The 225499-nt window shown below is 45.4% G+C and overlaps 1 protein-coding gene and 2 long non-coding RNA genes across 4 annotated transcripts; 1 reads left to right on the forward strand and 2 right to left on the reverse strand.

Moving 5' to 3' along the window:
* The first annotated feature begins 1199 nt into the window (after positions 1-1199).
* On the forward strand, positions 1200-167865 carry bbx (BBX high mobility group box domain containing). Of its 2 annotated transcripts, none has more exons than XM_033033367.1 (14): positions 1200-1419; positions 45302-45373; positions 112338-112508; positions 119643-119882; positions 125020-125218; positions 126875-126942; positions 129287-129367; positions 132347-133112; positions 144547-144685; positions 146693-146841; positions 155095-155277; positions 157189-157393; positions 160206-165619; positions 165659-167865. In XM_033033367.1, the coding sequence occupies exons 3-13, from the start codon at positions 112347-112349 to the stop codon at positions 160291-160293; spliced, it is 2280 nt and encodes a 759-aa protein (XP_032889258.1). In that variant the 5' UTR covers positions 1200-1419; positions 45302-45373; positions 112338-112346; the 3' UTR covers positions 160294-165619; positions 165659-167865. The 2 variants fall into 2 exon arrangements, with proteins under 2 accessions (XP_032889258.1, XP_032889259.1); XM_033033368.1 differs by having other exon boundaries at positions 165672-167865.
* On the reverse strand, positions 167424-169494 carry LOC116980784. The gene is made up of 3 exons (XR_004414062.1): positions 169406-169494; positions 168675-168757; positions 167424-167487 (listed from the first exon to the last, which is right to left on the reverse strand). It is a non-coding gene; the product is annotated as an uncharacterized LOC116980784 (long non-coding RNA).
* Positions 169495-189516: 20022 nt separating this feature from the next.
* On the reverse strand, positions 189517-198550 carry LOC116980785. The gene is made up of 3 exons (XR_004414063.1): positions 198539-198550; positions 192138-192142; positions 189517-189627 (listed from the first exon to the last, which is right to left on the reverse strand). It is a non-coding gene; the product is annotated as an uncharacterized LOC116980785 (long non-coding RNA).
* Positions 198551-225499: the final 26949 nt, after the last annotated feature.

The raw sequence follows: 225499 nt of genomic DNA on the forward strand, positions 1-225499 counted from the left end.
GGGCAAATTACAGTTAACCTACAAACCCGCACGTCTTTGGGATGTGGGAGGAAACTGGAGCACCCGGAGAAAAGCCACGCAGTCACAGGGAGAACGTGCAAACTCCACACAGATGGCACCTGAGGTTAGGAGCGAACCCGGATCTTTGGTGCTATGAGGCATTGCACCACTGTGTCATTGAGGGGCAGAGAGACGTGGTTCTCCTACACTCCCAACCCCTGTGCAGTGTCTGCACACTGGGCAATGTGGTGCATCAGTGAGTGAGAGGCCTGGGGTGGATATTGAGTGGGAGAGAAACTTGATTTCCCATCCTTTGTGTGTGTCTCCCCCAACTCACCCCACCCCTTCTCTCATGGAATAAGATGCTGTAAGTGAGGGAGGGGTAGAGAGGGGGTGGATCCCCTTGTGTGTGCCTCCAAGTCTCCCTTTGTCTTCTACCCTGCACCAAGGCATTGTCAGTAAGAGAGAGGGAGGGGGGGAGGGGGAGGGGGCTGGCTGGCTGGCCCCGACTCCCAGTGTGGTCTCCCCAGCACTATTTTCAGCAGTGATAGGAAGGGAGAGGACAAGACATTCCCTTACCCCCCTGTGTGTGTGACTCCCATGTCTCCCTGTACACTACACTGAGGTGTTGTCATTGAGCGGGGTAGAGGCCCCTCTCTGCGTGTGTCTCACCTGCACCGTGTAGTGTTGGCTGGTGGGGGGGATAGGGAGGTAGGGTTGGAGGGGATTGGGATTGATGGGGGGGGATTAGGAGGCATGGAGGAGTAGGGAGGGAGTGATAATGTATTAAAGAGGAAAGGGGGTTAGAGAGGGGGGGAGGGGGAAATATGGAAGGGATAAAGAGGCTTAATCCCAAACTGCCTGTGTTTTCCCTCTCTCTCCCTGTATATATGTGTGTGTCCCATCACTTCCCATGTGTATGTGTCCCTCTCCCTGTGTGTGTTTCTCTCAATGTATGTGTCTCTCTACTAGTGTGTGTATATGTGTGTGTTTCTCTCTCAGTGTGTGTGTCTCTCTCCCAGTGTGTGTCTCCCAATGTGTGTGTGTCTCTCTACCAGTGTGTGCGTGTCCCATCTCTTCCCATGTGCATGTGTGTCTCTCTCCCCGTGTGTGTCCCTCTCGCCGTGTGTGTCTCTCTCGCCGTGTGTGTCTCTCTCTCTCTACCAGTATGTGTCTCTCTACCAGTGTGTGTGTGAGTCCCACCTCTCTCCGTGCGTCCCGAGGTGAGGCGGGCTCGGGGCTGCTGTCAGCATACACACAGTGAGCGCTGGGGGAGGGACTGTGTGAGGGAGATCCGTGTGTAACGGCGGAGATCAGCTGCTCGGCCCTGCTCTGCCGGCCGCCCTTCATTCTCTGCCCCCGTGTCCATGCAGAGAGCCGGCGAGGCCCCGGCCCCCCGCTGCCCGATGGAGGAGTGAGGTAAGGAAGGCACAGCGCCTCTTGTACCTGCCCCCCGGGGCCGCTGTTGAATGCACCCTCTCCAAACTCCTCCTGCCTCAGCTTGCACTTTTTGCAAAGTGTTATTTCCTCGCCCCGACTGTCGGCGAGTGGGGACCGGGGGGGGAGAGAAAGCTGAAACCATTCCATGTTCCTGCAGATCACACGTCCATGCCTCGCAGCCACTCGCCCACTTACAACAGGGGCACTTTAAACAATAATCCTCGTCGTTCTTACAGCAAAGAGTGAGCAGACCCAGGCAAGCAGAGGAGTGGGTGAGTGGCCTGGTGTTGAGTGAGTGGGTGACTTGGTGCTAATGGAGGGGAGAGGGAGGGAGTGAGTGAGTAGCCTGGTGTTGAGGGATTGAGTGGCCTGATGCTAATGGAGGAGAGAATGAGTGAGTGCAGGGCCGGCTGAGGGGAAATGGCAGCGGCGCTGGCAGTTCTGTCTGTCTGTCTGTCGGTCGGTCGGTCTGTGACTGACTGACTGACTCTGCTCTCGGCTTCCCCCAAGCAAGATGGACTCTCGCACTCGCTGTCTTGTCAGCGCTCGCATCGACATTTTGCACACAGCCATGCAAACTTGAGCTTGGCCTACTTTGCACCGCCACCGTGCTGCTGGACGAGGGCGGCCGGGGCCCCCACTTACACGGGCACTCGCGGCTGGCTCTTGCATTGTAACTTGGCCAGTGTACTTTTTGTTGTTGGGCCGGCTTGTGTCGAGCTGCCTGGACCAGAGGGGGGGGGGGGAGGTTTGTCTGGTCTTGCAAGTCGTCCTTTTCCCAAACACCCCGTGTTTTGACGTTGGGTTACAGTGTACCTGTGTCGTGGTCTCAGAAAAGTGATTGATTTCCAAGTTAATATCATTGTTCTGTGCCAGGGCAGACTGTAAAATTACAGCATATTGTAGTGTTTTAATACGTAAGGCGTAAGTGTACGTCCCATGTGCCTGTAGAATGTGTGGAGCAGTGTCGCTGACAAGTCCTGTAACTACTGGCTGCTACCACTGAACCAATCCACAGAGTTGGTCCACAGCAAATTCGTCGCATTTCGCCGGATTAATTAAACACAAGCACCATTTTTAGCCAGTTCTGTTACCATACGTTTGCACTTTGAGTCAACGTGCGCAAGTTTTAATTCATGCTTAAGTTAAATACAGGTGTAATGCAGGGGTGTCGAGTATTTCAAAACCTCAGAGAATGCCAATGTTTTCAAAACTTCGGTTCTGCCAATCGCGTATTGTCGAAAATCAATGTGCTCGATGAAAGGTAAACTGAAGGAATTAATCAACATTATTTACAGTTGTTAACTGCTTCGAGGAAATGGCTGCAGTTCTATTATAAAAGAGAAATGTTATATCGCAATTGCCTTAAGAAACATCTTTAACGTATGGCTTGTTCATTTTGTACTGTTTGTCGGTGGTCTTCAATATGAAGATGAACTGAGGCTTTCTCCATTGGTCATGAATTAACAGTTGCTAGCCAGAGTTGGTCAATAATCAGATGTTATTTGACTAAAGTTTATTATTTTGTGAAGATAGACTTTATTATGATATACCCTTCCTTGGTTTGGTGTATTACTGATGTCATGCTATTTTACAGCTGATGGAGCTTTTTTGTATTAAAGTTTAGGAAAATATAATTTCATTTTAGTTAAGGTGACATTATGAATTAAGACAAGACACTTTTTTAATGGATTCCTTTTAAATCTCTTCTCGAAACACCCAAATCTCAACTAACTGAAAATTTTAAATGAAAGTTTGAAAACAACATTCTATGATCAAAGTAGTGTCTCCTACAGATGTATTAAAGGGCATCTACTACTGCTCGGTGATATTTCTGCAAGATTCGTTTTTAAAAAAAAAAACAGTTGTGGAGAAAGTGAGCACGAATAGTAAATATCTTGATGATCGTTATCACGAACGGCCAACTCAAAACAGAAATGGGAAATTAATTTGTTCAAAGCATTCCTGTGCTGTACTGTTCTATGTTCTAAGTATTCCAACCATTGGTATGTTAGACAACAGTCGTAGGAAATTAAGGCTCTTTGGGTTATCCTGATGTTTGTATGCGAAAGAATTGTGGCTTATGGTGTAACAAAAAATATTATTTCATGAGGGAATAATTATGATTTTAGATCTTCAGATTGTACTCTTGTCAACTCTCATAAGTTTTCCAATGCAAGGTTTGTACAATCGATGTAAAAGAGAGAAAGGAAGTTGAGTGTTTGTCCAGATTTTGGGGTGCATCTCATATAATGCATTTCTGCATTTGGACAAAGGGAGTGACTAAGCCCATATCCCTGATCTGTGACTTTGGTCATTACACTTGTTTGTTTGAATCAAAAATCTCGGTGTATAGTTCTGTGCAGTGAACTTCCCAGTGAACTTACTTGAAGTTGTAAAATATTTTTCAGCTATGATACCACAGTTTCCCATCATGCAAGAGGAAATTGTGGGCGTGTGGAAGCAATTTTTGTTGGAAGATGTTGACATGGCTATTATAGACACAATGGAAAATGGGAATAAATTCCATTGATGCTCAGCTTATAGCATACATAATATGTATCTGATCAGTTCTCAAATGGTTCAAGTTCCAATTCATTAAAAAAAAATCAAAAGTGAAATTGAGGATCAATTGATGATGTGATCACTGTACCTTAATTGGTACACGTGACAATAAAATACCTTTGAAACCTTTGAAGGGGTGAGGAAAAAGGGTAGAGTTGTCTTTCATTCAGAACATTTGATTATTTAACACTCTTGCCCTATCCTGTGCTCTATAACTTGGATGTGGACCAGCCTATTGGCCTTAAGTTGATGTGGGCCTCTTTCTTCAACCACTGCAGTCAGCGTGGTGAGTGAATGATGCAACTGAATGGATTGCAAGGCCACTTCAGAAAGGCAGCTTTTTGCACACAGACCTTGACTAAGCTACTACAAATGGGTATAGTTGGTATAAAATGTTAGACTTAAAAGTTACATTTGAGGTTGAGAATGCGGTTCGGTGTTCATTAATACAGACTACTCGTATAAGGTGCAGAACAGCAATCCTGCAAAAGTATTATAGCTCCAACTGGTGGAACATCCTTTTGTAAGGCATGATCTGTATCTGTGCTGATGGGTATAAGGTGGCAGACTTGGCAGACGTTGAGTTTTAGTGATTATTATCTAGGATGAAGGAAGGGATATTGGAGAGAGTGGACGTATTTTCCAAAGTGATATGCCCAGCCATAGGCGAGTGTGATTTTAATTTTCTGCAACATAGCACCTAAGGTGGGAAGGCATTTAATATTTCACGGTACTAAGTTAACAATTCTTAACCTGTTGATGGGATTAGAAGGACTGGTTCTGTTATAGGCTATATTGCTTCCAGAACACCCTGACATCATTCCCAGGAAGGCCATGGAGATTCTTCAGGGCATCTTGGTCAATATTTATACATTTATTCATAACATCCAAACATATGATCTCATCAAATTACTATTGGGAAATCTTACTGTGGACAAATTGGCTGCTATGTTTTCTATATTACAACACTCAATGCACATCAGAGTATTTTATTGTGAGGTTGTGAAAGACTTTTAAATATTTCATGAAACTCTTTTACCAATCAATACCTGATTTTTCTAATTTCAATTTTGAAGTTTTAAATATTGTTCAGAAGTCTGATTTCAAAATATTGCAGTATGTTAATAATTTTTCACACTAGAAATACAAAGAGGAACCAGGCCCTTCCACCCAACTTGCCCATGCCGACCAAGATGCCCCGTCTACACTAGTCCCACCTGCCCGTATTTGGCCCATTTCGCTCTAAACCTTTTCTATCACGTACCTGTCCAAATGTCTTTTAAATACTGTTATTGTACCTGCATCAAATACCTCCTCTGGCAGCTCGTTCATTATACCCACTACCCCCCTATGTGTGGAAAAAGTTCCCCCTCTGATTCCTATTAAATCTTTCCCCTCTCGCCTTAAACCTATGCCTTCTGGTTCTCAATTTCCCTAATTCTTGATTCCCGTTTAACAGACAGTGGACCAACCAAAATTTCTTGAAGAAAAATAAAATTGCATAGAAATAACGTCCTTATTGTTATGCTGAATACATTGTCTCTTTTGTAATTATGGAAATTGAAATTGTGGATTCAGATTCACACATTCTTATTTTTTTAATCAATATTTGTGGGTTTGGGCATCAACGGCAAGGTTGGGTCTCATCTGAAATTAACCTTGAAAATGTGGTGATGAGCTATCCTCTAGAACCGCTGCAGTCCTTCCGCACAAGGCACACCAATAACTTGTTTGGGGAAAGAGATCCAGAATTTAGACCCAGCGATGATGACGGAATGGCAAAAGTCACAAAGGTGTGCAACATGGAAAGGTGCAGTGAGGTGGTGTATTCCATGCATTTCAAGCCCTTGCCTTTCTTAGGGGTAGAGGTTAGACCTGTGGCAGCTGCTCAGATGAGTAACTGCAGTGTGCTTTGTGGATGGTACACACTGCTGTCACTGTGGCGATAATGCGGGGAAGGGATGTTCAGGGTGCTTGAAGTATCGATCAAGCAGGCAACTTTTTACTGGATAATGTCAACCTTCACTTGTTGATGAGCTGCACCATCCAGGCAAGAGACAGTTATTCCATCACACATTCGTCATTGATCCTGCTATTGTAGCCACAGTTTGTGTGGTTGGACCAGTGGAATTTTTGATGAATTGTGACTCCCGGGATGTGGATGGTGAGGGCTGATAATTACTAATACACAAGAAAATAAGGCAGGAAAAGGCCAAATGATCCTTGGTAACTTCAAAGGAAAAATCCAATTAAAACGTCTCAAATTTCAACTGCTTGATATTGAGCACCTGAGTCATAAAAAAAAAAAAATAATAGGGAAGTCCAAGATTTATCTTTTGTCTCTGCTGTTGTTTGTTTCAGGAAGGAGTTGACCAGCTAATGTTGATCTGGGCTCTCCCTCTGGCTTCAATCTGGCTTCCTCTTCATGAGGCAACTTTTGTTGGAGATGTACCTGCTGTGCTGGCCCTTGCTCACGATCAGATAATGTGCTGCAAGATCCTCATGAGGGATGGTTACTTGGTGAGATGCTGGAGAATGAGTGATCTATGGTAAACTGGACACCATGAAGGAGTCTATTTCTGGAGAGAAGAAATTGCAGCTAAATGAAGGAATTTTAAAATTATTTTAATTATTTGGATTTAATATTTTAAGAATGGTATGTCTCTTAAATTGATTTCTACAAATAGTTTACTAATATTTGACCATTGCAAGGTATAGCACAGAGTGGGGCATTCCTTGGAAATGTAGTTATTGCAGCACTCCTACATGCAGGTTTAGTACATTTTTATTATACTCTATATATTTCTGATAATGTATGTAAACCTCAGGAACGTACTTCCCAAGTAACATCAGCATGTATCCTTGAACACTGTTTCACCACCGTCAGGTACGTCTATCGCTCCATTCCTGATCTCGGCTGGTCTGGTCATCCGTTGGTGCTGCTCCTACAAGCTTACGGTCAGAGATTGATGCGGGAGCCTCCAACAAAGAGTAACTCATCCACTGTCTGAGGAAACCGAGGGTCCATTGAAGCCTTAAGTTGCTGGACTGGAGCGTGTGAGAGAGCATCGTCCACCTCCGTCATCACTGGTTTCATCAAGAAATGTGTTGACAACTGCATTCGGACAAAGCCACTCTCTGCTAAAGTCTAGATCGCCAGCTTTCATGAAGGATGGTCCCACGCTGTACAAGACACCAGGTGTGATCTCTGCAAGTCCACCAGGAATGCCGAGAGGAACATGCAGAAGAAGCTGGAGGTTCAAGTCCAGCAGATGCCAGGTGACTGGCTGGACCAGAATCATCCCGGGCTACGTTAAAAACCAGGCTGATCTCTGGAACCGATGCAACTCCACTGGATGAGTTCTATGACTTTTTCAACTGGCACACAATGTTCCACCAAGGCCTGTCTCCATACCCCTATCCCAGTTGGCTCTGTTCCATACATCTCAGATGCTGAAGACAGATCTGCTTTTATGAGGGGGATCTCTCGGAAAGTGGCTGATCCGGATGTAGTCCACAAACGGATTTTGAAGTCTTGACCAGTCAACTGACCGCAATCTTCATCGATATCTTCAACCTCTCGCTTCAACAGACTACTGTTCCTATCCGTTCAAGGAAACTTTCATCATTCCAGTCACCAAGGGAAATAAAGTGACCTGTCTCAATGACCCGCACCCAGTAACACTAACATTGACCATAATGAAGTGCTATGAGAAATTGGTAATGGCCCACATCAGTGCTAGTCTTCCAGACAATCTCGACCCATTGCAATTATTGTGCAAGAAATTTGGATCTACAAAGAATGGCATCTTTCTTACACTACATTCTGTTTTGGACCACCTTCATATAGCACAGACTTCAACATCGCAATACCAAATGAGCTAATTCTTAACCTTCTGGACCTTGCCCATCATGCCGCCATCACCCGCTGGCTTCTGGACCTTGTCCATGGCGCCACCATCACCCGCTGGCTTCTGGACTTTGTCACCAGCAGACCTCAGTTGGTTATAATTGGTCATAACATTTGCTCCACCCTGACCTTCAACACTGGTGCTCCTCAGGGTTGCGTGCTCACTCCCTTGCTCTACTCCCTGCACTCATGACCAAGTGGTCACGTACAACTTTAACTCATTCTCTGCATTCAAGGATGATGCTACTGTTGTTAGTCAGACCAATGTCGTTGATGAGATGAAGTACAGGAAAGAGATCGGGAACCCTGTTTCATAGTGTCAGGACAGTAATGTAATCTTTAACATCACCAAGACAAAAGAGATGTTAATGACCTAACAAAATGACCACTGTCCCCATCATTGGGGCTGCTGTAGGCATGGTTGACAGATTCAACTTTCTAAGCATTCATCTCCAGCAGACTAACCTGATCCCTTCTCACTGACACAGTGAATAGGAAAGATCATTGGTGTATTTTTACTTTCTTGGGTATCTAAGATTCAGCAAGTCCACGAGGATTCTCCCGAACTTCTACAGATGCGCTATAGAAGATATTCGGAGTGGCATCTTGGGTATGGCCATCTCCTCTTCTCTTGACCGCCTGAGTGCACAGAGAGTGGTGAACACAGCCCAGTCTATCACAGGCTCCTCCATCTTCACGGTGCGTTGAATCGGGAAAGCTGGACGTATCATCAAGGATGCCCACCACCCTGGTCATTCCCCCTTCTACCTTCTGGCATAAGAACAGACTTAAGAACACCATGGCTATCGCGTAAAAGTCACCTCTTCCTCACCATCTTCCAGGAGGCGCTGCTGCGTACTATTATGCTTAACTCGACCTCATTCAGTTATTCTGCTGCTGTCTTCAGTACTGTTTCCCATCGCACCACAGTCATTGCATTATTCTGCTGTCTTGCACTCCTTGTATTTATTGTTTATTTATCATTACTGTAAGTACACTGTTTACTCTGTGAGCTTCAAATGAACAAGGAATTTCATTGCACCCTAGTGCATACGGCAATAAACTAATCTGAATAGGGCCTAAATATATTTGTTCTACTATAACAGTGTTAGGTATGTTGTGGTGTTAATTGATTACTTTCAGAGGATTAATCATAAGAAAGATTTGAATTGCATTTGTGATTTTCAATGTTCATAAAAGGGAAACCTAACCGTTTCATAATTTTAGACAGGATTAAATTGCATCAATTGTTTTGATTTGATTTTTAGTATAAGCATTGATGGTTGCAGTATTTTACTTGTAGTAGGGGAATTAAGAACAAGAGGACATTGGTTTAAGGTGAGAGTTACTTACTGCATATTATGCCTCCTGGCATGTAGGGCAGCAACGAAGGTCCTCCACTCCACCATGCCCAGTAGTGTTGATCCCTTCAGTTGTTTCCGTAACATATTTGTTTTACGAGACAGGGTTGTTAGCCCTGTGCTTAACCTCCAACCTGGAGGACCAGTGGATCGCTCTTTGTCTCGCCTCGACCCTGCGACCTGTCCAGCATGGGAGACCCTAACAGGAGACGAAGCATAGCTCTAGGGGTCACTGAGAATCACAAGCTCCCCAACCACGACAAGGTTGCAATCCAACGGGGAGAAGGTGAGAGTGGAAAGATCTAATAGGAAACTAATGGACATCTTGTTCACAGGGTGGTGGGTACATGGACCAAGCTTTTTATTTTATTTTTATTTATTTAATTCTTTATTTCGAACAGAATAAAAAGCAAGTATGAAACAGCATACAAAAAAACCCAAAACAAGAATATTTATAGTGTCATAAACAATATCTATAAATAAATGAATCTTATGTGTCCGAAAAGGAGCAGGAAGAAGCCAAAGCTTATTAATTCCCACCCCTTATTCAACTGCTTATAATTATCTTATACAAATTTAGCAGCGATAAACACCTATTTCCATATGTACACCAAATTATTTACATTTATACACTAATCAAATATTTACAAAGCCATACAAAAAAAGGGAGAAAAAAATAAAAAGGAAAAAAACACCCTCATGTACTATTCAGTATCTTAGTCATATATACAACCCATCACCCTATAATCACCCTTCCCCAATACAATCAGTATAACAAATATCCCACGTACAGTCACCTATCCTCATCCCAATATCCTTTTAAACAAGTGTTTTTGTACATCTTTTTAAACTGAATTATTTGCGCTAAGTTTTATCTCCTGTTCCAAACCATTCCACAAATTCACCCCACAGATTGCTATGCACATTTTAAGAATTGTTTTGACATTGAGTTTTTTAAAATTAAGTTCCCATCTCAAATGATACCCGCCCTGTCTTTCCATAAACAGTTTTTGTATGTTTTCCGGAAGTAAATTATTTCTTGCTTTGTACATGATTTGTGCAGTCTTAAATTTAACCAGATCGGTGAACTTCAGTATATGTGACTTTAAGAATAATAAATTGGTATATTCAAGATATCCAATCTTATTGATGATTCTTATTGCTCTTTTTTGTAATGTGCATAACGGCTGTAGGTTGGTTTTGTATGCGTATTATATTACACGGCTGTATTATATGAGTATTATACAGAGTGTGTAATGATTTGTGGTCCAGAATGTATCTTGATTTTCCCAATATTGCTATAGACTTTGGTCCAGAGGATTGGAGAGGTTTAGAGCAATATGGACCAAACACAGGCAAATGGGACTAGCTTAGATGGGGTATCTTAGTCGGCATGGGCAAGTTAGGCCCATACTGTATGACTCAATTTGAGCTTTTACAATTATTATTGTGCATGGAATTTTGATTTAATGGGCATTACACCACATTAATTTCATGCTGATTCCTCGCGTGACCTATTGTGTTAAGAAATGGAATTGGAAAGGCAGGTGTTTGAACTCCTTTGTCAATGCTGGTGCTCACTGGTGTTGGCCACTCAGCTGCCATTCACTTCAACCACAGCCTCATACATTCACAGTGTTGCCCTATATCACTTGATGCCCTCGTCCAGTCCCTTTTACCTGCTGGTATGCATAATCACTTAAAAAAGAAGCTACATTTATCAACTATTTTTTCCATCTATATATTTGCCTCATCTGTCTTTTTATTTACTAATCAACTTCTTATTTAATAAACTATTATTCAAAAAGTATAAAATACACACACTAGAAATAAAACCTGATTAAGTTTTTAACATCTTAGAGGTGTGCTGGACTGGCGAATATTGTCAGAGACAAAGCACTGCCCAAAGTAAATAAAAACCTATTGATTTCTACCAAGAAACCTCCAAATAACCCAGCTTTCACAGTCTATTGAGGGAATGTGTCTATATTTGTCTTCTATTATCATTGGCTATGAAAAATCTTTTTGCTCATAGGTGTAAATTAAGATTATATTCTTTTGATCTTGGTTTTCTCACTGGAGAATATCACTTTTTTTGCATCCACCATCTGTAATCCTATTAACGTGTTCAGTACCCCGATTATATCACTTGTCAATCTCCTGTACATCCGGAACGACAGCCCAGTTTATAAAATCCGCCTTCAGTTTAGGTATCTTTGAATGGCGATGCAATGAGCAAAATAGTATTATTTCTGGATGATAGATGTTTGGAGTGTTTTTGTGTTAATTTGATAAATGCAAATGGCATTAGTCGTAATGTGAGGCCAAATGCATCAAAAGTAGTGTCTGACTGCTGCAGAGTGGGGCTGGTGGCACGGCCAGGTTTGCTGCAATGTCGGAGAGATTGAAACAAAATGTACTTGCTGTACCTCCTGTCCAGGTGGTGGCTGCAAGCACTTGGTGCTGTGCCTTCTGCAGGATTCACAATGGGAGCAGGAACACATTTGCTGCAGGGTGATTTATGAGATTGATCACAATTTGTATTAATTGGAGCAGGCATGGGCTGGTAGTGTAGACGGGGCAGCTTGGTTGGCATAGACAAGTTGGACTGAAGGGCCAGTGCCCATGCTGTATGACTATGACTTTTACATTTGGAGATGGGTTGAATTATGCACATGGAAGGAATAGAGAGAGATGGTCAGTATGGGGAAAAATGCACTATGATGCAAAGATCAACCATGAACATAATGATCCATGAAACAGGCTTGAGGTGCAGATGCTAATTTACACTGAAGATGTACACAAATTGCTGCAGTAACTCAGCGAGACAAGCAGCATCTCTGGAGAGAAGGAATGGGTGACGCTTTGAGTCGAGACACTTTGTCAGACTTCACAATCAAACCAGGAATGCTGCGTTGCCCGATGTAGATCCATAGCGGGGCAGACTGACTCCTCAGCCTCATCTAGTAGGTTGCATAAAGATATTGAAGACTCGCGCCACTGGAAGAGTGGATATTCTTGCTGATGCACTCCATCGACTAATGCAATCAAAACATTCCTGCACTGTTGCTGAATGGTGAATGCTTTCTGCAACAGCAGTTCAAAGCACTTATTTCTGATGCCTTCTCCATTTTTGGTGAGTAGTGTGAAGTGTTATATAAATTTAAGTTCATTTTCTTTTCAAATGTTTCTGGGATTGAGACGTGAATATTAGGAAGATACACACTTTCGCCAGTTTTTTAAATGTTATTCATTCATAGAATGTGACCATTGGTTGCAAGGCCAAGTTGCACTTCAATGACACAAAAAACTGGCATAACTCAACGGGACAAGCAGCATCTCTGGAGAGAAGGAATGGGTGACAATTAGGGTCGAGACCCTTCCTCACTTCAATGGGTGGTTTGGGACTATATGAGTTACTACGATTCAGGTGAGAAAGGATTTCTGGATTTATGTCCAACTAGTGATGAGGTACATTGGGTGAGGTGAAATCTGACCAATGCGATCGAACCTCCCAGAATGGCAGTTACTTTTCTTGCTGGAGAGTGTTATTTCCTTGCATTTGTATGCATTCATTTTGTTTGAAACTTGTCAGATGAAGTGTGGGTATTGTCAAAGTCTTCCTGCCATATAGGGAGAGACTGCTTCATTTTCTGAGAAAATATGGATTAGACAGTCCTGATGAACTAATGCGATGTTGACCTTAGGATTTGGTGTCCAGCAACCACATACCCCCTTTGCAATAGTGTGGTTTCAGACAGTAAAGAATTGTGTTCTTGGGTTTACCTTTACTTCAGTTTTACTGGATTCCTTGGCATCATAATTGCTCTGATGTAAAAAAAATCACTCCCAACTTGCCTCTGGAATTTATTTTCTTTCTCCAGGCACTGAGATCTGGTGGAAGTAAATCGGAGCATCTGGCTTTTACTACTTTTCTAGCAGCATCATCAACATCTTCCATCATTTAGTTGATGACTGAGACTGCTGTTGATGGTCCAGATTAGGTTGGTTTGTTTATTTCTGGATACAGACAGTTGCAGGGCAGTTTTTCAACATGCAAGGAAGCTGTCATTGTGTTCTGACGAAGGGTGTCCAACCTGAAACGTTGACTCTGTTTCTCATCCCACCTAACGAGCAATTCCAGCATTTTCTGCTTTTGTTTTAGATTTACTGCTTCTGCAGCTTTTTAATATTTGGAAGTAGATGCCATTGGAAGTGCTTGGATAATTCATATAGGAGTTTGGTGGCTGCCATGGATTTTACAATTTATAAAACTCTGTGTCCAAACACTTCATATTTGGGCCTCCATATTTCTAAGCTCTCCTCTTGAGATCACCTGGAGTCTCCAAGAATGGAAGGCTGTCTTTATGGAATACAAGATGGGACTATCCCATTGTTTAGGAAACAGTTAGACAGGTACATGGATAGGACCAAGGCTAGGAGGGATATGGACCAAGCGCAGGCAAGTGGGACTAGTGTAGCTGGGACATTCTTGGCCAGTGTGGGCAAGTTGGGCCGAAGGGCCTGTTTCCACACTGTATCACTCTATATGACTCTATAATCTTCCAAATGGCCTGTACAGGGCTTGATAAAGATAATTGCGGTGTGACATTCCCCAAACAAATTGGGATTGTCTTCGGAAAGAGAATCACTAATTTCTCCTCCAAAGGTTATGGATCTTTGAATTTCCACCTTAAGAGAGCTATGGATGTTAATTCAGAAACAATATTCAACATTGAGGAAAATGTTTGGACCATGGGAATTTCTGAGTATTGGAGGTGAGACAGGAACATGTTGAAGTCAAAGATGAAATGTGCCAAGCTGATAAATGGTGGAGAAGCTGTTCAGTGTCATCCTGCTCCTACGTCATATTATTACCCTGTGTTTTCTAACCTACAGTGTGTACTGGTAACACAGGTCATTAACACTGAATACAGTGTGTACTGGTAAAACAGTGCATTAATCATCGATTACAGTGTGTATTGGTAAAACAATGCATTAACACTGACATACAGGGGTTAGGAGGGAGAGATAGATCAGACACGATTGAATGGCAGAGTAGAGTTGATGGGCCGAATGGCTTAATTCTACTATTATTCCCTGTGACCTTACAGTGTATACTGGTAAAGCAGTGCCTTAACACTGACCTGCAGTGGGTACTGGTAAAACAGTGCCACAACCATAGACGATCTTGTTCTCATTTTCATATCCTTTCATGGTCTTGAACGTCTGGATCTCCTGACCATCTCCATTCATAGCCCCTGAATTCAAACACTTCACCATTGGTAGCCAAGGCTCCAACTGCCATTTCAATTATTTTCATTCCTTCCATATCTCCTCCTTAAAGCTTTTGGTCCCCCACACTAATACGCATAAAGTTGTTTGAAGTGAAATTATGTTTGATAAAGTACCTTGTGAGGTGGCTGGGAATGTTTTGCCACCACTAAGGCACTATATAACTGAGGGGTCCTGGTGTATCATGTATTTCAGCTGTTTCTTGATGGCATTAACTGCAGACACAATTGTGATGCTTGGGACTCGATGGAGAGGCAGGATGTTCATGAGCTGGGCACTTCTTGAAGATTGTGAGTGCCTTTTGCACCCGCATGCTTGGCTTGGTTGTTGTTGAGATTGGTGATATCCATTGGGGTTATTTGATTGATCTCCAGCAGTTACAACTGGATGTGACAGAAATCTTGGCCGTGATCTAATTGCTTGTTTGGGGGGAGGGGGGTTCTGTTGTTTTTCTGCTGAGTAGACTAGTTGATCAGTGTTGCAGCTTTGTGATGCTTGCCTATAGTCAATGAACCAGGCATGTGGTGATTGTAATGGCTGAGAGAGATGTCCAAAACCATGAGGTTATGGAGGTTTGTTTTATTCTGGGATGTGGCAAAGCCAGCATTTATTGCCCATCCCCAATGACACTACCTTGTTGCACCTGTCATTCACAGAGGTGGGCGCAAGATGGGTTCCAGATGGGTACATTAGTAATCTTGGTGCATGCAGTATTATGGCAATAACTAGAGTGAGTATTTTATTGTTTTTAACACCCACGCCAATTGAACTCCAAGTATTTTCAGACCTGGGGAAGATGTGGTCATGTGTGCCATTTTGTGTTATTACTTGACGAAAGCAAAATCCATCATCTGGTGGCATGGCCTTTGGCTGCATTCTCTCCTTGTGACTGCATATCTGTTTCACTTTTCACAAAGTCGAGAACATGTTCTGCATGGCTGGCCAGATGTCAAATTCCGGTTTTGCTTCTTCAGCAGTCACTTCAACGTATTTCTATTTTGGCCAGTTAAATACTCTCCTCGAAAAAGAAGACCACCACCACACAGGGCGAAGCAGCACTTCAATAAACCGTACACAATCATTCCCTCCACTGTTGGTTGTACTTGGTGCCATGCATTGTAATCACTCACCTCAACTGTTGACACTGCCTTCCAAATCTGTGAGCTCTTCCAGAGGACAAGGGTAGCAAATGTACGACAAGGCCCACGCATTATCTTCCAAGTCACACACCATCCCGACTTGAACATATAACCCCATTCACACATTGTCACTGGACCCTGGAACTGCCTCCCCAGAAGCAGTGTAGGAATACCTTCACCAAGAGGTTGGCAACAGTTCAAGAATTTGGCTCATCACCACCACCACCACCACTTTCTCAAAGACTGTGACAGGCCTTGGCAACAATGCCTGAACATCAGGAACAAATAATGTGGATGCTAATAGGATTAACAAACTCATCAGGAAGGCTAGCTCCGTCCTGGGGGCGAAGTTGGATTCATGGGAGGTGGTCTTGGAGGGAAGGATGCTCCTCAAACTGCGGAGCATCTTGGACGATACAGCTCACCCCTCCATGACCCATTGGTCAACCTGAGGAGTACCTTCAGCAGCATGCATCTGTCTTCACTAAGGAAGACACAATCTCCCAGATGTACTGGAGGACAGAGGATCTAAAGGGGTAGAGGAACTGAAATAAATTTTCATTAGGCGAGCAATAGTATTGGGTAGGCTAATGGGACTGAAGGATGATAAATCCCCTGGGCCTGATGGTCTGCATCCCAGGGTCCTCAGGGAGATGGCTCTAGAAATAGTGGACGCATTGGTGATCATTTTCCAATGTTCAATAGATTCAGGATCAGTTCCTGTGGATTGGAGGATAGCTAATGTTAACCCACTTTTTCATAAAGGAGCGAGAGAGAAAATGGGGAATTACAGACCAGTTAGCCTTACTTCGGTGGTAGGAAAGATGCTGGAGTCAATTATTAAAGAGGTAATAATGGGGCATTTGGATAGCAGTAAAAGGATTAGTCCAAGTCAACATGGATTTATGAAAGGGAAATCATGCTTGACTAATCTTCTGGAATTTTTTGAGGATGTGACAAGTAAAATGGGTGAAGGGGAGCCAGTGGATATAGTGTATCTAGACTTTCAGAAAGCCTTTGATAAGGTCCCGCACGGGAGACTGGTGACTAAAATTAGACCACATGGTATTGGGGGTAAGGTGTTGACATGGATAAAAAATTGGTTGGCAGACAGGAAGCAAAGAGTAGGAGTGAACGGGTCCTTTTCAGAATGGCAGGCAGTAGCGAGTGGAGTGCCGCAAGGTGTTGGGGCCGCAACTGTTTACCATATATATTAATGATTTGGAAGAGGGAATTAGGAGCAACACTAGCAAGTTTGCAGATGACACAAAGCTGGGTGGCAGTATGAACTGTGAAGAGGATGTTATGAGGGTGCAGGGTGACCTGGACAGGTTGAGTGAATGCGCAGATGCGTGGCAGATGCAGTATAATATAGATAAATGTTATCCACTTTGGCGGCAAAAACAAGGGGGCAGATTATTTTCTCAATGGGGTTAGGTAAGGGGGAGGTGCAGCGAGACCTGGGTGTCCTTGTACACCAGTCACTGAAAGTTGGCGTGCAGGTACAGCAGGCAGTGAAAAAAGCTAATGGAATGTTGGCCTTCATAACAAGAGGATTTCAGTATAGGAGTAAAGAGGTTCTTCTGCAGTTGTACAGGGCTCTGGTAAGACCACATCTGGAGTACTGTGTGCAGTTTTGGTCTCCTAATTTGAGGAAGGACATCCTTGTGATTGAGGCAGTGCAGCGTATGTTCAATAGATTGATCCCTGGGATGGTGGGACTGTCATGAGGAAAGATTGAAAAGACTAGGCTTGTATTCACTGGAGTTTCGAAGGATGAGGGGGTGGATCTTATAGAAACTTATAAAATAACTGGACAAGCTAGATGCAAGAAAAATGTTCCCAATGTTGGACAAGTCCAGAATCAGGGGCCAGTCTTAGAATAAAGGGGAGGCCATTTAAGACTGAGGTGAGAAAAAACTTTTTCACCCAGAGAGTTGTGAATTTGTGGAATTCCCTGCCACAGAGGGCAGTGGAGGCAGAGTCACTGGATGGATTTAAGAGAGAGTTAGATAGAGCTCTAGGGGTTAGTGGAATCTAGGGATATGGGGAGAAGGCATTATTGATTGGGGACGATCAACCATGATCACAATGAGGGTACACAAAATTGCTGGGGAAACTCAGCGGGTGCAGCAGCATCTATGGAGCGAAGGAAATAGGCGACGTTTCGGGCCGAAACCCTTCTTCAGACTCACAATGAGTACCTGTCCAAGGGCCGAGTGGCCTCCTCCTGCACCTATTTTCTATGTTTCTAACAGACTGGTACCACAAAGATGCAGTACAGAATGCCACAGGAGACCCTTCTTCCATTTGGCTATCAAACTGTACAAACCCTGTCATGGTGGAGATTGACTGCCCCCCCTACAATCGTTGCACATCCCCAATCCTTTCCACTCATCACTTTAAATTCAAGTTTCATGTATTTTGTGTTTTATGACTGTTGGCAGATCAATTTCCCTCCTGAGATAAATAAAGTTCTATCGTATGGTAAGTTGTTTAGTTTAGAGATACAGCGCGGAAACAGGCCCTTTGGCCCACCCGCGTTCCCTCGCACACTAACACTATCCTACACACATTTGGGATAATTTACATTTATACCAAACCAATTAACCTACAAACCCGTCTTTGGACTGTGGGACGAAACTGAAGATCTCAGTACGGACAAGCACCCATAGTCAGGATCGAACCCAGCTCTCTGGCGCAGTAAGGCATTAGCTCTACCATTACTTCCCTAACCGTTAGAGAATAAAATGGACATTATTTGTTTTACAAAAACATTTCTTTTAGTCAACTAGAAATAGATCATCAGTATTTCTGTTGATAATGATAAATAGAAAAATGAACCAGTTGTAGTGACACGTGGTGGTGGCTCTGGTTAGTCAAACCCTCGGATTGCTGCACGGATCACGTGGGCGCGGGGGGGGGGGTGAGATTCGTGGGCTTTTTACGGTGTTGTTTCATTCTAGCGCCACACTTGTAGAAGTAGCATTTGGCTGTCTAAAGGCCCTGTCCCACTGTACGAGGTAATTCAAGAGCTCTCCCGAATTTAAAAAAAAAAATCAAACTCGTGGTAAGCACGTAGAATGTACGTAGCGGGTATGTCGGAGCTCGGGACGTCTCTTAGCGGCTCGTAACGCTAACGGCAGGTACTCGGGAAACGCGGTAAGCTCGTGAAGACGCGTGAAGATTTTTCAACGTTGAAAAATGTCCACGAGAACCCAGAGTACCTACGAGCGGCTATTACCGTAATTCTCCGAGTTCGAATCAGTGGAAACTCGGGAGAACTCTTGAATTAGCTCGTACAGTGGGACAGGCCCTTTACTGATTCGAGTAAACTCGTTGTTTTTACGTTCCAAAATAAAACAATTTAATTTACTCACCGTCTCGACTCGCCAAACAGTGACCTTTTTATGCTTTGCTGACTGTAATATTGGAAGAGGACTACGGTTTTGGTAATCACTGAAATTTATAGCTTTTTTTCTGCAGGAAGTTAAGTTGCAGGGATCATCAGCCAGGATCATAAATAGTGCCCGAACAGATTCAGAGGACCAAGCAGGCCAGCCCTGCTCTTCATTCTTGTTTCTAAGTGGATTAAGAATGGAGTATATGACTTGGACTGCATGGAGCCCTTTCACACTATATCTAATGTAACTCCCTGTCACTGAAATATTTAAAATATTTCTCATTTATCATTGAAGATGGTTTTTTGCTGTTGCAATAAATCTTCATCGTTACCAGTGCTAGGAATTGGAAATAAAAGAATTTTCTGTAATATGTAACGAGCTGTGAAAATTTGTAGAGAAATATACAGGTATTAAAATTGCAGATTATAATGTTTAGGTCAAGGGGATAGTCACAAAAATGTGGAGTAACTCAGCGGGTCAGACAGCATCTCTGGAGAATAGGAATGGGTGAATTCTGAATCATGAATAATCTTCAGAAGAAGGGTCTAGACCCGAACCATCACCTATTCCTTTTCTCCAGATATGCTGTCTGACCCGCTGAGTTACTCAAGCTTTTTGTGTCTATCTTTGGTTTAAATCAGCATCTGCAGTTCCTACCTGCACCTAACGTCATGGAGATCAGTCATCAATTGAAAAATTGTCCTGTGTTTCAATGTTATTTTTTTCTTTTCTACAGATGTACTATAGAGAGGGGGTTGGGGGAAATGTTTAAAATCTCTAACCTCGATGGAGATGGGATTTTTTTCCGTATTGTATCTCTGTCCACACTGCGGCCTAACATCGAGGAGTTGGTGGCCTTTGCTGGAGACTGATTTCGGGAACTCCAACCGTGGAAGCCTGCAGGATTCTAACATCGTGGAGCTCGTGATCCTTTTGCCAGGGATCGACCTCTGAGCTCCAACCGTGGGAGCATGCGGACTTTAACATTGTGGAGCTCGCAGTCTCTGGTTAGAGACCGACTTCGGGAGCTCCAAGCTGCAGGAGCTGCAACCGCCCCGATGCGGGGGCTTCGATCACCCCGACACTGGGGGGCTTCAATGGTCCCGACGGATGGTTCGACTGCCCCGACCGCGGGAGAAAAATGAGGGAAGAAGATTGGTCTTTATTGCCTTCCATCACAGTGAAGAACGTGGGGAATCTGCTGTGGTGGATGTTTATGTTAACTTTTATGCAGTTGTGTGCCTTTTTGCTTTTTTTTGTATGGCTGTATGGTTATACGAATATCATTGTACCTTAATTGGTTCCGGTGGCAATAAAAGACCTTTGAAACCTTGACGCAAGAGTTTTGAGCATTAATTTTTGTATTACTTTGACTGTTTAAAAATTTCATGTTTTAAGATTAATAGAAGATGGACAGTTCACATCTTTCTTTGTTTACAAAAGTGTCTTTAGTTTAAACTTTCGTATTTCTGATGAAAGTTCATCAACATGCAATCTGTCCCCCGCAGAGGATTCCTGACCAGCTGAGTATTTCAAGCATTTTCTGTTTTTATTCCCTGAATCTGCAATGTTTTTGCTTTTTGTTTCTGCGATTGGTGCAGCTGTTTAAAAATTTAATTGGGCCACATTTAGTGTATTGTGTGGAGTTCTGGTTGCTAAACTACACAAAGAAGGTTGAGGCTGTGGAGGGGATCAGAAGAGGGTCACTAGGATACTGCCTGGGTTAGAGGGTAAATCTAGACGGAGAGGTTGGACAAACTTGGATTTGTTGTAGTTTAGGTTAGTTTTTGGATACAGCACGGAAACAGGCCCTTCGGCCGACTGAGTCAACACCGCCCAGCGATCCCTGCACATTAACACTTGCCTACACATACTGGGGACAGTTGGATGTTGATGAACTTTCATCAGAAGTACAAAAGTTTAAACTAAAGACACTTTTGTAAACAGAGAAAGATGTGAACTGTCCATCCTCTAGTAATCTTAATACATGAACATTTTTTAAACAGTCATAGTAATATAAAAATAAATGCTCAAAACTCTCGCGGCAATGGGGCCAATTTACACTTCGACCAAACCAAATAACCAAATAATCTACAAACTTGTATGTCTTTGGAGTGTGGGAGGAAACCGAAGATCTCAGAGAAAGCCCATGTGGTCTTGGGGGAGGGGGGGGATGTACAGACAGCACCGTAGTCAGGATCGAACCCGGGTCTCCAGGGCTGTAAGGCAGCAACTCTATCGCTGTGCCACCGTGTCGCCCTTTGTGAATTGTTTTTTGAAGTGAGGCCTGTTTGAAATGTATAACATTAAGAGAAGCATAGATAGGGTAGACAGAACCTTTTTTTTCCCCCAGGGTAGAAATGTCAAATACTAGAGGGCATAGGTTTAAAGTGAAAGGGAGAACATTTACAGAGAGTGGTAGGTCCTGAAATGTGCTGCCAGGGGTAGTGGTAGAAGCAGATACAATAGCAACATTTGGTAGTGGTAGAAGCAGATACAATAGCAACATTTAATGCACATGAACAGGTAAGGAATAGCCTGGTATGGGTCATGTGCGGGCATGGGATTAGATTGGCATCATGGTCGGCACAGACATGGTGGGGGGAAGGGCACGTTCTGTGCTCTATTGTACCTGTGTGGCACCTGTGTGGCTGAAATTGTTGATCCTCTTTTGGACTTCATAAAAAAATGTTTTTTTCTTGTCTCTGCACTTTTGCTAATCATCCCTTCTCTTCAGTTCATTTTCTGTTGGCCTTCTCTTTGTCTCGCTGTTGATTTCTTTGTCTCTACCTCTCATTCTGACCGTGCTTCCTCTTTTCACAAGTCTCTATCTCAGTGCCTTTAGTTTCTTTTTCTCTTCCCCTTTCTGCACTCCTACCTATCTTGCTGCCTTCTGCTCTTTCCCAATCACACTGCTGAAACCATCTTATCTGCAGGAATGTTGTTATGCCTCATTGATTGCCAACCCACAAGCTCTGTTTCAGCAGGACTTTCCAGGATTCCTAATATCCTGAGGATTACAAAAATACTTGCCTCTGGGTAGGCTGGATGAGTATTGAGACCAGTACCTATGGCCTATTTCGGTGGTTGGAAATATTGCACATTTCTAGTATTGAAAATGCGCCTTCTTGCACTCCACGGCGATGCTGGGTTGTGGATGGTACATAGAAACATAGAAAATAGTTGCAGTAGGAGGCCATTCAGTCCTTCGAGCCAGCACCGCCATTCATTGTGATCATGGCTGATCGTCCCCAATCAATAACCCGTGCCTGCCTTCTCCCCATATCCCTTGATTCCACTAGCCCCTAGAGCTCTATCTAACTCTCTCTTAAATCCATCCAGTGACTTGGCCTCCACTGCCCTCTGTGGCAGGGAATTCCACAAATTCACAACTCTGGGTGAAAAAGTTTTTTCTCACCTCAGTCTTAAATGGCCTCCCCATTTATTCTAAGACTGTGGCCCCTGGTTCTGGACTCTCCCAACATTGGGACCATTTTCCTGCATCTAGCTTGTCCAGTCCTTTTATAATTTTATATGTTTCTATAAGATATCCCCTCGTCCTTCTAAACTCCAGTGAGTACAAGCCTAGTCTTTTCAATCTTCTTGGAATGGGGGGGGGGGGGGGGGTGCATTAAGCCCAGAAACATTGAAGGTCTGAGCATGGCACATAAGATGGGTGGGTACAGGTTAGGGACTGGCAGTTTAGAGTATGTGGGAGATTATTGAACTATTAGATCAGAGAAAGAATGGAAGAACAAACAGCATCAGACGCGGACAGCTGTGCTAGTGGGAGTAGCTCTGGAGTTTTTGGAGACAGGCAGTGGAGGAGGGTTGGGGGTGAGGATGGTGATGTAGTATGAGGGAAAAGTATGAAGTATTGACCACCTGGCAATGGTATAACCTGGAAATTGTTGTGGCTGTGCTTTATTGGGTGGGGGAATCAGGTTTTGATTCCATAACATGGACGAGTGGATAAGTGATGCAATCACACACACACACACACAGGCAATTATTTTCTGGGAGATTACTGGCATACGACATCTCAGGGTTAATCAGTTGACAATAACTTATATCCGTTCCCGAATTCTTTTTAGCCTTCTACTTTCTCCCTACTTATTGTCCGCATCGTAGAGACCCATTCCTTCTCTCCAGAGATGCTGCCTGTCCCGCTGAGTTTTGTGTCTATCTTCGTGGAGTGTCATCCTGGATTTACTTTATGAACGTAACATTAGCTCTGAGGCACCCACTAAATTGAAGAGTTAACATTTCTTCTTTCTTTCACTCTTTTAAATTGAGATTGCTGATAGAATATCAGTACTCATAGAATAAGGGGGAAGACTGAGGTGAGAAAAAAGTTTTCACCCAGGGAGTTGTGAATTTGTGGAATTCCCTGCCACAGAGGGCAGTGGAGGCCAAATCACTGGATGGATTTAAGAGAGAGTTAGATAGAGCTCTAGGGGCTAGTGGAATCAAGGGATATGGGGAGAAGGCAGGCACGGGTTATTGATTGGGGACAATCAGCCATGATCACGATGAATGGCGATGCTGGCTCGGAGGGCCGAATGGCCTCCTCCTGCACCTATTTTCTATGTTTCTATGATTCATAACTGAAGTATAATAAATTTGTGCTTTGGGTTTACACCCATTAGCGACTGCATTAAAATGATGCAAGGCAGGGAGATGTCAATGGGCCCCGATGCTGATCTTTAGGCAGTGAGGCATGTGTCAGAAAGCGAGCTGCAGAAGCTGTGTGCAATTTGTAGTTGCTGCCCAGTAATTCTAAGAGGCCGAAAAATGTGAGGAGTGTGGATTGACCTGTGCACTTGGGGATTATATTTTAATTCATGAAGTTCACATTGACACCACTACTTCATAAAATGTAAAGCCAGCAGGTATGTCAGTGTGGATCTAGGAGTAGAGAGAAGGGGTCTATTTTGCTGTACTTTAGTACATGTTTTTAAAACATGGTTCTGTGATATTTGAGGCAACAAGTGTTGTATAATCGACCCATCTTATTTTGTTGGATGAATTCCTTCAGAGCAAATGAACCGCATGCGCTGTTGTTTGAAAATCTCAGTTTATTTAAAAGCCTTGACCTGCGGGTGTGTTTATTTTATAACTATGATATAGCAGTGTGAACCACTTTTTCTAATGAACGCTACATTGCTGCCTGTAAGCAGTGTTGAACACGCTGGCTCCCCTTACTGGCCAGACAATAACTGTGGACTTTGAGCTGTGGGAAGCGTTGATCTGTGTTTAGCACAACCACTTTGCAGATAGGCCTCTGTTAATAGCCAACAATGTAACGTCAGACTGTGATGGCATTCGCACTGTTTAATAGCGGGAACATCAAGCATTGTTAATGTCTGATGAGCAACTTCCCTCTCCCTTTCTGTTTTTAGATGTCTATAGCGTTTAAACACTATAATTTTTTTTAAATCTTGTAGTTCCTTCTGAAGTTGTGGCCCATTAACCCCATGTGATAACTGCACAGCCAGAATACAACCCATGTCTCCATAACATAATTATGGTTTATAATGGTGACTGGTTCTTTCATGAATAAAACCCGCTAAACTAGGAGGGTTCTTTCTTAACTAAATTGGGCACGTTTATGAAGAACTATATTTGTTGCTAAAATGTTGTGCAATACTCAATTGATCTTACATCTTGTGTTGTGCTGCAGCAAGTAAGAATTTCATTGTTCTATCTGGAACATATGACGATAAAACACTCTTGACTCTCTTGAGCTTTATCATTATTCTACAAAGGCCATATGTGAGATCTGCCATTAATTGACTTCTAAATGAGTTATTCATTACTCTGTTTCCTACTTCCTGTGTCCGTGCAGGTAGTGGTGCTTGTTGGTTGGAACAATGATGGCTTCAGCCAAAAGTATGTGTCGTCTTCTTCTTCTTGTGTTTGAGGCATCAGAAGTCCACAGCAGGGTGATGCCATCCGGTTGGACATCCGTAGGTGCCCGCCCTAAAAAGGGCGCATGGTTGGCGCCAAGCTGCGGCGCTGTTGCTGTCTGTTTGTTGTCGTTCGCCTGACTGAGGTCAGCTCGCCACTGGGGGGTCGACAACATGAGCCCACAGTATGTGTCCTTACCACCTCGTGCCCTCAAATTGGCCAAAAGGCTTTGTGGTTGCTTTAATATATTTTTATCACAGAAATAAATTGTGCAGGTCTGTATTCGAGGTCCTTTTTAAAGATACAACACTAGGGTATTGTGTTTAAAATACAACCTTTACGATCCTTTGAGGTATCTGTAGAAACAAAATGTAAAATTAAAATACTTTAGTTATTAATATTTAGATTGTTGCTATATGATTCAACTTGAAAATTCTACCAAATCAGACATCCTCATCAAATTGATTGCAAAACTGACAGAATTCATATTTTATTAATTGTCATAAACAAGATAAATTGCAGAGAATTGTGGATACAGCCCAGACCATCACACAAACCAACCTCCCTTCCATTGACTCCATTTACACCTCACGCTGCCTCGGCAAGGCCAGCAGCATAATCAAGGATGAATCACACCCTGGACATTCCCCCTTCTCCCTTCTCCCTTCTCCCTTCCCCCATTCGGGCAAAAGGTACTGAAAAGTGTGACAATGCATACCTCCAGATTCAGGGACAGTTTCTTCCCAGCTGTTATCAGGCAACTGAACCATCCTACCAACAACTAGAGAGCAGTCCTGAGCTACTATCTATTTCATTGGAGACCCCCGGGACTATCTTTGATCAGACTTTACTGGACTTTATCTGCACTAAACTTTATTCATGTTATTTCCTTTATCATGTATCTGTCCACTGTGGATGTCTCGATTGTAATCATGCCGTCTTTCCGCTGACTGGTTAGCACGCAACAAAAGCTTTTCACTGTACCTCGGCACCCGTGACAATAAACTAAACTAAGAGTTTTGTTCTGAAGATTTTGATTTTGAAATGTTACTATTTCTTTATTTTGCGAGGGTGAGTTAATCAGTGTGTTTTGCACTGCTTGGCTTCGAAAAAGGAAATTCACGCGAGATCACTTTTGGTTATTGTAAGTTTATTTGGGTGATAAAATAGCTATAAAATCATCATAAACTGCTAGGAAAACAAAATATAATCTGGCCAACCAATTAATGCTCGGCAATTGGGAATTATTACCTGTTACTTTCCCCTTAATGACTTTCTTTGCAGTAAATATGTATAGAAAACAAACTACACTAGCAATTACTGAAGGGACTTCACAACATGACACAAGACCACTTAAAATTGAATGGAACCGCACATGGAATTTGCATAAAATCAGGATCTTTTGGGCTATACCTTGAAACCTAATTTTGGGTGGTTAGGTTTTCCTAAACATAGAACTCCATTATCTGCTTCTTATCATCCAAACACATCTTGAAATGGTCTTGAAATGACTCCCTAGTTGTCTACTATTGTTCCAGCGCAGATTTGCAAAACTGTTAATTTTCGCCTCACAATTCTCGGATGACGAACAAACAAATTTAAACACATAATATGCCCTTTTATTAATGCAGTTTGAAACAAAAACCATTAGCATTACAATACTGGAGATAATTTGGTTTTGGGATCTGTATGCTAAGAAAACGTAACCTCTTGGTTTGACTCCTCGTTAAGGAACAGTCCATTGCTTTCCTCAGGTTGAAGGCTGAATGATACCAAAGTTGGCTCACCACGCTGACCTATACCTCCCAATTAAGGTTGAATTGGAGTTTGTTTTTCCATTTTGTAACAACATCATACACAAGGTACAGGGTGAATGAAGTTATCCTTTCTTGCCAGACCACCATGGAAGAAGCCAGACAAGCAGTCCCAAATATTAATTACTTGTCAATGCACTCAGCAATTATTACATCTTAAAATGAAAAATGGAGTATGTAACAATTACGAGACGTAATTGGTTGTCGATGGATTTACCCAACAATTTAAATAATAAGTAGTTGGGCGGACGATTCAGTGGTCCAGAATCTGCCGCCATCAGCAAATTCATTCAGTTTCAGTCATCGTTATGGGAAAAGCCTCTCGTTTCCAGACCTTTGCTGTTGTGTGAGAAGAATCCCTGGTACTCGGCAAATGTTTGCATGGCCCTTCACAGGGAGGAACTTGCTCAGCTCAAACCAGGTAGCTAATAGCACACTTTATTCACATTTTAAACATGATCCAAAGTGTTAACTATTGAATGAATTTAAAGTTTAATATGTTCAAAGTCAAAGGAACATAATAGCCCTTTCCCAGGGTACGAGTTCATTCCAAGAGCTCTCCCGAGTTTAAAAAAAAAATCAAACTCGTGGTAAGCACGGAGAATGAACGTAGCGGGTACGTCGGAGCTCGGGGACGTCTCTTAGCGCTAACGGCAGGTACTCGGGAAGACTCGCTAACGGCAGGTAAGCATGGGAAGACTCGTGAAGATTTTTCAACATGATGAAAAATGTTCACGAGAGCCCCGAGTACCGACAAGTGGCCATTACCGTAAATCTCCAAGTTCGAATCAGGGCAAACTCGGGAGAACTTGTGGAATGAACTCGTACCGTGTGACACAGCTTCAAGTATATTTAAAAATCAAAGTTTTACCCATTGAAAGACTTATGCAAGGAAATATATTAAACAATCATATATATTTAACTAAATAGACACCAGCTACCATGGAGTAACTATTGATCGGTAGCCATTGGAATTCTAATCGAGCACATAAGGCACCACTGCTTTCCCGTTCCCTGAAAATTCACGTCCAAGGATGACTCTTTGTGATAGCAGTGGAGAAGGATGCAAACTGCAGACCACAAATGCACTGAATCCCTGGCAGAAAGTTTGAGATTTCAGCATTAAACTTTGCGTGTGCAGAATTCCTGATATCAGCAGCTTTACCATCATTACCACTGTAATTCAATATTACCTGGATTATTACGTATTAAATGTCAATGGAAGTTGGTGTCAGAGTACTGCAAGTTGGCGAGACTAGTTGGAGTGTACACCTTGAGTAACAAGTTTACGACAATGGTCAATGAGTTTGTTTGGTACATACAGGTTTATGTGCTGTTGATTAGCAAGCGCATTGTGATTGAATTTGATCTTTTCCATTTTGGACAATGATGGCCTTTTGGTACATCAAATTTGAATAAAGGCCATTTTTATACATTTTGGTTTCACCATGTAGAAATTTCAGCAGTGTTTCATAGTCCCCCCCATTTTGGGGCACCATAATGTTTGGGACACAGCAATGTCATGTAAATGAAAGTAGTCGTGTTTGGTATTTTGGTGTATATCCGTTGCATGCAATGACTGCTTGAAGTCTGCGATTCATGGACATCACCAGTTGCTGGGTGTCTTCTCTGGTGATGCTCTACCAGGCCTGTATTGCAGCCATCTTTAGCTTATGCTTGTTTGGGGGCTAGTCACCTTCAGTTTTCTCTTCAGCATATTAAAGGCATGCTTAATTGGGTTCAGATCAGGTGATTGACTTGGCCACTCAAGAATTGACCATTTTTTAGCCTCGAAAAACTCCTTTGTTGCTTTAGCAGTATGTTTGGGATCCTTGTCTTGCTGTAGAATGAACCGCCGGCCAATGAGTTTTGAGGCATTTGTTTGAACTTGAGCAGATAGGATGTGTCTATACACTTCAGAATTCATTATGCTACTACCATCAACAGTTGTATCATCAATAAAGATAAGTGAGCCTGTACCTTCAGCAGCCCTACATGCCAAGGCCATAACATCCCCACCACCGTGTTTCACAGATGAGGTGGTATGCTTTGGATCTTGGGCAGTTCCTTCTCTCCTCCATACTTTGCTATTGCCATCACTCTGATTTAGGTTAATCTTCGTCTCATCTGTCCACAAGACCTTTTTCCAGAACCGTGGTTGTTCTTTTAAGTACTTCTTGGCAAACTGTAATCCGGCCATCCTATTTTTGCAGCTAACCAATGGTTTGCATCTTGCAGTGTAGCCTCTGTATTTCTGTTCTTGAAATCTTCTGCGGACAGTGGTCATTGACAAATCCACACCTGATTCCTGAAGAGTGTTTCTAATCTGTCAGACAGGTGTTTGGGGATTTTTCTTTATTACAGAGAGAATTCTTCTGTCATCAGCTGTGGAGGTCTTCCTTGGCCTGCCGGTCCCTTTGCGATTAGTAAGCTCACCAGTGCTCTCTTTCTTCTTAATGATGTTCCAAACAGTTGATTTTGGTAAGCCTAAGGTTTGGCTGATGTCTCTAACAGTTTTATTCTTGTTTCTCAGTCGCATAATGGCTTCTTTGACTTTCATTGGCACAACATGTTGATAAACAGCAATAAAAGTTTCCAAAGGTGATGGAAAGACTGGAGGAAAGACTAGGTGCTGAGAGCTCTCTTATACCTGCATTAAGGAGGCAATTAAACACACCAGGGCAATTACAAACACCTGTGAAACCATGTGTCCCAAACATTATGGTGCCCTGAAATGGAGGGGACTATGTATAAACACAACTGTAATTTCTATATGGTGAAAACATAATGTATAAAAATACCCTTTAATAAAATCTGACAATGTGCACTTTAACCACATGTGATTTTTTCTATTACAAATCTCAAATTGTGGAGTACAGTGGCAAATAAATAAATGATGGGTCTTTGTCCCAAACATTATGGAGGGCACTGTATGTGTTGAATGCATGATATCTGGTAGCATGCATATGGTCTTCTGATTTCTGACACTTGGACATTGCTATTTATTGTCACGTGTACCGAAATAGAGTGAAAAAAGGTTCTTTACGTGCTATCCAGTCAAATGATATCATAAGTAAATCCATTCAAACGATACATGAGCATATCAGAGTGCAAAAAGCAACAGTAAACAGGGTAGACTATATCGTGCTACAGCTGCAGAGAAAGTGCAGATAAAAAACGAGCAAAACCTGCACTAATATAGATTGGGGATCACAAATCTGCTCGAGAGTCTGATTCCAGTGGGGCAGAAACTGCTTTTGAATCTGGTGGTAAGCTTTCAAAGTTTTGTACCTTATGTCTGACAAGATAAGGGAGAAGAGGGGATGTCCAGGGTGTGAGTGGTCCTTGATTATGTTGGGTGTGTTCCAGAGGCAGTGTCAAGTGTAGATGGAGTCGATGTGTGGAAGTTGGTTTGCATTGTGGACTGGACTGCGTCCACATCTGTCTGCAAGTTCTTGTGGTCTTGGGCTGGGCAGTTGGCAAACCAAGTTGTGATGCATCCTGAGAAGATGCTTTCAATGGTGCATCTGTAGAAATTGGAAAGACTCATCACCTTCCTCTTATAAGAAAGTAGTATGTTTTTTTAATGTAGCTTTGAAGTAGTTGAACCATGACAAATTGCTGGTCATATTTACACCTAAGAACAATGCACTCGACTATCTCCACCTCGGCACCATTGCTGATTGGGGCATGTACTCCTCCACGCTTCCTCTAGTCAGTGGCTCCCTCCTTCATTTGCTGATAGTGACTGAGAAGTTGTTGGCTTGACGCCATGTTATTAAAGGGTCTGTCCCACTGTACGAGGTAACTCAAGAGTTCTCCCGCGTTTTCCCCTGATTCGAACTCGGAGAATGTCCGTAGCGGGTCCGTAGGAGTTCGTGGATTTCTCGTAGCGGCTTGTAATGCTAACGGTAGGTACTCGGGAAATCCGGTAAACTCGTGACGTTTTTTCAACACTGTGAAAAATGTCCACGAGTAACAAAAATACACGCGATGAAAAAGAATGGTTACTTTTTTACTCATATGAGCCACTACGAGATATCCACGAACTCCTACGGACCCGCTATGGACATTCTCCGAGTTGGAATCGGGAAAACTCAGAGGAACTCTTGAATTACCTCGTACAGTGGGACAGGCCCTTAAGCTCTCTCTCATGTGCTCTGTCGTCATTGTTCGAGATGGTGATGTTATCTGCAAACTTGTAAAGGGAGTTTGATCAAATTCTGGCTGCACAGAGAGAAGTGACCCATGACTCACTTTAAGTGATTTGTTTTGTAACTGTGGTGGCTGCAAATGCAGAAAGAATAGTACAAAGAACTTACAAATTTACATTTTGACACCTGCTGGAGAAGTTATTGCAGATGAAGGCAAAATAGCTTCAAACTAATAGTCAAGAAAAAAGAATGTGTGCCATTGGTATTCCTTTAAAGGGCTGAACATTGTCGGATCCAGCCTGAAGCCTGCACCTTCTCTGTGACCATAGTAATTCAGTGCAAATGTGCAGGGAATTCTTGCTGGATCACTGTGTTTGTGGAGTCTGGCAAGATGCAGAGGGACTTGAGCAGAGAACAGGCCTCGGGAAGTGTGATTATGAAAACTCGCCTCTGTACTCTGACAGGAAGGTAGGGCCATCGTAGATTTTACATTTTTAAATGACTTTGGCATTCTGCATTCCTTTAACGGTTATTCAAACTGTAAAAATAGTAAATTATTTGAAGACACAAGGATTTACTGATTTACAAAGAAAGATACAGTCTGGCACTTTAAAAATTATTTGAACCTTTTATAATAAAAATGTAATTGAATGCACACAAAATCACTTGCTAATGATCAAAATCATTGAACCAGAAACAAAGATAGATATTTCTCACTTTCCCCATATCACACTGTACAACTAGCATTCAAATGAATGGGGGCCCAGAAATAGCCCGACTAGATTTTAACATCACAATCTCAGTTTTTGTAAATTCCATAAATGGTGCAATTTGCAGTTGTGAAGTTCACACCACAGCATTGTTGGATTTTCATCTGTAACAGCAAACAGTGTCTACTCATCTCGCAGCTGACAGCAACCAACCTCAGCTGTGGCTCCTTGCAATCAACTCTGAAAAAGACAAAGCAGTCATTGTCTTTGTTGCGAGTCCTAGTAATATTACTATCACAATGTTTAAGAAACATTTCGACAGGTACAGGGACAGGAAAGATTTAGAGGGATATGGGCAAAGTGCAAACAGGTGGGATTGGTGTAGATGGTGCATGCTGGTTGTTGTAGGCAAGTTGGGCTGAAGGGCCTGTTTCCACGCTGTATCATAGGTCGGTATGGTGGCGCAGCGGAAGAGTTGCTGCCTTGCTGTGCCAGAGCCCGGTTTGATCCCGACTACGGGTGCTACTCTGCCCGGAGTTTGTACGTTCTCCCCGTGATCACGTGGGTTTCCTCCGAGATCTTCGGTTTCCTCCCACGCTCCAAAGACGTACAGGTTTGTAGGTTAATTGGCTTGGTATAAAAATATAAAAAAGTTTCCCTGGAGTGTGTAGGATAGTGTTAATGTGCGGGGATCGCTGGTCGGTGCGGACTCGGTGGGCCGAAGGGCCTGTTTCCGCGCTGTATCTCTAAACTGTACTAAATTAAATAGGTGCTGAAGTGATGGGAAGGAGTTGTGAGAATGCACAAAGGACTGTGGACTGGTTGGGGAAGAACTCTGTGCAGGAGACACATTCTGCATGTCGTGAGACCAAGAGTAAAGCCAGAGCTTGCTTCTGGCGGGCACTTGGATGGCTTTTGGGAAGAGTGGTACCACTGGGAACGAGCCAGGATCCCGTGCAGGCAAATCTCCATGCCAGGATCCCGTGCAGGCAAATCTCCATGCTTACTGTACCTCCAGTGTTTTCTGGTTTTGTTTTAGATTTCCAGCATCTGCTGTATTTTTCACTTCAAGAACCAAGAGTGTTTAATTGTCATATGTCCCGGATGGGACAATGCAGCACAACAGAATATGGGAATATGTAAACATAGTACCTAACGGGAGTAGAGAAAGAAAAAGTTCAATAAATAACAAAGATAGTACAATAATAATATAGTCTTTTGCAGTTCAGAGCTCATAAACAGAGTGCTTCCCCACAGCCTGATGGCTGTGGGGAAGCAGCTGTTCCTGAACCTGGACGTTAGTTTCCAGGCTCCTGTACCTTCTTCCTAATGGCAATGGTGAAATGATTGTGCGGTCAGGATGGTGTGGGTCTTTGATGATGTTGGCTGACTTTTTGAGGCAGCGACTACGATAGATCCTTTCGACGGTGGGGTGGTCAAAGCCGGTGATGGACTGGGCAGTGGTCACAACTTTTTGTAGTCTTTTTCGCTCCTGGACGTTCAAGTTGCCGAACCAGGCCACGATGCAACCAGTCAGAATGCTCTCGACTGTGCACCTGTAGAAATTTAGGAGAATCCTCTTCGACATGCCGAATCTCCGTAATCTTCTCAGGAAGTAGAGTCGCTGATCTGCCTTCTTTATAATTGCCTCGGTGTGCTGGGTCCAGGAAAGATCTTTGGAAATATGCACGCCCAGGAATCTGAAATTATTGACCCTCTCCACCATCGTCCCATTGATGTAAACAGGATTGTGGGTCCTCATCCTTCCCCTACCAAAGTCCACAATCAGTTGCTTGGTCTTACAGATGTTGAGAACCAGGTTGTTGTGCTGGTGCCATTTGGTCAGTGGGTCGATCTCACTTCTATACTATTACTCGTTCCCATCTGTGATTTGTCCAACAACAGTGGTGTCCGCGGCGAACATGATGATGGAATTCGCACTGTGACCGGCTACGCAGTCATGGGTATAGAGTGAGTAAAGCAGGGGGCTGAGCACTCAGCCTTGAGGTGGTCCCGTACTGATTGCTTCTGAGGATGAAGTGTTTGTGCCAATTCAAACAGACTGGCCTGTGGATGAGGATGTCTCACCTCCAAATTTTTAGAAAGGACAGAAACTCGCATGGAGGCGGTGGCTTCATCGGATTTAACAATACCATTCCTTGTTTTGAAAGAACTGACTTAGACAGCGACTCTGAGCAAATCTGGTGTCAAGCTACACTCGAGGGTCAGTCGTTACAGATCGGAAGCTTTTACCGACCACCTGACATGAAAACGGACCCTCTTTTAGATCTTGGATCAAACATCTCCAAAATTAACGCCTCGTCACGCTCTCCACTTATCATCCTGGGGGGCGATTTCAATGTCCCGGGTGTAGATTGGTCTGACGGCATACAAAGCGAACCAAAAGGGGCTCTCCAGGAAGCCCTAGCTGACCTTACTCTGGAAAATCACCTGTCCCAAAAAGTCACTTTCCCTACCAGGCGTGATGAGACAAGTGGCACCGAAAATACTTTCGATTTATTGTTCACTTCACATCCAGATTTAATTTCGGAGTTTCATCGTGTGCTGGAATTAGCGATCATTATATTATCCAAGCAAAACGGCACACAAAGCTTAAAGTTCCTTCAAAACCACCGCGTAAAATTTCCCTCTGGAGAAGAGTGAACAGCGAGGAATTTAAAGACTTAGCAAACAAAACTGGGAAAAGATTTCTTCAACCTGCAACCAGATAAAAGATCCGTAAAAGACAACTGGGTGTGGCTGAGAAACTCTTTAAATAATATTGTTACAAATCATGTTCCTCAAAAACTCATTAAGGGCCGTATGCGTCCTCCTTGGTTTTCGGCAAAACTGAAACGTCTCTGCAGTAAGAAAGAAGTTTTATATCCGTGCCAAAAAAAAGGGGTACAAAACTGGACTGAGACAATTTTACTAGGGTGCGAAAGCAAGTCGATCGTGCAATTAGGAGTGCTCATAGACAACATGTTTCTTCTATTCTTGGGGGAGAGCAACCCAAGGCTTTTTGGAAGTATGTGAAATCCAGACGGACAGACAACACTGGTGTCCAGATGCTTAAAGTGAACAACTGTCTGATCACTGAGGACCAGGCGAAAGCAGAAGCTCTTGCAAACCAATTTCAACACGTTTTCTCCCGGGAAGATGTGAAGCCTGCATCATTTCCAGTCCTACCGGCCAGCCCGTATGCTGATATGCCTGCTATTAAAATTGAGGTTGAAGGTGTCAAGAAGTAATTGATCAACATCAATACCACAAAAACAATTGGACCAGATCAGATACAGAATCAAGCCCTCAAGATCGCAGCCGAAGAACTGGCTCCAGTTTTGCAGTTCATTTTCCAGGTGATGTTCTGCTGGATTGGAGAAAGGCTAACATCACTCCTCATTTTAAGAAGGGTTCAACCACCAACCCAGCGAATTATCATCCTGTTTCATTAACAAGTACTTGCTGCATACTGCTGGAGCATTTAATTGATAGTAATCTGATGAGACACGTGGGCAAACATAACATTCTTGCTGACAACCAACATGCATTTAGGAGGCATAGATCACGTGAGTCTCCTGACGACAAATGACCTGGCCAAGCACCTTGATAGTAACGTCATCACGGATTTAGTTGTGCTGGACTTTTCTAAAGCATTTGATGTCATCCCACACCAGAGACTGCTTCGGAAGCTTGACTTCTATGGTATTCGTTCCAACACGAAACGGTGAATTTCCAGTTTCCTGACAAAACGTCTTCAGCGCGTGTGTGAGAACGGAAAGAGCTCCGATTGGCGTCCAGTGTTGAGTGGTACACCTCGGGGCACAGTACTTGGCCCACATCTGTTTTTGCTTTACATAAATGACATCCATGAAAAAGTCGCAAGTACGACCAGACCATTCGCTGATGATTGTTTGCTGTACCGTCCAATTAAGTCAGCTGATGATGTAGATGCTCTCCAAAAGGATCTTGATACAATGGTTGAGTGTTCACAACAATGGGGCATGCAGTTCAACCCTTCCAAATGTGAAACCATGCGTGTCACCAGAAAGAGGAATCCAGGCGAAACATCTTATAATATACTTGGTGCCACCCTTGAAGAATTCAAACAAACCAAGTATCTTGGCATCAAATTGCAGAATGATCTGCGTTTTAATGGTCAGACTCATCATGCAACGGTAAAAGCAACAGGTGTCCTAAATTTTCTGAGGCGCAACTTTCATCATTGTTCAACTTCTGTCAAGGAGAAGCTATACTTCACCCTCGTTAGACCTCATTTGGACTACGCAGTTGAAGCATGGGACCCATACACAAATAAAAACATTTCTTCCATCGAACGTGTCCAAAGACAGGCAGCTCGATTTGTTACTAACACCTATGAGAGAGAAGCGAGTGTTACCAAACTTCTGAATTCACTGGGGTGGAACCCTCTCCAAGACAGACGTGAAGCTCACCGTTTGACCTGTTTTTACAAAATGTTAAATGGTCAGCTCGACATAGACTATAAGACCTAAACCAAACCCAAACCAATTAGGAGCAGACGAGGGCATTCGATCCGATTTGAGATTCCAGCTACCAAGACAGATGTGTACAGCAATTCGTTCTTCCCCTGCACAATTAAAGTATGGAATAATCTTCACCCTACCATAGTTACCCAACCAGATGTAACTAAATTTAAGGTAACTCTTTCTTCCCAAAAACCCTTTCTAGCTTAAGTCCTCCCTCACTACCTCCAGTTTAAATTCCAATTTGGAATATTTTGGAGGACCAAGAAACCAAGAACCATGTCGAGGATCCAATTGCAGAGGGATGCGCAGAGGCCCAGTTCCATGAGCTTGGTAACCAACTTGGAAGGGATGATGTTATTAAACGCCGAGCTGTAGTCTATAAACAACAGCCTGACGTAAGTGTTTTTATTGTCCAAGTGGTCCAGTGCGGAGTGGAGAGCCAGTGAGATCACATCCACCGTTGATCTGTTGTGGCGGTAAGCGAACTGTAGTGGGTCGAGGTTCTTGTCAAGGTAGGAGTTGATATGTGCCATAATCAACCTCTCAAAGCACTTCATCACCACAGACATTAGTGCCACTGGTCGATAGTTATTCAGGCACGTCACCTTACTCTTCTCGGGCACCGGTATTATTGATGCCCTCTTAAAACAGGTGGGAACCTCATACCTCAGAAGTGAGAGATTGAAAATGTCCGTTAAAATTCCAGCCAGTTGGTCTGCACAGGTTTTGAGAACACGACCGGATATACCATCAGGTACAGGCGCTTTCCGAGCGGTCACTGCCCTGAAGGATCTTCTGACGTCAGCGTTTGTGACTGCAACTATAATACCATCAGGGCGAATGGGGCTCGGGAAGACACATCAGTGTTCTCCCTATCGAACCGTGCGTAAAACGCATTGAGCTCTTCAGGGAGTGATGCTTCACTGTCATTTGAGCTGCCTCCTGATTTCGCCTTGTAGGAGGTGATGGCATTCAAGCCCTGCCACAGTTGCCGAACATCCGTCTCATCCTCCAGCTTAGAACAGAAGTCCCCTTTGGCCTTTTTGATGGCCTTACCAAGGTCGTATCTGGACTTCTTATAGACCTCTCTCTGCTTGTGCCAGGTCCTGTGGACTGAAGGAAAAGCTGAAGAGATTTTCCCTCGATAAGGGAACTTGGATGTCCAGCGGTGAAATGGAAACTGAGCTGTGGGAGAGATCAGAAATACGGAGCCTGGAATGATCCTGCAGCTTGGAAGCTAAGAGTAACCGAGACCCTGACTTTCGAGGGGAAAGACTCAAGCCTGTGTTGGAGACAGGAGGTTGTGGATCACAGCGAGGACACAATGTAGTGTGCATGCCAGCCGTTTAAGTAGCATAGCTTCAATGTAAATGGGGTTAAATTAATTGTTCTCAAATTAATTTAATGAACAAAATTACTGATACAGATGTTAAATTAACATGAGGCGATTTTAATTTTAACCAAAGTTACACGATTACTTGTTGTGTTAGTAATTGATTTATTACCAAATTGGCACAGTTTCCACATTGAACACCTATATTTGTGCCAGGCACATACACAGTTGAAACTATGGATGTATTTTACGCTCCTACAAAGTTGCGGCATATTTGTATGATGAGGTAAAGTTAAATTTTAACAATCTTTCCATTTAAATACAGAAGGCCATCCAACTTCAGTCTGTGTTAATTTATTTTCCAACTTTGAGTCAAAACAGGGTGATTTTTGGTGTATTTAGTGGGGACCTGTGGCTGGAAGTTGGGATACTTGTGAGACTTTCAAGCGCGAGTGCTGAGACACGGGGATAATCTCTTACCACGGTGCGTTTAGCGGAGTGCACTTGGTGCTTGCCTCTCCCATTGATCCACTTGCTTGGTCTGGGCCTTGTGCAGTTTAGTCAGATCCTTTGGGTCGGCAGAAACGAGACCCGCCAGAGCATTGCTGAGCAGACCGTTGACAGGAGGCAAAGCCATGCCTCTAGCAATGCTGTCCAATAAAGGTGACAGGCTTTCAATACCCATAGGTACACAAAATGCTGGTGAAACTCAGTGGGTGCAGCAGCATCTATGGAGAGAAGGAAATAGGCAATGTTTCGGGCCAAAACCCTTCCTCAGACTGATGGGGGGTGGGGGGGGGGGGGGGGGGGGGGAGGGGAGGGGAGAGAGAGAAGAAATGAAAAAGGAGGAGGAGGAGCCCGAGGGCTGAGGGAGAGATAGGGGAGGAGACAGCAAGGGCTAACAAAATTGGGGGAATTCAATGTTCATGCCCCCAGGGCTTCAATATCCACAGTCATGCACAGTAGAGAGCATGCTGACCGGCTGCATTGTGACTTGGTTCGGCAACTTGAGTGCCCAGGACCGGAAAAGACCACAAAAAGTAGTAAACACTGCCCAGTCCATCATCGGCTCTGACCTCCCTACCATCGAGGGGATCTATCACAGTCGCTGCCTCAAAAAGGCTGGCAGCATCATCAAGGACCCACACCATCCTGGCCACACACTCATCTCCCTGCTACCTTCAGGTAGAAGGTACAGGAGCCTGAAATCTGCAACACCCAGGTTCAGGAATAGCTGCTTCTCCACAGACATCAGGCTTTTAAACTCAACTCAAACAAAACTCTGAACATTAATAGCCCATTGCACTTTTTCTGCTTATTTGTGTGTGTGTGTATATACATATTCAATGGTATATGGTCACACTGATCTGTTCTGTATTTATTTATGCCTGCTGTATTCTGTTGTGCTGAAGCAAAGCAAGAATTTCATTGTCCTCTGGGACACATGACAATAAACTCTTGAATCTTGAATCATTCAAAAAGTATGCAAAATGCACAATGAAAAGTACTCCTGTTTTAAATATGACTTCAAAATAAATAGTAATTTTCCTATTTTCCTCACGGTTGTAAGATGTGTATTAGACTAGATGAGTTTGCAGATTCTGCACTGGGCAGGTTTCTTGGGAATCTCGGCAAATTAATGCTCTACCATTTGGCTGCAAGGAGAGATTTACTGAATAGAATCTGTCAACGTTCAAAAATTTTGCATCTACACTGGTAAATGCCAGCAGAATATTCAATTCATATCTTTCATTTAGATCTTATTGAAGGATTTGAAGATTTAGAAGAAAGATTCACCTGAGCAGTGGATTGTAGAAGTTGTTCGCCTAGCCAGCTGAATATGGACATTAAAGACCAGAGGTGGTCATGGAGCTAAATGGAATGATTTCCATGTGGCCTTGTAACTCGGCTGAACATGCACATTCACTTCATTGTAAACAGAATCGTCAGTTCCTGAGCAATATAGATAGATAGATAGATAGATATAATTTATTGCCACACAACCAGGGTTGGTAGAAATTTGGGTTGTCAGCAGCAGTACAATAATAAAGAACACACAATAAAACTGTAACACAAACATCCACCACAGCATTCATCACTGTGGTGGAAGGCACAAAAATATGGCCAGTCCTCCTCCATTTCCCCCCCGTGTACAGAACCAGAGTCCAGTCAGTCCAGGATCGGCTCTTCCTCACAATATCACTGGTAAAAGTTGTTGTAAAGTTGAACGTGCAACCCTACGCACTTTGAGAGGTCAAGGGTTGGAAACTAGCATTATTTATGTAACCATGGGGTATTAGAATTAGATCCTTTATTTGTCATTCCTGAATTTGTCATTCAGACCTTACGGTCTGAACGAAATGTCGTTACCTGCAGCCATACATACAATAATAAACAACAGAACAGACAGTAAACACAAACTAACATCCACCACAGTGAGTCCACCAAGCACCTCCTCACTGTGATGGAGGCAAAAATCTTAGGGCTGCTGTCTCTTCCCTCCTCTTCTCCCTCTGCGCTGAGGCGATACTCCACCGGGCGATGGTAAGTCAGTCCCGCGGCTCCCGAGCTCCGCGAACGGGCCGGTTCAAACTCCGTGGCCCGGGGTGGTCGAAGCTACCGCCCTCCAGTCCAGCGGACGCAGCTGTTGACGATGTCATCCACTGGCCCGCGGCCGAACCCCGGACTCAGGCCGCTGCCGCCAGAACGCCGTCTCAGCCACCGGAGCACCGTTCCAGCCCCGAGCCGGGTCGCCCTCATGTGAGCGCCGTTCCACCCTCGAGCCAGGCCGCCCTCACGGGAGCGTCTCAGCCCTGCGCCAGGCCGTTCTCACGGGAGCGTCTCAGCCCCTCACGGAAGCGGCGTTACCCTCGAGCTGGGCCGCCCTCACTGGAGCGCCGTTACCCTCGAGCTGGGCCGCCCTCACGGGAGTGTCTCAGCCCCTCACGGGAGCGCCGTCACCCTCGAGCTGGGCAGCCCTCACAGGAGCGCCGTTACCCTCGAGCTGGGCAGCCCTCACGGGAGCGCTGTTACCCTCGAGCTGGGCCGCCCTCACGGGAGCGCCGTTACCCTCGAGCCAGGCCGACCTCACGGGAGCGTCTCAGCCCCTCACGGGAGCGCCGTTCCAACCCCGAGCCAGGCCGCCCTCACGGGAGCGTCTCAGCCCCTCACGGGAGCGCCGTTCCAGCCCCGAGCCGAGCCGCCCTCACGGGTGCGAGCCCAGGGCGAGTCCTGACAGGCTCTGCCTCCGGAGCCTCGAAGTCGCCAGCTCCGCCATTAGGCCTCAGCGCAGACGGAGGCAGAGAAAGGGGATACGACAAGAAAGTCGCATTCCCCCGAAGGGAGAGACAGAAAGCCCTGTTTCAACCCCCCCCCCCCCCCCATACATAACACAAACCTAAAAACCAAAAACTTAACTAAACAAGACGGAAAAAAATAACACAAAAAAGTAAAAACAAACAGACTGCAGGCGAGCCGCAGCCGTTCACCAGCGCCGCCACTTCCGGCATTGATCAAAGTTAAATATTCTAAACCCTGCACGTTATTATGGTTACTGCAGCAATGATTGTGGAGTTTGGGGCATTTTTAGGACAGAAATAATGCTTGGTTTGCTTCATCACATAGCCTTGAGGCCTTTGAAATGAGTGTATCACAGCACATCATCTGAGGGGTTAGTATTTTCCTTCCAAAATGTAAATGATCATGGGATAAAATCTGACGGTGGACAATTCTGGCAGATTATACATATGGCAGTGAATGTATGGTGGTTCTGGACTTGATTCTATTGAATACGTGGTATTTTCCAGCACGTTCCTGGCTCTTATATTTAACAACTCAGCGGGTCAGGCAGCATCTCTGGAGAAAAGGAATAGGTGACGTTTTGGGTCGAGACCCTGCTTCAGACTGAAGTCACCTACTCCTTCTCTCCAGAGATGCTACCTGTCCCACTGAGTTGCTCCAGCTTTTTGCATCTATCTTCGGTTTAAACCAGCATCTGCAGTTCCTTCCGACACACTGGCTCAGCTGTGCTATGGAGTGAAAGAATAGATTGCAAGCCTGGAAGGACAGATTGGAATTGCTGACAGAGATTGTTTCAACATCAAATATCGAGTATGTTAGAATGGAAGAGGTATAAAAGATTTTAGGAAAAGAGCAAGGATTTTGCAGGCACTGGTTTTCATCGATGTAGTGATGTGTTGGGCAGGGATTTGGAAATGTGTGTGTTGTGTCTTCCTGATGTGTAATTAGAAGCTTTAGGAATGTGTTAGAATAAACCACCATGATCAGGCAATTTAGGCCTCCGAGTCAACTCTGATACTAATTTAAATTGTGACTGTACAACAACCTAGTTCAGTCTGCCGGAGTTTCTCCTAAATACTTCAACATTGTTTATTTATATCAGTTTGTAACTGAATTTTGGACAAGTTCTCAGGTGGCATAGGGATGGAAGAAGTGTAGAGGGATAATATAATCTTTCTGTCGAGGGAGTGCAGTGTAGGTTCACGAGGTTAATCCCTGGGATGGCGGCACTGTCATATGAGGAAAGATTGGGCTTGTATTCACTGGAGTTTAGAAGGATGAGAGGGCACCTTATAGAAACATAAAATTATAAAAGGACTGAACAATCTAGATGCAGGAAAAATGTTCCCAATGTTAGGGGAGTCCAGAGCCAGGGGCCACAGTCTAAGAATAAAGGGGAGGCCATTTAAAACTGAGATGAGAAAAAAGTTTTTCACCCAGAGAGTTGTGAATTTGTGGAATTCTCTGCCACAGAGGGCAGTGCAGGCCAATTCACTGGATGAATTTAAGAGAGAGTTAGATCGATCTCTTGGGGCTAGTGGAATCAGGGGATATGGGGAGAAGGCAGGCACGGGCTACTGATTGTGGATGATCAGCCATGATCACAATGAATGGCGGTGCTGGCTCGATGGGCGGAATGGCCTATTCCTGCACCTATTTTCTATGTTTCTATGTTATAATCCAGTTGATGCAATTCATAGAGGGCGATTAGTTGAGGAAAAGGACAGTGTTGAGCAGCGTTTTTGTGCGGTGAGCATTGGCAAGTGTACTGGCACCTCTAAAAAGTGAACATTTTTTAGAATTGTAATTTTTGAACCTGTTGATTTTATAATGTTTTACCTGCATCTCTAAAGGTTGATAAACTACATTGACGAACAGCAGCCAATAACATTGGGTGAACTATCATAATACAGGCACCTTGTTGTGTATTATAAAAGCACTGGTGTGAAGTAAATAGTCCTGTGCGACTCTGGAGATAGTGGTGTGTGGACATGTGGGAAGGCCTTTGGTAATATTTGTAGTGTGGGTGAGAACACTACACCTCACTTTCCACGACAATACCCCTGAAGTTAAAATTTCTGTTTGATATATGTATTGCATAAACTATGATCATCTCTGATTTTTACATGGAAATGCAGCTGATCTGACTTGTTATTTATACTGCAAGGTAGTTTGGTTTTAATGGAGGTAACTGTGGAGGGTTTACACTGATGCAGAGGGTGTGCTGCAAAGCAAAGTTGTCCTGTGATATGCTGCCTTCAATGTGAGCTGTGAAATGAATGGTTGAAGATTATTCTTGCTCAAAGTGACTTCCACAGCCTTGAGACTCGCCTGCTCTTTATTTATTGGAATGGCCCTGTCCCACGGTACGAGTTCATCCCAAGAGCTCTCCCGAGTTTTAAAAAAAAATCGAGCTCGTGGTAAGCACGGAGAATGAACGTAGCGGGTACGTCGGAGCTCAGGGACGTCTCTTAGCGGCTCGTAACGCTAACGGCAGGTACTCGGGAAGACTCGCTAACAGCAAATAAGCTCGGGAAGACTCGTGAAGATTTTTCAACACGTTGAAAAATGTCCACGAGAGCCCTGAGTACCGACGAGCGTCCATTACCGTAAATCTGCGAGTTCGAATCAGGGCAAACTCGGGAGAGCTCTTGAATGAACTCGTACCGTGGGACAGGGGTTTAAAGCTGTTCCATTTATTCCAGTGTCTGATGCCGCTCAAGGATCGGAACTGGTCTCTTCCATCAGATCGCACCTTTCTCATTACATTCGTGGATGGTTTAAACTGCATCAAAGTCTGAAGAAGGGTTCCAACCCAAACTGTCGCCTCTCCACCTTCTCCTGACCTGCTTCGTTATTCCAGCACCTTGTGCCTTTCCTTGGTCAACCCGGATCTACAGTTACTTCTTTCCAAAGGGCGTGTTCTGTCCCCCTTTGATGATTGTAAATGATTGCATTCTATTTCAATGAAGAGGAAGGAGTCTTTCAATACTTGTCCCTCAATCAGCATCTTACAAATGACAAAAGCAAGCTATCTGGCCATAATTATCTTGCTGTGATCAGGAGCTTGCTCTGCATAAATTAACTGCCTTGCTTCCTATAAATGTCCTACAAATACACCTGTGGAACACTCGGGGATGATCCTGAGGTTGTGAAGCATGTCATTTGAAAAATAAGTACTTTCTTTTGGCTCAGCAACTTTATAAAACCAATGTATTCCAGGTTCTCACTGCAAACCTGCAGGTCATCTAGCTCGATGAATATGTGGGCTCTGCTGCTCTGGGATATACCGTGCATGCTGCCTGCTCCTGACTGCTGCCCATTGACCATAACTCGGGATGCTGGCGTGCAAATCGCTGACCAGGCTGGGCTCTAATTGCCTTATTTTTAAACAAAAGTCCTAATACAGTTTAAACCATCCACGTATGTAATGAGCAAGGGGCGATCTGATCGAACAGACCACTCCGACCCTTCAGTGGCATCAGATACAAGAATAATTGGAAGAGCAACAGAATAAAGAGCAGGAAAGTCACAAAGCTACAGGAGTCAATTCCAGAGTTAAGGGCTTGTCCCACTTGGGCGTCATTTGCGCGTCATTTACGCGACATCGTTTACGCTTCACGACGCATGACGAGCACATTGTGATGCGCTCATGGTGCGTGGTGATGTCGGCAGTGACGCGCAGTCGTCCCAGGATTTTGGGATGTACAATATCTTCGCGCGCCATCTGCGTGACACGCAAATTACGCCCAATGGGACAGGCCTTTTAGTTACCGAGTTAGAATAAATGTGTATCTGACGTCTCGGATTTAACCTGTTTGTACAACCGCTTTCTTACCTGAAACACGTGCTCACCGGCTTAGTTTCCCCTCTGACACTGGACATCCCAGATTAAATGAGACGGGTGGGTGAGGCATGTGGGAACTGATCAGAGTCGTTTACTGAGGGCAAATGCTGCTACAAAGATGCCATTTCAACCCAGTAATTTCCATGGAATGAACAAATTATTCCCCATTCCAACTCCGGTGTATTTTGTGCCCAATGTTTGTACCAGTTGTGCTTATTTGATTTTGCTGTAATATTTTTGTTTTTGTGGGTCAAGGAAGGGAATATTTCACAATGGGAAGCACCTGTGAACAGATTTTTCATGACATATCCGTGTCATTGAAGTGTGTGGTTCAGCCGGTTCCATCTTTCGATTGCGTAAAGCTGTGTGTTGCCGTGTTTGTTATGCTGGGAAATGCTAGAGGAGATGCGGTTGGGACGGATGATTGGGGTCCACACAACCTGCTCAAACAAACCCGAGTGGGTAGCGTGCGGAACCCGATTATTATTTACTGCGAGGTATGCACACGTTGAAACACAGGCTTGTAAATCTTCAGCCTTTGTACCACACTACTTAATCTGACATGTCCGATGAATGATTCATTCCATAAAGCAATATCTGTTTCTTTTTAGGTGGTGACCAAGTGAGAAGGAGTTTGGAAAAGGTTCATTCTCATCACATCAATTTCCATTTTAATTGTTTGGGTAAGAAAAATGCACATTTTTTGGCGCACGTCCATCCAGAATGCACTGTTTTTGTTTGGAGATATTGGCAGAAAACTCTTTGGCATTTATCTTACTTTAACTGTTCATTTGACTATAAATCTACATACATTCAAATTATTGTTCTCAAGGGTTTTATAGCAGTGGAGTTTGGACAATGTTTGACCAATAGTTCCAATTGACATTATCATAGTGTTAAAGAGGTAGTTGTCAAACATTATGGATCACATATTGAGTGTTTAGTTGTTACGCTGCTGTTGTGCCTGTCTTAGATCTATTATCTATTCTCTTCATTGCTGAGAGGAAAGCAATCAATTTATTTTCAGAAGTAGTCTGGAGAGATGTGTCTTACATTAATTGTGGTTGATGTTGATAATTTTGGTTTAGTTTAGAGATACAGCGTGGTAACGGGCCCTTCAGCCCAGCGATCCCCGCACATTAACACTGTCCTACACACATTGGGGACAATTTACACTTATACCAAGCGAATTAAGGTACGTTTGTGGAGTTTGGGAGGAAACCAAAGATCTTGGAGAAAACATATGTGGTCAAGGGGAGAACGTACAAACTCCGTACAGACAGCACCCGTAGTAGGGATCGAACCTGGGCCTCTGGTGCTGTCAGCGCTGTAAGGCAGCAACTCTACCGCTGCGCCACTGTGCCGTCCTTAAAGTAAGAAAATGGCTTGGAAATCAGAAAGAGCACTACAACATTCCAAATGCAATACTTTCCAAAAAAATTGTAAATCAAAAGTTTAATCTAAACTTGAAGCTGTTGAAACTAATTTGTTTAAACTAAACTTAAAACTGTTTTTGCGCTGTGTTCTCTGTTGCAAGATAGTATGATTATTATTTTTTTGGCCTCAGTACAATTCTGAAGCTTGGAACAAGCTTTGAAATACATGTGATAGATTTCTCTTGTCAGGCAAAAAAAAAAAAATGGGGAGGGAAGCTTTAAGGGCCTGTCTCATTTTCACGACCTAATTCACGACCTCTGCCGAGTTTGCCCTTGACTCATATTCGCAACATGGTCGTCACGAGGTCGTAGAAGGTCGTAGCAGGCCGTGATGCTAGTCGTAGGTACTCGTGACATCAAGTAGGTCCCGACGTTTTTTTAAGCATGATGGAAAAATGTCCACGAGTAAAAAAAGGTTGTGAATTAGGTGGTGAAAGTGGGACAGGCCCTTTATCCTGGCATTCTGGTTTACACAACAGATGTTCCAACTGTGTTTAGTTGCATAGTTTCTGCTATATTTTCCCCTTGCTAGTTTATCTGGAATAGTTACTGTTTTCACATCATACTGGTCTCCAATTCCTAAATTTGGATCAAAGAAATGAAGTTTTATACCCAGACACTTTCCAGCACTTTTCAAAATTCAAAAACTTTTCAGATTTTCAAAATGAAATTCATTCAAGTGACCTTGTTTCAAGCAGCCTCACTGTAACCACATTCACTCTCAGTAACATAACATTATCCAAACTTATTTAAACAAAGTTTATTACTCAATTTCTGTAAAGATAATATTTTAATTGTATAGTAGATTAATATTTTTTGTGAGGGAGTGATCGTGTATAAAAGGGACATGTAAAGCTAATGTAATTGTGTAGGAAGGAACTGCAGATGCTATTTTACACCGAAGATAGACACAAAATGCGAGAGTCACTCAGCGGGGCAGGCAGCATCTCTGCATAGAGGGGATGGGTGACGTTTTGGGTTGCGACTCTTCTTCAGACTCTGAAGAAAGCTCTCGACCCGAAACGTCACTCATTCCTTCTATGCAGAGAGGCTGCCTGTCCCGCTGATTTACTCCAGCATTTTGTGTCTAAGCTGATATGATTGTTGGCTGTATCTGACCTGAAATTACTAAGGAGTGAGTTGTCCGATTTCTTCAATTAGTTGTGAATTGTTGAGACTTTGTTCCAGTACTGCTGAGAATGCAGCATAATCATTCTGTGTATCATCGGCTGAAAGTCAAGAGTGTTTAATTGTCATGTGTACCAACAGTGGAACAATGACATTCTTACTTGCTACAGCTTTACAGGCGCTTAAAAAACATAGAAACATAGAAAATAGGTGCAGGAGTAGGCCATTCGGCCCTTCGAGCCTGATCAATACGATCAATATGATCATGGCTGATCATCCAACTCAGTATCCTGTACCTGCCTTCTCTCCATACCCCCTGATACCTTTAGCCACAAGGGCCACATCTAACTCCCTCTTAAATATAGTCAATGAACTGGCCTGAACTACCTGCTGTGGCAGAGAATTCAAGAGATTCACCACTCTCTGTGTGAAATATGTTTTTCTCATCTCGGTCCTAAAAGATTTCCCCTTTATCCTTAAACTGTGACCCCTTGTTCTGGACTTCCCCAACATTGGGAACAATCTTCCTGCATCTAGCCCTTAAGAATTTTGTAATTTTCTATAAGATCCCCCCTCAATCTTCTAAATTCTAGCGAGTACAAGCCGAGTCTATCCAGTCTTTCTTCATATGAAAGTCCTGACATCCCAGGAATCAGTCTGGTGAACCTTCTCTGTACTCCCTCTATGGCAAGAATGTCTTTCCTCAGATTATGAGACCAAAACTGTATGCAATACTCCAGGTTTGGTCTCACCAAGACCACACCTGGAGTAAAGCAATAACACAACAAATAAATATATAATGTCCACAGTACAACAAATTATCAGTAATACCAGGTAACCAGACAGTAACAGTGCAAAACAAAGTACAACCAAAACAAAGTCCACAGCAGATCTAAGCATTTGCGAAATTGAAACTGAAGCATTTGTGGGTACAGGAGGAATCAAGGGACGTGGAACTGGCACAACGAGCTGGAAATGTAGTAGACGAATGACACTTGCTCACTTCCATGATATACTTCAACATTACGTGTGGTAAATGTTTTTCTGTTTCGAACAAGAAATGGTAGGCATAACAGAAGAAATCTTTTATTTTGCATTGATTGATATTTGTTGCATTTGCCATTAGCTTTTATACGTGCAGTAAGATGGCTTAAAATGGTAGGTTGTTCCTGGTTTACAGGGGTGTTGTCTGTGTCAACTTGGCTCCATATTCGTGTGCACTTGGCAGAAAGCCAACCTGAACTGTGTTACTTGATGCAATTGTGGGTCTCTGCTCATTCTCCCGTAGTGATGGGAGAGGGGAAGTTACTGCTGTTCAATGGGAGGGAGTTCTTGATGTACCCAGCTGTACACTTGTCCTGCATGCACTTTGTTTCTATGCCTATTGTGCAGACCATTTTTTGTCAACAGGTCTGTTTCAAGACATGGTGCCCTCCATAATGTTTGGGACAAAGACCCATCATTTATTTATTTGCCTCTGTACTCTGCAATTTGAGATTTGTTATAGAAAAGATCACATGTGGTTAAAGTGCATATTGCATTTGTGCATTTTGGTTTCACCATGTAGAAATCACAGCCCCATTTCAGGCCACCATAATGTTTGGGACACGTGGCTTCACAGATGTTTGTAATTGCTCAGGTGTGTTTAATTGCCTCCTCATAAGAGAGCTCTCAGCTTTCCTCCAGTGTTTCCATCACCTTTGGAAACCTTTATTGCTGTTTATCAACATGAGAACCAAAGTTGTGCCAGTGAAAGTCTAAGAAGGCATTATGAGACTGAGAAACAAGAATAAAACTGTTAGAGACATCAGCCAAACCTTAGGCTTACCAAAATCAACTCTTTGGAACATCATTAAGAAGAAAGAGAGCACTGGTGAGCTTACTAATCGCAAAGGGACTAGCAGGCCAAGGAAGACCTCCACAGCTGATGACAGAAGAATTCTCTATAATAAAGAAAAATCCCCAAACACCTGTCCGACAGATCAGAAACACTCTTCAGGAGTCAGGTGTGGATTTGTCAATGACCACTGTCTGCAGAAGACTTTATGATCAGAAATACAGAGGCTACACTGCAAGATGCAAACCACTGGTTAGCTGCAAAAATAGGATGGCCAGGTTACAGTTTGCCAAGAAGTACTTAAAAGAACAACCACAGTTCTGGAAAAAGGTCTTGTGGACAGATGAGATGAAGATTAACTTATATCAGAGTGATGGCAAGCAAGGTATGGAGGAGAGAAGGAACTGCCCAAGATCCAGAGCAAACCACCTAATCTGTGAAACACGGTGGTGGGGGTGTTATGGCTTGAGCGTGTATGGCTGCTGAAGGTACTGGCTCACTTATCTTCATTGATGATACAACTGTTGATGGTACTGTAGTAGCATAATGAATTCTGAAGTGTATAGACACATCCTATCTGCTCAAGTTCAAACAAATGCCTCAAAATTCATTGGCCGGCAGTTCATTCTACAGCAAGACAATGATCCCAAACATACTGCTAAAGCACCAAAGGAGTTTTTCAAAGCTAAAAAATGGTCAATTCTTGAGTGGCCAAGTCAATCACCCGATCTGAACCCAATTGAGCATGCCTTTTATATGCTGAAGAGAAAACTGAAGGGGACTAGCCCCCAAAACAAGCATAAGCTAAAGATGGCTGCAATACAGGCCTGGCAGAGCATCACCAGAGAAGACACCCAGCAACTGGTGATGTCCATGAATCGCAGACTTCAAGCAGTCATTGCATGCAAAGGATATGCAACAAAATACTAAACATGACTACTTTAATTTACATGACATTGCTGTGTCCCAAACATTATGGTGCCCTGGAATGGTATAAACACTGCTGTAATTTCTACATGGTGAAACTAAAATGTATAAAAATGGCCTTTAATAAAATGTGCACTTTAACCACATGTGATTTTTTTTTTCTATTACAAATCTCAAATTGTGGAGTACAGAGGCAAATAAACAAATTATGGGTCTTTGTCCCATACATTATGGAGGGCACTGTATAGGGGGAATTCATCTGTGTGTGTTTAAAAAAAAGTACAAGTTCTCTAAAACCTAGAAATTAAGTAACATAATGTGACAGTGAAGCTTTGGAAATAGTTTGTCATTAATGATAACTGATTAATGACATGTAAGTAAGCATGCAGGTACAGCAGGCAGTAAAGAAAGTTAATGGCATGTTGGCTTTCATAATGTATGAGAAGCTCCTTCTGCAGTTGTACAGAGCCCTGGTGAGACCATATCTGGAGTATTGTGTGCAGTTTTGGTCTCCAAATTTGAGAAAGGACATCCTTGCTATTGAGGCAATGCAGCGTAGGTTCACGAGGTTAATCACTGGGATGGCGGGACTGTCATATGATTATATATAGATTATATATATTAGATTATATTTCCTTTATTGTCATTCAGACCTTTCGGTCTGAACGAAATGCTGTTGCCTGCAGCCATACATGTAATAATAACAACACACAATAAACACAAATTAACATCCACCACAGTGAGTTCACCAAACACCTCCTCACTGTGATGGAGGCAAAAGTCTTAGAGTTACTGTCTCTTCCCTCCTCTTCTCCCTCTGCGCCGAGGCGATACCCCACCGGGCGATGGTAAGTCAGTCCCGCGGTTCAAGCTCCGCGGCCCGGGGTGGTCGAAGCTGCCGCCCTCCAGTCCAGCGGACGCAGCTGTTGCAATGGGAGCTCCGGAAAACAGGCACCAGCCTGTGACCTGCGAGCTCCCGACATTGTCATCCACTGGCCCGCGGCCGAGCCCCGGATCCACGTCGCCGCCGCCAGAACGCCGCCTCAGCCACCGGAGCACCGTCTCCGCCCCGCACCGGGCCGCCCACACGGCAGCGTCTCAGCCCCGCACCGGGCTGCCCCCACGGGAGCGCCTTCCAGCCGGTAGCCGGTCCGCCCTCACCGGAGCGCCTTCCAGCCGGTAGCCAGGCCACCCACACGGCAGCGTCTCAGCCCCGCACCGGGCTGCCCCCACGGGAGCGCCTTCCAGCCGGGACCCAGGCCGCTCACACGGGAGCGCCTTCCAGCCGGTAGCCGTGCCGCCCGCACGGGAGTGTCTCAGTCCGCCCTCACCGGAGCGCCGAGTTGTGCCGCTGCCCGGACGTCGCCACAGCTCGAAGATGGCCAGCCTCGCGTTGGTAAGTCCTGGCTGGCTCTACCTCCGGACCCTTGAGGTCGGTCGCAGGTTGGAGGTCGCCAGCTCCACCATTAGGCCTCAGCGCAGACGGGGGAAGAGAAGGGGGATACGACAAAAAAGTCGCATTCCCCCGAAGGGAGAGACAGAAAGCCCTGTTTCACCCCCTCCCCCCCCACACACATAACGCCATCTAATAACCAAAAAATTTACTAAACTAGACAAAAAAAAACAACACAAAAAAGTAAAAACAGACAGACTGCAGGCGAGCCGCAGCCGTATCACAGCGCCGCCACTTCCGGAGTATGAGGAAAGATTGGGCTTGTATTCACTGGAATTTAGGATGTGAGGGGATCTTATAGAAACATATAAAATTATAAAAGGACTGGACAAGCAAGATGCAGGAAAAATGTTCCCAATGTTGTGAGAGTCCAGAACCAGGCGCCACAATCTAAGAATGAAGGGGAGGCCATTTAAAACTGAGACGAGTTAAAACTTTTTCACCCAGACAGTTGTGAATTTGTGGAATTCTCTGCCACAGAGGGCAGTGGAGGGCAATTCACTGGATGAATTTAAAAGAGAGTTAGATAGAGCTTGAGGAATCAAGGGATATGGGGAGAAGGCAGGCACGGGTTACTGATTGTGGCTGATCAGCCAGGGGCGGAAATCCGGAGGGGGGGTGGGGGACAGGGGGGACACATCCCCCTCCCCTTGTTTTGAGAGGTGGGGGACGACCCCCCCCCCCCCCCCATTTTTTAGTAATTCGGATTTTAAAACTTGGTGTATTTCAACGCATTAAAAGCAAATTAGAATATTACATTCATTGAGAAACGGCACAAAGAAAGAAATATTCTATTTCTCAATCAAGGAAGATTAAAGCAACCGAGAAAATATATTGTTGAGAGATATATCCATGGTTGGTAGTGGGGTATACAGGAATTGCCGGACATTATGTTCCCAGAATTCAGTTCCAGTAATAAAAACAATATTTCAGAATCTTGAACAATAATTAAAAGCTGGAAGAAGGAGTCTCCATACATTTCCTGAAGGCCGTGGTGTGGCCAAGGCACTTTCTCTGGCATCAAGGCTGCCATCTATCTGTTCTGTTGCCACTTCCTTTCATTCAATTTGATTCCTTGTTTATTCCTGAAGTCATATTAATGTTTTAACTCTGTTATAACCACATAAAAAGGTGGACATCCTTCAGTTTTTCCACTTATTTTGATTTTAGTTTGTAAGTAGTGGGCAATTATTTTTCTAAAACTCAGCAAAAGCTTTTGTCAGTATTTGTTATCTTGTCAGAATCTATGTTTTAGAAACATAGAAAATAGGTGCAGGAGGAGGCCATTCGGCCCTTCGAGCCAGCACCGCCATTCATTGTGATCATGGCTGATCGTCCCCAATCAATAACCCGTGCCTGCCTTCTCCCCATATCCCTTGATTCCACTAGCCCCTAGAGCTCTATCTATCTCTCTCTTAAATCCACCCAGTGATTTGGCCTCCACTGCCCTCTGTGGCAGGGAATTCCACAAATTCACAACTCTCTGGGTAAAAACGTTTTTTCTCACCTCAGTCTTAAATGGCCTCCCCTTTATTCTAAGACTGTGGCCCCTGGTTCAGGACTCGCCCAACATTGGGAAAATTGTTCCTGCATCTAGCTTGTCCAGTCCTATTATAATTGTATATGTTTCTATAAGATTCCCCCTCATCCTTCTAAACTCCAGTGAATACAAGCCTAGTCTTTAAAATCTTTCCTCATATGACAGTCCCGCCATCCCAGGGATCAATCTCGTGAACCTACGCTGCACTGCCTCAATCACAAGGATGTCCTTCCTCAAATTAGGATACCAAAACTGTACACAATACTCCAGATGTGGTCTCACCAGAGCCCTGTACAACTTTTGGATTAAGAATGCATGCAATCCTTTTCAAAGTGTTGATGCAAACGACTTATTAGTGCCATTTCCCTGAGCAATGTTCTGGTTCACTGTGTCACTGGTGTGTGCTATTACATAAAATAATATAGCTTTGCCGTAGAAATGGTTAAATGAAAGCCTGGATCAGTCTAAACACTGCAGAATTAGTTCCGGTAATACTGACAAAATGACCTGTCAGATTGCAGAGTAGCATCATGTGCATTTCTCAGCAAATTAAACAATTCTGTCACAACTGCAATATATATGTCATTAGTGGTCGCAAACTAAACTGAAGCGGGAGCTTGAGGAACAAACGACACATGCATGGATTAGTTTGGGCACTCATCCAATAAGGAATCAAGGCGAATAAAATAAATCAGCCATTTGGTGAGTTGTTCCACAAAAGAGTTCTTGCGCAAAGAATTCTGCTGCAGGGCGGCACAGTGGCGCAGCGGTAGAGTTGTTGCCTTTGCAGCGTTTGCAGCGCCGGAGACACGGGTGCGATCCCAACTACGGATGCTGTTTGTACGTTCTCCCCGTGACCGCGTGGGTTTCCCCCGGATTCCTCCCGCACTCTAATGACGTACAGGCTTGGTATAAGTGTAAATTGTCCCCAGTGTGTGTAGGATAGTGTTAATGTGCAGGGATTGCAGGTTGGTGCTAACTCGGTGGGCCGAAGGGCCTGTTTCCGCGCTGCCTCTAAACTGAAATTAAACTAAGGTGCACCATTCTTATAACAGTATTTGTAGGAGGTTTCTGAAAATAGTTTGCTATGCCGTGTAGCAAAATGGCCTTGTTTCATACCCAGATATGTCTGGTGGGTTGCTGTAAATCACCTGTGCACATTCAGTAACATGAGTAGAAATGGCAGGTGTAGTCTCACGGCTGAAATGGAAGTTGTACCAGTATTGCTCAGAATTGCTCACATTGAACAATCCTGTTCCAGGCGTACACTGGCCCTATCCCCAAACTCTATCTCCGTTACATTGATGACTGCATCGGTGCTACCTTCTGCACCCAGGCAGAACTCATGGAATTCATCAACTTCACCACCAATTTTCATCCTGCACTCAAATTTACTTGGACCATCTCCGACACCTCCCTCCTCTTTCTTGATCTCAGTCTCCATCGCAGGAAATAGACTATTGACTGACGTCTATTACAAACCCACTGACTCCCACAACTATCTCCACTACACTTCTTCCCACCCTGCTTCCTGCAAAGACTCTATTCCCTACTCCCAATTCCTCCGTCTACGCTGCATCTTAGAACATATTAGAACATCCGAGATGTCCTCATTCTTAAGGGAACGGGGGTTCCCCTCTCCAATCATAGATGAGGCCCTCACTCGTGTCTCCTCGGTACCCCGCAGCTCCGCACTTGCCCCCCCCTGCCCCCTAGTCCTTACCTTCCACCCCATCAGCCGTCGCATACAACACATAATCCTCTGAATTTCCACCACCTCCAACGGGATCCCACCACTAGTCAAATTTTCCCATCTCCATCATTTTCCACCTTCCGTAGAGACCGTTTCCTCCGCAACTCCCTGGTTAACTCATACCTTCCCACCCAAACCACCCCCTCCCCAGGTACCTTCCCCTGCAACCGCAGAAGATGCAACACCTGTCACTATACCTCCTCCCTCGACTCTGTCCAGGGACCCCGACAGTCCTTTCAGGTTAGGCAGAGGTTCACTTGCACCTCCTCCAACCTCATCTACAGTATGCATTGTTCAAGATGTGGACTCTTATACATCGGCGAGACCAAACGCAGACTGGGCGATCGTTTCGCGGAACACCTTCGCTCAGCCCGCCTGAACCAACCTGATCTCCCGGTTGCTGGACACTTTAATTCTCCTTCCCATTCCTACACAGACCTTTCTGTCCTGGGTCTCCTCCATTGTCAGAGTGAGGCTAAACGCAAATTGGAGGAAGAGCATCTCATATTTTGCTGGGGCATCTTACAGCCCTGTGGTGTGAATATTGATTTTTCTCACCAGGTAGCCCCGGCATTCCCTCTGTCTAACCCTCCCCCACTCAAGTCGCTCCAGCTTCTCATTTTAACCTTACAAACAGCTAACAATGGCCTGTTTCCTTTATCATCGTCTATATCTCTCGTTTCCCTTATCCCTAACCAGTCTGAAGAAGGGTCTCGACCCGAAATGTCACCCATTTCTTCTCTCCAGAGATGCTGCCTGTCCTGCTGAGTTACTCCAGCATTTTGTGTCTATCCGGTTTAAACCAGCATCTGCAGTTCCTTCTTACACAATGCTCAGAAGAGTTCTGATCATCCAGCACGATGCACAAGTGTGCCAGGAGACAAGATCGGGACAAACGGGAGTCCCAGTATAATCACTCGGACACACATGGTCTGAATAAGATAACTGGCTGCAAAGCAAGGTCAGGGAACGCCATTGTGCTAGTGCGACCCTACCTGGTGAACTGAATGCTTTCTATGCTCACTTTGAGCTGAAGGCCAACAGGGCGATGACACCCGTCCCTTCACACTCCAGTGTGCTCTCCCCAGGGTGAATGTTGCAGAGGTTAGGTCGGCCTTCCTGAGGGTGAACCCACGGAAAGCAACTGGCCCAGACTGAGTTCCTGGCCGTGTCTATAATAGCTGCACGGACCAGCTAGTGGGCGTATTCATGGACATCTCTCATCTCTCCCTACTCCATTCTGAGATATGCACCCGATTCAAGAAGACCACCATCATCCCGGTGCCAAAGAAAAGCAAGATCTCATGCCTAAACAACTACCATCCAGTGGCCTTGACATCCACCATCATGAAATGTTTTGAGAGGCTAGTTATGGAACGCATTAAATCCAGTCTACCAAGCGGCCTTGACCCACTGCAGTTCACCTACCACCACAACAGGTCCATGGACGATGCCATTGCTCTGGCCCTACACTCATCCCTGGAACATCTGAAGGAGACACCTACACCAGACTCTTATTCAAAGCTCTGCCTTTAACACCATCCAAGTTAATCACCAAACTCACAGGACTTGGTGTCAGCACTCATCTCTACAACTGGATCCTCGACTTCCTGACCAACAGACCCCAATCAGTGAGGATAGGGGACAAATCATCCTCTACGATAATCCTCACCACTGGTGCTCCACAAGGATGTGTTCTCACCCCCTTCTTTACTCCTTGTACACCCACCACTGTGCAGCCATGTACAAATATAATTCAATGTTCAAATTTGCAGACGACATCACCATTGTGGGCCGGATATCAAATAATGATGAGACGAAGGAAGGCGATTTAGAACCTGGTGTCGAGACAACAACCTTTCTCTCAATGTCAGCAACACGAAGGAGATAGTGATGGACATCAGGAAGTGAAGCGGTACACATACCCCAGTTTGCATTGAATGTGCCAAAGTAGAGATGGTTTAAAACTTCATTCCTAGGAGTCAATATCAAGAACAACTTCTCCTGGACCACCCATATTGAAGCAACGACCAAGACAGCTCACCAACGCCTCTATTTCCTTAGAAGGCTTAGGAAGTTTGACATGTCCCCAACAACCCTCACCAACATCTACAGATGCACCATAGTAAACATTTTATCAGGATGCATCCCAGCATGGTTTGGGAACAGCTCCATCCAAGACCGCAAGAAATTGCAGCGCATTGTGGACGCAGCCCAGACCATCACACAAACCAACCTCCCTTCCATTGACTCCATTTATACCTCACGCTGCCTTGGCAAGGTCAGCAGCATAATCAAGGACGAGTCGCACCCTGGCCACTCCCTCTTCTCCACTCTCGCCTCAGGCAAAAGGTATAGAAGTTTGAAAACAAACACCTCCAGATTCAGGAACAGTTTCTTAGAAACATAGAAACATAGAAAATAGGTGCAGGAGGAGGCTATTCGGCCCTTCGAGCCAGCACAGCCAATCATTGTGATCATGGCTGATCGTCCCCTATCAATAACCCGTGCCTGCCTTCTTCTCAGCTGTTATCAGGCAACTGAATCATCCTATCACAACCAGAACTACTATCCACCTCATTGCTGACCCTCTGACCATCCCTGATTGGACTTTGTTGGCTTTATCTTGAACTGAACTTATCAAACAACAATGAGATGGAGGACTGAAATTGAGAACCTTGTGTCGAGACAACAATCTTTCTCTCAATGTCAGCAAGACAAAGGATATAGTGATTGACATCAGGAAGCGAAGCGGTAAGGGCCTGTCCCACTTAGGCTATTTTAAGGCGACTGCCATAGTTGTAGCAGGTTGCTGACAAACCGGCGACTGGATCCCCCCTTTGCCATAAACTTAGAAATAGAATCATTACTTTAACAACAAAAAAAACTGAAATCAGCACCGGCGACAACCTACGTTAACTTGGCAACAACTACAACAGCACCTACGTCAGGAGAAGTCAAGCTACGCCCATTGGTGTCATACCCACTGTCGCCCACTGTCTCCGAAAATGTTTCAACATGTTGAAAATCCAGCAGCGACGCTACGACTCTTTGAGCGACTGAGGAGACGACTCACGACCATACAGGCGACACCCTGGCGACCATGTGGCGACAGCCTTGTTGCCTGTAGTCGCCTACAAAATAGCCTAGGTGGGAGAGGCCCTGTACACATACCCCAGTATGTATCTATACACTGCAAATGGCTCGATTGTAATCATGTATAAATACCCTTTAGGGGCTGTCCCACACGGGCGACCTAATTGGTGAGTTTAGAAGAGTTTGAAAAAATGTAGTATTGAAGTCCTCCTTCGACTATGTTGAAGACCAGCTTCGACTAACTTCAGGAAAATTGGACACCGAATAGTGGAGAGTGACGACGACCTCCTTCGACCTCCCTTCGACTATGATGAAGACTATCTACGACTACCTTCGACTACCCTCGATTACCTACGACTAACATGCTGACCTACTACGACTAAACCTACGAGTAAAAAAAGTATCGATTGTTTTCCATGGCGACCTTTTTTTTAACTCAAGGGCAGTTTTTAACACGTTGAAAAATACGCCGCGATCTAGCTGAGGCCTCGAGTACGTGGAGACCACTCTCGACCATGAAGGAGAGTTACGAAGACCTCCTACGACCTCGTGTCGACCATGCTGCGAGTATGAGTCGAGGGTAAACTCGCCAGAACTCGCGGATTAGTTCGCCCAAGTGGGACAGGCCCTTTATGTATCTATACACTGCAAATGGCTCGATTGTAATCGTGTTTTAGACAATAGACAATAGGTGCAGGAGTAGACCATTCGGCCCTTAGAGCCAGCACTGCCATTCAATGTGATCATGGCTGATCATCCAAAATCAGTACCCCATTCCTGCCTTCTCCCCATATCCCCTGACTCCGCTATCATTAAGAACCCTATCAAGCTCTCTTGAAAGTATCCAGAGAACCCGCCTCCACCGCCTTCTGAGGCAGAGAATTCCACAGATTCACCACTCTCTGTGTGAAAATGTGTTTCCTCATCTCCATTCTAAATGGCTTACTCCTTATTCTTAAACTGTGGCCCCTGGTTCTGGACTCCCCCAACATTGGGAACATGTTTCCTGCCTCTAGTGTGTCCAAACCCTTAATAACCTTATACGTTCCAATGAGATATCCTCTCATCCTCCTAAATTCCAGAGTATACAAGCCCAGCCGCTCCATTCTCTCAGCATATGACAGTCCCGCCATCCCGGGAATTAACCTTATGAACATACTCGCTCAATAGCAAGAATGTCCTTCCTCAAATTAGGGGACTAAAACTGCACACAATACTCCAGGTGTGGTCTCACTGGGGCCCTGTACAACTGCAGAAGGACCACTTTGCTCCTATACTCAACTCCTCTTGTTATGAAGGCCAACATGCCATTCGCTTTCTTCACTGCCTGCTGTACCTGCATGCTTACTTTCATTGACTGATTTGCCTTTCTGCTGACTGTATAGCATGCAGCAAAAGCTTTTCACTGTACCTCGGTACACGTGATAATAAACTAAACTGAATAGAGATGAAATACTGTTGCATCCCTAGACGGGAGATTTTGAACAACTGATTTTGTTGAATATTTATCACCCCATGCCTCCTCAAAATGAACCAAAAAATTCTAATCATATTTATGATGTAGAATTCAACTTTGAATTCGACAAAAGTGTAGCGGAAATCTATAGTATCCTGGCTGTAGGCCAAAATGTCGATAATGATGTCCTATTTAGTAGGAACGTTTTTTTTACACAGAAGGGTGGTGGGTGCCTGGATCATACTGGCGGGGGTGGTGGTGGAGGCAGATGCGACGGTGGTGCTTGAAGCATTCAGATAGGTGCATGGATATGGAGGGATATGGATGATGTACAGGCAGATATGAGTTGGTAATAAGTGTCAATAACACTGACACAGCAGTTTCCAAAGCTGGCTCAGCACTACCATCTTGAGGGCACTTAGGAATAGGCACTGACCTTGTCTGCAACACCCCATGGCTCACAATTATTTTAATTGAAAAGGAACATTTAGCATGATACTTATTGTCCTCTTAAAACAATTGCAAGAAAAATTAGGTCACAGAACAATCTATAACATGAAGTCATTTTGAGACATTGTTGTATTGTGTGTCACTTGGCTAAAGGGAAGAAGCTCCTGCAGGCATAAGTCTGATATTGCAAGTCTAGAAAGAAGTGATTCATATTATTAAAGATTATCATTCAAAACTTCCAAGTTTTTAATTCTATTTCTACCTTGTACCAATAGTTGACTGTACCCCTTTGTAATAGCCCTGTCCCACGGTGCGAGTTCATTCCAAGTGCTCTCCCTAGTTTAAAAAAAAAAAAAATCAAACTCGTGGTAAGCACGGAGAATGAACGTAGCGGGTACGTCGGAGCTCGGGGACGTCTCTTAGCGCTCACGGCAGGTACTCGGGAAGACTCACTAATGGCAGGTAAGCACGGGAAGACTCGTGAAGATTTTTCAACATGATGAAAAATGTCCACGAGAGCCCCGAGTACCGACGAGTGGCCATTACCGTAAATCTCCGAGTTCGAATCAGGGCAAACTCGGGAGAACTCTTGGAATGAACTCGCACCGTGGGACAGGGGTTTAAGTCCCTCTCCTGAAACTCCAGGATCAGGATTTTTCCCCTCCAGAGCTGTTTTCTCCAGTCTTCTTGCCACACTACATCCTGCTCATTTGCAAAAAATGTACCTTCAAAACAAGATGCTGCAAGATGGTAAATTCACTCATCTATTACCACACACTTGTCCTCACCTACTGAACACCACATGTAGTAACAAGGAACTGTAGCTGCAGGCTTATACCAAAGATAGACACAACATCCATATGCCCCCTGCCCACCTCAGTTAAATCCAGCCTCAACCCACCCAAAAACATCCATCACTCTATCCCTTTGAATTGATCACCTTTTTGTTCTGTACCTTTTTAGAGCATTTCCCACCTCCTTGGCAATGCATTTGTGAATGCCACCAACATAGTTAGCAGTAGTCAGAGCTGTACAATATGGAAACGGCCACCTTATCCTTGCCATCCAAGTTCACATACTGAGCTAGTCCCATTTATCTGCATTCTGCCCATATCCTTTCCTATCCATTTCTTTCCATTTTTAAATAGCGATCTACAATTTTTACTTTTGGGTAGATATGGATATATTTTGTCCACATCCTGAATCCGTCTCTGTGCAACTAGGAATCTTTTCTTTCTGTGAAGGGACCACATTTAAAGGCAGAATATGTATTTGTGTTGTCGTCACACACCAACCCCCTTTCTCCATTAGTTTGTTAAATCAATCATTTGCTCTCAGTAACTGTAACGTTTTAATAGACCAGTAACAATTAAATGATGAAGTGACTCCTGTCTAGTAGAATATTTATTCATCATCTCTTATAAAAATACATTTTGAAAAAGCTGTATAGTTTAGTTTATTGTCACGTTTAATGAATTTTCCACCTCCTTGGCAATGCTGCTATGAATGCCTCTAACATAGTTTTCAGCCACTGTTTAGGCAGTCTGGGTGTGGGATGGCAATATAAAGGATTTGGATGTCTGTATTGCGGATGGGCTCTATGGAAGGCCGCAAACTAGAGTTTGGAAACAAAAGCAAGGGAAATCCAAACCGTTGACTACAGGGTAAATAAGACAATTGGAAATCCAATCGAAGGCAGCAGAGATTTGAGTCCAAATACATAACCCGTGTCTCATTTTAGTTTCGTCAGTTTATTGTCATGGGGTACAGTGAGAAGAATTTTGTTGTCTATACAGTCAGCGGAAAGACTGCACAAGATTCCAATCAAGCGGGCCACAGTTACAAGATGAAGGGAATAACGTTTAGTGTAAGGTAAAGTCCAGTTAAGTCCAATTAAAGATAGCCTGGCTCTCCAATGAGGTAGAGGGTTGGTTAGGGCTGCTTCCAGTTGGCGATAGCATAATTCAGTTGTTTAATAACAGCTGGGAATAAACTGTCCCTGATTCTGGACATGTGCGCTTTCACACTTCTTGTACCTCCTGTCTGATGGGAGAGGGGAAAAGGTGGAGTGACCGGGGTGAGCTTTGTCCTTGATTATGCTGGTGGCCTTGCCGAGGCAGTGTAAAGAGTAGACGGAGTCAATGGAAGGGAGGTTGGTTTATGTGATGGTCTGGGCTGCGTCCACAACTCTCAACAATTTCTCGCGGTCTTGGATGGAGCTGCTCCCAAACCAGCTGCGATGCTTCTCAATAAAATGCTTTCTATGGTGCATCTGTAGAAGTTGGTGAGTGTTGTTAGGGACATGCCGAAATTCCTACGAAGGAAGTAGAGGCGTTGGTGTGCTTTCTTGGCCATTGCTTTGACATGGCTTGATATAATCTCGGAAAATGCACCGGACTAATGGCCCTGTCCCACGGTACGAGTTCATTCCAAGAGCTCTCCTGAGTTTAAAATAAAAATCAAACTCGTGATAAGCACGGAGAATGAACGTGGCAGATACATCGGAGCTCGGGGACGTCTCTTAGCAGCTCGTAATGCTAACGGCAGGTACTCGGGAAGACTCGCTAATGGCAGGTAAGCCCGGGAAGACTCGTGAAAATTTTTCAACATGTTGAAAAATGTCCACGAGAGCCCCGAGTAGCTATGAGCGGCCATTACTGTAAATCTCCGAGTTCGAATCAGGGCAAACTCAGGAGAGCTCTTGGAATGAACTCGTACCGCGAGACAGGGCCATAAGCAAGGGAATAGAATTGTCTGAAGATGTGTCCTAATACGAAACATCACCTGCCCACGTTCTCCATTGATGTTGCCTGACCCATTGAGTTACTCCAGCAACTTGTCTTTTTCTGTAAATCGGCATCTGCAGTTCCTTGTGTCGCCAGAATATTTTGGGGGAAGGGCTGCTTTCGTTGAAAATTGTGTGCCAGAGAATGTGAAGATCATTTGCTTCTGACTTTATGTTTTCAACCATTCAATGACTGATTGCTAATTGCAGGCATATTCTTGAATTGGTTGAAATCCATTCAAAAACTGTTCAAGTTGTTATTACATTGAACAAAATGGTTTGTTCAGTTGTCAGGAATCAGTTAAAAGTCCACTTCCTCTAGTTAAAGAAAGTATGAAGATTAGTATATATTCAATCAAAACCTGTCTTTAATTTGAATTTGTTGTGAAAAATAAGCATAAAATTGGTATGGACAATCAGCAGAAATATTCAGTGTTAAAAAAACTGAAGCAGTGTCTTTCGATATAGGGAATGTCTATAACATTTGTCTTAAGCGAGTTGAGTGTACCTTGGTGTGTAATGGCTACAATTCTCATCAACCCTTTTCTCTTTTTAATTACTTTGCAAAAATCTTGAAACACCTGTTTTCACTTCTTCATTCTGGGGTATTGTGTGTAGCTTGATGATAAAAAAAAAACCCGATATTAATCCATTTAAAAAAAAAAAAGGCTGTAACATAACAAAATGTGGAAAAAGTGAAGGGGTCTGAATACTTTGTGAATGCACTGTATGTCCTCTGGTTCTTCATGCTCCTACTCTGGGTAAAAGAGTGCATTAACCCTATCCATTCCCCTCATGATCTTATACACGCAAAAACTTGCGTGGTTCTGTTTCCCACACTGACCAAGTTCACTAGAAAATTTATTATCCAATTGTATAACATTGTTTAAAAAAAAAAAGTGAATTAAAATTGTGTTGGGTATTAATATGTCAAAATGGTCCCATAAATGTGCTAGTCGGCACTGCAGGGACCATGTGGGATTAACTATTTCACTAAATGTTTAATATTTCTCCTCTTCCTATATTTATACTGTGCTCTTCAGCATTTACCACAGTGTCAACGATGGTCCTTGCCTTTGAGTCACATTAATCATGCTAGTTTTAATTTGAGTGCAAGCTGTCTCCCACTACACCGCCCCAAAAGTCAATCTGTTGCCTGAACTTATATGCAAAATACATGGCTGTAAATCCCTTCCCTGAATCACTCTGATCATGCCAGGTTTTGCCAATAAACTAAAGTTAGTTGCATCGCTGTTTGATATAGGTTTTATTTTAACAGTAATTTTCTTCCTCCTAACACACCACCACACAGAACTCCACCAGCTACCCCCTCCCCTCTCCTCCACACCTGATGCACAACAAGAATAGGCATAAAATGCTGGATGGCAAAATGCAATGGCAACCTTGTTATACGGAACTGCAGATGCTGGTTTACACCGAAGATAGACACAAAATGCTGGAGTAAAGGACCTGTCCCACTTTCACAACCTAATTCACAACCTGTTTTACTTGTGGACATTTTTCATCATGTTGAAAAAACGGCCCGACCTACTTGATGCCACGAGTACCTACGACTAGCATCACGACCTACCTACGACCTACCTACGACCTCGTGACAACCATACTCGGTAACCTGGGCATCGACCCCTCCCTCTGCAACTGGATACTGGACTTTCTAACCAACAGATCCCAGTCTTAGGTTAGACAAGCACACCTCTTCAACCCTCACCCTGAACACCAGCGTTCCACAGGGCTGTGTGCTGAGCCCCCTCCTCTACTTCCTCTTCACCTACGACTGCACACCTGTACATGGTACTAACACCATCATCAAGTATGCAGATGATACAACGGTGATTGGCCTCATCAGCAACAACGATGAGTCGGCCTATAGGGAGGAGGTCCAGTGCCTAGCAGCATGGTGCGCTGACAACAACCTGGCCCTTAACTCCAAGAAGACCAAGGAGCTCATTGTAGACTTCAGGAAGTCTAGGGGCGGCACGCACACCCCCATCCACATTAACGGGATGGAGGTGGAACGTGTTTCCAGCTTCAGGTTCCTGGGGTTCAACATCTCCGATGACCTCTCTTGGACCCACAATACCTCAACTCTGGTCAAGAAGGCTCACCAGCGTCGCTTCTTCCTGAGGAGACTGAAGAAGGTCCATCTGCCTCCTCAGATCCTGGTGAACTTCTACCGCTGCACCATCGAGAGCATCCTTACCAACTGTATCACAGTATGGTATGGCAACTGCTCTGTCTCCGACCGGAAAGCACTGCAGAGGGTGGTGAAAATTGCCCAACGTATCACCGGTTCCTCGCTCCCCTCCATTGAGTCTGTCCAAAGCAAGCGTTGTCTGCGGAGGGCGCTCAGCATCGCCAAGGACTGCTCTCACCCCAACCATGGACTGTTTACCCTCCTACCATCCGGGAGGCGCTACAGGTCTCTCCGTTGCCGGACCAGCAGGTCCAGGAACAGCTTCTTCCCGGCGGCTGTCACACTACTCAACAATGTACCTCGGTGACTGCCAATCACCCCCCCCCCCGGACACTCCTCCCACAGGAAAAACACTATGACTGTATACATGTAAATAGATTTATTTATTGAAATCATATTCTATGTCGCTCTTCCAGGGAGATGCTAACTGTATTTCGTTGTCTCTGTACTGTACACTGACAATGACAATTAAAGTTGAATCTGAATCTGAATCTGAACCATGCTGCGAGTATGAGTCAAGGGCAAACTCGGCAGAGGTCGTGGATTGTGGGACAGGCCCTTAACTAAGCCGGACAGTCACCGATTCCTTCTCTCTAGAGATGCTGACTGTTCCGCTGAGTTACTCAAGCATTTTGTCTATCCTCGGTGTAAACCAGCATCTGCAGTTCCATACAACACAAAATTGCCATCCAGCATTTTGTGTCTACCCTTGTTGTACGTCAGGTGTGGAGGGGAGAGGGTAGCTGGGGGAGTTCTGTGTGGAGGAGTATTAGGAGGAAGAAAATTGCTGTTAAAATAAAACCTATATCAAACAGCGATGCAACGAACTTTAATTTATTGGCAAAACCTGGCATGAACCTTGAATGCCTTTCATTTTCCCCATCGCTGCAAAATATTTCAAAACAAGAAAAATCTCCCAAACTGTTAGCTTTTATTAACATAATGGGATTTAAATGTTACCTTTTGAAACAGTTGCTTCCATGAATTAAAATGTACACACTATTGATACTCTGTTATTACTGATGCGATTAAAACCATTTTATCAAATTGCTTATCAGCGCTATGATGGATTAAATCAAGCCATGTAGGTTAGGAAAATCATAAAGTATCAACAAATTACTGCGGTTCATCTCCAAGGTAATATTATTGAAAAGCAAAGAGGTTTTGCTGTTTAGTTATTCATCGAGTATTGGGAGCTATTCTGTTGTCCGCATTTCAAAAAAGATGTGGAGACAGCTGGCAGCTGAAGGATGTGAGGTTTACCTGCAGAGAGATTGAACAAGCTATCTCTCTATCTCTCTCTCTCTCTCTGTGGAAAAACCTGACTGAGAAATCATCTTAATGGCTTAAAATTATGTGATTTTGATAGGGTAGAGCAGAGAAGATGTTTCTTTCTCCTGGGGATTCTAAACTAGAGATCATGAACTTGATGGAGTCGTTAATAAATCCATAATGAATTTCAAGAGAAACTGCAGTAGCCAGGAGTCTGAAGAAGAGTTCTGACCCGAAATGTCGCCTATCCTTTTTCTGCCAGAGATGCTGCCTGATCCACCGAGTTACTCCAGCTCTGTGTCTATCTCTGCTTTAGCCAGGGAATGGTTAGAATGTAGAGCCCAACACAAGGAGAACTTGGGGTGAATAGAGAGCAAAAGGTAAATTGCTGGAGAACTTAGCGAATTAAGCAGCATCTGTGGAGGCAGTTTGGGTCGATGCCCTGCTTTAGGACAGAGAGTGTAGATGGGAGGTAGACAAAAATGCTGGAGAAACTCAGCGGGTGAGGCAGCATCTATGGAGCGAAGGAAATAGTCAACCTTTTGTGCCGAAAACCCTTCTACAGAGTGTAGATGGGAGATTAGCTTAGTTCAGTTTAGAGAAACAGCGCGTAAACAGGCCCTTCGGCCCACCAGGTCTGCGCCGACCAATGATCCCCGCACATTAACACTATCCTACACCCACACGAGAGACAATTTTTGCATTCACCAAGCCAATTTACCCACAAGCCTGTACGTCTTTGGAGTGTGAGAGGAAACCGAAGATCTCAGAGAAAACCCACACAGGTCACGGGGAGAACGTACAAACTCCGTACAGACAGCACCCGTAGTCGGGCTCGAACTCGGGTCTCTGGCGCTGCGTTCGCTGCAAGGCAGCAACTCTACCGCTGCGCGACTGCCCGTGTGATGAAGTGGCAGGGAGGGGTGAGGCAGGGGCTGGTCGGTGTGAGATGGAAACAGGTGAGTAGGGGGCAGGTGAGGTCAGGAAAAGGTTGCTGGTGGGTGATGGATAGAGACCGAGAAGGAAAGAGGGGCGAAAGGGTGAGGGGAGGATGGTGAATTCCACTGATGTGTTCCTGAAATGGAGAGGAGGATAACTGAACTTAACGGTGAAGTTAGTCGAGTTCTGTAATTCTGATTCAAAGAAGATAAAGATCCTGAAGAAGGGTCTCGACCCGAAAAATTGCCCGTTACTTCTCTCCAGAGATGCTGCCTGTCCCGCTGAGTTACTCCAGCATTTTGTGCCTATCTTCAGGGTAAATTCCTGATCTTCCAATCTACCTTGTTATGGCACGTGCTTTTTTTTTTTTTTTAACCTGCACTTACTCTGTAGCTGTAACACTATATTTTGCACACAATATACCTGATATATAGTAGGATGTGCCTGCATAGCATGGCAAACAGGTTTTTTTTTTTTTTTTTTAAACTGTATCTGGTAAACGCGACAATAATAAACCAATACAAGAAGCATTCAGGGTGGTACTAGGAACCTGAAACCCACTCGTCAGGAGCTTACAGGAGTCCCGCATTAGCAATGAAGAACGCACCATCTCACCGGTCACCGCGGAAACCACAGAACCAGTGTAAAACCACGTCGCTGCTGATCCCACGGCACTGCCTAAGATGAAGACAGTAGGTCTAATTCAATAGTCGTGCAGGGATCGGAAATGACATCTTTCCGCTCTGCTTTTGTGGGTTGTTGTGCCAGCTACTCACAGAGTGGTACAGCGTGGAAACAGGCCCTTCTGCCCAACTTGCCCACATGAACCAGCTGCACTAGTCCCACCTGCCCGCGTTTGGTCCATATCCCTCCAAAACAGTCCTATCCATGTGCACTGTTGCAATAGTCCCCGACTCAACTACCTCCTCTGGCAGCTCGTTCCATACACCCACCACCCTTTGTGTGAAAAAGTTATTCCTCAGATTCTATTTTTCCCTTCACCTTAAACCTATGTCCTATGGTCCTCGATTCCCCGACTCAGGGCAAGAGACACTGTGCATCTACCCGATCTATTTCTCTCATGATTTTATACACCTGTATGAGATCACCCCTCATCCTCCTGCACTCCAAGGAATAGAGACCCAGGCTACTCAACCGACTGGGCCAGACCCTCTAATCTAGGCAACATCCTCGTAAATCTTCTCTGAACCCTTTACAGCTTGACAGCATCTACACCAGGATTTTTGAAGCTGTAAGCACAAGGCAAGTTGTGTGTTTGTTTTGTGTTGATAAATGACGTATTCTCCAAACTCGGAGCCCTGCCAGGGTATATATAGGATACAAATCGCAGTGCACAAGGCACTGGTGCTCCCTTGTACATCTTTCCCAAGCATTCCCCAGCATTCAGTCAAAGCCAACTATTAAATGAGCTCGGAAGTTGTAATTTGATCCTTGCGGCATGGCGGGAAATGCTGTTTGCTTTTAAAGCACAGATACCACGCTACCTTTTTAGTGGCTGGGCTTATCTAATAGGCTTTTTAAAAATAGTTGGCAGCAGGAAACTCCACAGGAATACAATTACAGCTCCTTCACCTTAGATTAGGCCAGTATTTCAATTCTCGACTGTAGTCGTGGGATTTGTTCTTTGCTCCTCGTTTATCTGCCTCACCTGCAGTCCTTCTCCACAATGCCAAGGGTTGTGCATGAATTCATTTAGCTTTGCTCTTCACAATAAAATGCTATTTTGTGTTCAGGAACGATTCCAACATCAGTGATAGCAGTTGCCATGACATGAAGCTTGGCGGAAGTTGTAGTCGGAGCAATTTAGATTAGATTGACAGATCGAGAGACAGATGATAAACTGGGGGGAGGATTTAACCCACTATGATTCCGACGGGCTGAATGGCCAGCTTCTGGGCTGTAAATCTCAATGGCTCCATGAATGGGGGCTTCAGTGCTTTTGGAGGATAGTCATTCAGTTCCCTGGAATCTCTGCCAGAAAGTTGCTGGTGTGAATCGTGAGTGAAGGTTGTTCGCAGTCCTGTCCTTGCACCAGCAAGCCGCACTCAGTCAGATATTACGCATGCACTTCCTGAGGTTCCCACGCGGGTAATGCCCAGCGTTCCACACAACCCAAGAACTCTGAATTGCCCCAATGGTAGACCAGAAATAAAAGAGGCTGGTTGGAGTATTTGGGGGAAAAAGAGCAACTCTTCTTTCATAAGTGATAGGAGCAGAACTAGGCCATTTAGCCCATCAAGTCTGCTCTGCCATTTAATCATGGTTGATCTGTCTTTCCCTCTTAACCCCATTCTCCTCCCCATAACTCCTAACACCTGTACTAATCAAGAATCTATCTATCTCTACCTTAAAAATATCCACTGACTAGGCCTCCACAGCCTTCTGTGGCAATGAATTCACAGATTCACCACCACTAAAGAAATTCCTCCTTATCTCCTTAACAGAACATTCTTTTATTCTGAGACTATGTCCTCTGGTCCTAAATTCTCCCACAGTCTATTATTATTATTGTGTATATATGGTCTGTGGTCTATAGACACACTGAACTTTTATCTTCCGTTTTGTATTATGTTTACATATTCTGTTGTGCTGCAGCAAGTAAGAATTTCATTGTCCTATCTGGGAGACATGACAATAAAACTCTCTTGACTCCTCTCCACATCCACTTTATCAAAGCTGATCACTATTCCATAAGCTTCAATGAGATCCCCTCATCCTTCTAAACTCCAGCGAGTAGAGGCCTAGTGCTGTCAAACGCTCATCATATGTTAAGCCATTCATTCCTGGAATCGTACTCGTAAACCTCCTCTGGACCCTCTCCATTGCCAGCACACCCTTCCTCAGATATGAGACCAAAACTGCTCACTTTGTTGAAGAAAGCCACCTGGAATTGAACATTGAGTGAAATATCGCCACATATCCGGTTTGCCATTCAACAGTCAGAGTCTGATTAGCAGTGGTTGTCCACTTGAACTGTGCGGCATTGCCCTTTTGATGCTTGCATTCTCCTCTGATGCTGCACAGCCTGCATTTCTGCACGTGTGTGCATTCACACTGAACTCCACCATTCTACATCCCCTCTCTTTGTTAGCCTGTTCTTTCATGTTCCATGTTCCCCATTCCCATCATATTTTGTATGATGTTGCCAGCTCCCCCCACGTGTCACTGCTTTCTCCCACCCCCTCCTCCCCCCCCACCCTCATTTCCACCTGCGCCAATCCAACAACTTATTTTGCACTGACCCTCCATCCCCCTTTGAACCATCCCAGAGGAAGCCCTGAATGCTACTCCCACCCATCCTGGGCACTGATTGTTTCTCCTCACACCATTCACCCTCCTGACCCAGGCTTCCCATTATACCCTGCCCCGACCTCCCTATCCCCTCCCCCACCGGCCTCTCCTCCCCCCCCCCCCCCCACCACCCTCTTCCCCCCGCCGTCACTTTTTCCCCCCTCCCCCCACTGGCCTCTTTTCTCTATCCTCTACTCCCAATTCCTCCGTCTACGCCGCATCTGCGTCCAAGATGAGATGTTCCATACTAGAACATCCGAGATGTCCTCATTCTTTAGCGAACCCTCTTCCATCAGTGATGAGGTCCCCATCGGGTCTCCTTGATATCCTGCAGCTCCGCTCTTGCTCCCCCCCCCCCCAGTCACAACAGGGACAGAGTCCCCCTAGTCCTCACCTTTCACCCCATCAGCCGTCGCATACAACACATAATCCTCCTGCATTTTTGCCACCTCCAACGGGATCCCACCACTAGCGACATCTTCCCATCTCTTCCGCTTTCCGCAGAGAACATTCCCTCCGCAACTCCCTGGTTAACTCATCCCTTCCCCCCTAAAGCATCCCCTCCCCAGGTACCTTCCCCTGGAACCGCAGGAGATGCAACTCCTGTCGCTATACCTCCCCCTTCGACTCCGTCCAAGGACCTCGACAATCTTTTCCGCTGAGGCAGAGGTTGACTTGCACCTCCTCCAACCTCATCTACTGTATCCGTTGTTCCAGGTGTAATCTCTTATATATCAGAGGGACCAAGCACAGGCTCGGCGATCGTTTCGCTGAACACCTCCGCTCAGTCCTCCTAAACCTACCTGATCTCCCGGTTGCTAAACACTCTAACTCCCCCTCCCATTCCCACAATGACCTTTCTGTCCTGGGCCTCCTCCATTGTCAGAGTGAGGCCCAGCGCAAATTGGAGGAACAACACCTCATATTTTGCATGGGCTGCTTACATCCCAGTGGTATGAATATGGACTTCTCTAACTTCAAGTAACCCTTGCCTTCTCTCTCTCTCTCCACCCCTCCCCCTTCCCAGTTTTCCGACCAGTCTGACTGTCCTCATTTACATTTTATCTCTGTTTGCTTTGTTGTTACCTTCTCCTAGCTAACAATGATTTATTCTATTTTTTTCGTGATCTCTGTCCCCTTTGATGTCTCATTTTCACACTGTAAACTTCCTTATCTCTGTATCTCCCTCTCCCCTGACTCAGTCTGAAAAAGGGTCTCGATCCGAAACGTCACCCATTCCTTCTATCCAGAGATGCTGCCAGCATTTTACTCCAGCATTTTGTGTCTATCTTTAGTAATGGGCGGAAATATGGTTCATATGGTTCATTGTTTACAACACTTTATATTTGTTCCATTTAAGCTCCTGATCCTAATTTATCAGGCACTAGTGTGTAGGAAGGAACTGCAGATGCTGGTTTACACCAAAGATAGTCATTTACACCAATGATACTTTATTATATTGTCCACAGTGTATTATGTTTACATATTTTGTTGTGCTGCAGCAAGTAAGAATTTCATTGTTCTATCTGGGACACATGACAATAAAACACTCTTGACTCTTGACAAAATGCTGGGGCAACTCAGCGGGACAGGCAGCATCTCTGGAAGGAAGGAATGGGTGGCGTTTCGGGTCTGAAGAAGGGTCTCGACCGGAAACGTCACCCATTCTTTCTTTTCATAGGTGCTGCCTGTTCCGCTCAGTTACTCCAACCATTTTGTTTCTATTATCAGACACTAGAATGATTTTGCGGATTAAAAAATAGTGCATTTGTGCAGGCAGGCCTTCTGTGTTTGAAAGAAAAGCAAGTTAACATTCTGGTGGGAAATACAGTTAAACATTTTGCTAAACAAAGTTTGTCATGATCGCTAATAACTCATTTGATCTTGAAACTGCTTGACTTGTTAAGAATAATCAATTTCTCTTGTTTAGGTTTAGTATTGTTACCTATACCAAGGCACAGTGAAAAAGATTGCTTTGCATGCTCTCCACACAGATCAGATAATACCATACATAAATATAAGCAAGTCTAACTCAAGTACAATAGAGCAAAGGGGAAGATACAGAGTGTGGAATATAGTTCTCAGCTTTGTAGTGCAACAGTTCCACAGACACTGCTCGTTTGCTAAAGGAAGTTAGTGGAGGCAAGTCGATGGATATTTTTAAGGCGGAGATTCACAGATTTTATTTTATTGGTACGGGTGTCAGGAGTTATGGGGTGAAGGCAGGAGAATGGGGTTGAGAGGAAAAGATAGATCAGCCACGATTGAATGGTGGAGTACACTTGATTGGCCAAATGGCCTTATTCTGTTCCTATGAGGGTATGAATTGGATGTATGTTTTAAATACAATATATACAATACAATACAATCAGTTTTATTCATCACATTGCACATAAAGTGCAAGTGAAATTAATTTGTCAGCAGCGGTACAATGAGAAAGAACACACAATACACGATAAAAATTTAACACAAACATTCATCACTGTGGTGGAAGGCACAAAAATTGGCCAGTCCTGCTCCATTTCCCCCCGTGGTCGGGACCTCAACCTTCTGCAGCCGTTGCTGCGGGCGTCCAGATGGTAAAAGGACAAGGTAAAAGTCAAGGTAAGTCCAGAATCGGCTCCTCCCCAATGGAGACCGCGGCTTCAGGCTGGTGTAGGCCGCAGGCCGGCGGTCGTAGATTTAAAGTTTGCGCCGCAGCCAGAAGCACCGCAGACTGCACGGCCGCCGATCTGGAGCTCCTCTCCAGGGATCCCTGGCGAGGGACCCCGGTCCTGCTGGTAAGTCGCCACGGTTCCCGCGGTAGAAGTTGGCCGCGGGCCGGCATTCGGAGCTTCTTCCCCCCGGGTCCCTACGAGGGATCCCAGGCTGCAGACGCCGCGCCAGCTGGAGCTCTGCAGACCGCGGCTTCAGGCTGCCGGCTGCCGCGGGCCAGCGAAACGGAGCGCTCCCCTCCGGCGAGCCCCAGCGAGGGCTCGCCCGCTCCACGCCGAGTCCGCGCTGCGCCCGCCGCTGAAGACCCGGGCGCGTCTCCGGGAAAGGCTGCGCCGATCCTTGTTGTTAGGCCACGGGGGAGGCGACCTGGAAAAAATCGCCTCTCCGTGGAGGAGGCGACCGAAGCGGTTTCCCCCTCCCCCCCCCCCCCCCACACCACCCCCCACACAAAACACACCGAGAGACATTAAAAGCATACATTAAAACATACTAAAAAAAAAAAAAAAGTAGTAAAAAACCGGACATGCTGCTGACAGGGCGCCGGCTTGCAGCGCACCCCACCGACCAAAATCAGTAGCTGTGAGCAAGCATTGTGGAAATATTCAAAATTGCTCCAAGCTTTTATTTATCATGAAACATTGCAAAGTACACTTCAGGATTGTGTTCTAAATATTGAACAATGCAGCGATTTAAAAGTAGGAGATTTCTTTACCCCTTGCGGCACAAGCTGCTTCACAAACTGCATTCGTTGTACAAGATCCAAGAAAATAAGGGTGTAGAAATCGTTGTCTATTATGTGGCTTTTTAATCTGGGTGGAATTGGCTCTGTAATATATAATTAATCAATTATGCACGGGGTGCTTTTCCATGTACCAAAATATTCCTCTGTATTACAAGCAGTTTGATTTGAGTGTTACAGACTCATTTTGGGTTAATTCAAACCAACATAACAATTTCAATTTAAATTGAGTATCCACAATTGATCCCAAAGCTGACTGAACCAATGAATGGGTGTCCTCTCTCCAGATGTTTCAATTCCTGAATTAAACTAACTCCGTTGTTGCATGAGGGGGGATTATTGAATTTGCTGTTGCTGAAGTGCATTTATCTTTTTTTAAACTGCAATTAGGATGAGTATGTGTTCAGATTAAGAAATGCTGTATTGCTTAAAGCACACCCCCGTTGATATGAGAGTTGTGAAATTGAGAACTGGAGAGCAGTCCTGAACAACTATCCGGACTCTGCTGGCTTTGTTATTCCCTTATTGGCACTCAACCCAGGCGCCTCTTTGAGTGCTGGTCACAGAAGTGGATCTACAATCGCTCCACTCCGTTAAATCTCTACTCCGGCAGCAGCATTTCTTACTTTCACCATGCTATTCCCTTTTTCATGCACCTGTACTAGGGATGTTACCAAACATTGAGATTTAAAAAATCAAGCCTGTAATTTACCCCATCAGATAAAGCATAAAAAGAACCATAATTTGATACCTAATTCACTTTCATATCTTCCGTATTAAAAAAAGTTGTGGTAATTTTCATACTCTGAAATTAGCATCTTGTTCCCTATTGCTTTTCCATTGACTTAACACAAAAGCTGGGATCGAGGACAGTCAATTGACATAAAAGCCCATAACTTTCTTCAAAAATAAGAGAACTGAATGAAATGTTCAGTTATTGTAGATTGAAGCATTCTGAAACAAATATGAAACATCTTACTTGGATGACCTGAAATTAAAGCATATAATTAGTTAGTTATCTAATTGTAGATAATTACAAAATTGTGACAGAAATAGTAATAAACACCAAGACTGCCTTTAAAATTCAAAAATGTGATATTCTCAAGATCAGAACTTTCATTGTAATGTTAAAACAAATAGTAAATACCCAACAAAAAATTAATATTCATCAGTGTCATCAAATCAATTAAATTCACCTAAATCAATTACTAGATCTAAACATCTATCCCATTCTTAAAAGGCTAAAATTATTTTTTTTAAATAGCCAATTTTTTTAAATAGACAATAACACAAAATATAGATGAGTTAGATGTTCTTATGACATGATTGTGCAAATAAATTATGAATTTGGTTATCTTGAGAGTGGATTGTGATAGATCGGAATGTGGCCGTTGCCATGATAAGCCCCACAATATCGGCAGGCAAGTCACGGCCTATATCGGGGCCTAAATAACATATTTTGAATCATCAGATTAAAATGAAACCACACCAAAAAGCAAGGTAAGATGTTAAATAAACGATATGATTTTTGTTTTGTCCTGATGTGGAAGTCCTTGATGTTGATTTTGATCCGTGATGTTGAAGGCGTTAGAAGTCGCGTTTAACTTCAATCCAGCGATGCAATCGACCAGCAATTTTTTTTAAATGGGAACGGAAGCGCAGAATGAATTTTCTTTGTCAACTTGTAAGTCCGAGCAAATACCTCTCCGACAACCAATACAAACCTGAATTTTAATTCCGCCCCCTCCCCCTCCCCACAGCCTCCGGAATCGCACGCACAGGCGGTGGCAGATCTGGAGCGCCGCTGATGGTAGCTTTTGTAACATCGCTACCTGTACGCTGTGGATGGCTCAATTTTAATCATGTATTGCCTTTCTGCTGACCGGTTAGCACGCAGCAAAAGCTTTTCACTGTCCCTCGGTACACCGGACATAAACTAAACTAAACTAATTGTTTAAGAAGGAACTGCAGATGCTGGAAAATCGAAGGTAGACAAAAATGCTGGAGAAACTCAGCGGGTGCAGCAGCATCTATGGAGCGATGGAAATAGGCAAGGTTTCGGGCCGAAACCCTTCTTCAGACTATTTGTTCATTGTGCGTCCGGGGCACACATGTTGTGGCGCGTGCAGGATAATTCTTGGGTTGGAGCAGGAGCAGGAGCCTGTGGCTGGAATTGTTGCTTGCCTAGCCGTGCCATTAGTTCTCGGGTCAAGCCTCCTTGTCTGAAGAAGGATCTCGACCTGAAACGTCACCCATTCCTTCTCTCCAGAGATGCTGTCTGTCCTGCTGAGTTTCTCCAGCTTTTTGTGTCTATCTTTGGTTTAAACCAGCATCTGCAGTTCCTTCCCACACACTCCTTGTGCTGCTGTCAGAAGGCTAAAGGTGTTCACTGGGTGCTTTGCTTTGTATCCCATCATTACATCATGCCCAACGTGGGCCCATTATCACCGCCACCACTTCCTCATTACTGGCTGACACCCCCCTCAGCAGCTTAGTGAATGGCTACTGTATCTAAAGGTGAGTGGAACTGATTGGCTGAAACCTGCTTGCAATTAATGCATGGTTCCTCTCTTGTGCAGGCGATTAATTCAAATTAAATTCAAGCAGGCGGAGGATAGTTGTTTTCATTAAGTAGTTTACATCACCACCCAGTGGTATCGATGTATATAGGGACAGGCATCATCTCTGGAGAGAAGGAATGGGTGATGTTTCGGGTTGAGACCCTGAGTCTGAAGAAGGGTCTTGACCCGAAGCGTCACCCATCCCTTCTCTCCAGAGATGCTGCCTGTCCCGCTGAGTTGCTCCAGCATTTAGTGTCTAACCAGCATCTGTAGTTCCTTCCTATGTAGCTTTGTAGATGGAATGGATTATGTCAAATGAAGAGAACCTGTTTCTGCTGCTCATCTTGAAGTAGTAATGTGTGTTTCACAAAAGGACACAAAGTGCTGGAGTAACTCAGCGGGAGCTGAAACCCTCTAATCCAGGCAGTGTTCTGGGAACCACCGCTGCACCCTCTCCAAAGCCGCCACATCTTTCCTGTAATCGGGCGACCAGATGTGCATGCATTGCTCCAAATTATAGATGAGGTTAATCACAAGGGACTGCAGGTGCTGGTTTACAAAAAAAGGCACAAAGTGCTGGATTAACAGTTGATCAGGCAGCTTCTCTGGACAACATGGCATTTTGGGTCAGGACCCTTCTTCAGACTACAGGATAAGTTGCATTATTAGTGAAAACATCCATACACTATTCCCACTGTTAGTGGAAATGGTCGCTGTGGTATTACTTGGAATTCACGGCCTCAGTTTTTGTTTAATGCTATTTTAAATTTGCAGCTAGCTACCCTAGTGGCTTATATTTGCTCAACAACCATTGAGTATAAGTGGGTTTTTGTTATGGTTTAAGTTGTCCTTAGTGAAACCACCTAATACCTGACACAAAATGCCACAACTGGCATGATTTAATTAGCCAACAGCAGCTGGTTCTCCTGTTACTGTACTGCCAGCATCTGTGTGTCTGGGGTTATTGCCCTTTACCCATTTGCCTACACTTCCAAAATCCAATCACACATAACACAACTGATACAGGCTTGTATGCACTAGACTAGGCTTGTACTCACTGGAGTTTAGAAGGATGAGGGGGATCTTATAGAAACATATAACATTATAAAAGGACTGGACAAGCTAGATGCGGGAAAAATGTTCCCAATGTTGGGCGAGTCCAGAACCAGGGGGCCACAGTCTAAGAATAAAGGGGAGGCCATTTAAGACTGGGGTGAGAAAAAACGTTTGCACCCAGAGAGTTGTGAATTTGTGGAATTCCCTGCCACAGAGGGCAGTGGAGGCCAAATCACTGGATGGATTTAAGAGAGAGTTAGATAGAGCTCTAGGGTCTAGTGGAATCAAGAGATATGGGGAGAAGGCAGGCACGGGTTATTGATTGGGGACGATCAGCCATGATCACAATGAATGGCGGTGCTGGCTCGAAGGGCCGAATGGCCTCCTGCACCTATTTTTTATGTTTCTATGAGCAGGCTGCCAGGAGGCCTGGTGCTGTGCCTGGCTGTGTAGAACAACTAATGTTCCTATCATTAGGTGGGTCCACCTTTCCCTTTTTAACGATAGCCATCAAATTAATTTAGATTTGAAAGGATAGTGACGTGTGTTTGTTTTCCCATGGCAGATCCTGTCCTGTCAGTATAGTTCTTGCAGTAACAGGTTAGTGATTCACAACTGACAGTCAATCAATTTACATTCTGAATGCTCACAATTGCTTGGTTACAGATTAAGAATGAAAAATCTGTCGAACTGTCAGAAACATTCCCTCTACAAATGAACCGTAAAATAGTTTAATATGGAAACATTCAATTATCGCGACTCCCACATTAGCCATTTTAAGCCTAGTATGTATGTCACAGCATGCTAATGACAACATTATGTAAATTTATCTCGATATTACTACTGAGGGATTTGTAACAGCTAAAGAGCTTTAGACACAGTCAACCTATCTATGATAACTTGAATTCAGCAATCAAACACCACATACTAAACGTCAGCTTGTAAATGAAGTGCTTTAAACACACTTGAAATAATTTATACAGGCTTGCTTCGAACCTAGAGCTCTTGTTAATGCGATGTCAAACGCCACAGGCCTCCTTCGTTCGCAGAGATGGGTTCAGTTTGTCTAATGGGTGCAGAAATCTTTTGTCAGTGGAAGTTAAGTGTGTGTAGTAAACTGGTGTTTGCAATTTATGTTCAGATTAAATATTTATCCATTTGGAATGGAATATGATTTAATATGCACTTAGATCCCTGCTCCTGTTAGAGTTCAGCCTGTTGCAGATACAATTCACCAAAGTTTTCAATTCTGCTAATACTCTCCTGTTCATCTTTACATCTCTGATTAGTTTATTTTATTAATATAAGAAATGCACCCAAAGTGCATTTAGTAATTGTAATTTCTTGAGCAAGAACGGGGTTGATGGCTTCTGTGTGGATTTAAGGAGACGCATTGGCTGTAAAATACTGAATTGTTCGTAGTACAAATTATTTTGTAATTTAATATTTGCTGAGTGATGTAAAATGTGCATTTTGTTCTTTGGGCTGGAAGAGCATGTTTATTGTTGTTGATGGCATGCATATTTGCTGCAGTTAAATGGTGTGCTTGAGGACATCTGGAATACTACATGGAGTCTTTCTCTCCTTGCTGTCAAAAGGAGCATTTACTTTATTCACAGAAGGTTGTGAACACTTGACTGATAAGTGTATTCAAGTGGGCGGTAAGGAAGGGTCTCAACCCGAAACGTCACCTATTCCTTCGCTCCATAGATGCTGCCTCCCCCGCTGAGTTTCTCCAGCATTTTTGTCTATCTTGGATTTTTTCAGCATCTGCAGTTATTTCTTAAACAATGTATTCAAGTTGTTGTTTAGTTTAGAGATACAGCGTGTAGACAGGCCCTTCTGCCCACTCAGTCCGTGCTGACCAACGGCCACCCGTACTCTGTCCCTAGTGTGTAGGATTTAATTTACAGAAGCCAATTAACCTACAAACCTGCACGTCATTACAGTGTGGGAGGCAAAAGGGCACCCGGTGAAAACTCACACGGTCACGGGGAGAACGTACAGACAGCACCCGTAGCCAGAATCGAACCTGGGTCTCTGGTGGTGTAATGCCCCTGTCCCACTTGGGAAATCTGAACGGAAACCTCTGGAGACTTTGCGCCCCACCCAAGGTTCCCGGAGGTTTTTGTCAGTCTCCCTACCTGCTTCCACTACCTGCAACCTCCGGCAACCACCTGCAACCTCCGGGAACCGCACGGAAACCTTGGGTGGGGCGCAAGGTCTCCAGAGGTTTCCGTTCAGGTTTCCTAAGTGGGACGGGTATTTGGCAGCAACTCTACCACTGCACCACTGTGTGGCCCACTGTGTCGCAGTGATTGATACATTTCAAGGCACCGAGGGAATTAACCGATTCTGGGATTGGCAGGCATGAGGAGATGGTGTAAAAGTTGAATCACGATTTTAGTTGGCGGATCCAAATTGTCTAATTTACTCAATTTAATGTGCACTTAAGTGGCAAGGCCATGGTCCTCTAAAATAATTCAAATGTTTTGTGGTCAATTACTAAAGTTTACTCAAGAGAATCTTCTGAACTTATTTGGAAGTCTGGGAACGCATGTAAAATACTGTACACATACTATTGCAAAACTTACAACACAGTCCGACGTTTGACCAGGCAAGTGGAAGACAAAGCAGTCAGAGAGACATGGGCTGAATATAAAGCAAATGGGATGGCATGAAAGTAAAAGCTAAGCCGTCGTGATGCCGCTGTTCTGAAGCTGTAACTGATGTTGATAGCAAAGGCCTGAAGAATGGGTGTGTGTCTAGCCCTCAGCAACACGGCTACTGTTTTCACAAAAAAAATCAATTAATACAAGAATAATATATACAGTACAAAACAATACCAAACAAATCCACCACCATAATACAAAATCACCTAATTATCTAAACAAATATTCTTAAATCTCAAATACACACGTAAACAACTATATCACCATCCTTATTATGGATGAGTTCCACACCCCAGCAGTCCCGTAAATCTCCCAGGGCACCCGTGGACAGCGAGTAGTCCCTTTCCAGTACCACCCGGGCGCGGACGTAACCCCAGAAAAGGGGCAGGCAGCCGGCTCGGGCGCCGTGACTCGCGGATGGCCAGCTTGGCCAGGCCCAGGAGCAGGAAGCACTTGCTGTGCATTCTCCCTTGCACACTGCCCTGGGACACTGGCATGGCTAATGTCTGCTACGCTCCCTACTCTTTTCAGAAGAATGTCGAGGTTGGAATAAGAATGAGAAGAGATACTGAAAACAAAAACTGCAGGGACGTTGCAGGAATCGTGCGTGCCAGGAATCACAGGAATATTGTACTCTGTGTTTTGTCTCTGTGTGTGAAAGTCAGAGAGGAGCTTGGGAAGAGGGGACTCTTATGGAAGGAGTCTGATCAAAACTGTCAGAGGGAAATATATGGCATTAACATTGCTGTGTTTTCACGATTAACTAAGTACGTGGCCCCGCATGAGGGGGGGGGGGGTGTTACATTCATAGAGAATGGCCCATATCATGATCTTCTGTAATGCAGAGCTGTGCCAACTGCGCAAACATCAGGAAATACAAATTGAAAAATAATGCTGTCATTATTCGTTCAATTTCTTTCCAATGTAAGTTCCGTGGAGGAAATGGACAAACGATGTTTCAGGTTGGGAAGCTTCTTCAGAGATGTCTGTCTATTCTCCGGCATTTAGTTTTTTGCTCAAAAACTATCAGCACAAATCCAGATCAGTGGACTAACGGTTCTGAATATGCTGGTGTTTTTTTCTTCTTGCCTTCAAGCATTAAGATGCTACGAATGTAAGTATGTTTATTGGCCAAGTATTCACATACAAGGAATTTGCCTTGGTGCTCCGCCCACAAGTAACAACAGGACATACAGTGACAGTTATGAATGACTCGGAAAACACTAAATATTAATAATAATAAAACATTAATGATAAAAACACCATTGATCAAGCATGTGAACCAACAAAATACCAGATCACCAGAATGCTATGTAATGCTACAAATAGATGTAAGTGTACGTTGACGGTGGCTTGGTCAGGTGATCTGGTCCCAGAGTCAGTGATGGCCGCAGCAGTTTATCTCATTCACAATGGAATCTAAGGTGAAGGAATGGTAGGAATTCTAGTAAGAATGAACTGCAGATGCTGGTAAAATTAAAGGTAGACACAAAATGCTGGAGTAACTCAGCGGGTCAAGCAGCATCTCTGGAGAGAAGGAATGGGTGACGTTTCAGGTCGAGACCCTTCTTTGTCTGAAGAAGGGTCTCCACCCAAAACATCACCCATTCTTTCTCTCCAGACGTGAGAGGAATTCTGGGGAAACTCAGCGGGTGAGGCTGATTTCTCCAGCATTTTGTGTCTACCTTAGATTTTACCAGCATCTGCAGTTCCTTCTTAAACATGGTAGGAATTCTGGTGAGTTAGTGTGGAAATGCATCAAAGTCAGCTTTGGGACAGGCCATTGAAGCAGTCAGTAGATGCAGAGCTTGTAGTGCAACAGGCTTTCTCTGTGCCTGTCTATGTTCAGTGTGGAATATAAGAGCATTTTTGGTGCTGGTGTGGATTGTCTCATCCTGTTCAGTACCTTGACTTTTGCATTACATATTTTGTTGAACGTTTATCATGAGGGCCTGTTATATTGTGTTCACCTATATTTTTACAGCCGCTTTACTTTGCATTGCTGATTTAGCATCAAAGGTTTCATTCTTGACCAATAACAATGGGATTTTCTTCATATTTACCATTGTGTAAGGAACAAGGCTAAATTTTACGATTATAAGAAAAGTCTTTGTAAATTTAAAAATAATTCTCCCTTTATATTGTACTGACTGCACTGATATATAACATTGGTAAACAAAAATATGGAGTGAAGGAATATGTGACGTTTCGGGTCGAGACCCTTCTGCAGACTGATGTGGGGGGGGGGGGGGGGGGGGGGGGGCGGGAAGACGAAAGGAAGCGGCAGAGGCAGTGGGAGAGCTGGGAAGGGGAGGGGAAGGAGGGAGAAAGCAAGGACTACCTGAAATTAGAGAAGTCAGTGTTCATACTGCTGGGGTGTAAACTACCCAAGCAAAATATGAGGTGCTGCTCCTCCAATGGTATAACATTAGTAAGTATACTAGGATTTAACTTAAGTTCAAGTGTTCAAGTTCAAGTGAGTTTATTGTCATGTGTCCCTGATAGGACAATGAAATTCTTGCTTTGCTTCAGCACACAGAACATAGTAGGCATTTACTACAAAACAGATCAGTGTGTATCAGTGTGCAATCTGATATACCATAATATAAATATATACACACATGAATAAATAAACTGATAAAGTGCAAATAACAGATAATGGGTTTTTAATAATCAGAGTTTATCTGAGCCAGGTTTAATAGCCTGATGGCGGTGGGGAAGTAGCTATTCCTGAACCTGGTTGTTGCAGTCTTCAGGCTCCTGTACCTTCTACCTGAAGGTAGCAGGGAGATGAGTGTGTGGCCAGGATGGTGTGGGTCTTTGATGATACTGCCAGCCTTTATAACTCCATATTGAGCATGCCGCATTGAAGTTACTGCTTGGTTTTTAACTTTTAAAATTATTTCATGCAATTCTGAGAGAGACGTTTTGTCTGGCTATGCAAATGTAATTGAACTGCTACTGCATTTAGTCCATTGAGTGCCTGATCAGTTTGATTGTGGAATTCTGTTTCAAGTTATAAATATCACAGTAGCACATCAGCCATCGAGCACTGGAGGAAGGTTAACATGTACCGTGTACAATGGATCAGTGGGAAGCTGGGCACTCAGCTTATTGGTAGGAAGGTGCAGCAGATGCTGTTTTAAACCAAAGATAGACTCAAAAAGCTGGAGTAACTCAGCGGGTCAGACAGCATCTCTGGAGAAAAGGAATAGATGACGTTTTTGATTGAGACCGAAACTGAAGAAGGGTCTCGACCCGAAATGTCACCTACTCCTTTTCTCCAGGGATGCCACCTGACCCGCTGAGATACTCTAGCTTTTTGTGTCTACTCAGCTTATGGGCTTTTAATATCATTTCAGATCATCAAAAAGTAAGCTGAGAAGATGTTTAGTAAATCACAAATTCCAGTTTAGTTGAGGATAAAAGCATACGAACGATGTCCATATTGCATATATATCAAAATTGACGCCTGCTACTCCGGCAGAAGGTTTCGGACAGAAATGAAACTAGCACCAGAGGTGGAAGTAGGTTCACATTGGCCATGACCTTGCATGTCAACATTCTGCACTTGCTCTGAAAAATGGCAAGATCTCCTGCACCATTCGGACCCATTATCACAAAGAAAACAGCACAGGACTAAGGTTGGATTGGCCAAAGTCTGGAGCGCCCAATGAAATGTGGGGGGGGGGGGGGTAATCCAAATCGAAGCCCTGTGCTTCAGGAAGGTCAGGGTATGATCTGATCAAAGAACAAGCCTGCAGGAGATGCTTCCCAGTGTCCACACTGCCATGCGTCAGGAAGGAGGAGCATCTTCCAGGGGCGTGGAATGTCTCATCGGAGGTAATGCGGAGGAGCTGGAGCGACTGGCAATCCTTGCGGAGGGCAGCGTTGGAGGAGATGGCGGAACGTTGGCTGTGGGGGTCAGTGGTGTTTCTAACCCGGTCATCCCCTGAGGTGGACGCCGAGATCCTGAAAGGAAGGGATTAAAATTCTGCTGTTTCCACCATTTTTGTGTTCATTTCAGATTTCCAGCATCTCAGGGAGAATGTAAGTCGCATGACCTCCCAATGATAGGAGCATCTCCAACCTGTAATGAACAATAATTTGGCATTGGAGCCTAGAAACTCATCTTCAAGAAGTGGGACAAACATTGAGTGACGGCCATGTTGAATCATTGTCCACACATTTCTGGGAGAGATGAGGAAAGTCATCTTGAGTAATTTCCCTCGTACCTAGAGACATTTCTAGGTAATGTGGCAAAAAGCTGGACCAGTGCATGGTCTTTCTCAGAGGATTGCTGTTGTCACCTTTGTCTTTTACTTTGGGGTATAACACCACAAAGTTCCCCAGGGAATTCCCAGCAGGGAATCAGTAAGATATCCACTGCCATGGATGGTTCTGATCCAGGATTGGGCCCAGGCTTTGTGCTACACCTTTAATGGCCTGTTCCACGAGCATGCGGCAAGCGCGACCTAACGTGGTACGTTACTAACGCTGTACGGCCTCGCGGGGCCGGTCCCACTTCGATCGCCAGAGCCGTGGAGTTGTGCGGAGCTGGTCCCGACATCGCGCGGGGCTCCGAAAAACTGTCACTGTCCAAAAATTCCGCGCAGCAACGGCCTGCCGGCCCGCAGCCACATTGAAGCCGTACGCACCGCCTTGACGGGCATGCGCAGCGTCTTGACGACGTACGCAGCGTCTTGACGCCGTACGCCTTCGCTCGAACTTCACGTCAACTCGTACGGGATCACTCGACCTCCGCGCGGCCCCCGCTTCGGTTTGGTCGCGCTTGCCGCATGCAGACGCATGCTCGTTGAACAGGCCCTTAAGTTTAGTTTAGAGATACAATGCAGAAACGTTGAACAGGCCTTTCGGTCACTGAGGCCATGCCGACCAGCGATCCCAGCACATGATCACTACCCTACAGGGACGATTTGCAATTATACCAAGCTAATTAACCTACAACCCTGTACGTCTTTGGAGTGTGAGAGGAGACCAGAGATCCCGGAGAAAACCCACACGGTCACGGGGAGAACGTACAAGCTCTGTACTGACAGCACCTGTAGTCGGGATCGAATCCAGGTCCCTGACGCTGTAAGGCAGCAACTCTACCGCTGTGCCATCATGCCGCCCACCGCTACTCTTTTAAAAACAACTCGCAACCATGTGACAAGAGAAGAATATTTGTTTAAAAAGTAATTGGTGAAAGTTTTAAAAATATTTTCAATTCTAAATATCTCTTTTCGTAGCTCTTTATGAAAATGTTAAATCAATTGGCTATCTAGGTCTCTTTCAGTTCATCTTTCCAGTAAAACATGACTTTGCCTTCAGACTTGGTCACAACTTTGTGATGAGATACTTCTCCAAGTCAATGGAAATCGGTCCAAATTCTTGCACCCTATTTGTTCTTGGTGCTCATTATAACCCCAGAGACGACGATGAGGTCTGCTGTGGTTTACTGATGGGGTTGTGTGGGGATGTCCAGAAGTTGCTTTCAGTTTCACATCATAAAAGGAACAGACACCAACAATCTTGTTAACATAGACACAAAATGCGCGACTAACTCAGCGGGACAGGTAGCATCTCTGGAGAGAAGGAATGGGTGAAGTTTAGGAGTGAGAAGAAGGGTCACGACCCGAAACGTCACCCACTCCTTCTCTCCAGAGATGCTGCAAATCAACGCTGAGTTACTCCAGAATTTTGTGTCTGTCTTCGGTGTAAACCAGCAGTTCCTACAAATCTTGTTAACCTCATTGCTGCAAAGTCTGGGGGTGAACTCGGGTCTTCAGGAGGTGCTGCCTGACCCACTGAGTTACTCCAGCATTTTGTGTTTTAGGCAAGATTCTGGCGATGGTAGTTCCTTGTGCCTCTTCATATTGTTCTAATTAAGAGCGGGACTATCTGTTTGGCATTTGACACAGTGAAGAAGGGCCTTGTCCAGGCTTTAACTCTGCTTTGTAGTTTTATGTGAGTGGTCAATGTAAGTTGTCCCGTGGGAGCTGATGGGCACGTGAGCCAAAGTAGGCCTCAAGGAAGGTAAAGGGCCTGTCCCACTTGGCTGTCATTCGCGCGCCATTTACGCGACCTGCTAGCTTGTGGGTAGCGCGGGACGGGCGCATGGAGTGGTGTGGAGTGGCGTGGAGGAGTGCAGACTTCGTCCTGCACGAAATCTTCGCGCGCCACCGGCCTGCCTCGTAACTGACGGCCAAAGTGGGACAGGCCCAAGACCCTGGCGCGATGCAACGTCTCACCTCCAACAGCAGCAGAAGCAGGCAAACGATCGCCAAGCTCGGCCTGGGGCTCACGGCCGTTGCGGTCCGGATCCGCCCCCACTCCTACTCCCAGAGCGGGACTAAGACCATTGGAGATAGACACAAAATGCAGGAGTAACTCAGCGGGACCGGCAACATTTATGGAGAGAAGCAATGGATGATGTTTCGGGTCGAGATCCTTCTTCAAACTGAAGAAGAGTTTCGACCCGAAACATCATCCATTCCTTCTCTCCAAAGATGCTGCCGGTCCCGCTGAGTTACTCCTGCATTTTGTGCCCATCTTCAAATGACATTACGCGCTCCAGACGGCTGTGCGGGCGCATGATGACGCACGTGACCGTCGCACGTCAGTCACTACCGGCTTGTCGCGTAAATGACGGCCCAAGTGGGACAGGCCCTTAAGTGCAGGGGTGGGAGTGCTCTGAGGGCTAGCATTGACTCGATGGGCCAAATGACCACCTCCAATACCACAAGAAAACATGAAAAAAATTCAAAACTGGAGTTCATTTCCGATGGTATTCAAAAATAGAATAATAACGTACTACATTATCATTATTGTTAGCCATGAGTGAATGCAGTAGCCTGTCTCAGTGTTTGTGGTTGAAAGCCCACTTCACAGAGCAGACCATATGATCTCAGTCTGAAGAAGGGTCTCGACCCGAAACGTCACCTATTTCCTTTGCTCCGTAGATGCTGCCTCACCTGCTGAGTTTCTCCAGCATTTTTGTCTACCTTCGATTTTTCCAGCATCTGCAGTTTTCTTAAACAGAGCATATGATCCGTTTTGTTTACACTCAGAATCAGACGATAGAGAATATTGACAGAGAGTTTTGTCAATGGCAGGTCATGTTCAAGAATATGGAGATTTGCAGTAATTTCCTTGTGATCCTGTCAGCGTGTCTATTCTGCTTTAGGATCCAAGTAGCATGCCAGAAAGTGATTCATTCCAAGCAAACGGGATGAATGTATGAATTTGCATTATACTTGGTCATTGTCAAAATATTCTCTGACCATGTGTTTGGCCTGTACTCCATGTTGATCTTTACTTCCAAATTTAAAAGATTCAATGTGTAAGAAGGAACTGCAGATGCTGGTTTAAACCGAAGATAGACACAAAATGCTGGAGTAACTCAGCGAGACATGGAGGGAAGGAATGGGTGACGTTTTGGGTCGAGAACCTTCTTCAGACTGATGTCACGGGAGGGAGATACATAGATAAGGAAGTGTAAGGTGTGAAAACAGGGTAAAGGGGATGGAGACCAAGGACATTGTAGATAGACAAAAATGCTGCATCTATGAATGACATGGATCGTCGATGTTTTGGGTCAGGAACTCGCTTCTGACTCATTGTAGATCATTGTTAGCTGGGAGAAGGTAGCAAAGCAAACGGAAATATAATCTAGTTGGAGACTGGTTGGATAACTGGGAAGGGGAGAGGGATGGAGAGAGGGAAAACAAGGGTTACTGGAAGTTGGAGAAATCAATATTCACACCACTGGGGTGTAAACTGCCCAAGCGAAATATGAGATGCTGTTCCTCCAATTTGCGTTGGGCCTCACTCTGACAACAGTCAACATAAAAGATTCTACATTGAATTAAAATCTGTTTGATAGGGCCACATCATTGCTGTTAATCACACATCAATTCTGTACACCATTGTTTTGTTTCCATTTGTGATCATAACCGCATTGAATTGTGGTGAAGTTAAATCATTGGCTTGTTATTGATGGAATAAAAGTTGGAAGGTGTCTCTTCTCGTCTTGGTGGAGATAAAGATGTCAATATTTTGAACCCAGGGCTGTGAATTAGTTCCTCCTTCCTCGTGGTGCTTGTTTACAAGGGAGACCTCCGGTAGCTCAACGCTGCCGCTGACAGGCACGCAGTGGTACTGCAGCTTGTTCTGTTTCATTGTAAAGTGAAACTGAAGGCAGTGTTTCCCCGAGAAGCGAATCTTACATTTAACTCTCATGTTGGTCTTGGAGAAATAATAAAATGGGATCACAACGCTGAAATAGTTACATGAGGAGGTGGGCATCATTTTAATTATCTTTTAAAATGTTGACAGATGAAATCTATTTTTTCTTTTTATGGGATTGCATTTTGAAAGTCACATAAAACTGGGCGTCGAGGGCAGCCGATTCACCAGTAGCCATGTGCTGTTAACTTAAGGAACCAAATATGTATGCATGGTACAATCATTAGGGCTTGAGCATTTTGGGTTACCCAGTCTTTCTTCAAAAAATCTTTCTTTCCTAATATGGGCAATAGATTTTTAAAACTTTCTCCACTGATACTGTGCATGCAGGCAATAAATTATATTTTTGTTCATCTTGCTATAAGGACTTCACATGACTTTCAATATCAAGGGCCTGTCCCACTGTACGAGGTAATTCAAGAGCTCTCCCAAGTTTAAAAAAAATCAAACTCGTGGTAAGTACGTAGAATGTACGTAGCGGGTACGTCGGAGCTCGTCGATGTCTCGTAGCAGTTCGTAACGCTAACGGCAGGTACTCGGGAAACACGGTAACTCGTGACGTTTTTTCAGCACTGTGAAAAATGTCCACGAGAGCGCCTGAGTACATACGAACGGCTATTACTGTAATTCTCCGAGTTCAAATCAGGGGAAACTCGGGAGAACTCTTGAATTACCTCGTACAGTGGGACAGGCCCTTAACTCTCAGATGCTTTTATCAATCACACTGCTTGATGAAATTAACTAATTGTGAAGTGAGGTAATGAAAAGCATTGGAAGAGCAAAACTCGAATGGAAAAAGATTAAAAATAAAGGTTAGACAGTAAGTGCAGGAGTAGGCTATTCGGCCCTTCGAGCCAGCTGTGGTCGTGTGATCGTGGCTGATCATCCACAATTAGGTTTAAGAAGGAACTGCAGATGCTGGACAATCGAAGGTAGGCAAAAGTGCTGGAGAAACTCAGCGGGTGAGGCAGCATCTATGGAGCGAAGGAAATAGGCGATGTTTCGGGTCGAGACCCTTTCATCAGAAGAATGGTCTCGACCCGACCCTTCGTCTGAAGAAGGGTCTCGGCCCGAAAAGTCGCCTATTTCCTTCGCTCCATAGATGCTGCCTCATCCACTGAGTTTCTCCAGCTTTTTTGTCCACAATTAGGAGATCATTAGGTGTAGGAACCAATCAAATCTACTTAACCTTACCCGCTGCCTCAAGGATATAAAGTGCTGGATGGCCCAGAACTTCCTCCAACTAAATGAGAGTAAGTCTGAGGTTATCCTTCTCGGTCCCTCGGACTCAATCAAAATGATAGCAGGCAGTCTTGGAAGCCTTACCCCAATACTCAAACCTCACGTCAAAAACCTCGGCGTGATATTTGACTCAGCACTGAAATTTGACAAACAAGTCAATGCCGTGGTAAAAGCTAGCTTCTTTCAAGTTCAAGTTCAAGTGAGTTTATTGTCATGTGTCCCTGTATAGGACAATGAAATTCTTGCTTTGCTTAAGCACACAGAAAATAGTAGGCATTTACTACAAAACAGATCATGATATAAATATATACACACATGAATAAATAAACTGATAAAGTGCAAATAGCAGAAAGTGGTTATTAATAATCAGAGTTTTGTCCGAGCCAGGTTTAATAGCCTGATGGCTGTGGGGAAGTAGCTATTCATGAACCTGGTTGTTGCAGTCTTCAGGCTCCTGTACCTTCTACCTGAAGGTAGCAGGGAGATGAGTGTGTGGCCAGGATGGTGTGGGTCTTTGATGATACTGCCAGCCTTTTTGAGGCAGCGACTGCGATAAATCCCCTCGATGGAAGGAAGGTCAGAGCCGATGATGGACTGGGCAGTGTTTACTACTTTTTGTAGTCTTTTCCTCTCCAGGGCGCTCAAATTGCCGAACCAAGCCACGATGCAACCGGTCAGCATGCTCTCTACTGTGCACCTGTAGAAGTTAGAGAGAGTCTTCCTTGACAAACCGACTCTCCGTAATCTTCTCAGGAAGTAGAGGCGCTGATGAGCTTTTTTGATAATTGCGTTAGTGTTCTCGGACCAGGAAAGATCTTCAGAGATGTGCACGCCCAGGAATTTGAAGTTCTTGACCCTTTCAACCATCGGCCCGTTGATATAAATGGGGCTGTGGGTCCCCCTCCTACTCCTTCCAAAGTCCACAATCAGTTCCTTGGTTTTGCTGGTGTTGAGAGCCAGGTTATTGCACTGGCACCATATGGACAGTTGCTCGATCTCCCTTCTATATTCTGACTCATCCCCATCAGTGATATGCCCCACAATAGTGGTGTCGTCAGCGAACTTGATGATGGAGTTCGCACTGTGGTTGGCTACGCAGTCATGGGTATAGAGTGAGTACAGCAGGGGGCTGAGCAAGCAGCCTTGAGGTGCTCCCATGCTGATTGTTATCGAGGCTGACACACTTCCACCAATACGAACAGACTGTGGTCTGTGGATGAGGAAGTCAAGGATCCAGTTGTAGAGGGATGCGCAGAGACCCAGTTCTGCGAGTTTGGTAACCAGTTTGGAGGGGATGATTGTGTTGAATGCCGAGCAGTAATCGATGAATAACAGCCTGACATATTGAGTTTTTGTTGTCCAAGTGGTCCAGTGCAGAGTGGAGGGCCAGAGAGATCGCATCCACCGTTGATCTGTTGTGGCAGTAAGCGAACTGCAGTGGGTCCAGGTTTTTGTCGAGGTAGGAGTTGATTTGCTCCATGATCAGCTTCGGACGATAGCTAAAATAAAACAATTCCTCCACTTTGATGACCTCAAAAAGATCATCCACACATTTATCTCCTCCCGCCTAGATTACTGCAACTCCCTTTACACTGGCATCAGCCAATCTTCGCTGTCCCGCCTGCAACTTGTCCAAAACGCCGCAGCGAGACTCCTGACGGGCACCCGAAAAAGGGACTGCATCACCCCGATACTGGCCTCTCTACACTGGCTCCCTGTGCGGTTCCGTATACATTTCAAGACCCTCCTCCATGTCTACAAAGCCCTCAATGGGCTTGCCCCCTCCTACATTAAAAGTCTTCTCACCCACCACTCCACCTCCAGGTCCCTCAGATCGGCCGACTTGGGGCTGCTGAATATCTAGGCATAAGCTTAGGGGTGACTGCGCCTTTGCGGTTGCAGCTCCTAGACTGTGGAACAGCATCCCCCTTCCCATCAGAACTGCCCCCTCCATCGACTCCTTTAAGTCAAGACTAAAATCTTATCTATACTCCCAAGCCTTTCCTGACGTCCACTGAGCGAGGGCTATATGTATATATGTATGTAATTTGTTTGTTTCGACTATTCTTATAACAAATGTAAAGCACTTTGGCCAACGAGAGTTGTTTTTAAATGTGCTATATAAATAAATGTGACTTAACTTGACTTGACTAGGAAGGAACAGCAGATGCTGTTTACACTGAAAATGTTGTACAAAACGCTGGAGTTTGCCTGTCAACGGGACAGGCATCATCTCTGGGGTGAAGGAATGGGTGAAGATATGTACTAATGGTGTTGGCATTAAAACCAACAGAGGAACATTTCGTTGAAGAAATATATAGGGTGACGTTTGAACTAGATTATTATTGATTCTGATGTGGGTGTACTTCATAGAAACATAAAGCTGACATATTTCCTGAGTTTTGTTTAAAATATGGAGCACAGGAGTATAAGGGGTGATCTGATAGAAGTGTATAAAATCATAAGGAATCGATCGGGTAGACGCACAGAGTCTCTTTCCCAGAGTTGGGGAATCGAGAACCAGGGCGTATAGGTTTAAGGTGAAGGGAAAAGGATTTAATAGGAATCTGAGGGGTAATGCAGTGGTAGGTGTATGGAACAAGCTGCCAGAGGAGGGAGTTGAGGCAGGGACTATCATAACGCTTAAGAAACATGGATTGGACAGGTTTTGAGAGATATGGGCCGAACACAGGCAGGTGGGACTAGTGTAGATGGGACACATTGGTTGGTGTGAACCAGTTGGGACAAAGGGCCTGATTACTCGCTGTATGACTCTGCAATTTACCAAGAATTAATAAAACTAATATTAATTTTAATTAATTAAAATTAATAACTCTAACTTGGTATGAATCATAGTCTATTTGGCAGATAAGTTGTATTTGTAAGAAACAAAGATGGGAATACCATCTCCTTGGACAGTCAGTTTACATCTTGAAATACTTAGTTTGTTTGTTTATTTGTGCATTCCAATTATTAACAATACAAATGTATTTCCACCAATATGTGTTTGAGAGGCAAAGTTGGCATTTAGTGATATAATGTTCTGCCACCGCTCATTACAAAGACCACATTTGGTCACACTCACACTGTGCTTTGATCTTTATCATTGTTATAGAACACCTGGATTACTATACATTTCTACTGAATTTCATTTTTGCCAGCTCATGGATGCTTTGTGCTCCATTTAAATTGGACGATTTGGAGACATTTGAAGTTTGTTCGTGTCAGGCATGTCTGAAGAAGGGTCCCGATCCAAAATGTCACCTATCCATGTTCTCCAGGGATGCTCCCGGACCAGCTGCGGTATTCCAGCACTTTGAGTCCTCCCCTGAAGTTTGTTCACATGTTGTGTCCTTGTCTTAAAGCCCTGTCCCACGGTACGAGTTCATTCCAAGAGCTCTCCCGAGTTTACCCTGATTCGAACTCGAAGATTTACGGTAATGGCCACTCATCGGTACTCGGGGCTCTCGTGGACATTTTTCAACGTGTTGAAAAATCTTCACGAGTCTTCCCGTGCTTACCTGCTGTTAGCGAACCTTCCCGAGTACCTGCCATTGGCGTTACGAGCCACTAAGAGACGTCCCAGAGCTGCGACGTACCCGCTACGGTCATTTTCCGTGCTTACCACGAGTTAGATTTTTTTTTAAACTCGGGAGAGCACTTGAAATAACTCGCACCGTGAGACAGGGCTTTACAGGTTTACTTCAGATGCCTCGAGTTCTTAAATCTTCAGTTCCAGGCAGATCTTGAGGCCAGACTTCTGCCTCCATGATCTTACTGCCTGCTGTTCTTGGACCGTACCTCTCTTGAAGTATTGCTCCACGTACAGTCTTGTGCTAGGAAAGGGGCTTCTCACAGTTGAGAGGTGGAGTGCAGGCCAGGAGTTGTCTCAGGTCAGCCCCACCAAGTGGCACTGCCAGCTGGTGAGAGCCTCTTTCCCCTGGGCTGACCAGCTGCTGAAACACACATCATTCACAAACACTTGGCAACTGTGAGATCATTTGACCATTTAAAACATGCAAAGAATATACATAATCACTCTGACCTCCTGAACGTGCAGGTTCTTGAAACAACCTGCACAACGCTGGGCGGTCACGGAGGCGCAGCGGTAGAGTTGCTGCCTTGCAGCGCCGGAGACCCGGGTTCGATCCCGACTACCGGTCCTGTCTGTACAGAGTTTGTACGTTCTCCCCGTGACCATTGCGGGTTTTCTCCGAGATCTTCAGTTTCCTCCCACACTCCAAAGACGTACAGATTTGTAGGTTAATTGGCTTGGTAAATGTAAAAATTGTCTCTCGTGGGTGTATGTTAGTGTTAATGTGTGGAGATCGCTGGTTTCCTCATTGTATCTCTAAACTAAACTAAGAGCTAATCCTACTTTGCCAATGGTACATTACGGCACAACTCTTGCATTACCAAGGACTTTTTTTTTCTAATTGTGCTTGTGCTGATATCTTGATTTCACAGTCTTTTAGAAATGTTCTGTGTAATTAATGTATAATTTGTTTTGTGTGTTGTCTGAGTCTATGCGACTGTGAAGCTGCAAGATTTTCATTGTACCCCAAGCTGACCTGAATGCACCCTCACAGCCTTTGGTGGACTGAAGAAAGACTGAAGATCAAGACCATAGAACTGACACAACATTCATGGGCCACCAGACAGTGATGAGCCCTGCCATGTTATGTCATTCTGAGATTTTTTTTTGTTTGGTTTAGAGATACAGCACGGAAACAGGCCCTTTGGCCCACCGGGTCCGCGACGACCAGTGATCCCTGCATATTAACACTCCTACGCACACTAGGGACAATTTTTATATTTACCAAACCAATTAACCTACATACCTGTACGTCTTTGGAGTGTCGGAGGAAACCGAAGATGTCGGAGAAAACCCACACTGGCCACGGGGAGAATGTACATACTCCGTAAAGACGGCGCCCGTAGTCGGGATCAAACTCGAGTCTCCGGAGCTGCATTTGCTGTAAGGCACCAACTCTACTGCTGCACCACTGTGCCGCCCTCAACATGTGCTCAAAGCCTTCTTGATGAAATGCACCGTTCCTCACTGCCTCCTGGAGTCTCTGGCTCATGACAAGGAGTGGACAAGGAGTACGTCAGATGGTTCGGAGAGCCTGCAGGGTGCGCATCGCACTGTGAAAGAGGTGGTCCATCTCACCATCTCACCATCGGCCCACCGGCCTGCACCATCGGACACCTCCTGCTCCATGCGTTGAGTCCAATATTAGTGCACTAGGAGTGCATTAGTGCATGCAGGCCATCCTCGGTCCCGAGTCTCCATCCAATGTCAGTGCACGAGACTGGAGAGAGAGCAAGCAGACCATCCTTGGTCCAGAGACACTGCCCGAGAAGGAAAGGTGGAGAAGTGGTCATCAGGGCAATGACAATAGACAATAGGTGCAGGAGTAGGCCATTCGGCCCTTCGAGCCAGCACCGCCATTCACTGTGATCATGGCTGATCATCCACAATCAGTACCCCATTCCTGCCTTCTCCCCATATGCCCTGACTCTGCCATCTTTAAGAGCCCCATCTAACTCACTCTTGAAAGCATCCAGAGAATTGGCGTCCACTGCCTTCTGTGGCAGAGAATTCCACAGATTCACAACCCTCTGTGTGAAAATGTTTTTCCTCATCTCCGTTCTAAATGGCTTCCCCCGTATTCTTAAACTGTGGCCCCTGGTTCTGGACTCCCCCAACATCGGGAACATGTTTCCTGCCTCTAGTGCGTCCAAACCCTTAATAATCTTATACGTTTCAATAAGATCTCCTCTCATCTTTCTAAATTCCGGAGTGTACAAGCCCAGCTGCTCCATTCTCTCAGCATATGACAGTCCCGCCATCCCGGGAATTAACCTCGTGAACCTACGCTGCACTCCATAAAAAGGCAAGAATGTCCCTCCTCAAATTAGGAGACCAAAATTGCACACGTTACTCCAGGTGTGGTCTCACTGGGGCCCTGTACAACTACAGAAGGACCTCTTTGCTCCTATACTTAACTCCTCTTGTTATGAAGGCCAATTGGCTTTCTTCACTGCCTGCTGTACCTGCATGCTTACTCTCACAGGTGAACACGGGTGGCAATGTTTGTTTGCCAATTGTTACAGTATTGTCTGCAATCAGTAAACCTTTGCATCAACTGGAGTTCTGGTGAGTCAGTGGCAGGAAGTTGGCCAGGGGAACACTGGAGTGATCGGACCGTGAGGAGTTGAACGCGTTGCGGAGGGAGATGCGCAAAAGCAGTTAAAGAGGAGATGTTCGGCATTACAGGACTGGAAGCGCACCAGCTTTGTGACAGAGGGAATGGGGGGTGATGAGAATAATGGGAGAATAACTGAGTGTGGTTGGTGTAAATAGCTTGTTGATGGCTGCATGGTATTTCTGAGTGTGTCATAATCTGAATGCAAGCAGCTGGAGGTGAGATGAAGACGGAATGAATAATTTTATTTTTAGAACAGTAGAGAAATAATATTGTCAGTTGTTAATTTATAGTGGGAGTTAAAACATGTCTGTCAAACACACTAACAGTCCATTCCAGTCGTTCATCCACACAGAGTCATAGAGTGATACAATGTGTAAACAGGCCCTTCAGCCCAACTTGCCCACACCAGCCAACATATCCCAGCTACACTAGTCCCACCTGGCTGTGTTTGGTCCATATCCCTCCAAACTTGTCCTATCCATGTACCGGTCCAATTGTTTCTTAAACGTTGGGATAGTCCCTGCCTCAACTACCTCCTCTGGCAGCTTGTTCCATACACCCACCACCCTTTGTGTGAAAACCTTACCCCTCTATTAACTATGAACCTATGCCCGCTGGTCCTCGATTCCCCTACTCTGGGCGAGAGATTCTGTGAATCTACCTGATTTATTCCTCTCATGATTTTATACACCTCTATAAGATCATCCCTCATCCTCCTGCGCTCCAGGGAATAGAGACCCAGCCTACTCAACCTCTCCCTATAGCTCACACCCTCTAGTCCTGGCAACATCCTCTCTGAACCCTTTCAAGCTTGACAATATCTCTCCTATAATGTGGTGCCCAGAACTGAACACAATACTCTAACTGCGGTCTCATCAACGTCTTATACAACTGCCACATGACCTCCCAACTTCTTCATTCCCAGCTGATCTGAACAAGACTTGATCGCAACTTCTGTTGGCAACTTATAAATTTGTGAATCAAAGTAGTCAAATGAAATCTCAGTCCGAAGGGTGCACATTGGCACTTCCAGATCGTTGAGTTCACTAACAACTGATGTTGTATCAATGAAGCACCAGTGGGTTGATGAACGGAAATGTTTTGTATTTTGCTAGGCTGAAGTGGGGAAAGCAAATTGGTCATTGTCTTTCTTCACCCAAACCCAAATGTGTTGTGAATGTCACAGAGCCTGGTCTGCAGTGGCCTGGGCCCGGGAACTATTAGAGGCATGTGTGTCTTACCACTGGGGGCTCAGCTCACTACACAGTAACAGGGGGCAGTGTGGGATCAGTGGAGTGTGTGGACAATGGAGTCAGGGGCACTGTGGACATTGCATGACCAGCTGGCAAGGCTTGTGTCGTGATTCATTGAGGGAAGATACCGTACGTATACACCAGAATTAATCTGTCACTTCTGTAATTGTGCTGCATATTATCCTGCAGTGCATTATTCATGAATTCACAGCAGTGAGGTTTAAATAAGAATTCTGTAGTTACATTTCATAAATATTTGAAGGAGCTCATGCTGTGTTTGAATATTTCTGTGCAATTCCACCAGGTTTCTATGACTAAGCAGACAAAATGTGTGACTGAATGGCCAATTAACCCCTTTCACCTCTGGATTATTAAACTATAAAAACTTGTTAGCATGAAGTTAAAGCAAAGCTTTATGCTTTATTTTGGTGAAAAATATGGTGGACGATCCAACTCCTGAGGTTTCAGTAAAGTTCAATTTCCAGTCAATTATTAATAATAATAATAATGTATTTTATTGTCATTGCACAGAGGTACAACGAGATTTGGTATGCAGCTTCCATCCGATGTAATAACTTAATTAGCTAAACATTTAGACATCCAGAGAAACAATAGTGTGTGTGTGTGTGTGTGTGTGTGTGTGTGTGTGTGTGTGTGTGTGTGTGTGTCTCTGCTGTGTGTGTGTCTCTGCTGTGTGTGTGTCTCTGCTGTGTGTGTGTGGGTCTGTGTGTGTCTGCTGTGTGTATGTGTGTGTGTGTGTGTGTGTTTGTTTATTTATGTGTTTGTGTGTGTGTGTGTGTGTGTGTGTGTGTGTGTGTGTGTGTGTGTGTGTGTGTGTGTGTGTGTGTGCAAATTGTCCTTTGACATTGCTCTGTTGTCCTCAATATTCATCTTAAGGTGCAAAACACACATCTTTCTTCCTAAACAAACATTATGCCACAAAAACCGTGCCACAATTACTCTTCTGAAGAAGGGTTTCGGCCCGAAACGTCGCCTATTTCCTTGAAAAAGGAAACGTCGCTCCATAGATGCTGCTGCACCCGCTGAGTTTCCCCAGCAATTTTGTGTACCTTCCACAATTACTCTTCTTAGCTTTGTATAACCACATTAAAAAGTGGCAGTGGTCTTTCATGCCAAAATGCAGTGTGGTTGCTTTCCTTTAAAATGCATTCAGCATATTGCATTAAATGCATTGAATTTCAGCAATGCTGCAATGCAGGGATTGTTGACAGTACCCAGCTTTCTGCAACACAACAGGACATAAAGTCATGTTGAGATTCTAGTGTGTTGGTGCCTTCCTTGCTGAAGGTCCTTGCAAGCAAAGTCCAGCGTTCAGTTCACTTCCTCACTTGAATCCATTTTCTGCCGGCCTAAATGTCTCGACTCTCCGGGCTTGGAACTTGTTGGGACATTCTGACACAAGTTCCAACCCAGAGAATTTGCGACACAAGTGTCACTGGATTTGAGGCCCAGTGCAAATCAGGACATTCTACCCACTCTCCTCCTGTCTGTACTCTGATGGTGCCTTGCCGGGACAGGGTGAGGATATTTGGCTGTTCCCTTGTGCTTCGACCAGTGACTATTCTGATTGAAACTGTATCCGTCCACACCTGGTTTAGGTAGAGGAGGTCCATTCATTTCTCTTAACATTAGCAGCCAGAAGGTTGAGGCACTTAAGATAGACACAAAAAACTGGAGTAACTCAGCGCGTCAGACAGCATCTCTGGAGAAAAGGAATAGGTGTTGTTTCAGGTCGAACCCCTTCTTTAGACTGAGTCTGGGGAAGGGGAAACGAGAGATATAGACGGTGATGTAGAGAGATAGAGAATAAATGAATGAACAATTTAGTGTGCAAAATTAGAGCACATGGTATTGGGGATAGGATATTGACATGGATAGAGAACTGATTGGCCGACAGGAAACAAAGAGTAGGAATTAACGGGTCCTTTTCAGAACGGCAGGCAGTGACTAGTGAGTGGGGCGCCGCAAGGCTCAGTGTTGGGACCCCAGTTGTTTTTTAATATATATATATTAACGATTTAGACGAGGGAATTAAATGTAACATCTCTAAGTTTGCAGATGACACAAAGCAGCGTGGCAGTGTGAGCAGCGAGGAGGATGCTATGAGGCTGCAGGGTGACTTGGATAGGTTGGGTGATTGGGAAGAAGCATGGCAGATGCAGTATAATATAGATAAATGTGAGGTTATCCACTTTGGTGGCAAGAACAGGAAGGCAGATTATTATCTGATTGGTGTCAGATTAGGAGAAGGGGAGGTGCAACGAGACCTGGGTGTGCTTGTACATCAGTCATTGAAAGTAAGCATGCAGGTACAGCAGGCAGTGAGGAAAGCGAATGGCATGTTGGCTTTCATTGCAAGAGGATTTGAGTTTAGGAGCAAGGAGGTCCTACTGCATTTGTACAGGACCCTGGTGAGACTGCACCTGGAGTATTGTGTGCAATTTTGGTCTCCTAATTTGAGGAAGGACATTCTTGCTATTGAGGGAGTGCAGCGTACGTTCACCAGGTTAATTCTCGGGATGTCATATGATGAAAGAATGGGTCGACTGGACTTGTATTCACTGGAATTTAGAAGGATGAGAGGGTATCTTATGGAAACATAGAATTCCTAGAGGGTTGGACAGCGAAGATGCAGGAAAAATGTTCCTGATGTTAGGGGAGTCCAAAACCAGGGGGTCACAGTTTAAGAATAAGGGGTAGACCATTTAGGATTGAGATGAGGAAAAACTTTTTCACCCAGTCAGTTGTGTATCTGTAGAATTCTTTGCCACAATAGGCAGTGGAGGCCAATTCACTGGATGTTTTCAAGAGAGAGTTAGATTTAGCTCTTCGGGCTTAGGGAATTGAGGGATATGGGGGAAAAGGCCGGAACGGGGTACTGATTTTGGATGATCAGCCATAATCATATTGAATGGTGGTGCTGGCTCGAAGGGCCGAATGGCCTACTCCTGCACCTATTTCCTGTTTCTATGAAAGATATGCAAAAATGTAATGATAAATGATAAAGGCCATTGGTAGCTGTTTGTTAGGTGAGAACGAGTACAGACAATGAGACTCAACAAGACGACTTTGAAGCTGGTACGACTTGGGGTGGGGGGTTGAGGGGGGGATGGAGAGGGAGAGAGAGGGAATGCAGGGGTTACTTGAAGTTGGAGAAATCAATATTCATACCACTGGGGTGTAACCTGCCCAAGCGAAATTCGAGATGCGGTTCCTCCAATTTGTGATATTGGATTTTACTTGGATGTTTTTAACTGTTGAAAATATATTTAATTCTCTTTTTGGTATGTTTTGGATTTTTGATTGAACCACTTACTTTAACCATGCATACCATGGTGGTGTAATACATTTCCCCGTCCCTGACTGTCTGCCAGTGGACAGAGGCTGGTTCTGAATGAGCCAGCTGTCCATTTCTCTGCTGCTCTGTGGGCGGGTCTCATTGTGGCCAGATGGTGGTATTATGCATCATGGGGTCACGTCAGAGAATAGGACTAATGGTTTTACGACTGTGACTAACGTGATGTTAAATAGCTCCGTCAACAACTATTCTGAGGGAAGACCCAGAAGCTATTAGGCATCCCTATTCAGCCATACAGAATGTCCCTGAAACGTGTAATACTGCATGTATGACTTTGGTTGCCGTTGTGCTTAGCAGGTTGCTGTGCCCAAGATTTCTGTAGAGAGACACAAAATGCTGGAGTAAATCAGCGAGGCAGGCAGCATCTCTGGAGAGAAGGAATGGGTGACGTTTTGGATCGGTTTCGGGTTGAAACCCGGAACGTCACCCATACTTTCTCTCCGGAGATGCTGCCTGTCCCGCTGAGTTACTCCAGCATTTTGTGTCTACCTTCGGTTTAAGCCAGCACCTGCAGTTCATTCCTACACCTACTTTCTGTTGGTCTCTGAGGAGAGGAAAATGATATTTTTGTGCAGATGCAGAGTCTCCCAACTCGGCAGCTCAGTAACACAAGATAATTACGTTGACAAGCTAATTATTGGTAAGATCACCACTTTCCCCTCTCCTATGCATTGTTTAGTTTGTCGTTGAGTTAGATTCTCAGTTGGAAAGGAGAGGCAATTTTCCCTGCTAAGAAAATCAAGATCAAGACCACATAACGTGAGGTATGGAGCTGGCCTTTGAAGAAAGAGTTGCTTTCCTTAGAGAAGGGTGACTTTTTGAAATTGTCTCTCCCAGAGAAGTGTGGATGCCGCGTTGAGGAGATAAGAACAACATCAATGGATTTTTTTACTTGAACCAAACAGTGGCATCTGTTGATCGAACGTTGCAATGAAGTTGTGGTGGAAGAGTGCAGAGAAGATCTACCAGGGTGCTGCCGGGTCTCGAGGGCCTGAGACTTTAGAGATACAGCGCGGAAACGGGCCCTTTGGCCGACCAAGACCCTGCCGACCAACGATCCCCGTACACTAACACTATCCTACCCACCAGGGACAATTTACAATTTTTTCGAAGCCAATTAACCTACAAACCTGCACATCTTTGGAATGTGGGAGGAAACCGGAGCACCAGGAGAAAACCCACGTGGTCACAAGGAGAATGTAGAAGCTCAGTGCCGATGGCAGCTGTAGTCTGGATCAAACTCTGGTTTCTGACGCTACAAGGCAGCATCTCTACCGATACACCGCTGTGCTTCTCCAGAGGGGGCTATTAGGAGAGGTTGGGAAGGCTAAGGGTTTATATCTTGTAGCACAGCGGCTGAAAGGTGATCTTATAGAGGTGTTTAAAGCCATAAGAGGAATGGAGAGGGTGAATGCACAGTCTTTTCCCCAGAATGGGGGAAATCAAGGTTTAAGGTGAGAGTGGAAAGATTTAAAAAGAGCCCGAAGGGAAACCTTTTCACTGAGAGGATGGTGGACATATGGAATACGCTACCATATACTACTGAGGTAGCTGAGGCTGGTACAATAACAACTTTTCAAAGACATTTGAACACATATGTGTAGGAAGGAACTGCAGACGCTGGTTTAAACCAAAGATAGACACAAAACTCTGTGGTTCAGGCAGCATCTCTGGAGAGAAGGCAGTGTGGGCGGCGCGACTTTCGTCAGCAGCGGCCTCTGCAGTCCGTCTGCGTTTTTATTATTTTATGTCTATGTTTTTATGTAGTTTTTGTTATTTTTTGTTGGGGTATGTGTGTGGGGGGGTGGGGGTGGTGTGGGGGGGAGGGGGTAACTTTTAAATCTCTCCCTGCACGGGAGACCCGACCTTTTCTTTGTCGGGTCTCCGTTGTCGTTGGGGCTGCAACGAGGAGCGGCCTCCAACAGGAAGACCAGGGGCTGTGGTGCCGACTACTCACCTCACCGTCGCGGAGCTGGCCGAGTCCAGAGCGGGTGGAGCTGTGGTGGACGCTGCTGCGGCCCGACCCCCGGAGATTCGGTGGCTGCAACTGCGGGTTTGGCGGACAGTGACACCGGGAGCCCGCGGGTCCCTGGAGGGAGACCGCTTTTCGGGGCTTCCGCAACGGCGACTTCTCCCGCCCGAGTTGCGGGGTTGAAGAGCTCCTGGAGCGGGGCCTTACATCATCGCCCCGCGCGGCTGGGAATAGCCGCGGGACTGCGAGCGCACGCCGGGGCTCTAACACCAAGACCCGGTGTGCGACCTTGCATCACCCGGCGTGGCTTTAATGGCCGCGGGACAATTCGCCATCGCCCGCCGGGGGATTTGACTTTGACTCTGACATCGGGGGGGGGGGTGGGGGGAGTGCAGTGGAGAGATAAGTTTTTTTGGCCTTCCATCACAGCAATGTGATGGATGTTTATGTAAATTATGTTGTGTCTTGGGTCTATTTGTTTGTAATGTATGGCTGCAGAAACGGCATTTCGTTTGGACCTCAAGGGGTCCAAATGACAATAAATTGAATTGTATTGTATTGTATTGTATCTCTGGAGAGAAGGAATGGGTGATGTTTCAGGTCGAGACCCTTCTTTGGACTAGGTAGGGAAAAGGGAAATGAGGTACCCTGGTCGTTTCTCTTTTCCTTAACTAGTCTGAAGAAGGGTCTCAACCCAAAACGTCACTCATTCCTTCTCTCGAGATGCTGTTTGTCCCGCTGAGTTCCTCCAGCATTTTCTGCCTATGGACAGGTATATGGGGAGGAAAGGTTTAGAGGAGTGTGGGCCAAACGCAGATAAATGGGATGGGTTTGCATGGGTGGCATGGTGAATTGGGCTGAAGGGTCTGTCTCTGACACTCGCAGTATGTTGGGGCTGAGATGAGTGGCTTCTGATAACCATATTTCTCTGCCATTGTGCAAACTCAACCCCATGGAGTATTTAACTTTAGATACTCATTGCCCTCAGTTTTACCGAGACGCCTGGAGTGCCACCTTGGTATCAAAGGCAATCAATCTCGGCTCATATCTGGAATTCAACTCTGAGCTCCACTTTTCAAACAAGGCTCAACTCGAAAATTCACCCATTCTTTTTCTCCAGAGATGCTGCCTGACCCGCTGAGTTACTCTGGCACTTTGTGTTCTTTCATTTATAAACCATCTGCCACACCTGTCACTATACCTCCTCCCTCGACTCTGTCCAGGGACCCCGACAGTCCTTTCGAGTTCGGCAGGAGGGGTTCACTTGCACCTCCTCCAACCTCATCTACAGTATCCATTGTTCAAGATGTGGACTCTTATACATCGGCGAGACCAAACGCAGACTGGGCGATCATTTCGCTGAACACCTTCGTTCAGCCCGCCTGAACCAACCTGATCTCCCGGTTGCTGGACACTTTAATTCTCCTTCCCATTCCTACACAGACCTTTCTGTCCTGGGTCTCCTCCATTGTCAGAGTGAGGCTAAACGCAAATTGGAGGAACCGCATCTCATATTTCGCTTGGGCAGCTTACAGCCCAGTGGTATGAATATTGATTTCTCTCACTTCAGGTAGCCCCGGCATTCCCTCTCTCTCTATCACTCCCCCACCCAAGTCACACTAGCTTCTCATTTTCACCCCACAAGCAGCTAACAATGGCCTGTTTACTTTATCATCATTACTTTTTTGCATATCTTTCATTCATTGTTCTTTATCTCTCCACATCACCATGTATATCTCTCGTTTCCCTTATCCCTGACATCAGTCTGAAGGAGGGTCTCCACCCGAAACGTCACCCATACCTTCTCTCCAGAGATGCTGCCTGTCCGGCTGAGTTCCTCCAGCTGTTTGTGTCTATCTGCAAATCTTTGTTCTATAGGGCTGTTATGATGCTCGCGACTGAAAGTGAAACTGGAATTTGAATAGTTGACACGAGAGTGGGGTGGAAACCTGCCCATGCATGAGCTATGTTTCTGGACGGCAAGCGTGATGGGCTGGGTGTAGTCGGTGCAGTACATGTCTGTGCAACAGGGTGGCATCCAGGAGAGGGATTTGTAGTCATTGTCATCGCACTGAACACTGACTCAACATGTCCCATCTAAAACTAGTCACACCTGCCTGCATTTAGCCCATATCCCTCTGAAGACAGACACAGAATGCTGGAGTAATTCAGTATCTCTGGAGAGAAGGAATGGGTGACGTTTCAGGTCGAGGCCATTCAGATTTCGTCAGTCAGAAGAAGGGTTCCTAACCAAAAATGTTACCCATTCTTTCCCTCTAGCGATGCTACCAGTCCCACTGAGTTACTCCAGCATTTTGTGTCTATCTACTATGTAAACCAGCATCTGCAGTTCCTTCCTACCTATAAGCCTCTTAACCCATCTTATCCATGTACCTGTGTAAATGTTTCCTAAACCTGCTGCACTCTCAGTGCTGCTGCCCCAGCTGTGAACGGTGGTCTGTGCGGAGCTGGGTCTGGTGCTGGGAATCCCTCAACTCACTGCATCAAACGCTGAGGGATGTCCTGGGAATCCGCGTTAAAATCAGGCCCTCTCCTCAAATAGCATCTGGACTTTGGTGGGATTATCCTGGATGTTTCACATTAATTACAGCGCAACGCTAAGCTCTCATTTTAACTATAGATCAAGCAACACTTTGAAGCAATTTGACATTTTGGCCTTTGATTTGAAGCATTTCTGTTCTACAATGTACGAAGTAGCAGTATTGCAATTTGTTCCACGGTCAGACAGTCTAGGTCTGTAATGGACCGAAGAAGTGAAAGAAGCGGAGATATATCCCACTACCCTTCCATACACCAGCTCACCCAACCCTAGCGTTGGTTTTGAGTTTGTGTTCAACCATTATGTTGTTGAAGAAATTCAATAAAAGGAGACCATATTTTGGAAAATTGACTGGTTTGTCAGTCAAGACAAGCCTTATTTTTTCTAGATCTAGTGTCTCGGTCATTTCTGTGATCCACATCTTCACTGTGGGGACTGTTATCTTTTTCCAAAATTTAAATCACAGGCGATATTTTAGGCAACTACAGGCGTCTAGTTTGTCGCCACATGTTCACTGGTGGTCGCTGTGAGTAGTCTCCTCAGTCGCGCAAAAAAGTCATAGCGTCTCTCTGGTCGCCGCTAAATTTTCAACGTGGAAAAATAGGCGACAGTGGGTTTGACGCCAATGAGCGTAGCTTGATATTTCCTGACGTAGGTGCTTTCGTAGGTTGCTGCCAGGTTGTCGCCGGTTTTTCGGCGACCTGCTATAACTATGACAGTTGCCTAAAAAATCGGCAAGTGGGACAGGCCCATAACCACTTTTAAAGTAAACCAAAGGGTGGACTATTTCTCGGTTCAATTTCACATCCTAATCAGTTGCAACATCTTTACCTCTTCACTTTCCTTTTCATAAAAGTACACTTCTGCTTTGTACAAATAAGAAAGCTGCAAGGAACATTCTATTTAATTTGTGCATGTATCAAGAGGGTCTCCTTTATCCAGTGTAGCCCAACGTATCCCATGTTAGGAAGAAGGAACGGCTTCTTACTGAAAACTTGACTCTGGAACTGTGATGAGTGAAGGCAGCGATGCCGTTAAAGTGACCGGCCATAATCGCCCGAACAATGCCCAGTTACCTACGTTGGACAGGACCCATCATTCATGTCTGTTCCGAGGTCTGCAGTGGGAACGAGATCACCGGGCAGAATGAAGAAAAGGTTCAAACCTTCCTTGGGGGGGAAAAATGCTACAATTCCCACTGACACTTGAGAACCCCCAGCCCATGAGTGAGTGGGCAGAAGTGGAGAGGGAGTGGTCAGAGTCTATTGAGAGCCTAGAGTCTGTGCATTGGAAGTACATGGAAACTCTGCACAAACAGCGGGACGAGTAACCTACCTGATCAAAGTACCGACCTGATTGCCCATCTCCTACCCCATCTCGGGCAGAGTCCGCAGTTCCCACTCCTGAACCTGCAACTGAAGGGTGAAACCAAGCTGTCTTTGATCTCGAGGGACCATCTGTGCAGGTGATGGGGTATATATCCAGATCCAGATGGTTAGAAGCAGTTTATTCTGTTACTCATAGTTTAATTAGATTGATAAGGTCAAATCATAATTCATGTTCAAAGTAATTCAGAGGGAGTATGATGAAAATATTCCTTTGATATTGAGTGGGCACTCCTGCACTGACGTTTCTCACCCACCACACTTTGCAAGGATGCAGGTTGGCCATCCCGCTGAATTAGAAGTGCTTGCGTTCTCTGGGTTTGTCGGTGCAGGCTGGTGCTCCTGCACACACCTGGCACTGAGCCACAAGGCGTTGCCCGTTTATAACGCAGCCAAGTATTGGATACAGGCACTCGCCAGGTAACGGATGCCCGACTGAAGTACAGTGGTTTGGGTGCCGCAAGGTGGGTTTCCCCAGTTGCTGACGACATCTTCTGCCATGTGGGAACTTGGTTCACAGCAATGTCATTGCATCAGAATGGTTGCATTAAACGCCCTAGTCTGAGTGCACCTTGCCCTGCAGACTAGTCAGGGGATAGGGAGACGAGAGATATAGACAGTAATGTAGAGAGAAATACAACAAATGAATGAAAGAAATGCAAAACAGTAACGATGATTAAGGAAACAGGCCATTGTTTGCTGTGTGGGAACGGGAACCTGACGGGTGGGGGAGGGTTGGAGAGAGAGAGGGGGTGCAGGGGTTACTTCAAGTAACCCGTGCAATCTAACTTCAAAAGTAGGCAAAAATGCTGGAGAACCTCAGCGGGTGAGGGAAGGAATAGGTGACGTTTCGGGTAGACTCCTTTTTCAGACCTTCAAGTAACTCCTGCATTCCCTGTCTCTCCATCTCTCCCCACCAAGGTCGCACCAAGGTCCCGTTCTCATCTTTCTCACCAAATAATGGCCTTCCTTTATCACCGCATATCTTTCATTTCATTTATTCTATATCTTTCGTTCCCCTTATCCCTAACCAGCCTGAAGAAGGGTCTCGACCTGAAACGTCACCCAATCCTTCTCTCCAGAGATGCTGCCTGACCCCCAGAGAGGTGGTTGAGCTCTCTTATTGCAGCGGGGCATTGCCTAGCCATGAATAGACTCCTATTCATAGGCTACAGCTCTGCCTTTAACACCATTATACCATCCAAGCTCATCAACAAACTCACACGACTTGGTGTCAGCACTCATCTCTGCAACTGGATCCTCGACTTCCTGACCAACAGACCCCAATCAGTGAGGATAGGGGACAAATCATCCTCTATGATAATCCTCACCACTGGTGCTCCACAAGGATGTGTTCTCCGCCCCTTCTTTACTCCTTGTATACCCACCACTGTGCAGCCATGTACAAATATAATTCAATGTTCAAATTCGCAGACGGCATCTCCATTGTGGGCTAGATATCAAATAATGATGAGACGGACTACGGGAAGGAGATCGGGACCTTGTATCCTGGTGTCGAGACAACAACCTTTCTCGCAATGTCAGCAAGACAAAGGAGATAATGATCGGCTTCAGGAAGCGAAGCGGTACACACACCCCAGTTTGAATTGACGGTGCTGAAGTAGAGATGGTCGATAACGTCAAATTCCTCGTAGTCAATCTCACCAACAACTTCTCCTGAAGCAACGACCCACAATGCTATTTCCTTAGAAGTCTTAGTAAGTTTGGCATGTCCCCTGCAACTCTCACCAACTTCTACAGATGCACCATAGAAAGCATTTTATCAGGATGCATCACAGCATGGTTTGGGAACAGCTCCATCCGGGACAGTAAGAAATTGCAGCGAATTGTGGACGCAGCCCAGACCATCATACAAACCAACCTCCCTTCCATTGACTCCATTTATACCTCACGCTGCCTCAGCAAGTCCAGCAGCACAATCTAGGCCGAGTCACACCCTGGCCACTCACTCTTCTCCCCTCTCCCATCAGGCAAAATGTATAGAAGTGTGAAAACGCACACCTCCAGATTCGGGGGCAGTTCCTTCCCAGCTGTGATCAGGCAACTGAATCATCCTACCACAACCAGAGACAGTGCTGAACTACTATCCACCTCATTGATGACTATCCTTGACCGGACTATTGCTAGCTTTACCTTGCACTAAATGTTATTCCCTTATCATGTATCTCTACACTGTAAATTAATTGATTGTTATCATGTATTGTCTTTCTGCTGACTGGATAGCACACAACAAAAGCTTTTCACTGTACCTCAGTACACGTGACAACAAACTAAAGTGAACGGTTGTGTGGTGTGCAGGTTCTCCAGGGCTTTCTGCAGTGGCATGGACTACACAGCAGAGACACGTGGATGGAGCTGAACACTGCAATGATTTACCAGCAACTCAACCTCCTGCAGTAGTTAATGAAGCGGCTAAAAGACAGCTGCAAAAAACAGACAGAGTGCTGGAGTAACTCTGTGGGTCGGGCAGCATGTCTGGAGAGCATGACTTGGTGATGTTTAGGGTCGAGGCATTTCTTTAGACGGAGTTGAGTATAGGAGCAGGGAGGTTCTACTGCAGTTGTACAGAGTCTTGGTGAGACCACACCTGGAGTATTGCGTACAGTTTTGGTCTCCTAATCTGAGAAAATACATTCTTGCCATAGAGGGAGTACAGAGAAGGTTCACCAGACTGATTCCTGAGATGTCAGGACTTTCATATGAAGAAAGACTGGATAGACTCGGCTTGTACTCGCTAGAATTTAGAAGATTGAGGGGGGATCTTATAGAAACTTACAAAATTCTTAAGGGGTTGGACAGGCTAGATGCAGGAAGATTGTTCCCGATGTTGGGGAAGTCCAGAACAAGGGGTCACAGTTTAAGGATAAGGGGGGAATCTTTTAGGACCGAGATGAGAAAAACATTTTTCACACAGAGTGGTGAATCTTTGGAATTCTCTGCCACAGAAGGTAGTTGAGGCCAGTTCATTGGCTATATTTAAGAGGGAGTTAGATGTGGCCCTTGTGGCTAAAGGGATCAGGGGGTATGGAGAGAAGGCAGGTACAGGATACTGAGTTGGATGATCAGCCATGATCATATTGAATGGCGGTGCAGGCTCGAAGGGCCGAATGGCCTACTCCTGCACCTATTTTCTATGTTTCTATGATTGTCCTGCTGGCCTGAGTTTTTGGAAAGCTGCCTTGTGGAACTCCTTCAAGCAATGTTCTTGAACTGAGACGATGAGCCTCTACCAACCACGCCCTCTGTAGCAAACAGTGGGCAGGAGAGGTTCGACACACTTGCACTGCATTAGCTTCATTGTTATCATCAGAGTTGCTTTGTGGAATGGTGGAATGTACCCTTGGCCTCAGAGCTGGATAGTCCCAGGAAACACCGGGCCTAGGTAGACGCTGAGCCAGATGTAAGCATTGTCCCAAGCAGTGAGGCTGTGAAAGCCGTCATCACAGACACATGCACAGTGTCCAGGTAATGCGTCCAGAAGGAACTGTCTCTGAACATCTGCCATTCCAACGTGCCTGAGCTCTGGTACAGAAACAAGTTGAGAATCAGCCTGTTTTTGGCAATGAAAATCATAGCACTTGCTTAACTCCTGCTGTTACTCTGCTCGTGATCGCAGGTGACTGGAGAGGGTGATGACTGGTTGGGCTGGGAGTTTGGACAGACTACACCTGGGCAAGGATCCACATTGTCAACTTGTTGGCTGTGATTGTACAATAATATTGGCACCTTACTAACAACTTAGGTAATGCGACTGATGCAATATCACCATTACCATGGCATCCTTCTCTCTGGTCAGAATATTCCAGGAAAAATCTATTTCTGTAGACATTTGGGGTACTTTCCTGCTGCTGTAACTGTTTATCGTTTATCATCTCACATGAAAATAGTATTCTATTTGAGGTATAGAACGTGCTTTACATATTCGGTGTTAGACGCGCTGTAGCAGTGGTTAATATCTGAGTATGGGTTAAAGGATCATTATGGACTTGGATTAAATATGCATTGGCATCCGACGTGGGAGCCAGGGCAGGTTGGCGCTTGCTACTCAGTTTAGTTTATGGTCACGTGTGGCAAGGTACAGTGACGAGCTTTTTGTTGCGTGCTGTCCAGTCAAGACGATACATACATGACGGACACAAAAAGCTGGAGTATCTCAGCGGGACAGGCAGCATCTCCGGAGAGAAGGAATGGGTGACGCTTCGGGTCGAGACCCTCCTTTGGAATACATGATTGCAGCCAAGCCGTCCACAGTGTACAGATACAGGATGCTTGTGATCAGGGAGTTTCCCCACTACCACCGCATCCCAGGGCAGCTTCTGTGGAGTGGACCTAATTTCAAGGCATAACGTTCACAGATACTGTAGTGGGGTCCGTTGGAACAGCCGAGAAAGAGAGCTGCGATAAAGGCAGAGCGACCTGAATATTTCAAGAAAGTTTAGCAATAAGAGTTGGGTTAAGTCAGGCCAAGAGGCCGCTGATCCCATCATGAGTAGATTTGCTCTCACTGCCACTTCACCCAGGCTCGGGGTAGGGGCTCTGCACTGAAATGTGACTCGTAATAAAGTGAGATGAGAGTGGCAGAAGGGTAGAGTATGTGGGAGCAGCAAGTGGGAGACCCCCGATTTCATTCACTTTCTCCTCAATTTAGAGTCATCGAGTCACACAGCATGGAAACAGGCCTTTCGACCCATCTTGTCCATGTTGCCCCATCTATGCCAGTCCCACCTGAGTACGATTGGCCCATATACCTCTAGACTTTTCTTATCCATGGTACACAAAAATGCTGGGGAAACTCAGCGGGTGCAGCAGCATCTATGGAGCGAAGGAAATAGGCAACGTTTCGGGCCGAAACCCTTCTTCAGACCCTTCTTTCTTAACCATGCACCTGTCCAAGTGCCATTTAAATGCTGTTATATTTCCTGCCACATCCACCTCATATGGCAGCTCATTCCATAAACCCACCAACCTCTGAATGAAAAAGATGCCCCTTAGGTTCCTACTAAATCTTTCCCCTCTCACCTTAAACCTATGTCCTCTGGTTCGTGATTCCCTGCCCTGGGTAAAAGACTCTGTACATTCACCCTATCTATTCCCCTCATGATTTTATACACCCCCCATAAGATCACAGCCTCCTGAGCTCCAAGGAATAAAGTCATTTAAAAGACATTTGGACAGATGCATGGATAGGAAAGGTTTCGAGGGAAATGAGCCAAAGGCGGTCAGGTGGGACTGGTGTTGATGGAATACCTGAGTCGGCATGGGCAAGTAGGGCCGAAGGGCCTGGTTCCTGCTGTGTGACACGATGACTAAACATAGAAACATAGAAAATAGGTGCAGGAGTAGGCCATTCGGCCCTTCAAGCCTGCACCGCCATTCAATATGATCATGGCTGATCATCCAACTCAGTATCCTGTACCTGCCTTCTCTCCATACCCCCTGATCCCTTTAGCCACAAGGGCCACATCTAACTCCCTCTTAAATATAGCCAATGAACTGGCCTCAACTACCTTCTGTGGCAGAGAATTCCAGAGATTCACCACTATCTGTGTAAAGTCCTAGCCTGCCCAACCACTCCCTGCAGTTAAGGCCCCAGTCCTCGTAAATCATTTAAAATTATTTGCATTCTGTAAAAGACATCCGTTCACAAATTCCCACAGTGTGGAATGGGAAGCAGCTGTGGGAATGAGGGAGCGGAGATTCCACAGGAGCCGTTCTGCCTGTGCTCTGGGGGGAGAGGCTTCCCCTTTAAGAGTTGTGCTGCGAGGCAGAGCTGAGAATGCTGCTGCTGGCTTCTGCTGCTGCCGGCTGGCATCGAGGCAGCAGAGGGAGCTCGTGCTCACCCTCAGCCCTGAGCCAGCGCAGCAATCTGTGCAACAATGAGGTGTGTCACCCTGGCCGCTGCTCCTGTAATGTGAGGATGAGTGTCCATGCCTGGGCTCTGCTCCACCGCGCTGTGCCTGCCTGCCTGCCTGCCTGCCCGCCTTGTCCCCATTGATAATCATGTGCTCTCTGTGTTTGTGTGATGCAGCTCGCCACCATGAAAGCCAGCAGCAGAAATAAAGACCACTCAGCAGATGGTGATGGAACTGGGAAACGACCCAAACGGAAGTGTCTCCAGTGGCATCCGCTGCTTGCCAAGAAGATGCTGGACTTCTCTGAGGAGGAGGAGGAGGATGAGGAGGATGAAGACATTGATAAGGTAGACGTGGAGTTAGTGCTCTTTCTAAACTTGGCAGCACACTGACCCGTCCTGTCCCCAGGTTGACGTGTCAGTGTCCAATGTCCACAATCACACAATGCTCCAGAATAAAGTGACTTCAGCAGCGCAACCTTTGTTTATCTTCAGAAGGTACACAAAAATGCTGGAGAAACTCAGCGGGTGCAGCAGCATCTATGGAGCGAAGGAAATAGGCAACGTTTCGTCCCTGAGTTTCTCCAGCATTTTTGTGTACCTTCGATTTTCCAGCATCTGCAGTTCCTTCTTAAACACTTTGTTTATCTCCCTTCAGCTGCCCAATCTTCTTGTCACTTTCCACAGTCAACTGTTCAATTTTTCTACTTTGCCCGTTCTTAATAATTCAGTGTGAAGAAAATTCCCGACTGTCCATTCCCTCTGCAGATGCTGCCTGACCCGCTGAGTTCCTCCAGCATGTTGTGTTTTGCTCAAGATTCCAGCATCTGCAGTTCCTTGTGCCTCTCTCTTAGTAATTCATAGAAACATAGAAAATAGGTACAGGAGTAGGTCATTCGGCCCTTCGAGCCTGCACCGCCATTCAATATGATCATCCAACTCAGTATCCTGTACCTGCCTTCTCTCCATACCCCCTGATCCCTTTAGCCACAAGGGCCACATCTAACTCCCTCTTAAATATAGCCAATGAACTGGCCTCAACTACCTTCTGTGGCAGAGAATTCCAGAGATTCACCACTCTCTGTGCGAAAAATGTTTTTCTCATCTCGGTCCTAAAAGATTTCCCCTTTATCCTTAAACTGTGACCCCTTGTTCTGGATTTCCCCAACATCGGAAACAATCTTCCTGCATCTAGCCTGTCCAACCTCTTAAGAATTTTGTAAGTTTCTATAAGATCCCCCCTCAATCTTCTAAATTCTAGCGAGTACAAGCCAAATGCACCCATTCTCTGGGTGCATTTGTCTCTATTCCACTGTAACCACGACACCATCGTAAGTAGTGGTTTGTGTGGCTTCTCAGATTTCCTCCTTCCCTCCCTCTTCCTGCTGCCCGCTGGCGATTGTATGCTCGGGCAGGGGTCAGCGGGATGACCCACTGGACCACAATTGTCCTGCGCACTGGGCTGGGTCTCAGCATCCACCCGCACCTCTGTGGTTCAGTGTGGTGATCTCTGTGGCCAGCCTGTGGGTCAATGCAGCGGAACCATGTCCAGTCCTAGATTGTCTTAGACATGGAAGATTATTAAGGGTTTGGACACGCTAGAGGCAGGAAACATGTTCCCAATGTTGGGCGAGTCCAGAACCAGGGGCCACAGTTTAAGAATAAGGGGTAAGCCATTTAGAACGGAGATGATGAAAAACTTTTTCACACTGTGGCATTCTCTGCCTAAGAAGGCTGTGGAGGCCAATTCTCTGGGTGCTTTCAAGAGAGAGTTAGATAGAGCTCTTAAAGATAGCGGAGTCAGGGGATATGGGGAGAAGGCAGGAACGGGGTACTGATTGTGGATGATCAGCCATGATCACAGTGAATGGCGGTGCCGGCTTTAGGGGCCGAGTGGTCTCCTCCTGCACCTATTGTCTATTGTCTGTGGTTCAGTGTGGAGTAATCTCAGTGTCCAGTCAGTGCAGAGGGATGGTGTCCAGTCCGTGGGTCAGTGCGTAGAGCTGGCCTTGCTGGACCTCACACCAAGTGGTCCCCCCTGTGTCTGGCCCCTGGCCGGTGAATGGTGAGGCACCCCCTGCACCAGCCCGACTTGGCAGAAGCACAGAGGGGTGAAACATTGTCATCTGTTGAATCTTGCAAGTTTCCAAATGCCTCCAATATTGAGACATCATTAAAATAATATATAAATGATTAAAATCACTCGTTTCTTAAAACTAAAATATTTACAAATCAGTAAAATAATAAAATAATGAGAGTAAACTAGTTTTGATAAACACAGCTTCCAATTGCCAGGCTGAGAAGCCCCTGCTAATGCAACCCTATCCCTGCCTGCACCAGACCTGGCCACTGTTGGAACGGAGAGGTCTGCTCCTTTGTGTAATGCTGGGAATGACAGCAAGGCTGGGTCCCATTGATGACGTCCGCCTGGAGCCGAGCAGCGGAGAGGTGTAACACGTACAGTGGTGTCTGTGACTCGGGGAGTCCAGGACAGTCCCTGCCCCTCCTCTCTTCCAGCTTGGTCCCTCGCCACAATCAGTCCGAAAAATGTAACCTACCCACGTTCTCCGGAGATGCTGCCTGACCCACTGAGTTACTCCGGCACTTTGTGCCTGTTTTTGAAAACCAGCATCTACAGTCTGAAGAAGGGTCTCGTCCCGAAACGTCACCCATTCCTTTTCTCCAGAGATCCTGCCTGACCCGTTGAGTTACTGCAGCTTTTTGTGTCTATCTTCAGTTCCTTGTGCCCCCAGGGCTAGTGTTTCTGTACCATGGGTTTGCTTGCATGGGAACATGTGTGGTTCCTGCAATAACATCAAGCATGACCAGACTACCTACCCAGCGAATCCTCGCTGCTGGTCCTCCAAGGTTACCCATCTGACGCCACTACATTAGTTAAATGCAGTGTGCTTCTGCTCACAATTTAGGTTTCCCCACCTCCACTTGTTACTGATCAATAACTGCCACAAACCCTGCTGTGCTGGTGTCCTCTTTGATGTTTAATTCCATGCTTAATTTGGGAGCCTGCGATCAGACAAGTAATGAAATAACTCTCTTCCATTCAAAACCAGGTGTTTTACACATAACAGTCAGATTATGCGCTCATTTCGTGGGAGAGTCTCGGACCAGAGGACACAGCCTCGGAATAAATGGACGTACCTTTAGAAAGGAGATGAGGAGGATTTTTTTTAGTCAGAGGATGGTGAATCTGTGGAATTCATTGCCACAGAAGGCTGTGGAGGCCAAGTCATTGGATATTAAGTTGGAGATTGACCGGTTCTTGATTAGTGAGTGTATCGGGTAATGGGGTGAAAGCAGGAGAATGGGGTTGAGAGGGAAATCAGCCATGATTAAATGGTGGAGTAGACTTGATGGGCAGAATGGCCTCATTCTGATCCTAGAACTTATGTATTTCACATCTCTGTCTGCTGAAGGTGGAATCATTTACCTCCGTTCATTGTTGTTTGCCCATTTCTTGGGGATAATTTTCCTTTTTTGCAAACATTATCCTTATCCGTTATAAATATTTTTGCACATTTTTCACCACTCTTTCCAGAGGGCATTCCACATCTTAAAGTGATATAGTCCTGTAGTCATTCAGCACGAAAATAGGCCCTTCGGCCCAACTTGCCCATGCTGACCAAAAAAACTAATCTACTTTATATCACCTAGAAACATAGAAAATAGGTGCAGGAGGAGGCCATTCGGCCCTTCGGCCCTTCGAGCCAGCACCGCCATTCAATATGATCATGGCTGATCGTCCCCAATCAATAATCCGTGCCTGCCTTCTCCCTATATCCCTTGATTCCACGAGCCCCTAGAGCTCTATCTAATTCCCCTGTCCCACATAGGAAACCTGAACGGAAACCTCTGGAGACTTTGCGCCCCCCCAACCAAGGTTTCCGTGCGGTTCCCGAAGGTTTTTGTCAGTCTCCCTACCTGCTTCCACTACCTGCAACCTCCGGCAACCACCTGCAACCTCCGGGAACCGCACGGAAACCTTGTGTGGGGCGCAAAGTCTCCGTTTCCGTTCAGGTTTCCTAAGTGGGACAGGGGCATAATTCTCTCTTAAATCCATGCAGTGATTTGGCCTCCACTGCCCTCTGTGGCAGGGAATTCCACAAATTCACAACTCTCTGGGTGAAAAAGTTTTTTCTCACCTCAGTCTTAAATGACCTCCCCTTTATTCTAAGACTGTGGCCCCTGGTTCTGGACTCGCCCAATATTGGGAACATTTTTCCTGCATCTATCTTGTCCAGTCCGCATTTGTCTGCATTTGGTCTATACCTTTCCTATCAATGTGCCTGTTCAAATGTTTTTTAAATATTATTGTACCTGCCTCAACAACCTCCTCTGGCAGCTCGTTCCATATATCCACTGCCCTCTGCCCCTCAAGTTCCTATTTAAATCGTTCCCCACTCACGTTAAACCTATATCTCTAGTTTCCCTTCCTCTGGGTGAAGGACCCTGTGCATTCACTCAATCTATTCCCCTCATGATCTTATACACCACTATATGATCACTCCACATCCTCCTGCACTCCAAGGAATAAGGAGCCTGCCCAGCCCCTCCTTGTAGCTCAGGCCCTCAAATCGCGGCAAAATCCTCATAAATCATCTCTGCACTGTTTCCAGCTGAATGGCATCCTTCTTATAGCAGGGTTATAAAAACTGAACACAACACTCCAAGTGCAGTCTCACCACAGCCTTGTAGGACCATAACATAACATCTTAACGGGCCTGATCCCACTTGGCGATTTTTTAGGCAACTGCCGGTGACTGTCATAGTCGTAGCAGGTCGCCGAAAAACTGGCGCCAACCTACGTCATCCTGGCGGCAACCTACCACAGCACCAACGTCTGTAGAAGTCAAGCTATGCTCATTGGCTTCAAACCCACTGTCGCCGAAAAATGTTCAACATGTTGAAAATTTAGCGGTGACCAGAAAGAAGCTACGACGTTTTGCGCGACTGAGGAGACTATTCCCGGCGAACATGTGGTGACAAACTAGTCGCCTGCAGTTGCATAAAAAATCCCCTAAGTGGGACAGGCCCATTACTTGTATACTCGGCACTGACTGAAGAAGACCAGATATCTTCACATAGTAAAGTCCTAACTTCTCATTGGTTTATTTTGATACATGCATGGGTCTGGTTATTATAAGTGACAATAGGTTGTTGAAACACCTCTTGAATATTAGCACCAGATTTTCTTAGTCTTCTTTCTCTGTGCTATTGGAAGGACTCCTAGTTTCTCCTGTGTGTACTCATAAGTAAAATCTTTCAACTCTGCATTTACTTTCTGTGCCTCTCCTAAGCTCTGGTTTTCTTAGTAAAGCAGAGCATAAAATGACCTGGTGGTGCTGTTACTAGTGGAGGGAGGATATGCTGATGTTATTGTCTCTAGTGTAAGGATGCCAGAGTGTAGAAATGTCAATGATATATAAATATTTGTAACTATGAAGAGTAACACAGTTGGTCTTTTTTTTAAATTTGGAGATTAGTATCCATCCCTGGGATTAGGTGAATTTCAAAATGCAACCATTTTCTTTTCAGTTTTGCTGAGATCTGGTCTTTAATCTGACTGTAGTTTGTCATGTTAGTGACTCTGCTTTCAGGAATAAAAAGCCGAATTAGCCTGTAAGTGGAGATGCAAGGAACTGCAGATGCTGATGTACACAAAAAAGACACAAAGTGCTGGAGTAACTCAGCAGGTCAGGCAGAAGGGTCCCAACCTGAAACGTCACCTATCCATGAATTCCAGAGATACTGCCTGACTTGCTGAGTTACTCCAGCACTTTGTGTCTTAATGTGTAAGTGCCTTGCCCTAACAACTTTTATAACAGTTTCTAACATTTCCCTCACATTAGACCAACTGCCCTGTGATTCTCTGGTTTCTTTCATTTTGAATAATGAAATTTCTTTGGACAATTCCCGATCTAATAAAACCTTCCCCAAATCTAAGGAATGTTGGAAATTAAAGCAAACACTTAAAGCAACTATCTCTCTGGCAACTTTTTTGAGACACGAGAAAGAAGTCAGTCAGGACCAAGAGTTTGTCAGCCCAGTGCAATAACAGTTGCCCGAATACCACTGCCATGATTGTAATTCCCCTCAGTTCCGCCCTCTGTTTTAATTCCAGAGTAGCAGCAAGTTCCAGGATATTGCCTGTATCGCAGTGGTGAAAACCCACACCAAATACATGCTTAATGGACCTAGGCTCACTTTCTACAGGAGGAACCTCTGCAAAATACATCGGCCTGCATTCTACAAGAATTAAAATTAATTAAAACATGTATGAACTCATTCCTGCTTAAAATATCCATTGAAACTTTCACGATCTTTTTTACTCGTGGACATTTTTCATCATGCTAGAAAAACGCCCCGACCTACTTGATGCCACGAGTACCTACGACTAGCATCACGGCCTGCGACGACCTACCTACGACCTCCTACGACCTCGTGACGACCATGCTGCGAGTATGAGTCAAGGGCAAACTCGGCAGAGATCGTGAATTAGGTTGTGAAAGTGGGACAGGTCCTTTTACCATGTTTGCAATTCTGGCTAGCTTTATTTCATACTTTTATGTTTACTTGTTAATCTTTTCATCGTTCTTTGCTATTTTTATTCTCTTGTCACCCATCTTTGCACAATTATGGCATAAAACTTAAAAAAAATACACATCATCAACTTTTTTAAATTACAATGGATGGTGGGTCCTCCCCTTAGAATGTTTCTTTCGCAGTGGCTTGTATCTTGTGAACTCTGCAAGGTCCCCTGAGAGCCTGCATCTCCATGGATCCATCCCTGAACCTACTCTGGGAGTCCGCTCATACCCTCCTGTTTAATCCTTATTTAAGTTTAATACTCCTTCTGGAACTGAGTGTTAAAGTCCTGGCTGTGGTGCAGGGGTACTTTCCATGTGAGGTGAGTGATTAATACCATCTCATGGTGCAACACAAGGTCATGTGCGCACTGTCTCATGGTCAGCTCCAAGCATCCTGCAGTAAAAACTATTCCAAAACACTGTTTAAACTTCTAATCCAAGTTTCCTCGACCCCCTGATTTTTCCTCTCGTCTGATTATAATCCCTCGTGTAGATCATTGCAACATTTTGAAAAGCCTCTATTATTTCTTCCTTTGCATTATGTCCTGCAGGGTGGTTGCTGTTAAGGGGTCTGTACACTGCTTCCACCGCGATTACTGGTGGTTCCTGATGCCTGGTGACTTTCAGGTCGGGACTCTCCTCCAAGATGCTGCCTGACCTGCTGATTTACTCCAGCACTTTGTGTCTTTCTTTTGTAAAGCAGGATCTGCAGTTCCTTCTGTCTTCTTTAAAATGAGATCTCTTTTGTTACCGATATCACTGAGAATCTACAAATCAGGTTTCGGGATGAATGTGAAGCGGTTTGCTGTGCAGTGGGCATTCATGGTTATTTTTCTTGCTCGCTATATTAATATTGCCGTGACGTTGTTTCCCGCAGGATGCCCTGATGAGTACCGAGGGTCTGGAACACGAGGCGGATGAGACGGACGACGACTCTTCCGAGCAACGTGCCCGCAGGCCAATGAACGCGTTTCTTCTCTTCTGCAAACGCCACCGCTCCCTGGTCCGTCAGCAGCACCCTCGTCTCGACAATCGCGGTGCAACAAAGATTCTAGCGGACTGGTGGTCTGTCCTAGATCCAAAGGAAAAACAGAAGTACACCGACCTGGCGAAGGAGGTGAGCCGTGGGCTGGAGTCTCCGTACTCTGTGTAGGAAGGAACTTCTGATGCTGGTTTACATCAAAGATAATTATCACAGCAGACACAAAGTGCTGGAGTAACTCAGCGGGACAGGCAGCATCTCTGGAGAGAAGGAATGGGTGATGTTTCGGGTCGAGGCCCTTGTTTAGACTCTCTGTACTCTCCACGGGTCTTTGGCTACCAGCAGTGGCTGCCGTCTACATTCTCTTGGGTCTCCATTCTCTACACGGACTGGTGGCTACCAACAGTGTGCTGGTGTCTCTGTACTCTACAGGGGCTAGCGACAACTAGCGGTGGCTACCAGCAATGTGCTGGGGTCTCCGTTAAAGTTGCCCACCTCTCAACTTAAATCTATGCCCTCTAATCTTAGCCCTCCCCTTGCCTTGGGGAATGACTGCTCCCCATACGATCTTCATTCCACCTATAGCCCTCGTGATTTCAGAATCCTCTGTGGGATCACCCATCATCCTCCTACGCTCCTAGGGCTAAAATCCCGATCTGCCCAGACTCTCCTCCTAACTCAAACCTTCCAGATCCGATAAGGTCCTCGTAATCTATTTTTGCACCCTTTCCAGTTGAATCCCATCCATCCCGTACCAGGGTGACCAGAACGGTCCATGACGAGAGACGAGAGGAGGGAAAAGAAGCAGGTTGGTGGGAGGAATGTGTGACCTTTCTGTCCTGGGCCTCCTCCATTGCCAGAATGAGGGCCGCACACACACTGGAGGAACAGCACCTCATATTCTGCTTGGGTGGCTTGCAACCCAACGCTATCAACATGGAATTCTCCAATTTCAAGTAAAAGCCCCTTCAACTTCCCCCCCATTCTCTTCCCCCTGCACCCCTCCCATTGAGGAGAGGACCCCCCCAATAATTTGCCCACTCCGGCCTTCCAGCCTTCATTAACTAGGAGCGTAAGATTAGCCACCCTCCAGTCTTCCCGCATCAATGATACAAATATCCCCACTCGCGGCCTATAATTTCTCCCCACGACCACCTCGGATACACTTGATCAGATCCTGAGGATGATCGTCCTTCATGCATTTTAAGACCGCCAGCAGTTCTGTGACATGGACCCTCCTAAAGACATCGCTGTTGACTACCCAGTTCCCCAGTATCCATGCCTTTCTCCGCAGTAAATGGAGACCTGAAATATTCATTTCACACCTCGCCCACCTCCTGTGGCTCCACACAGACAATCTTGTAACCGTTTAATCTGCCCTATTCTTTCCCTCCTTGCTATTTTACTCGTGATATTCCCAATGCCCTTGTCCCACTTAGGAAACCTGAACGGAAACCTCTGGAGACTTTGCGCCCCACCCAAGGTTTCCATGCGGTTCCCGGAGGTTGCAGGTAGTGGAAGCAGGTAGGGAGACTGACAAAAACCTCCGGGAACCGCATGGAAACCTTGGGCTGGGTGCACAAAGTCTCCAGAGGTTTCCGTTCAGGTTTCCTAAATGGGACAGGGGCATTATCTATTTTGGACTTTGCCAGCCCGTCTATTACATGGTACTTCCTTTAACTGGCTTTTAAAATGCATCTACATATTATCAGCTGTGTTTGTCCTCCGAATCCTCTCCACCATTTCTGCAAAGAACTCAATTGGTGGTCAAACACAATTTTCCTTTGAAGAAATGCTGACACGACATATTTTTCACTTTGGCTGCACCATAACAGTGAGCACTGCCTGCACTCCCCCTAGTGGCCAGCCAGAGAAGCAACTGATTATTGTCAACTTCCAATGATAATTTTGTAGGCACACAAAAATGCTGGAGAAACTCAGCGGGTGCAGCAGCATCTATGGAGCGAAGGAAATAGGCAACGTTTCGGGCCGAAACCCTTCTAATTTTGTGTTCATTGATGTTTAAGAAGGAACTGCAGATGCTGGACAATCGAAGGTAGACGAAAAATGCTGGAGAAACTCAGCGGTTGAGGCAGCATCTATGGAGTGAAGGAAATAGGCAATGTTTCGGGACCCGAAACGTTGCCTATTTCCTTCGCTCCATAGATGCTGCCTCACCCGCTGAGATTCTCCAGCATTTTTTGTCTACCTTGTGTTAATTGATAGTAAGTTTCAATATGATAATGGACTCCATTAGTTAAGGTTTGCAAATATATATGTTATACATTTGCAGATGCTAGATTGTCATCATTTTCAGCTTTCATATTGCCTTTGGGATCGTGTATGAACATTGTCATGAGTAACTTGATTGCTCAGGATGCTAATGGCAATTAAGCTAATTCTTAGGTGATTGAGAATCTTGTTCTGTTTAATGTATTTGAAGCAAGGAAATGGCTCTTTTATAATAACATTCATGTAAAACGTTAATGTGGATTTCTGTCCAACTTCAGCGTGTGCTATGGTTACTGTGGACTCTCGAGGAAACTAGGAAAAGCTCACTGGGTAGTTATAATTCTCCATCCTCTGACGTGCAGGATATCTGTGTCATTGCTGGAGCAGGTTCAGCAAGGCAGTGTCCTATGCTTAACACTATTTACCTGAGGTATCAGTAACTGACCAATTGTATTATTATTTTCCAAGTGCACTACTACTTCTGATGTCAGTGTTATGGGAAATGCTTTTATCTCAGCCTTGTGGGGAAAATGGGGTAGAATATAATGTGTAGGTAGGAGCTGCGGATGCTGGAGTTACTCAGCGGGTCAGGCAGTATCTCTGGAGAGATGGAATGGATGACGTTTCGCCCTTCTTCAGACTGAGAGTCAGGGGAGAAGCAGACAAGAGATATAGAAACATAGAAAATAGGTGCAGGAGGAGGCCATTCGGCCCTTCGAGCCAGCACCGCCATTCATTGTGATCATGGCTGATCGTCCCCTATCAATAACCCGTGCCTGCCTTCTCCCCATATCCCTTGACTCCACTAGCCCCTAGAGCTCTATCTAACTCTCTCTTAAATCCATCCAGTGACTTGGCCTCCACTGCCCTCTGTGTCAGGGAATTCCATAAATTCACAACTCTCTGGGTGAAAAAGTATTTTCTCACCTCAGTCTTAAATGACCTCCCCTTTATTCTAAGACTGTGGCCCCCTGGTTCTGGACTTGTCCAACATTGGGAACATTTTTCCTGCATCTAGCTTGTCCAGTCCTTTTATAATTTTATATGTTTCTATAAGATACCCCCTCATCCTTCTAAACTCCAGTGAATACAAGCCTAGTCATTTCAATTTTTCCTCATATGACAGTCCCGCCATATGGAAGGGTAAGGTGTGAAAATGACAGATCAGAGCTGACAATGTTCAAGGAAATTTTGATTATCAACATTTATATGCACAAGTACATGGATAAGAAAGGTTTAGAGGGATAAGGGCCAAATGCTGGCAGGTGGGACCAGCTTAGATGGGGCATCTTGGTCAGCATGGACAAGTTGGGCCGAAGGGTCTGTTCCTGTGCTGTATGTGTCTATAACTCTATTTCTTCCCTTTATAAAGTGCAGGAATGCAATATTGTGCCTTGAAATTTTATCAGAGCATTTCTTTAAATTGAGTGTGAAGTAATAGTTTCCATTTTAGAAACACTCCTTTCATTATTCAAGCTTAATATAACAATGTGATAAATATCATTTCACCTATAATTCATTCCACATTATTGGGCCTTGCAGTAGTTGTGAACAAACTTGACCATTATGTGATAGTCAGTCCTGAAATCTCAACTCTGCATTTTGAAGGCAGTATTGTGGCATAAATCAAGCAGCGTGAATATATTTAGAGGCATAAACACTGCTCTGAGCTGGTTTTCATCCTTGATGTGACAACCAACCTCATTGCACGACTGGCATCCGTCAACTGACTATCATTCAACGTTGCTTAATGGTTGACTGAGCCATCCTTCCCTCCCCACGCCAAAGATATGACGTTAATATCCTTCAATATCCGGTGGCATTTGGCAGTTTCCAAGGCAAGGCCGCTGTCAATATGAGAGATAGGGCCATAAAGCACGGAAACAGGCCTTCGCCCCAAATTGCCCATGCCGACCAAGATGTCCCCTGGGCAGGCTGGTGTCACATTGTGAGAGTGTGAAAGGAGAACTAGGGAACAAGAAGAAACGAGCAGGGCCTCGCCAGGTCTGGTGAAACTGGGCATAGTGGGCAGCAGGGGTGCTGATGAAACGGGTAGTGGATTGGGTAAAGGGATCGTGAGACCAGAGTCTGCCAGCGATGCACTCGCCTGAGAGATGGGACGAGACTAGGGACATGTAGAATTTCAGAGTTGCTGGGACATCAGAACCTGCTTGCAGTCTTTGCCTGACAGTGAAGGCAGGGCTGACGAGGTAATGTTGATTCCTAAATCTGTTGCTGTCTGATGTTGTCATCTATCCAGGAGTCTGTGTTAATTAAATCAGGTTGGGTGGCCACTAATTATTGCTAAATTTACACACCTCCAGTGGGCAAGACATAATTAAACCTGGTGTGATGTGTGTCTGTATTCTCCGGCCTTGGGCTTGGAATGGACTTTGTGGAAGATGTTAAGATGCTTTATAATAGGTTAAATGTCCAATGTATCCATTTAACATTGACAGGATAGAACATATTGAAGCTGCTGTCGATATTCTGGGTCTTGCTTCCAGTGCCACTAAAATATAAAAAATAGAAATTTCACTCAACATATTGTGAAATTGTTAAAACTGACTCTATGCATTTTGTTGTTACAAACTGCTCAAGGAGCATAGGAACCTCTCTCAGCATTCCCCACCACAGATGCGTGCCTGACCCACTGAGATCCTCCAGCGCTTTGTTTTTGGCTCAGGATTCCAGCATCTGCAGTCTCTTGTGTCTACGTCTCTAATATCTCAGGCTTGACAACACAGTGTTCTGTCGCCAAGATGCTTACTTATCTCCTCAAGTGCGTGTTAAGTTGCTGCAAAACCAGTCACAATTATTTCTTCTGACGTGCATGAACTGTTCCCGAAGTTGGTCTGGGTTTGTAGGAAATGTTTCGAGGCAACATTTATCTGCTTGTGAAACTTGTGTATAAATGCGATCTTGTTAATTTTTGGTTGATTTTCTGTTCTTGGGATGACGGGTTGTGTTGGCAAGTTTGTGGTGGTTGCACCGATGTGCCGTGCTGGTTCCCATTAATGCTCCTGCTGTCCTCTCGCAGTACAAGGATGCCTTTCTAAAAGCTAACCCTGGCTACAAGTGGTGTCCGACCACCAACAAGCCTCTGAAGAGTCCCTCGCCCACCGTCACCACGAGAAAGAAGCTGTGGACCTTTCCAACAGACCCCACAAAGGACTTTCCCATTATCAAGCGGGTGGTGAATACTGAGGAAATGCCACAAATCAACTTTGCCATGGCAGGTAGATGATCTCATCGATGGTTCAAGCATGTTGATCATTATTTCAAGAATTATGATGGGGGGGGGGGATAGCAAATTCAAAAGCGTCCCTTTTGGAGTTCTTGGCTCTCTGGCAGTCATAGAGTGATACAGTGTGGAAGCAGGCTCTTCGGCCCAACTCGTCCATATCCCTCCAAACCTGTACTCTCCATATACCTGTCTAACTTTCTTAAACGTGGGGATAGTCCCAGCCTCAACTACCCCCTCTGACAGCTCGTTCCATACACCCACCACCCTTTGTGTGAAAAAATGACCCCTTAGATTCCTATGAAACCTTTTCCCCTTCACCTTAAACCTATGTCCTCTGGTCCTCGATTCACCTACTCTGGGCAGGAGATTCTGTGCATCTACCCGACCTATTCCTCTCATGATTTTATACACCTCTATAAGATCACCCCTCATTAGTCCCACCTGCCTGCGTTTGGTCAATATCCCTCCAAACCTGTCCTATCCATGTACCTGTCTAACTTTCTTAAACGTGGGGATAGTCTCAGCTTCATCTACCTCCTCTGACAGCTCGTTCCATACACCCACCACCCTGTGTGAAAAAGTTACCCCTCAGATTCCTTTTCCCCTTCAATTTAAACCTATGTCCTCTGGCCATCGGTTCACCTACTCTGGGCAGGAGATTCTGTGCATCTACCCGATCTATTCCTCTCATGATTTTATACATCTCTATAAGATTACCCCTCATCCTCCTGCGCTCCAGGGGATAGAGACCCAGACTACTCAACCTCTCCCTGTAGCTCACACCCTCTAGTCCTGGCAACATCCTCGTAAATCTTCTCTGTACCCTTTCCAGCTTGACTACATCCTTCCTATAACATGGTGCCCAGAACTAAACACAATACTCTAAATGCGGTCTCACCAACGTCTTATACAACTGCAACATGACCTCCCAACTTCTATACTCAATACTTTGACTGATGAAGGCCAAAGTGCCATAAGCTTTTGTGACCACCTGATCTACCTGCGACTCGACCTTCAAGGAACCATGCACGTACTCCTAGATCCCTCTGCTCTTCAACACTCCCCAGAGCCCTACCATTCACTGTGTAGGTCCTGCCCATATTAGACTTACCAAAATCTTCTGTGTACCTTTTCCATCTTGAGTAAATCTTCTCTGTACTCTTCCTGTTCCTCTGATCTATCCAGGGCCCACCCGGCTCCCAAACACTGCACAGTGCGTGCTTTGGTCACTTCTCTGTGCCAATGTGTTCAGCTTGTGAACGTGATGTTGCAGGGCCACCAGCGGGTGTGTGTTGCGGGGTGGGGGGTCCAGCAGCTCGGAGAGCAGTGACAGCGAGCCCCACACCTGAGTCCCAATCAAGCTTGGCTGAGATTTGCAGGCAGTTCAAACATAAAGTTGTTCCATCCGATTTAAACGCTGTTACATTTTGTGAAGCATCCGCTCAATGGAACTGGTTACAGGGGCAAAGTTATGTTAAAATCTCCAAAACCATAATCTCCTTGCTAAACCATAAGTCAACCCTGAGCAGCAAGAAAGGAGACTAGACAGAGGGGTGGACTGGCACGAACCTTTAGTTATGTGTGATAGATTGTGTCATGGAATGACTTTGGGAATGAATAACGCATACCTATATCTCGTTACCGCTAGATCCCACTCAAATGGGAGGACTCAGCATGCTGCTCTTAGCAGGAGAACATGCCTTAACGGCCAAGGAGGTACGTTGATAGGATGCTCTTTGCCGTAGATTGGTTTAAGGACTTGATCTTGTTTGATAAGTTTACGACACTTAAATGTGGTAAGTTCCTCGCGTTGTTCGATTTGCTTTCCACTGCACAACTTTAAAAAAACGATAATGAATACATTTCTTTCATAATCTTGGAAGGAAGTTTGGCGAGTGGTGACAGGAGAAAATATTTTGTTAGTAGGTCAGTTCATACTGAGCAAATGATCTTCTTGATAATAAAACGTGGTGCTCTCATTACTTGCATATTGTGCTATATTTTATGACCGGTGTCTGCATCTTGATTACCGTTGTACATCTGTTGTATTGGAGTCTCTGTCATTTGTTGAAATCACACACTATCATTTCACATGAAACAGGATATTACTCTTCTCTGGGGGAAGATTAGCTTAAGCACCCTCTCTGTTCTCATTTACTAATCTCCTATTCCACCACACACAAGACCATCAATGTTTTCTGTCTTGCTACAGGCAGTTGATCTATTGCCTCATTAGAAACATTTATCTTTTTCATTCATGGTAAATTATTTAAAAAAAAACTATTTTAGTCTCCTATTGCAGAGTTTTTGTGGAATTTCTCAAATGTAATTGGTAATTTATATATTTCAACCCCTGTCCATTATCTGGGACATATGATCAACCAAAAAGGCACGTAACTCTGTTGGTATTAGATTATTATTGTCTCGTGTACCAAGGTTCAGTGAATACCTTCATTTGCAGTCAAATTACACCATATATAAATATATAAAGTGAACTAGAGAACCACTTGAAAGTTACTTTGGAAATTGACCTCAAGGGAAAAAGCTGTATTGGAAAAGTACAGTCTAGGGATTGAAACTGTTTTCATGTAACCACCCTGCTGTAATCAGACATCTCTGTCCAAGAACTCGAGTTTCACCGCAGTTGGCCATTGAAATTGACAGGCAATCACTTCTATTGGCACTTCACAATGATGCTCTATCAAGCTTCTGCTACTGCCTTGGGGCAGATTGCATTGTTTGTGTGTTGTACCATTATTTCTGCAGATCAACCTGTTCGCACATTGATCTCAGACACTGCTCACTGTCTTCAGTTACATTTCTCACCACCTATGAATTATATTGGATGATGGATGTCTTTTTTTCCCAGTCATTCATGTATGTATTCGTGTTGTCACTCATTTTCTATTTGGTACGAAACAGAGAGTGTATTAGACTTGTGGTGCGATAAGACAAAAGAGCAGAATTAGGCCATTCAGCCCATCAGGTCCTATGACACAATTTAATCGTGGCTGATCTACGTTTCCCACTCCTGCCTTCTCCCAGTAACCTTTGACCCCCTTACTAATCAAGAATTTATCCATCTCTGCTTTTTTAAAAAAAAACAATGGCTTGACAATAAATTCCATAGATCCATAACCCTCTAGCTAAAGAAATGCCTCATCATCGCCATTCGGAAGGTACGTCCTTTTATTTTGAGGCTGTGCCCTCTGGTCTTAGATGTTCCCAATGCTGGACACTTCCTTGCCATGTCCACTCTATCCGGGTTATTATCCGGTAGGTTTCAATGAAAGACCCCCTAGTCCTTCTAAAGTTCAGCAAGTACAGACCCAGAGCCTTCGAACGCTCCTCATACATGAACAGGATATCACTGCAACAGGATACCTTTAAGTTGCAACATTTGACTCGGTTTGTACACGCTAGAATTTAGAAGATTGAGGGGGGATCTTATAGAAACTTACAAAATTCTTAAGGGGTTGGACAGGCTAGATGCAGGAAGATTATTCCCGATGTTGGGGAAGTCCAGAACTAGGAGTCACAGTTTAAGGATAAGAGGGAAGTCTTTTAGGACCGAGATGAGAAAATCATTTTTTACATACAGAGAGTGGTGAATCTGTGGAATTCTCTGCCACAGTAGGTAGTTGAGGCCAGTTCATTGGCTATATTTAAGAGGGAGTTAGATGTGGCCCTTGTGCTAAAGGGATCAGGGGGTATGGAGAGAAGGCAGGGATGGGATACTGAGTTGGATGATCAGCCATGATCATATCGAATGGCGGTGCAGGCTCGAAGGGCCGAATGGCCTACTCCTGCTCCTATTTTCTATGTTTCTATGACTGCTTACAAATTTTACACAGAACTGGAAAGTAGCTAATAATATTTTGAACTCGACCCTTAGTGAGGCTTCTTACAGACCATGTGTGATGCATCTAGTCAGCACTAATGTTCAAGTTCTCACCACAGAAGATTTGTCTTCTGTCTTCTCTGCCTCAGAAATGTGAACATTATAAAAAAAAGAGTAGGATTTAATTTGATCTGACGCTCATTTCTTTCCCCCATGCAGATTTCCTCCAGCACGGTACAGCCAGGGGTTGTGGAGTCGACAAGACCGTGTGGGAATTCAGCATTGTTTCAGTTAGCAGAGGTATGCCAGGATAACACTGGGAAACGTGTGGTCTAATCCAGCAAGTGCCCCAGTACTGCCCCATCTGCTGCTAGAACTGTGTGTTCTGGCCGCAATGCTGAGTGTGTGCGTTTATAGCGAATAAAACAACTTGTAAAAAGTTTTACAGAACTGTCACTATATAAACGTCGAGGCCGTGAGGCTTATCTGCTGCACTGTGCAAGGGCAGCCAAACATGCACGGCTGTACAACTGGAAATTAAAATAGTATCGCAGTGCAATGTCATTAACGGTGTGTCAGATTGCTTTAAAATCTATCCAATTCATCTCCTAAAGTCAATAAACTTTTGTCTTTAAACGATCATTATTTTTCGCAGGGCCTTGCCAACTTACAAAGCGTGCTACAGCTAAGGTTATATTGAGTATAATAAAGCATCAGATGTCGTCATCTGTGGATGGCAATTTGTCATCTCGTCACCTGTGATGACAGGGGCTTGAGCGATACGGGTAACTTGAGAAGTGTTTGGTCCAAGCGCAGGCAAATCGAAGGATGAAGGCCCTGTTCTTCCTCTTCCGAATCTCAATTGATAGTGACTGCCAGACAATGCTGTCTCCTGTCAAAGCGAACCCTACTTTGCAGATCCCTCCCTCACCTCCTCCAAGTTCAGAAGGATACCAGTTCGCAGTCGGCCCTGGAGTTTAGCTTGGGTTTTATAGCTCCAGTGGTGCTATTAAATGCATTGCTGTTGCCAAGTGCTGTTGCTGATGTTAATTATAATTATTGGCAGCCTCTTTGCTCTTCAATTGTTTACAAATAGCATTGCCAACCATCCAGGATTATGGTGTCTCCATAAATTAAAGATTAATGCTCCAGGCTGTGGACAGTCAGGAGGTGGAAAAATCAGACTTGAACTCAGACTCAAACAATCGTAGGCTTTATTATTTTGAACATTTATATTTATTAGTGTTAATAAGAAGCAATTGGAATAAAAGCAACTTGATTACAGGTGTCAGGGGTTATGGGGAGAAGGCAGGAGAATGGGGTTAGGAGGGAGAGATAAGGGCCTGTCCCACTTTCACCACCTAATTCACAACCTTTTTTACTCGTGGACATTTTTCATCAAACGCCACGACCTCCTTGATGCCACGAGTACCTACGTCAAGCATCACGACCTTCCTATGACCTACCTACGACCTTCTACGACCTCGTGACGACCATGCTGCGAGTATGAGTCAAGGGCAAACACGGCAGAGGTCGTGGATTAGGTCCTGAAAGTGAGACAGGCCCCATAGATGAGCCATAATAATAATAATAATGGATGGGATTTATATAGCGCCTTTCTAATACTCAAGGCGCTTTACATCGCATTATTCATTCACTCCTCAGTCACACTCGGTGGTGGTAAGCTACTTCTGTAGCCACAGCTGCCCTGGGGCAGACTGACGGAAGCGTGGCTGCCATTCTGCGCCTACGGCCCCTCCGACCACCACCAATCACTCACACACATTCACACACAGGCAAAGGTGGGTGAAGTGTCTTGCCCAAGGACACAACGACAGTATGCACTCCAAGCGGGATTCGAACCGGCTACCTTCCGGTCGCCAGCCGAACACTTAGCCCATTGTGCCATCTGTCGGAGTAGACTTGATGGGCCGAATAGCCTAATTCTACTCCTATCACTTATGATCTTATGATTAAATGGGGCTATTGGTAATGTGATGAAGCTGCTGTGAATATATATATTTTTTAAACAAGTGCTAAAGTGCAGGAGTAACTGGGCGAGTCAGGCACATGATAATTGCAACATGGGGCCAGAACGTGGCAACTCTCTGCGTGATGTCGCAGAAGTGGATCTATTCTACTCATGAGTAGCATGATTTTATTGGATAAAATGTAGAACAAGCAAATAAACAATACACAGTGCAAAAGTAACTCAACGGGTCAGACAGCATCCCTGGAGAACATGGATAGGTGGCATTTTGGGTCGGGACCCTTCTTCAGACTGATTGTGGGGGGTGGGGAAGAAAGCTGGGGCGAGCCAGAACTCGGCAAGTGATAGGTGGACACAGGGGAGGGGTGGGATTGGCAGATGGTTGGACGAAGGCCAGAGATGAAAAAAAAGACTATGATAAGGAGAAGGTAGATAAAAATGCTGGGGAAACTCAGCAGGTGAGGCAGCATCTATGGAGATTGTTCCAGCATCTGCAGTTCCTTCTTAAACAAATGATAAGGGGAGGAGTGATTTGTAAGCCCAGAGGAAGGGATGTAGATGGAAGCAGAGGTGGGATAGTGGGAGAAATGGGTGCGTATCCAAGTGGGGCACAGGGAAGAGAGGGAGAAGGAAAAGGAGGGGGGTGTTTAGGGGATATGGGGATAGCGGAGTCGTGGGATAATGGGAAAAGGCAGGAATGGGATACTGATTGTGGATGATCAGCCATGATCACAATGAATGGTGGTGCTGGCTCGAAGGGCCGAATGGCCTACTCTTGCATTTATTGTCTATTGTTGCTTGTTAGTTACTTAAAATTGGAGAATTCAATGTTCATACCGCTGGGTTGTAAGCTCCCCAAGGTGATATGAGGTGGTGTTCCTCCAGTTTGCGTGTGGCCTCGATCTGGCAATGGAGGAGGCCCAGGTGAGTGTGGGAATGGGAAGAGGAATTAAAATGGTTAGCAACCAGGATATCCAGTAGGCCTTGGCGGACCGAGCACAAGTGTTAAGCAAAATGGTCGCCGAGTCTACGCTTGGTCTCGCCGATGTACAGGAGGCCACATCGGGAGCACCGGATACAGTAGATGTGGTTAGAGGAGGTGCACGTGAACCTCCGTCTCACCTGGAAGGACTGCTGGGATCCCTGGATGGGGGTGGGAATATGTGCGGGCGCAGTTGGCAGCTGTATTCACAGGCTGGCCCCCTGTTATCCGTAATGGAAATTGAAAGTCGTGCAAACTCTCGTCTGTGTTCTGAGTTAATTGCCTCGTGTGTTGTCATTTTGTTCAGATGTGCTCGGATCGGCTGGTTACAGAGGGAGTGAAGAATGAGCCTGGGACAGAGATGGAGGAGGAGCAGTGTCAGCCTGAGATCCCGTCTGGCAATCCGGCCCTCGGTACACAGAGTGATGATGAAGCTGGGCCCAAGGAGTGGATCACCAACGACAAACCCTTGTCTTTGCTAACTGGCAATTCTGTGACGAGTCTTAACAAAGGGGAAAAAATGAAGAAGAAGAAGAAAAAGAAGAAAGTTAAACTCGAATCTACCAAAGTTGATAAACAGACATTTAAAAAAAGTGGCAAGAAGCGGAAATCATTGGATTCTGACATTGATAGCTTAATGTACACTATAGACGCTGTGGCTAAGGGTGACTGGGGCACTGAAAAGCCTTCGGGAAGTCCAGTGAAAAGTGCTCGATGTTCACCAAAGTCAACGGAAAATCAGTTGCACGTTGACTCCAGCCCACCAAAGAAAAAAATTAAACCAAAACAAATCAAATTACCCGCGGAGAAGGTCTCCGAACTTGACAACCTTTCAAAGGTTTGTGATCTTGAGAAGATCGCCACCAGCCCTGTCAAAACTGAAATGTTTCCTGTCACGGATCAAATACTTCCCCACGATGCACTAAGTGAAGTGAAAGGTGAAAACAAGGAACTGAGTAAAAAAACAGAAGCCTCTGGGTCCCGCAAATCTGAGCGTGCGTGCAAAGGTGCCCTGTATAAGACTCTTGTGTCAGAGGGCATGTTGACATCTCTCCGAGCTAACGTTGATAGAGGTAGGTGCAGAGGTTCAGAAGCATCGTGATCCTGGGGTAGTTTCGCTCATTCTTGTGTGGGAAGGAACTGCAGATGCTGATTTAAGGGCCTGTCCCACGAGCATGCGACTCCATGCAGCAAGCGCGACCTAAGCAACTCCATGCGGCAAGCGCGACCTAACGTGGTCGCTTGAGCACTACGGCCTCGCGGGGCCGGTCCCACTTTGATCGCCGAAGCCGTATGGAGTTGTGCGGAGCTGGTCCCGACATCGCGCGGGGCTCCGAAAAACTGACCGTGTTCAAAAATTCCGCGCGGCAACGGCCTGCCGCCCCGCAGCCGCCTCGACGCCATACGTCACTCGCGAACTTCCCGTGGACTTCGATCGAACTTCATGTCACTCATTCGACCTTCGCGCGGCCCCCGCTTCTGGCTTGGTCACGCTTGCCGCATGCTCGTGGGACAGGCTCTTTAGGTCGCGCTTGCCGCGTGCTCGTGGGACAGGCCCTTTACACCGAAGATAGACACAAAATGCTGGAGGAACTCAGCCGGACTGGCAGCATCGCTAGATAGAAGGAATGGGTGACGTTTCAGGTCGAGACCCTGCTTCAGCCTCAATGGGTGACGTTTCAGATCGAGACCCTTCTTCAGACCCTTCGAAAGTCTGAAGAAGGGTCTCAACCTGAAACATCACCCATTCATTCTATCCAGAGATGCTTCCTGTCCCACTGAGTTACTCCAGCATTTTGTGTATCTTCTCTCATTCTTGTTCTGGACAATGAAATGAAGGGCAGGAATGGTTTGTTCAGGGTTATGTCAGCTGATCTCCCTGTTTCCTGCATCGGTAGCAATGCCTGGATAGTGGAGGTCACTCGGGGTTCTAACTTGGCCGCAGTTCTTTATTGGGCTGCCTCTGATATCCCACGTGCACAATGCCTGCCTTCTCTGCTCATCTCTCTGTGGCAGGTTTAACTGGCATCTCCACTGGGACCAGGACAATGATATTTTTACTGCAGCTTCACGGGGACGTTAACACAGCACAACAAATAAACATGGAATAAGCAATAATGCAAATGTCATCGCCCCAGAATTAAAGGACGTTCTTTTGGGAAGGAAACTAGGAGAAATTTATTTCATCAGAGGGTGGTGAATCTGTGGAATTCTTTGCCACAGAAGGCAGTGGAGGCCAAGCCAGTGGATATTTTTAAGGCAGAGATAGATAGATTCTTGATTAGTACGGGTGTCAGAGGCTATCGGGAGAAGGCAGGAGAATGGGGTTAGGAGAGAGAGATAGATTAGCCATGATTGAATGGCGGAGTAGACTTGATGAGCCGAATAGCCTAATTCTGCTCCAATCACTATGACCTTATGACAAAATAGAACAACAACAGACTATCAGTTATACTCGAGAACCAGAGCTAATAGTGCAAACCAAATTACCACAGTAGATCATTGCTGAGGTAGGGTTGTAGTTAGTGTTGTCAGGGTGGTTCAAGAGCCTGATTGATGGTTGATGAGAAGCTGTTCTTGAAGCTGGAGGCCACAGTTCTGCACCTTCTACCAGATGGTAGCAGGGAGATGAGAGCGTGGTCAGGGTGGTGTGGGTCTTTGATGTATTAGCTTCCTTCTTGAAGCTGCTGTTGTGGAACCCGTGCAAAACCTTCCCATCCCTCCTGCTTCTCTTAATCCTGCTGAAATATAGTAGAAGCCTAAATGGCGTCATTGTAGAGCTTGCAGCGCCAGAGACCCCGGGTTCGATCCTGACTTAAGGTGCTGTCTGTACGGAGTTTGTAAGTTCTCCCCGTGACCGCGTGGGTTTCCTCCGAGATCTTCGGTTTCCTCCCACATTCCAAAGTCGTACAGGTTTGTAGGTAAATTGGCTTGGTATAAATGTAAATTGTCCCTGGTGTGTGCAGGATAGTGTTAGTGTGCGGGGATCGCTGGTCGGCGCGGACTCAGTGGGCCGAAGGGCCTGTTTCCACACTGTCTCTAAAATTAATAGAACTAAAGCTGTCCCTGTTGAAGGAAAGATTGTCAGTGGGAGCCGTCGATGGGCAGTCGATGTGTCTGCCAGTAGTGGTGGCCAATCCCAGGCAAGTCAATGCAGTCATCTCCTCAATGAAATCAGAGTGAATCATCCGTTTATTGAGCAGGAAACATGCAGAGATCTGCTGCAGACCCTCGTACTGTTCCTGTGACCAGGACATCGAGTCTTAACATGCCTTGTCCTCAGTGAGGGAGAAGTCCAGTGCAAATCCACACGGCAAAGGCCTACACACATGAGCTACACATACATTGTTGGTCACAGGCCCCGGTTGCATGTGGTGTCTCTGCAGACTCTGGGAGGGTTTTTTATTCCCAGGGCAACTCCTTGCCTCCTGATAGTTTGCTCCAGATGCCAGCATCTGCCTCTCTCGTGCCTGCTGTTATTTTGATGCACCCTGTGGACTTTGGAAGGTGTTCAGCAGCCTACATCGGTTCTGAAGCCACCCAGTCAGTTATCCTAGTGTTAGCTGAGTGTTCCCTTAAATACCACAGAGAACAAACAAGAACATTGTGCTCCTCATTGCACAGGGACTGTTCCAGATGGCTATAGGCTGTAACTTGGAACTGTAGTTCATGTTGCTCAGAGTGGAAGTGGATATTGGAAACCATCAAGGATAATGTTATGCATTGCCCCCAGAAGTACCCAGTCTGCCCTGTGAGGGGCACTCTTTCACTGGTTTATGTGGATCAATGAATGTAGCTCAGCTAACAATGCCAACTGGCGCAGCGGTAGAGCCACTGCCTTACAGCACCAGTGACCCCGGTTCAATCCTGACCACGGGTGGGATTATCCTACGGAGTTTGTACGTTCTCCACATTAACTATGTGGGTTTGCTCCGAGATCTTCGGTTTTCTTCCACACTTCACAGACGTATGGGTTTGGTATAAATGTAAATTGTCCCCAATGAGCGTTGGATAGTATAATTGACCTGTCCCACTTAGGCGACTACAGGAGACTATGCGGTCGCCAGATGTCCGTGGGTGGTTGCCGGGGAGTCCCCTTCATGGTCGTGAGTAGTTCCCGCATTCTCGGAACTAGTCGCGGCTTCATTCATTTCTCCATGGCGACCTGAATGAAGCCGCCATAGAGAGTAGCGAGAATTCTCGTGACGTAGGTGCAGTGGTCGTGGGTCGCCAGGAGGTCGTGAGTTCTCGTAGGTTGTCGCCGGTGCTGACCGGTGAATTTCATTGCCTCCTTGGGAAACAAAACGTAAACAGTAGTTTTCAGAACCAAGGATAACCGACCGGTAATGTTAATGTCCGCCGAGCTTCACAGCCGTGTATCTCTGGCTTCTTAAAAGTTGTCTCCACTTCTTCTCCCCACACCGTCTCCCCCCTTCTCCCTCCTCTTCCCCCTCTCCGCCCCCTCTTTTAAAGGACTTACGTGACCCTTCCCATACATGGTGCTTTCACCTTCTTAATTACAGCGCCAACCTTCCTGTTCATCGCGGTGTATGTCTGTATCACATTGGCTTTGCACTGTGTGAATTTCACTCAGACAGCGCTCCCCCCGCTTGCCCTGTCCCCCGCCTGCATAACTGGCTGGTGAAGGAAGCGATGTGTGTGTGTGTTCCACTCTGACAGTCGCCGGTTTTTCAGCGACCTGCTACGACTTGACAGTTGCCGGCAGTCGCCTGAAGAATCCCCTAAGTGGGACAGGCCTATAAGTGTGAGGGGATCGTTTGTCCATGCGGACTCAGTGGGCCAAAGGGCCTGTTTCCACGCCATATCTCTAAACTAAACTATACTAAACTAAACTATATATATCCTGTAATGCTCCAACAGTTGTCTGCAATATCTAACCCTCAGCCATTGTCCGGCTCATGGAGATAGAACATAAAACAGGAAAGCACGACAACAGGCCCTTTGGATCACAATGTCCGTGCCAAACATGGTGGCGTTAAACTCATCTGCCTGCGCATAAGTCATTTCCCTCCATTCCCTGCGTGTCCATGTGCCAATCTAAAAGCCTAATAAACGGCACTATCATATCTGCCTCCACCACCACCCCCGGCAGTGTGGTCCAGGCACTCTGTGTTCAAAACAAACTTGCCCTGTATATCTCATTAAAATGTCCCCCTCTCACCTTAAGCTTTTGACATTTCCATCGTGGGGACAAAGGTTCTATCTCCCCTCTCTATGTCTCTCACAATTTTATAAATTTCTATTGAGTCTCCTCTCAGCCTCTGGGGTTTCATAGAAAACAATCTAAATCAGTCCCACATTTTCTCTCCCTGTTGCTGAAACCTTCTAATCCGGGCAGCAATATGGTAAACCCCCTCTCCAAAGTCTCCTCAGTCTTCCTGTGATGGGCCAACTAGCACTGCATGCAGTACTCCAAAACAATTTTTGTTTTGTTTCTTAACTATTCTGCAAATTTTGTTTTCAAGTTTTTTTTTTTGTTGTATTTTTATTAGAAGCAATGTACAGTAGTATAAACCGCGGCATAAGACATAATATACTTCGTGTACAACTTCTTGTTTTAAATTTAACAATAGAAAAGTCACAGAAGAAAGAAAAAGAGAGTAAAGAAAAGAGTAAGGGAAATAGTGATGTGTGAGCCCCTGGAGTACCACTCCTGGAGTACCACTCCTGGAGTACCACTCCTGGAGTACCACTCCTGGAGTACCACTCCTGGAGTTAACAAGTGATAGTTTGTAGAAGAATAGAGAGAAGAAACCCCATAGTTGTAAAAAACAAAAGGGAAAAAAGAAAGAGCGGAAAAACAGAGAAACAGAAATGGGATATACCTACATCATATGTTTGTTTTATTTTAAACGATCAGAATATCAGGATTGCTCAAAATTAGGAATGGGGGGGCGAACAATATATCAGGAACATAACATTATAGAATCGTATTTTAATGTGTAAAACATTAATATATGTAAGTTATCTGTTTTATATCATTGTGTTTATTTGGCAGCCGTGTATTCACAAGAAAAAAAATATTGACAGAGATAAATATAACTTCTGTCTTTCTGTTCAATTTGAATGGGTTGTTTAATAGTTTAGGGCCTGTCCCACTGTGGGGAGCTAATTTGCGAGTTTCGTGGAGTTTAGGAGAGTGTCATGATCTTGTTGTATCGCCAAAGTAGCACACTCCCTATGACCTCCTTCGACTATGTAGAGAACCTCCTACGAATATGTAGAAGATCTCCTTCGACCTCCTTCGACTATGTTGAAGACTGGCTTCGACTAGCTACGATTTACTCGCCAATTCTCTCTGTTAAATTGGGCACCAAATAGTGGAGAGTGAAGATGACTTCCTTCGACTATACTAACACTGTCTACGACTATCCTCGACTACCTTCGACTACCCTCGATTACCTATGAATAGCATGCCGACCTACTACGACCTACGACTAAACCCACGAGTAAAAAAATATCAATTTTTTCCCGTGCCGACCAATTTTTACTCGCGGACGATTTTTCAGCATACTAAATAATTCTCCTCGACCAAACTGAGGCCGCGAGTATGGGGGAACTTCTCTCGAATCATGAAGGAGAGTTACAGTGACTTCCTAGGACCACGTGTCGACCATGCTGCGAGTTTGTGACGAGCGCAAACTCTTCCAAACGTGGCCCCTTGGGCAAGAGTGACCATAATATGGTTGAGTTCTTCATTAGGATGGAGAGTGACATTGTTAATTCAGAAACAAGGGTCCTGAACTTAAAGAAAGGTAACTTTGAGGGTATGAGACGTGAATTGGCCAAGATAGACTGGCGATTGATTCTTAATGGGTTGACGGTGGATATGCAATGGAAGGCATTTAAAGACTGCATGGATGAACTACAACAATTGTTCATCCCAGTTTGGCAAAAAAATAAATCGGGGAAGGTAGTGCATCCGTGGATAACAAGGGAAATCAGGGATAGTATCAAAACAAAAGATGAAGCGTACAAATTAACCAGAAAAAGCAGCCTACCAGAGGACTGGGAGAAATTCAGAGACCAGCAGAGGAGGACAAAGGGCTTAATTAGGAAAGGGAAAATAGATTATGAAAGAAAACTGGCAGGGAACATAAAAATTGACTGCAAAAGCTTTTATAGATATGTGAAGAGAAAAAGATTAGTTAAAACAAATGTAGGTCCCTTGCAGTCAGAAACGGGTGAATTGATCATGGGGAACAAGGACATGGCAGACCAATTGAATAACTACTTTGGTTCTGTCTTCACTAAGGAAGACATAAATAATCTGCCAGAAATAGCAGGGGACCGGGGGTCAAATGAGATGGAGGAACTGAGTGAAATCCAGGTTAGCCGGAAGTGGTGTTAGGTAAATTGAATGGATTAAAGGCCGATAAATCCCCAGGGCCAGATAGGCTGCATCCCAGAGTACTTAAGGAAGTAGCCCCAGAAATAGTGGATGCATTAGTGATAATTTTTCAAAACTCTTTAAATTCTGGAGTAGTTCCTGAGGATTGGAGGGTAGCTAATGTAACACCACTTTTTAAAAAGGGAGGGAGAGAGAAAACGGGGAATTACAGACCAGTTAGTCTAACGTCGGTAGTGGGGAAACTGCTAGAATCAGTTATTAAAGATGGGATAGCAGCACATTTGGAAAGTGGTGAAATCATTGGACAAAGTCAGCATGGATTTATGAAGGGTAAATCATGTCTGACGAATCTTATAGAATTTTTCGAGGATGTAACTAGTAGAGTGGATAAGGGAAGAACCAGTGGATGTGTTATATCTGGACTTTCAGAAGGCTTTCGACAAGGTCCCACATAAGAGATTAGTATACAAACTTAAAGCACACGGTATTGGGGGTTCAGTATTGATGTGGATAGAGAACTGGCTGGCAGACAGGAAGCAAAGAGTAGGAGTAAACGGGTCCTTTTCACAATGGCAGGCAGTGACTAGTGGGGTACCGCAAGGCTCAGTTCTGGGACCCCAGCTATTTACGATATATATTAATGATTTGGACGAGGGAATTGAATGCAACATCTCCAAGTTTGCGGATGACACGAAGCTGGGGGGCAGTGTTAGCTGTGAGGAGGATGCTAGGAGGCTGCAAGGTGACTTGGATAGGCTGGGTGAGTGGGCAAATGCATGGCAGATGCAGTATAATGTGGATAAATGTGAGGTTATCCACTTTGGTGGCAAAAACAGGAAAGTGGATTATTATCTGAATGGTGGCCGATTAGGAAAGGGGGAGATGCAACGAGACCTGGGTGTCATGGTACACCAGTCATTAAAAGTAGGCATGCAGGTGCAGCAGGCAGTGAAGAAGGCGAATGGTATGTTAGCATTCATAGCAAAAGGATTTGAGTATAGGAGCAGGGAGGTTCTACTGCAGTTGTACAGGGTCTTGGTGAGACCACACCTGGAGTATTGCGTACAGTTTTGGTCTCCTAATCTGAGGAAAGACATTCTTGCCATAGAGGGAGTACAGAGAAGGTTCACCAGACTGATTCCTGGGATGTCAGGACTTTAATATGAAGAAAGACTGGATAGACTCGGTTTGTACTCGCTAGAATTTAGAAGATTGAGGGGGGATCTTATAGAAACTTACAAAATTCTTAAGGGGTTGGACGGGCTAGATGCAGGAAGATTGTTCCCGATGTTGGGGAAGTCCAGAACAAGGGGTCACAGTTTAAGGATAAGGGGGAAATCTTTTAGGACCGAGATGAGGAAAACTTTTTTCACACAGAGAGTGGTGAATCTCTGGAATTCTCTCCCGCAGAAGGTAGTTGAGGCCAGTTCATTGGCTATATTTAAGAGGGAGTTAGATGTGGCCCTTGTGGCAAAAGGGATCAGGGGGTATGGAGAGAAGGCAGGTACAGGATACTGAGTTGGATGATCAGCCATGATCATATTGAATGGCGGTGCAGGCTCGAAGGGCCGAATGGCCTACTCCTGCACCTATTTTCTATGTTTCTATGACAGGCCCTTTACTGTTTCAGTGAACTTCAATTATTGATACTGGAAATCCATGTTGTCACTGAGTGGCGGTGAAATTGGTGTTTACCACTTTATACATGGCACCCTGCCACTCCACGGCTCACAGCAGATTCTCCCATTCACAGGACAGCTCCGACCCCAATCCAGAGCAAATCATAAAGCGCTGGAGCTCCTCAGCGTTTTCCTCGCCTCCCATTTCTCCCAGCTCAACCTGACAAAAAAAAAAATCACTGGTCTCATCGTTATTTTGGGCTTGCATTGCTTCTTCAAAAACCTATCTAAACTGGGATTTAGTAACAAGGAACTGTAGATGCTGGTTTATAAATAAAGGCACAAAGTGTTGGAGTAACACAGCCGGTCGGGCAGCATGTCTGGAGAACTTGGACATGTGATGTTTTGGGTTGGGACCCTTCTTCAGGCTGATTGTGGGGGTGGGGGGGTGGAAGGCTGGACTAGAGGTGGGGCAGGACAAATTCTGGCGAGTGATAAGTGGGTACAAGTGGGGGGGGGGGATGATAGGCAGATGGTTGGACAAAGGCCAGAGATGAAGAGACTGAAGGTGTTGGGTAAGGATCGAAGTTCTGCCAATTGTGAAGCCAGAGGAAAAGATGTGGGTGGAGGGGAGAAATGGGTGTGAGTCCAGTAGGGGCATTGAGAGGTGAGGGGAGGGGGGGGGGGTGTAATTGTGTAGGAAGGAACATCAGATGCTGGTTTAAACCGAAGATAGACACAAAAAGCTGCAGTAACTCAGCGGGACAGGCAGCATCTCTGGAGAGAAGGAATGGGCGACATTTCGGGTCGAGACTCTTCTTCAGGGTCTCGACACGAAACGTCAACCATTCCTTCTCTCCAGAGATGCTGCCTGTCCCGCTGAGTTACTGCAGCTTTTTGTGTCTATCTTCGGGGGAATGTAATTCACTGGGACTCTTGGATGATGAACCTAGGTCAGAGAAATTCAATGGAATTAAAGTTTGTGATCAGTAGATGGCAGCATTGGCAAGATTGTCACAAGAATATTTTCCGTGTGATCAGTCGCTTCTAAGGACTCGGTCCGAAAGGAATGCAGTGTGGATGTGTCGTGCTCTGTACTGGCATCTGTTATTGATGTAGAGGTGGTGACATTATCTTTGAGATGTATCAGCCTAGGAGATTGTAGTTTTAGCTAGAGTTCATAACGGTAGAATTACAACTGACTTCATCAGCCAGAAAGTGGAGGACAAAACAAATACAGCCGTCTCGGCCTTTTCTTGATGAGCCATCACTGGTGATAGGATGGTTCAGTTGCCTGATAACTGCTGGGAAGAAAATATCCCTGACTCTGGAGGTGTGGGTTTTCACACCTCTGTGCCTCTTACCTGATGAGAGAAGGGAGAAGAAGGAGTGGCCGGGGTGAGACTGGTCCTTGATTATGCTGCTGGCCTTGCCGAGGCAGCGTGAAGTGTAGATGGAGTCGACGGAAGGGAGGTGCTTTGTGCGATGGTCTGAACTGCGTCCGCGATTCTCTGCAATTTCTTGCGGTCTCGGATGGAGCTGTTCCCAAACCGTGTTGTGATACATCCCGGTAAAATGCTGTCTGTGGAGCATCTGTAGAAGTTGGTGGGAGTTGTTGGGGACATGCTGAAATACCTAAGCCTTCAAAGGAAGTCGAGGCAATGGTGTGTTTTCTTGGCCATTGCTTCTATATGGGTGGACCTGGACAAGTTGCTGGTGATATTTACTCCTAGGAACTTGATGCTCTCAACCATCTCTGAATTGGGGCCGTGATCGTATGATGTGTGTACTGCTTCGCTCCCCGGAGTCGATCACAATCTCTGTCTTGCTGACATTGAGGAAATGTTTTTTCTCTTTGTACGATGTTCTCAATCTCCTTCCTGTATCTCCGTCTCGTCATTATTTGATATATAAACCACGACGATGGTGTCTTCTGTAAACTTATAAATTGAGTTGGATTTGCACTTGGCTGCCCAGTCATGAGTGTATCAGGAGTAGAGAAGGGGGCTGAGAACGCATCCGTGCAGAGCACCAGTGTTCAGGATTATTATAGAGGACGATTTGTCCCTTATCCTCACTTGCGGCCTGTTGAGATATAAATGGAGTCAATGGAAGGGTCTTACTGTATCCGACTACATTTTATCTCTGTTTGCTTTGTTGTTACCTTCTCCCAACTAACGATGATCTATTCTACATTTTCCTTGATCTCCATTCCCTTTGTCCTGTTTTCACACCTTACACTTCCTTATCTATGCACTTCCTTATATATGTAGCTCCTACTCCCCTGACATCAGTCTGAAGAAGGGTCTCGACCCGAAAAGTCACCCATTCCTTCTCTCCAGAGATGCTGCCTCTCCTGCTGAGTTACTCCAGCATTTTGTGTCTCTCTTTAATGGAAGGGAGGTAGGTTTGTGTGATGGTTCACATTTCGCTGCAATTTTTTCCGGTCGTGGGTGAAACCAAGTATCCTGAAAAAATGCTTTGTATGGCGCATCTGTAGAAGTTGGTGAGAGTTGTTAGGGGGGACATGCCGAACTGCCTGAGCCTTCCAAGGAAGCTGCCAGCAGTTATTGGTTCTCAGAGGGTTAGCTGACGTTTAGATGGGAAGAGCTGTGCAGATCTGACACAAAACTGCAGGCGTTCAGATCCTAATTCCAAAGCAGTGATTGTAATTAATGTTTTCTGTCGAATATATTGTATAGAGTGCTGTTCATTAAAGGCCAGACTAATTTACAGTTTGCAAAATTCATGTTTGAATTCCGAGCCTCTTATTCCCTGAATCTCAACTGTTCGTTACAAGAAAAAGCCTTTGACGTTGGCTCAGTTGGAGATCATAAGGTGATAGGAGCAGAATTAGGCCATTTGGCCCATCAAGTCTATTCCACCATCCAATCATGGCTGATCTTTCTTTCCTAACTCCATTCCCCTGCCTTCTCCCCATAACCTCTGACACCCGTACTAATCAAGAATCTATCTGTCTCTGCCTTAAATATACCCACTGACTTGGCCTCCACAACCTTGTGTGGCAAAGAATTCCACAGATTCACCACCTCAGTGATGTGGGCAAGGCCAATCATGGAATGTTCACACTGGGTTTTGACGAGCCAGTCATGGTGGCGCAGCGGTAGAGTTGCTGCCTTACAGCGAATGCAGCGCCGGAGACCCGGGTTCTATCCCAATTACGGGTGCTGTATGTCCAGAGTTTGTACGTTCTCCCCGTGACCTGCGTGGATTTTCTCCGAGATCTTCGGCTTCCTCTCACATTCCAAAGACGTACAGGTTTGTAGGTTAATTGGCTTGATAAGTGTATAAATTGTCCCTAGTGGGTGTAGGATAGTGTTAATGTGCGGGGATCGCTGGTCGACGCGGACCCGGTGGGCCAATGAGCCTGTTTCCGCGCTGTATCTCTAAAATCTAAACTAAAGCCAGGGTCACTCAGGTGGCCTGTTATCATTCCGCATAGCGCTGTGATTTCTACACCTACACCGGTCAGAAATATATTTATCATACTTTCAGGCAAGAAAGCTTCAGGGAAAGGGGGTTCCTCGGATCACGAAGGATGTTGGAAGGAGGAAGAGTGGACGTTTTCAAATGTGGGGAGCAGTGGAACCAAAAAGTTGAAGAAATTAAAACCGAAAGACGAATCGGCTCTTGGGTAAGAAGCCTGTTTATTTTCCGTTTCCCTCCACACTACTAACCAGCCATCTACCTGGTCAGCTGTCTGCCACTGACTCAATCAGCAGATGGATTCATGTGGCCAGCGATCATTCGAGTCTAATTGTAAAATAGTGAAGTGAACATTGCTGGTGTTTGGTTTTCAGTGGGCCTTGAGAGGAATGACATTGTTCGACAATCAGTCTCTCTCTTTATTGCTTCATGCTGCAATCGACACCTCTTATTATGTGATCTTTATCCACAAAATTGAAAGTCAGCTTTTAGAAAACAGTACTTTCTTTTGTCCACCCAGAATAATGTGTGTGCTCGCTATATTTGCTACCAGAACTCCCCACAGCCATCAGGCTATTAAACCTGGCTCGGACAAAACTCTGATTATTAATAACCACTTTCTGTTATTTGCACTTTACCAGTTTATTTATTCATGTGTGTATATATTTATATCATGGTACATGGACACATCTATCTGTTTTGTAGTAAATGCCTACTATTTTCTGTGTGCTTAAGCAAAGCAAGAATTTCATTGTCCTATACAGGGACACATGACAATAAACTCACTTGAACTTGAACTTGAACTCAGTTAAAGGTCAGAGAAATACTTGCAGTGTTTTATTATGTTTCACTATTGCCAGTAACTTCTCTAATCTTACCTATTTTGTGAATATGTTATGTAATTTTTTACATGTTTTAATAACCAAGCACCTATACAATTAGAGTCTGTTATTTTACGAGAGAATTAGTGAAAGCATCCCCTTCCCCGCAGTGAAGAAAGCGAATGGCATGTTGGCCTTTATAACAAGAGGAATCGAATATAGGAGCAAAGAGGTTCTTCTGCAGTTGTACAGAGCCCTAGTGAGACCACATCTGGAGTATTGTGTGCAGTTTTGGTCCCCTAATTTGAGGAAGGATATTTTTGCTATTGAGGGAGTGCAGCGTAGGTTTACAAGGTTAATTCCCGGGATGGCGGGACTGTCATATGCTGAAAGAATGGAGTAGCTGGGCTTGTACACTCTGGAGTTCAGAAGGATGAAAGGGTATCTCATTGAAACATATAAGATTGTTAAGGGCTTGGACACGCTAGAGGCAAGAAACATGTTCCCGATGTTGGGGGAGTCCAGAACCAGGGGCCACAGTTTAAGAATAAGGAGTAAGCCATTTAAAACGGAGACAAGGAAACACTTATTCTCACAGAGAGTTGTGAGTCTGTGGAATTCTCTGCCTCAGAGGGCGGTGGAAGCTGGTTCTCTGGATGCTTTCAAGTGAGAGCTAGATAGGGCTCTTAAAAATAGCGGAGTCAGGGGATATGGGGAGAAGGCAGGGACGGGGTACTGATTGGGGATGAGCCAGCACCGCCATGATCACATTGAATGGCGGTGTCCTCCTGCACCTATTGTCTTGTCAGGGTGAGGGACACTCTGCCATTGACGTGCTATATAGACCATGTATTGAGTAAGATCAAGGGGTTTGATCCTGACTGTCTATACGGAGTTTGTACGTTCAGTTCTCCCCTTGACCTGCGTGGGTTTTCTCCGGGTGCTCCGGTTTCCTCCCACGCTCCAAAGACGTTCAGGTTTGTAGGTTAATTGGCTTGGTAGAATTGTAACTTGTCCCGAGTGTGTGTATGGGATAGTGTCAATGTGCGGGGATCGCTGGTCTGCGCACACCCAGTGGACTGAAGGGCCTGTTTCGGTACTGTATCTCTAAACTGAACTGAACTAGTAGAATATGAACTAAAATAGAGTCCAACAGAACTTAATTATTGCTTTGAACTATGCTGTAGTTTCATGATCTGACCAAGATCCCGTTTGACAACTCCCTTTAAAAAAAAGACACCAAGTGCTGGGGTAACTCAGCGGTCAGGCAGCAACTCTGGAGAAGATGGATAGGTGGTGTTTCGTATTGGGACGCTTCTTCAGACTGATTCTTCAAACTAGCCTCTGCAGTTCCCTGTTTTCTCCACTTGACACCTCTCCCTCTCTCCTTCAAGGTTGGGGAACCTAGAGCAGGAGTTTGAAAAGAAGTTCAACAGCCTTCCACAGTACAGCCCGGTGACCTTTGATCGCAAGAACACGACGGTGACGAGGAAAAAGAAGAAGACCAGGAGTGGATCCACTGAGCAGCAGAAATGTGATAAAGGTGAGAGTGGAGCTGACATGGGTCAGGAGGCATTTCACAATGGTCCCTTTCAGAATGGCAGGCAGTGACTAGTGGGGCACTGCAAGGCCCGGTGCTGGGGCCGCAGCTATTTACAATATCCATTAATGATCTAGATGAAGGGATTAAATGTAACATTAGCAAATTTGCAGATGACATTGTGATCTGTGAGGAGGATGCTATGAGGATGCAGGGTGACTGAGGTTGGGTGAGTGGGCAGATGCATGTGGATAAATTTAATGTGGACATTTTTAATTTAATTAACTAGACTAAGTGGGACCCGTTGGGTCCCATGTTCACACGGGAGGGCTGGTCCCCTGACGCAATATTTCACCTTTCCACCAATTCCAATATTGGTGGCCAGTGGGGGGGGGGGGACTTTCTGGAGAGCTGGTATGGGTGTTGTTGGCTGCAGGGACTACTGGTCTCCAGAGGGCTAGTATGGACATTGTGGGCCAAATGGATTCTTGGGGTGGCAGCTCAGTCCCTCAAGCCTGATGTGCTGGCAGCTCACTAACGGCTGGTGGGCTGGCAGTTGACTCACGGCTATTCCTTGAAATTCCATTTCAAGCAGGGTGCAAGGCCACCAAATTCAAATCCATTTTCCTACCATTTCAAGCAGGGTGCAAGGCCACCAAATTCAAGTGCAGTTTCATACCATTTAAGGAGGGTGCAAGGCCACCAAATTCAAATGCAGTTTCATACCATTTCATGCAGGGTGCAACAACACCACATTCAAATGCAGTTTCATACCATTTCAAGCAAGGTGAAACTACCATAAAACCACACAAAACACCACACTCACAGTTCAGTAGACATTCAGTGTGTTCAGTTGATTCACAGCTCAGACAGAGTTGTGACCTCTCCCTCCCCCATCATACAGAAACTGAGCCACACCCACACTTCCGGGTTTTATAATCCCTCCCCCTTCCACCGGAAAAGGTTTGGCCTTCATGGCGTGATTGACAGGAGAGAGATTCTCAACATTTTTTAAACACTAATAACACTTTTATTTTTCATTGATGGGAAGAATCATCTGCACCTGATCAGCAGAGGGGGACTGAGTAAGATGGGCAAAAATCACAGCCATAAGTGGTAGCGTTTTACCTAAAATTAATATAGTGCAAAATGGAAGTTGTCAAGTTTAGCCAAAGAGCCATTAGCAGTGCATTTTCAACTTCAACAACCCAAAGAGCCATTAGCAGTGGATTTTTACCTTCAACAGCCCAAAGAGCCATTAGCAGTGCATTTTTACCTTCAACAACCCAAAGAGCCATTAGCAGTGCATTTTTACCTTCAACAGCCCAAAGAGCCATTAGCAGTGCATTTTTAACTTCAACAACCCAAAGAACCATTAGCAGTGCATTTTACCTTCAACAACCCAAAGAGCCATTAGCAGTGCATTTCACCTTCAACAACCCAAAGAGCCATTAGCAGTGCATTTTCACCTTCAACAACCCAAAGAGCCATTAGCAGTGCATTTTTACCTTCAACAACCCAAAGAGCCATTAGCAGTGCATTTTAACCCTCAACAACCCAAAGAGCCATTAGCAGTGTATTTTTACCTTCAACAACCCAAAGAGCCATTAGCAGTGTATTTTTACTTCAACCCAACCATATTTTCATTTTCAAATCACATTAAGGGCACTCACAGTTGAGTAGACATGTGTTCAGTGTTATTCAGAGCTCAGAGAGATGTGAACCTCTGGCTTCCTCCATTTTGCAGAGACTGAGTGAGGCACACCACTTCCTGGTTTTATAGTCCCTCCCCCTCCCTCCAGCAGGGGCAGCAGAGAGAATGGCAAATTATTAAAAAACATTAATATCTCTCTGATTTTTCATCGATAGGAAAAATCCTCCGGTCCCGTAAGGGGGAGGAGGGCTCTGAGCGAGGTGACCAAAAATGACGGCCGTAGGCGGCGGCGTTCTCTCGGATATCGCAGCACAGTGGGCCAAAAGCGGTCAAGATCAGACTTTTAGTAATATATCGATAAGGGGGGAAAGGGTAACAAGAGAGAGAGAGAGAGTGGGGCCCCTCAAGAATCAAAGCGGTCACCTCTGTGTGGAGCCACAGGAGATGGGCAAGGTCCTCAATGAGTATTTCTCCTCTGTATTTACCGAGGAGAAAGACAGTAGGACGGAAGAACTTGGGTCAGTCAATGGAAGTGTCTTGAGAGCAGTCAGTGTTTCGGTCGAAGAGCTGCTGAAGGTACTGTCGTGTATGAAGGTAGACATATCTCCAGGACCTGAACAATTATATCCGAGGACATTGTGGGAAACAGGAGAGAAAATTGCCGGAGCCCTGGTTGAAATTTACGAGTCGTCTTTTACTACAGGAGAGGTGCCGGAAGACTGGAGGGTGGCAAATGTTGTGCCTCTTTTCAAGAACGGCTGAAGGGAAAATACTGGGAACTATAGGCCAGTGAGCTTAACATCTGTAGTTGGAAAGTTACTGGAGGGTATTCTGAGGGATAGGATATACAGGCATTTGGATGGACAAGGGCTGATTAGGGATAGTCAGCATGGTTTTGTACATGGGAGGTCTTGTCTCACAAATTTGATTCCATTTGTTTTGAAGACGTGACCAAAAAGGTCGATGAGGGCACAGTTGCAGATGTATACATGGATATCAGTAAGATGTTCGACAAGGTTCTGCATGGTGGGCTGCTCTGGAAGGTTAGATCGCATGGGATCCAAGGAGAGATAGCTGAATGGATAGAAAATTGGCTTCATGGAAGGAAGCAGAGGGTGATGGTGGAAGGTTGCTTCTCAGAATGGAGGCCTGTGACTAGTGGTGTGCCTCAATGCTCGGTGCTGGGCCTATTACTGTTTGTCATCTACATCAATGATTTGGATGAGAACATTCATGTTCTAGGGGGCACTGTCCTGTATGGTATGGCTGCCCAGCCTGCAGCTGTCCGTTTTCTCTCTCTTTTTTTTAATTTTTAGTTAGAGTTTTTTGTTCTGGACTTCTAGCCTTTTTTATGTGGGGGGGGGGGGGGGAAGGGGGAAACTGCTTTTCTAGGGTCCCTACCTGGTCGGAGAGGCAGCTTTTCTCCGGGCTGCACCGTCGACCCGTCCTCGCGGCCTACCAGCGGGCCTGGAGCAGCGTTTCCTGTCGGGGACCGCCCAGAACCTCGGCCTCGGCAGCAGCACAGCGCTGGAGCGCTATCGCGGAGCGGGCGATGCCCTACCCGGGTCGCCGCGCTGGAGCTCCGGTGAGCTGAGACCGCCGATAAAAACATCGCGGAGCTGCGGGACTGTGGAGCGGCCAGCCGCGGGTGGCGGCGTTGACTTTTCATCGGGAGCCTGGGATCTCTCAGCGAGATCACCAGTTGTGGAGCTCCATCCGGCGCGGTCTTGTTGGCTTCGGAAGCCGCGGCCTCCAGTACGGAAGCGGCCGTTCCAGGTGTCCCAAGCCGCTGTGAGGATTCTCCCGAAGCTCCATCACCCGGCGAGAACAGCCTGGAACATCGGGACCTCCGTGGAGGCAACTGTGGAGGCCTCAATGGGCCCGACTATGGGTGAACTGGGGATGGGGACTGGACATTGTGCCTTCCCTCATAATGGGAACCATTGTGGGGGGATGTTTTTATGTTTAAATTTATTTATCACTGTTATGTCTGTATTCTTTCTTTATGTGCTACATGGCAAGAAGTATTTCACTGCACCTAGGTGTATGTGACCAATAAAATAACATTTGAACCTTCATGGCAAGATTAGCAAGTTTTCAGATAGTGAAGATGGTTGTGAAAAATTGCAGCAGGATCTTGAGCGATTGACCAGGTGGGCTGAGGAATGGTTGATGGAATTTAATGTAGAGAAATGTGAGGTGTTTTTTGGGAAGTCTGACATGGGCTGGATCTACACAGTGAATGGTAGTGCTCTGGGGACTGTTGTAGAGTAGAGGGATCTAGGAGTACAGGTGCATGGTTCCTTGAAGGTCAAGTTGCAGGTTGGTAAGGTGGTCAAAAAAGCTTTTGTCACTTTGGCCCACATCAGTCAGAGCAGGGGCGGAAAACCCGGGGGCGGGGCAGAGGGGACACGCCCTCCCCCCATGTTTTGAGAGGTGGGGCACATCCCACCAAGTTTTTGTCATCCAGATTTTAAAATCTCCGCTTTCCGCGAGACAGTGGAGGTGGGATTGATGATCGAGGGCGCCGATTGGACGAGAGAGACGTCAGTCAGCAGGCAATGGGGGCGGGACATGATGATTCAGCGCGATGATTGGAGGAGGGAGGAGTGGGGAGGGACTGAGGATAAAGTGCGGTGATTGGAGGAGGGAGACGTGGCACAGACCTGCGCCTCATCCACAGCCAGGATCGATCCCGGCCAGGTCTCCGGCGCTGTCACGTCCCCACCCGAGTGCCCCCCCCACAGATGGCCAGAGAGGTCGGGAGTCAGACGGGCGCGGCGCCCCCAGGCCCACAGCCAGCGCAGAGAAGCAGCGCTAAACCCAGCTCACTCTGCCTGTCCCTCCAGGTGAACCTGCCTGGGCTTGCGGGAAATATGACCAGCGTGGAGAAGCAGCGCTGGTATCCCGTCAGTCCAGCCAGGGCTTGTAGGTTAACCCGGCGTGACAGGCAGAGTTGAGCAGATTGGGGACCAATGCCGTATTTATGCTGTGAGGGGGATAACGGGTGAGGCAGGAAGTTTCTGAGGAAGACAGTTCAGTCAGAGGTTTGGTCCACTGCTGCATTGTTTAGAGGAAAGATGTTGGCTAATCAAGTAGAAGGGTCCAGGGTGGGGCAATAAAAAAAATGTCTTGTAAAATTAAAAATACATTGACCAAGATTAAATTTGTGTCGGTAAGCTGGCAATGAACAAGACGATGTTTGCTCGGAGAGAGAATTTGTCCCCAGTCACCTGTGGAAAACATAAATATTTAATAGTGGCTGCATTCTGAATGCTGGTCCTGTTGAAATCAGTGATGGTTAATTTTGGGAGAATGTGGCAATACTTAGCGGCTAGTAACCATGTACGTTTCACACACGTGGTTGGGAACCAATGTACACCCACTGCTCTCAGTACAGACATGCTCATATTTCTGCTACACTATCAGTTGCAGGAGGGTTTATGGCCTCTTGCAGGCAAATGGGACCAGCCCAAGAAAGCATCTTGGTCGGCTTGGACGGTTAGGGCCAAAGGGCCCACGTCCGTACTGAATGACTGTCAGTCTATGACTTCAGTATGATCTTTGATGACATCCTATTCAAAGTCAATTAAATCTAAACGTTTACATAAAATCAGATACAAAGTGCTGGTGTAACTCAGCGGGTCAGGAACCAACTCTGGGGAACATGGAGATGCTGCTTTATATGTGATGTTAACATATGATGAGCATTTGACGGCACTGGGCCTGTAATCGCTGGAGTTTAGAAAGATGAGAGGGGACTCCATTGAAACTTACCAAATAGTGAAAGGCCTGGATAGAGTGGATGTGGAGAGGATGTTTCCACTAGTGGGAGAGTCTAGGACCGGATTAAAAGGACGTACCTTTAGAAAGGAGATGAGGAGGAATTTCATTACTCTGTGGGTGGTGAATCTGTGGAATTCTTTGCTACAGACGGCTGTGGAGGCCAAGTCAATGGATATTTTTAAATCGCAGATTAACAGGTTCTTGATTAGTAGGGGATTCGGGGGTTATGGGGAGAAGGCAGGAGAATGGGGATGAGAGGGATAGATCAGCCATGATTGAATGCCAGAGTAGACTCGATGGGCCAAACGGCCTAACTCCACTCCTATAACTTATGAACCTATGGATAAGTGACATTTCAGGACAGGTCAGTGTAATGAGACCCGACCTGAAACGTCACATCTCCTTGTTCTCTAGAGCTGCTGCCTGACCTGTTGAGTTAGTCTGGCACTTTGTGTCTTTTTTGTAATCCAGCATCTGCAGTTCCTTGTTTTCCTATCTGTTCACACACGTGACCAGAGCCAATAATGCTGTCATCAGCATGGCTCCCTTTATGAATCATACAGCAGTAGTTAGCTGGTGTTTTGTCCATACACTGCTAGTGACCTGGGCTAATGCAGAATGTGTAAGTATATCTTCATCTTCCACACATTTTGAGTATGAGTTCATCATGTAATCCGGCACCAATTTGAAGGCCTACATTTTATTTTTTAAATATTTTTATTTGTATTTTCGGATCATCTCCATGTCATGAAATAGTCAGCAAGTGTGGACCAATTGGACATTAACTGATCAAGGTGCCAACCAAGATTAATGTTGCTGTCTAGTAAATCTTTCTCACGATGACTCCAGCTTTCGAACCTTCAGAATTATTGTATCGTGTAGGAAGGAACTGCAGATGCTGGTTTACACTGAAGATAGACACAACATGCTGGAGTAATTGTATGGGCCAGCTGCAGTGTTAGAGTTGTACATGTAAATATTCACGGCATGGAGCATGGACACACACTAAACTCCCAGTGCATGTTCCACACACAGAGAGCTACGTACATTTATACTTGTTGATCTAAGTGCCCACTTGAGACTGTTAGGTTGTGCAGTGTGACACTATAATGTGTTGTGTTGTAATTAAATCCATGTAATCGTGCCTAGAATTGTTATGTACGGCACAGTGGTGATAAATTACACAATTTACCAGACCGTCTATGCTTTCAAGTGGAGCGTCATTACAATAGATCACTGCAAGAAACATATTTGTTTTATTTGTTATAGTTCTCACAAGATGGCCCGTCTCATGTTGCCTGTCACAGTGAGTCAATAGCACGGCAGCTTGCAGAGGTAGATCAAACCAAGGCAGAGAAGACCAGGGCAAAATGAGTTTAGAACTGAATTTGAGTTCTCTCCATTGTCGGGAATCTAGGATTAAAAATACGGTATAAAAATCCACTATTTGTGGCAAAATGTACAGATACAAAATGGTTCATTTCAAATAAGAGCATGGAACAGTAAAGCACAGGAACAGGCCCTTCGGCCCACAATGTCCGTGCTGAACATGATGCCAAGACCAACCCTTATCTATCTGAGGCACGGTGGTGCAGTGGTGGAGTTGCTGCCTTACAGCGGCAGAGACCCGGGTTTGATCGCGACTACGGGTGCTGTCTGTACGTAGTTTGTTCGTTCTCCCCGTGACCTGTGTGACTTTTCTCCAAGATCTTCGGTTTCCTTCCAAAGACGCACAGGTTTCTAGGTTAATTAGCTTGGTAAAATTGTGAATTGCCCCCTGGTGTGTGGAGGGTAGTATAAGTATGTCGGTGCAGACTCGGTGGGCCGAAGGGCCTGTTTCTGCGCTGTATCTCTAAACTAAACTAAACTAAAGAAACTAAAACTAAACTATCTGCACATAGTCTATTTCCCTGCACATCCACGTGTCGATCCAAACGTCTCTTAAGCGTATCTGCCTCCACCACCAACCCCGGCAGCAGGTTCCAGGCACCCACAACCGTCTGTGTAAAAACACCTTCTTTAAACTTTGCCTCTCTTATCGTAAAGCAACGCCCTCTAGACTTTGATATTTCCATCCTGGGACAAACGTTCTGACTGTTGGGATGTACCCTGTTGTGTTGCAACTTATAATTTGAGATCAAACAGTTCCTTCAGTTGCAGACAATGTAAAGATTACTACCTATGTGAAGCATTTCTTCAACAAGCCTCACATGCAAACCATTTAGGGGGATCTGGCCATTTAGGTATAAATTGGTAAATTAATACGTGTTAAGAATGGATTGATTGGGCTTATATTCACTGGAATTTAGAAGGATGAGAAGGGATCTTATAGGAACATATAAAATCCTTAAGGGATTGGACAGGCTAGATGCAGGAAATATGTTCCCGATGTTGGGGGAGTCCAGAACCAGGGGTCACAGTTTAAGAATAAGGGGTAGGCCATTTAGGACTGAGATGAGGAAAAGCTTTTTTACCCAGAGAGTTGTGAATCTGTGGAATTCACTGCCGCAGAAGGCAATGGAGGCCAATTCACTGGATGTTTTCAAGAGAGAGTTAGATTTAGCTCTTCGGGCTAACGGAATCAGGGGATATGAGGAGAAAGCAGGAACGGGGTACTGATTTTGGATGATCAGCCATGATCATCTTGAAGGGCGGTACTGGCTCGAAGGGCCGAAGGGCCTACTCCTGCACCTATTTACTATGTTTCTATGTGTACAGTGTCTGTGACCCAACTAATGAAACAGGCTTGGTTCAGGTGGATAGTTCCAGCAATCAGTCGTGTCTGAGATTGAGCCCGCTTGCTTCCTGTGTTTCAGCCATAGTCCCACAAGACAGCAACTCTGAGGACCACGCAGGGAAGGCGGAGCTGGCCGCGGCCGTTCCAAGCCTCCTGGCGGTGACCCAGGAGCCGCTTGTTGGCAGCCAAAAGCGCAAGGCCAGAAGAACCAAGATCACGCACCTGATCCGGACAGCTGACGGAAGATTGTCGCCAGCAGGGGGTGGGTACCTCGCGGCCAGGTCTACGGGGCAGTGTTGGGGGCAGCACAAGCTCTCCGGCGGCTTCTCTGTCGGCTTTGGGCGCCGCCGTGAAATCCGTGGCACACACACCGAATCCGTGAAAGGAAGTTCCGTTACTTAAGCCCCTGTCCCACTTAGGAAACCTGAACGGAAACCTCTGGAGACTTTGCGCCCCACCCAAGGTTTCCGTGCGGTTCCCGGAGGTTGCAGGTGGTTGCCGGAGGTTGCAGGTAGTGGAAGCAGGTAGGGAGACTGACAAAAACCTCCGGGAACCTTGGGTGGGGCGCAAAGTCTCCAGAGGTTTCCGTTCAGGTTTCCTAAGTGGGACAGGGGCATTACGGAGTGTGTCCAGAGATGTCAGTGGGATCATTCCACATTGTGGACACATTCCCGGGGGGGGCTGTGTGAAGCAGCGGTACTTCATCAGTACCATCGCAGCCCTTCAGCGGGCTTGCGGAAGAGAGCTGTATAATGTGTAAAAGATCTGTTTTGCACCTGCTAAGCAGTTTAAATATATTAAATAAATCCCAGGGAAACACGTTTACTTCTCAAATGGGTATTTAAATGGGACCTACTAAATGTACAAGGTGCACCGATGGTGTTCATCCTGAATCTAATTGGACTCAAGTCCAGAAATCTATGGGATCTGCAGCAGGAAGTATAAGTGTGACTTGGTCTGGATGATGGATTCTTCCTGCTGGTAAATCTAGGAGAGCTCCGTGGTACTTGGTGGATGTTAAACTAACCCACCCCATGGGAGGCTGGGGCCTCTTGCGTCCAAGCAGTGATGAGAAGTAAGCATGTTCCCAGAGGGGGAGATAACAAGCAGATCCAACTCCCCAGTATCTGTAGGTAGACAAAAGTGCTGGAGAAACTCAGCGGGCGCAGCAGCATCTATGGAGCGAAGGAAATAGGCAACGTTTCGACACGAAACGTTGCCTATTTCCTTCGCTCCATAGATGCTGCTGCACCCGCTGAGTTTCTCCAGCACTTTTGCCTACCTTCGATTTTCCAGCATCTGCAGTTCCTTCTTAAACTCCCAGTATTTGCAGTGACTAACGTCACTGGTGACACCACATTGCCACTGGCAGAGAATCAATCCCACATGGGGCTCTAGTTTAGTTTATTGTCACGTGTACCGAGGTACAGTGACAACCTTTTGTTATGTGCTATCCAGTCAGCAGAAAGACAGTGGATGATTCCAACCGAGCCATTTTACAGTGTGTAGATAGATACAGGATAAAGGGCCTGTCCCACGAGCATGCGACTGCATGCGGCAAGCGCGACCTAACGTGGTCGCTTGAGCCGTACGGCCTCGCGGGGCCGGTCCCACTTCGATTGCCGGAGCCGTATGGAGTTGTGCGGTGCTGGTCCCGACATCGCGCATGGCTCCGAAAAACTGACACTCCAAAAATTCCGCGCGGCAATGGCCTTCCGGTCCGCAACCGCATTGAGGCCGTACGCAGCGCCTCGACGGGTGTGAGCAGCGTCTCAACGCCGTACGCAGTGTCTTGACGCCGTACACAGCGTCTTGACGGCGTACGCCTAGCGCGAACTTCCCGCGGATTTCGCTCGAACTTCACATCAACTCGTACGGGATCGCTCGACCTCCGCGCGGCCCCAGCTTCCGGTTTTGTCGCGCTTGCCGCATGCAGTCGCATGCTCGTGGGACAGGCCCTTAAAGGAATTGCATTTAGTGCAAGGTAAAGCCGGCAAAGCCTGATCAAGGTTGGTCTGAGGGTCACCAATGAGGTAGATAGTAGTTCAGCACTGCCCTATAGTTGTAGCAGGAGTAGAGCTCTGGAGTAAAGCAGTGAAACTAATCCTGGTTTTTAAATGTGGTGCGATTTGACTTGACCCCGTGTGTAAGAACTGCTGTTCAACTTCCACAGATCTAACAAAGGAGAAGGTCTCTTGTAAACCGGAGAAGAAGAGGCAGCAGCGGAAGGCAGAAGGTTTGACTGGGGTCCACAACAGCAGCTGGGGAACTGAGCAGGCATGCAGTATTTCACCAGAAGTGCAAACTACATCAGCTATCCCAGCCTTCTTCAGTTTAGCTGCCTTGGCAGAGGTGGCAGCCATGGAAAATGCACACAGGTGAGTCCATGAGTGAGAGGAGCAGAATTAGGCCATTCAGCCCATCAAGTCTACTGCACCATTCAATCATGGCTGAACCTATCTTCCCCTCTGAACTCCATTCTCCAGCCTTCTCCCCATAACCCTTGAGGTGGCTCAGTAAGTGTGTAAAACACAACTCGTGAGAAGCTGCAGAGAGCAACTACTCACACTCTCCTCAGTTGTGTTCCACACTGCTGTAAGTGAGATACATTAAGCTGGAAAGGGTGCAGAGAAGATTTATGAGGATGTTGCCAGGATTTAAGGGCCTGAGCTGTGGGGAGATGTTGAGCAGGCTGGGACTCTATTTCTTGGAGTGCAGCAGGCTGAGGGATGATCTTATAAAGATGTGTAAAATCATGAGGGCTATAGATAGGGTGAAGGCACAGAACCTTTCCTAGAATCGCTGCATCCAGAACCAGTAGACATAGCTTTAAGGTGAGAGGGGAGAGATTTAATTGGAACCTGAGGGGCAACCTTTCCACACCCGGATGGCAGATATATAGAACAAGCTGGCAGAAGAGGTAGTTGTGGGAGGTATAATAACAAGTTTTAAAATATATTTTGATAGGTACATGGATAGTAAAGGCTTGTACGGACATGGGCAGGTGGGACTGCTGTAGATGGGGCAACTTGGCCAGCATGGGCAGGTTCTGCTGAAGGACCTGTTTCCATGCTGTATGATTCTATGACAATGTCAATAAATTGGTCAACAGTCCATCAGGCTAAACAACACAGGCCAAAATCATTTTATAATCTACTTTCCAAAATGGTTGGTGATTGTGACCCGAGTGAACAATGGCTACGCAAGTGAATAACTGACTTACCATCCATTGCGATTAGCCAGGTGAAGCTGACCCCACAGCAAGGCCGTGATGGAAGGAACTGCAGATGCCGGTTTAAATCGAAGGTAGACACAAGATGCTGGAGTAACTCAGCCGTTCAAGCAGCATCTCTGGAGAGAAGGAATGGGTGACTTCTCAGTCTGAAGAAGGTGTCTTGACCCGAAACGTCGCCCATTCCTTCTCTCCAGAAATGCTGCCTGATCTGCTGAGTTATGCCCTTGTCCCACTTAGGAAACCTGAACGGAAACCTCTGGAGACTTTGCGCCCCACCCAAGGTTTCCATGCCGTTCCCGGAGATTGCAGGTGGTTGCCGGAGGTTGCAGGTAGTGGAAGCAGGTAGGGAGACTGAAAAAACCTCCGGGAACCGCACGGAAACCTTGTGTGTGGCGCAAAGTCTCCATAGGTTTCCGTTCAGGTTTCCTAAGTAGGACAGGGGCATTCCTACTCCAGCATTTTGTCTCTTCCCACAGCAAGTCCTCCGGGGTGTAAACATCATTCCATGGGGAGTCTCAGCAAACACAACTGCAAGACCTCCACAAGTGGATTCTTCTTCTTATCATACAATGGTGTCTGTCTTGTCGCTTCTTGTGCGTGGTGGTGGAAAGATTAGTGGAAACAGGGCCGCGACGTGAATGCCCTTTCCTTGACCCCTCCACAAGTGGATGATGTGTAGGAAGGAATGAGAACGTTTCCAAAGTAGGCATACCTTGTGGAGATTGAAGGAGACTGAAGAAGGGGCTCGACCCGAAACGTCACCCATTCCTTCTCCCCAGAGGCTGCCTGACCCGCTGAGTTACTCCAGCATTTTGTGTCCACCTTCGATTTAAACCAGCATCTGCAGTTCCTTCCTACAAACTTTCAATGTCTATGTTTTGTAAAATATTTAGGAAATATTCCCTTGAGTATTTGCTGATCTTAACAAGTTCCCCTCTCTGGTACTAGTCTATCCAATATGCATGTGAACACTGCTATTTCCTCCAAAGAAAAAGGTTGATATATCGCTTAATATTTAATGTTCTGTCTTTCACCTGACCATGGGCAGGGCAGCCCTGCACATCTATGCCTGGAAACATGTAATGCAGGGACACAGGGCCTTGATCATCCCATTTACCTGATGTTTACTCAAAATATCAAAGACGGACACAACTGCTGGAGTAACTCAGCGGGACAGGCAGCATCTCTGGAGAGAAGGAATGGATGAAGTTTGGGGTCGAGAACCTTCTTCAGACTGTCACCCAAACGTCACCTATTCCTTCTCACCAGAGATGCTGCCTGTCCCGCTGAGTTACTCCAACAGTTGTGTCTATCTGCAGTTCCTTCCTACACAAATTATCAATCCACGGACTTGGATTCCATCACGTACGTACTCTCCGACCCCGATTCATTCTCACTCTCACACACACAGACACACTCTCACACACACACACACACAGACACTCTCACACACACACACAGACACTCACACACACACAGACATGTTATCACACACACATACATGCTATCACACACACATACATGCTATCACACACACATACATGCTATCACACACACATACATGCTATCACACACACATACATGCTATCACACACACATACATGCTATCACACACACACAGACACTCACGCACTGACACACTCTTACACACTGACACATTCTCACACAGACAGTCTCACTAGTACAGACACACTCATTCACACACTCACACACACAGACACTCACACTCGCAGCCACAAATTCAGACCCTCGTGCTCCCAGACACTCGTACACTCTCTCACACACAGGTGCACTCTCACTCACTCTCTCACACTCACACAGCGCACCCTTGTGACACAAAGCTTGTCAGTAGAAGCCCCACTGCATTGTTTAATCCCTGTGATGTTGCCGGTGAAGACTTGTGTTTGCCAACGTTTGCAACTGCTGCACTGACATGGTTTACCTTGTACCGGCAGAGGTCAGCGTGCGGTGTCTCTGAGCCACGATGGGCAGCCCAAGGACATGGCACAAACCCCAGTACTTATCTCCTGCGCTGACCAGTAACCGGACGTTGGTTTGTACCCTGACGACAGTCTCAGCACCGGAGCGGAGGGAGCGCGCGCGCGCACGGCCTGACATGGACTGCAGTGTGGGAGTGGACGGGCCACGGAAGCACACGATGAGCCAGGCGGTGCCCAGAGACCGGCTCACCGGAGCAACAATCACATGCAAACCGGGCTCACCCAGTCTCCTCAGCTTTTGCACCCAGTCTGAAGACAGCTTGGTTATATCGAACATTGCTGTTACACACAATACAAGGCCATGAAACCCTCTGGCCCCTCTTGCAGACGGACGCCACGCAATTAGAGTGTGAGCTACTCAAATCTGCTGCAACTATTAGCTTTTCTCAAGTAACACTGATGCACTGTGCTAGTCACTAGATATCGTCAACTTTTCCCTTTTTAAAAAAAAAAAAAGCACATTATTGTTTAAGTTTTACACAAAAAACTGTATAATCATGAACTTCTGCCTAATCGCTGAGATGATGGTGCAAAGAAAATATGTTCTTAAAAATACTTTACCGTTTGCTCATTGCATTAAGTAATTTTATTTCAACAGCATCATTAATTAGTTGAAACTATCTTCATCTGTCGCTGAGTTTAATAGTGAATCTGCCTCGGAACAGATGGTACTTATTTTACACACTTTTTGCTTGTGTTTTTTTTTTCATCCCCTTTGTTTTTTTGCTTCCTCTTGCTACAGCTCAGTGGGCCAGCACGGGGTCAGTTTACTGGACATGACTGTTTTCCTAGATACTGTTAAGATATGTAAAATAATTTGCTTATTTTTTTAAGCAATTAGGCACTAATAGTGGCATAAATCCTGTAAGCTTTCTAGGTCTCAACTGTTGCACTGCTGTGTTTTTTACAGTGGATGATCATTATGATGGTTGTAGGGTTACTAATTCAGAAAATTACTGAAGAGATATTCAGGTTTTATTTCAGAAGTTTATTAGCACAAAGAGATCCACTTCTTCTGTCCGACCAACAGCTAGAATTACTGATGTTTTGTACGACTTTGTTTAATACAAGCTGTTTCCTTCCTATATTGGTTGAAGATCATGTTACCAGAATGGAGAATGAATAGGGGATGACAAAGAACATTTCAAAGCAGTTGTATGTACGTGAAGGATGGTGAAGTGCTCTACCCACGCCATGCCCTTCACTGTAGTGCAGCTGTAATTAAGTACCACACTTGTTGGCTCAAGTTCCTGACGCCAATGATACCAGAAGTTGGCGGTGCAAATATTACACCATTGCCGGAAACTCACAGGGATCACTTGGTCTTTGATAAGACACTCATGGAAGGAACAGGACCAGCTCAAGACAGCGGGCTTGGTTATTTGAGGAGACGGGGGCTCGGAGATGTAATAAAACACTGCAAGTAACATGAAACAGCACGGTTATAATGAAGCCCGTATCTCCAAAGCATTCCTACCGATTGACTGTCTACATTAGATCAGAAGCAATCCTAAATTTGGCCCGGGCCGTATGACTGAAATCTAAACAAAGGCTTATGTACTGGAAGTCCTCATTTTAATATGACATTTGTTGGTAAAATGAATATATTTCCAGCTAGTTTTAGTGGCAATGTTAAACTTTAGCTAACAGTTTCATCTTCTTAAACTAACATTTCAGATTGATAGCCAATAAATAGAAACAGTGAACTCGGAAGAGTGGAACGATAACAAGGATAATTCTTTACATACAATATACTTTTCAGAGCTCTGAAGGAAGATAAACTTCATCTGTTCTTGATAAAAGCCTATCATAGATTCAGCAGCAATCTTGATTGTCAGATTAATATGCTCTCTGAGTAAAGGATCTTAACTTGGCTTCAGGTGGACCGTGAGACTGAGGGTTTGACGATTTGTCGTGCTGCCCTCAGGTAGATGGTGGCCTTTCCCAGAACTTCCAAAGTAGATGTGAGTTGCTTTCCGTGCCTGAATGCTACAAGCCATCATGGCCCTGTTTTATTCATTTGCACTCGTGTGTTTTGTTTGTTTCATCTCACTGGCAGTTGTACATTTGAACTCTGGCCCAGATATTATCTGCCAGTATTGAGGGGCAAACAAATCCACCACATAGCACTTGTACCTGTGGGATGAGCAATAACTTCCAGCAGCATGGGCCACTGGGAATGGTAACGACAGCACCCCGGGTGGGACCAGAACTCAGCTTGCCTGGGATGGGTCAGCAGTGAGGTGTTTGTTTAATGAAGGAGACACAGTGAAGGAGAGAGGTGGGGGATACATGGGGAAAATAATAGTGCTGATTATGTGCAGGACCCCCCCGCAGAATCAAAATAACTCTTTTGAGTGGAGGGAGTTATATTATCCACAGTACACAAAGCACAGAAACCTGGCTAGACCCACTTCAGATGAGGGAAAGGTGTACTTCACCGTCACAACTAATGGAGTGTATGCACGTGGTCATTGGACCTAGCACAGGGTGTAATTGAATGCTGTGTTTGCATGTGGTTCACCTCTCAGCGTTGAATACAGCGGGCAGAGTCAAGTAGTACAATTGGCAAGTCCGAGACATTGTCTACATGTATTGCACCCTGGGTCTCTGAATATCATTCAGAAAATTAATCAATTACTTCAGCAAAGTGAGGTGTGGGCTGGAAATGCACAAGCTTTGGGGCGATTATCGGAAGCGACACCTAGGCATTGGTTGAGGTGAGAATTGCTGATCTGGGTTGCAATAGCAGAAGAGGCAGACATGACTCGAGGCAGCTGAGACTGCCACTTATTCTGAACTGACACACAAGATAGATGCACTTTTCTCACCAGAACAATACAGGGAGCTGTAAACAAACGTGCGTTTAATTGTAAATTGGTCGTTACTTTGTGCAGAAGCTGCAGAGTACAGGTGACGGTGAGGCCCAGATAATGTGCCCAGACGGCCCATCCTGGTGACATGATCTTTCACACACGCGGACAACGCCGCGCTTCATACTATATTTGGTTTCTCCTTTTCACACACTAGCTGTAAATCTTGTTAACGTTTTGTGAAATTGTCATCCTTTGCTTGTCATTAGAAATAACGTCTCTCCTTGTTGTAGAAACCAGCTTTTGCCCAAAGTCTAGCTAATATTTAAAATGGAGAAGTACACAAGTAACTGTATTTAAATGTTACAATGCTTTTTCACAAGTTGAGTATAATGATAAAAATGTCTACTTTTTATGCCTGACCAAGTAGAATATAATTCATTGTATTTTTGCATTTATTTTGTTTGTTTTACTGTTAAGTGAAATTTCCATGACATTGATAGGTGGGATATCGAGTTCATCGATGAACCTTCTTTGAATTATAGCGAGAGAGTGTGACTATTTTGAAGTATAGCTTATTGCACTTGATATCACTTTTTTTAGCATGTGAAAAGACTGCAACATTTGATCACCAACATAGACATGTGTGAGGTTGTAACAGCGGTAATTGGATGCCCCAACTCTGCCATGGTGCCTGTTCCTTGAGTGTGGCCAGTTGCTTACAATGGACAACTTGAGAGTTAGTGGATGAGGGGGAGCGGGGAGGACAGACACATCCTCTCTGTAACACTGCTTCTGTTGTCACTGCAGTGGTGAGCACAGGGCGAGTTTGCTGTCAATGCCACAGTTGTACAGCAGGGGGCAGTAGGATGAATGTTGTTGTCTGTAGGGATGTCTCATTGATAACTGCTCTGAAACATCTGCCCATTCACTTTGGCCCTTGTGTGCATCTGAAGGGATAAACCGTGTGAGAATAGGGTCTGTGCCAGAACCTTCTCCAGGCCTACGTCCCAATACCATAACTTTAGAAGAAGTTTGATAGAGAGCCGATATTACCCGGTGAACGTGAGGCTAGGGGAGGAAGAGTAGGGATCGTCACCGTGAACAGCAGGCGATGAACCTTCATCACCATCACCTGTAAATGGATGCTTTCCTCGTGACATTTCATTCATTGGCATCTTGATATTGGAAAAATTTACTATTGGAAACATTCCTCAAATATTTATAAATCAGGGTTGCATATTACCAAATGTCATTCTGATTATTTGTTTTAAATGCTGAATCGTTGAGGATTGAGTTATCAATTCAGAGATGATTGTGACCACAACAATCCTTCTATCACTACTACATCTACGTAAGTTGCAATAATTCTGTGAGGCTCCTAAACTGTTCCACCCACTGGGACTGCTTGTGATTAATGTGTAACTAAAATGATATCATGTCCCCTACATGTTACTTCCTTCGTTTTAGTTACCTAAGAATTTATTTTAATCTGTAGGGGAAAAGTCCGGACAGTCACAGCCTGGTTTGTACAGAGGACTTATCTAATCTTCAATTCAAGTGTTTTACTTACAAAGCATCACATGCATCATTTATATTAGTGTATTTTAAGTAGCTTTTGTTATGAAGAAATGCAATGACCAGTCACAATTTCCATTGTGAGTGTAACGGGTGAGACAGTAAGGATCGTCTTGTGTGTGTAGCGGGAGTTCATACTCCTGTAGGAAGGAAGGAAGGAAGGAAGGAAGGAAGGAGGCAGTTGAACCTTCTTTAAGGCATAACTCCGTTATCTATAAAGATGGGAGATGTGTCTCGTTCTGATTGGAAACTTAGCCCAGTTTCGTTTGTTTGAGACCAAGTTGATGTCACTCAATTTTTCTGACCCTGTGTCATACAAATAAATAATTGTTGCAGAGAATTAATAGGCTTGTTGTTAAAGAATACTCTGAATTAGAATGGGAATGGCAACAAACTATTGCTGCCTGTAATTAATAATTTATTCAGACAAGAGAACGAGGGATATTGCTCTTCACTTCTAGATGGAATTTCATAATTCAGCTCTAACATGCACAATTTTATTGGAGATGTTTATTTTAAATTGTTAGAACTTTAACAGATAATATAACTTGTAATTTCCTTTTTATCTTCAATTGTAAAGCATAGATTAGCAAACAAAGCAGAGATTGGTTTGGCCAAAAACGATGAGGTTTCTCTGAAATTGGAACTGAAAACAAATGTGGCTACAAAATGTAAACCCTTTGATATTGTCATGTCTTAGTTATATAAGTGCTGCAGCAACATATTTGTAGCCAAAAGATTCATTTGCAATAGCGTTTCTTACACGTTGTTTAAGAAAAATGTAATTTTGGAAAATCTAGATTTGAAAGAAAAGTCCGTCTACCGAGCCTGTTGTGTGTATGGACGTGTGTGTTTATATCAGACTCGTGTGGTCACAGGTTGCAGCCTTGACCATAATAACTGGACCAGTAAAATACCCAATTAATGAGAGAGAGGATATTCAGTGATAAGCTGGTGCTTACCTGCCGTTAAACACAGGTAACTTGCACAGGTAGCCAGCACAGGCGGCCTGCACAGGTAACTTGCACAGGTAGCCAGCACAGGTGGCCTGCAGGGAGGCAGAGAGCACTGTAATGCACCCAATCCATGATGCAATTTCATAATTTATAAGCACAAATTTGTTTTGGCCAATTAAAATGATTCCAGTCGTGTATTTGTAAATGGTAACTCAGCAATAGACTGAAATATTTAATTTTTTTGGATGGGGATAGATTGATGTAATAATGTATAGTTGATTTTAATTTTAATACCAAAAATACAGGGATGTTTTCTGATTCACAAGAAGTATTAAAGGAATTGTATTTCATTAGAATAAACAGCAGATAGTCAAATACCGCATAGAGTCAGAACTATGTTGATTAGTTTAAAGGTTCAGCATTAGTTTCTGTCAAAATATAAACCACAACCTTTAGGCTTTGGTTGATATATCATCAAAGTGTTTTAAAGGAAGATTAGTCCACCCACCAGTCATCCCAGACCAACAAGTACATTTCAGTATTTGTCTAATGCTTTTTGCACTTAAAATAGAAATCGCTAATATTTGAATTAAGCAAGATAAATAACACAGCAACTTGCGTATTTAATGTTTAATTAATATCAAAAAATTAGAAATAAGGAACTTTGAACAGGAAGCGTCATTGTTACTCTTGTGTCCACCAGTCACAATGTAAATCCATTATGAAGCCTAAAAAACAATCATTTACATTACTCATTAAAAAGTAATAGATTTAGTTTGAACTCCAAATTTTTTGTGTAAAATCCATTCTAGGACGTGGTAATTTTGATTCCAATCAAAGTCTAGATTGAAGCCGTTATTGAAATAGAGCTATTTTATGACTTTTTTGGTTCTCTGGATTAAATGCTAACTCGCCAATATTTAGCAGTGTGTGGAGATGTTTCTTGAAGTGAACGTCCACTCTGCCAGACTGGGCTGGACTGTCCAGCCACTAACTTTCCTTTCCTGTGGGGAAACTACCCACATCCCTGCATGAACCGGTGGTTTTGATATTAATTCTGCATTAGGAGAGGGAGATCACAATCAGCAGTTCTTCCCTTCAGTTGTTGGAGGCCTTTGATCCACATTGATTGTACCGTTAACATGAAAGTTCAGAGTTTCAGATGTGTCACTGTAAACATCGCTACCCATCGTGCCATTACGGCATGTAAACCATGGAAAACTCAGGAAGGGACTGATCAAATTCCTGGATCAGGCACTTTACGGCATAACTTCATTCACCAAAACATTGACATTACATTTCCCGCAATACAATTCTTCACTCAGATCCAAACGCCAGAGGCTGACGGCTCTTTGCTCAGTGCTGGTCCCAGATACAACGGGTCTCTTTGGACTTTGTTGTCTGTGTCAACAGACACCCAAAGAGCAGGACATTGAAAGACAAGAAATCCCCCATCGGCTGTGAAACCTGAGATCCACTGCAGTGAGTTAGTTGATGTTCAGGGGTCCTGGCTCACCTTGTGCTACAGGGAGACCACCGTGCTTGGACATGGCTCTTGTGGTTTGTCAGATGGTGGTGTTTAAAATCACCTGCAGCCTTGGTAACCAGAGCAGTGGTGGTAATCATCAACATATTGAAACATTTGCCTTTTTTACTATTGTTGCAGGCAACAAAGTAGATGCCGCAGCATTTAGCTGCACTGTGTTCCACAGAGTACTACAGTTCATAATATACATTGAAAGGGTTAATGGCATGACTGTTGTCGTTGCTGAATCTTGCAGGGAACAGGGATTGTAAGCTACTTGGTGAAACACACTTACGGTAACTGGGGGACTGCAGTGGGTCATCGCTTCGATGTTCCTGGAAGAGTCATTTCAGTGAAGTATAATTCTGAAAAAGTGAAGCAGAATTCTTGGTGATGTTAGGATATCCCTATTACAGGAGAATCAGTTCCTGTTACAGATGGTGCCTGTGTACATAGCTCCTTTGTATTGCTTTGAGCAGAGTCCCGTATATATTTCTTACTAATATGCTCTGTAGAAATTGAATTCAGAAATTTTACTACTGATAATTAAGAGTTTAAAGCCACTAATTATATAAAAGTTGCATAATTTGACAGATGATCATTTTATATTGCGTACTGTTTATTGCCTGTGTTTAGTTTTGTGACTGAAACCGTTTTCCTTTCCCTCTGTTATAATGCTGTATGCTGCTGCAGTGTTATTCTCGCATTATTTCCTAGCAGGCAATAAAGCATATTGTACAGTATTATACACCGAGTACGATTATTATTTATAACACAATGTGGTCTTAATGTTCTACCAGAGTAAGACGTCATTATAATAACTGAACTAGTTTGACGGGAAACTACATCAATGTATTTCATTCACCATCAGCTAAGATTGGTCAATGTTTCAACTATTTAGATATGTGTTCTCACTTGGTTAGAACAACGGTCACGTTACATTGAATGACATTGTTAAGCTGCTCTTCATAGTTTAGTTTAGTTTATTATTGTCACGTGTACCGAGGAACAGTGAAATGCTTTTGTTTGCGTGCAATCCAGTCAAAGAAAATACTATAAAGGATTACAAACAAGCTGTCCACAGCGCAAGGATAAAGGGAACAATATTCAGTGCAAAGATATAACATTGAAGTTTGATTAAAGTCAAATTAACGATTGTTCAAAGGTCTTCAATGAGGTGGATGGGAGGCCAGGACATTTCTTGCTTATCTACAACTTCTGCACCAATCAATGGCCCTGGAAGCCTTTGGCCATCACAGCACCCAATTCACTGCCAGCATGTCTTTGGGAGCAAACCGGAGCACCCGGAGGAAACCCACGTGGTCACAGGGAGAACGTGCAAACTCCGTTCAGACAGCACACAAGGTCAGGATCGAAACCGGGTCTCTGGTGCTGTGAAGCCTCTTCAAGTACAGGTGGCCCCATAACAATGGGTTCGGGTGAGGTGAAGTTGCTCTTCCCAAATTCACAAATCACCCCAAAATGTGAGTTACAGAATACATTTGTTCTCATGAAATGAGTCAACAGTCGACTGATGAGCAGATCAACTCACGTATCTTGAGCCGGCTTCGAGTCGTAGAGAATCGTGATGTAGGCTGTTTCCTCGCAACACACCAGCCTTTCTGCCAGCTTTCCCTGTAGAATGATGAGAGGCATGGATAGTGGAGACCATCACAAACGTTTCCCCAGGGTGGAAATGTCCAATGTGTGTGGACATCACTTGTAGGTGAGGGAGGAATGGAGGTGCGGGGCGTTTATATTTTACACAGAGTGGTGAGGTCCTGGAACACACTGCCAGGGGAGGAGGTGGAGGTAGATACAATAGTGGCGTTTAAGAGGCTTTTAGAAAGGCACATTGATGTGTGGGAAATAGAGGGGTATGAATCATGTACAGGCTCATGAGATCAGTTTAACTGGGCATCATGTCCGGTACAGACATAGTGGGCCGAAGGGCCTGTTCCTGTGCTGTACTCATCTTGTTCCCTGATTTATTCAGTTTTCCAATGAAGACCAACACAACCGCACAACCTCCGGCTAAATGCCAACACGCCGCCATCATTAATTCCCTGTTGATCAGTTCGACTTCACATCTGATCATGTTCATTAATCCAACCCAGTTTGGGAACTGTTATTCAGCGCCATTAACTATTTCCTGTGCAAGATATCCTGTATATCACAGTGATATCTTCCCGAAACAACCAGCAACTCAAACATTAAACAAAGGAAATGTCTGAAATCTTTGTTTTAAAACAATAAATTAATTAAATGAGAAAGAATACTTACTGTGTTTGAAATAGCAAACAAGTGATGCCATCACAATCAGCATTGCCACAGCTAAGACTGACTCTTCCTATAGCACAAGTAATATTTTCTTTGCCTATAAAGATTTAATGATATGGTATAACATAATTATCCACTGATCAGACACCGATATAACATTGTTCCTTTGTCTGTACATTGACATATATTTTCATTAGGTTGATAATGTTGAGATATAAGACCATAAGACACAGGAACAGAATTGCCCATCATGTCTTCTCTGCCATTCAATCATGGCTGATCTATCTTTCCCTCTCAACTACATTTTCCTATCTTCTCCCACTAACCCCTGACACCCTTACTAATCAGTAGAGCCAGGATTTTGCCATAAATGCCATACGTGCCTTTTAATGCCTTTTTTGATGATTTCAGGAAGAATCACGATTGAGTGCCTAAATCAGCCTTTTTTGCCTTTTTAACGTAACTTACAAGAACATTTACACCGCCGGGGCGAAACCCGGCTGTGAGTGGGTGTGAAGTGGTGATTGGAGAGGGGTGCATGGGATAGGGCCCAGTCTTTGCAAACTGGAGTCATTTTGTTTTAAGTAGGTGTGAAATGGTGATTGGGGAGGAGTAGGTGGGGAAGGGTCCAGTCTTTTCAAACTGTGAGTAGGTGTTGGTTGGGGTAACCAGGGTTAAGTTTCTGTTTATCGAAACTGCAGTAGAACTCGTTCAGGTCGTTGGTCAGCTGACGATTGTCCAAGGAGCGGGGGGGGGGGGGGGGGGGGGGGATTTCCTCTTGTAGCTTGTGATTTCGTGCATGCCCTTCCACACTGAAGAAGAGTCATTTGCTGAGAACTTGCTCCTCAACTACTCAGAGTACCTTTCCTTGGCAGCTCTGATTCCTCTTCTCTGCTTGTACTTGGTTTGCCTGTACAGGTCTGCATCCCCGCTCCTGTAGGATCTACCCCTGCAAGCGTCAAAATGCCTAAAGTCTAGTCAATGCCTTGTAAAAAACTGAACGATTTGGTGAGAGTGTACAGGAGTGGTATATTCTCTACAGACAACTTTGTGCTGTTTTGCAACGCATGTGAGAGAGCAGTGAATCACGAGATAAAATATTTCATCTCCATGTATGTACAGACAGCTAAACACAAGTTGGCGGTAGAAAAACAGAAGGTAGGAAATACGCAAGCTTGTCTCCTCACAACATTTACTGCTGGCTCCAATCGCAAATCTGAGTTTGAGTGATCTGTGCAACGCATTCATTGAAGCTGGAATTCCAATGTGGAAATTGGAAAACAAATCTCTCCGAGATTTTTTTAGGGAAATACACACAGGAACATATACCAAGCGAGTCATCATTACGGAAAAATTATGTTGACAACAACTTGAACATTGTTGTGCAGAAAATTAGAGATGAAGTTGCATGCAACAAAATATGGATCTCAATAGACGAGATAACTGATGCTGTGGGGAGATTTGTTGCCAATGTGGTCATTGGTACACTGGAGGCAGGTCAACCATCAAAGGAGTATTTCTCTAGACGGACGAGAAGCTGAAGCAAAGAAATCGAAGCCAAAGAACCGAATGGAAGCGAGGCCGAAACGCCAGTAAACCGAAAGAGTACGAAGATGAAACGCCTAACCAAAAGGATGGGACGCCTAAATGCAAACCAACTGAAAGGGCGGGACACCTAAAAGCCAACGAACCGAAAAGCTGCATCGTTTAAAAGCAAACTTACCGAATGGCCGCTCTGCCGAAACGCCACCAATTGGCCCAGACCCCCGCATCCATCACATCACTGTGGAGGGATGAACATTGTCCCGCACCTCCGCTCCACCCGACCCGCAGCCCGCGGAGGGTGGCCGTGGGAGAGTGGGGGCTGTCCCGAGGGATGCGCACCTTCGGTCGCTTTGAACTTGGTGCTTGGGTTCAGTTTGCCCAGTCACATATGGCTTGTGTAGGAAAAGAAACCCCACGCTCCCGTCTCCCCCTTCTCTCTCTCTCTCTCCCTGCTCTCTCTCCTCTCACTCCCCTCTTCTCTCTCCCCTCTTCTCTCTCTCTCCTCCTCCTCTTTCTCTTCTCTTCTCTCTCCCCCCCTCTCTCTCCCTTCTCTCTCTCTCTCCCTTCTCTCTCTCCCTCCCTTCTCTCTCTCCCTCCCTTCTCTCTTTCTCGCCCCCTTCTCTCCTCCATCTCCACCGGCGGGAGCGTCCCACAGTCACTGACCGCGATGCACCACCATCGGACCCCAACCCCCACACCAGGGTGATCCCCCCCCCCCCCCCCGACTTCAAACAATTGCGCTAAAATTGAAATCTCGCATCTTTGCGAGGGAGGGATGGATTGGACGTAACCACCGGCTAAAGCAAAGTCCGTTAGGACATGGAAATAATGCCACCAGTTAATTAACCATGTTCCCGAATGTAAGAATGCATGTAACATTTTTGTTTTTAAATTAATGTAGCTCTGTTTTGATTTTTAATGCCGATTTAAAACCCCGTCCCGTGGGAAGGGCTTGCGGCTGCTGGCTTCACAGTGACTTCATTTTCACACGGACGGCTGCCAGTTTTTGGTGGCATTATTTCCCTGTCCTGACAACCTTTGCTTTAGCTACGGAGAAAGTGCAGCATTTTGTCTGATCTTCTGTTTGTGCACGCAGGTTGATTGCATTCGTCGAAACAGGGTGGACCACGTGAAGGTTGCAATCTCCCACCCAACCTCCATGCCTGAAGTCATCTGTTGCCAGGCCTCATTTGTCCTACTCTTTTATTGCTTCCATTATCCCGTCCCTGCTTTCTCCCCATATCCCGTGATTCCATTAGTCCTAATCTCTAAATCCAACTCTCTCTTGAATATATCTAGGTTAGGAGGAAGAGATAGATCAGACATGATTGAATGGCAGTAGATTTGATGGGCAGAATGGCATATTTGTGCTCCTATCTCTTTTGACCTTGTGACATCTGTTGGAGGTCTGCCTCTGTCTCCAGCAGCTGGCTCTCTGGTTACTCTGGACCTGTTCCTCAGCTACCTCCCTCTCCAACTCCTTCAGCACATCAATACCTCTCCTTGCTCAGGCCCGCTTATCCCCAGTCACTCAGTCACCCAATAACCCATCTCCACAGCTGCAATGTGGAAAACATCCTGTCACCGTGCATCACAGCTGGTTTGCCAACAGCCCACCCAAGACCACAAGAAACTGCAGTGTTGTGGACACATACCAGTCCATCACACAGACCAGGCTCTCCACATCAACTCCATCTGCACCACACGGCCTCAGAAAAATACCCTCAGCATAAACAAGGACCACTCACACTCCGGTCATTCCTGCTTCTCCCCTCTCCCATCCGGCAGAAGCTTGAAGGCTCATAGATAGTATGTTACAAAACTTACCTTCAGTGGCGCTGCAGTTCAGTCAGTGGCCGTGTGCGCGACTTTGGCGCCTTTGAGAGGGGGACGGGTTTAAAATGCTGTTTTTCTCCAGCCTGGTGAAGTCGATCTTTGTCAGCCTGTCTAGCTGCTGAAGAATAATCGCTCCGACATCCGTATTATCAAGTTTTTTTTTTAACTGCGCTGGATAATTTAATAGGAGTAAATTAAAAATCGTCTTCTAATGCCGTCAACGCCGACAACAGGACGGATCTCACGTACGGGACAAAGCAAGGTACGCCGTTTATTTTTACATATAAACGTGCTTCTTAGGATGCCTTTAATCAAAATTTCATGTTGCGAAAAGGTGACTTACGAACCGGCAGTATTTTTACTGCCGATATGGGGTTTAAATTCACCGCAAATGCAACGTTCCAAACGATCGCGTTCCACAAAATCCCACTCGCAAGATGATTAAAATTGCCATTAATTTATGGGAATAAAATACTAAATTCCTTCCATTTGGCCTATAAATTCATGACAATGAGATTTAAAAATCATGTTATATTGTGAATTCTCGTGTGAATGTTATTTGGACACTTAGGCTATTTAAAAATGTTAATCTTTTCTTAAGAAATTGATAGATGTTTAGATCTAGTAATTGAATTTTGTAATTAGCTACAATTAGGTAACTAACTAATTATATGCTTTAATTTCAGGTCATCCAAGTAAGATTGTTTCATATTTGTTTCAGAATGCTTCAATATATAATAACTGAAAATGTATTTCAGTTCTCTTAATTTTTAAGAAAGTTATGGCTTTTGACTGTCCCCATTCACAGCTTTTGTGTTGCCAATGGAAAAGCAATAGGGAACAAGATGCTAATTTCCGAGTGTGAAAATGGCCATAACATTTTAAATACTGAAGATATGAAAGTGAATTAGGTGTCAAATTAAACTTATTTTTATGCTTTATTTGATGGGATAAATTGCAGACTTGATTTTTTAAATCTCAACATTTTGCTACTCATAGCACAAGGTTCAGGAACAGCTCCTTCCCCACTGTTATCAGTTGTAGACCGTGGGCCGAGGTGCTTTTTTGTTTCATTTCATGACCCAAATCACATAACTACCTGTAATTATAACATATTGTGTAAAAGTATTATAGAAATCATACCTGAAACTCGTCAAGAATAAAACCTGCACATATTTTTTAAATATGAGAAAAACCTCCAATTTTCCGAGCATCCACGATGCTGAGAAAGTCGTGGATAGCACGTACAGCGAGTTGGTCACACCGCAGGTAAAAGGTAAGAGGACAGAATGGGAACGGGTGGCCAATAGCCAGCAAAGCAGTAGGCAGGTAGTGCAGGAGTCTCCTGCGGTCATCTCCCTCCTAAACAGGTATACCATTTTGGATACTGTTGAGGGAGATGGCTCATCAGGGGAATGCAGCAGCAGCCAAGTTCATGGCACCATGGGTGGCTCTGCGGCACGTGAGGGGGGGAAAAAGAGTGGAAGGGCAATAGTAATACAGGATTCAATTGTAAGGGGAATAGATAGGCGTTTCTGCGGCCGCAAACGAGACTCCAGGATGGTATGTTGCCTCCCTGGTGCAAGGGTCAGGGATGTCACTGAATGGCTGCAGAACATTCTGGAGGGGGAGGGTGAACAGCCAGTTGTCGTGGTGCATATTGGCACCAATGATATAGGTAAAATAAGGGATGAGGTCCTACAAGATGAATTTAGGGAGCTAGGAGATAAACTTAAAAGTAGGACCTCAAAGGTAATAATCTCTGGATTACTACCAGTACCACGGGCAAGTCAGAGTAGAAATAGGAGGATATTGCAGATGAATACGTGGCTTGAAAAATGGTGCAAGGGGGAGGGATTCAAATTTTTAGGACATTGGAACCAGTTCTGGGGGAGGTGGGACCAGTACAAACAAGACGGTCTGCACCTGGGCTGGAATGGAACCAATGTCCTTTGCTAGTGCTGTCGGGGAGGATTTAAACTAATGTGGCAGGGGGATGGGTACAAGAGCAGAGAGACAGGGGGTGTAAAATGAGGGTAGAAGCAATAGGTAGCAAGGTGAAAAGTAAAAGTGGCAGGCAGACAAAACCAGGGCAAAAATCAAAAAGGGCCACTTTTCAACATAATTGTATAAGGGGTAAGAGAGTTGTAAAAACAAGCCTGAAGGCTTTGTGTCTCAATGCAAGGAGTATTCGTAATAAGGTGGATGAGTTGCACGTGCAGATAGCCATTAATGATTATGATATAGTTGGGATCACGGAGACATGGATCCAGGGTCACCAAGGCTGGGAGCTGAACATCCAGGGATATTCAATATTCAGGAGGGATAGAGAGAAAGGAAAAGGAGGTGGGGTAGCGTTGCTGGTTAGAGAGGAGATTAACGCAATGGAAATGAAGGACATTAGTTTGGAGGATGTGGAATCGGTATGGGTAGAGCTGTGAAACACTAAGGGACAGAAAACGCTGGTGGGTGTTGTGTACAGGCCACCTAACAGTAGGAGTGAAGTTGGAGATGGTATCAAACAGGAAATTAGAAATGCGTGCGACAAAGGTAAAACAGTTATAATGGGTGACTTCAATCTACATATAGATTTGGGTGAATCAAATTGGCAGGGGTGCTGAGGAAGAGGATTTCTTGGAATGTATGCGGGATAGTTATCTAAATCAACATGTAGAGGAACCAACGAGAGAGCAGACTTTTCTAGATTGGGTATTGAGTAATGAGGAAGGGTTAGTTAGCAGTCTTGTTGTACGTGCCCCCTTGGGCAAGAGTGACCATAATATGGTTGAGTTCTTCATTAGGATGGAGAGTGACATTGTTAATTCAGAAACAATGGTTCTGAACTTAAAGAAATGTAACTTTGAGGGTGTGAGACGTGAATTGGCCAAGATTGACTGGCAATTAATTCTAAAAGGGTTGACGGTGGATATGCAATGGAAGACATTTAAAGACTGCATGGATGAACTACAAAAATTGTTCATCCCAGTTTGGCAAAAGAATAAATCAGGGAAGGTAGTGCATCCGTGGATAACAAGGGAAATCAGGGATAGTATCAAAGCGAAGGATGATGCGTACAAATTAGCCAGAAAAAGCAGCATACCGGAGGACTGAGAGAAATTCAGAGACCAGCAGAGGAGGACAAAGGGCTTAATTAGGAAAGGAAAAATAGATTATGAAAGAAAACTGGCAGGGAACATAAAAACTGACTGCAAAAGTTTTTATAGATATGTGAAAAGAAAGAGATTAGTTAAAACAAATGTAGGTCTCTTGCAGTCAGAAACAGGAGAGTTGATCATGGGGAACAAGGATATGGCAGACCAATTGAATAACTACTTTGGTTCCGTCTTCACTAAGGAAGACATAAATAATCTGCCGGAAATAGCAGGGGACCGCGGGTCAAAGGAGTTGGAGGAATTGAGTGAAATCCAGGTTAGTCGGGAAGTGGTGTTGGGTAAATTGAATGGATTAAAGGCCGATAAATCCCCAGGGCCAGATAGGCTGCATCCCAGAGTACTTAAGGAAGTAGCTCCAGAAATAGTGGATGCATTAATAATAATCTTTCAAAACTCTTTAGATTCTGGAGTAGTTCCTGAGGATTGGCGGGTAGCAAACGTAACCCCACTTTTTAAGAAGGGAGGGAGAGAGAAAACGGGGAATTACAGACCAGTTAGTCTAACATCGGTAGTGGGGAAACTGCTAGAGTCAGTTATTAAAGATGGGATAGCAGCATATTTGGAAAGTGCTGAAATCATTGGACAAAGTCAGCATGTATTTACGAAAGGTAAATCATGTCTGACGAATCTTATAGAATTTTTCGAGGATGTAACTAGTAGCGTGGATAGGGGAGAACCAGTGGATGTGGTGTATCTGGACTTCCAGAAGGCTTTCGACAAGGTCCCACATAAGAGATTAGTATACAAACTTAAAGCACACGGCATTGGGGGTTCAGTATTGATGTGGATAGAGAACTGGCTGGCAAACAGGAAGCAAAGAGTAGGAGTAAACGGGTCCTTTTCACAATGGCAGGCAGTGACTAGTGGGGTACCGCAAGGCTCAGTGCTGGGACCCCAGCTATTTACAATATATATTAATGATCTGGATGAGGGAATTGAAGGCAATATCTCCAAGTTTGCGGATGACACTAAGCTGGGGGGCAGTGTTAGCTGTGAGGAGGATGCTAGGAGACTGCAAGGTGACTTGGATAGGCTGGGTGAGTGGGCAAATGTTTGGCAGATGCAGTATAATGTGGATAAATGTGAGGTTATCCATTTTGGTGGCAAAAACAGGAAAGTAGACTATTATCTAAATGGTGGCCGATTAGGAAAAGGGGAGATGCAGCGAGACCTGGGTGTCATGGTACACCAGTCATTGAAAGTAGGCATGCAGGTGCAGCAGGCAGTGAAGAAAGCGAATGGTATGTTAGCTTTCATAGCAAAAGGATTTGAGTATAGGAGCAGGGAGGTTCTACTGCAGTTGTACAGGGTCTTGGTGAGACCACACCTGGAGTATTGCGTACAGTTTTGGTCTCCAAATCTGAGGAAGGACATTATTGCCATAGAGGGAGTGCAGAGAAGGTTCACCAGACTGATTCCTGGGATGTCAGGACTGTCTTATGAAGAAAGACTGGATAGACTTGGTTTATACTCTCTAGAATTTAGGAGATTGAGAGGGGATCTTATAGAAACTTACAAAATTCTTAAGGGGTTGGACAGGCTAGATGCAGGAAGATTGTTCCCGATGTTGGGGAAGTCCAGGACAAGGGGTCACAGCTTAAGGATAAGGGGGAAATCCTTTAAAACCGAGATGAGAAGAACTTTTTTCACACAGAGAGTGGTGAATCTCTGGAACTCTCTGCCACAGAGGGTAGTCGAGGCCAGTTCATTGGCTATATTTAAGAGGGAGTTAGATGTGGCCCTTGTGGCTAAGGGGATCAGAGGGTATGGAGAGAAGGCAGGTACGGGATACTGAGTTGGATGATCAGCCATGATCATATTGAATGGCGGTGCAGGCTCGAAGGGCCGAATGGCCTACTCCTGCACCTAATTTCTATGTTTCTATGTTTCTATACATCTACAGTGCACTAAAACATGATTTTAATACATCAAATTTCAAAAGGTTCCTACCCTGGGAGGGGGGACACCCTTCTTCCACACCCTCTCCCCACTCCCTCACCAGGTACCCCCAAGGCCAGTGATCAGTGATCACACAGCCCCCCCCCCCTTTCAAAAACGCTCCAATCCAATTTAAAGTATATATATTGCATTCAAGTGTAAGTTAAAAGACTCGCTACAGTATGCACCATATTGCACAATTTCAAGCTGAAGAATGCAAATGTTCCGTAGCAATGGGAGGGGGACACCCTCCTCCCCCCCACCGGTCGCTATACTCCCTCGGGCTTGGTCTCTCGCAATTTCTCACTCCCAACTCTCACCCAATGTTGGCAGCCCTGGTCTGTCTCCCTGCGTGTGTGTGTGCCTGTCTCCCTGTGTGTGTGTGTCTCCTCGTGTGTGTGTGTGTGTGTGTGTGTGGCTTCCTTTGTGTATGTGTCTCCCTGTGCGTCTTGTCACATCCTGGCCTTAGACAGGGCTGCCAACTCTCACGCTTTGAGCGTGAGAGTCACACATTTCAGCCAATTCTCACGCTGATGACAGAATTCTCACGCTGTCTTCAGTCCCTGCACAGTTTGTCTCTTTGCGCCACATCACAGCGATCTGTGCAGTCTGGGGAAGCACGTCAGTTGGCGGCTGTGAGTGACGTCACGTCTCTTCTCTTCTTTCTCGGTTGGATGTGCAGCCGCCGACAACATGAAGCAGCCGGAGATAGAACTAACCAGGTGAATTGGTTGTAAAACATGGGGGGGACCACAATGAGGCCAAACATCAAGGACAGGGTTCGGCACACGGGCTGAATCCGGCCCGTAACCCAAAAAACCGCTTTTTTTTTCAATTTGTTTTTGCATGGTCGGGGCAGGGGAGCCGACCTGAGAACTGCAGCCAGTCCCTGGGACGCGAGCTGATCTGGGAACGGCAGCTAGTCCCTGGGCATGCAGAATGCCAACTTGATCATTATGGACAAATTGGGCCAGCCACGTACATGTTGTATAACTCTGACTCTATGCAGATCTGAATGGGCTTAGGATGACCATTTAAGCAAAATTGCCCCCACTTTCCCCATTTTGATTCTTGAGATTAATATTCCTTTGCTCTGTTAACAGCGTTAAAGTACTTATGAGTTAGAGTCAGGAAAGGGAACATGTTAGGTACACAAAAATGCTGGAGAAACTCAGTGGGTGCAGCAGCATCTATGGAGTGAAGGAAATAGTCAACGTTTCGGGCCGAAACCCTTCTTCAGATTCAGTTTGGTGTGCCTTCGATTTTCCAGCATCTGCAGTTCCTTCTTAAACACAAGGGAACATGTTAATTCATTTTTGCTTTAATTTGTTAGTTGATTGTTTGTTGACTGTCATGATTTCTGAAATGGTCTTAAAGTAACTTAACTGTTATAAAGCAGTAATAAGTGATTTTTGACCAAACAATTGGAACTGGCATAAAATGTTTGCATTATTAGCATGGCTGCCAACTCCTCACGCATTGAGCGTGAGACTCACGCATTTCACAAAATTCTCATGCTCTCACGCTGATCACAAAATTTCCCACGCTCAAATATCTGCGGGTGCTGAAAGTTCAAAATAAAGCAAAAATTGTTTTAGAGGTGAGTAAAAACCATGAGGGGAATATCAGGTGAATGTATAGTCTTTTTCCCAGGATATGTGATTGGTTTAAAGCAGGGCTGTCAAACTACTGGCCTGCAAGATGATTTTGGGGGAAAAAAAGTAGTTTAGTTTCTCCCATGTAGATGGTGTGATAGGTGAGACACGGCGGCGGTGGTCCCAGCACCAAACCCCCTCCCCCTTCCCCCCTGAGGCACGGCACACACCTCCCACCCTCACCTCCAGCAGCTCTATGTCCGTCGACCGCTCTGTCCACACCCCATGGAGTTTTAACCCCGGCCCGGAGCCAGGAGCGGACCGGGTGAGTGCCGCCTCCGGAACCCACTATGGGAGGGGGAACACCCCCTCCCACACCCTCCCCCCATCGGTCGCTACACTCCCTCACAATTTCTCACTCTCAACTCTCACCCAATGTTGGCTGCCCTGTTTTTAGTGTCTTCCCCCACAGTGGACAATACTGAGTCTGCTGTGGGGGGACGTTCATGTTCAATTCTATAGTGTGTTGTGTCTTTTCTCTTTTTTATTTTACACGGATGTATGGAAACCTGATTTCTTCTCTGTAAAGCACTTTGGTTTCAACACAAGTTGATTTAAATGTGCTATATAGATAAAATTCACTTACTTAACTAATTTTTTCCTCTTCACATACCTAAAGAAGCTTTTACTATCCTCCTTTATATTCTTGGCTAGCTTACCTTCGTACCTCATCTTTTCTCCCCGTATCGCCTTTTTAGTTATCTTCTGTTGCTCTTTAAACATTACCCAATCCTCTTGCTTCCCGCTCATCGTTGCTACGTTGTACTTCTTCTCATTTATTTTTATACTGGCCCTGACGCCCCTTGTCTGCCATGGTCGCCCCTTACTCCCCTTGGAATCTTTCTTCCTCCTAGGAATGATCTGATCCTGCACCTTCTGTATTATTCCTCGAAATACCTGCCATTGTTGTTCCACTGTCATCTCTGCTAGGATATCTTTCCAGTCAACTTTGGCCAGCTCCTCCCTCATGGCCCCATAGTTCCCTTTATTCAACTGTAACACTGACACCTCCGATCTACCCTTATCCCTCTCCAATTGTAGATTAAACCTGACCATATTATGGTCACTGCCTCCTTTTATTTATTTATTTTATTTAACCTTTATTTAACCAGGAGCAGTCTCATTGAGATTAAAATTCTCTTTTACAAGAGAGTCCTGGCCAAGACAGGCAGCAGCACAGTTCCACAGTTACAGACAATAATTTAAAAACAACAGAGAACATATAAATAGTCACAGTCAGAACATCATCAAACAAAGCATGTACAGACAGAAGAGCCCGCTTCAACATCATTAAGAAGGGATTTAAATCTGTTTATAGAAACCAGCTCCTTAAGTTTCAGTTCATTCTGCAGCTGGTTCCATGCGAAGGGAGCAGCATAACTAAATGCCCTTTTCCCCAGTTCAGTACGGACTTTAGGTACAGTTAGTAAGAACAAGTCCTCAGAGCGGAGCTGATAAGTTCCTGTGCTTTTTCGAATTACATACTTCTGCAGGTATGAAGGAAGAACACCGAGGATAGTCTTATAAATAAGGATATGCCAATGATGGAGTCTGCGGGTGGACAGGGCAAACCATCAAACTTGAGCATACAAAGAGCAGTGGTGCGTGAGGGTTTTAAACTAATGGCTCCTTAACCTCAAGTTCCTTTATCAAATCCAGTTCATTACATAACACTAAATCCTGAATTGCCTTCTCCCTGGTAGGCTCCAGTACAAGCTGTTCTAAGAGTCCATCATGAAGGCACTCTACAAAGTCCCTTTCTTGGGGTCCAGTACCAACCTGATTTTCCCAGTCTACCTGCATGTTGAAATCTCCCATAACGACCACAGCATTACCTTTGCTACATGCCAATTTTTACTCCTGATTCAACTTGCACCCTATGTCCAGGCTACTGTTTGGGGGCCTGTAGATGTCCCATTAGGGTATTTTTACGTATTCACGTCCCCCCTCGAACCGCTCACAATTAGCCCTGACCTTACTCTTTTATCCCTTCTCACATTTTCCTTCCCATTAATTCGAGAATCTTTTGTAATTTTTCCTGTAGTCACTTCCACTCCACTATAGTACCACTGATCATCAGCCAATCATTTACACACAAACCCCATCTTTTATTCTCCCCACATTCCTATTAACTTCCCCAGTTCCACACATTCACCCATCAACCAACTAACCTAAGACACACACAAAAAAACTGGAGTAACTCATCGGGTCAGACAGTGTCTCTGGAGAAAAGGAATAGATGACCTTTCAGGTGGAGACCCTCCTACAGACCAGAAGCGTCACTATTCCTTCTCTCCAGAGATGCTGTCTGACCCACTGAGTTACTCCAGCTATTTATGTCTATCTTTGGCTTAAACCAGCATCGACAGTTCCTCCTGCAGAACCAACTAACCCATCAAGCTCCACATCTTTACCAGACAGGGGTAAGGTGGAGCACTGGGAGGAAACCCATGAAGTTACAAACTCCACAGAGACTGTATCAGAGGTCAGGACTGAAGCCACTTTGCTGGGTCAGTGAGACAGCAGCTCTCTACCAGCTGCACTACAGTGCTGTTCATGATTTTACAATATTATAATGTTTAAGTATCTAAAATTAAAAAAATATTTATAGTTTGTAGTGTAACTTTTTCACACAAAGGGAGGTAGGTGAATAGAACGAGTTGCCGGAGGAGGTAAGTTGAGGCAGGTGCTATCACAACAAATAAGAAACATTTAGACAGGTTCATGTATAGGACAAGTTTAGAGGGCAGATGGGACCAGTGCAGATGCGGCATGTTGGCTGGTGTGGGCAGGTTGGGCCGAAGAGGCCATTTCTCCGCTGTAAGACTCGATGACTAGTTAAAAGGCGCCTTCCCTTTTACAGAAATAGTTATAGCTAATGAAATACTTCTGAAATATTAACTTTTTGTGTTGGAATGTTTAAAAATGGCAATGAGAGAAAAAACAGGTAATGTCTCCCAGAATTAGGCAGGACATCAGGGAGAATGTCCCCAATCATACTCATTTTTAAATTCCAACAAAAATCCTACAAAAAGTAGACTTCTCATCAGCTATTGAAAGCTGAACCTTCTCGCAAAATGTAACAATGAGTTTACCGCCCGCAACTTTATCTTTATCTTTATCTTTAGATGTTTTTATTAAGGACAGTGCATATTTATAAACATTTGCATGCAATACGCAAGATTATAGCTATAGGCTAATTTCCATCTGTAGTCCCTCTGGTAAACCAGGTTAACACATCACAACACATTCAATCCATAAGAAAAGAATCAAAACAAAACAAAAGACAAACAAAAAACATAACAAAACAGACAATAAAGTTAAAAAGTAACAATAAAAGACTGCCAGATGATTATATTACGGTTGATTATGAATACAGGTTTGATATTCCAGTAACCATTTTTTGAGTTGTTTTGTAAATGTGGTGATGGTTGGCAGATCCCGTATGAAGCAGGGGATCGCGTTCCAGGTATGCGACGCTCTATAGGAAAATACTGTCTGGCCAAATACACTTTTCTTAAACGGGACAACACAATCACCCCTGGATGCTGCTCTTGTCGACCTATTTATGTTCTTCTTTATAAATTCTTTTAACGGCTGGTAGCTGCTAATGAAACTAATTAACCTTTGATTAAACCCTTGAAACCTGATTGCAATTAAAGAGTTATTCAAATCTTCCAATAAAAGTTAAAATGGCCACACCCATCCGATGATGCAACTTTTTTCTTTAATCGTGAAGCTTTTATTTCGTAATCCAAAAAATCTTGACATTTTTAAGTGTTACCTCGTTCTTTCAATAGTCCAGGCGAACCTTTCTGTGTTTTCAGTACAAACATACTGAAAGACAAGTGACCTTCATCAAGTGTCCAGTTGCAGTCTTCTTGCCTTTGATTAGGAAGAGTTGGTTGCTGCTCCCTGTATTGTCGTGCAGTACTGAGAATGCTGCATTACGGTGATCAGAATGATATCCCGATTGCCTGTTCAGGGAGATGGGAAAGATTTTGTTTTGCCCCCTTATCAAACAAAGCAGTAATTCTACTCCGTAACTGGGGTAATTTTCACTGAATCAATCACTGAAGCGGTTTCACTGCCCAATAGTCTTCTATGTTCGGAGGATGTAGGAAAGGTTTGGATGGCTCTGGACAAAATAGGACAAGTTTAGATGGGAATCTTGGTCAGAGTTGGACCAAGGAGCATGTTCATTGATAACTAAGCTTCACAGTTAGACCTTGGAAAATGTTGATCACTTCTTGCAACTCAGGAGCGATCTCGCAGAAAATCAGACATCTCTGATGAAATTTACCATCGTCTTCAATGTACTAGCACAGCCTTTGGTCAATTGTGAAGGTTCTTTGTGAACTTAGACCTGGAAAAAGCTACCACACTGCAGTGATCCCTTGCATATTTTTCAAACTGGGATACAGATCATCAGATGTTTAAGATGTATCAGGTTTCAGACTCATTAACCTATACAATATATTTTATTATTAACACCATCCTCTTACTTCATCATTTTCACTGGCCTCTTGGTTCTTCAGCATGCCAAGGATTTTGGTGCCTTCTGTGAATATAGCTTGCTACACAAGCAGGAAACATTCACAAGGATTGGTACACCAATAATGGGATTTCAAACTGAGACGTCACCCGTGCATGTTCCAAAATGATGCTGCCTGACCTGCTGAGTAATGCCCCTGTCCCACTTAGGAAACCTGAACTGAAACCTCTGGAGACTTTGCGCCCCAACCAAGGTTTCCGTGCGTTTCCTGGAGGTCTCCCTACCTACTTCCACTACCTGCGACCTCCGGCAACCACCTGCAACCTCCGGGAACTGCACGGAAACCTTGGGTGGGGCGCAAAGTCTCCAAAGGTTTTTATTCAGGTTCCCTAAGTGGGACAGGGACATTACTCCAGCACTTTGTCCTTTTGTGTATTAACCAGTGTCCACAGTTCTTTGTTTCTACAATCAATGGCATGACTGCCTTGACAGCATTGATGTACAGAGGGATCTTGTGGTCCAAGTCTATAACATGCAAGTGGCATCACAAGGGGTTTGTGTAGTAACTGAAGGCATATGGTATGCTTGTTTTCATAGGTTAGGGCATTGAGTATCTTCCTCGTCCGTATGGCATGCACAGCCCAAAGTTGTTGGACAACTTGTTATGTTGGATCTTCTGTTTGTGCACGCCAGAGTCCGGAAGTCATGATGCAGCTTTATAGGACTTTGGTTATGCTGCATTTGGAGTCAAACTCAAAAAGATGGAGTAACTCAGCGGGTCAGGCAGCATCTCTGGGGAAAAGCAATACACAACATTTTGTGTTGAGATTATTCTTCAGACTCATTTCTCATTTACAGTGTTGCCTGCAGTTCTGGTTGTCCCATTCCAAGAAGGATTTGGAGGCTTTGGGAAGGGTGGAGAGGCGATTTACCAGAATAATGCCTGGATTAGAGGGTATTAGCTACAGGGAAAGGCTGGACACTTAGATTGTTTTCTCTTGAAAGTCAGAGGATGCGGGGTGACTGGTTAGAAGTAAATAAAATTATGTGAGAGACACAGATGAGGTAGACAGTCCAAACCTACTTCCCTGGGTGAAAATATTAAATAAGATAATTTTTAGCATTAAGGTCATAAGCGATCAGAGTAGATTTAGGCCATTCAGCCCATCAAGTCTACTCCGCCATTCAATCATGGCTGATCTATCTCTCCCATCTTTAAGGTGATAGGGGTAAAGTTTAAAGGAGATGTGTGGGAGCACCTGGAGCTTGCTGGGGGTGCAGGCCGGTACAATTGTGCAAGTAAGAGACTTGTAGATGAGCATTTGGTTCGACAGTGATTGGAGGGATATGAATTATGTGCAGGTAGATAAGGGTATGTCTTGGCATCATGTTCGGCACAGACGATGGGCTGAAGAGCCAGGTCCTGTGCTGCAGTGTTCTTTGTTCTATGTAATCAATGCCTTGCCAGCAAAACCATATATTTAATAACTTAGTAGGGCAATAATTAAAAGACTGAAATGAAGTGAAACGCCCACAACTTGCCTGAAACGTTTCTGTACCAAGATTACATCCCTTGTGGAGAGTCAAGTTCCAACTGAATTGAATTGAATTGAATTGAAATAATTTAATTGCCACACAACCAAGGTCGGTGGTATTTGGGTTGCCAGCAGCGGTACAATAATAAAGAACACAACCACAATAAAAATTTTACACAAACATCCACCACAGCATTCATCACTATGGTGGAAGGCACAGAGCTTGGCCAGTCCTCCTCCATTTTCCCCCGTGGTCGGGAACCACCACCCTCCACAGCCGTTGCTGCGGGCGTCCAGATGGTAAGGGACAAAGTCAAGGTGAGTCCAGGATCGGCTCTTCCCAACCAGAGACCGCGGCTTCAGGCTGGTGTAGGCCGCAGGCCGGCGGTCAAAGTTTTAAAGTACCTGCCGTGCCGCAGCCGGAAGCACCGCAGTCTGCAGGGCCGGCGGTCGAAGCTCCCCTCCAGGGGAGATGATAAGTCCATACCGCGCCCGCGGTAGAAGACGGCCGCGGGCCGGCGGTGGAAGCTTCTTCTTCCCCCGGGTCCCCAACGTGAGATCCCGGGCTGTAGACGCCGCACCAGCTGGAGTTCTGCAGACCGCGGCTTCAGGCTGCCGGCTGCCGCGGGCCAGCGTAACGGAGCGCTCCCCTCCAGCGAGGGCTCACCCGCTCCGCGCCGAGAGTCCACGCTGCGCCCGCCGCTGAAGCTCCGGGCGTGTCTCCGGGAAAGTCCGCGCCGATCCTTGCTGTTAGGCCACGGGGGAGGCGACCTGAAAAAGTCGCCTCTCCATGGAAGAGGCGGCCGAAACGGTTTCCCCCTTACCCCCCCACACCACCCCCCACACATAACACACAAAGAAACATTAAAAACAAACTTTTAAACATACTAAAAAAATAAAAAAAGTTGAAAAAAGACGGACACGCTGCCGACAGGCTGCTGCCAGTGCAGCGCCCCCTACCGAATACCAGTTAGTTTAGTTTATTGTCACGTGTAAAGCTTTTGTTGCGTGCAAACTCAGCAGCGGAAAGACAATACATGATTACAATCGAGCCATCCTCAGTGTACAGATGCACGTTAAAGGGAATAATGTGAATCATCTTTAGTGCAAGATAAGGTCCGATTAAAGATAGTCCAAGAATCTCCAATGAGGTAGATAGTATCTCAGGACTGCTCTCTAATTGGTGGTAGGATGGTTCAGTTGCCTGATAACAGCTGGAAAGAAACTGTCTCTCAATCTGGAGGTGTGTGTTTACAAATTTCTATACCTCTTGCCTGATGGGAGAGGGGCGGAGTGGCTGGGGTGCAACATCCTTAATGCTGGCGGCCAGCATACTTGTGTTACCATAGAAGTGCAGCGGGTCAAGGTGCAGCGAAATACCATTGGTAGGCACTATGCTAGAGACATTATGGCAGTGACAATATGGCAGTAAACAAGTAACACAATTTCAGGATATCATTTGGGCGCGATTTTCACTCAAATATAAATACAGGTAATAAAACAGTAAAAACGAATTGTAACTTTTAATAAAAAACTTTGTCAAACAAAATCATTTCCAAAAGTGCAGTTCTAAATTGTACCCTAATGGCAACATAACTAAGATGAAAGTAATAGATAAATTATATTCTAATGTACTCAGTGCTTTCCTAAAATCTTTAGCACCACTTTAAATGTACAAATGCATTTCCAAGCAGAAATATAATCTCTCAATATAATCTCTCTCTGACATCCTAATTCCCAAGGAACAGAGTTAAATAACATTGCTTAACACCTCAAAAATATACCTAATTTTGCATTTTGAACTTTTATATAACTGTTTTATATAACACATAGGGCTCATGTTGTCGACCTCCACGTGGTGAACACTGTCAACTGAGCTCAGTCGCCGCAGCTCGGCGCCAACCAGGAGCGTGCGCCCTTTTTAGGGCGGGCATCTACAGGTGTCGAACCGGATGGCATCACCCTGCTGCAGCTGAATGTGGAAAACCTCACAAAGGCCAAGACCACCATCATTGAACATCTGCTACAGACTCACAAAGTCATTGCAATTCTTCTCCAAGAGACTCACAAAAGTGATAGCTTCCATCTGAAGATCCCTGGTTATACCCTGGCCGCCAGCACCAAGAGCGACACCCACGGGATTGCCACTTTTGTAAGGAACACAGCAAAATGGAAAGCGATTGCAGTGTCCCCTCCTGACTCCGACGTGGAATGGGCAGCAACGCAAGTCGAAGGTGTCCCGGTCATCAATGTATACAAGCCACCTTCTACCAAGCTCCACAAAGACTCCATCCCCACCTTTGGTTCGCCCTGCACCTACACCGTAGACTGCCACAGCACCACCTGGGGCTACCATTCAACTAACTCAGATGGCGCTGCATGAGAAGACTGGGCCTCAGCTACTGCCGTTCAACTCCTGTATGACCCAAAACAACCGGACAGCTTCCACTCTGGCAGGCGGAACACCACTACCAACCCCGACTTGCCTTTTTCAAACCTGTATGGACCATCCTCACACAGTATCATCTTGGATCACTTCCCGAAATCACGACATCGCCCATCTCTGATTATCCCGGACAACCCCATCGAGCTTCTCCCAACCAACCCTGCGAAGAGGTGGAATTTGCGCAAGGCCAGGTGGGACCAGTTCACATGTCTGGTGGACTTCTGGATCGACAGCCTTCCCACCCCCACCTCCACCAAACTGGACAAAGCCTATTCAGTCTTCTGCAAACTCATCAGGGCTGCGAAGAGTCCCATTCTTCGCGGCTATCATTGCCGGTACGTCCCCACATGGGACGAAGAGTGTGACGCATGCTACGATGATTCCTGGACGCTGAACCTGGCGAAGAGGCTGCCTCCAAGGCTACGGAACTGACAATCCGCCTTGACAAGAAGCGCAGCGAGCGGTGGGAAGAGACAGTCCAAGGAATCGACTTCACACACTCCAGTAGGGTGGCTTGGAAGAACTTCAATCGCCTCACTGGTCGAAGTACCCGCCCAAAGCATTGCCCTGTCACGGCCAACTCCATCGCCCACCAGCTCCTGGCCAACGGCCACTTCAAAGACGCGGGAAAGAATCATACTCGTTCTGTCAAACAGGAAACCACTAATCTTTGGAAAGCTCCAGGCGCTGATGGGCTCCTGTCAGCACCCTTTTCCTCTGCAAAACTCTCTCCTGTCATCACTCAATTGAAATGCGGAAAAGCCCAGGGTCCCAGGGCCGGATTTAGATGAAGAGCCCTAAGCTGTTCCACTTGTGAGGCCCCCTCCGCGTTGGTTTTCAGCGCTGGCGGCGAGGCAGCGAACGGACAGCCATGGCGGCCAAATCTCCCACAATTCAAAGCGAGGGAGAAAGTGCCCTGCGCCGACCAGTTGCCGTTGCAGTACGCATGCGCAGGGCGGCCGATGATGTGTTGGCCGTGGTTGTGCGCATGTGCAGGGGGGAGGACGTGCAGGCCGCAGCAATGCGCATGTGCAAGGCAGCCTGCAGTGCTGGCGGATGGAGCGAGCAGAGAGCGGAGCCCGGTGGCCCGGACACAGATAGCGGGGGGAGATGGAGAGAGAGAGAGATAGAGAGGGGGGCCCACCCAGAGTTGAACGGCAGGTGTCCTGCCTTGGCCGGAGGCCCCCTAGATTTCGAGGCCCTAGGCTTCAGCCTATGAAGCCTAGTGGTAAATCCGGCTCTGCGAGGCCCCCCTAGACCTCGAGGCCCTAAGCTTAAGCTTGTCTAGCTTATAGGTAAATCCGGCCCTGCAGGGTCCTGATAACATCCCCCAGAATTCCTGAAGCACTGCGGTCCTAAATGCCAGGTCTGGCTCCATGAGTTCTACTCCTCTACTCCTCTTGCCTCATTGGTCAGTCCATTCTGAAGATCTGGTGGAAAGCCACCGTCATTGCGCTACCAACAAGCGTGTGTACGACCCAAGGAACCATCAGCCCATCTCACTCCTCTGTGTCCCGTACAAGCTTCTCGAACGGCTTCTCCTGGCCCGGCTCAATCCAATTGTCGACCCCCAACTACCCGCTGAACAAGCCGGATTTCGTCCTGTATAAACGTATATAACCATTTTATATAACACATGGGGCTCATGTTGTCGACATCCCCGTGGTGAGCCCTGTCAACTGACCTCAGTCAGGCAAACGACAACAAACAGAGACAGCAGCAGAAATAACAATGAACGACAAGAGCTTGCAACCCCTAATGCAACCTCAGTCACCGCAGTTCTGATTCCTCTTCTCAGCGCTTTATTGATTAGGCTATCTTTTAACTCTTTAACGATTAGGCTATCGGCTTGACACATATTTGCCTCCAGCTCCCCCCCCGATCTCAAAATGGAAATTTTACATCTATATATAATGATCCCATTAAAATGTGTATTTATGTCACAAACTATGGAATTCATATTTTTCAGTATTGTTATCAAGGAAAAGAAAGCAGTTCCAATTGTTTGATATTATTTGATATTGTTTAATATTATTCATATGGAGGAGAAAATATAATAGCTGTAAAACCTACCTTAATTTTGCAATCTCACAAGATAATTCCCCTTTCCCTCTCCCCCCCCCATCTCTCTCTCCTCTCCCTTCCCCTCTCTCTCTCCCCCTCCCCCTCCCCCCTCTCACATCCCCCCCTCTTTCTTGCGGGAGGGGGGGGTGTGAAGATGAAGGTGGCGTGGACCCCGTGGGGGTGGCGGGGGCCCAGACATTCCGTGTGTATATGTATATATATGTGTATATATTGTGTATATATATGTGTGTGTGTGTGTACTTGTGAGTATATGTATATATATACACTGAACTTTTTTTCTCTCTCGTTTATTACATTGTTTACAGTGTACTATGTTTACATATTCTGTTGTGCTGCAGCAAGTTAGAATTTCATTGTTCTATCTAGTACATATGACAATGAAACACTCTTGACTTGACCCTCTCCAGAGCCAGCACATCCTTCCTCAGATATGAATCCCAAAATTGCTCACAATACTCTAAATGCGGTCTGATCAGTGCCTTATAAAGCCTCCGCACTACATCCCTGTTTTTATATTCTAGTCCTCTTGAAATAAATGCTAGCATCAGCAAGCGGTCAGTCGGTGCCACGTCCATCTGGTCAATGGGTCATCACAGTCACGGGCCAGCGATGGACCAAACTTGCCTTTGTTTAGTGTGGGGGTGACGGGGATCCTTGGTCGTTCTACCAGCGCTTGCCTATTAGCTCGAGTACAGACAGGCAGGGAGTGAGAGAGAGGGGACTTGGCCAGTCTATGCGTGGGGCTGAGCAACAGCAGGGTCTGGTGTGTAACGAGGTGAGGCAGCACAAATCCTTACCTTCACCGAGGAGAGACTGCAGTAGAACGAGAATGAACGGATTTGCCAGTGGTGACATGGCAGCCAAGGTCTGGAGAAGACAGAGAGGGGAACAATGAGGACACGGAACCTTAGTGGGGAATCTCATTGATCATTTGTGTGGGAAGGAAGTCCCTGGTTTAAAGATAGACGAAATGCTGGAGTAAACTCAGCGGGACAGGCAGCAGTTCTGGATAGTAGTCTAATGAAGGGTCTCGACCCGAAACATCACCTATTCCTTCACTCCTGAGATGCTGCCTGTCCCGCTGTTACTCCAGCATTGTGTGTGTGTGTGTGTTTAAGTTACTCCAGCATTGTGTGTGTGTGTGAGAGAGAGAGTTACTCCAGCATTGTGAGTGTGTGTGAGAGAGAGTTACTCCAGTATTGTGAGTGTGTGTGTGTTTAAGTTACTCCAGCATTGTGTGTGTGTGTGTGAGAGAGAGTTACTCCAGCATTGTGTGTGTGTGTGAGAGAGAGTTACTCCAGTATTGTGTGTGTGTGTGTGAGAGAGAGTTACTCCAGTATTGTGTGTGTGTGTGTGAGAGAGAGTTACTCCAGTATTATGAGTGTGTGTGTGAGTTACTCCAGTATTGTGTGTGTGTGAGTTACTCCAGCAATGTGTGTCTGCCCTCATTGCTTATTTCACCGATTATTTGACTGGTGAGATGAACATTAACGCTCCCCCTTCAGCAAAGCCGATCGATGCGGTGATGAATGATTCTCCCAGCCAGCCGTGCCTATGGAATTGTCACCAGGACATTCACACTGGGTCACTGCAGCGCCGCGGTCCCTGGGCCACATGCGGACGGTCCACACGACCAAGTATCTCCTGTACCATCTCCCGACCTGTCCTGCCTTGCCCTGGTGCTGGGAACCAACGTCTCCGGGATAATGTGGAGGGAAGTACTCACACGAGGCGAGGCTCCGTTGCTGGGTCGCGGACAACTCACGGCAGCCCGGGTCCAGGTGGCTTTAGCGGTGGAACAGCGGGCTCACTCACACCTGATACTCACCGAGGTTTAGGGGAAGTGAAGTGTTCTGGCTTTGCGCGAGTAATTTGTAACTGCGCGGTGGAGTGAATTATATTTCACTTCGACAGTAGAACCAACACTGAACGTTGTGGCCGAGTCCACGTGTTAAGGCGTCTCACCTGTGAATGGGGAGGAGATCTGTAATGTAATGTAATGTATCCCTTGCTGCAACCACTGATACTTGGACTTGGCTCGGGCCACAGTCTAATCACCCCGGCCGACATATACCCATCCCAATGTTGCTGTGACTCATACAATGTGTAGAAACAGGCCCTTCGGCCCAACTTGCCCATGCCGGCTAACATGTCTGTGCTTCTCTGCATCCACCCGATCTATTCCTCTCATGATTTCATACACAATCTGTGTTATCTGTGGAGTCTGAAGCTTTTCCCACTGAGAGTAGGGAAGATTCAAACAAGGGGACATGACTTGAGAATTAAGGGACAGAAGTTTAGGGGTAACATGAGGGGGAACTTCTTTACTCAGAGAGTGGTAGCTGTGTGGAATGAGCTTCCAGTGAAGGTGGTGGAGGCAGGTTAGATTTTATCATTTAAAAATAAATTGGATAGTTATATGGACGGGAAAGGAATGGAGGGTTATGGTCTGAGTGCAGGTAGATGGGACTAGGGGAGAATACGTGTTTGGCACGGACTAGAAGGGCCGAGATGGCCTGTTTCCGTGCTGTAATTGTTATATGGTTTTATGGTTATAAGGGTTTTGACCCGAAACGTTGCCTATTTCCTTCGCTCCATAGATGCTGCCTCTCCCGCTGAGATTCTCCAGCATTTTTGTCTACCTTGTGTTATCTGTGTTTTGTTATTGTTTAGATTAGTCCAGTTTAGTTTTTAGTTGAGTTTATCTAAACTAAAATAAACCAATTTGTGACAGGCACAACATGCTGGAGTAACTCAGCGGGCCAGGCAGCATCTGTGGCGAAAATGAATAGGTGGCATTTCAGGTCGAGACCCTTCTTCAGCAGATTTGTCGCTGCTTTCAATATGTTTTTCATAATATTCTACTTCATCCACGGGCTTGTTGATTCTGCTGTTAAAATGAGAACGACCCCCCCTTGCCCTGAACATTCCCTCACTCACTTCTGCCAAGATTCTTCCCCGGGTCTGGGCACACGGTGTTCACAAGTTCATAAGTTCTAGGAACGGAGTTAGGCCATTCGACCCATCCAGTCTACTCTACCATTCAAGCACGGCTGATCTATCTTTCCCTCTCAACCCCATTCTCCTGCCTTCTCCCCATAACCCCTGACACCTGTATTAATCTGTCAACCTCAACCTTAAAAATACCCATTGGCTTGGCCTCCACAGCCTCCTGTGGCCATAAATACCACAGATTCACCAGCATCCAACTAAGGAAATTCCTCCTCATCTCCTTCCTAAAGGAATCATCCTCTCCACATCCACTCTATCCAGGCCTTTCACTATGCAACTGCTAGAGTTGATTCAAGAGGTGCTGGATGGAGCTAGACCTGCCTCAATCTGCTGAGCCAATCTTTCTCCACTTTAGAGATACAGCATGGAAACAGGCCCTTCAACCCACCTAGTCCGCACTGACCAGCAATCCCCGCACATTAACACTACCCGACACACAGTAGGGACAATTTTACATTTATACCAAGCCAATTAACCCACAAACCTGTACGTCTTTGGAGTGTGGGAGTAAACTGAAGTTTCTCAGAGAAAACCCACGCAGGTCACGGAGAGAAAGAACGTACAAACTCCGTACAGGCAGCACCCGTAGTCAGGATCGAACCCGGGTCTCTAGCACTGTAAGACAATAGACAATAGGAGTAGGCTATTCGGCCCTCCGAGCCAGCACTGCCATTCAATGTGATCATGGCTGATCATCCACAATCAGTACCCCGTTCCTGCCTTCTCCCCATATGCCCTGACTCCGCTGCTCTCGCTTGAAGGTATCCAGAGAACCGGCCTCCACCGCCCTCTGCGGCAGAGAATTCCACAGACTCACAACTCTGTGTGAAAATGTTTTTCCTCATCTCCGTTCTAAATGCCTTACACCTTATTCTTAAACTGTGGCCCCTGGTTCTGGACTCCCCCAACATCGGGAACATGTTTCCTGCCTCTAGCGTGTCCAAACCCTTAATAATCTTATATGTTTCAATAAGAACCCCTCTCATCCTTCTACATTTCAGTATACAAGCCCAGAAGGACCTCTTTGCTTCTATACTCAACTCCTCTTGTTATGAAAGACAACATGCCATTCGCATTCTTCACTGCCTGCTGTACCTGCATGCTTACTTTCATTGACTGATGAACAAAGACACCCAGATCCCATTGTACTTCCCCTTTTCCCAACTTGACACCATTTAGATAATAATCTGCCTTCCTGTTTTTGCCACCAAAGTGGTTAACCTCACATTTATCCACATTAAAGTGCACCTGTCATGCATCTGCCCACTCACCCAACCTGTCCAAGTCACCCTGCATTCTCATAGCAACCGCCTCACAGTTCACACTGCCACCCAGCTTTGTGTCATCTGCAAATTTGCTAATGTTACTTTGAATCCCTTCATCTAAATCATTGATGTATATTTTAAATAGCTGCGGTCCCAGCACCGAGCCTTGCGGTACCCCACTAGTCACTGCCTGCCATTAATCCCTACACTTTGTTTCTTGTCTGCCAACCACTTCTCTATCTATGTCAGCACTCTACCCCCAATACCATGTGCCCTAATTTTGCTCACTGATCTCCAATGTGAGTCTTTATCAAATGCTTTCTGAAAGTCCAGGTACACTACATCCACTGGCTCTCCCTTGTCCATTTTCCTAGTTAAGTGGCGCTTGGTTAGCAGTGGAAGGTTAGCCCTCCCGGTCATACTGTTTGCTAACGTCCAGTCAATGGTAAATAAGATGGATGAGCTCCATGCTCGGATCTCCACGCAGAGGGACTTACAGGACTGCTCCTTGCTGTGCTTCTGTGAAACATGGCTGGGGGAAAGGACACCCGACGAGGCGATAACACCAGACGGCTACACGGCCTTCATGGAGGACCGGAGCGCAGCGGACAGCGGCAAGACCCGCGGCGGAGGAACGGCCGTCCTCGTCAAACAAACCTGGTGTACCAACTGTAAGCTTATTTCTAAATCTTGCTCTGAGAATGTGGAGTATCTAACTGTGAAGCTACGGCCGTTTTATCTACCCAGAGAACTGCAATGTATTATTGTGAGTGTCGTGTATATTCCCCCTTCTGCCAAAGAAGAGGCTGCACTCAGGGAGCTACACAACATGATCAATGAGCATGAAAACAAATATCCTGATGCTGCTTTTATTATTCTGGGAGACTTTAATCATTGCAACCTCAAGAAAAACATACCAAAACTGTATCAGTTTGTAACTTTCCCAACTAGAGGAAATAAGATACTGGACCACTGCTACAGTAATATCAGAAATGCTTTTATAGCTGAACCAATACCCCACTTCGGCAAGTCTGACCACCTGGCAATTCGGCTCAAGCCCACCTACACCAAGAGGCTTAAGGCACAGCCAGTCACAGTCAGAACTGTTAACACCTGGACGGACAGTGCACAGGCTAGCCTGCAGGGATGTTTAGAGGCTACAGACTGGAACATCTTTAAGGTGGCCACAGATGACATTCATGAATACACAGAGGCTGTGAGTGACTACATCAGCTGGTGCACATCTATATGTGCCCCTCCCAGAACTGTGCGTGTGTTTCCAAACCAGAAACCTTGGTTCAATGGAAACATAAAACAGAAGATCAGGAAAAGGCAGGAAGCTTTTAATTCAGGTGATCAAAGGGAGTACAAGAAAGGCCGGTACGAGCTACAGAAGTCCATCAGAGCTGCAAAGAGGGCTTATTCCCAAAAACTTGAAAGCTTTTACCTAAGTAACAACACACGCAGTATGTGGCAGGGAATCCAAGCAGTCACAAACTACAAGAAAACAGTACCAACCACAGACCCCCAGGATGTCACCCTCCCAGACAGCCTTAATACCTTCTACACCAGGTTTGACAGACTGAACACAGACACCCCCTCAAAAGCCCCATGCAACCCCATGGACACTGTTTTTCAGGTGACACCCATACAGGTCCTGAAAGCTCTGAGGCAGGTGAACCCCCACAAAGCTGTGGGACCAGATGGCGTCCCTCCTAAAGTTCTGAAGGCCTGTGCAGAACAACTCACGGGAGTGTATGTAGACATCTTCAATCTGTCTTTAAACCAAGCAGTGGTCCCCCGTATTTTTAAATATTCCACCATTGTACCAGTTCCAAAAAAAAACAAACCCATCCACCCTGAATGACTTCAGGCCAGTGGCACTCACGCCAGTTGCCATGAAGTGTCTAGAGAAACTGGTTCTCACACACATCAATCACATGGTCCCGGGCACGATCGACCCCCTCCAGTTCGCCTACCGCCCCAACCGCTCAGTGGACGACGCAGTGGCCATTGCTCTACGCCACATCCTGCAACACCTGGACAGCAGAGGAACATACGTCAGAACGCTGTTCCTGGATTATAGCTCGGCCTTTAACACCATTCGCCCGGGCAGGCTGACTGAGAAGCTGACAGACCTCGGCGTCCCGACTCCCACCTGCAACTGGATCTTAGATTTCCTGACTGAAAGACCACAGGTGGTGAGGATGGGAAGGAGGGTGTCTGCAGAGCTCACCGTCAGCACAGGATCACAAGGCTGCTGTCTCAGTCCCAAACTTTTCACCCTGTACACACACGACTGTGTCTCCACCCAGGAAAACACCATCATTATTAAATATGCGGATGATACCACCATCCTGGGCCTCATCAAGGGGGGGGACGAGTCGGGCTACAGGAGTCTGGTGAACGACATTCTTGCCTATGGTGAGGTGAACGACCTAAGCCTCAACACAGACAAGACAAAAGAAATAATAATGGACTTCAGAAAAAATCCACCCCCCCTGCAGCCCCTCATCATCAAGGGGACTGTGGTGGAGAGGGCTGACAGTTACAGATACCTGGGACTACAAATAACGTCAGATCTGAACTGGACTTTGAACACTGCAGCCACAGTGAAAAAAGCCCAGCAGAGACTACTTCATCAGGCTGCTCAGAAAAGCTGGTCTGCACTGTTGCCCTCTCACCCAGGTCTACAAAGGACTGGTAGAGAGCATCCTCACCACAGGCATCACGGTGTGGTATGGAAACACCACACAGATAGAGAGGAAGGCTCTGCAAAGAGTCATAAAGACTGCTGAGAGGATTATCAGAACTGAACTCCCCTCCATGGACACAATCTACACACAGCGCTGTCAAAAAAGAGCAGGGAGAATCATCAGAGACACACTACATCCAGCTCACTCCCTGCTCAAACACAAAAACTGCACATACAACCTCAGGCACAGACGAGCGGACAGTATCGCCACAAAAAGAACACGCTTTTTTAAGAGCTTCTTCCCTGCAACAGTGAGACTCTTGGCCAAAACACAACAAAATGAACTGATGTCCTGATATAGTGTTTGTGCAAGCTACAATGCTCTATGTGTCTTCTGTGTGTCTTTTTTAATTTTTAAAATTTTTTAAAAAAATTTAATTTTAATTTTTTAACGTAACTTGACTCTCTGAATAGCCGCACAAGAGTTCCTATGTGTGTAAGCACAAATGGTAAATAAAGTTTTTGACCTTTGACCTAAATCTTCAAAAAATTCCAGAAGATTAGTCAAGCATGATTTCCCCTTCGTAAATCCATGCTGACTCGGACCGATCCTGTTACTGCTATCCAAATGTGCCGCTATTTCATCTTTTATGATTGACTCCAGCATCTTCCCCACCACCGATGTCAAGCTAACAGGTCTATCATTCCCTGTTTTTCCTCTCCCGCCTTTCTTAAAAAGTGGGATAACATTAGCTACCCTCCAATCCACGAGAACTGATCCTGAATCTATAGAACATTGGAAAATGATCACCAATGCGTCCACGATTTCTAGAGCCACTTCATTAAGTACCCTGGGATGCAGACCATCAGGCCCTGGGGATTTATCAGCCTTCAGTCCCATCAGTCTACTCAACACCATTTCCTGCCTAATGTGGATTTCCTTCAGTTCCTCCGTCACCCCAGATCCTCTGGCCACTAGTACACCAGGAAGATTGTGTCCTCCTTAGTGAAGACAGATCCAAAGTATCTGTTCAACTCACCTGCCATTTCCTTGTTCCCCATAATAAATTCACCCTTTTCAGTCTTCAAGGGTCCAACTTTGGTCTTCACAATTTTTTCCCTCTTCACATACCTAAAGAAGCTTTTACTATCCTGCTTTATATTCAGCAGCTCTACCGCTGCGCCACCGGGCCACCTATGTGAATAATTAATGCATCAGGTCCAAGAGTGAATGCAACAAACTCAGGAATCATGAGATATCTCAACAAGTTGACGAGTAAAGATGCCCACCAGTGTCCACACACGCAGTCCTATGAACAGTGCCTCCTGCTGGTCGATGGGTGAAGCACTCTCCCTTGTATCGTTCCTCTTGCTGTAGTGCATTTGCTATTCTCATCTCACTAAATACCTGGGTTTCCCAGTGAGCACATCCTCAGCTGGGAATCGTTTCCAAAACCGTTGCATCACCATCGGGCCCCTCATAATTTAGATCGATATCTCAGTACTTGGATCTTAATCATGTTGGTATAATTTAGCTGGGAATAGAATCTTGGATAGTTGATCTTTAGTTAGTGTCAGCATTTATAATTGCAGCCGTGTGTTGAGATTGATGCAGTTTGTCAACGTACGATGTTGGGACCAGTGGATTATCCAGACTATTCTTTGCCTTTCAATCCAACCGCATATTTTTCAAATTTTGTCGAACTATCTTATGCACTTTAACATCCTTTAGATTATTAAATGTTCCCTTCAGACCTCACACAGCAGCTGATAACACCCATGTCATAGAGCATGGAAACAGGCCCTTGGGCCCAACTTGTCCATGTCGACCAAGATGCCCCAACTAAACTGACCCGCCCACTCTACACTGTCCGACCTTTGCACCTGTATATGGATCGCAGGGATTGTCAGGGATATGGGCCAAATGCAGGCGAATGGGACTAGCCCAGTATGGGTCGGCATGGACACGGTGGGCCGAAGGGCCTGTTTCCGTGCTGTACGGCTCAGTGACTCTGTGGAAGAGCTTTCACTTCTCATGGGAATGGGTGCTTGTGTGGTTTAGTTTAGTTTATTGTCACATGTACCGAGTTAGAGTGAAAAGCCTTTGTTGCGTTCCTTCCCGTCAGCGGGAAGGCAACACATGGTTTGGTATCAGCGGCACTGTCCCATTCACACTACAGCCCGGCCTTGAGTGAGGTTCTCACACCAGCCCTGCCTCCCCCATTATCAGTCTGTGTTACAGACAGAGAGATGAACAGACGTCCGCTCTCCTTCCTCTGTGCCCCTGACCTGGATTAAGAGACAGATAGCTGAAAGCAGGTCAGATAGGGAACTGTTGATCAAAGACCTTAGAGCTATAAGATCTTTGCTGTTGATAGTAAGACTTTGGTCTGAACAGCCCAGTGGAACCTGTTTCCTGTCACCACTGGATAGGGTTTGTGTTTGTTACAACAAACGGCTTTGAAACAAATAACAAGAAAATATTTAAACAGAAGGGAACATCTGGCGTGAGTCTGGATGGAGGTTGAGGAAAGGTTCCAGTGTGGGACAGTCGCTACATCTCTGGTCCAGTGAAAAGCTTTGTGTTGCGTGCTATCCAGTCAGTGGCAAGACTAGACATGATTAGTCTAGCCGTCCACAGTGTAAAGCCCAGTAAAATCCGATTAAATATAGTCCGAGGGTCTCTATTGAGGTAGATGGAAGGTCAGGACCGCTCTCCAGTTGGTGAGAAGATGATTCAGTTGCCTGTTAACGGCTTAGAAGAAACTGTCCCTGAATCTGGAGGTGAGTTTGCACACTTCTGTACCTCTTGCACACCCACACGCCACATGCACACACCCATATATGCACACTCTTGCACACACACGCACACACACATACGTGCACACACTTGCACGCACACACACACACACGCACACACGCACACACACACTTGCACACTCACACACGCACACATTCACACGCACGCGCACACACACGCACACACTCGCACGCACACACACACACACACACACACGCGCATACTCGCACGCACACACGCACACACACACGCACACACACGCACACACACGCGCATACTCGCACGCACACACACACACACGCACACACACACGCACACACTCGCACGCGCACACACACACACACACACACACGCATACTCGCACGCACACACACACGCACACACTCGCACGCACACACACACGCACGCACACGCACACACACGCGCATACTCGCACGCACACACACACACACGCACACACACACTCACACACTCGCACGCACACACACACACACACACGCACACACACACACACACACACGCACACACACACATACGCACACACTCGCACGCACACACACACACACACACACACACACACACACGCACACACACACACACGCACACACACACACACAGACCAGGATCTCTTGCCTATTACCTCCCTCTGTGCTTCTTGCCTCCCTCCCCCTCCCATCACAATCCCAGCTACACTCCACCTCTATCTCCAGCTCCACGCCCACCTGTCCCACCTGCCCCACCTGCCCCACCCGTCCACCAGTCTACCTGTCCCACCTCCACCTGTCCACCAGTCTACCTGTCCCACCTCCACCTGACCGTGACCAACTCCACCTGTCCAGGTGATAGTGTGGTCACCTGTGGACATAGATCTCTCCCTCCTCTCCACACTTAGACAATCCCTGGGCATCCTCAGACCATGGAACAGTACAGCAGAGGAACAGGCCCTTCAGCCCACCGTGTCTGTACTGACCATAATGTCAGTCTAATTAATCCCACCTGCCTGCATGTGATACATACTCCTCCATTCCCTGCATATCCATGTCCATCCAAAAACCTCTTAAACGCCACTATCATGTCTGCCTCCAGCACCACCACCCTGATCGTGTGTTCCAGGCACTCACCACCCTCTGTGTAACATAAACTTGCCCTGTAAACCAGCCCTCTCACCTCCAAGCTGTTCCCTCTAGTATTTGATGTTTGTGCCCTTGGAAACAGACTCTGGCTGTCTACCTATCAACACCTCTCAGAATATTATAAACTACCATCAGGTGGTCCCTCTGTGTCTGACACCCCAGAGACAACAATCCACGTTTGTCCATACATGGTCTTGTTCACCTCAATACGGTCACCTACGCTCCAAAGAACAGAAGTCCCAGACAGTCCAACCTCCCCCTTTACTCAACCTCGCAAACCCAGGTAATGTCCTGGTTAATCTCTTCTGCTTAAAGACATCGTTCCTTTTGCAGAGTGACCAGAACTGCACACAGTACTACACGTGTGGTCTCACCAATGTACAGCTGCATCATGATGTCTGAATGCTGGCACTCAGCACCATTGCCAACGGAGGCAAGTTTGCCAAACGCCTCCTTCACCCTGTCCACCGGACTCGACACTTTCAGGAAACCATCCTCCTATTGGTCGTAAATCATAAATGATAGGAGCAGAATTCGGCCACTTGGACCAAGTCCGCCATTCAATCATGGCTGATCTATCTCTCCCTCCTAGCCCCATTCTCCTGCCTTCTCCACATAGACCCTAACATCCGTACTAAACAAGAATCTATCAATCTCTGCCTTAAAAAATATCCACTGACTTGGCCTCTACAGCCTACAGAATTCCACAGATTCACCACCATCTGACTAACGAAATTCCTCCTCATCTTCCTAAAATAACGTCCTTTAATTCTGAGGCTACGACCTCTCGTCCAAGACTCTCCCACTAGTGGAAACATCCTCTCCACATCCACTCTATCTAAGCCTTTAACTATTCTGTATGTTTCAATGAGGTCCCACCTCATTCAGCAAAACTCCAGTGATTGCTGGCCCAGAACTCATCATATGTCCATCCCAGGGCTCTACATTTGTTGCTGTAGATCCTCTGATGTTTGGTGTCTCCCAGTGATCCCAAAATGTTGCCTCCACCAACGTGTACATGAGGTCCCTCCATTCTGAAGCTTTATAAGCTCCTACCCAAAGAAACTGGTTGGAAGCCACAATTCAATGGCCATTGGTCCATCAATGGTCAATGGTCATTGGTCCATCAATGGTCAATGGTCATTGGTCCATCAATGGTCAATGGTTTCTTTATTGTCACGTGTACCAGGTTCATTGAAATACATTTTTTGCAGACAGAGAAATGTGAGGTGTTGCGTTTTGGGAAGTCTAACATGGGCTGGACCTACACAGTGAATAGTAGGGCTCTGTGGAGGATTGTAGAGCAGAGGGATCTTGAGTGCAGATGCATGGTTCCTTGAAGGGGGAGTCGCAGATAGATAAGGTCGTCCATTTGGCCATTTGGCACATTGACCTTCATCAGTCAGGGTATTGAGTATAGAAGTTGGGAGGTCATGTTGCAGTTGTATAAGACGTTGGTGAGATTGCTTTATAAGTATTGTGTTCAGTTCTGGGCACCATGTTATAGGAAAGATATCAAGCTGGAAAGGGTACAGAGACAATTTATGAGGATGTTTCCAGGACTAGAGGGTGTGAGATATAGTGAGAGGTTGAGTAGGCTGGGATTCTATTCCTTGGATCGCAGGAGGATGAGGGGTAAACTTATAGAGGTGTATAAAATCATAAGAGTCCTTGCCAAGAATAGTAAATCAAGGACAAGAGAAAATAGGTTTAAGGTGAAGGGGAATGGTAAAGTTTGCAGACAAAGAGTGGTGGGTGTATGGAACAAGCTGCCAGAGGAGGAAGTTGAGGCAGGGACCATCCCAACATTTAAGAAGCCGTTAGACAGGTACATGGATAGGACAGGTTTGGAGGAATATGGGCTAAAAGCGGGCAGGTGGCACTAGTGTAAATGGGACATGTTGGCCGGTGTGGGCAGGTTGGGTCAAGGGGCCTGTTTCCATGCTATATCACTCTATGACTCTATGACTAAGATGGAGTGGCCAGGGAGCAACATGCTTAATTATGTTACTGGCCTTGGTGAAGCAGCATGAGGTATAAATGGAGTTAATAGAAGGGAGGTTGGTTTGTGTGATGGTCTGGGCTACATCCACCATTCGCGCTTTTCCTGAATGCTTTTTGCAAAAGCAGAAGGCCATTCAAGATAGATACAAAGTGCTGGAGTAACTCAGCGGGTCAGGCAGCATCTCTGGAAAACATGGATAGGTGACCTTCCATCCCTTCTCTTCATGACCCATCTCCTCTTCAGGTCATTCAGGAGATCATTCCTGTCTTGGCAATGACTTCACTCTCTCAGTGAGGAACGGGTCTCCTCTAGGTTCCACACAAACCATGTGTTCTGGCAATGAAGCGATGTGCAGAAGGAATGTTGTGTTGCAGGAGTGTTGAAAGATACTGGAGAAAGTAGTGTGTGTGATTGCAACACTAACATTGTTCCAGAGACTCTCTGCTGAGAATGAAGGTTCCATTATGGACCATGGAGCCTGTGGGGAACCCATGGAGGGTTCTTGAGTTGAGATGCCAGTTTAGCTTGCGGTTAATGCAGGAGTGCTTCTTCTCACTGGAGTTGAAGCGAGTTGCAGGAATACAGCTGGGAGAACCATCAAGGGGTGGATTGGCCCTTCACTTATCTGCTGGCACCCATCATGTGTGCAGCATTTTTGTGGAGAGCACTGGACATAAAGCCCTCTACTAACAGTGGCTGGCTGATGAGTAAACACTTACTTGCTGATGATTTTCAGTAGTGCTCAAGGGCACACTCAACCTTTGCTGATCATACGATAATGGACAATTGAAGAGGACTTTAGAAACACACAGGGGAAAGTTTCTGGGACTTTATCAACATGGGTTTTAGTGGTAAAGCTACTGCCTTACAGCGGCAGAGACCTGGGTTCCATCCTGACTATGGGTGCTTGATTAGTTTAGTTTAGTTTAGAGATACAGCACGGAAACAGGCCCTTCGGCCCACCGAGTCCGTGCCGACCAGCGATCCCCGCACATTAACACTATCCTACACACACTAGGGACAATTTACAATTATATAAGGCCAATTAACCTACAAACCTGTACGTCTTTGGAGTGTTGGAGGAAACCAAAGATCTTGGAGGAAGCCCACGCAGGTCACGGGGAGAATGTACAAACTCCGTACATACAGCACCCGTTGTCGGGATCGAACCCGGGTCTCTGGAGCTGTAAGCGATGTAATGCAGCAACTCTACCGCTGCGCCACCGTGCTGCCCAATGTCTATATGGAGTTTGTACGTTCTCCACGTGACCTGCGTGGGTTTTCCACCGGTGCTCCAGTTTCATATCACATTCCAAAAACCTACATGTTAAAAGATTAATTGGCTTCGGTAAAATTGTAAATTGTTCCTACTGTGTGTAGGATAGTGTTAATGTGCAGGGATCGCTGGTCGGCGCGGACTCGATAGGCTGCCGGGCCTGTTTCCGCACTGTATCTCGAAACTAAACTAAAAAATCAGAAAGACTTTCAGACAGAGTTTTGCAGACAGAGATCACTCATGAACATTTAAATATATTATCGCACATTAGTTATCCATCTGACCTACTTTCCATCAATCTGAAAATCTACCCAGTGATGCTTCCTGCAAGACATCGTGCAAACAGCTCAGGATTTCAGATACAACAAAGCAATCTTTGATGATTTAATCTGCTGGATCTCCCCACTGTAACTCACCTTTCCATTCCCATAGTTACCTCTCTGTCCTGGGTCTCCTTCATTGCTGGAGTGAGGCCACACGCAAACTGGAGGACCAGCACCTCATACTTTGTTTGGGCAGCTTACAGCCCAATGGTATGAACATAGAAATATCCAATTGGACTCTTGAACATGACACAGCGCTAATCTCAGCAACTATATACCACCAGGTGGCGCTTCGATGGCAGCCTGGCCTACAGTCTGTCTGTCCTTTTCGTCTTTTTTTTGTTATTTTTATTGTGTTTAAAAAGTGTGTGTTAATGTTCTCTGGTTTGTTTTATGTCGGGGGAAACTTTTTTTTCGATCACGTACCTTGTCGGAGAAGCGATTGTTTTCTGGATCGTATCTCCGGTTGCTCTGCGGCCTAACATCGTGGATCTGGAGGCCTTGCTCAGGACTGACTTTGAGCCCCACCGTGGGGCCTTGGACTTACCATCGGAGCCGTTTCCTTGCCTGGGATTGACGCTCCAACCGCGGCCTGCGGACTTCACCATCGAGATCTCTCAGCCTCGGGTAGAGACCAAGGTCAGGAAGCTCCAAAACCGCACGAAGTTCGACTAGCCCCGACCCGGGGTAGATCGCCCGGCATGGGGGAGCTGTGATCCCCCCTCCAATGCAGGAGCTTGATCGCCCCGACGAGGAGGCCCGCCACCGGCTACGGGAGTAAGATCGTCCCGTCAACAGAAGGTTAGAGGCCCCCGACCGCTGGAGGACAAAGAAGGGAGAGATTGAACTTTTTTTCGCCTTCCTTCACAGTGAGGAATGTGGAGGAGTCACTGTGGTGGATGTTTATGTTAAAATGTATTTTGTGTGTTCTGCTGCTTTTTATTGGTAAGACTGTATGGCAAATGAATTTCCTCGTATGTTGCAAAACATACTTTGCTAATAAAGTATAATTATGATTATGATTAAGATGAGCTACGGACTGTGTCTTTGGTTGCACTACAGACTTCGGTTTTACACTGTTATAGTTACCCAGTGGTATTAATTATTAAGTTATTGTATTATTGATTATTATATTTTGTCCACTAGGTGGCGCCGTCTGATGGCAGCTTCGCCAACAGTCTGTCTCATCCCTTTCTTCTTGTGTTGTTTTTATTCTGTTTTATCTGTATGTTTTAGTGTAGCTTTAGCTTTGTATCATGTGGGGGGTGGGGGAGACTTTTTAAAATCTCTTTCCTCGATGGAGATGCGACTTCTATAAGTAAGTAAATTTATTGGCCAAGTATTCACATACAAGGAATTTGCCTTGGTGCTCTGCCCACAAGTAACAACATGACATACAGTGACAGTTACGAATGACTCAGAAAACACTAAACATTAATAATAATAAAACATTAATGATAAAACACCATTGATCAAGCATGTGAACAAACAAAATACCGTATCATGTCTCCGTCCGCACTGCGGACTTAACATGGTGGAGCTGGCGGCCTCTTGGTTAGGGATCGACTTCGGGCACTCCAACCGTGGGAGCTTAGAAACATAGAAACATAGAAAATAGGTGCAGGAGTAGGCCATTCGGCCCTTCGAGCCTGCACCGCCATTCAATATGATCATGGCTGATCATCCAACTCAGTATCCTGAACCTGCCTTCTCTCCATACCCCCTGATCCCTTTAGCCACAAGGGCCACATCTAACTCCCTCTTAAATGTAGCCAATGAACTGGCCTCAACTATCTTCTGTGGCAGAGAATTCCACAGATTCACCACTCTCTGTGTAAAAAATTATTTTTTCATCTCGGTCCTAAAAGACTTCCCCCTTATCCTTAAACTGTGATCCCTTGTTCTGGACTTCCTCAACATCGGGAACAATCTTCCTGCATCTAGCCTGTCCAACCCCCTAAGAATTTTGTAAGTTTCTATAAGATCCCCCCTCAATCTTCTAAATGCTAGCGAGTACAAGCCGAGTCTACCCAGTCTTTCTACATATGAAAGTCCTGACATCCCAGGAATCAGTCTGGTTAACCTTCTCTGTACTCCCTCTATGGCAAGAATGTCCTTCCTCAGATTAGGAGACCAAAACTGTACGCTTCAACCGCCCCGATCGCGGGAGCTTCCATCGCTCCAACGCGGGAGCTATGACCACCCCGACTGCGGATGGTTCGACTGCCCTGACCGCGGGAGAAAAGGAGGGAAGAAAATAACACGTTATTACCTTCCATCACAGTGCTCTGTCCTGGATGTTTATGTTAATTTTTAGTTGTATGTCTTGTTGCTTTTTGTATGACTGGATGGCAAATCAAATTCCTTGTATGTTCTTACACACTTGGCTAATAAATTCTTTGTATCTTGTATATATTTACCCGTACATCGTTATGTTTGCAGGTCTGTAAAGCTATAGCAAGTTAGAATTTCATTGTTCTGTCGCTGGTACAGATGACAACTAAATGCGTATGAAGGAACTGCAGATGGTGGTTTACACCGAAGATAGACACAAAATGCTGGAGTAACTCAGCGGGACAGGCAGCATCTCTGGAGAGTAGAAATGGGTGATGTTTTAGGGTCGAGAAGGGTTGAAGAAGGATCTCAATACAAAACGTCACCCATTCCTTCTCACCAGAGATGCTGCCTGTCCCGCTGAGTTACTCCAGCATTTTGTGTTTATCTTCAGTGGCAACTGAATGTTTCACAGTTGTGACCGAGCCATGTCCAGGGACTGTGGCTCAGTTGTCTCTGTGTCTCAGTCAGCCCAGATTTCACACATCACAGATTCAGAACGAGACATTTTCTCAGCTTCACAACTTATCACTCACTGCTGTTGACAGAGTTGTGTGTTGCCCTGAGAAAAATCAGTCACACCTCTTGCAAATCATGTCATAATATTCCATTCGGCCGAACGCACTATGGGAACTTCACTCGCCCCCCTGCAGGAACTATACATCAGGAGGTGCAACTCCAGAGCCAATAAGATCATGGGAGACCCCTTCCACCCCTGCAACGGACTGTTCCAGCTGCTACGGTCAGGCAAACGCTTCCGTTGCCATGCTGTGAGAACGGAGAGGTTGAGAAGGAGTTTCTTCCCAGAGGACATTAGGACTGTAAACGCCTATCTCACCAGGGACTAACTTTACTGAACCACTCCACTGCTTTCTTTTTTTAAATTGCTGTTTTTTTCCCTTTTTCCTTCCGCCCACAATATTTAATATGTAAAAGAATATGTGATTCTGTTCCATTCAGTTTGTAGTTTGTTTGGTTGTTTGTTTGTTTGTCTTTTTGCACAAAGTCCGCGAGCATTGCCACTTTTCATTTCACTGCTCATCTCGTATGTGTATGTGACGAATAAACTTGACTTGACTTGACTTGACTCATTGCCAGAATGGAGTCACAAGTAAACGGGAGGAACAGAATCTCAAATCTGCCTGTGTAGCTTACAATCCAACGGTAGGGACATTGATAGACCCAAAGTGCTGGAGTAACTCGGCACCTTACCCTGACGTCACCTATCCTTCCCTCCAGAGATGTTGCCTGATCGATCTGCTGAGTTACTCCAGCACTTTGTGTCTATCTTTGGAACAAACAAGCATCTGGAGTTCTTTGATCATACAGGTAGGAACATCGGATTCTCCAATTTTAGGTAACTGATAAACAAACAACTGCCCTCCACCCCCTTTTTATTCACCCCTTCTCTTCCCTGTGCCCCATCTATTGTCGTTTGGGTGAGGTTTTGGGTCGAGTCCCTTCTTCAGACTGAGAGTCAGGGGAGAGGGAGTCCAGAGATATGGAGGGATAAGGTGTGAAAAAGACAGATCAAAGCAGACGATGCAAAGGAAATGTAGAATGGTTCATTGTTAGCTGACAACAAGGGCACACAAACAGTAAAATTAATCAAGGACAGTGAAACTAGTCAGAGAATTAGGGTGGGAGAGGGATGGAGAGAGAGAGAGGAAGCAAGAATTACTTGATGTTAGAGAAGTCAATGTTCACACCTCTGGGTTGTAAGCTGCCCAAGCTAAATATGAGGTGCTGTTCCTCCAAGCTGTGCTGGGCCTCACTCTGACAGTGGAGGAAGCCCAGGACATAAAGGTCATTGTGGGAATGGGAGGGGGGGTTAAAGTGCTGAGCAACCAGGAGATCAGATAGGTTTAGGCGGACTGAGCGGAGGTGTGGACTCCGAGCCTGCGCTTGGTCTCGGGCTCCACTCCTGGAACAGCGGATACAATAGATGAGGTTGGAGGAGGTGCTAGTGAATCTCTGTCTCACCTGAAAAGACTGTCGGGGTCCCTGGACAGAGTCGAGGGATGAGGATGAGGTATCGGGACAGGTGTCGCATCTCCTGCGGTTGCAGGGGAAAGTACTAGGGGAGGTGGGGGGGGGGGATTGGGTGGGAAAGGATGAGTTAACCAGGGAGTTGCGGAGGGAACGGTCTCTGCGGAAAGCAGAAAGGGATGGAGATGGGAAGATGTGTCTATTAGAGGGATCCCAATGTCGGAAGATGATTTTTTAAATCTCTTTCCTTGACGGAGTTGCGATTTTTTTTCCGTATCGTATCCCCATCCACACTGAGGCCTAACATCAAGGAGCTGGTGACCACTTGCTGGGGATTGACTTTGGGAGCTCCAACCGCAGGAGCCTGCAGACTTAACATCGTGGAGCTCGCGGTCCCTGGTTTGGGACTGACTTCAGGAGCTCCAACCGCAGGAGCTTCGACCGCCTTGATCACGGGAGAATAAGGAGGAAAGAAGATAAGACTTTATTGCCTTCCATCACAGTGAGGAATGTGGGGGAGCCGCTCTGGTGGATGTTTATGTTAACTTTTATGTAGTTGTGTGTCTTGTTGCTTTTTGCTGGTATGACTGTATAAATCAAATCACACTGTACCTTAAATGGTACACGTGACAATAAAGGAACATGCGACAGCTGATGGGGTGAAAGGTGGAGACTAGGGGGAGACTGTCCCTGTTGCGAGTAGGGGGAGGGGGAACAAGGGCGGAGCTGAGGGGTACCGAGGAGACACGAATGAGGGCCTCATCTATGGTGGAAGAGGGGAAGAATGAGGACGTCTGAGCTGTCCTGGTATGGAACACCTCATCTTGAGCTCCATGCCAGAATGTGGTTTGCAGGTAGACAGGGTGGTGGAGAAGGTTTTCGGCACGCTGGCCTTCATCAGTCAAGGGACGGAGTGTGGAAGTTGGGATATTCACGTTATAGGTGAATATCCCACAGGTCGCACATGCAGTATTGTGTTCAGTTTTGTTCACCCTGCTTTAGGAAGGACTTTGTCAAGCTGGAAAGAGTACAGGTAAGATTTACGGGAATGTTGCCAGGACTTGAGAGTCTGAGCTTTAGGAAGAGGTTGAGCAGACTAGGACTTTAATCCTTGGAGCGCAGGAGGATGAGGAATGCTCTATAGAGATGTGTACAATTCCTATATTCCCAGACCCATCCTAAGCCTTGGTTGTGAAGTTACACTGTGGTCCCAGGGAAAGACCATCTCCTCTGTAAGAGCTGGACCCCTGGAATTACTTATCACTGGTTGAGTTTAGAGTGTGATCCCACCTGACGCGCTCATTGGGAAATGGACAAGACCTACTATTCAAGTGTGTACACACTCTCGTGCACAGTGTGGTCACCATCGTCACTGAGCAGGTCCAGCAGACCACCTGGTGGAAGCCTCACCTGCATCGCCATTCTGGGCGTGGCAACTTGTGAACTCTCTCCTGGACCTTCCATCAGGGCCCAGGAGACGGGAAGTCCCGGCCCTTGTCTGGGTCAGGACCAATGTGCTCACTACCTGGTAGACGGCTCCATCCGTGCCCACGGTCGTGTCACCCCAACTGTAAATGTGATAAACTGCATTTAGTGTAAACACAATGGGCAACAAGTGGTTAAACACAATGTTTAATCCATAATGTCCATGTAGGTATGTTGCAAAACTTACCTTCAGCGGCGCTGCAGTTCTGTCACTGCCCGTGTGCGCGACTTTGGCGCCTATGGGAGGGGGGCGGGTTTAAAACGCCGTTTTCTCCAGGCTATTGAAATCGATGTTGTTCAGCCTGTTTAGTTGCTGACAAAAAATCGCTGCGACATTCGTTCTCTGCAGTTATTTTTAAACTAAGTTGGATAATTCAATTGCTATAGTAAATTAAAAATCATCTTCTAAAGCCACGAACGCCGACAATGGGACGGATCTCACGTAGGGGACAAGGCAAGGTACGCTGTTTATTTTTACATTAAAAAGTGCTTCTTAAGATCCCTTTAATCAAAATTTTAAGTTGCGAGAAGGTGGCTTGGAGCCCAGCCGAACCAGCAGTATTTTTCCTGCCGACATGGGGTTCAAATTCACTGCAATCGCAACGTTCCCAATGATCGCGTTCCAGAAAAACCCATCCGCAAGATTTAAATGGCCATTAATTTACGGGAATTAAACACTAAATTCCTTCCATTTGGCCTATAAATCCATGACAATGAGATTTAAAAATCATGTTATATTGTGAATTCTTGTGTGTATGTTATTTGGACACTTAGGCTATTTAAAAATGTTGATCTTTTCTTAAGAAATGGATAGTTGTTTAGATCTAGTAATTGAATTATGTAATTAGCTACAATTGGGTAACTAATTAATTACGTGCTTTAATTTCAGGTCATCCAAGTAAGATTGTTTCATATTTGTTTCAGAATGCTTCAATCTATAATAACTGAACATTTCTTTGAGTTCTCTTAATTTTTAATAAAGTTATGGGCTTTTGACTGTCCGCGATCAGAGCTTTTGTGTTAAGTCAATGGAAAAGCAATAGGGAACAAGATGCTAATTTCCGAGTATGAAAATTTTTAATACTGAAGATATGAAAGTGAATTAGGTGTCAAATTAAACTTCTTTTTATGCTTTATCTGATGGGATAAATTGCAGACTTGATTTTTAACATCTCAACATTTTGTAACATTGCTAGTCCAAGCATTAGAGCTTTGTGTGTGTATTATACTGCAAACATCATCAACAAAATCATCTTGTTCTGGCTTCAGTTACCGCATGAAATATTATAAAGATATTTCTGCATTGTGTCCTTGTACCAACCGCTACGTTCTGCCAGCCCACGTAATGTGCAGTCAATCGGTCAGTGTGGTGATAACTCCAACACACATCCTGTGTGGGCAGGAAGTTGGCCACGCTTGCATTATCTGGACATCAGTGATCCGGCCAAATGTTGTGTGTACAGCTGGAACATATATCATACAACATACAACATACAGTGCAATTACAGGCCTTTAAAATGCCTCTAACGTATCTTTCTCAACCACCGCCCCCCCAGCAGTGAGTTCCAGGCACCCACTGTGTGTAAAACCTGCCTCACTCATCTCCTTTAAACTTTTCCCCTTTCACTTTAAAGCTACGCCCACTAATATTTGATTTTTCCATGCTGGGAAAAAAGGTTCTGACTATCTACCCGAACTCTGCCTCTCATAATGTTCTAGACTTGTATCAGGGCTCCTCGAAACCTCCGGGCAATCCAGAGAAAACAATTCAAGTCAGAGCGACCTCTCCCTGTAGCTAATCGCAACCAATGCAGCCGTTATTCTGGTCAACATTCTATGCATTCTCTCCAAACCTCCACATCCTTCCTGTAATGGGGTGACCAGAACTGCACGTAATACTCCAAATGTGGCCGAACTAAAGTCCTATAGAGCTGTAAACAACTTCCTGCCATGTACCATCATGTGCCCTTTACTTTCTCACTGGTGAAATAGTCATAGAGTCACACATCACAGACACAGACCCTTTGGCCCAACATGCCCATGCTGACCATGGTACCCCATCTACACTAGTCCCACCTGCTTGCGTTAGATTCATATCATAGTCATAGAGTCATACAGTGATACAGCATGGAAACAGGCCCTTCGGCCCACAACAGCCCACATGTCCCAGCTATACTAGTCCCACCTGCCCATGTTTGGTCCATATCTCTCCAAACCTGTCCTATCCATGTACCTGTCTAACTGTTTCTTAAACATTGGGATAGTCCCTGCCTCAACTACCTCCTCTGGCAGCTTGTTCCATGCACCCACCACCCTTTGTGTGAAAAAGTTACCCCTGAGATTCTTATTAAATCTTTTCCTCTTCACCTTAAACCTATGTTCTCTAGTCCTCGATTCACCTACTTTGAGCAAGAGACTCTGTGCATCTGCCCGATCTATTTCTCTCATGGTTATATACACCTCTATAAGATCACCCCTCATCCTCCTGTGCTCCATGGAATAGAGACCCAGCCTACTCAACCTCTCCCTATAGCTCACACCCTATAGTCCTGGCAACATCCTCATAAATCTTCTCTGTACCCTTTCCAGCTTGATTACATCTTTCCTATAACATGGTGCCCAGAACTGAACACAATATTCTAAATGCGGCCTCACCAACGTCTTATACAACTGCAACATGGCCTCCCAACTTCTATACTCAATACACTGACGGATTTATGCAGGCCAATGTACCACATCATCTATCTGTGGCTCCACCTTCAAGGAACCATGCATGTACACTCCTAGATCCCTCTGCTCTACAACACTCCCCAGAGCCCGACCATTCACGGTGTGGGTCCTGCCCACGTTAGACTTACCAAAATGCAACACCTCACACTTCTCTGTATTAAATTCCATCAACCATTCCTCCGCCCACCTGGCCAATCGATCAAGATCCTGCTGGAATTGTTCACAACCATCTTCACTATCTGTAAAAATACTCACTTTTGTATCATTTGCAAACTTGCTAATCTTGACATGTATGTTCTCAACCAAATCATTGATGTAGATGACAAACAGTAACGACCCTGAGGCACACCATATCCTACTGGATCTTTCCTATCCCTGTCCAAATGTCTTTAATAGTTGTTATGGTACCTGCCACGTAACTCTGCAAATGGCTGGTGATATTTGGTGAAGCAGCTTGGAAACACTTTAACAAAAAATAACCTTTGTTGCCCAATGCCGAGAAAAAGAGTTCCTGTCATTTCCCTGGGCAGGAATACTGAGAAAATCAGGAGTGAGTTCAGCACAGTCACCACTAGGTGGCAGACTGTGGCAACAACACTGGGTAAACCAGGAAAATGCAAGTTTACATTAGTTTAGTTTAGTTTAGTTTAGAGATTCAGCAAGGAAACAGGCCCTTCGGCCCACATAGTCCATGCCGATCTTTGATCACCCGTTCACACTAGTTCTATGCTATACCACTTTCTCATCTACTCCCTACGCACTAGGGCCAATTTACAAAGGGCCAATTAACCTATAACCCCACACGTCTTTGGAGCACGGTGCACAAGAGGGGAATAGATAGGGTGAGTGTACAGAGTCTTTTACCCAGGATAGGTTTACTTTAGTTCATTTTATTGGCAGATGTACTGAGGTACAGTGAAAAGCTTTTTGTTACATGCTAAACAGCCAATGTGAAGACTATACATGATTACAATCAGGGCTGCCAACATTGGGTGAGAGTTGGGAGTGAGAAATTGCGAGAGACCAAGCCCGAGGGAGCGTAGCGACCGGGGGCGGGGTGTCCCCCCTCTCCCATTGGTACGGAGCTTTTGCATTTTTCAGCTTGGTTGTGCAATCTGGTGCATACTGTAGCGCGTCTTTTAATTTACACTTGAATGCAATATTTATGCTTTAAATTGCATTAGCTATGAATAAGGTTAGGCTAAATTACATTCCTAATTACATTGCACAGTAGAGCCAGGCTCCGATCAACAGGTGCAGCACATGAATGATCTTAGTGTATTCAAGTATGGAAATCAGATTATAATGAAGCACTTGGCCCATGTTGACCAACCTGGGTCTCACTGCACGCCTGGTACTCCAGTTGTTTACCTTCTCTCATTCCTGACCCTGAGTCCAGCCTTACACCTGGCCACCTATTGTACCCTGATCATAGCTGCTTACCTGCTTAGGTTCCCAGTGCTGAACACTTCAATTGTCCCAGCTTTGACTGCACACCTTGTACTATTCCAGACCTTGACTGGATGCACACTTGGCCTTGCTCCTAGCCCCTCTGCACTGACAATACATCTGGCCAACACATAAAGCCCCATATCTGACCCCCTAGACTTAACCTATTACGTTCAAGTCCACAGGTGCTTATCTAATGTGGTAATCTTTTATGGGGCACTTCACAGACCAAATTTTGTGTAACAAAATTTGCTACACCCATTGGCTTCCTTGTTATCTAACATGCTAGTTACTTTGTCAAAGAAGTCATCAATTGGTTGAACACAATTTCTCATCCATAAAATTATACATACTCAGCTGTATAAGTATTCTGTTACCATTTCCTTCATTTTCCTAACAAACTGTCCTGAAGTCATTTTCACCCCCAATATTTTCACCCCCCAATATTTTCAGTATTCAGTCTTCCTCTCAGCTGGGACTTTTCCGAAATGCAAAGTCCAATAACTATATATTTAAGCAATATTATTCTATTAAATGTGAGCTTGAGAGTACATAATATTTTCTGTGGTATTCTTAACACAATGATAAAAAGATCTTTGTTTTGATTGCATCTACCAACATGCATACATTATTATATTACAGTTAATATGTGCCGAGGGCACATTTTTGTTCCAATGCTCCCCATTCCCAATTATTTTTTCATTGAAGTGATTGAAATCCGAGTGAAGTTTAAATGGCATTAGAAAAATAAAAACTCCGGAATGGATGATATTCATTACATGGTTGGCTGGAGGCAGTATCAGCACAATTGCTATATTAAACTTTGAATCTTCAGATGTCCTAGTTCAAGCTAAAACTAAAGACAAGTAATAACCTCCTCACACATTTCCCTGCAAGTATCTCTGACACACCTTTAAAATATGCCCCTTCTTTGAATAAGCTGTTAAACATCGCATCTGAATCAGTTTCCATCTGATTACACTATTTGAGGATGTTTATCTGCATTTTCAATTAATAAAACTACGAGATTTGGGACATTTCTATTCAAACTTACTCCTTATTCTTAAACTGTGGCCTCTGGTTCTGGACTCCACCAACATCGGGAACATGTTTCCTGCCTCCAGCGTGTCCAAACTTTAATAATCTTACACGTTTCAATAAAATACCCTCTCATCCTTCTAAACTACAGAGTATACAATCCCAGCCACTCCATTCTCTCAGCATATGACAATCCCGCCATCCCGGGAATTAACCTTGTAAATCTATGCTGCAGTCCCTCAGCAGCAAGAATGTCCTTCCTCAAATTAAGGGACCATAGTGTCCTCACAGTTCACACTTCCACCCAGCATTGTGTCATAGATTTACAAGGTTAATTCTGGGGATGGCAGGACTGTCATATGCTGAGTGAATGGAGCGGCTGGACTTGTATACTCTGGAGTTTAGAAGGATGAGAGGATATCTTATTGAAACATATAAGATATAAAGTTTGGAAAATGGGGGAGCGATAGGGACGAGAAGCGGAAATAAAGAGAGAAAAGAGCGAGAAAGAGAGAAGAAAGAGAGAGAAAAGGAGCAAGAGAGAAAAGAGAGCGAGCGAGGAGAGAAGCGAGAGGCGAGGAGAGAGAAGAGATCGAGAGCTAGCGAGAGATGGATACGCGAGATAAGAGAGCGAGCGAGCTCTATAAGCTAGCGCGTCGGATATCTCCTATCTAGCTCTATCTCTCTCTCTCTCTCTCTCTCTCTCTCTCTCATTCTTCTCTCTACTCTTCCTCTCTCTTCCTCTCTCTTCCTCTCTCTTCCTCTCTCTTCTACTTCCAGTGGACTAAAGGAATTTGATGTGATAAATTATTTGGATGCAGGAACAAACTGAAACACCTCCAATAATCTATATTCTATCCTATGGGGAGAAGGCAGGAATGGGATACTGATTGTGGATGATCAACCATGATCAGTGAATGGTGGTGCAGGCTCAAAGGGCCAAATGACCTGCTCCTGCACCATTCAGGTAATTGTCATATGACATCGTCTATTGTCTATAAAATGGAATTCAGAAAATTAAACAATGCATTGTTGCCAAGGGATGGTCTGTAATGTTCCGTTGCTGTGGTAGCATTAGGTCAGTTAAAGAACCTGATGGGACAGTAGCTTTTTTTGAACTGGGAGTGTGGGACATTTACACTTCTGCGTCTACTGTCCGATGGTAACAGTGAGAAGACAGCACGGCCTATCCCATTTTAGCTATTAGTTGAGCAAACTTAACCTGAACAACTTGTTATTCTTAACATCTCTATATTCTGAGACCTTTCCTGTAAAAGATCTTTCAGGGGAAGTGTTGCGACTATCAGCAGAAAGTAAAACGTAATCTGCGTGCCTTTGTAATCAATTCCCCTCGCAGTAGACAATAGCCTTTGTGTTTTTCTATTTACTTGCTCAACCTTGTGCAAGTACGTGACTATCTGGAGGCTAAATTCAATCTGGAAATTGTCCGCTTGGGGAAAGATCATCAAATATTTTTAATATATTGCGACATTTGGATTGATACAGGTATTGCAATTTTCTTTTCCACTTACCTTGTATAGTGCTGATAATTTACATAAGATGTTCACTCCTGTATATCTGTATGAGTGTGGGAAGCCAAATGTTTCAGGACATTTTATAGTGGAGACTTGTGTGCACAAAATTACATATGTTATCTAAGTGATTTCCATCACATAAGCAAAGAAATTAAGGAATTTCACAAGCTCTTGGTTTAATGCGATTTTAATATAGTTTAGCGATACAACATGAATCAGGCGCTTCGGGCCAGTGATTCTACGGTGACCATCGATCACCCGTTTTAGTTTAGTTGTTCATTGTCATCTGAAAAGCTTGAATTTGCATGCTATCCAGCCAAAGGAAGGCCTATATATGATTGCAATCAAACCATCCACAGTGTACAGGTGAAGGGGAAATAAAGATTTTAGAGTGGAATGATTGTAATGGATGTCAGCCGACCTCTTACAGTCTGCACGCAGGCACAGACCAGCACGCAAAGGATCGCCTTGCTCAGGCGCCAGTTGGTCTCGACATTCATACTGGTTCAAGAGTGTTTTATTGTCAAGCATGTTTTATTGTCTTATGTCCCAAAACAGGCTATTTTGGCGAATCAGTGACAGTAAGTTGGTTTGAATTGTTTTATTTTAACGAAACAACGAGCCAACGAGAGTGGATTAGACAACCACATTTACAATGTGGCTCCACAAGTGTGGGCGCTAGACTGACAGTTACTGAGAGTTACAGCATAAAAACTGCCAATAGAAAACCCGCGCTCAGTGACTCCTCCAGTCAATCACGAGGGTTCTATTACCCAGAGCCACCACCGGGTGTCGCTACACTATGTAATTCCCCTTTTTAAACACTCCCTACACATTAGTGGCAATTTTATGGAGGCCATTTACAGTAACCTAAAAAGCTGCATGTGTTTGGGATGTGGGAGGAAACTGGAACACCCGGAGGAAACCCACACAGTCACTCAAACTCCACAGAACCCAATGTCCGTATGGAACCAAGGTCTCTGGTGCTGTGAGGTAGTAGCTCTACCGGCTGCGCCATTGTGCTGCTCATTTTATGAGTGTAAATTCCATTGATTGCTTTGTTTTGAGTTTTAGTTACTTTGAGAATAGAGCAGGATTTGCTATTGAGTCAGTTTATAGACACATATCCTGCGAGAACATCATTAAAGTGAAACCATGTACATGTTCAATGAGCAAAAGTCAAGTGAAATTTGACCCTGCTTCCAAAACAATTGAGGTCCCAAGTTCCAAGTATCCACTGTCGCAGAAATATTTTGTGTATTGCATTGCATCCTAATTTGTCCATTATTGCAACTCCCCATTATTGAGCATTATTGGGGCATCTTTGAGCCCTTAATCCTGCTCTGCTTATTGGTTGTAAGGAATTTAGATGTATGATCATTTAACACATTGGAACGACCTGAATTTTAGAGCCCAGCTGCCTTCATACTTGTTGCCTTCTCCCCCATTACCCCTGACACCCACACTAATCAAAATTCTATCAATATCCGCCATAAAATATCCATTGACTTGGCCTCCACATCCATCTGTGGCAATGAATTAGACAGATTCACCACCCTCTGATTAAAGAAATTCCTCCTCTCCATTCACTTTAATGTCTCTTTATTATCTGCCACTGATCTGCTTTGCATTGGGTGTCACTTTCTTCAATTGGACCCCTCTGGCATTTGCTAATCTCATTATTCGCATTAGTACTGAACTATTATCTACCGCTTTGATGACCCTGGGACTATCCTTGATCAGACTTTGTGTTCAAGAAGGAACTGCAGATGCTGGAAGATCGAAGGTACACAAAATTGCTGGAGAAACTCAGCGGGTGCAGCAGCATCTATGGAGCGAAGGAAATAGGCGACGTTTCGGGCCGAAACCCTTCTTCAGACTGATGGGGGGTGGGGGGGAGAGGAGGGGAGAAGGAAGGAAAAGGGAAGGAGGAGGAGCCCGAGGGCAGGCGGATGGGAGGGTGGGAGGAGACAGCTAGAGGGTTGAGGAAGGGGAGGAGACAGCAAGGACTAGCAAAATTGGGAGAATTCAATGTTAATGCCATCCGGACGCAAGGTCCCCAGACGGAATATGAGGTGCTGGTCCTCCAATTTCCGCTGTTGCTCACTCTGGCAATGGAGGAGACCCAGGACAGAGAGGTCGGATTGGGAATGGGAGGGGGAGTTGAAGTGCTGAGCCACCGGGAGGTCAGGTTGGTTATTGCGGACTGAGCGGAGGTGTTCGGCGAAACGATCGCCCAACCTCCGCTTAGTCTCCCCGATGTAAATCAGCTGACATCTAGAGCAGCGGATGCAGTAGATGAGGTTGGAGGAGATACAGGTGAACCTTTGTCGCACCTGGAACGACTGCTTGGGTCCTTGAATGGAGTCGAGGGGGGAGGTCCCACCCTGTCTTCCCACCCTGCCCCCTGTAAAGACTCCATCCCCTACTCCCAATTCCTCCGCCTACGCCGCATCTGTTCCCAGGATGAGACATTCCACAACAGGGCATCGGAAATGTCCTCGTTCTTCAGGGAACGGGGATTCCCCTCCGCCACCATAGATGAAGCTCACACCAGGGTCTCATCCATACCCCATAACACTGCTCTCTCTCCCCATCCCCGCACTCGCAACAAGGGCAGAGTCCCTCTGGTCCTCACCTTTCACCCCACCAGCCGGCAAATACAACACATAATCCTCCGCCATTTCCGCCACCTCCAACGTGACCCCACCACTCGCCACATCTTCCCATCTCCCCCCATGTCTGCCTTCCGCAAAGACCGCTCCCTCCGCAACTCCCTCGTCAATTCTTCCCTTCCCTCCCGCACCACCCCCTCCCCGGGCACTTTCCGTTGCAACCGCAAGAAATGCAACACCTGTCCCTTCACCTCCCCCCTCGACTCCATTCAAGGACCCAAGCAGTCGTTCCAGGTGCGACAAAGGTTCACCTGTATCTCCTCCAACCTCATCTACTGCATCCGCTGCTCTAGATGTCAGCTGATTTACATCGGGGAGACTAAGCGGAGGTTGGGCGATCGTTTCGCCGAACACCTCCGCTCAGTCCGCAATAACCAACCTGACCTCCCGGTGGCTCAGCACTTCAACTCCCCCTCCCATTCCAAATCCGACCTCTCTGTCCTGGGTCTCCTCCATTGCCAGAGTGAGCAACAGCGGAAATTGGAGGAACAGCACCTCATATTCCGTCTGGGGACCTTGCGTCCGGATGGCATTAACATTGAATTCTCCCAATTTTGCTAGTCCTTGCTGTCTCCTCCCCTTCCTCAACCCTCTAGCTGTCTCCTCCCACCCTCCCATCCGCCCGCCCTCGGGCTCCTCCTCCTCCCCTTTTCCTTCCTTCTCCCCTCCTCTCCCCCCCACCCCCCATCAGTCTGAAGAACGGTTTCGGCCCGAAACGTCGCCTATTTCCTTCGCTCCATAGATGCTGCTGCACCCGCTGAGTTTCTCCAGCAATTTTGTGTACCTTGATCAGACTTTGCTGGGTTTATCTTGCGCTGTAAATGGGTCGATTGCAAACGTGTATTGTCCTTCTGCTGACTGGTCAGCATGCAACAAAAGCTTTACCCTGTACCTCGGTACACGTGACAACAAACTAAACGTAAACTCAAGAGCATAGACCATAGAACAGTACAGTACAGCACAGGAACAGGCCCTTTGGCCCACAATGTCCGTGCCACGGATGATGCCCGGTTAAACTAATCTCTGCTCTGTACCAATTCTATTTCATTATTATTTTGGTTATTTTGCAGCCACATTAAAATAAAAGCATGTGGAGGTGCATTTGTGCAAATGAAAAGCCCCTTGCATCGGCGGGGGTAAGTATTTTTCTAATTTCCTGTTGTTGCATTTGCATTTACAAAATTTGTATTTGTATTCATGATATATTTTGGAATTTAGTTTTTCCTTGTATAAAATAATGTGTGGACTACAATCACTTGCTTATGATTTCAATTGCAAAAATATTTCATGAAAATGCTTTTCCTTTGCTTCACTTAATTTGTCTGTTATATTTTGCCTCTGATAAATGTTAGCCGTTTCAAATTGAATTTCTCATGTTTTATTATTTGTTATTGGCATGACTAATTTTTATTAGATGGGTTGTGCATATTGAGGCAGAGAAATGTTGATTTGTGTAATGTGACTGGTTCACTACTTGAAAAAATACATTCTCCTCTAAGTAAACGTGGGATGTTTATGACATTCATGATTTTCTTCCTGTCCTGTGCAGTGATGAGCAACGGTGGGCCACTAATGTAAAAGCAACCCTGGAAAAGATGGGCATCCTGTTTGTTCCAATATAAAGGGGATTGGGCTGAACAGGACCCAAGCTCTTGGTACTAGGAGTCAGCTGCTCATCATAACACCTTACCTTGTGGGCAGCATTGACCACCAATTCTAAACTCATCTGCTCCAACGTATCACTACTCACCCACAGTCATCAGAGAGCTATTGGCCCTCACAAGAGGCCTGATTTGATCCTTGGTTTTCACTTACGATACGATACAATAAAACTTTCTTCATCCCCGGAGGGAAATTGGTCTGCCAACAGTCACAACACACAAGGTGCACGAAAACTTGAAATTAAAAGTGCAAATAAAAAGAAAAAGAAATGCGAATGTTGGCTGGCTGCCGTGTGCACAACGCCTTAAACGGAACGAACAAACAAACAAACGCAGGCTTATCCCCTGGGTAGAGAATTATAAAAGTAGAGTATTTCCCCCACACCGGGACCCACATTGTTCTACCACCATCCCACATGGCAGTCCCCCATCGCCGGATCCCCATTGTTCTTCACGGCAGTCCCCCCGTGCCTGGTCCCCATTGTCTTCCCCTACCCCCCCCCCCCCCACTATCATTGAACGCTGATTGCGGGTCGATCGTGAGGCCCCACTGTCGTTGAGGATCACGTTGCCGCTGAGGCTCCCGTTGCTGCTGAGGCTCCCGCCACCGTCAAAGCTCCCGTTGCTGCTGAGGCTCCTCAGCCCAGGCAGACCTTGCCATCCAGGCTTCACCTCGATACCCTGGGAGGCCTGTGAGGCTGAGTCTAGCCAACCCGGTGCACGTTCCAGTCGGCGGCGCGGTTGTTCGGTGGGTGGATTGGGCCCGCGCGGCTCCTAGGGTCACTCCCACCTCGCGTGTGCGGCTCTCCAGGACACTTCCCCTTTTCCCAGTATTACTAGCAAATCAGACTTGCATCCCAGACACAAAGAAATGCAGATGCTGGTTTATATCAAAAATGGACACACTGCTAGAGTAATGGTGGTGCAGCGGTAGAGTTGCTGCCTTACAGTGCCAGGGAACTGGGTTCGATCCTGACTACAGGTGCTTGTCTGTACAGAGTTTGTACCTTCTCCCCGTGACCTGCATGGATTTTCTCCGGCATCTCGGGTGTCCTCCCACACTCCAAATACGCACTGGTTTGTAGGTTAATTGGCTAGGTATAATTGTAAATTGTCACTAGTGTGTCGGATAGTGTTAATGCACAGGGATTGCAGGTTGGTGTGGACTGGGTGGGCCAAAGTGGGGTATCTCTAAACTAAACTGAACTAAGCTAAACTAACTCAGTGGCTTGGGTGAAAAAGGATGGGTGAAGTTTCAGGTTGGGACCCTTCTTTAGACTGATTGTAGGGGATGGATCTGGAAGCAAGAAAAGACCACGACAAATTTGAAAAAGGGTCTTGACCCGAAACATCAACCATCCTTTTATTCCACAGATACCACCTGACCTGCTGAGTTAATCCAGCACATTGTGTCTGTCTATCCTATTTTTCCCCCTCAATATGAGAATTAATTGTGGGAAAGCCTTTGAGCATGTTAAAATACACGAGGCCAATTACGTGAGGTCTTCAGAGTGACTGAATTTTGCAGCAGTGGCCTTGCAATTAAAAAAATGCATTGGCTTCCATGCATTCCTCATTAATGCACTTCTCAAGTCACTGAATATTTCAATACTGTTTGCTCTGAAGTCTGATTCACTATGATGCTGTTATTAATGGTGACCAATCATTCTGCAGGCACTGTGCTGCCAGAGTTCGACAGGTAAGTATTTGGTGGCAGATTTAACTGAGCAGCTGGCTCAGTATGAACAACTGGTAGTGCAGCTGCAAAATGACATTCAGGACAAAGACCCAGATACACGTGAGAGATGAACAGCTTAAGGTAACATCAATTCCAGTTGAATATTTGTTAACCTCACTGAGTGAGCTATTACAGTGATCTGTGTACTTTGTGTTTGCATTTCTGCAGTTGGATTTCACTTTAAAGCCTGAAAATTCAGTCCAAAATATTGCAAGTTTTCTTTTTAACAATAACAATTAACAATGCCTCTTATTTTCTAAAGCAAAGACTATTGTTAAACCGTTTCACGTCATATGTCGGATCTTTTCAAGGAAATTGAAACACTTGGTTAAGAAGGTTGTACTTCAAAATAGACTACAAAATGTTATTTAAAAGTCCTACCCAAATGATTTAAGCAGAAAGTCTCACCTGATGCTTCCAGTACAATACTGAGAGAATGCTGCACCTGAAGTGCCAACTTTCAAATGAAATGTTGAATTAAATCGTGTTTGGTGTCTCAGGTGGATGTGAACTATTTTATTTTGACATATTTTAGAGAAAGAAATGTGTTTTCCATGGTGACTTTTCCAGTCTTTACCCCAAAAGTAACACCCTTCAAGTAGTTAATCCACCACATTAGTACATTATCACATATTTGCTATTTTCAAATTAGTTACATGGTTTACGACATTCCAATGTTAATTGAACAATAAAGGTCCCTTATAAGCAACGTTGGCCGCAAACAAATTTTAGACACTCGGAGGAAGTCATTGTTTTCTGTTTAAATCCAGTAATGATTCTTCGGATCTTGACCATGCGAGATTTTTGTTTTGCCACTGAATAATTTTGGGGCTTGATTCCAAATACAGGCTGTGAGGTTTGCTAAATTTGCAGTGCAATTGCAGGTATGTCTGGATTACTGCATTAATTTAGTGAAGTTGGCATCTCCGAAGGTGGACAGATCAGCAGGTCCGGCAGAAATGTTTCCCAGCCAGTTAAAAGAAGCAAGGGTGGGAACAGCTAAATGTTTTCAGTCTTCCCTTGCCAAAGGAATGGTGGCAGAAAATTGCTCAAATTGTCGAGGAGTGCTTCCTGTTAGTATATAATAGCAAAGATGAAATTGTACAGGAGAAGATGCAGATGGGATTTAGTTTAGTTAATTGTCACATGTATCGAGTAAACTATTAAAGAATACAAGTTTCTGACAATTTGTGAGGTTGGGTGAGGAGGCACTGTGTTGGGTGGCACGCTGGCGCAGCGGTAGAGTTGCTGCCTTGCAGACTTTCAGTGCCAGTGGAGCTGGAGGTAGCTTTGTTAGGGATCAACGTCGGGAGCTCCAGCTGCAGGAGCTTTGATCGTCGACTGCGGGAGCTTCGATCGCCCCGACTGTGGGTGTTTCGATTGCCCCGACCGTGGGAGAAAAGGAGGAAGATGGTAAAAGTTATTCACCTTCCAACACAGTGGGGAATATGTGTCGCCGAAAAGCACGATGGACGAGCTGTCTGCCCTGGTGGGGAGTCGGGGGGATTGCCGTGAGTGCAGTGATCCTGGAGTCTGGTGCGAGTGTGGACGGCTTTCTGACTTTGGGCGGACAGGGACTGCAGAGAGAGTACAGCGGTCGGTGAAGGAGCGCGTGTGTGGCACGGACATTGAACTGATGGCTGTGGGTCTCCGCTTATCCTGTGTGCCCTAGGGATTCTCACACGGCGCTGTGGTGGCTGTTTATATTTAATCTTTATGTAGTTTTGTATCTTGTTGCTTTTTTGGTATGACTGTGTGGTAAATCAAATTTCACTGTACCTCAGTACACATGACAATAAAGGACCATTAAAACCATTGAATGCAAATGAATGATTTCATCCTGTGATTTCATTAATGATAAATTTAATTTTAATGTCTTAATACCAAGGCGGAATTGAAGACCTAACTATTGGTGCACTTGAATTACAAATGTTGCGTGTGTGATTTCCATTCTATGTTGCCCAGTTTTCATCACTGTTTAGAGGTATTAATCTCTTGTTAACTTCCTTAGGTGCTGGAAGACTTGAAGGAGAAACTTCGTGAAAAGGACAAGGCACTGCGGGAAAGAACCCAACATGTGGACGTACTGCAGAGAAAGCTCGATAAGAAGAATCGGGAGCTAGCGGTAAGGAAATCATTGTTTGCTGCTGTGTGAATCTCTATTACAGGGAAAGATCTCTGCAACCAGCTAAGGGATTCTGTTGTAACTGGCAGTGAAATAAAAATAGCAGGGAGCCTCTTGGAAA

Source organism: Amblyraja radiata, chromosome 14, assembly GCF_010909765.2.
Source record: "Amblyraja radiata isolate CabotCenter1 chromosome 14, sAmbRad1.1.pri, whole genome shotgun sequence".
NCBI classification, from domain to species: domain Eukaryota; kingdom Metazoa; phylum Chordata; class Chondrichthyes; order Rajiformes; family Rajidae; genus Amblyraja; species Amblyraja radiata.

Bases quoted from the DNA above. Each gene is read 5' to 3' on its own strand.
- bbx (XM_033033367.1), top strand. From the start codon at position 112,347: ATGAAAGCCAGCAGCAGAAATAAAGACCACTCAGCAGATGGTGATGGA. The intron at 125,219-126,874 runs GTAGATGATCTC...CGTTACCGCTAG, and splicing joins AATCAACTTTGCCATGGCAG to ATCCCACTCAAATGGGAGGA. The intron at 144,686-146,692 runs GTAAGAAGCCTG...CTCTCCTTCAAG, and splicing joins AAAGACGAATCGGCTCTTGG to GTTGGGGAACCTAGAGCAGG.